General features: G+C 39.9%; 4 protein-coding genes and 1 pseudogene across 10 annotated transcripts; all 5 read right to left on the minus strand.

Moving 5' to 3' along the window:
• Positions 1–1,242: 1,242 nt before the first annotated feature.
• LOC100727242 (maestro heat-like repeat-containing protein family member 7) lies at positions 1,243–21,739 on the minus strand. The gene is made up of 20 exons (XM_063240135.1): positions 21,622–21,739; positions 21,423–21,502; positions 20,892–21,021; positions 19,943–20,029; positions 17,749–17,856; positions 17,130–17,265; positions 16,306–16,394; positions 14,631–14,780; positions 14,242–14,396; positions 10,437–10,581; positions 9,675–9,850; positions 9,037–9,174; positions 8,827–8,941; positions 7,628–7,768; positions 6,913–7,089; positions 6,478–6,636; positions 5,519–5,620; positions 2,690–2,792; positions 2,180–2,239; positions 1,243–1,426 (listed from the first exon to the last, which is right to left on the minus strand). Exons 1-20 carry the CDS (start codon positions 21,736–21,738, stop codon positions 1,275–1,277), a joined length of 2,520 nt encoding a protein of 839 aa, XP_063096205.1. The 5' UTR covers position 21,739; the 3' UTR covers positions 1,243–1,274.
• Positions 21,740–26,287: 4,548 nt separating this feature from the next.
• Positions 26,288–46,976, minus strand: Inava (innate immunity activator). 4 transcript variants are annotated; one of them, XM_013158062.3, is made up of 10 exons: positions 46,959–46,976; positions 40,849–40,997; positions 40,131–40,255; positions 39,397–39,513; positions 38,679–38,904; positions 34,149–34,202; positions 32,992–33,202; positions 32,567–32,740; positions 29,538–30,228; positions 26,288–28,075 (listed from the first exon to the last, which is right to left on the minus strand). In XM_013158062.3, the coding sequence occupies exons 2-10, from the start codon at positions 40,901–40,903 to the stop codon at positions 27,983–27,985; spliced, it is 1,746 nt and encodes a 581-aa protein (XP_013013516.1). In that variant the 5' UTR covers positions 40,904–40,997; positions 46,959–46,976; the 3' UTR covers positions 26,288–27,982. The 4 variants fall into 4 exon arrangements, with proteins under 4 accessions (XP_013013516.1, XP_003474896.2, XP_013013515.1 ...); XM_003474848.3 differs by lacking the exon at positions 46,959–46,976 and adding an exon at positions 46,754–46,929; XM_013158061.3 differs by lacking the exon at positions 46,959–46,976 and adding an exon at positions 42,893–44,312.
• Positions 46,977–63,508: 16,532 nt separating this feature from the next.
• Positions 63,509–78,880, minus strand: Gpr25 (G protein-coupled receptor 25). Its single transcript, XM_063239898.1, has one exon. The coding sequence runs from the start codon at positions 68,134–68,136 to the stop codon at positions 67,048–67,050; it is 1,089 nt and encodes a 362-aa protein (XP_063095968.1). The 5' UTR covers positions 68,137–78,880; the 3' UTR covers positions 63,509–67,047.
• Positions 78,881–79,067: 187 nt separating this feature from the next.
• Positions 79,068–174,409, minus strand: Camsap2 (calmodulin regulated spectrin associated protein family member 2). 4 transcript variants are annotated; one of them, XM_063239894.1, is made up of 18 exons: positions 173,489–174,409; positions 158,259–158,518; positions 122,515–122,676; positions 115,651–115,734; positions 109,847–109,879; positions 106,853–106,994; positions 106,255–106,394; positions 101,240–101,333; positions 99,209–99,302; positions 94,853–94,932; positions 94,307–94,373; positions 91,794–93,999; positions 87,729–87,865; positions 86,910–87,130; positions 85,566–85,638; positions 84,629–84,744; positions 82,398–82,516; positions 79,068–81,956 (listed from the first exon to the last, which is right to left on the minus strand). In XM_063239894.1, the coding sequence occupies exons 1-18, from the start codon at positions 173,625–173,627 to the stop codon at positions 81,651–81,653; spliced, it is 4,473 nt and encodes a 1,490-aa protein (XP_063095964.1). In that variant the 5' UTR covers positions 173,628–174,409; the 3' UTR covers positions 79,068–81,650. The 4 variants fall into 4 exon arrangements, with proteins under 4 accessions (XP_063095964.1, XP_013013439.1, XP_063095966.1 ...); XM_013157985.2 differs by having other exon boundaries at positions 94,307–94,376; XM_063239896.1 differs by lacking the exon at positions 173,489–174,409 and adding an exon at positions 131,081–131,133 and having other exon boundaries at positions 94,307–94,376; positions 158,259–158,396.
• An 18,563-nt stretch (positions 174,410–192,972) lies between these two features.
• LOC134473894 (forkhead box protein M1-like) lies at positions 192,973–193,919 on the minus strand (annotated as a pseudogene).
• Positions 193,920–270,007: the final 76,088 nt, after the last annotated feature.

The following is a 270,007-nucleotide window of genomic DNA, read 5'->3' on the forward strand; positions in this document are numbered from 1 at the left end:
CTAGTAACAGCTGGTAGCAGCTGCCATGGGAGCCAGAGAATGAGCCAAGGAGGAGAATGAGGAGAGCCTCTTGGCCAATGCAGAAACTAGTGTGGCCTTCAATGCCGCATTTAAAGTTGGAAGCATGGCCAAGGGACTCCAGCCGCTGGGCCCAGGCTGAGACACTGCTGCAAGGAAGGCAAATGGCAGGAAGAGGACAAGAAGAGTGGGACCTTGGGCAGGTGACAGAGGCTGGACATTACAGAGGACAGAGCTTCAGCTGGGTTGGTGTGTTTGCCCTTGGGAGCCTGTCTTTTTCTGGAACACTAAATTATTTGTCCTGAGTTCTGGGATAATGGGCAGTAGCAGGAAAACAGTAGGGTCTATGGCTGCAGGAGTAGCCTGCATAGATCCAAGGACTGCTGTCAGGGGGGCCAGGGTGTGGCTGACTCTGACAGGAAATGGGGAAAGCAGGTACTGCCCTGGTCCCTTGGAACAGACATTGGCTCTTTAGAGATACAGTGACCAAGCTGGAAACCCACTTGGGCCACTGTCTGCACTGAGTCAAAGGGGAGCCATGGAGCTGCTTCATAGTCACCTGTTCCTAGTTGTGTGGTGTCCAAACTCTCTGATCTCCCTGGATAGTTTGTGAGCTGGCTAATAGCACTTTATTAAATCACTCCTGATTCAACTAACCAGAGCAGACTCGACTGTTCACCATCAGAACTAGGCCCCAAACCGGGTGTGGCAGTGCATGCCTATAATTCCAGCAACCTGGGTATCTGAGGCTAGAGGATCGCAAGTTCAAGACCAGTCTGGGCAACCTAGCAAGTTATTTCAAAAAAAATAAAAAAGGGCTGGGAATGTAGCTCAGTGCAAAGGCTCTAAGTTCAATGCCCAGTACAATAAAATGTGTGTGTGTGTGTGTGTGTATGTATATATGTGTGTGTCTCAATATAGCCAGAATCTGGAGACTGACCCCCAGTTTGCAGTTCAGTTCAAGTTGCTTCAAAAGAAACTGCTTGCTCTGGCCTCAGATCACTTGGCTGAATGGAAGGGAAGAGTGGGGCAGAGCAGAAAGAGGCCGGCCTGGACTCAGACATTTACGCCAAGTCCCTGGCTCACAACACAGGTTCTACCCCAGGCAGCCAAGAATTGATACCTATTCTCACAGAAGTGCAGGATGTCTCCTTTTATTAGAGCAGGGACATGCCATTTCTTGTGCAGAGCTGAGGAGGCTGACCCCGCTGTTAGTTTGGGGTCCAGGCCTTCAGTGTCAATCCAAGGGTGCAGGCTCAAAAGTAGCCCCTTTTGGACCTCCTCCAGCAGAAGCAGGAAGTGGAGCGGTCAGCCAGCAACAGCTGCTCCTTGGCTTGCAGGACGTAGATAGTCTGCACAGCAAGGCACCTGACCATGGGATCAGGGTCGGTCTCCATGTGTCTCAGGGCTGTAACACAAACACTGCTATAGAACAGAGCAGTGAAGTGGGCAGGAGGGCCTGCACCCCACTTGAGGGAGGAAGAGGAAAATAGGATGGGGCCAGCAGCTTCTAAAACATGAACAAGAGTCTAGGTGTCTTCCTCCTTGGTTACCAGCAGATCCCAAGTCTGCCTGCTCAGGCCACCTGTTCTCCTGTATCCATCCCCAACCCCTTGGGCCTCCCTGAGTTCCTCTCTCTGGCTCTACCCTCCTCCTCCTCCTCCACAAAATAGCTCTAGTGAAGTGCTCTACCTTCAAGAGAGTGGCAGGCAGGGCTAAGCCTCACCCAGAGCCACTGTGTCAGGAGACCACACAGTGAGAGACAAGATGGCGGCAGAAGGATGTGCGGAGGGCACATCCCAGAGCCACGGTGGAGAATGTATGGGCCACAACACCAGCAGTTCTGGGGGCTCCGGAGGGAAGGAATTGCGAACCCCCACGCCCCCAAGGAAGAAGTCAGCTGTGTCTCCTAGGAGGAGTTCAAGGATCCATCCTGGCTGATGAGTGGACTCAAACCCCACAGCAATGAGAGTAATTGAATGGGGGCGGGGGATGGTGCAGTACGGCTCTGACCAACACTGTGAAACCTAAATGCCTTGGAGAGAAGTCTCATTTTCTCTCCTTCTAGATGATAATTTTGCAACTACCCTTACACTTTCATTTCTGAACCTTCCCCACTGATACCAGTACCTCTAAAAACCACTGGCCATGAGCGATTCACCTGCACAAGCCTCCTCAACTCCATTCATCTCTTCCAAGTCCAGAATTTGGAGGATCTGGCCTGTGAGGGACACACAGAGCTACCTCAGTGGCCCTGGATGGACCCTTCTCCAAATAATGACCATCCTTCCTTGGCCTACGTGGGACTTTGTCCATGAAGTTGGAACTAGTTCCCAGTTCCCCTAGGGTTCTAAGCACACTGACAGGTAGACTGATGGATATCCATCCCTGTGCCCCCAAGACCCTTGTCCCTGGGGTGATGTGAAGCAGTGCCCTCTGCCTGACTTACTGCACAGGGCAGCACCCAGATCCTGATCCCTCATGTCTTTGGAAGTTGGGCTGCCCTGGCTGCCTAGGACTAGGCCCCATCTACTATGGAAAACATCACCCAGTCCAAGCAGAGGCTTCTGGGTGTGATTAACACAGGTTACATCACTTCTGTGGGCTCTGTCATTACGTCTTTGGGTCCTAGGTACTCAGACTGAAGGCCCCAAGAAAGTGAAAGCCATACCTGCAAACCACACCGCTGCCTGGCGAATGGGGACCTGGGTGCTCTTGAACAAAGCTACGCACTGCTTCAGGAACCAGAGTGCTTTGTTTGTCTCTTGCTGCAGCTGTAAGAGGTGTTTGATCACAGAAAGACCTGTTGCCACTTCTCCTGCTAGACTGTGTTGGGACTAAACTAGGGTTATCCACTACATGCAAAAGTCTTCCCAAATGTTCTACATTTCTAACTCTCCTACCCAGTTCCATTATATTTCCTCCATGAAGTCTTCCTGAATTTACCAAAGTCTGATCTTGACTCTGCTTGACTAGGGCAGAGATTTGCCCTAGTCTGGCCCACACATGTTTTTTCCTATTCCTGACAGTAGAAGAGTGAACCTCGTGGTTTAAATATTGTATTTATACATTGCCTTAAAATAATCTCATGGATATATGCTTAAGGCTGCAAGAGACCCAGTCATGTCTACAACAATCTGTTTAGACCGGGTGCTGCCTGGAATCGAGGATTTCCATACCCTCCTCTCTTACCAGGGGTCACAGCCTCTCTCTGTCTATTTTCACTTCCTCCCTTGAAGTTTCTCTCCCTGCAGTAGCCACAGCCTTAACCTCACCCTTGAATATCCTTCCTGCTATGACTTGACACTTCCTTTGCACTCTGCAGTTGAGGTTCTTTTAAACAGAGGCTACATCGTGGACTTTGGGGTTTTTTCCAACTTTTGGCAGCAGGATCTTTTTTTCAATTAAAACCTCTAACTCTAAACCCAATACCCTTAACTATCAAACCGGGGCTTCTCTGGGTTGAAGTGGTAGAGAGGCTGAGCCTAGGCCACCTGCTTGTCCCCTTCCATCAGCCATACACTCAACGTTCACAAACCTGTATCTCTAGTGCAGCCTCATTCTCCAAGCTTTGGGGACAGATATATGACTTCCAGTGGGATAGACCACCTCAGTCACCATAGACTTTACAAACTCTACATGTACAAATCAACCCACCAGCTCCCTCTCACACCTGGCCCTCCCTCTGTATTCCTGACCTCAGCTCCAGACACCGGGTCAGAAACCCAAAAACTGACCTCTGCCTTCACCACACCAAATCAGTCTCCACAACCAACTAATCCCTCCAAGACTTTTGTCTTCATCAGATTTTGTCATCTTCCTCCAGGGACTCCAGGTTTCCTCCTTGAGAACTTTCCTCTGAGTTGTAGCCTGGTGATTTATTTAAAATGCACAGCTACCCAACCATGGACCCCTATTTCTTAAAACACTTCTGCGGCTTCCAGTGTCTACAGCTCTAAGTCCTGCTCCTTACTGCACCCAAACCTCCAATGCTAGCCTGGCCTGGCCTCTGGCTTCCTGCTCTGTGCTCTGTTCTCTCCTGCCCAGGTTGCAGCCTGCCCCTCCATCAGTCAGGAGCAGCCCACAGACCTTCTTTGGTTCGTGCAAGATTTCATGTTACAAATTGCTTGCCAAAATAAACATGGGAAATTTCACCTCAAATCAGGATTTTCTGCTTTTCAGCGATTTGGAATAACTAACAGCTGTAAGTTAACTTTCTTTCTTAGAAATACCAAGTTACTTCTCAACTGGGAATAGTAAGGGCTGTTTTTGATTGTCAGAATGATGGTGGAGGACACACTAATTTGTAATCTCCTTGCATATTTGTGCCAATTCAAACCCTGTTTCAAAACTGTGCCCAGATCTTGACTCTGTCTTCCATGTAATACAGACTGCTGTTTCACAGTTCAGATACGTGCTGAGTTTCTAGAAATGCTTCTACAGTATAAATCAAAAACTATACTTCCGGGGCTGGGGGTTTAGCTCAGCGGCATAAGCGCCTGCCTTGCAAGCAGGCAGTCGTGAGTTCGATCCCTGGTACTGATAAAAAGGAAAAAAACAAAAACAAAACAACAACAACAAAAAAACTATACTTCCTTTTGTTCAGTATGCCACCAAAAATGACCCATTACTTTGGAAGTCACATCATCAATGGCAACATTTCCTGTGGTGACTAAAGGCCCACATCACTCTCTGGGGTCATTCTGCACCTGTAGCTGTGATTCTGAGTAAGAAATAGGAAGCCAACTTCTGTTTTATGCCTTCTAGACTAACTTCACATACGTGATTGGCGTTATGTTATGTCACACATAATGTTTCATTATAAGTTATTTCCCCTACTCTTTGGAGTAAGAGCATTATGTTTAGTTTGGAACCAGCGTATGTAGATAATATTGTTTATAAATTTCACTTTGGGTAGTAAAGACAGTGTTACCAGATATGTTCCGGATCAAGGGTGTGCTGTGTCAGACCATGTGGAGAAGGTGGCCTAGGGCGTGGGGTCTCCTGTTTTCCCTGGGCTCCTTAGGCAGCTTCTTTGGTTAGTGTCTCCCTGCATAGCCCTGCAAACCACTTAGGGCTCCCCACAGACAGTATCAAGCTATTTTGCCCTTATTTCTCAGGGTAGTTAAAAGAACAAATTCTACAGGAAATGGTGTACAAAGTCCTTGGCAGAATAAGTGCTTGACTCTACACCCTGTGCGTGGTGTCACCTCAGCCTGTACTCATGATCCCTCTCTTTGCCTGTCTTCCAGGCTCCTCCTGAAGATGACAGTCCTTCCAGCCCTTAGCAAAGTATTCTGAGATTATTAGATTCTATGCCTCACTACTCAACATAGACAGGAAGCAGTAGGAGGGCAGGAACCACAATCCAGGTGCCCAACACAAAGCAGATGCCCAGGGATTAGCAGCTCATTGTTGAACTCTTGTCACTGCCACAAACTGCCAGCTGCAGAAGGACCAAGGCTTCTGCCTTTCCTGCAACAGGCGGTTGCTGGCTTACCAGGACCCTCACGATGATAAATACATCTTCCTTGGCAAAGACTTTGCTCAGCTTTGACCAGCGCAGTAGGGAAGCTGTGTTGCAGAGTGTGATCCGGCAGGTCTGAGGAGAAAGGGAGCTTACCATGAGGGAAGCCAAATGGCAGCCTTTTTAGCCATGCTGGGATGGAAAGTCCGGGAAAGACCAGGGACCAGAGTTAGAAGGAAGGTAGAGGTCATCAAATCTATTGAAAAGCCCTTTTTCCCATGAAGGAAGCTTTTCCAGATATTGAGACCTAGAATTATGTGACTATCAACCCTGTAGCCTTACTCACCAGCTCCATGACTTCCCTACTGCCACCCAAAACAGTATCTCTGAAAAAAGATTTCCCCAAAGACAGTCACTATTCCGATTCTGGGTTGGCTTGGTCAGGAACATTACCATGGAAGTGATCTGGAGGAACCCTGGGGGGAGGAACCCTTAAAGGGAAGGATGATTTCTTTTAAGCAGATGTGCCAACAGGCCTCAGAAAAGGCAAAGGAGCCACTCTGCAAACAAGGTGTTCTGTTGAAAATGGTCTCAGCTGGTTTTCAGGTTCTTTAGCTGCCATATACATTCCTGGTCTCTGGTGCTCAGAGCTGCCCCACCCCATCCTGTTCTGCCTCCAGCTAGGGAGTCCCATTCTGCCCAGGGGCGAGGTAGAAACAGAAAGCAGCCTAGAGAAAGACTGCAGGGGCCAAAGGTGGTCCCTGGGATTGTCCTCCTAAGAGTGTCCACACCTGCCACGTCCTGCTGGAACTGGTGGCTTGCTAGATGGAGCCGAAGTTTGAGGAAACTGGTACAGCACCTGGTCAGCTCTGGCTTCTATAAAAGCTCTCTGGGACCAGAGCCCAACAGGTCTACTATAGCCCTGTCCACATGCTAACCATGCTTAGCATCGGAATGGGGCTGAGTGCCAGGCCCCAGGCCGGGCCTCTTACCTGAGCCACATCTGAATTCACATCCTGCAGGTGAAGCACCAGGCAGACTATCATGTTGAAGATCTGGTGCTTTAAGGGGAAGACAAGCACACTCCTCTTGACCTTGACCAGGAGATGGCTGTAGATCTGGAAGGCCAGCAAGCGCAGGTGCTCGGACTCCTGGGTGGGAAGATATCTCTGCCTCTGTAACTGCTTCTGTACCAGGGTCACCTGAGCTCCACCTCCACCAACTGCATGCTCCTGCCTGTGTTCCCACCCCTTCAAAGGTCTGCTCAGTCCCTCAGCAGGGTTCTCCCAGGCAGCTGTGGTCTGTCCTTGCTCCACCTCATCCCATTCAGTCTCGAGATGAGAAGGCAGAAGTGATCAGCACCCATAGAATGGCATCCTAGTGAACCAGACACCTAGAGGCAAAAAGGAGCCCTCAGGGGACTGTACCTCCTCAAAGAAGGGCTCTAGCTTGAAGGCAAGATGAATAAGGAAGGAAGAGGAGTTCTTCCAGGTGAGATTCTCCAGAAGGTGCTTCAGTACCAAGAAAGTCTCCATCACAATGTCGCCATTGGAAGAGTAGCAGCAGTTCAGTATTTGAGGCTGCAGGATTTGGAGTCTCTTCTCCTGTGGAACAAGAGCCACCCAGAACTTCAGAGTCAGTTGGGGAAATCTGAGAAATTTCTCACTTCCAATTCAGCCCTCTGCACATGAGAACCAGTGGGTGCTACCACTTTCTACCCTGCAACTGGGATTAGATTGGCTATCAGAATGAGCTGACCCAGAGCACATTTGGGCAGGTACCTTCTGCCCCCACAGGTAAAGGGGAAAAGATGGAGGAGGCTTCTCTTTCGTCTACGTAAGTTTGCTCTGCACTGTCTTTCCCATCCCTGATGATGGTACCAATCTTTGAGAGACTTAGATGACATGTTTGAGGTCCCATTGAAGTGACCCATGGGACAATTTCCTTGGAGGCTTTTCCTAGAAACGATGAAACATGAGTGGCACAAGCCTTGATCCTGTTCTTGAGGGTCTCTCCTCATAAGGGTTTACTCTTTGATTCCAAGAATGTCTATAACTGGACACTCCAGGCCTCTAGGTCCATCTGTGCCTTCCCCAAGTGCCGACATCTGAGAGCATGCCCTTGGCCCCTGTTGCATCCTACCAGGTTCTTGTGCTTTGTGAAGACCCGTGTCATCTGTAGCAGAAGTTTCACTGTGGCTGGCTCCGTACAGTTGAACCAGTTGGCCAGAATGCTGGTGATGAAGTCGTTCACTAAGGCTGCCACATCTGGGCACTGGAGCAGCTGGCAAAAAGAGACCAAACAAGGTGGGCAAAGAGAAAACAATGACTTTGAATCTAGGTTCCTATTTGTTAGTAAAAGAGTGCTCTGAAGGCTTTGGAAAAATTGGTAGAAGGGTCAAAGTTCAGCTGAAGAGTAAATCTACAACGTATTGTTCCAGAAGTCATTCACTCCTTCTGCAAGTTTTCCTTAGTCTCCCAGTAGCTGGCGTTGGAGGCATGGCTTCTGGCCTGTTCAGCATGTCATTTTGAACTTAACCTACACACAGATAATGGGGCCAAGAGCAGTGGGGATGGAGAAGGGATGACTCTGAGGACTGTTGCACAGCACATAGCGGTCAGAAGAGAAAAAGAAAAGTTGTTGGAACAGAAAAAAATCAAACACCATCTCCAAGAATAATATCTTTTTAAAGGGAGGAGAACAAATGGAAATTATTACAAGAGCACTGTCACTGTCATTCCACAGCCCTGGGGATGTTGAGCTATGCTGGGCAATACAGTATTAAACATGCACGCCAATTCCAGGACTAACGGCCCTGGTCACACATTGGAGACATGGGGAGAACCATTAAAAATGCTGTTTCCTAATGCTATACCACTCCCAAGATGATGAGTTGGAGCCCAAGCATTTGTGCTATTTATTTACTGTTATTTATAGGTCTCCCAGAGATCCCACTATGCAGCTAGGTTACTAATAACAGTGTAAACTTGGAAGCAAAATATCCAATTAATTATTGAGCATTTTGTGATGCAATATTTTATCCCCATAAAACTTTACATTTACAAAGAATATGTATTGATCCAGGAGGAGGCTTGAAGAGAGCAAGATATAGAATATTGGAGAGAATGTTCTCAACTATAACTCTCTCTCTCTCTCTCTCTCTCTCTCTTTCTCTCCCTCTCTCTCTCTCTCTCTCTCTTTCTCTCTCTCTCTCTCTCTCTCTCTCTCTCTCTCTCTCTCTCTCTCTCTCTGTGGTGGCCATTGCTAAGGGAGTCCACCGGAAGTGGCTACTTCCCCTGGGGACCATCCTCCCCTGCCTGCTCTTTACCCACACTAGTCACCTCCATCAAGAACACCAGGGCTGTGAGGTGATTGGCACAGTTGGGGTCCTGGAGCATCTTTATGAGGAGACCAAACATGGGGCGGTTGTGCCAGCAGTTCTTTGTAACCAAGGACCTACAAAAGAGAACACAGACCTTGTGATAGGCCTCAGCCACAGAAGAGGACCAGAAGCATAGAGGGCCGCCAGCAGGGATCCAGGAGCAGCTTACCTGGCCAGCAGAGTGACTCCATCATAATGTTTTTCAGGATTAATAAGAAGCTCCCAGCCCCCAAGCTTCTCGATTTCAGACTCTGAGTCCCCATACCCAGATCTGTGCATCAAGGTCTTCAGGGCCCCCACAGTAGAACTGGGGAGGTAGCGAGAGGTAGGCAGGAAGGTGCACCCCACCATCACCACGCTTCTCCTTCTCCCCAGCCACCTGCCAGACTCCCAACCTCCCAGTGAACTGTGACCTGCTTGCTAGTGGTGGCACAGCCCTTAGAGACCCAGTGTAACATATGACAAATGAAACAACCAAGGCCAAGAGGAATGTGGTGTCTCTAAAGCGACACTGGAAGCCTGCAGAGGGGAGCGAATGTAACCCACATCGGAGAACCTGAGGGTCTTGCTTTGATTTCACTTTGCTATTGACTCTGCATTGGCCTAGCAAGCCAGATTTAAAGAAAGAGACTTTTCTAAAAAGCCCAGGAAGACTTCTTGAGATGATGTATGAGCAGCATACTAAATGCTCAAGAGGGCATTGAAAGGATGTTGAGGTCAGCAGTATGGCATCAAGTTGAGCAAAGATGCCAAGTTGCTGACGCCCAGGGCACAGTCACTGGCACACTGGCCCAAGATGTAAAGTACCTGACAGGGTCCACCCATTCTGTTATGTGCCGGTGATCCTGGATCATTTCAGTATTCCCTTCCACCATGAGAAAGGAGGTCTGGAAAAGCAGCGTGATAAACAGAGGGGAGAAGAAGGTCTGCACCTCCATCTGCTGATTTGACTTCAGCAGAAGCTCATGGATGGCCCTGGTAGCCTGCGGGTGAGAACAGTGCTCCCGTCATCATCTTTATCACCATTCACAGGCCCTGTCCCCAGAAAGTTCCTTCCCCGCCACCAACCACGTGGCAGGGCTTGCCAGTAAGACCCACTCTGCTCACAGCAATGGAAAACTAAATTCATGTGAGCCAGGAAAAAAGGGCTGTTTCTAGAATCATGTTGTGTTAAATACTCCTAAAGTCGTGATGGTAGCTTCTGTCACCATTCTTTTTTTTAACTTTTTATCGGTACCAAGGATCAAACTCACGACCGCCTGCTTGCAAGGCAGGTGCTTATGCCGCTGAGCTAAATCCCCAGCCCCTTCTGTCACCATTCTTGAGATTGCTGCCTGACCTCAATTTGTCCCAGGAGGACTAGAATTTACCCTCTCTCTATCCCCCAACATCTGGAAAATCCTCCCTCCAAGCCTATCCCAAGGACTTTGCCATTACAATGTTCAACAAAACACTAGAACCCAAAAGGAAGAGGCCCACAGAGCAGACAGCCCCTCACAGAGCCCAGCAAATGCCCTGCCCAGTTCCCATCCCCGTTCTCCATCTCCCTTGTCGCCAGCCCTTCCATACAATCAGCGGGGAGATCTCTGTTCTCTGGCTGCGCTCCTGGTCCTGCGGTGCCTGCAGTGGGACCAGTCTCTGCAGCAGGTGCTTCATGATGACTTCACAGTCTTCCGGAAAGGATGCCAGGATCTCCCAGGGTTTGCACACCTCTCTGCAGAGGCAGAAGCCAGCAACACGGTTACCCCATGGTTACCCTGTACTCTCCATGATGCTTCCCAGGGAAAAGCTCTGGGCTCCTTTGCCGGTCCTCCAGTTCCTCTGCTTTCTTCCTTCCTTCTCGCTTCTCCTTTCCTTCCCCTCTCTTTTCTCCTCTCATCATTTCATCACCTCAGATCACCCCGTTCTCTCTCATCTCAAGCACAGGTATGTCTGAAAATGTTTACTTGATTTTAAAAAGAATCTGGGGCCAGGGATTTAGCTCAGTGGTGTAAGTTCCTGCCTGGTAAGTGCAAGGTTGTGAGTTTGATCCCTGGTATCAAAAAACCAAACCAAACAAAACAAAAATCTGAGATCAAGGCTTGTTGGTCACACTTTTCCCTGTGCCCCTGTTCAAGCTTTCTTTACCCACACAGCCCTGGAACATCATCTCCGTCTTCCAGACGAGCCCTTCCACCTATAATGACCTGTGTGTGCAACCTCATGAATGTACAAGAAAGCACCAAGAACTCATAATTGAGTTTAGCAAGATTTAAGATATAAGGTCAATATCCAGAAACCAATGTTATTTCTATGCACTAACAATAAACTATTGCTTTTTGTGGTACTGAGGATGGAATGAAAGGCCTTGTGCAAGTTCCCTACACTGATCTGCATCTTCAGCTGACTGTTAAATTTGAGACAGGTCTTGCTAAATTGTTGAGGGTAGTTTCAAACTTGCAATCTTCTTGAAGAACTGGGATTACAGGTGGGTATCATGGCACCTGCTGCAAACTACTAAAATTTTTAAAAAGTGTATTAAGTACTGTTAAGTACACATGTATAAATGAAATTAAAAAAAAAATATATATATATGGAAATGGGTAGGGGATTCTGAAGGGGCTGGGGGTTTAACAGCATAACTGCCTGCCTGGCAAACATGAGTTTATGAGTTTGATTCCTGGTACCAAAAAAAAAAAAAAAAAAAAAAAAAAAAAAAAAAAAAAAAAAAAAAAAAGAATTGAAGAGACAGAGAAACACAAAAGAATGACGAAAGAAATTTTTTAAAAATCTAAATAAATAAATCATGTTCATGGATCATAGATCTCATATTGTGATAATGTCAATTTTTCTCATACTTATCTATAGATGCAACACCATCACAATAAAATAAAACCCACAAGGGCAATTTTTAAAGAAAGAAAAAGCAAAAGAAATAGAATAGTCAAATCAATTTTGGAAGAGTAACAAAATTAGAGAACTCACACTTGTTGATTTCATCACTCATTATAAAAGTACACTTTTAAGGGCTGGGGATTTAGCTCAGTGGCATAAGCGCCTGCCTTGCAAGCACGTGGTTGTGAGTTCGAACCCTGGTACCAAGGAAAAAAAAAGGACACTTTTAGATTGCCAAACATGCACGAAGACCTGGGTTCAGTTGGGGGAAATACTACACCATCAAAGGGAAAGTGTGTGACATTGATGAAAGGATCGTCAATTGTATCGATGTATAGATCAGTGGTACAAAGGAGAAAGTTTATTAACAGACCTACACAAATATGGTCAAGTGATTTTTGATAAAGGTACAAAAGCAGGGATTTAGCTCAGCGGCATAAGCGCCTGCCTGGCAAGCTCTAGGTTGAGAGTTCGATCTCTGGTACCAAAAAAAAAAAAAAAATAGCAGTCTCCACATGATAAAAACTGAAAAAGTCACCAGCACTGAGTCATGAAAATGAGGGTCATGCTGACCTGGTAACACATAGAGTGACAGATGGCTACAGACCTGTGACAAGTCATGACAGTCAGAAGTTTATCATTCACACGTTACAAAATAAAGATATAAAGAGTTTTCTCCTGGAACATTAAGGACCATCCATAGAGCAGAATATTTAATAACAACAACTGAGAAAGTGATTATTGAGAAAGAAATCAAATGCATAAAACAATGTTATGAGATTTAGAAATAGATGGATAAAGGTACAAAAGCAATTTAATGAAAAAAGGTTAGTCACATCCACAAATGGTGGAAAACTAAAAGATAAATTGTACTTCATTAATAAATTTTTTGCATTCTTATGAGAAGTAGACATTCTACAAAAGGGGAGAAAAATTTAAGAATCATATATCCAACAAAAGCCTTTTATTCATAATAAAAAATGGTCTCTCGAAACTCACCAACAAATGAAAAAACTCAATTAAAAAACAGGTGAAAAGTTCAAATACATGACCAAAGAAGATACATGAGTGTCAAGTAAATATATGAAATAATGCTCACAGTCATTAGTTGTAATTAACTAAGGAAAATGCAAATTAAAATCACAATGAAAGACTACTACATACTTGTTAGGGTGGCTAACTTTCTAAAACATTAAAAGTATTAAGTGTTGACAAAGATGGGAGTAATGGAAATCTCATTATGCTTTTGGTGGAAATACAAAATACTATAGCTATGTAAAAATATGTTTAGCTGTTTCTTTTAAAATTAAGCATGTGCCTCCCATATTGTTCAACTGCAGTTCAATTCTTAAGGATTTAGCCAAGAGGAAAACACATGTTTATACAAAAACTTTCACACAAATATTTACAGCAGCATTATTCATATTTATCAAAACTTGGAAGCAACCCACATGGTGAATAGATAAACTTGATACACCCGCACAATGGGCTACAATTCCACATTAAAGGGAATGGCCTACAGATACAACCACATACACGAACCCCATACACATAATGCTAAATAATTGAAGCAGGTTTAAAAATCTCCATACTCTATGATTCTACTTTATATGATGTTCTAGAAAAAATGAAGCTACAGAGATTGAGAACACATCAGTTATTACCAGGAGCTGATGTTGGGGGAGACTCCAGAAGGGTAGCCCAAAGAATTCTGGGGAGTTGTATCTTGGTTGTGGTAGTGATGATTAGGACTATGCATTTGAGGAAATTTGTATAATCATTTATCAATAGAGTGAATTTTTGGATAAAAATTATTTTTTAATTAAAAAAGAAAATTATAGTGCAGCACATCCATACAATATAATGTCAGGCAGCCATTAAAGTTATGTTCACAAAAGGATTTAAATTAGGAAATACTATAATGAAGTGTTAAATGAAAAAATATACAAATTGACAGATTCAGTATAAACTTGGCTTTTTTTTAAGACAGGGTCCCACTATGTAGTTCAGGCTGGCCTTGAACTCATTATGTAGCCTGGGCTAACCTCAAACTCGTGGTGAGCCTTCTGCCTCAGCCTCCTGAGCCTTGGGATTACAAGTGTGTCCCACCACATTCAGCCAAACTTAACTTTTTTTTTTCAAACTTGACTTTTTAAAGCACCACTATCAAAAATGTCATGAAGGATGCAGCTCAGTAGCAGAACATTTACATAACATAAGTGAGACACTAGATTCCATTCTCAGAACTTCAAAAACACAAAAGCAAGAACAAGTGAACAAATTATAAATTATGTCCAAGTGATAGTAGAAAGTACTTTGGGTGAAATTTGATTCTTTCCTTTGCTTTTTCTAAGTTCCACATGCTTTCCAAATTTTCTGTAATAAATTACATGAGTTTTAGAATTACTGTGCCACAAATAAATAAGAAACTATTAAAAATTTAATGCATTTTGAAAAAACAAAAAGACCGTTGGGAGCTGTAACTGGTAAAGCCACTTACGTTTGTGACTGGTCTTCTATCTTAAACAGTGTCAGGATCACTTCATCAGTGTAGGTCTGGGACAAGAGATGAAGGATCTTGCTTATGATGCTCTGGGCAGTGGCCTCAGTGACATTGTTCACATGGAAGTAAATGTATTGAATGATTTCTGGCACCTAAAAAGAGGTAGAAGGAGGTTCTTTCTGCAAGTACAGCACCGGCTCAGTGGGAGTCGCATAGCCAGGCCCCTGCATCAGGTATGGGGCTGCACACATGTGTATGAGGTTGTCCGGATTGGGATTTCTTTAACACAAACTCATAGGGAATAAAAAGAATTAGATGGAAAAAAAGAAGAAAAAGAAAAAACTTGTAAGTAGACTTTGAAACACTGAGCCCCCCAAAAAGGCTACCTTCCCAATTTCTGGAATAGGGTACTTCAGGATCGTTTCTAACACTTTGGAGGCTGCGTAGACGTCATTCCGATTGCTGCTGGTCATGCCCTCCATGGTCACCAGGATCATATCGGCCCTCTCCATGGGGGTCAGGTATTTCCTGAAGATCTGAGGAAGAATACAAGGGCTGTCTCTGCCATGCCACCATCTTGCCATGCCAAGACTGCCCCAAAGCCTCCTGCCTCCAGGGACACCAGGCAGTCAGGATTCAGAGAGACAATGGCTAGCATCTGGCTTTTTGTGGTGTGAGTTCGTGCTTTAGAGTGCCACCAAACTCCGAAGTCCCCAAGAAGGAACAATGCTCCAGACAGTGTGGTGAAGAGGGGAAAGGCATTTCTCTTCTGAGCTTGGAATGTAGTGAGCTAAGTCCCTTGGAAATGAATTCTGATATCTAGTGAGTCTGCAGCATTCCAAAGCAAGACCTTCGTTGCTAGAGCAGACCTGCCTTGTGACCCAGGATCTACACAATCCAGTGAATCTCACCATTCCAACAAGACTGATGCAGCTCTGTGCCTGCTTCTGCTGGGAGCTGGGGACAACTGAGAACAAGATCTCAATGCCTTTGCCCTTGGTCATGACAATGAAGAGGCAGAAAGGAAGTGGAAGCTGGGCTGACCGAATAGAGAAAGCTTCTTAGGGTCCACTTGCAAGGAAAGAGGGGGGAAGCATTGCAGCAGCAGGAACAGCATGTACACATGCCTAGTGCGTAGAGGAGTTCCGTCTGATTATTGTGTGCTGCGTGGGAGACCTGGGCCAAGTGAAAAAGGAAAACTGACATGTGGTGAGACCGGGCAGCTAAAGCACAAGCTTGATCACGAAAGGCCGAAGGGCTCAGTGAGAAGTCCAGGTTTCAGAATAAGGACAGTGGGAAGTCAGTGCACAGACTGAGGGGAATGATACGACCAGGTCTGCAGGAAGAAGCAGTTTTCTGACTGTAGCATAGAGAATGGGGTGAATGGGGTACAGTTGGAAACAGGACAACCAGTAAGACACTGCTGCAATGAGCCGGGCAAGAGATGATCGTGCAATGAGTCAAAACCACTGCAGCAGGGCTGGAGAAGTGGGCAAGAGCTGTTCAGGAGGCGGAATGGACAGACACAGCTTTGCTGGGTGTGGAGATAAGGGGGCAGAAAGGACAGTGGATTCCTCCTGGGTTTCTGGCAGGAGTGATTTGACTGAGTCTGGGGACACCATCCCTAAGACAACTGGCACACCTTTGCTGAATGAATAATGTTAGACCCAGGCCACAAATAAAGGCATGTGGAGATTTAGAAAAAGGATCACTGTCCTTCCTTTTTTTTTTTTTGTCTTTTTTCCTTTTCATCGGTACCGGGAATCGAACTCACGACTGCCTGCTTGCAAGGCAGGCGCTTATGCCGCTGAGCTAAATCCCCAGCCCCTACTGTCCTTCCTTTTAAAAACTCTCTCTGTGACCTCAAACTTCAATCAACTCAAGCATAGGTTGGAGAATAGACTTTTCCCCTCCACCGTTTGTGTGAAATCAATTCTAAAGACACTCCTGCCTCACCTCCTGCTGTCTCTCCCCCGCCCTTTTTCTTCTGTCTCTCTTCCTCTCTAGCACCTTGCACTCCCTATCCTGGGCATGCCGTGCACAGCACAGAGCAAAGGTTACCAGTGTGATGTTCTGCAGGCTGGCAAACCATTCCCCACGGAAGTGCTTCTGCAGGTTCCTCAGGATGAACACTGTCTTCTGTCTCACACCTCCGATCCAAAGACAGCAGTTAAAGGGCTGGGCCGTAAGTGGGGAAAAGAACACACACTCCCCTCTTTCCCTCAAATCTCAGAGAGATCAACAGAGTTAAATGCACAGAATAATGTTTACCCAACAGAAGGGGGCGTACTCCCTAGTGCAAGGTAGCAGGAGGGTATGGCTGGGGCCTCAGTCTGGTCACTCTTAGCCACTGCTCCTGCATATGTCAGAATGTGGACAGCTCCCACCCCAGCGTGTCAGCCCATCCCTGCATACCCATCAAATCACAAAAAGCATCTCTGAAGCTGCCTTTGAATACTGCAAATTCCCTGGCACTGCTGTGTATGATGCTGCCTGTATCTCTGGTTTTCCCAGGGCAAAAAGGGACTAGATCAAAGAGCCTCAGATCTCTTCCCTGAGAAAGGATGCTCATTTCCAGTAGGGAAAGGCAGTTGAAATCCTGAGGCTCCAAGTCGATTCCATTAGGTGCTGCAAGCTTAGCTTCCTTCCTCCCCCAAGAATTCCTTTAAAAATGACATTGTCTCGGGGGTAGGTTTGAAGCTCATCCAGATAAAGTTTCCAAATCTGCTTGGAATTGTTCAGCTGGGCTTCTGGGTCTTGGGACATCCTAGCATGTTGATTCCGGTGCCCCTCCCAGGAGGGAACTGCCCCCTTGGTGCGTGTGACACAGGGGCACACACTCATTCAGTGGGTCCCCGGTCAGCATTTGGGCTTAGATTGCTTACTTCTCTGAAGCACAAGGATTTTGGACCAGTAATTCAAAGCCTCTGATGCCCCCAGTCTGATCTCGTGGTTCGAGCTCATGCAGTAGAGGCTCAAGATGCCCATCAGCTTCCCATTCATGGAGAATACCTCCATGTGCTGCCAGAAAGGGGACAAGGTTACCTCTCACCATCCTGGAAGGGGCTTTTCCCACCAGGACTGTGACAGGCCGATGGGGAATTGTAAGGTGAGGCCCAACCTATGCTCCTTCCCACACCATGAAGTCCTTTGCCTATGTGTGTCTCCTCCCCTGTCTGGGTCTACATTCCATCCTGGCCAAAAGGAACATTCCTAATAAGTACCCAAAGGAAGAGGGCAACCAGACCCCTAAACACAGTGGTAGGCAGCTGGGGCAGGCTGAGGTCCCCCAGCAAGCTGAATATGTCTGGCTAATTGGAGCTCACAAGACCAGGGCAAAACACATCAAGTCAAGTCTTCTGTCTCACAGGAACAGAAAAGATGCATTAGCAAAAAAGGGGAAGGCACCCTGACCATCCACCGTCTAGGTACCACCCGCAGGGCTTTACGCTCCACTAGGTGCCCCTTGAGCAGATAAGTAGGACCCACTGGGCCAACACTCACCAACAGTGTAAGGAAATTGCAAATGAACCTCAGCAACCGGGAAATGGTGCCCAAGGCCCGGACCTGCTCGTGCACTTTGTCTGATTGTGTCAACCAAGGCAAGATGATCTGCACAGGGAGCAAAGAGATGGTCAGCACTCACACCCCTGGGACTGCTGCCCCTGTGTCTGCATGCTACATCTCCGACAACCAAAAAGACAACCAGGATGGAGCTGTGGCTGGCATCAGAGCACATGGACCCCAGAACTTGGCAAAAAGGTGGTGTGTTTGAGTCTCTGGCACCTGGTACAGTACCATCAGAGTCTCTTCTACAGCAGTATTTAAAGATGGTGCTGCTCCTTCCAGGTAGAATTACAAAGCAGAAGGCGATGAAAAGATGGGGTTGCTTGGCAGCATAGCTGTACAGAGCCCTACCTGCTAGGTCAAGAGAAGGAGTGAAGTGGTCTCTGAAAGATCAGACTCAGAGTTATCAATTTCTAGAAATTAATAATAGTAGCTGGGGGAGATGATGTACACTAGAAATTCTACCTACTTGGGAGACTGAGTTAGGAGGACTGCAAATTTGAGGCTAGTTTGGATGACTTAGTGAGCCCCATCTCAAAATAAAACGGGCTAGGAATGCAACTCAGTAGTAGAGGGCTTGCCCAGCATGCAAGAGAAGACCCTGGGTTCGATCCTCAGTCCCCAAAAAAAGTCATGGGGGATTTGGAGGTCAGATGATTAGACCTGCTCTAAGCTTAATTGTGTTTTTGGTTATATGACTGACATATTTTTCAAACCCTGCTTAGCTACACACTGAGAGTGAATTACACTGTATGTAAATTATACCATAATTTTTAAAATTAAAAAAAGGAAAGGCCATGGGAAAACTATATACTCTTCAAATATTTGTTTCCAAATCAGTCCTCCTTGTAATCCAGCTGTGTGTAGTCAAGTGTGATATCATCATGTAATTTTGTAGGAAAAATTGTATCTAAAAAAGGTGCACTTGATTTGTTTTGTTTTAAAAATTACCGGCAGAAGATGGGAGAGAGGAAGGATGCAGTCCGAGGAGCTTGGCTTCCAGGGCCAGTCCATCAAATCCCAACTTACTGCTCAAAAAACCTCAGAGAATCCCTGGCATCCTTGGATTATTGGGGCACTTCACCCCATCCTCCTAATGTTCTTGCCCAAGACTGCAAAGAGGTGACCTAGAGAGCAAATGACCATCCAAAACAGAGCAAAGAGTGTCCCACAATCTTGCCAACACCAAAGAAATAGCAAAGTGATGAAGCAGAAGAGTAAGACAGAATGTGTCCTATTATTCTCTGAGAAACCAACAACTGCAAAGGGAAAATGTCAGCAAATATTTCCAGCCAGCTTCAGAATACAAGAGAGCATCCTCCCCCATTTCAGCTACCAACAGGTTTATATTTTTTCTCAGTTTTTACTGTTTTAGTAATATAAATTGAACAAAAAAAATTTTAATACTACATGCAGAGACCTGGAACTACATGCAGAGAAGTCTGAAATTATATACTGGTTTTTTTTTCCTTTTTGTTCACTTCAGATGGTGGTGCTAAACTTCCAAGTATCACACTTTTTAAGAATAGTTTATGTCCTTATTAATGTTCATGAGAAGGAGATTAACATTTTTGTTTTCTTATGCAAGTGTCTTTGGAAATGTACAGTATGAAATTCCTCAAAAATAAAAATTTTATCCTTCAAAAATAGAATTACTAGGCCAGGGATTTAGCTCAGTGGCTCAAGCATGTGCCTGGTAAGTGTGAGGTCATGAGTTCAAACCTCAGTATCAAAAAATAAAATTAAATTAAAAATAAAAAAAAGAATTATCTGAAAGTAGTAAATATAATCCACACTTGGTTGCATATAAAAAATGTATTTTATCAATTTTATTGCACTTGTTAAAGTAAATCAATTTCCTCCATTATTTTCTGTGAAGCACTGGAAAGAGGTAGGGTACCACTCATCTTTGGAGAGCAAGATCTCCAACAGTGAATTCCTTGAGGGCTCCACCCTGGTCAGGGCCAGAGCTCAGTATCTCTATCCCCAAGTGATGCTTATGATACTTATGCATGTTGAGCTTTGGGAACTGACCCATGATCTTTGGAAAGAGGGATACCACACCATCACCCCATGCCTTCCTTTCCGGCCAAACATACAGATCTAGAAACAAGTTTCTCTGGCCACTCACTTCCAGGAACTTTTCCAGTATGAGCATGTCAGGATCCATATCATCCATCACAAGAGCTTGTAACATGTCGTCTAAAGCCTGGATCGTCTGGTAAGTGAGGAACAGGGTGCACGCAGGAAGATTGCCACAGAGCTAGCTTAATCCCTGGGCACACCTCTCCCTCCAGCCCCTGTCCCTCTATACCTTGTCCCAGGAAAAAGGAAGAGGGAGCCAGCCGGGCTTTGCCACCCCAAGTACCTTCTCGGGGGGCAGCTACACTCTGATCTTCCCTGGAGTGACCTTTCTTGGCCTCATGAAAAGCGACACCAAGCCCACCCCAAACCGTGGAACACACAGTGAACTGTGGGTACTGGGACGTTCTCCCCAGCAAACAGCCTACAGGATTCTTACCATTCTTATTCGGTAACACTTTTTTTTGGCGGGGGGTACTGGAGATTGAACTCATGACCTCACATTCGCCAAGCAGGCCCTTGTGCCACTGAGCTAAATCCCCAGCCTAGAGACTCATTCTAATGAAGAAGGATACTTTTTGCATGGAGCGGGCAGTATTGGAGACTGAACTCAGGATCTCGGGCATGCTAAGCAAGGACTCTGTTACTGAGATACACATTCCAGCCCTGGATATTTCTATTTTTAAAACTAAAAATCTTTGGGAAGATTTAACAGTCTACTGGCCAATTATGAGTCTTCTTATTTCTTAGAATCTATGGGTCTCCTCCCAAGACTGAGGCTGTCAGATAGGCCTTGGTGGGACACAAGCCCTTCCCTGGGGAGACAGGTGAAGATTAGGCAGCCCAGGATTGCTCAGAGCAGCATGAAGACTATGATGCCATGAGATCCTGAAAGATCAGAGCAGGAGGAAGGCCAGAGGCCAAGAGATAGGAAAGGGCCCCAAAGACAAAGTCTCCCCGCACGGACATCTTCAACAAGAGGCAATGGCGGAGATTACCTGAAGGTAGAGACTAGCGCTGTCCCTTCGGTCAGGACTGGGCATGATGAATGGCAGAGAGAATGTACTGGAGATGCCTACGCTGACCAGGTCCAACATCTCAGGTAAGTAGAATGGTGGATTCAGCTGGCTGGGGGAAGAGGTGGGGGAAGTAAAGGGCTTTAGGGGATCCAGTGAGAGGTTGGGTGATGTTTCCAGGACCCTCTGGGGTAGTTTGCTCTGCTACTCTCTCCAAGGTACAGGAAATGGTGAGTCCCTTTCCAAAGGCCCCTTGGCAGAGCAGGGGGCCCCTAGTTGTTGCGGCAGCTTCTCTACCTGACACAGGTAGAGAAGTGAAATTGGAGAAATTGGAGAGTGAAATTGGAGAGCAGCCTCACTATTCCAGGATACAGGCAGATGAAGCAGTGGTGATGGAGCCCTGCCACCTACAGCCCAAATCTCAAGTCCCCATACTGTGTCCTTCTTCCCAACCCAAATGTTCTCAGCATCAGAACCCCAATGGCCATGTAAGGGTCATAAGAGGAAAGGGACCTTAAAGCCACGACACACAGCATGGCCTGCTGGCGCACGCTGCTCTCCAGAGTCTCAGTGGATTCTTCCAGGATTAACATCTAGAAGAAAAGGAAAAATCGAGAATTCCCCTCAGAAAGTCACGTTGGGTTGTGAGTCTTTTGGGAACTGTCACCTTTATTGATGGATGGCCAATTGCCAGAACCTAGGTCTTCCTCACCTCAATTTTCTTGGCCAGGGTAGCTTTGGGATAATAATCGTTCATATTGCCATTCCCGTTGGTACGCACAGCATCACTCAGGATTTCCACAGCCCTGAGGAAATTCTGCTTCTCCATTGTGGACTAGAACAAAAGAAGTCCTTCCCAGCCCTTCATTTATAATTGATCAATACTTGAGACCTGCAGCGGGCTCACTCTGTCCCTCACAGTCAGCCCAGACTCACAGCATCTTAATGCAGGTCTCAGATAATAAAAGGAGTGTAGTTTGGTGTGGTAGAGCACTTGCCTAACATGCACAATTGATTTCCTCAGCAAGGTCTTAATCCCCTTGGTGAGCACCCACCAACGTCCTGGGGCCCCTCTGGTGCCCTCTAAGGGCAGCAGAAGTAGGAATGGATGAGGAAGATCCTTCACACAGGAAAGGAAGGAGCTATAAAGCCTGTGCCCCAGCCACCCTGCTTAGTAGCCTCGCCACCAAGATTGCCCCAGATCAAGAGGCCCCTGAATTTCTGGGGCCTTCCACACCAGGGCTAGGTCTCCAATCCTAAAAAAGCATAAGCACCCATTTTTTTCCTCCTCAGTTCTTGAAAAGTTCTGAAGAATTTCCTTACCATGTGTTCTTGCTCCATAAAGTCCAGAATTAACCAATAGGCTTCTCTTTCTGATTGGCACAACGCTGGAAAGGGACATCATAGGAGAGAGTTTAGCTGGTTGTATCAGTTGGTGGAGGAAGGCAAAGCCATCTTCCTCCAACACGTTCCACGAAGAAGGCTCAGAAATCCCAGAGTTCTGGTGTAGGTGTCTGGATTCCCAGGCCCAGCTTCTTCAGGTGTGGCCACTTACAGCACCACTCTGTGATCCCCAGAAGCCAAAGGAGGAGGCATTCAGTTGAGGACCTAAAGGATTTTCTGCATCAGACCAGATGTGGCCAGGGATGGAAGAACGACTGGGAAAAGAGAAAGCTTTTTTTTTTTTTTTTTTTTTTGTGGTACTGGAGATTAAACTCACAACCTTGGGGATGGGGATTTAGCTCAGGGGCATAAGCACCTGCCTTGCAAGTAGGCGGTTGTGAGTTCTATCCCCAGTACCGGTGGGGGAGAAAAAAAAAACTCACAACCTTGTTTGCCAAGCAGGCAATTACACCGCTGAGCTAAACTCCAGGCCCTGAAAAGAGAAAGCTTTATACCACCTTATAGCACTGATTTATGACATGGTCGCAGAGCTGCTTTAAAGCTCCTGATAATGAATGAACCCAAAACTAAGTCATCCCTGGAGCCTCCCTGTCATCAGGGGTGGTGTGTAGAGGGGTGAGGGGTGCTGGCAGCATAGCTCTTGGGTGTCTCCAGCAGCAAGTGATGACACACATGAAGGGCAGGGAAAGAGCCTGTCCATCCCTTGTAGTCAAGAGGAGATAAAGCAAGAGAATGAAATGGTGGCAAGTGCTGGGTCTTGGAGAATACGAGGCAACAGCCCAAGTTCAGGTCGCAGCTGCCCTTTCACACTGTTGTGCAAACGCAAGTGATCCCAGGATAGGGCTGCAAGCTGAAGTGCGGGGGTCAAACACAGCCATGCTGGTACCCAACTGCTCTGCTGCATTGAAGTTCAGCTTCTACTTCATTAGCCCTGTGACCTCCAGCAAACTAAACACTGTCTACTTCAGTTTCCACAGTGGAGAAGATGGTACTATTGATTGTGAAGTTTAATAGAATGATCATGTAAGGAGTGATCTTGAGCAAATTAAGTTCTCCCAATGCGACCAGGTGGGAGACTAGGATAGCAATCCACAGGAGGAACACATGGCAGCACAGAGCAGGGGAAGTAGTTTGTAGGAAGTGGGCGGAGTCTGTACCTATTTTGAAGATCAGTAGGAGCAGCTGATAGGCTAGATGTGAATATGAGAGACAGTAGTCAGGTACAGGGGCACATGCCTGAAATCCCAGCTATTTAGTAGACTGAGGCAGGAGGATCACAAGTTTGAGGCCAGTCTGGGCAACTTAAAAAGTCTCTCAATATAAAATAAAAAGGGCATAAAATGTAGCTCAGTGGTAGAACCTTGTTTAACATGCGTGAGACCCTATGTTTAATTCCCAGTACCAGAAACAAAAATCTAGGTGTGGTAGCACACTCTGGAATCTGAAGCAAGACAGCAAGTTCAAGCCCACAGAGTGGGCTTGGACAACAGAGTGACTTAGTGAAATCTTGTCTCAATATTTAAACAATAACAAAACAAAAGAACTGGGGATATAGCCCAGTGCAATGATCAATCCCTAATACAAACAAAAAAAAACAAAAAACAAAAAAACCAGGGTGTGGTGGCTCACACCTGTAATCCCAGCACTCGAGAGGCTGAGGCAGGAGGATTGTGTGAGTTTGAGACCAGCCTAGGCTATGAAGTGAGCTGAACTGCACAGCGAGACCCTGTCTCAAAAAGATAACAAATAAATAAATAAATAAAATTTTTTAAAAAGTCAAGTTTTTGGGCTGAAAATTCAGAATGAGTAACACTTTACTGATATGGGGAGTTCCCTCTTACTGCCTGCAGCTGATAGTAAAAGTAAGGGTTAGGGTTAAGAGTGCATTAACAAAAATCCTGGTGACATAAGTAGTTGGATGTAAAATCTGGAATTCGGGGATGGTGGGTCTGATGACAGACCTCACTAGGGGTTGCTGCCATATCAGTAGCAACTGAAGTTCTGTCTGGAAAGCTTTCACCCAGAGTCCTAACACTGTCCAGTTCCCAGCATGACTCAGGCCTCTCAGGAAGACACAGGCCAGCAGAGACCGGAGCTGTGACTGTGATGGACAGCCCCATGCTCGTCCCATGACCTCTTAAGCTAGGGCCACTTCTGAGCTGCTGCAGTGAGTCGAGGTCAGCCCTGTTCTGGGCCAATTGCTCACCCTGTAATTTTGGATTCCAAAAGTCACGGTACGTTGAATGTTTGAAAGCTACTGCCCTTGATTTTGGCCTGTGAGAACTTGGATTCATCTGCACACGTGGAGCGGGAGCCTGCAGCTTTGGAGAACAGCAGCCTGGCCTGGTAGGAAAGAGCCTTCCTGGGGATGCTGCTTCTGCCTTCGAAGGTGAAACAGCAGGAGAGTCCTGGCCAAGAAAAGAATTGACTGAGCAGTGTCAACGGCTGCCTGCTGCGTCCCGCTTTTCCCCATGGGAAGACAGGACCCTCAGAGAGGCCCCCATTCATCTGACTTGGAGTTTTCCATTCAGGTGTCTCACGGCATGGGGAATCTCAGACTCCGGCAGGCGCCATCCTCTACCTCTGCGAGTCTTAAACTAAAATTCTGTAGTCTCTTCCCAAAAACCTGTCTCCACCCACAGTTCATAATCCCACTTCTGCCCTACGGCGCGGGAGCTAAGAGCCCCCAAATCTCCACCACTCAGGCACAGCCCAGGTAATCCCGCTTGTAGACCAGGAAGAGGCTGCTGCCCACTCAGATCCCCACGCGGACATATCCAGGGGCTACTCTGCTCTCAGAGCTTTGCTGTGGGGTCCTCACTTCTGTCTCTCCCTCCTTGTAGCTGGTCGTTGCCTTATTGATGGGAGATTAGTCCTCGGACAGGTCATCTCCTGGGAAGGTTCTGATACTCCATCAGAATTTCCCTGGCCCCAAGCCACCACAATGCTCTAAAATACAGAATCAAGGATTTGGGGCTGTAGTGAGCGGTACAGTGCTTGCTTACATGTGTAAAGGCCTGGGTTCAACCCCCAATCTCCACAATCCCTAGTTAAGTCAAAAATGTCTAGGTCTGAGGTCACGATGCCCATAGGTCCGGAGACCCCAGAGCTATCTCCCGTCCCGGCCCATCAACTCCCAGCACAGAGCGCCCAGAGGCCTAAGGGAACCAGGCTCCTAAGACCCAGGGGATTTCTACAATCCGCAGCGACAAACACGCAGGCAGGGCTGGGGTCGCTCCTGCAAGCAGTCATCCACCCAGACCCTTCATGTCCGACCCTTTCTCTAGCTGTGGGCAACAGGTAGGCAGGGACCCTTTTACCTGACACACCTGGCACCTCAGAACCAGCCCACAGGCTAGCTTGTACGGGCACTGTGGCTTTAGGGGGCGCTGTGACCCCTGACTCTGAGCGCCCTCTATTAGGCAACCAGAAAAATGATCCCAGCTGAGGCTCCACCCCCACCCCAAACCAGGCGCTCTCCCGGTAGAGGGAGGGGAGCCTGAGGTGGTCTTAGGGGCGGAGTCCCGCCTCACTCCCCAGGTAAGGTCTCGGTCTTCTAGCCTTTGGGAAGGCGTTGTTTTTCATGAGCCTCCACTCCAGGTAACCAAGAGCTATGGCAACAACAGTTTAGAACAGTGGGAGCCACTCATCCGTGCCCCTCCTATCCAGGGCAGGCCGAGCGGAAGCCAGGGCAGGGAATGCCGAGCGGAAGCCAGGGCAGGGAATGCGGCAAAGCCCCGTCCTTCAGGAAACCACTTGTAGAGCCCAGCTATTCAGTGGGTGCTGCTTCCCTCTGGTGAGGGAAGCAGTCTGAGCGCCTCCTTCAGCCGTCTTGCCCATCCCGTCTGCACCTGGGGACCTAGGCAGACCAGCTGGAGAGGCCAGGCAACTTGGTTACTTTGGGCAGACACCCCGAGGGGCCGGGTGCTAACTCTGCCCAGAAGACTTAGCACAAAACACTTTTCATGCTGAGCTGGACCAATCACAAAGAAAACATTTTATTTAAGTATTTGGCACGAAGACCCATGTGCCAGCCCCACAGCTGAAGACAGGGCCACTTAGCAACTGTAGGACGAATAAGTTAAAATTAAGTACATTCAGGCCCAGGAGCTTGGGCTCCACAGAAGACACGAGGGAAGTGGGCAGCTGAACGAAAGGGAGGGTGAGGGACCTAATGGCAAACGATAGTAGGCCACGCAAACATAATGGAGAAGACAGGGCCCAAGGTGGAGACCACTGTTAGATGTGGCAAGGGCAGTGAAATGCCAGTGCCGTCCCTCAGGCTCCACTCTCCTCCCTGACTCCTGTACACTACCCTGGTTCTTCCTTCAGCCCCCTCTGCAATCAGCTATGCCACTGTGTCCCCAGGGGCAGTGTCATTCTTTTTTTTTTGTCTTTTTTGTTTTTATCAGTACCAGGGATCGAACTCATGACTGCCTGCTTGCAAGGCAGGCGCTTATGCCGCTGAGCTAAATCCCCAGCCCTGGCAGTGTCATTCTTAGAGCCTGTCACTACATCTGTTATTTATGTCCTACTCCAGGGAACTTACAGGATAGAGTTCTGCACTGGCAAAACTGGAGTGGGCATTCCCTATACCATCTGTTGCTTCTTCTTCCAGGCAAGAAACTGGGCATCTGACTGGGCAGTAAGGGGAGGCCTAGGATCCAGGAATTAAAGTGGCCTTAGAACTTCTGGAGTTGTCATCTCAGAAGCTGGGACAAATCGTTAAGTCAGCCCAGCTTCTCATCAGGACTCAGGAGGAAGCATTTCCTGGGTGTGTACAAATAAGGATGCTCAGAGCAGACATGCGGGAGCAGCAATGCTCTTCATCGTCCGCTTCCCAGCTGCCATCAGTGATGTCTTTCCAAAAGTATTTGTAAAGTGTTGTTTTTTAGGGCCATGATGAAAAGATGCCAGAGAGCAGACCACCTGGCCCTGTGATGCTTGGCAAGTTGGTCCAATGGTGAGCTGCTTCCCACCAACCAACAGCACAGACCAGACCCAGTCCAGGACCTTGAAACTATGATTTGGTGTGCCACTGGCTTGGGAGCCCAAAGGCATAAAGAGGGGGCAGTGATTGAGACGCCTAAAGGGATTTATGGGATCAGGAAAATAGTGGGGTACAGGAAGACATGACTCCACCAGGATATGCTGACCTTTAACTGCCACCTGTGTGCATCACAGAGCACATTACAAAGGGAGAAGGAGCATTTCCCTAGGCCTGTGGAACCCAGAGACCCGGGAAATCGGGGAGAAACCCATGCATGAGTGTGGGCCATGTCCAGGCTCCGCAGTGCCAGGCCTATTCTTTCTCAGACACGGAGCACAGAGGGTGTGAGGAATCCTGAGGTGGCCCTCGCTGCCACTTGTCTTGCTTAAGAAGACAGATGTGTAATTGGATAGGCAAGGCCTTGAGTCCAGACTCTGGAGATACGATGCAATCATATTATAGGGAGCTTGTGGACAAATCACAGATACAAATTCTCAGTCAGAACATCTGAAAAAAATTGTATAAAAAAGTCCAAAAAATAAGGAACGTCTCAGCTCCAGATCATCGGCCTGCGATGGAGTTGGGGGAGCCGAGACACGCACTGGAAGGGTGAGGGGCCAGCCCTGGCCCCACCGTGAAACAGTCTTCCAGCAGTGGCCAAGGCACGTAGAACACGGAGTTACACCTGGCTGATGATCTCTCCATTCTCAGGAACAAAGACTTGCACAGGGGCCCCATCGGGCGCTCTCCGAAGCACACACACAGTAGGCATCTGCCAGGGGCAGGAAGGAAGGAGAGGTAGGTGAGCAAACCAGGCAGAACTGCCAGGACAGCAAACCCAGTTACACATGGTGACCTCTTACTGACACAGACCAGCAGTAACCCCTGCTTCCCCATGAGGCTGTGCTCCCCAGGGATGATCCTCTATCCATCTGTCACTCAGCTTCCTTTGGGGTGTGACAGGCACCCTGACCTCCTCCTTCCCACCTTTCCTGGGCTCGAGTCTCATCACTCTCCCTGTCTGGCAGGTTGGTATGGGCCAGGCGTGGGCCAAGGACAGGTCCAAGCTCGCAGGAGGGGAGAGGACGTCAGCTGGAGGGTGTGGCTGGGCCCATGCCAAAGCGCTGCCCAGCCCAGGATGGCAGCTGCAGCCCAAAGAACTGGTGTATGTGTTCCCATGGGGGGGTGGGTACTGGGGGGCATGCAGCTGGGCGCTGGGAATCTGGGGTCTCAAAGCAGCAGCCTGTTGATAACTTCTGGAGCACATCCCCTGTGGGGATTCAGTACCAGGGAAGAAGAACAAAGAAAGGATTCATAGGTCCTCTCCCCACTTACAGAACGATGAAATGAGGTTCCCAGGCTGCACCCTCATAGCATCCTACGTACTACCTACTGGCCCCTGCGATTCTGGATGACAAACTGTCACTTACCTAGTACACACCAGGCACTGCTCCAAACATTTTAGCCTCTTATCCACCCTATGAAACATGTCTTTTACTACACTTGCATCTTACAGATGCAAACAGAAGCCCAGAGCAGTGAAGTAAGTAACATAGCATGTAAGCAGTACTAGGATTTGAACCTGGTCAACTAGCTCAAGGGTCTGTGCTCCTAACTGTGATGTCATCTTCGATTCAGCTTGGTGTCAGGAAGCAGCACAACAGACAGGCGAGCACAAGTGCTGATTTCCTCAAGCCTATTTCCAGACTCTACCTTCATCCTGTGCCCTCCAGTCAGTAAATTCCAGGGGATAATTTGGGAAGGACCTATGATTATGAAGAAGCTTATCTGTTTTGTGGATCATCTGTGAAGCCAGAGGGGGGTGGTAGTTATCTGTTCCGATCATTTCTACCAAGGCACAAGGTATGCACTCTTTTCAGCTAGACAAGGCAGGCAAAATTAGGAGGCGCCTCAGGGAAATCATAGGTGCCTTCCAAAAGTAAGAGGAAGTCTTTTTTTTTTCCTGGCCTGTCAGTTCTATCTGGCCACTAGACTGCTAGTCTAATACCTCTCTACTCTTGATTTTTTTTTTTTTTTTTTGAATCAGTATCTTGTTCTATAATTCAAGTTTGGGCTCAAACTCGCTGCAATCCTCCTGCCTCCGTCTCCAGAAGGCAGGGATTACAGGTGAAAGCCACCACATTCAGTTTTCTCTACTCCTGGATTTGCCAGAAAGCAGCCCTTCTTGGTCTAGCATCTCTCTTGTCCTGCCCCAGGGATCCTGCAGGGCTCACCTGCCCACGGGGTCCCAGGACTCGTCCAAAGCCCTCTCTTCCGGGGGGCAGGCTCCGCATCCGGAAAGCTCCTTGGCGGTCCAGCGAGTGTGGGCGGCCGCTCCGAAGGCGTGCGCGTTCGTGCCACGAGCGCAGCTCCTCCGAGACGGCAGCTTTGCTGAGCGCGCGGCCCGTGGGACTGTCCTTCAGCGACGGCGTCCGCACTATGCGGCTGTGCGCAGGCACCAGCCGCTGGTAGCGCAGGGGCGCGCCCTCCTCGGCGTACGCAGGGCCCAGGCCGGCGTGGCACAGCTCCCACTCGCGCGGCGGCAGGTGGCTCTCAGACACCATCACGAACCGCCCAGCCGGGAAGTACCCGGGGGGCAGCAGCAGCTTGGGGTAGTGGGGGACCAGCTCTCGGCCACAGGCCGTGGCCCAGGACCCGTGGTGGCGAGGTGGCTCGGGGGAACAGAGAGGCCGTAAGAAGGAGATGTCAGGGCTGCTGCTGCCCGGCGAGGTGGGGTGGGAGATGCTGGAGACATCGGAGCCGCTGTCTTCGGAGCAGGAGTGGCAGGCAGGGTGAGGATGAGGCAGTGGGGGCTTGCTCGCCGGGAAGCAGGAGTCTGGCACCGTGACGGTGTAGTGAGTGGGGCGGCGGCGGGGAAAGGCGCTGCGTCCTCTGCCCTCGGCGCCTGCGCGGAAGGAGTCCACCCTGCAGAGAAGGGAGGCGTGCTGAGCCAGGCTGGGGGCAGCACACACAGGTCGTGGGCAAATGAAGGAACCCCCACCCGGCCTGATATGCAGATGGAGCATATGCCCTGTGTGTGGAGCCCTCCAAGGCTGCCACATCACGACAGAGTGAAAATAATAGCTGACCTTTGGTGAGGGATTGAGTCTAGGAGCCCCATCTATACCAAAGTCCACAGATGCTCAAGTTCCTCGTAGGAAATAGTATAGTGTTGATATACAGCCTGCACACACCCTCCTATATACCCTAATCTCTGCAGGGCACTTACAATGCTTAACACAGTGTAAATGCTACATAAATAGGTATGTTGGGGGGACAACGACAAGCAGAAAAGTATCTGACAGTTTGAGGACATGGCTTGGAGGTACAGTGCTTGTCTAGTAGACACAAGGGCCTGGTTAGATTCCAGCACTAAAAAAAAGTCTAGATATAAAAAACATTTCTAGTATAGAAGTGATCTGCAAAAAATTAGGCTTTTGGTCTTCAGTTGGTTGAACTCCCAGATGTGGAGCCCAGAGATAAAAAGGGCCAACACTATGCTGTGTCCATGGCCCTATTTTCAGCCGGTTCTGCAGTCCACTGTGTTCTGTGGTCTGTCATCTGCAGCATCTATTCAGGTGGACACTGTCAGGTGTCAGACTTCAACATGAAAAGCAATCTCATGGTGGAAAGGACAGCTTCAAGCAGCCCAGGACCAGATGGGGGGATCTAACCCTGCTACACACCCAGGCATGAGGCTCATACACGTGGCCTTTTGCTAAGGTGCACAAAGGCACTGTGTGTAAAGTAACCCTGGTTGTAAACATAACAGAAAATACACTGCTTTACTTGAGTGCTGCCTGGTGGGCACCCTGGAGAGGCTCTGATGGTGCTCCAGGCCCCTTGTGTGGTATGGGTAATGCTGCCTGTCACAGCTGTCACTGAAACTATTCCCAGGGAGCAGGTGCCTCGGAAAGGAACACACAGTCAATTCTCATTATACGTAGGTTCACTGTTTTCGGATTTGCCTACTTTCCAACATCAACATACACATTAGTCACGGTCACTTGGGGACATTCCCAGAACATCAGAAAATTCAAGCTGCTCTAAGCTCACATCCCTAGCTGAGATGGAACAAGGTCAAGGTCTGCCTGCCTGTTTCAGCACTTAAGGCCAGAAACAAGGGACATTTAATGTGATTACTTAGTACACTTTAAAAAGAAAACTTTTTTACCTTTGATGCTTTTGGTGAATTTACTATTTAAGTACAGGAGGAATCTCGTGTGTATGCATGTGTGTGTGATACTGGGGATTGAACCCCGGGCCTCCTAGCCAAGCCCTCCATCTCTGAGCTACATTCCCAATCTCCTTTTTACTATATTTTATTTGGAAACAGGGTCTCACTAAATTGTCCAGACTGACCTCAAAGTTGCTACCCTCCTGCCTCAGCCTTCCAAGTACCTGGATTGTAAGGTATATGCCATAACACCAGGCCCACAAATAATTAAGCTTCCTTTAGGTTCAGTGTTACTGAAGTCACAAATGAATTAAACAAGGTGTCTTTAGACAAAAATTTACATAAAATCAAGTTGTATACATTGATCAGCTGATGAACAATGTCATGACTTAAGATTCACAGCAATCTAACACTTAAGGGCAGTGGTGCAGTATTTGCTAACTGTGTCATTGTGGCAATTTTACAGAACACAGCCACCACGAATAATGAGAGTCAACTGCTCATCACCTAAGTAAGAAATGTACTCACTGGGGGCTGGGGATTTAGCTCAGCGGCCTAAGCGCCTGCCTTGCAAGCAGGCAGTCGTGAGTTCGATCCCTGGTACCGATAAAAAATGAAAAAGACCAAAAAAAAAAAAAAAAAAAATGTACTCACTGTCAGTGACCAATAATAAAACAATTGGAAAAGTATCTCCGGCCTAAGAGAACACAGCAAGGTAGGAAACTTGAGTCAATTTATGCAAAAACACAAAATTGGAGTCTTTGAAAGAAAAGTTCTGGGGCTGGGGATTTAGCTCAGCGGCATAAGCGCCTGCCTCGCAAGCAGGTAGTCGTGAGTTCGATCCCCGGTACCAATAAAATGGAAAAAGACAAAAAAAAAATTTAAAAAAAAAAAAGAAAGAAAAGTTCTTACTTCATGAATGATGTGGGTTTTGGTTGTAGTGCTGCCATCTCTTTTTCCTTAAGAGAAGCCACAATACTAGCCATGTGTCATCCTGGGTTTCCTCCAGTTTTCTGGGACTGTCCACCCTCCCACTGTGGTGCTAGATGGTGGCTGTCCCTGCATCTCTGAGGGGGCCTCTCTTACCTCAGAGACTGTGACTGGCCCCGCCTCCCCGGCATCTCAGGGGTCGCTGGAGCACTGATGCGTCCCTGTCGCTGTCCAGGAACACTGGGGATGGGCCCCAGGTGGTACGAGGCCAGCTCCAGTGGCCACAGGCTGGAGGCACTGGGCCCGTCCTGGGGTGTGGTGGCCAGACTGCTGCAAAGGGATGGAGAGAAGTCAGCAACAGGAGCGTCTCCACTGAAGGACCCACGATGTGCAGGAGGATGAGAGCATTGTGAAAGGGGGCCTCTGCATTAGGGTGCACACTACCAGCACCCTTGAGGAGCTGTCAGTGATCACATCTTTTGTCACTCAGCTAAGGGGATACTGATCTCCACCTTTCTCCTCTTGAACCTGCCCAGGCCAGCAGGCCACACCTGCTCCCGACCCTCCCTTCCTCCCCTCACCTGGACTCGCTGCTGGGCTCGGAGGACTTCCTGGCCTTCTCATAGGGGTGGTCAAGGCTGGTCTCCTTCCACGGGCTGTTCTGGATGGGGGCACGCTCCAGGGCTCCCGGCTCAGGTCCTGCTGGTTGCAATCCCTCCAGGCTCTGAGGTGGGACAGCCCTAGAAGGTGGGGCTGGGGACTCTGGAGGAGGTTTTGGTGTCTGAGAGTCCTCTGTGGAGTAAAAGAAACCTGGTAAGGTGAGAGGCTAGGGACCCAGCCTGACAACCTCTGCAGCCAGTGCCTTGCGCTCCCTCCCATGCGTGACTTGTCCCACTGCTCCTGGCCGGTGTTCCAGCTCAGTGCTAGAATTGACTTTTCTCTGTCCCACAGTCATACTTTATACCTGCCTTCTTTGAGAAGCCTCCCCAGCTTGACTTTTCTTGGATCACATTACTGCACTGCTAGCCTTTGCTCCTAGTGCCATGTCTGCAGCCAGCCTCTGTTACCAGTTTTTCTTGTTCCTGGCATGCTCAAGTACCCTAGTTTCCTTACTAGCCTGGGAACTCCCCTGGGCAGAACTGTACCAAATTCTTGATCCATCTTCACCCTGACATCCCTAGCATTGGTACACAGAGGGGTTCTTTGGCTTCACTATGTAATCCAGGCTGGTAATGAACTCACTATGTAGCCTAGGCTGCCCTCAAACTCATGGTGACCTTCCTGCACCTGTGTCCTGAGTGCTGGGATTACAGGTGTGCACCACCACCCTGGGCGGTGGACAGATTCTCAATCCACAGACTCTCATTTCCCTCTCAGTGCTACCTTCTTTTGGAAACTGATAATGATTGTGGACAGATGGCTCAAAGACTCTGGCTGGTTCAACCTGAAATAAAGCCCCAGGGTGTAGACATAACCAGGCCTAATAGGCCCTGCTGGAGTCCACCTTTCTCTTCCTCATCAAAACAGTCAAACTTCTACAATGAGAGACAGTCAGCATGTCCCCACCCTCAACTGAGCATGTGCAGAGGAGATGACACCAAGTCTACATAAGATGCTGGGTTGACACCTCTTCCTTTATCACCTCTTCCTTTATGACACCCTCACTAACAAACTCTGCCAAAGCCCAAATTCTTGCAGTAGGAACCCAGCCTTGACTGTGGTTCCTAATCTTCCTCACCTTCCTCCAGAAGTAACCCATCAGACAGGGAGCTGTCATCTGAGGCACTGAGCTCTGGAGAAATCAAAAGACAAAGAGGAAAGGTGAGGGAATTAACCACTAGATACAAGTAACCAGCAGTAGAGAGAAACCCTAGCCCACTCCCTCTCCAAGATAGCACCATTACAGGAATTACCCACCGTGTGCTAAGTACTCTATCATGAGCTTAGACATAGAAAAAAAGCAAATCAGAAGTCAAGGGCTAGGAGACTGGAAACCTGATTTTAATTCTGGCTCTGTTATTCGCCATGCAACTTTGAATAAACTATTTCAGGGTTCTGGACCTCAATTCCCCACTTGTCTAAACAAGTTTAACAATAAAAGGAATAGGCAAAGAGCCATTTGGGAGATCCCTGGGATGAAACAAATTTTGTCAACTTTTCTGTAGTCTTCTAACATCGTAATTACAACTGAACTCAGCCTAGGAACCCCTGCACTGCCACAACAACAGTGGAAGGTGGGAGTCAAGAGCAGTGGGACTCTGGGGCCAATTTAAATAGGAGGGACCTCCAATGGGTGACAAAGCAAGTCACCTGGAGGAGGGACAGCAGCAGCTGCCTCGCAGGAAAGATTTGAGAACTGATGTGACCCAAATGGAACTCACAAAGCATTTTTAATTTGCTTAACAACAGAAGTTAGGAAAACAAATAATGGCCGATATTTCCACAATGCCAATACTGCGTTCTGTAATACTGATTCAGTAATTTATTTCTTTCTTTCTTTTTTTTTTTTTTTTTTTTTTTTGGTACTGGGGATTGAACTCACGACCTCGTGCTTGCCAGGCAGGCGCTTTTGCCCACTGAGCTCAATCCCCAGCCCTGATTCAATAATTTTCTAACACTTATTCATATAAAGTAAAGGAGTTACTATCTTCTGCATGTAACAGTTGAGGAAACTGAGTTTTAGAGGTAATGCTGTTTGGCTCAACCCACCAAAGGGTAGTAGAGTCAGAGTTCACACTCGACAGCGTGACCAGAGTCTGTGCTCTTCACCCCAGCTTTCCCTGGCTCTGCTCATAGCCAGTATCTAACACATAGGTCATTATCAGGTTCTAAGAAAAGTAAACAGTTCCGCAATTTGAAAACTTTTATAAAGGGGTTGGTAAGCCACAGCCCATGTGCCAAATGTAGTTCACCAGCTATTTTGACAAAGAACTTTTAATTGGCATACAGCTATAGATTCTTTTACCTAACACAGACTGCTTTAGCATCTAAACTGGCAGACTTGTGATAAGACCACATGATCCACAAAGCCTAACTCTACTATCTGACCTTTTAGCAAATTGGAAATATCTGCCAATCTTTGATTGACAACTAAAATGAGACAAAAACTTAACCCAGAGCAATTCTATTCAATAGGAATATGATTCAAGGAGCTGGGTCTGACATCAGAGCAGCCAGCTAGCCCTTGCTTTGGGGTTCAATGGAGGTGACACCCTCTTACTGAATTCTGGTTCCTTGCTTCTGGTCTTTAAAAAAAATAAGATTTTGGGGGGCTGGGAATTCAGTGGCACAAGGACCTGTCAAAAGTACAAGGTCATGAGTTTGAGTCTCGGTATCGAATAGTAATAATAATAATGATAATGATGTTATTTTTTGCAAATGTCAAGCTAAAAAAAAAGATGAACACCATTCGCTGTTACCCCTAACCTTCTTGTGAACAGGCAGATCTGTTTTGCGGGACAAAAGGTACAAAGCAAAAAGGGAGACCTAGAGACACAGTGAGGGGGGACCAGCAGAGCACACTGATCTGTCAGAGGCAGGTGGCTCCTGAGGGCTGTCACTTTCTCAGGCTCTGTCCCCACCCAGCCCTGGCCTCCATCCAGCATGAGTTCCTGGCCGCAACAGCAGCAGCAGGACAGCCCAGGTGGAGAGGTAATTATGAAGACAATACTTACAAACTCAAGAGTCTCAAAGCTATGCTGTCCAACATGGTAGCCACCAGTGACAGGAAACTATACTCATCAAAATGAAATCAAGATTAAAGTTCAGTTCCTCAGTCACACTAGGCACAATTCAGATGTCTAATAGCCACCTGATTCTAGTGGCTTCCATACTGGACAGCACAGACAGGGAACAATTGCTGAAATGCTAAAGGACAAGGTTGCTAAAGACTGATACTGTCAATCAGCAAACACACACTGAGCACCTGTTCCATGACTGAGGCGTGTGCTGGGGTGGCTCTCATCAGGTTCACCCACAGTAAACTGGTTCAACGCCTGACTACTTGCCACCTGCAGAGTCTGGCTAATTACTATCATCTGTCATAATTACTTTCCCAAATTAAATAATCCTTGTGGGGAGATCTAGGTCACAGGATGGGCTTTTGTTTGGGGTTTTTGTTTTATTTTTTCCTTACTTATTTTTTCCTTTTTAATTTAAAACACCTTCCAGCTACTAATTATCATTCTCTACTTCCTTCTCTCTACTTCCTTCTTTCTAGGTGAGCATAGCTTGGTAGAGAAGTCACAAAGGAAGAACTGCTTGTCTAGATCTGCCTGCTCCAGAGTTCCCAAGGCCAAGCTCGAGCGCCCAGGACCTTGTGGAGAGCGGGACTGAGTGTGGGAGCAGGCTCTCTGTCAGAGCTGGCCAAGTCAGCAGTTGTATCAGTTCTTTCCCTGCCCAGCTCGGTTTTTCCTGGTCAGAGTCCCCAGAGAAGGCTTCAGAGCCTCAGCCTCCTGCCTCCCACAGAGGGTGAAGCCAGAGCCCGAGGCGTGTCCTGGCCTGCTCTCCACTCCCAACAAGGAGCATCATGGGTCACAGTGGCAGCAGCACAGTGACATCTCACTGCCAGTCAGGCCTGGGCAGAAGCTCTAACCAACTACAGTGCTTATCAGCAGGCACTGCTGAGCAGTATGAGGCTGCAGGGGACAGAGTGGTGGAGACCAACTGGGACAGGGCCCATCTCACCACCCAGATGGCTCCTAACAAGCACGGAGCAAGTTGGCCCTTAGGGACTTTCATGCCCACGTAAGAGCTGCCAGGTCCACTCCCAGGGGAATGGAAAATGTCTTTTCTCTAAAAGGCTTGAAGGCCAGAAGCGTTTTTGGGCAGCCAGGATAGGCCAGAGCCATTCAACCAGAGAGAGGTCTGGCCACCAGGCCCTGTGACCAGCCCACTGGCTTTACTCATCAGCTGTCACATAGAAGCATTTCCTTCTTTGCTATCTATACATGGCTGGTGTCTCATCAGATATCCTATCATAAATTAGAGGGCACAGGTGAGAGCAGATGATGAGGCCATGAGGCACAGGGACCAGGCAGGACCATTAGGCTTTTACCCAAGTGTCCCACCAGGGAAGGACAGCAATGGTGCAAAAAACCTGCTGAGATGCAGCGTTAGCAGCCACTTGCTAAGCCGCGCCCAAGACCTCAGATCCAGTCTACCCTGAGGCCATTGCCCACTTGCCTACTCCCCTTTCACAGACCAGCCAGGGAGGCCTGGGAGACATGAGTAAGGCCTTGGGGGTGCAGACTGGAATGGAAACCTGCAAGTCACAACCCGACAAGCTGGATGTGGGTTGGGAGAAACAAATAACCATACCTCAGGGTTCAAACCCACCAACAGGAAGCTAACCCTGATGGGACACTCTTAAGTCATGTGTGGGCTCCTGGCACTGACAGCTCATTAGATGCCCCAAAGCCACCCAGGGAGGTCAGGGCTCAGGGACTGAGCCATAGGAATAATAAGGCAGAGAACAGATGTGGATTCCCCTCCGGACAAGTCCAAGGTACTTGTAGATACTGAAGGGATTGTGGGGCTCAACACCTGTGGGCTGGATTCCAGCCTAGACATTCTGTGAGTACCAAGAAGCGTGGCCTTGACACTCTCCGATCAGCTACTTGGAGCAATGGTTCATTCCTGCTGTATAACTCTCTGCGATGTATAACTCAAGAGTGGGGAAAGTATATTACTTCAGAGTCGCAGATCCGCCCAGATGCCCTGACCCAGATAAGCTGTCACTCTGTGGGTTTCGGATACTTTGGCTGAATAAAACCTTGGATTAAGCTCATGGTCAGCCTTCCTGTCTAGGAAGTCTTCTTCTGCCCTCCTCCCCGCAGTACTGTGGACTGAGCCCAGGGTCTTTCTCTTGTGCTAGATCCCCACCCCACCCCCTCTTTTGTTTTTATGAGACGCGGTCTTGCTGATTTGATAAATTACACTGGTTGAGCTGGAACTTGCAATCCTCCTGTCTCAGCCTCTCAGAGTGCTGGAATTACAGATGGGCACCACCACCCTGTTTTAGAAAGTCCTGAAGTTTTTGCAGGCGACGCAGGAGGGAGTGGGATGTTTTCTAAGAAGATGGGGAAGAGTGATCTCCCAGGAGGAAGCCTTGTTGGGACTGCAGAAGGTAAGATGGGGTCGAGGTGGACCCAGACAGCAGGTATCCCAGCTGTTAGAGCACTGTGCCGGGCGCTGAGGTGGCGCTGACTGCAGGCAAACGCAGCGTCACACTGTCCACCACCCCTCACGCCCAGGCCGGCAGCCTCACCTTGGCCCAGTCCCTGGACAGTGGTGGCAGGAGGGGGCTCACTGTTGCGCCGCCGTTCACCCAGGCTGCGCTGCAGCTCCCGCAGCTTCTTCTCCTCCTGCAGAGCCGCGTGCTTCCGCTGCCGGCGCATCTGCTTGCTGAGGTTCTCCTCCGCGCACAGCCGCCGCGCAGCCTCAGTGATCTGTAGCTGCAGGGCCAGCTGGCGCTCCAGGCTGCTCAAGGGGTCCTGGAGAGAGTTGGGAGTGAGTTTGGGGACAGGCAGGCTCTCAGAGGGTACTGGCCCAGGGCTCTGATTCCTGGCCCAAAGCCCAGAGAATGGAGGACAGACAGCAGTCTAGGGAGGGTGGAGTGGTAGGAGGGGCTGAGAGACAACTTATCACAGGGAGAAGCTGGCATGGGCACCCACCACTGGCCTGCCTGCCCAGCTGGGCTGGGTGGAAACGCAAGCGAGACACTTTCCCTCCTGACCCCAAAGTCATGGGAAAGAGCAGGCACCCACAGCCTAAGCTGCTCCCGCCACCTCCCTTGCGGGCTGAAAAAGAGGACAGTCCCGCAGACAAAGTAACCTGTCCAGGCAGGCAACAGGCTCTCTGGTGGGTGGCTGGAGACATTAGCTGGTCTTCTGGTCATGAGGACAAGCCCAATGCCTATCCTAGAGTGCCCAGCCCTCCAGCTCCTATGGTGGCACCCTTTTCCCTATGCCTCTGAAATGTCTCACCTCTCTGTGCAAGGCCCACTCATCCAGCTTGTAAGCTGCTCCAATCCTGCGGCGGACCCTGGGGGGCTTTTCTCCTGGTTTGAGAGGATATTCTTCTGGCAAGGTGCCTGTCAGCTCCTGTAGGGAAGCAAAGTCAAGCCAGGTGACTCCACCTGCCCAAACTGTAGTGACCACTTATATCCCATCACTGGTCCCTGCACTGCACGGATGTGCTCTTCCACAGAGGCATCTGGGACAGCAGACCACTTGTTACCTAAGCCATCCTATCACCTCTTAGTTATCTTCCAGTCCCCTTCCACTGGTACCTTCCTCTTCTCTTTCACATCATCTGATCACTTCCTCCAGAGGACTTCAGGATCCCAGTTGTAGGCATTAGAAGCCCTGGGTCTCCACGGCCCCTGCCCCTGTGCTTGGGCTTCGCCTGGGTCTAACTCACCCCTACCCAGTGCCAGGCCAAACACTACATCAGAGGACTCCAAGCCTAGCCCTGTTCTGATTTCCAGAATTCCCTTAAGAATGAGGGCACCAGGGGCTGGGGATTTAGCTCAGCGGCATAAGCACCTGCCTTGCAAGTGTGTGGTAGTGAGTTCAATCCCCGGTACCGATAAAAAAGAAAAAGACCCAAAAAAAAAAAAAAAAAAAAAAGAATGAGGGCACCACCTTCAGCCCTAATATCCTAAAATGTGGCTCCAAGTGGATACGTGTGGGGAGGGCAGGGACCACCCAGGCCTCACCGCCTCCCGAAGGCAGAGTCTCCGGAGCTCCTCTAGGCAGGCCTCCAGCCGCGCCTCCAAGGCCCGCTGCTGCTTGTGTACTGCGTGGGTCAGCTCCTTCATCGGGGAGACCGGGCTGTCAGGGCCTGCAGGAGGGCAAGGGCCACATGCTCAGAGATGCTGAGGTAGGAAAGCCTCTCTTAGACACTTACTGATCACCTTTAGTGGCATATGTATCCATACACACAGCCCCATGCCCACTCACAAATTACAGGCTAGCTGCTGTGGCCTATATTATAACCACAAAACCCAAGTCTATTGGCTGCCCAGCAGAGGCAGTGTTACAGCTCAGAGGGGAAGCTGCCCCACCTGCTGATCTAGGTGGGTGGTGGGGTGCTACTGGCACATGCTCACAGGCCTCCCCTCTCCTTTGTCAAAACAAAGGCAGACAAGACCCACCAGCTGATTTCAACTAGAGACATCAAACCTTAACGTTGGCCAGATAAGCCTTTTTGATATCTCAGTAATCACTACAGCTAAAGTTGAACAGTAGGATCTCTGTTCAGGACCAAACTCCAGCCAGACCCTCCAAGAGAGAAAGTCTGTGTGTCCCTGAGGTCCTCCGCTATCTCTCTGCTTCCCCCAGCAGAGACCTCTCTGTCCCCTCCCTCCATGAGCTTTGGAAGGCTTAGCCAGCCACCTGGGGCCTGGGGCTGGGGGATTTCCCCAAGGCACTCACCAGACTGCAGGATGATGCCGCTGTCGGTGTCGCTGACCTCATCCTTACTCTCCATGGTGGACTTCTGGCAGGAGGGGGTGCAGAGTAGGGAGGGATGGCACGGGTCCCAGGCTGGGCCAGGATACGTAGGTAGCCTGGAGTCTTCCCAGCTTTTAAGAGAAAGGAGAACAATAACCAACCAGCTCTATGGTTCCAAACAGCTCAGGAGTAGATGCTTGAGGATGGAAGGATGAGAGGAGGAGGCCCGGAAGACATTTGGGTGAGAAAGCCAGGAGGCAGGGGAAGACATCCTCCTGAACACAGCTGTCCTCAGCCCTGTCATGGCCCACTGCCTGGGCGGTTTGAGAAGTAGCTGGACACTGGGCATCAGGCCAAGGCCTTGAACTGGCGCCCCCAGGGTCCAGGTCTGCCTCTTTCTGGGGTAGGTCCTCTAGGCAGGTGTGGCCACTTGATGCTAGAAGGTGATTCCTGAGGCCACTTTCACCCACCAGGCCTGGTCAGGGTCTTAGCTGGCCAGGGCCTGGCAGCTGCTGGCTGGAACAGGGGTGGGAAGGCAGGCGGAGCCCAGGAGGCAGTCTGGAAGGAGAGGCCAGCCACCTCCTCACTGAGTCAGCCGTTGAGCAAGAGTCCAAAAGTCCTTCCGAGTTTCTGTCTGGAGCTTATCCTGCTGCCCCTTCTGAGTACAGGGCCACACTGAGGGGGCGGAATTCCCCCAGACCCTCACCAGCAGCCAGCAGGACAGAAGAGTAAGCCTTGGGAGAGCTGGCCCCAAAGCGAGGTAGCTAGCGGAGACCACAGTCAGCGTGTCCCCAGCATGCTATACCTCTGCTAAAAGGGAAGGAGTGATGGCTTTTATAGACCTGTGTAAACAGCAGAGCTTATCAAGGTACCAGGGGCAGCAGCAGTTTAAAACCTTAGGCCTAAAGACAGTATGTATCTTGCACTTCACAATTTCAATTTCCAAGGAAGTCCAAAGAGTACATAATAGAATTTTTTTTTTTAAGTTTATAGGAAATCTTTACAAACATGCCAGAGGACCAGTGGCCATATACTCCAGGAACCTGGGAATCCAGGGTGACTTCTTTTTAGCTTTGCACTGTTCACCTGTCCCAGACCCTTACCCGTAACCCAGGCCATGCTGACATCCTCCCCATTAAGCAGGAGAGTCCAACCAGACCTAGGAAGCAGAATGGACTCTCACCTGGCACCCTTGGCCTTTCAGCTTTGGACAAAGGGAAGAGGTAATATCAGAAGGGAAGCCATTAACGAGTCACATTTGCCAATTAATTATTAACCACTAAGGAGTTCCCTTGAAATTTCCGACAACTCCGTCCAACTTCCGGAAACTAGTCCTCCTGCAACTTCCCCCTCCCCAGCTTGGCCCAGTCCCTCACTGCCAGGGTCAAGGGGGAGGCCTTGACATTCACTGTGCTCCTGATATGATGCCAAAACCTGCTGCTCTAAGTAAGGCTCAGGTGTTTTACCACCCATGTTACCTGGGGAAAATCACTTGTCCTGGCTGTGCCACCTTTCAATGTACACAAAGATGCAAGGGAGCTTTAGGTGTCTAAAGCATGGCTGTACGTAAAGACAGTTCAGGAAACATCTCTGCCCCCTAGAATTTTCCCCCTCTCCCAGTCCCCAGCCACAATGGGCCAGCCCCAGTAGTGAGCCCTAAGAAGCAGTCCACCATGCAGAAGGAACAGTGCCCCCAGGAAAAGGCACTGTCACAGAGCCAGGAGGGGAAACACTAGGACACTTTCTCTTAGGCAGCTATCAGAGATTCTCTCCCATCACAAATGAACCTCCAAAGCCAGGCTTTGGGCCTCTTCGCTCCAGCTCACCTCTGCTGGCCCTTTCTCCAGCGGAGATTCAGGCCCAGCTCTAGGGACAGACTCCCTGCTAGAACCCACCAGCCCCTGTTATCCCTGAACCCCAGATCAGAGCTGATCAGGGGTGGGAAGTGGTCACAGCCCAGCTCCCTCCACCTGCAGGACAGCGGGAAGCCCCCGCTCAGCCACGCCCCGCCCCGCCCCACCCTTACCTGCTTCAGGGTGTTAGTCCGGGAGTCCTAGAAAGACCCTCCAAGCCCCTGCTCCAGGTCAAGAAGGCTAGGGGCCTTGCATGTCGCCTCTAGGCCTCTGGGACCACTGGCCTGCCACCTGTGCTCTCACTCTGGCCGGGCTCCTGCTCCTGTTCCCGCTCCCGCAAGCTGCTGGCTGCCCCTCTGGCCGTCCCTCTGGTCCCTCCCAGGCTGCTGGGCCAGGGGAACCAGGTTACTTGTTATGACTTGAGTCAGAGGGGAGGAGCAGGTGAGCAAGCCCTTCCCTGAACTGCTGATTGCTGCCGGCAGGCAGCTCCTGGGCCTCTGCACTTCCGGGGCGAGTGGGGAGCAGGGAAAGGGGCTCCCCATGGAGAAATCTCTGCCAACAACAAGAGGCATACCTTGCAGGGACCCGAGTGCAATGGTCAGGGCTGTGGGATGTCACATTGTCCTCTGTCCCTGCTGCGTTCTGCCGGCCTTCCTTGCACCCACCCCATTTCCCTTTCTGGAAACCTAGGAACAAGTCCCCATAACAGGCAAAAGGTCCACTCTGCATGAGGTTAACAATGGGAAATCACAAACTCCATGCAGGTCACTGCTCTTTCTCATACACTGAAATGGAGCTCTGGACCAAGTTTTGTGTCTTCTGCATCAGGATTTAAAAACCTCACAGTGGAAGGTGGGAGGGGCACACCTGCAGTCCCAGCTACTCGGGAGGCTGAGGAAGGAGGATCACTTGAACCCAGGAATTAAGAGGTCAGTCCCCCTTCTTATAACAAAAAAGAAAAGAAAAAAAACACACACAGAAAAGAAGGGAAAACGTGCTGGAAGATTCCATGTGGCCCTGGGTTTAACCTCCAGCACAAAACAAAACAACCAAACCCCTCCAGTTGGAATTATACATACACAGGTCCTAGGGTACTGCAATGGGAGGACCAGGCCATTCACTCTTTTTCCTCCTCCCTTTTTCCTTATTTGTGGGGATGAACCCAGGGCCACAGCTAAGCCAGCGCTCAACTACTGCACTATACCCCGCCTGGAGCTTTCTCTTTGTATCCCACACACTTACTCACCGCAGGAGCATCAGGACCATCACTTCCTGGTTCATAACGTAACCCCACCTCCCAGCAGCACAACCCCTGGAGCACTGACCTGAACCCCAGTCCTGTCTCTTACTCTGTAGAAAGGTCACTGTGTGATTCAAAGGCCACAAGCCACTCCCCAAATGCAAGGGACCAGAGACCTAAATGGAATTTGTTTCTTACATGGGCTTCCAGGTCTCCCACCTCACTGATCCTCAAATGGAAAACTGTTTGGGGTCCAACTCATTTAATAGGGGGAAACCGAGCTCAGGATGCCTGTGGCCAGTCCTAGCCGACCAAAGAGGGGGCCGCACCCCCTCCCCTTCAAGTCTTGATCTCACTCTTCCCATCCCCCAGGTATTAAGCCCTCCCACCATACCTCCCAGCTCCGCAATTCAATTAAGATTGCGGCCCCCTCCCAGGCCCGGAAGATCCCTGTCCTTCACTCCCCATCCCCCAGTTCAAGTATGGTGAGGAATTCTGCTCTCATCTAGCATCTCCGGCAGAGCTGAGCTGTCACTGAGGGCCACTTCCCCTTTGCTGGCATGCAGACCCTGCACACCTTCACATTCCGGTCCACACCCTTTTCCAAACAATGCTAGCCCACCACCTCCTCCTTTCTCCCATCTGAGGCTAAGGGGCCCTCACAAGGGGCAGACTCTGCCCAAGGTGGGGAGCAAGCTCTCTGGGCCTCCCAAAGAACTCACAGCCCTTCTTTTGCCTGGTTCTCCACACTACAGCAGTCCCTCCTAGCCCTACAGGTCTTCACTGTTGTCCATTGTCAGTCAGAGAGGGGTTAACTCTAGGCAAATGCTGGTCTTGCCCAGTTTTTAGCTCCAAGTGTGGAGGGCAGAGGGATTGTCTCGAATCAGCTGATCACTCACATGTTTAAATACATAAAATAAAATGAGCAGTATCACCAGAAGAACCAATTATATTGCAACACAGGTCCCAAACCAGAACTGCTAATACTTCCTTATTACCATTAAATAGGATCCAGCAGTAGATAAGTGTTTACAAGTGATGACTGCAAGCAATGTTTCCAGATAGCTGCAACAACTATAATAGGATATGAAAGTGAATTTTATCAATGGCGTCACAGGTGCTACCAACACTCCAATGTTTTGCTGCTAATTCAAAGTGATGCTACGTTTTTGTTACATACTGTAAAAAGATAAAGATGCAAAGTTCCACTCCTATCTAAGCTTACAAACCCTCTGAATTCTATCCACAAAGGCCTGCAAACTTCTGCCCTCAGGTAATGCACTACCTGGGTCAAAGTGAAATTAGCTAAGGGGAAAAGTGAAATCAGCTAAGGTCTGGAAACACAAGGGCATGAATTCCTTGATTTAACTTATCTTCTGGAAGAAGCCTGCCAGCCTTTCACTAATGTCTAGTTAGGAAAAATTGGCTTTTCAAGAATCGACGTGAGCGGGGCTGGGGATTTAGCTCAGCGGCATAAGCACCTGACTTGCAAGCAGGCGGTCGTGAGTTCGATCCCCGGTACCGATAAAAATGAAAAAGACAAAAAAAAAAAAAAAAAAGAATGGACGTGAGCAGAAGAGGCCAGGTTCTCTTGTCAGTGACGCCAGAAACCCCAAGTCCCCGGCACAGAACCCAACTCCACCTAAACAGAAGTTGTGCAGTCCAGGAAGGAGCACACCATCCCAGACCTAGCAACTTCCTGTCCCTTTCATAACCCAATACACCACCAGCACCAACTGAGCACCAGCACCAACTGAGCACGATAGCAGATTTGAGTTCCGGAGAATCCCAGAGAGGGCTCCGTGGATCTAGCTGATTACACGGCATCTAACTCAAAAGGCCAAGGGAGATGTGGGTTAGAGGCCACCCTGGAAGTGATGCTCCAACTCCAACCCTCAGAGCACCCTCAGCAAGGCCACCAGCAGGTGAGGAAGTGGGGTTTCCTTGCAGAGCTCTGACAGGGACTGGAATGTGATCTTGGGCAACCAGAGTTTTCCCCCAAGAAGAGGAAAAATGCCCTCTTTAGGGCTCTCTTGTCCTAAGGGAAAGTCCCGAATCAGAAGGCTCCTCCACAGCTCTGTAGCCAGCCATTCTTTAAGTTTCTTCAAAGTTTTTTCTTTTATGTTTATCCAAACTTCTTGCAGCCAGGCACCTCACACTATCATCTCCGTGACCTCAACCTTGCCCAGCAAAGCACCGTCACCGACAGGCCTACAATTCTCCCTAATGAATGAATAACCACTAACAGCCACCAGGACTAACTGGGAAGAGAAGGGAGGCAAATTGCCCGGGACCCTCCAGGCAAGAGGGATGGGAGATCTTCCCTTAACTGTTTTCTTTCTCCTCTCTGCTCCCTGCACATTGGGAAAGGTGTTCACTTCCCCCGGGCGACGGTGGTGTGGGCTGGGACAGGGGAACTCCTGGTTAGCCTGGAATGCGCCCTGAAATCAGACCTCTAGGCTCTCTCCATAAAAAGCCCCTTTGTCCCGTCCACCCTGCCCCCTCCCCCACCGCGCCCTGCAGTTCCAGGCCGGCCTGAGACTTTGCTCCTTTTGTTTGGCTGCTCCCTGCCTTTCCGGAACCTGGCCAGGAGCTCCAGAGGCTTGGGGAAGGTCGGAGGAGAAAGGCTGAGGAGCTGAAAACGTACGCGTAGGATAGGAATTCAGCATTCCTACCCCCTTGTAAAAGTACCCCAATTTCTGTAAGAGCCCGGTCCGCTGGGGATGCAGAGCGCGGGCTCAGGGGCTTGATCCCCCTAGTTCGGCCGCACCGGCCCCCGAAGTTCCCTCCTTACCTGTCCCGCCGAGCTCCGGCGCCTCCCGCCTGTGCCCGCGCCCCCCGCGCGCGCCGGGCAGCGTCAGGACCTGTGGGTCCGGGCCATCTTCCCGCGCCCCGCGTCTGCCCCCCGCCTTCCCTCCCCGGAGGTATTTCATTTAACTTCGGCATTTGTAGCATCCCAAATGTTAAAGATCCCAAGACATCTGTCCCCTGGTGCATACCAAGGCGCGAGGAAAAGAGGGGAAGATGTGAGGGGGGCTGCGAGATTCCGGCCCGGGGCGGGGGCGGGGCCGCACGCCGGGGAGGGCAGGCGCCGCCGGGGGTGGGGGGCCTGTGGGAGCCGCGACTCCAGGGGCGCCACGGTCCCCTCGCCCCGCCTCGGGACGCCCGCCTGGCGGGGAACCCCCGGCGCTGCCAGTTTCCGCGGCCCGGCGGGAGGAGGCTCCGCGCAGGGACCGAGGGCCGCCTTCACCCGCGCGCTCTGGCCTGGCTGGGGGCAGTTTTCGTTCCTGGAGCCCCTGGGGAGGAAGAATGGAAGGGGGCGACGCGGGGGTGAGGGGCGCCTCTCTGCTCCCTCTCGCGCCCTGCAGCCCAGTGCAGCAGGCTTCTGGGCTGCGGAGACTCCGGTGGAACCGGCCTCGCCTCCCCTGCTGCGGCCCAGCCGGCTCCCGCTGGGGACCCGGACAGCCCAGAAGGAAGGGCCACGCTCCCGGAGAGCGCCTCCTGCTGCTCACCGTGGGGCCGGCTGCTCCGCCGTCCGCTCACTCGCACTGCCCCGTGTTCTTTCGCCCAGGTAACATTTCATCGAGCACCCACTGGTGTCCAGCGCCGTGGATCCAAGTTTAAGTTTCTTCACTAGAGCGTTTGTCCATCTGATCCAGGAACAATAGCAGCAGTGAAGCAGAGTCAGGAGAGGAGAGGCCGCCCCTGCCTGAGGATGCCCAAGGCCTGACCTGAGCAGTGATGCCAGAGGAGCCTAGGAGACCCAGGACCGCAACGGGCTGATGGACAGAAGCGCAAGAGGGAAGGGGCACAGCAGGTCCTACCAGCTGCTCAGAACTGAGGGTGGGTATGGGCAGAGAGAAAGGAGACCCCTCATGGAAGAGACAGGGAGCCAATGTTGGCAGGGACCCCTCCGGAAGCAGGCCAGACTCCTGACTGTAGACTGCGCTGAGGAGGAAGGCTCCACTATTCACCAGGCTGAGGCAGGAGGATTAAAGTTCAAGGCAGTTTATCAAGCGCTTGTCCCAAAAATTAAAGTAGGCATTTTGGAGCACACCTGTAATCCCAGCACTGGTGAGGCTGAGGCTAGCTCAATCAGCCTGGACTTCACAATGAGTTCAAGACAAGTCTAAATTACATTATGAAGACCTCAAGACCGTAGAGAGGGCTTAGGCAGTAGGTCAGGGGCAGAGCACTTGCCCAACTTGTGCAAGACTCTAGGTTCCATCCCCACTACAGGCTCTGCTCAGCTAGCTTCTGCCTAAAGCAGGTGTCTTTTTCTAACAGTCACAAAGGCACTGCCTAAACCAAGTTGACCCAAGAGAGGGATGGACTAGCTATGAGTTAACTTTATCTTGAAATTGAAGGAGGCCAGATGTGGCAGTGCACATCTGTGATTCTAGCACTTGGAAGGCTGTGGCAGGAGGATCACTATGAGTTCAAGGCCAGATAGAGCTACATAGCAAGACCTTGTCCCGAGGGGGGGGTGGGGTGGAGAAAAGGCAAAAGAAAGAAAGAAAGAAATTGAGGAGAAGCTACTTGTGCTAGTCAGGGTTTTCCAGAGATGTGTGTGGGGTGTGTGTGTGTGTGTGTGTGTGTGTGTGTGTGTGTGTGTGTAAGGAATTGGCTCATGGGATTTTAGAAGCTGTGTGAGCCCTCAGGCTGGAGACACAGTGGGTGGTCTGCCCAAGTGGTCCACACAGTTTGCTGGCAGAATTCTTTCCAGCTCTAGAGGTCTGTCTTTGTTCTGTGGAGGCCTTCAACTGATTAGGTGAGTCCCACCTGTCTATGCAGGGTTACCATTTTACTGGATATACAGGATACAAATGTTAATCTCATCTAAAAGATTTCCACCAAAACATCCTGAATAATGTTTGCCCAGATGTCGGTGCTGTGGCTAGCCAAGATGACATGAAACTCACCACCACAATCCTGAAGAATGTTGGTCTGGGAGAGCACCTGGGCAGATTTACCTCAAGAAAGCAGCTTTGGGGGGCTGGGGATTTAGCTCAGCAGCATAAACACCTGCCTTGCAAGCAGGCGGTCGAGTTCAATCCCTGGTACCAATAAAAATGAAAAAAGACAAAAAAAAAAAAAAAAAAAAAAAAAAAAGAAAGAAAGAAAAAGAAAAAGAAAAAGAAAGAAAGCAGCTTTGGGTACAAGTGGCATTTGTAGGAGGGGTTTAGAAAGGGAGGCCATGGGGAGCAGTGATCCAGGCAGGGGATGCTGGGGCCTAGACTGAGGCACACCTGTGTAGGAGGGGATCAGTGTGATATCCAGGGCACAGTCTGGCCAGTAAAGCCCAAAGAAGCTTGGAGAAAAGAGCTTGGGAATCACTGCCTGGCACGTTTCTGAGACTAGGTGAGATTGCCTGGAATAATGTATAAAATGAGAAAAGAACCCAGGGAGAAATTCTGGGAACATTTAAGATGTGGAAAGAAAGGCTGGGGATTTAGCTCAGCAGCATAAGTTCGATCCCCCGTACCCGTAAAAAAAAAAAAAAAAGAAAGTAAAACACCTTTGAAAGTAAGAACCATTCCTACTCATTGGAATGAAGCACACTCACCACTATCTTTTCTATGGATGGGAAGTGGAAACTGTCCTGGGGGCCAGCCCCAGCCTACTGAGACCATGCCAGGAGCCCCAAGGTCAGGGTGGGGATGCCGGCCACTGAGGGTCTGAGGAGAAACGAGACAGGCTGGGAGTGAGAAAGAATGGGGGGTGCCCCAAAGAGCAAGGATCCTGGCACTGTGGCACAGCAGCACCCTTGGAAGGTAATGAGACCTCAGCGGGATGGGGGTTGGAACTTGGGGCCCCAGCTTCCTGCCTTGATGGATTCCTGCCCCTGTGTGTCTAGGGAGCAGCCCCTGTAGGCTGGAGAAGCTAAGATGTCTGCTTAAATGTGCTGCTCCCTAACTCCCTCCCAAGTCCTTAGGATTCTGCATAAGGAAATGGGATTTTTTTTGGTACTAGGGATCGAACTCATGACCTCATGCTTGCCAGGCAGGTGCTTATGCAGCTGAGCTAAACTCTAGTCCTGGAAATGGGATTTTTAATCATCCATATATGATATGTAAAAGATTTAAAGGAAGGCTTACAGTGACCACCTGCAGAGTAAGGAGTGGAAGAGGCCAAAGGGCTGTGCGCCTGCAGATCCGAAGGATCCAGTCAAAATTCAAGGCCTGGAGCTCACTGCAGAATCAGTACTGTCCTGTATGAGGTCGCATCTGGGAGCCAGCAGGTCTGTGCTGCAGTGCTGCAGAGGGTAAGCTCTCACCTGCAGAGGAATGTCCAGGGGCGATGGTGGAAACGGATGAAGCAAAATTCGAGACTTGTTTCCTTCCCTTTCTCTTCCATCCAAGTTACAAGCTTATTTGCTGGCACCACATACATCTAGGGTGGGCTTTCCTTCTTCAGTGAACCAATCATCCATACACAGAACGGTGCTAAATCAATTGACTAGGCATTTCTTGTTCGATACCACAGTCAACTATCACAGAAGCTTAATCCTCTAGTTTGTATGTTATTGGCATTTGGAGGTGGGAGCTTTGGGAGGTACGCAGAATTAGATAGAATCACATAGATAGGGCTTCCATGATAGCATTAATGGCTCTATCAGAAGAGAAAGAAAGGCCAGGGGTGATGATATGCACTCTTTTTTAAAAATAGATACCGGGAATCGAACTCACGACTGTCTGCTTGCAAGGCAGGTGCTTATGCTGCTAAGCTAAATCCCCAGCCCCATGATATGCACTTTTAATCCCTGCTACTTGGGAAGCTGAGGCAACAGGATCACAATTTCAGACCAGCCTGGACAATTTAGCGAGATCCTTTTCTCCTTCAATTTTTTTTTTAAAATGAAAAGAGCCAGGGATTATAGTTAAATGTTTCCTAGATGCTTGCTTGCTGTGTCCCATCCTTTCCTTATTACAGTGCAGCAAGAATGTCCTGCCAGAAGCCAGCACCATGCTCCTGGACATCCTCACCTGCACAACTACAAGAAACAAATCTGTTCTTTTAAAATGACCCAGATGTGTTTTAAAGGAAACTGGGCTAAGACCGGGTGTATATTTTGCAAACCTGAGTTTGCAGGCTAAGATTTGTATTGCTTCTGTTATAGTCATTGACAGATAAGGAAGCTTGGGTCTAGAAAAGCTAAATAACCAGATTAAAGCCACATAGCTACTCAGTAACTAAGGTGAGATTTGAAGATAGATCTTCCTGATGTGTGTGATTCCAGAGCCCTAGGTTTGGGGCTAAAAACATTCAAATACCAAAGGGACCAGCCAGACAGAGTTCAGGAATGAAGAATGTCAGGTCCTGGTCTCCAGTCATCACCATGGCTTGTTTGTTTGTTCGCAGCGCCGGGACTCATTCTTGGCCCTGGTGAGCAGGGGGTGGGCAGGCAGGCAGCATGAAGGGATGGGACAGTGACAAGGGAAAGAACACAGAGTCTGTCTTAAATGGGCAGCTGCTGCAAATGTCACAAGCAAATACCTCTATTTTAAAAACAAAAACCTGAAGTCCAAACTTTTGTGTAAGATCTGATTTGGACACGTTTGATTTTTTTTTTTTTTTTTTTAACTAGGAATTCAAAGGAGTGCCCAGCAGCATGTGTCTATAGCCTGAGGGCTGCAGCTTATGTTGCTGCTCTATCTTGGAGCTGATTCTTCAGATCAAAAAGACCGAGAACCTATGGTTTGTGGCCTGAGTGCCTCAGGCATCTAAAGAAGCCAGGGTTTGGCAGGAAAAACCAGAGGTTCATTGGGAACAGGACTGACTCAGCCTCTGAAGGGAACAGGAGGTAGAATTTGGGAGAGAAAGTTAAATCTCCATCAGTTTTTCCTCCTCCCTACTTGTGTAGAAGAGGGCAAGGACTCTCCCTGAGATAGGTGTTCAGGGAAGAGGTGGGTAGTGGGGGGGAACTTGGATTCTTGCTGGTGAAGAGGAAGGGGGCAGGGTGGGTGCTCAAAGATGAACCTCTGAAGGCTGTGTGGCAGCCACGCCCTGCTCCCCGGCCTGAATCCATCTCCCCCACACAGGGTGCAGGGATTCTTCCAGCTGCTTCCACCACCCTATAGAAGCTGGCCAGTCCTGCCCTTCCCCATGCCCAGACCTGGAGGGGAGGAGGCTCAACCCACCCTCACAGCCACCTCCAGGGACTGGATGAGTAACAGGAGGCCACACTCAGCAACCCAGACAGTGCCCTGTCTCTGCCCTGGCAAAATGCTCTCTGGAAACCCCAGAATGACTGGGCCCACCATCCGCTTCCTCTCCTGACCGCATCCTGCAGCTCGTAGCCCAGGCAGGTGCAGGAGGGCATTGCCCAACGGCCTCTATGTCTGAGACCAGAATCCTCGAGATGACACAGGCTGAGCAGTGGGAAGGTGAGTAGCTGTGTGAAACACACCAATTTAGGGGGCCAAGCCTGGGGACTCATCCAGCTGCCCCAGGGGAATAGAATCCTGAACCTGGGGGGCACAATGGGGCTCAGACCCAGAGTTGTGTGAGAAAAGGAGCCCACCCCTGGTTCGCATGGCCCCCTCTGGCTAGCAGTTGTGGGCTGGCTTCCAGCTGTCTCCAAGTTCCTTTCTCCCTTCTCTCCCCACTTGCTTCTTTCATTTTTTCTCTACCTTCTCTGTTTCCCCCACACACACACCCTCCTCCTGCTCCTTCCTCCATCCTTTCCACCTCCTGCCTGCCTGGGTGTCTGTCTAGAGGATTTCAGGAGCCACCAGCCTGTGTCCTCAAGGTTGGGGAAATCACTGGCCCCTCCTTACACAAGCACTGTGGCTCATTCTCTGTGGGACCTCTAGGGAGTGACACTTGTCAGTAGTGGGCTCCCAAGTCTAAATGGGGGGCTTTCTGTGTGCCCTGGAGGCACAGCTGGCAGTGGGGATGATTGCAGGCCAGGTGGGGAAGGGGTTGTACAGCAGAGTGGCCAGGAGGCTCTAATCTCACCAGGAAACTTCTATTGCTTCCTGTAGCCCTGCTGGTGGAGCCTTGAACCGCTTCCCTCAAGGAGGGCAAAATCTGCCACTCTTTTGTGGGCCTAAAGCCCATAGCTGCCCTCTGTCACCTCGAGGGCCACCCCACCACAAACCCTAGTGACTTCTGCAGGCATTCTCTTGTTTCTGAAGAACCAGAAGAGGTGCTTGGATGAGCTGAACAGAGGAGGTGGGCTGAGGAAGAAAAAGGCAGAAATGAGCCAGAAAGCAGCCATTTAGCATCAGGTTACTTGGGGTGCATCCTGGTAAAGGTGAATGCAGATGGACTAGAAAGTCCCAGTCATGCTGGCTGATACTGTTCTGAATGGGGTTTTGGCTCTTGTCTCCCAATAAATCCTGGTTTCTCAGATCAGATGAGCAATTTAGCTTTGGTTTGATGGCACTGAACTTAGTATGAGCAATTCCTTTTAGATTGGTTTGTTGGGCCAAGGACAGAAGCTCAGACCACATTAATTGCCGTCTATAATTCTTATTTAACATTGCTAATCACAGTGGCACTTTCCAAAGGCCTGACTTACTTGAGAATTTTCTTTTCTTTTCTTTTTGTTTATTTTTTGAGACAGGGTTTCACTATGTTGTTCAGGCTGGCCTTGAACTCGCTGTGAGGCCCAGGCTGGGCTGGAACTCAGTTCTCTTTCTGCCTCAGCCTCTCGAGTGCTGGGATTATAAGTATGCGCTACCACACCCTCACTTGGGGCTTTTTGTACTTTGTGATAGTAAATAGCTCAGGTACCTAACTTAAGAGAAAATAGGAGTTTTGAAAGTAGGAGTTTAGCACAGTGGTAGAGCACTGACCTAGCATATGTATGAGGCCTTGGATTTGATCCTTAGCACTGCGTGTGTGTGTGTGTGTGTGTGTGTGTGTGTGTGTGTGTGTGTGATGTGTTCCGGAGTCTGAGAGTCTTAGTTTCTTTATCTGTAAAATGGATGAGCTAGGCTCTTTTCATGGGACTGCAGTGAAGAAAATGAAATCACACAGGTAAAATGCATTTTAATGTGTCACTTGGCACATAGTACTCAAATGATTTTTTGTTTATTTGTTTGTTGTCTTTTTGAGATTAGGGTCCCACTATGCAGTTCAGGCTGGCCTTCAGCTCACTTTGTAGCTCAGGCTGATCTCAAACTCACAATGATCATCCTGCCTCAGCCTCCCAAATGCTGGGATTAGAGATGTGCTCCACCGTGCCTGGCCAAGGTAGGGTTTTTTGTTTTGTTTTGGTTTGGTTTTTTTGGTGCCAAGGATCCAAACTCATGACCTTGCACTTACCAAGCAAATACTTGAGCCACTAAGCGAAATCCCCAGCCTTCAAGTGATTTTTTAAAAAGATATTTTCCCAAATTTTTACTCTTCATAAAAAGTTTTTTTTTCGGGGGCTGGGGATTTAGCTCAGGGGCATAAGGGCCTGCCTTGCAAGCAGTCAGTTGTGAGTTGAATCCCTGGTACCGATAAAAACGAAAAAGACCAAAAAAAAGTTTTTTTTTCTTGTTCACATCTAACCACAAGTTGGATGATAGTACGTTTTATTAAAATTTTATTTATTAAAATGTTGCAATTTTATCCTGATAATTACATCTTTCATCTTTCCAAACCTGTTCATCAGTGACCAAGTTCCACTTCCTGTTTAGCAACTGGAAGACCAACATCTTCTCACAGGGGTCTGGCCACGGTGGGGTCTGAGCTCTTCAGAGACAAATAGGGCTTCACACCTCTGACTTCTCCTAAGGTACACAATGAGATGAGAAGGGAGGATGTTTTTAATTGAGGACAGACAGGTGCTTTCTAGTTCAACTGCAGTGATCCATAAACCTGGCTGTGTGACTCACTCCTGACCTTGTAGTTCAGGTGGCCCTCAAATATTGTAACCCAAATGATGAATATTGTAATCCAAGTATTGTAACCCCTTTTCTAGTCCTCTTCACAATCCAAAAGTTTTATTTGTAATCCAACTGAGATATTATTGGATTCCTGGCAAGTTAATTCCAATCTATCACCTCCAGTGCAACCCTCGGAGAGAATAAAGACACCAAGACAGATTCAAAGTTAAGGGCAGCCAAGGGTTCCTAAGCCGGAATCAATTGAGGGTATGTAAACAAAAGCCTTCATTCAAGGCCTCTCCCAGAATTTATTATCTTATGAAGAAGGGAGTGGTAAGAATGAGTGACGGTGAGGATGGTGAGTAATTTGAGCCGGCTAGCCAGGTAGGGAGAAAAGCATCTTTTTTGTTTTGTTTTAATTGGTACCAGGAATCGAACTCATGACCACGCACTTGCAAGGCAGGTGCTTATGCTGCTGAGCTAAATCCCCAACCCCTGAAAAGCATCTTTTTGAAATGCAAGGAGGATGACGTGCAGAAGGATCGGTCTGAGTAATTCAATTAGGGTAGCATCTGAATGGTTTTAGGAGGCTGTTGCTTCAGTTTCTGATGTGTAAACTTTTGTGCCCTGGGGAGTCACAGCCTCTTACTTTTAGACTCCTATCCAGTTGACATTCCTGGAGCTGTGTGGCTCTGCCATCCCACTGCATTCAGATCTCATACAGAGAGGAAACAGGAGACTGTCGGATCAGCCCTAAAGATTACATATCAGTACCTCAGCTGGCCTTATTTGCATTGCTTAGAGCCAATTGCCAAGAGAAGGAAATACCAGCTCTGTACATATCAGTATATGGAAATAAGACTTGATTTAACTAATATTGTAGGAATTGTTCTGCATTTAAGGAGAAGTGCCCACATAGTCTTCTACTCAAACTCATGATTCCCCTGTCTCAGCTTCCAGAGCGCTGCTGGCATGTAGGCAAGTGCCAGCATTCCCAGGTGCCTGAACAGTTTTTAATCATGTCAGTGCCCTAAAGAAATCAGGTCAGTTGTCTCATAAAATGTCCTACATTCTACGTCTTCTTTGCTTGTGCCGTTGTGCGATCATTTAGCTCCTGACCCTTTATTTCCTGTAAGCTGAAAGTTGGCACAAAATGCTGGCATAGGTTCAAAGTTTATCATCTGTGACAGTTCTGTGTAGGTGGTGCTGGATGCTTCATCCCACCCTTCAGTGGAAGCAAGTAACACCTAGTTCCTCTGAATAGTGATGCTGAATTGAGCAGTTGGTTCCAGGATGACAGCCTGATACCTCCTTACCCTGCTGTCTTATTGCACTTTCCTGGCTGTTGCTGGGAAATCTTTGGGGGGCCTGCTGGGATCTGCATTCCTCCAGTTCCCTGATGGAGGTGAGCAGCTAACCACTGATAATCATTGCCTAAGTCAATTACTTTCTTAGAGATTGTAAAGATGATTTTCTATTTTCGTTTAAACATTTCCCACTACTGTTTAAAAAGCAATAGAATTCAAGATAGGTGTGGTGTGCTCATTGTAATCCTAGCACTCTAGGCAGATGAGGCAAGGGAATTGCAAGTTCAAGCACAGCTTCAATGACTTAGTGAGACCCCAAACAAAATAAAAAATTAAAAAGGGGCCAGAGAGTACAGAGAGGATGTGTGTGAGCTCTCTTGGTGCAGGATCCCAGAGGGACAGGCTCTTGAATGTCAAAAACATTTATGAAGCATGGATGTAAGTTGTTTTCTCCTTGGTCTCCTTTTGATGAGTTTGCTCTTGATTTCTCTATTTTGGTGAGGAGGGATTGTTTTGCTTTAATTGTTTAATTTTAAATTGATGCACACATGTTTCTTGCCTTTTAATAGGTGTATTGGATAAAACATTTTAAGAAAATTCACAGCAATGTACTAGATAATTCTGTGGAGAGCAGGCCAGACCTGGGAGCATGGGCTTTGGAAATCTTTGGGCTAGCAAGGATCAGTGGACTCATCATGTAACCCCCAGCCAGCATTAGGGTCCTGTGGGCAGCAAGGGACGCAGCATGCCAGCTGAACTGTCACCGTGGAGAAGGCATACAGGCCACTCCTCTCAGGGTGTGCTCTGGGCTCCGGTAGGAAATCGTCACCCCCGAGAAACCATGTCCACAGTCTAGTGGCCATCTCCCACCTTGGTGATGTGCTAACCAACAGATTCTTTAAAATCAGTGATATGCAAAAAGGAGCAGTTAACAGCCCAGAATTCTTTATATGTTTTTTAATTTCAAGAAAAAGACACAGAGAAAGAAAAAAAATAGCATTTATTCAAAGCTCACAATCTATATGGGTTTTTTGTTTCCTTTTTCCTTCTTCCATAGTACTCAGCTTTTATTTCTCTTTTTTATACCAGTAAACTCATAATTTCCATCTTCTTGTTGTAGTGATGGAGACTTAAAGAATAAATTGTTGCTTTGTAGCATCAGGAATTTACTTCATTACTTTACCCCATGACTTGGCATACTTTCAAGGCCACGAAACAGTAATACAGATAAAGGTTTGTTGCATCAATGAATTTGGGGAAAGGAATCCAAAACTATAGAGAATTCAATTCCATTTATCAAATGTTTCTTTTGCTTATTTTATTTGTGATAATTATTGTACATATAATGCTTAATGTGGGCCAGATAATTATAAACAACCCCCCATACCCTGTGACAGTGGTGGTGACCCTATGGCATGCCTGTTATTGTGTTTTTCTTTTAAGACAAAAGGTGTTAATGTGTGAGTTGTTTTTTTCTAAACTAAGACCTCAGTATCCAGGTTTTACTGCAGTGGGGCTGCTTTTCGATAAATGAACAGATTTTGGGTTGCAGTTCGGACACTCATCCCTGAAAGGTTCGCCATCGCTGCCTTGTGAGATAAAGCAGATGGAGATTCTGAGTGGGAGAGGACCTTAGCCGAGGTCACAGGCAGTGAGAGGCAGAGCTGGCACTCAGACACCATGTCGGCACCTGAGTTTATAGACTTAGCTCCTCTGTGTGATCACTAACCAGCCCCTACTTTCATTTAGGTACCAAGCTACTCTGCAAAGTGCTTTCAGAATGTGTTTTTGTAAGTCCACAGCTAATTCAGTCTTTTGAAAGGGTCACATAATCACATAGGGCAGGAGATGGGGACCCTGAAAGAGGAGGCAGGGGACAGGGGTATCTGTTTGGTTTGAAACAGAAAAACCAGCTGAACTGACAGGAAAGAGTCATTTCAGCATATTTATGAAAACAAAAACTCCCTGGCAACTTCACTGTCTAATAAAGGAACAATGGTTTAGCCACACCGAAGCCTATTCACTGGATGAAAACTTCAAGAATGACAGTTATGACTTTATATTAAGTCATAACAAGATAGAATGTTTTGCAAAATAAAGCTGGACATAGATTACAATAGTGTAAAATGTCATCGTAGTAGAGAAGGATCAGGAAGGGGAGGCACAAAAATGAAAAATTACTGCAGTTTGGGTGGAGGGCCTGGACTTATTTTATTCTTCATGTTGTACTTTCTTTCTTTGTGGTAATAATTTTAGGAACGATTTGGGGTGATAATTTACATAAAGAACAAACTTTGTCAGGTGAGACGAGTCAGCCACACCGCTTTGTGACCCAGTGTTCAGGATGGGCGCAGCCCCTGGGCTTCTGATTGCTTTGCATCTGCAGGTTGTTTCAGGCAGGGATGGAGAGCAGCGGAGAGATGGGACTGTGCCCATCCCAGAGTCATTTTCAGAGCAGAACGAGCTAGATGAATCAGCCCTGTCTAGCACATCTATCCAGGGCAAACCACAGCCTCTGCCAGACATGGGCAGCCCTGTCTTAGATCTGTGCTTTAGATTTGCTGCGTGTCGAAGCTCAGTGCCATCTTCCCCAGTGCTCCCACTGGCCAGCTAGGGCTCCTCGAGTGACCCCCAGGGGCAGTGGTTTAGCACTGCTCCTTTGTCCTGCTGGGCACCCATGTGATGTCCATCTGCACAGGGAAGGGATACTGACCTCCAGAGAGCAGAAGCTCTGGGATTTCCACGAAGGTTTAGTAACCTGCACTCCAATGCACTCTTTGATTTAACAGTGATTGATGAAGACAGTGTGAGTTAGGCACTAGCAGACCAGTGAAGAGCAAGGATGGGATGACCCTGGGACCTGGACACGTGGGTTTTAAGCCCCACTCTGAAGTGTGTGACTCCGACAAATTATCTCGGTTCTTGGACTGTTAGTTCCCCTGCCTGCAAAACGGGGGTAGCAACTTCAGGCAAATGATATAAATTTTTCAAGACTCATTTTTTTCAATCTATCGAGCAAGGACAATGAATAATGTACCCCACAAAATTGTGGAAATAGCACCTATAAACCTATTAGCTCAATGCCTCTTACACAGAATATGCTCAATAAATATTAGTCATTAATTTAATGCCTACTTTAGAGGGATGCTACCGTGAGACATTATGTATAAAAAGTCCTTAAAATAATACACCAAGGTTGTAAAATAGCTTTCATTTTTAATTGGGCAGATACTAAATCCTTTTTAAAATGATAATGCCCACAGTTGTTCATGAAGGCTGTGGTGAGTGGTTGTTCCCATTGAACTATAAAACACATTAATGTTCTAGCAATTGGGCATAACACTCACAAATTATAAGCAGTTCATCATCTTCTATTAAGCATTTATTGGGTAAGCACGAGGTTGTAAGTTTGATCCCCGGTACAAAAACAAACAAAAAAATGACTCCTAGGAATCTGTTTGCCCTAGAGGGATGAATTAGAAATGAGCATAAAGGTTTTTGTATAAGAATGTTCATCACTAAATTGTTTATAAGTACACTGAAATGTCCTGAGTACACTGAATTGTTTATGAGTAAAAAAAAAATCACAAAGTATTAGAGCCTAAGTTACATTTAAAATATTATACCATAATGCAATGTAACTTTAAAGGCATATTTTAGAATAATAGTTAACATGTCATTAAGTGAAGAAAACAGGAAACAAAATAATGTTTGTAATATATTAACAGGGTGTGTGTAGGTGTAACTCAGTAGTATAGCACTTGCTCTGAGTTTGATCCCTAGCATGTATGTGTGCATTCGCGCGTGCGCGCGCGCACACACACACACACACACACACACACAAACGTATATATGAATACATAAACAAATAGTTACTGAGTGCCAATCACTTGGGGACATAATCGATTCAGTTTTTGAACTCATAGATTAACCCAAATTTATCTGGAAAAAATGTATATACATGTATTTTTATAGAGAAAAATATAGTATCTTCCCGATGAAATAATAGGTATTTTTCTTTATATTTTCCTGTGGCTTCCTTTTTTAAAAAGCAAAGAATCCGGGTGTGGTGGTTCACACCTGTGGTCCCAGCTACTTGGGAGGCTGAAGCAGGACCCAGAGTTTGAAGTCACTTGTACACTAGAGTAGACTCCATATTAAAACTCCAAGAGAAAAAGAATTTGCATGATTTTAATAATCTCAGAGGGCAGCTCTTACCATTTTTAAGAGTGAGGGAGAGGCCCAGGAGCCTCCCCAGGAGAGCTGGGACTAGGTGCTGTGAGAGGTGCCCAGAGGTGTTCGCGGGCACGGAGGGAGGGACCAACACCATGCTGTTTGCTAAGTTGTGCCTGTGCCCAGGCTGCTTACCTCTGAGCCTCCGTTTCATTAGCTAAAAACGTGAAGCTAGTCATTGCTACTTGCCTCAGGTCATGAGAACCAGTGCAGTCACATGCGCCTGCTTTTTAAAACTCTGCAATGTGTTCCACATCAGTATTACTTTACGCAGCTGACTTCTGTCTCTGGCCATCTGAAACCTCATTTTCAGAATGGACAAAATGAGCTTCTAGTTCTGTAGTCCAGTGACCTATGTAAGTGTGACTCTCAAAACTCAGTATGTAGTTTTTGATTTTGAAGATTAAAGAGAGGAAGAATGATTGTACATCTCAGCCTTCTCCTTCCTTTGGTTACAGAGCATTTCCTGGGCTTCTTGTTGCCACTGGCCCCTTAGAGGTGCTGCTACGGGGAGCAGAATTAGCTTTCTGTTGGCCATTCAGCCAGGGAGGGTAGGGATGCAATCCCAAGGAGATCTAACAAGTGAGATGTCCTCACAGAGTCCAGGGTCCCCGCTTGGCCCTGCTGGGCGGATCAAGTCTCATCACCCATCCTCCAGCTCTGCCAGCCTTCTGAACTCCCCAAATCACTCATCAGCCCACGGGGACCTTGGTTCCCACACTGCGCCCTGAGAACAGACCAAGGGGTCAAGGGAAGGGAGGAGAAAGCTCAGAATTAGTCACAAAAGCAAGACAACCACAGAGCCATGTGCCAGCCTGTGCCCAGAGGCTGACCTTTCAGAACCCCGCTTGCCATCTCCTCTCCAAAGTTAGTGTCAGGCAGGTGGACTATGACCTCTGAATGCTAGTCCTGTGCGTGGGCTTTTAGTCTTTCTAAAACTGGGCTGCTGACAAAGTACTTTCAAGAACTTGACTTCCTTTGATCTGAGAGGCAGCCTGAGCAGATACATCAGCTCCATTGTTGGGAGGGAGCCGGGCCAGGGAGGCTCATGGAGGGCTGCGGTGCTGAGACATCTTCAGACTGCTTGTTGGGAGGAGCAGGAGCGAGGACCAGGATCTGGCTTGGCAGCTTTCGTTTTTGTCAACTGCTCTTAAAAAATCCTTATAGAAAAATGTGAAAATACAGGAAAGGAATAGGTAGGGCTGGGGATTTAGCTCTGTGGCATAAATGCCTGCTTGGTAAGCATGAGACTGTGAGTTGGATCCCCAGTACCAAAAAAAAAAAAAAAAAAAAAAAAAAAAGAAAGAAAGAAAGAAAGAAGGAAAGAAAAGGGAAATAAGGGGAAAGCATCTGTAATTTCACACGAACACTGCATATATCTATTGAGTTTCCTTCTGATCTTTCTGCTGTGCCCTTTTACAAAACACAGCCATTCCACTGCATGTAAAATCAATGCCCTCCCTTACTCTTCAGTCTTCCACATTACTTCCTATTAAGATCATTCCTTCTGCAGAAGCTAATGATGCCTGTGTCACACAGACAGGGTTCCCAGGCATCCCCATGGGATCACAAGACGAAGTCCCCTGCACGCGTAGTCGGGTGGGGGATGCCATAAACAAAGTAAAAAAAAAAAAAATAAGGCCATCCATTAGCGTGCACCATCACAATTATGATGTTGAGAGATGAGAAAGAGAAGGAGCAAAATACAATTTTATTGGAAGGAGTAGGAGACATGTTATATATTCCTGCAGCAAAGTCAGTGCTAACAGATTTATATTCTCCAGGCTTCAGTGTGAGAGTGTTTGTGACATATGATTTTACAATTTTTCTTTTAATTTACTATCAACATTTTCCAGTCTCTAAACAACATCTAAACATTTGCATAATAGTCTATCATATTCAGGAAGACATGATGCTATGGTTGAACATTTAGATTGTTTTCTTCTAGATTTTTTGTTTTGTTTTTCAGTTTTGCAGTATGGGGATTGAACTGAGGAGTACTCTATCATTGAGCTACATTTGCAGCCTTTTTTTACTTTGTGCAGGACTCTTCTGTGTTGCCTAGGCTACCCTAAATCCTCCTACTTCAGCCCCCCAAGTAGCTGAGATTATAGGCATGCACCAATGTTTGGGAGCATTAAGAACATTCTTTAATTCGGGGCATCCAACTTTTCTTATTTAGTATTATTGCAGTAGAAGAATGGTAACATTGAAGTTATTACAGACAGCCAAGTGAGATAGGAATTAACGTGCAGTAAGAGAGGGATTGGGCTCTTGAGGAAGTCAGGACAAAAAAATAAGGACATCAGAATTGTGACTGGTGGCACATGCCTATAATCCCAGCACTCAGGTGGCTGAGGCAGGGGGATCGTTGCAAGTTCGAGAACAGCGTGGGCTATAAAGTAAGCTCAAGGCCAGCCTGAACTGCATAGCGAGACCCTGTCTCAAAAAGATTTTAAAAAATTGTGACTGGAGGCAAATCTGGAGAGCCAGGTCTCACAATGGAGAAGCCATAGCCTCGCCTGTAAGTCTCCCTGGAGATAAAGTGACAATTTGGGATCATACCATAATTAGCACCACCTGGTCCAGTGGGCCCAGCTAGGCTTCAGACACATAGGCTGGTGAACAGAACATCTGAACTCGTGCCTTCTCCAAAGTGCCTTTATTCTTTTCATATGCCCTTACTGCACGACTCTCTTCCCCATTGGATCAATATTAGCTAAGTGACTGTACTTGTAATCCTATAGGTTGATTATAGTTTGACCTACATTGTGATTTTGCTCTATAAAATACCCATGGCAAAGTGGTCATCCACTCAGGACTCCTCCTGGAAATCCAGGAGCTTCTTTTTTTTTTGGTCTTTTTGAGACAGGGTCTCTTTATGCAGTTCAGGCTGGCCTTGAGCTCACTTTGTAGCCTAGGTTGGTCTCGAACTCAACGATCCTCCTGCCTCAGCCTCCTGGGTGCTGGGATTACAGGCATGAGCCACCACGCCCAGCCAGGAGCTTCTTTTCTTCCCTTTATTTCCAATCAAACTCTCTCTCTTTTTTTTTTTAACTGTTTTTTTAAAATTTTATTTAAGGAGAAAAAGAAAAAAAAAACAGAAAAAGGGTACAAGTTATACAGAATTTCAGAAAAAATAAACAGGAAATCACTAGTTAATAGATTACATATTGTCATCTTAGAAATAGTTGTTCAAGTTACAAAATTAAAGCATATAAAGTGGACATTCAAACAGACTGCAAACAGTTCTGTTCAATGATCCAACAAAACTCAGTAATATGGTTATCTATCTTATACACTTAAATATACCTGCAGTTATATCCTTTAGAGCACTTTCTTTTCCTCTCTTTTGTACAATGACAATTACACATTTTGGGTTTTATTACTCCCACAGTTCTTATTACTTTTTTTGAAGAGAATAAAACCAAATGTGACATAACAAAACAGAGTCAGTCAAATCAAAAGGATGGACATAATACATACTGTAAAAACAAAATACAAGGTGATCAACATTGGTTACCATAATGCCTCTTGCTATCTTAAAAAGAATTGCCTATATCATCAGTTAAAATAAAATTGAAAAAAACAGTAAAGAACAGAACCAATAAAACCAAAACCTCTTAACTTTCGCCTTTGGTTCTTGACTTGGTCTCCATATTGTGAGCCCATGAACTTGGTACCCCTAACATCTAACAGATTGGGAGTTATATTTTTCTACATCAAAATTACAGGTTCCAAAGGCACAAAGGTTCAAGGGAGGAACTGGATATAAACAATTTTTCTGTTTCTTTCTTTTTTCCCTCAGTCCTGAGGATCAAACCCAGGGAGAGCTGAGCTATATCACCAGCCCTTTGTGTTTTTTGGTGCCGGGGATCGAACTCATGACCTCACTCTTGCCAGACAGGTGCTTAAGCCACTGAGCTAAATCCCCAGCCCCTGTCACCATCCCTTTTTAATTAGAGACAGGGTCTCACTAAGCCACCCAGTTTGGCCTTGAATTGTGATGCTCTTGTCTTAGTCTCCTGAGTAGCTGGGATTATTAAGGACTGTACCACCACACCCAATGGGACATGAGCATTTTTAAAGTTTTTGATGTAGATTGAGTAATTGCTAAATTCTAAAATAATCTACTGTGTGTACTCCCATCAGTAGCAGAGGAGGAAATGCTGACTTAGCTAGTTCTTGCATCTATACCTTTCAAGTGGGAAATGGCAGCTTGGTCTCATCTGAGTATATGAGAACATTTCTGGGACTGGGGGATTTAGCTCAGTGGCCCAGCACCTGCCTGGCAATTGTGAGGTCCTGAGTTCAATTCCTGGTACCACAAGAGAAAAAGAGACACAGAGAGAGAGAGAGAGAGAGACAGAGACAGAGAGACAGAGAGAGAAAACATTTGCAAGAGACTCAAGATGGATAAATTCAATAATCTTCTCAAAGGGAAGGAAGTTCTCTCCATAACTAGCCTTCTTTGGCAGGAGGGAAGTGCTGGGATTCCTAACTACTGCAGGATGAGATGAAAACCCTCACGTATGGGGAAGCTTCCTTCCTATCCTGTTCCATTAGTAAGTTCGAACAACTTGGCAGGTGTAGAGGTAGGAACTTGGGCCCAACAGCTGAAAGAAACTTTCTCTGGAAGTTGAGATCTTCTCATACACCCAGATAAGGGACAGTCTTTCTAATCTAGAAGGTCTGAGGCCCCCTTCCATAGGAAGCAAGTAACTTCTTGTGTCAGGTAGCAACAGTGAGAATGAGAAGGGCTGTGACATAACTGAGTCTTCCAACATGCAAGGGTCAGAAATTCATCTGGTTGCTAGGCTTGTTTCTTTTAGACAGGACAGCCTGAACAAACGTACTTTTTTTTTTTTTTTTTTTTGTCTTTTTCGTTTTTATTGGCCAGGGATCGAACTCACGACTGCACACTTGCAAGGCAGGCGCTTATGCCGCTGAGCTAAATCCCCAGCCCCAAACCAACGTACTTTTTGATAGCCTGGTCTAGGTGGGGTCAAGATAGGCTGTGCTACTCATCCTGTTCCAACCTAACACCCCAGATGCTGAAGAGACTGCAATGGTATTCGCTGCATGGCATACTAGTGCACAGAAGCTGATCTGTGGGGACTTCTCCCAAACCTGTGCTTCATGCCCACCTGTGGGGCTTGCCCAGGACATGGTTCTGAAGAACAGTAGAATCAGAGTCCCTTCCCCTGCACCAACCAAAATGTCTTTGGGTTCAATCCTCTTGGGTCAGAAGTGTTAGGAGAGAATTTCCAAACCTTCCAGAATTATCAGTGGAAAAGTCAGTCAGCAAACGCTAATGTCAAACATTTGTATCGCCCAGAAGTTATCCCAAGGGGTAGGAAAAAAAAAAAAAAAAAAACAGATACACATCTGAGAAACAAAATGGCACCTCTCCCCTTTGAAGTGGCACCTAGAAGGCCCTTACAGGTTTTTTTTTCCATTCTGTAACCTTCAGAATGTGAAATGCCCTCAGAAATAATATGAATAAACAATTTGCTGCCCTCCCGGGGAACTGCTGAACCCACCCAGACACAGCTGGCTCTCACGGCCAACATCACACAAAGCCTCATCACCCTGAGGTCAGCCTCAGCTCCTGGATTGAGTCTTGTCTGACTGAGCCTGCGGCTGGCTTCCTGACATTCATTTCAATCCCACTGCTCAACTAAAGACACAGTCATCACACAAGCTCTACCAAAGTGTTTATTGAGAAGAATGAGCTCCCAGGTAAGAATCTGGGGTCCTTGGCTGAATAATGGGGAATCCGAAGGCCAGGTGAGAGATTGAAGGAAGGACCATGATTTCCAGGGTGAATCCTGCAGCTTTGCCATACTGGGGGTAGGAGCAAGATGGAGGTTGGAGATGCTGAGTGGGGAGGATCGCCAGATCCAAAATCACGGCAGGGTGTTCCTTTTGTGGCACCCATCAGACGAAACGAATTGGGCGGCCCATTGTGGCTGATCCCCATGTCTTTGGGGAAGTTTGAAAATGAAATCTGAGGGGCTGGGGATTTAGCTCAGCGGCATAAGCACCTGCCTTGCAAGCAGGCGGTTGTGAGTTGGATCCCAGTACCGGAAAAAAGAAGAAAATGAAATCTGAATTAATGATGATTAATAATGAAGCCTACGTGGTGACAAAGAGCACTGTGTACAAAAGATCTGTCGATTCTCATGTTGTGTAGAAATTTTTTGCTCATGAAACAGGCTAGTAATCCTCTTGGGTCAAAAGTGTAAGGAGAGAATTTCCAAACCTTGCAGAAACTTCAAAAGAAAAATCAATCAGCAAACACTAATCTCAAACATTTGTATCAGATAGTTCTTCTCCCATTCATTTTGCTATTGGTTTGCAGCAGGAATTTCTCAGAGGGCAAAGACTATTACATGGAACCAGAAACCATAGCCAGAGACAGCAGGGGCTTTCGGGAATCTGGGCTGGATGATTGTTTTGGTCCTATGCTGAATGGGGCAGAGCAGGAAATCCACTTCCCTGTCCCAGCTCGGTGACCCGTGAGGCTACTATCTGTTCCGTCTCATGAGGACTCCAACTAGACAAAAGTAGCTCAGCAATGCGGTTTGGGGCGGAGGTGGGGATGGAGATGGGTACGAACAACTCTGAGGTTCTGGGGACACTGATGGAGGAGCTCTCGAGAAAGTTAGCCAAGCAGACCTTTGAGGGATCCGAGTCTTCCTCTCAGATCGGCCCAGGTGAGGCTACCAGGAGGCCGAGGCAGTGTTCGGGCTCTGCCGTCGCCCCCAGAACACAGAGTCGTCATCCCTGGAGAGCGAGGAGGCCGAGCTGATCCTGGGCACCTGGCGGCCGGCATGCGCACAGACCCGCTGCAGCGCCCGCGCGCGGAACGAGCGGTCCAGGAGCAGGTAGATGAGCGGGTTCGCGCAGCTGTGGACGAAGGCCAGGCAGGTGGCGACCGTGAGACCCCAGCGCAGCGCCAGCACCAGGGGGCAGGGCAGCGGCAGCGCCCCCAGGCGCGCCAGGTGGAAGACGGCCCGCAGGGCGCTGAGCGGCAGCCAGGAGCCCACGAAGGTGCCCACGACGGCGAAGATGATGCGCAGCGAGTTCCTCCGGGCCCGGCCCACATGCGGCGGCTTGCGCAGGCGGCGCGAGATGCGCCAGTAGCAGAAGACCGTGACGGCCAGCGGCAGCACGAAGGTGAGCAGCAGCAGCAGCAGGCTGATGGCCTGGAAGGCGTCGGACGGCTCCTCTCCGCACTGGCTGCCCGGGCCCTCGGGGAAGGGCTGCAGCCCGCGGAAGACCAAGGAGGGCAGGCCGGCCAGCAGCGCCACGGCCCAGACGCCGCAGCACGTGGCCAGCGCGCAGCGCGGGGTGCGCAGCGGCCGCGCCTCGAGCAGCTTCACCACGGCCAGGTAGCGGTCCACGCTCAGGCCGGCCAGCAGGAGCGCGCCCGCGCAGCGCGTGCCCGCCAGCGCGAAGCTGCTGAGCTTGCAGAGCCCCGCGCCGAAGGGCCAGCGGCCGCCCCGGGCCGCCGCCGCCGCCCACAGCGGCAGCGTGAGCACGAAGCCCAGGTCGGCGGCCGCCAGGTGCAGCACGAAGGTGTCCACCAGCCGCCGCGGCCCGCGCCGCCCGGCCAGCAGCCACACCACGAAGGTGTTGCCCAGCAGCCCCACGCTGAAGGCCGCCAGGTAGAGCGCGGGGACGTAGGCGTAGCTGTAGGGCAGCTCCCACGACGGGCACGACTCCAGCTCGTCCCCTAGGACGCCCGAGCCCGAGTAGTCCCAGAACTCGGTTCCGGGGAGGAGGCTCCAGGGCTCCGTGGCGACCATGGCCGGACCACGCTGAGGACCGTGCGGACGCAGAGGCTCAACTCTCAGCAGAGCCTGCCCTTCACGGCAGGTGCCCAGCACCTCCCTTCCTGCCCGCGGGGCCCCGAGGTGATGGGTGGGCAGGAAGGGGGGGGGAGGGCGTGGGCCGGGAGGGGCAGGCTCGTGTGGTGGAGAGGTGGCCTCAGAATTGGCTCTGGTCGAGGGGGAAGGGTGAGGCGGGGTAGGGGTAGCTTCGCAGCCCAGTCCTGGCAGGCAAAGTTCTCAGGGCTGGGAGGACTGTCCTGCCCTCCAGCATCAGTCAGAGATGGCAGTCACTTAGCTGTTAGTAATTAAGTTTCTTCGCTTATGGAATCGGGGTACTTGCCCCGTTATCTGGGGCCTAATGTTAGGTTGCAGGAGGTGCTGGCCCCTGAGCCCTAATCTGTTCTTGGTTCTCATTGATGCTGATTTCTTTCCTTGTGGAGGCCAGGAGAGGGATGAGGGTTGTTTTTTTTTTTTTTTTTTTTGGTCGGGAGAGGTGTTTCTTTCCTGGTCACCTGTTCTCTAGAAAGCAGGGGTTCAGCTATTTGGTACACAGCAGGACCTGGAGAAGTGGGGAGCCTGCCTGCGGGCATCTAGCTCCTTCATCGTTGTTAACCGTCTGAAATGGAAGACTAAATGTCTTAATTCTGAGCGTCTTTTCTGACCAATCCCCATGGAGCAGGGTGGAAGGGTTTGAAGCTAGACAGGAGGGGTGCAGTCACATTATTCTGCTGGAAAGGGACAGAGCCTGGGATTCAAATCTGTACCGTTCTTCACCCTACCTGTGACATCAAACAGGTATAAGCTCAGTACAAAAGACGGCATTTAATGTGACAGTGGACTCACCTGATGATGAGATGGGAGCTAAAAGGGGCTGAGAGCAAGGAAAGGGTTCATGAAATATGACCTTGGGGTGACAGGATCTGAAGAGGACAGGACAGGTGAGAAAAAGGAGGGGCACCCAGTTCCCTGCGAATTCCTCTTAGAAGACATCCCTTACCTGAGATGCTACGTTGGAACTAATGTTACAGGGTTGTCCCTCTTCCACTGTCACCAGGACTGAGTAACTGATGCACTGGGCAACCTGGTATTGAACATCTGGTGTTATCAATTTTATTTGCTTCTGTCCCGTTAAAAGTGAGCTCCTCTATGCAGCAGGCACAGTTGGAGGCACTGAGAAGTGTTCCTGACCTCACAGAGTCATTGCTGCAGCAGGAGACACACATAGGACCATTAACTATAATGTGTATTAAAACCAAAGACCTCTTAGAGCTTAGAAGAGGGAGCAATTATTTCTGATGGGAGGAATGAAGAAACAAAGACTTCCTAGGTGATGAAGTTGCAGGTCTGTTCCAGGATGGAGTTAATGGTCAAAAAGAGGAGGAGGAGGAGAAGAAGGAGGAGGAGGAGGAGGAGGTAGAAGGAACAACCATCCGGAGATAAGTGTGACATAGGAGGAGGGGAGCAGGGGATGAAGCAGGCATAGTACCTGAAGGGGCTTGGTTTCCATTTCACAGGGAGCGGAGAGCCACTGGATCCAGTCTGTGTCTTGAAAAGAAAAAATCACTGGGAGAATCGTGGATTGGAGAAGGAGAAGGTTCAATCCAGGGAGGCCTCAGAGGAAGCTGTTAGAAATATTTGTGTGTGAATCAGATCACTGACCGTAGGGAACAAAAGGAGAGGAGCTACTCAAGAGGTACATCTAGCATCACAGGCCTCTGCAGAGAGGTAGGTTTGGGCCTTCTCTGCAGAGGGACAGTGTGGATGCCGTCCTCTTCCTTGAGGTCAGGGACACAGAGGGGCATGTGTGTGTTCAGCTTGATGTCAGTTTGAGGTAAGATGAGGAATTTATGGATTTATGATCTGAACCACGATACTTCTGAGTGAACGAGACTATCATAATTCAACTGGGACACCATAAGCCTGAGGTTGAGGTCCCTCTGGTCTGTGGAGCTTTCTGAGTTGGAAAATTGTTTTAAGCTCATGGAGGGCTGGGTATGCATGTATTGAGGCTGCTCCTGTCAAACGTTTTTCTCCCACAACAGGTACAAGCTGAGGAAAGGCAGGCAAAAGAAAGCCAGGGCTGGGGCTGTAGCTGAGTGGTAAAGAGCTTGCCTAGCATGTATGAGCCCTGGGTTCAAAATCCTCAGCACCTGGGGCCGGGATACAGCTCAGTGGCGTAGCGCTTGCCTGGTAAGCCTGAGGTCCATAGTAATTCCTGGTACAAAAAAAAAAAAAAAAAAAAAAAAAAAAAAAGAAAAGAAAAAAATCCCCAGAAAAGATTGTCTGCCCATCCCATCACCTATCTAGTAGCTTCCGGACCTGTGACTGGCTATTCCAGCCTACAGGCGTGGATTTCTCTAAGACCCCCTCCCCCATCCTCCAAGCGCAGAGAAACCTGAGGAGCAGTTCCCCTGGCCTAGGGGGCCACAGCTTCCTTTTCTGGAAGGCTAGCAGGACAGTGCCAGGATACTCAGGGACAGGCCCAGTGCTGCTGGACTTCCCTTTGCCTCAGGCCTCAGATCTACCTCAGTCTGGGACTCCGAAAGAATGAATGATCTTGAAACCTCGAGATGAACAGCAAAGAAACCACAGGTGAAAAAGCAGAGTGGGGTGAGTGGCCCAAGAGGGGAATTAGAGAGGGGGTTGAGGGGAAGTAGAAGTAGGTTGTTTATTTTAAAAACACTGAGATTCTTGCTTCCTGGGCTGTCTGTGGCCAAGAGTTTACTCTGCTGGGGCCTACGCTCAGTGAGCCTGACTGAACTTGTGTGGATGGGGGAAAGCATCCAAAGACCAGAGCTGGGACACTACCCTGAGGTGTCCTCCTGGGGTGCCTGCCTGGTTTAGTGACCAAGGCCAGGTCTGCAGTACTGCTTTCTCTTCTGCTCCTCAGGTAGGGTTCTAAGTGAGTTACCTAAAAGACACATTTGTCTTTCTTGGCTGAGAGTCCTGGTCACTTGCGGAAGCTAAGCACAAGTCCTCTGCCCTTTCTCCTCACCCTTGAAGGCTTTCCACTCTCTGCACTGCTAGAGCCACTGTTCTGACTGTTCTGTGGGTCAGTCTTGCCCAGCTAACGGATTTAGGGTCTCTTTGGGGTGAGAGAGCTTCTCTATCTATCATTGTGATTGTCACAGTGAATTAATACCCAATACTCTGATCAGTTGCTTTTGGGAGTAGCTTGATTTCTGCCTTGCCTGGCCTGAATTTAGGTTCGTACAATGTTTTCCCCCAATAGTAAGTTGTTTTCTGTACCAATAAGATTAACCTTTAGTATGTTTTTAAAAATTGTATTTTTCTTTTTTATCATAAAATCCATAGCGTTACATGGCAGAACATAGAAGAAAGGATACTCCAGGTCTGGAACGTCAACATAACTGTACCTAACATGTTGATGAATTTCTTTCCAGCCAGATGTTTTTAAAAGTTATGATTGGGGCTGGGGATTTAGCTCAGCGGCCTAAGTCTCTGCCTTGTAAGCAGGCAGTCCTGAGTTCGATCCCTGGTACCGGTAAAAAAAAAAAAAAAAAAAAAAAAGTTATGATCCGCTTATAATCTCACTATTCTTGGATTTTTCTCTTTTCACATTCCATGTCAGACAGTCTTCATATGTGCATTTTTTCATGATGTTTCAGTCATACTTGTAATTAGAATGTTCACAGCTTTATGGTCTATGATTCTCAATCTATGCCACATAAATGCACGTTTCTGTTTTTTAAACACTTAAATTTGGACATTTAGGTTGCTTCTAGTATTTCATTTGATTTTTTGAGACTGATCTCATTACGTAGCCTAGGTTGGGCTAGGCTGGCTGATCCTCTTGCCTCAGCCTCCTGAGTGCTGGGATTACAGGCACGCACCACCATGGCTGGCAGCAGCTAACTATTTTTAACTGTTATAAATATTTGTAATAAATAAATGAACGTACACATTTTTGTTCTTTCACATGTCACAGGATAATTATCTGTGGGTAGCTCAAAGGCTATGAAAAATTTCATTGAGACAAATGTTTACAGTTATTAGTAATTCAAAATGTTACTGGCATTTTCTGAGGGTATTCGACTCAATGCAGTCTTGTTAGATATAGTCATCAGCAATATGTATAATATATATAACTCAAATCAAATTTAATGGTTAGACTCAATGTTGACCTTATGGGGAAATTAGATTCAGTTCTCCTCTAGTTCGGTTTGTAAAGAATCATGGAGAGAATTGAGTTAATGGACTGTTGTAGATAGACATTTCATTTTAATAGGTAATAAGGTAGAATGGTATATCATTTTAATCTGCATTTAAGATGAAAAACCTTGCTATATGTACTTCCTCACATAATGTGAACCATGTAATCATGTGCGTCACACATTCATCTACTATACTGTTAAGCACTATAAGATAAACAGTATCTCATACTACTTAGGAGAAATCACCATCCTGTTTGATTCAAATATTTTTTAAACTGCACCTTAGCTATTTTTATTGTTTTATAGTTTCATGCAGTCAAATTTCTTATTAATTTCTAAGTTTACAATTTTACTTTCTCTTTGATGAGTCCATTCGGTTCTACTGTTAACTGCCTTTAATCCACCTAATGTGTATTTTTTTCAGATTCCAGTTCTGCTTTCCTAGTAGATTAAGTTTAAAATACATCCTCTAAAACCCTCTGCGTTGTGTTGTGATGTCCTTCCCTACACAGATCTCTTCCATGTCACTGTGCTTCTCATCAACAGAACAGATCAGGTCAGTGTTGAGAGTCAGGCTTTAGCATCAGCTTTGTCACTGAGAGCTGTGTGATCTTGGGTCCTTATGATATCCTGACAAGGGCATGACATCCATCTCACGGGTGAGGTGGGCTGTGAAGATGAATGCGACAGGCCCTGTGGGACCCCTCCTGAGCTGGGTCTGAACACACGGAGTCTGCTTCACACCACCACCACCACCACCCCGCCATGGAGGGTGGCATCACACGGGCCAGCTCTTGTTTTTGGCTGTCCCGCTGCTGTTTTTCTCCTTGTTTAAGGGACATAGGGCTCTCTTTGCACATAGTGGGTGTGTAGTAAGTGTTCTGGAGATCAACAGAGAGAATCCTCATGTGGAGGATCTTTTAGACTTGCCCACCAGTTTCTGGTATTAACTCTGATGGTGAACTTTACAGCGTGGCAGATTGCATGCTGTAGAAACTATTGGTAGGATTTACAGACAGATGCCACTCTGCCAGCCAGCTATGGTTGGCAGGAAGATTAACAGTAACTGAGGAAGGAAAACCAAGAAAGGTGTGTCTCCTTGTGTTCTCCTGTTCCTGATATGGATTAAACCAGGAAAGGAGAATCTGTTTTATTATTGCTGACCGGGTACTAAGATGGTCCCAAAAACCAGGACCCTAAGACCTTGTGTGTGTGTATTTGGGGGACAGCCGCTATGAGGGTGTGCAGGGCACAGAAGACAGCAGTAGCTCTCTGGTCCTGGCACCTGAGGGATGACTGGCATATACCAGCAAAGGGGCCCCACCCTAGATCCCAGAGGTTCTGAAGAATACTTCAGATGTTCAGTAATTAGAAACTTTCAGGTACTAAATATGGGGTAGCTGGGAAAGAATACCATCTAAGTTAGACATGAGCACTGGGCTTCAGCCCACAGCACTGAGGGGATGACTCAATGTGAAAGCCTTGCAGCCCGCGGCTGTGATTATCCCAGGGCCAGCTCTACCCCGGACATCCTAAGTGCCCTGCAGCACATGGGGAGGGTCAGGCCCAGAAACTGCAGCTTTCAAGGTAAGTAAGACTCATTTTTTTCCATTTCAAGTTTCTGCAGCTTGAGATAAAAAAACAAGCTCTTCAGAAAATGGCCTTAGAATTTGTTTGGAAAGGAGTGACATTTTCTTTTTTTGTCTTTTTCCTTTTTTATCGGTACCAAGGATCGAACTCACGACTGCCTGCTTGCAAGGCAGGCATTTATGCTGCTAAGCTAAATCCCCAGCCCCAGAAGTGACATTTTCCACAGGAGCTTCAGTACTAGGATTTGTCACTACTTTTCAATGATTTTACAGAAGTTTTGCGTAAATTCCTAGTTATCTGCAGCGGTCTCAGCATTGGTGGAAGGAGGTTCTCCCCTCAGAAGCAGATCCTACCTGTGCTTGGTGAAACCATTTCTTTAAGGTCATCTGATTTTGTAAACAGTTCCTTCCTGCTGCTGGGCAAGCACCACATCAGGGAATGTAAGACACAGGAATGTGCCTCTGTGGTTCCTGACAAGCAGCTCATGTGCAGAAGATGAGCTGTCATACACAAAAAATCTTGATATAATGCTGACAGCCTGCTCTGTCACAAGGCTGAAGCAGGCCAGCCTTTCTGAAGACGTCTGTGAACAGGAGCAGCCTGAACAGTAGGACGCAAAGTCTTCAATGGTCCCAGTGTCTGAAAAGATCAGCCCACCTCAGCTCATCCTAGTTCTCCCTCAAAGTCAAAATAACAGCGAAGTGCTTAGTTTGATTTTTTTCCCATTAGATTGGTATCTTGGAATGTCATACTTTTCTCAGTGTTGCTGCTGGCAGTGTTGAGGTAATTTGAGATACGTTTTGAGGGCTTTGAATACTGATCTCAGGAGTTAAGAGTTCTATGCTGATAAAGTGCCAGGGAATTTTTGACTAGTAAGATAGGATGAATCACATTTGCAGGGTAGTGACAGTATAGAGGGAAGAATGGGATCAGGGAAAGACTGCTGCCGGCTCTGCAGAGCTATGCATGAGCTGTTAGTGACTGGACACAAGACTGGTGCCAGTGGGGGCCTGATATCCTCCTGTGTTGGTCAGAGAGGAAAGTAAAACAAGGCCCCGAAGGGTTCAGCCTTTGTGGCTGTCCGGAAGGGGAGCTGACTTTGCTAGGAAGTCAATGTTTGGTTTCTAAATGAGTGAGCTCAAGATAAGGGGCCTTCAGGAGATAACTGGATGGGTGGGTGAGGCCAGGAGAGCTTTCAGGCAAGAGGAGGTGACTGTGTGGAGGAGACAGTGAAAGCCTGAGGCTAAGGCCTCCTTGGGGTGGGAGAGGTGGGACAGAGCATGCAGCAGACAGAGTGCTGACCCTAGCCCGTGATTTCGGAGGGATGGACCAGAAAGTAGGTGAAATGAAAGTCCCTGTGTGTCTGGTGATCAGTGGGTAAGATTTTCAAGTCACTCCTGGGCCCCACAGAAAGCTAAGTATGGGCAAGAAAAAGCCAACGTAAGGCTTTGTCTCTTGGGGGTAAAACTACGCAGTAGGACATTATGATTCATGCCAAATTTTGGATCTGAATTCTTATCTGGGTATTTTTGCTTTCCTGTATTCATTTGAGAACTGCTCATTAACTATCTACCATATTGTTTTGGGGCAGTGACTGTTAAGGATAAAGAGCCCAAGTACAAACTTATATCCTAACATGTATGAAATCTAGTCTTCTAAAGTGTCCCCCATCAGCCCTCCAATGAGACTGCTGTCTGCTGCTTTTGTATCGTGTAAAGAGGATGTGGTATACTAACAGCTTTGCCCAATGTTAATAAAGAGATGATGTCTCCAATGGCCCAAGACATTTTGGAAAAAAAAAAAAAAAAAACTAGGATGTAACAACCCATTGGCTGAGAGTGTAAGATAAGCTTTGTTCTGTTTTTGTTTTATGGTGCTGGTGAATGAGTCTAGGGCTTCAAGCATGCTAGGCAAAGGTGAGGACACCGAGTTACATTCCAAGTCCTTTTTTTTTGTCTTTTTGAGACAGGGTCTCGGGCTGGCTTTGAGCTCACTTTGTAACCCAGGCTGGTCTTGAATTTGCAATGATCCTCCTGCCTCTGCCTCTCAAGTGCTGGGATTACAGGCATGTGCCACCACACTGATCCAATTGAATTTTTTACATAGAGACAGGGTCTCACTTAATAGCTCAGAAGATCTGATCCTCCTGCCTCAGTTTTTTTTTTTTTTAATTTTTTTTTTTTTGTCTTTTTCATTTTTATCGGTACCAAGGATCGAACTCACGACCGCCTGCTTGCAAGGCAGGTGCTTATGCCGCTGAGCTAAATCCCCAGCCCCCCTGCCTCAGTTTTTTGAGCAGCCAGGATCACAAATGTGTGCCACCACACCTGGCACTCTGATGTTTCTTGATAAATGCAATTTTTTTTCCTACTTTTTTTTTTTTTCTTTTTCCTTTTCATCAGTATCGGGGATCGAACTCACGACCGCCTGCTTGCAAGGCAGGTGCTTATGCCGCTGAGCTAAATTACCAGTCCCCGATAAATGCAGTTTTAATAAGAGGACCTAGAGCTGGGCATGGTGACACACACCTGTAATCCCAGCTTTCAGAAGCAGGTTGAGGCAGGATTGTGAGTTTGAGGCCAGCTGGGCTACAGGCTGAGCAATACCTTGTCTCAAGGATCAAAAAGAGAGAGACAGAAATAGAGATAAAGATAGAGACAGAGAATGACACAGACAATCTAGTAGTACACAAACTTCTTGTTGAACAAGAAAGGCCTTACTGTTAATAAGACAGGCCTTACCTGCCCTTTCCTTTTGGTCCTTACCTCTATTGTAGCACATTATAGAACTGTTTGTAAAGGTTTAATGGCGTCCACCTCAAGATACTGAATTTCTTAGTGGAAAAGACTCTTTGTGACCCAGCTAGGTCTCTGCAGCTAATAACTTTCTGCATAAATGTGATCAACCTACTATCAGAATTATTTTTATCACATTTGTAATTTCTCCATTCTTCTGTCATGAGTTTTGGATGTTCAAGTGTAGGTGAGTACCCAGTCTGATTTTAGCCAGTGTGTACTGATACTGGTTGAGCCATAGGCCCAAATCAACTTTATTTTTTTTGTACCAGGGATCAAACTCATGACATTGTGCTTGCTAGGCAAGTGCTTATGCTACTGAGCTAAATCCCTGGCCCCCAAATCGACTTTAACTACAACCAGTTTTCCATCAATGGTGAATATGTTACTAACCAGTCCAATTATGAGACTTACTGTAAGTTTTATTCTTCAATATCTACACTGCAGTGGGAAACCGTACCACATAGGTCAGTGGAGAGAGGCTAAATCAAATGTGGACTCCAGTTATGACGCTGCCACTTGTGAGCCTTGAGCCCCTGGATATAAGCCTCATCATCTTTACCTGTGAAGTGGAGATGCAAATGCTCAAACATCTTCACAGGCAGTGGTAAGTTAAAGGAGAAAGCAAGTTAAATAAACTTAAATTGTATTTTTAAGTGGATAGTTCCTATTTTGGGGTTGAAAACCACAGTATCTTTTCATGAAAATGTGTAACACTTTAAATATAAATCGGGAAGGGCAAGGAATCACTGCAGCGGAATGAAACTATGAACTGGATGCGCTGTACCCACCATGTGTCCTGAGGCTCTGTGACGCCTCTCACACTAACTGAAGGAAGTCGCACTTTAAACCACCTGAACGATGGACTGTGGTTAAGAACGACACAATATACCAGAAGGCTAGTCATCATTTGTATAACATGTTAAATATTTTTTAATTCATTTGCATTTATTCTTGTCAATGGAAATCATCTCCTACCTCGAAAATGGAGATTTTAGTTGTGACTACCACAATGATACTTAGTGCATTTAAAAAACTGATGTTTGTTGTCTAAGAATCTGGCTTTGGAATATTGGAGTACCAGAAGGCTCAAAGATGCAAAAAAGGAGATGAACAAAACTAGATTCTAGATTTCCTTACCTCAAGAGCAACTCTGACAATACCAACCTGTGCACGAACACCATGCTCCATCAAATTATACAGAATCATTAATCTCTCACCTGTTTCTTTCAAAAGTCAAAACTGCCATTTAAGAAGATACAGATCCTGGGGCTGGGGATTTAGCTCAGCGGCATAAGCACTTGCCTTGCAAGTATGCGGTCGTGAGTTTGATCCCCAGTACTGATGATAGAAAAAAAAAAAAGCCAGTGTTACTGGCCTGCAAAAAAAGGAAGGAAAAAAAAAAAAAAAAAAGAAGATACAGATGCATTTCAGAGAATCTATGTATTTCTAAGGGATTTCACATTCATTTTCTAGACATGTTTTTTTTTTCCAATTCCTGGTTCCTAGGTCACAACATTACAGCTGTGTTTTCTTTGCTTGATTTTCTTCTTTATAACCTCTGCCTAAGCAGGTTACAAAATAAAGATGTATGTTCCTCTTCATTGTGAGTATTGTCCTCTGTCCTAGTTGAGACCCATCAGTTAACCAGGTCCAGAAAAGCACCCTTAAGTTATGTGTGGGCTTGAGGGAACCATGGCTTTTATCTACTTCTCTAACACGTCTGGGCTTTAAATATTTTTATTTCTGAAAATTAAATTATCGGAAAATACTGTGGCAGTTGTTAGGGAGCTTGTGTATCCTATCAAAAAAGGCAGATGTGTCAAGATTGAGAGTCACACTTATGTTAGCATCAGATGCTTCCTTGGATAAATAAGTATGCATAAAGAAAGATTTTTGGTTGTTCTTTTTAACTAGACCTTTTGTTTTTCTTCTCTGGCCTAAATGAGCAGATTCACAAAATCAAAGTGAAACTCACAAAATAATGTCCAAGAACTTGCTCCTCATTGCTACTACAGAGATCAGCAAATTCACTAGCCACTTAATTTCAAAGGCATAGAGTATTCTGGTATGATTTATTAATTCACCAAAATATAGTAAATTAATGTAGACAGGATTAATATAAGAGGAGGACACACATTTATATATCATATAGACACCATCTGAGATAACTAGAGGAAGTTACAGATATTTTACACTGCCTTAAATATTTGGTATCCATTATTATTAAAGATTACCTCGTATAATATTCAAATCGTTAAATTTACACCTAGGTTAAGGAACAGGAAAACTAAGTTCTCCTAAGTTAAAATGTGTTTAAAAGTTTTTATTCAAGAAACAGGAGTCATTTGGTGCCATGCTTTTATTCAAATGAAAGGGGAAAAACTACACTGTTTCAGGAAATAGCAAATATGACAATATTTTACAGCACAGCATCTTTTAAAAAACCTGTAAGCAATGCTCTAAAGTGGACAGGTACGCATACCATACACTGTACATTGCCCAACAGTGTCCATGAAGTCAGAATTAAGAGCTAACTTTGGCTTTAAACAGCCAAATAAAAACTGTAACAGTCATTCTAAACAAAACTGAAAAACCAAGAGGAATTAAAAGCTTTCCAAAGCCATGTCAAACAGCTGAATTTGACAGGCTACACTGATATCCATGACAAGTGTTTGGCAAATTTGATTGAATAATTATAACTTGACCTTCAATAATGAAAGCACCAGTGCATTTCAGTAAGGTTGAAAAAAATCCCCAAACGTTATGAAATGGGATGTTTTTTTCTTTTGTGTAATTTTAAAACATAATTTTTAAAAAGCTGCACCAAAATAAAAACTCTGCAGACTTAAAGAATATCTCGTATTCCTTCTGCATTAATAAAGTAAAATATTATACTGAGAGCAATGAGCTTTGTGGTAATAGTCACATTGTACCTTTAGACCTTACAGATTTCAATTTAATTGCTGAACACAAATATAAGAATAAAGGTTAGTTTTGTTTAGGGTTCAATAGCTCTTCCATTGTCTTACATCCAATTTTTAAAATTTAATTACCAGGTAATATCAAGACAATTGCCTTGGTAAGGGAAATTTAACTGGAAAGAATTTAGTAATGTAAAATGCCTAAATTTTTCCTTTGACTATTACTTGCTTTCGGATTAATTTACTTATACTTATTATAAACTAGGAGAATCTAAACATATTTGATGATCCTTTCTGTGATAAAAATTGTTATTTGAAAGGTAAGATGTATAATTCCCCATTTTCATATTTATATATTATATACATAATATGTATACACTTAAAATATAAGAGTTACATATCCTGGTCTCTCACATGCGAACAGCAGATCACAGATAGTTTTGAGCTACACATATATCTTGCACAGGTATTGGAAAAAAAATCTGTGAAAGTTTTTACAGTTTTAACAAATATACATAAATATAAGAACATAAATTACAGTAAAATATTGACAGCATTTGAGAAAATGTTGGTAAACCAGATGCACTGATGCCTAAAGGCCTTATAATAGAAAAGTACAGCTCAGGGACATCTCATTCCTATTTTTTTTAAATAAGTAAATACATCATATGAGACATTAGTTCTCTCTCTAAACAGCTCAATTAGAGAAATGTATTTTCATTTCTACTTCCCATTAAAGAAAACAAACTACGCATCTCATTTATGATACAATACTGTCTTCCCCCCCTAGTTTACACAGTTGTCACAACACTGAAACATAACAGGGTCACATAATCATTCAAGTCTTTTCCTGAGAATGAAGTTTTTCCTCAGCTAACCCTCTGGTATACACTGTTAAAGAACAAAGATCATGTAGAGGAGACTTCAAGTGTGTCCTTAACTTAAGCCGTTCCACTTGAAAAGGATTAAAAAGAAGAAAAACTCAATATAAGTAAAATAACATGGAGCTATTTTAAAATTAAAATGTAGCCCTTTGTACATGTTTAAAAATTCTAAATATAATTTTTGTGTCAGTTATAAATATAATGTAAAGATCTCCTGAGAATTTGCTTCAGGAAATCTTACATCTTCAGACTGAAAGACTACTCTCAAAGTGTCATTTACTTCTGCCAGCTTATAAAGTGACTTACTTTAAAAGAGATAGAAAGCCTTTTCTGTTAAAAGAACAATCTAAATTATTCTGAGTTGGCCAGAAGTGGTGTAAAAACAGCACTGATTTAATCAGCAAATTCTTATAACATATTCTTGGTTAAGTTCATACAGTTTAAAGCAAACCTACTAGCAGCTCTTTACAACACCTCTTAATAGAGAAATATTAATACTTGTGTGAATAATAAATACAGAATGGTAAATACTTAGAATAATTTTGCAAATGCTCTAATACCTTTAAAACATGAAGATTATTGTAAAATGTAACACTAGTGTTTCTCAACATTGTAAAAAAGGTGCAAATTATTTCTGAAGGTATATTTCCTACTTTCATGATCTCTACATAAAACAAAATATAAAAGTATCTTAGAATAAACCCTCAGGAGAGAAAGGGAACAAAACAAACGATCTGAGGACAAACATGTACAGTAAAAGATAAAAAAAAAGCAACCAATACAACACATAATTTGTAATCCTAGCCATATTTCAACATCTATTCCTTTCTGATCATGAGAATCCAAGACTTCACTTATATAGTATCAAGCAGATGAATTCAGTAACATATAGATCTCCATTCGGGAATCAAACACTTCCTTTCATCACTTGGACTTACCACCTAAATGAGACTCTTCTGCAATCCAAAATACAATGGTTTACATTCCAGTTGTTCATGACAACAGAGTTAATGTCCAGTTTTAATTAAAAAGTCTTGTTGGCAATTAGAAAGCTTTTCTACAGGCAGGAAAGATGAAGTGCAAATTTACCATGAATGTTCTGAAGCAAGTATTTCCCAACTCCTATGCCTTAGTAGGTACAAGTTTTTTGGGTGTTACTGGTCTTTTGGTCTGCCATAAATGGCTATGAATGGTAATTGCGTCAACACTGGCAGATAAAGTCTTAGCAGGTATGTGGCTGAACTGTTTCCTGTCAGAATTATATTTGTAAAGTCCCTCAATCATTTTTTTAGTGATAGATTTAGGGCCTATCCCAGTCAGTTTATTGATTTCTTCAGTTTCTGGGCAATAAGTATACAACGACCTGAATTGGCAGCCTGAATCCCGGAACAAGATTAAGAAGTTGTTGGCATCTGATTTCTCCATTTCCTTTAGAATAGAAAAAAACAAAACAAAACAAAATAACAATAAAACCCTTATATATTTTGCTGAGTAAAATTTATATAACTGTATAACATTTCTTGGTCAAATTTTATGACAAGTTTTAATGGCTATCTTTATTATTTCTGGTGGTTTTGGGGCTCAAACCCAGAGCCTCACATATACTAAGCCCGTACTCTAGCCCTGAGCTATTATCCCCCAGGCTTATTTTAATGACAAATTTTAAAGTGTATTCTTAATTTTTAAATTTGCAGACTTCCAGAATCCAACTTGAGATTCAACTAAATCTAATAACTAAAACATTTTATAATACATCTCTTACATGCTGTTGAAATATTAGGCCTATGAGAATATTTTCTCAGGTATTGATAAAAAGATCACTACAGTTTCAGAATGTTGCTAAATTAACTTTCATGCAAACACACTTACCTCCAGGATTTTTTTCTTCTGACCTTCATTTACTTTTCCGGCCAGACAGCAATGGGCTAAAGCATTTTGTATTATGTGCTTATTGGACTTTGCACTGGGTTCTTTGTAGAGTTTTGGTCCTATGGTAAGGATTTAAGACAATTAAAAACAAACAAACAAACAAACACACCAACATCTCTAAGACAGAAATGCTATTTTATTTTATTATTATTATTATTATTATTGTTATTTGGTACCAAGAATTAAACCCAGGACCTTGGCTTGCCAGGCAGACACTTATGCTACTGAGCTAAATCTCTCACCCAGAAATGTTATTTTAAAATGATGTAATTGCTCTTCCACTGATGAAACTGCTATATAAAACAAAATTCTATGTTAAAGCCTTTTTACTGGTGGCATTCAAATCAAAACACTGCTTCATCTGCACAGGGATACATCTGTAGGATAATCCTATGGCTTTCTGAGCCTGCCCTGTGAGAGCAGCGCTGGAAAAAGGTATTCCCATAACTGCCACACTGCTTAATCCTAAATTTGATACGAAAGCAGAATGGGCTGACGAGTAATTTAAGCTTTGAAGAAGACCAAAAAAAAAAAAAGTTTTCATCTTTTTCAGGTTGTTCAGCTGAACAGAGAAGCAGAAGCAGTAACAGGGAAATCAAATCTAATCAAGACTTTAAAGGCTGACAGACAGGCTGAAGGAGGTTATACTAAAAGCTCTAGCGTAGTGAGGGAAAAGTACAGAGTAAATAAAGTGCACATAGCAGGGCTCTTGCCACTCCGATCCACAAGGCTTCCACCTCTGCCAGGCTGCAGCAGGCCCGCCATCTCCTTCCGCTGCTCTTGCCCTCTGCTGCTCTCCTGTAACTTCCCATCCATTCCTCAGGATGCTGCTCGCCTTTCTTCTCATTTTCTCTCTTGCTTCATATATTTTAAGTGTTCTTATCTACACACTCTTCTTCAGTTTGCTTTTACTTCAGTCATGCCCTAATGGAAGCTGGAAGAGGACTTGGTGCGTATGTGAGAGGCTAGGTACTCTCCTAAATTCAATGCATTCTCCTTATCTTCTCGAGTCCTTTGATACTTATCAAAAGTACAGATTCAAGACATCTGAAATCTCAGTTCTAGAGAGAAGGCTTGAGTTCTGAGCTTTACACAGTATGGAGAACCCATGTACTGCTGACAGAACTCTAAAACTTCTTCAGACTCAAACTACTATGCACAAATGGCCAGAATTTTAAAGACAGAAGTAGAGGGATGGAATGTAAGTAGCATCACTAATTCTGTTTAGAAACCTATTTCCAGTCATCTGGGAAAGTTACTAATTCCCTAAGCACAAGGAGTAAACAAAACATACAGTGTAAATGTTCACATTAAAAATGCTCCGCTTGGGCCAAGGATTTAGCTCAGCAGCTAAGTGGTTGCCTGGCAAGTGTGAGGTTGTGAGTTCGATCCCCAGTACCAAAAAAACAAAACAACAACAACAAAAGAAACCTAAAACACTCTCCTTGCTCCAAACACACTATTCCATCATTCTTGCCACTTTCTGAAGGCATTTTGGAAATCCTCTTTCATGAGTTTTTATGAGGTAGGATAAAAAATATAGTGAAAGCTGCTGCCCTTGACCACTTAATAGAAAGGCAGATCATAAAAACATTATAGTGTGTTTTCATCTACCTTATTCACTAGATCTGACATTATGCAATACCTGCCTCTTCCTCAAAGTTAGAACAACCATGAAAAATAAATGTTTTGAATCAATTCAGAACATACGGGCAGCCAAGATACCGCAACTAAAGACATTCATGAAAATGGACTTTCAGAATAGCTATAAAGAGTAGCAAGAACAATGGGATAAGTATTTCAATCAAGAGGGAGCATTTTGAGGGGGAATTAACGACGATGTGTCTTTTTCTCTAGCAATTTTTTCAGAATTTAAATACACGGTACTTCTATCATACCTCATAAAAGTGTGATGAAGCAGAGCTATTTGAAAATGATCATTTGAATTTACAGTTTTTAAGAGACTGCTTAAATCAAAAGGTGAGTTGTTTTTTTTTTTTTTTTTGGTCTTTTTCCTTCTTATTGGTACCGGGGATCCAACTCACGACTGCCTGCTTAAGGCAGGCGCTTATGCCGCTGAGCTAAATCTCCAGCCCCAAGTCGATAAACTTTCTTTATCCTGTTTAGTGTATTAAATTCAAATGTTTCCCTTAAAATGTACAGACACTAACCTGTATATTCCGTCCCAGAAGCCACGGAAGAAGTTGTAGATGCATTTTCCCAGTCTTTTTCTCCATTTCGACTGCCACAGCGACTTGGAGACAAGAAACCTTCTACAGACTCTGATCTAAATTGTAAACAACATTATTTCTTATGTTTCAAAGAAAAGAATGCTTTGGGGCCAGACCATATGTTTAAGAACATTCACAAAAACAACCTAGGATCTTAAAAATAAGATAGTGATCATGTTTGTCTTATGTACAGCTTCATATGTAAGTTCTCACTATAAATACCTATATTTGTTGAAAAAAAGCAATGTTTTTCCATGTAAAAATCAGTGGCACAACACAATGATAAAGATTAGAACTTAAGACGATGAATATCACTAAAACATACTCTTCTGGTATGGGCATTATAATATAAAGTAATAAAATGAGTTTTAGTTTCTAGATTAAATTCAAATAGGTAGCCTATTTTGGAATTATTCCAATGGAGGAAAACTCATATTCAAAAGGTTTTAAGCTAGAAAGGCTGACAGTAGACAACATAATTTTCTGTTTCTACTCATCATGACTTAATCATGTTAGCAACTACTCATGGACAGTTACTGTTAGTTTATTGCTTATAAAAACTATCTCATCAATGTTAGTACTTCTAAATTCTAAAAGACAACAGATCTCTTTATACATAAGATAGCAAACAAATTTATGATTATGATTCAGTCATTATAAAATATAAAAACAAATCCATGGAAGAGTATTTACTTAAATTACATATAATGGCCCGATCTTTTCTATGGAAAATATTTCTTTTTTTTTTTTTTGGTCTTTTTCCTTTTTATTGGTACCGGGGATCGAACTTACAACTGCCTGCTTTACAAGGCAGACGCTTATGCCGCTGAGCTAAATCCCCAGCCCCATGGAAAATATTTCTATATTTTGGATTTACCTTGGTGTTCTCTTGCCTGAATGAACACTCTCAGTATCACCTGTGTTCAGCGATGCCAAAGAAAGGCTAGAGACTGAAAAAAACATAATAAATTTATGATACTGAATGAAACAAAATTAGAAATTTAAAAGGAGCAACTATTCTTTGGACAACATCAGAATATGAAAATTGAGCTTCTATAGCTTCTTTTCCCTAACTTTTAATTAAACATAATATATGTGCATGAATATATATATATATATATATATATATAATATATTTAGAATTAACAAAGAACTTACTTTCAGAAACCAGTGATAAATTAGTTTGCTATTACAAAAATGAAGTGCTAATAAGGTATCTTCAAGAAAGAAAACTGTATATAGTAATATCTGAGTCCTAAATAGAAAATCAGCAGGCTGAGGCAGGAGGACATCAGGTTTGAAGCTGGTCTAGACAACTTAGTGAGATTCTGTCTCAAAATAAAAAATTAAGGCTGGGGATACAGCTCTGTGCTAGAGCACTGTTGGGCTCCATCTGTACTACCAAAAAAAAGAAAAAAGAAAAAAAGCGATGAGAAAAGCTTCATTGACTTGAAAAGACAGAGTTCTTCTTTAAACAATGCTATTTTCTCTCATGTTTAGAGTAACTATGGTAATTCTCTGAAATTTTCTATGGGAATTCTTTTATTTTTATTTTAGACAGAGGCTGGCTATGCAATTCAGGCTGGCCTTGAACTTGTAGCCAATCTCCTGGCTCAGCCTCTGAGTGTGTGCTACTACTCTGGGTTCTACGGCTTTTACTGTTTTATTTTTTGTGGGTACTGGGAATTAAACTCAGGACCTCACACTTGCCAGCAAGTACTGTATGGCATTCATTTTAAATAAAAGTTTTAAAGGAAAAGTATGTGTGGTGAGTTAAAAAAATGTATTCTCTCAACTCCAGGTATTATAAATTTGGATTCTTGACCATTTCTACAGGAAAGACTTGCAAACTCTTGATCTTATATTCCTTGTTCTAGAGATATTTTCTTAAATATTTCATACATAAAACTTTAATTCTAAGTTTATGAGTAATTAAAGGATAGATAATTCAGAGGGATTATATCTGAGGACAGTTCACTAATAATTAACTACTTAAATTAGACCTTTAACATTTACATTTTTCTATTAAATATATGCATGCATGTATGATACACGTAATTCATTAAAAAAAACCCTTCTTTTTCCCATTTTGGTTTTCCAAATAATACCATGCACAATCTCAAACTAAGCATCCAATTTAGCAATATCAAAGCATTATCAAATTAGTCTGACAAACCACACTGGTGTTGTTTCTGAACAGACCACCACGAGAAGCTGTTACCTGGAGGACCTTTGACTGGGGTCTTTGGGGACTCGATATGATCTCTGTGAATTGACTTTGGCCGCTGTTTTTTCTGTTTTACCACCTGAGGACGGGGTTTAATCACTGTATCCATATCTTCCATTAGTTTCAGTTGTTTTCGCCTCATATATTCTTGCCTAATAAATTCTCTGCGTGCTTTTTCATCTTCTTTTTTCTGACGCTCTTCTTCAGTTTTACGCCTAAGAAATCACATGGTGAAATTTTTATTTTGCATACCAAAGACCAGTGACACTAGAAACAGCCACAATCTTTGCTGTGAAAAGGGTATTTTTCAGCACCTTAGGGGAAAAATGTATTTGAGAAAATTCAGGTCACATGTATGTGTATGTATATGTAAGTCTATATATTCATATCTCCCAATGAAGTTATTTTAAATTAATGTTTCTGGGGATCTTTGTCAAGCTAAATCAGGCAATACTTTAGGAAATAAAAGTCAGCACTGATCCAGATGTCTAGTATATTATAAATATCTCTGGAAAAAAAATCTGTTAATAAAAAGTAATGAGACCAGTCACATGCCTATAATCTCAGCTATTCAAAGGGCCTAGGCACATGATGCCAAATTTTGAGCACAGTGAGACCTATCTTCTGATCCGTAGCCAGACGCGTTATCCATTGCGCCACTGGCCTGTGGCAGTGAGACCTATCTGAAAATAAAAAGGGCTGGGTTATGTAGCTCCATGAGAGAGAAGGAGATAAGAGGGGATGCACACTTACTAAATATGCCAGCGCAACATTAATGCTACGATTTAGAATTCGCACAGCAGTGTCTTTTACCTTGTTTCCTCTTTCCTATGCTCCATTTCTGCTTCCAGCTGCTGTTTCCGAAGCTGACTTTCTTTCTCCCTTCTTAATCGTTTCTCCATCAAAGCTGCTCGTTTCATTGCCATATCATTCTCTGCTTTTTGATCATCCTAAGAAAAAAATTTTAATGAAACTGTATGGAACATTTTAGGTACTAATGTTACCATTTTTACTTGTTGCATTTGGTAGTTACTCTTATAACTGAAAATCTGAACTTTTATAACCCTACCAAATGTGAAAATGGTTCAGAAATTATTAAAGAACTGTAAGTGGAAAACAGTTCTAACAAGTAATAGAGGACACTTAAACTTAATGAAATAAAAGATTTTTTAACTAGAGGACTTATCCCCCAATTTTTTTTCCTTTGTCTTTTTCTTTTTTATCGGTACCGGGGATCGAACTCACAATTGTCTGCTTGCAAGGCAGGCACTTACGCCGCTGAGCTAAATCTCCAGCTCTTATCCACCATTTTTTTTTTTTTTTTTTTTTTTGAGATAGGGTTTCACTATGTGGTTCAGGCTGGGCTTGAGACTCACTATGTAGCCCAGGCTGGCCTTGAACTCATAGCGATTCTCAGGCCTCTGTCTCCCAAGTGCTGGGATTACTGGTGTGTGCCACCATGCCAGGCTAACCCTCATCTTTATTTTATTTTTTGTTTTTTGGTGCCGGGGATTGAACTCACAACCTTGTGCGTGCTAGGCAGACTGAACTAAAACCCCAGCCAACCCTCAATCTTTAAAACTATATTTACATTTTATTAACATGTGCTCAATAAGAACACCCATAAAAAAGCATCCCAAAACTATTCAATGTTACATCACATAAATGAAACTACTGCTACCTCTTTTTAAACCTGATACACTGAGTTTTAAGTGGTAGGCTCAGAATTATACTGAAAGTTTTCCCTTTGAAGAGAAGGTGGATGTAACTATACTCTATTAAAGGGATTTTAATCCAAAGTCATTTGATAATCTGTAGACCTCCTAGGCTTGCCCAGCTTTTATTCTGGCCCAGGTCCAGCTTTTATTTGATCCTTTGGGTCAGCGCTACTTTTTAGGGGGCTTCCAAAATGCTTCAGATTCACGAAAGTAAAACACAGAAGTAACTGTCTTAATGATGCCTTGTCAATTGTCCATATCAATGCTTAATTCAATGGTGTCTAGTATAGTCACAGTACAGTTACAGATTATAGATATTCAAATATGAAAAAAAGTAGGAGCTTAAAAAAATCACAGTGGAGGCCAGGGGCCAGGAAAAGAATCAAGAAGTCAGCTTGTCTTTCCTGTGATGCAGCCAGTGTGCGGGCTGGGAGATAATGAGCCTCCCCTTTTTCCCCTGTGGGCAGTCAGCTGATTCAGAGAAACATAGGCTGGGATGATAGCAACTGAAGTACAAAAACAACTTAATGCTTGTATTGACTGATTGACTTTGCAGGCCTGGGGCCAGTAGTCTGAGCATCAGTTTAGAAGACAACAATATGCATTATAGTGACTATGGGGGATTTCCTTCTGTCTTATTTTTGAAATTCTATGTTGTTCTCACTGTTTTGTTTCATTTTATTTTATTTTTTCTCTTTTTGAGACAGAGTCTTGCGATGCAGTTCAGGCTGGCTTTGAGCTCACTTTGTAGCCCAGGCTTGTCTTGAATTCACAATGATTCTCCTGCCTCAGCCTCCCAAGTGCTAGGATTACAGGCTTGTGCCACCATGCCCAGCTATTGTTTTGTTTTATTCCCTTCAAAAAAAAAAATCACAAGGGGAAAAGGTAAAGAAATTTGTATAGGACCCAGGGAGAGATTTAATGGAGAATAAAGAGAAGTCAGAAGATACCCTTTAATTCATCAGTTCCACCATCAATATATTTATATCTAACAAACCATGCATAATTTATTATATCCTGAGGATAAAAAGAAGCATATCTCCAAGAGTTCATAGTCCAACAGACAAAATAAATGAAAACAGGCACAGGTGCTATAGTTCCAGAGTGTCTTAGGATATAAGATGCAAAGGAGAAGAGAGAAGAAAGGCTTTAAAAGAAGTTTGAAATTAGTATTAACCAACAATCTAAAACAGAAATTATGGTTAAGAGGTTGGACAGATGGGTTTAGGTTAGTCTATGAAAGTTCCTAAATGTTATGCCAAAAGTTAGAACTTTATTCAGTAGGTAACTTTTCAGACTTTTTTACTAGAGACTCAACTGGAGCTGTGCTCTTGGGATGTAAACAGGATTAAAAATGAGACACTATGATTAGAGGCAGTGGACCCAGTTAGGAAGCTATACCCATAGACCCAGGATGAGTTTTGGGGTGGTGAGGATCTGGAGGGAAATGAAGGTAAAGATTTATAGCCTGTGTCATTGAAGTTTTTTTTCCTGTTTTCCTTTTTCTGGAAGGAACAGAGGTAGCCAATGTTTCCACAATTAGACAGTAAACCTTAAATATACATTAGTCTATAACAGCATTCCATAAAAAAATTTAAACGACTAAGGGACAAAATAAAGAGTAATCATCCTGAGATCAAATTAAAAATAAATTTTATAGGGGGCTGGAGGTTTAGCTCAGCAGCCTAAGCGCCTGCCTGGCAAGCATGAGGTTTAGAGTTCAATTCCCGGCACAAAAATAAGTAAATAAATAAATTTCATAAATTTCAAGCACTAAATGATCGAAAGTAAAGCTAACAAGTATAATCAACTTGGTTCTTGGTTCTTTCACAATTTAAGATTTTGAATTATAAACTGGTGTTGGTGGATGCTGTGTTTTCTATTTACATTCCAAATTGTGAAGCAATACAGGATTATTAATATTAGGCCTTTAAAAAAACATGAGTAACCCACATTTCTAATTACAGGAAAACATATTCTCCCATATAATTTGGAAAATTTTAAAAAACATAAAAAAGTTAGCAATAACCTAGTAGAAAATTTTTTAATATTATAGGCTTTTCTACTTTTTCTGTTATCTATGATAAACTCCAAGCTCTCCACTTTCAAGAGGCGATAATGTTCAATATCTGTATTAGCAACAGAAGTGCTTAAGTATTTTGAAAATACTAAATTAAATACTAAAAAAAAATACTAAAATAAAATGCTAATACTAAAACTAAAATTTTTATTCCAAATGTGAAGTTACACAGGATTAGATTTAGTTCATTATTAAAGCAAAACATGTATTTCTGATTATTAAAAAACGTGCCACAATTTGGAGTGTAAATAGAAAAGGCAACATTAACAAATTATGTGCTAGATCTTTATTCAGTGCTTTTTTTTTTTCTTTTGAGACAGGGGTCTCACTGTGCATTCTAAGCTGGCTTTGACCTCACTGTGTAGCCCATGCTAGCCTTGATCCTCTTGCCTCAATCTCCCAAATGCTAGGATTACAGGAGTGTACCATCATTCCCAGCTTATCAAATGCTTTTAAAGGAGCTATTTTAGGGGCTGTGGGTATAGCTCAGTGGCTGTACTGGATCCCAGCAATGCACAAAGTATGTGTATAGAGTGTATTTCAATGATAACTTTCTAACCTTACATGACTTTTTTTTTTTGGTGACAAGGTCTCACTATGATGTACTCTAAGCTCTGGATTCACAGTGATCCTCCTCCTGAACGCTGGGATCACAGACACACGTCATGAAGCCCACTTATATGCTTTAAAAAAAAATGTTTTACCTTGCAAGATCCTAGCTGGCTAATTAAAAAAAAATTTTTTTTTAAAGAAAAAAGTGTAAGGAAAAATGACTGTCAAAAACCTAACATACTCACAATGATATCAAGTTATGAGCTGTTTATAAATTGGCAAGAGAATCAAATCATTCTTAGAAAAGATCTGAATAATTTTTCAACAGGCATTTATGGAAATAAAAGATAAAAGGGTTTACTACTATCAGTGTGCTAGAATTGCAATATACTACAGTGGGGCTTCAAAATATATTTTAGCATTAATGGCAAGCCTGTAACAAAAGGAACTGGTACTATAAAACATATCGACTTAAAACACACTCAACATACGTATAGAGATGCCCCAAACTATGAAGATTAGTATTACCTTAAAAAAGAATCCACAGCATACTTTCTGGTCATCATCAAATTGTTCTTTATCACTTTCTCCATCATATTTTTCAACAGACACATCAGCCTTTTCAGGGGGTTTCAAATCTGAGAGGGAAACTTCAATCAGATTAACATTTTTAGGAGTGACAGGTGGAAAAATGGGTTTAGGAAGTGGTTCTGTGGGTTGAGTCAACTGGTCCTCTGGTGTCAGACATACAGTCTCTGTGACAGGCTGTGACAGAACTTCTGAAACTGTTGACTCAAAAGGTTTCATCTCTTTTTCTTGAGGATTATGTCCCTGCTGTTCTAGAGCCCCTTTACATTCCAAGTCCTCCTTCTTAGCCTCCTCTTTCAGCTTGGATTCCTTTAACTGAGGTTCTCCATCGTCCCCAAAACATACAAATGACCGAGTCTGAATGGGAACTTGACTTGGTGAAAATCTCCTTAAGCGAGGAAGACTGTCTACAGACCGTGGGGGCGTCAGGGTTCTATTCAAAGGTGTTATTTTTAGTTCATTTGGCCTAGGAGTCCTTTGATTTTTAACAGAAAAAGATGTGCTTTTTCTGTTAGAAGACTGTGGAGATGGGTGAGTTGGGCGAGGGGAGTCTGAGGAGAATGGTGCAACAGTGGATGACAGGCCTGCCTGCCTGGATGGTTTAAAATCTCGGATCTGTTTCTGTGGAGAGGGTTGCGGCGGTGAAATCACCCAAGACTGCTGCTCCCTCATCTGCATTAACATCTCCTGCTGAAGGGACAAGCGTTGCATTTCTTGTTGTAGAAGATGCAGGGATGAATTTAACTTTTCAATGGATTTTGTATATTCTAAAATCTCTCCTTCATTTAAATTCTCTTCTGAGGGGCTTGCGAGGTTCCACTGCTTCTCAGAATCAACAGGTGTTGTTGGAGACTTCAGCCATTTGGTTGGAGGATTCTCCATACTTTCTTTTATGTCTACCAGAGACTTGCTCCTTTGTCCATCAGTTTTTTGGAATTCCTTTTCTTTTGCTCGATCAGTATATACCTTCTCATCTTCTGCACCAGCTGCTTCCTCTCGAAGAGGGGAAATCCCATCCCCTTTCTTTTTCACTACAGTAAGGAATGCTGTCCTTCCCATTTTCTGCCTCTGTTTGGTAAAAGCTGCTTCCATTTTCTTTTTTTGGGCTTCTATAGCACGCCTCTTTTCTTCTAGCTTCATTCTAAGATGCACCATTTCAGACGCCAACAGCTGTGTTGTGTCCCGTCCTTGTGGAAGGCCTGTTTCTTCTGGAATTTGTGCCCAAGCAACCACATGAGGAATATTAAGTTCAGAGCCCTCTGGAGTAGTTTTTTGAGAACTGCTTCCACTACTTTTTCCATCAGTATGATTCAGTTTCCTGAATTTCTGTTCAGCAAAGCTGGTCATCTTAACCCCAGAACTAGAAGAAGCACTGCTACCTGGCTGAGACTTAGTACTTATAGTGCTTGGACAAGGACTTGAAGCTTCTCTGAGGTTGTTGGTTCTTATATCATAATCCTGAAGAAATTTAGATGCATCATCCATGTCTGAATCTAAGCTTACAGTATAATCTCTCAAAGAAGAGTCTTCATCCATAGTTTCAGGAATGTCTTCCGAAGGAACATGAATTCCAGTGTCTACTTCTGTGGTATCAGTTATGGGACTTAAGGCACCTTTTGTATCAGTTATGTTATCAGGACTAGATTGACTTAGCTTGACATTTGAATTTAAGATACTCATTTCTTGGCTATGAAGAAAGAAGCCATTAGCAATCTGGTCTGGCCGGGGTGTTCGGGGAGATTTTTCAGTATCATGAATTATTTGTAATGCCTCTTCAATGCTTGGTGTTTCAATCTGATTGCCAAACTCATCTAGAAGTACTCTATTTTGTAAAGCTCCATTTGGAAGCTTGTAATGCATATTCTCATTAGAATTTAGTTCATCTGTATTACGTTTTGAGGGCAAGTAAGATTTGAGGTCACTGTGAGGGTCAACATTAAGTTCTTCTTCAATGCTTTCTGCTTCTTCTTCTCCATTTACTGGCTTAAAGGACAAATTTTTCCTAATATGTTTAGGTAAACGATTGTTGTTCAGAGTAAGCCCTTCATTACTAATAGAACGTGTGATTCCTCGGTTTGGAGTGGATCTCTGTACACTGTCTTCTTTATCAAAAGAAATATCGAATGAAACACCATGCACTGATGATCTAAAAAAAAAAAAAAGATAAAATCCTTAAGTAATCCTAGCAAATAAGTGATTTATAAGATATCACTGAACAATTATCTGAGGTATTTCCTTTCTTTGCCTATTTCTAATAATCATAGTCCTCAAGGTAAGGTTAGGGCTATTTCGCTACCTTGTAAATTTAGCCCCTTTGATCTGTTATGCTGCCTGTTAAAAATTTAGTACTAATCTAAAGTTTAGATATGAAAACCTAGCTAATAACAAAAGATAAATAAAACTGGCATTTCTTGACAGCGTAAATATACTTAAGAATAATTCTCTTTATTTACCTTTTCTCTTTGGGCCATGTTCCTATGAAGCCATCAACATAAGACATAGATGAAGACCTTCTAATTCCTACTTCAAATGAAAAACAGAAAAAGCCACTGAAGTCAACAATTTAACAGATTTCCAACATTTTACAATTCATTAATAGTGCTAAAGAAAGAAGAATACCCAGCACACACACACACAAAAATTTAAAATTAAAAAAAAACTGTAGGGCTAAGATTATAGCTTAGTAGTAGAGCATGTGTTTAGCATGAGCAAGGTCTTGGGTTTAATCTCCAGCAAAAGCAAGTCGATAAATACGAAACAGTAGCAGAGGCTGGGAATGTAGTTCAGTGGCAGAGCATTTGGCTAACATGTGAGACATGTAAGGCGGTGCTCTGGATCTCTAGCACCACGAGAAAGAAAAGCATAGAGAAACAGATTATCCAAAATTAGCCTTACAGGCACTTTTCATAAAAAGAAAACATTTGTTTATTTATACTTCTCAATAATTTCCCAATTAACCTACCTGAAATAAATTTTCTTAGGTTTTTGAAGTGAATTACCTGAAGTAGAAGAATGGGCTTGAGGATGTGAATATCTAGAAGGTAAATGATGATACTGTGTGAATCCAGCTCCTTCCCCACTGCAATGCAGAATATATTAAAATGTTACATTTTAGTTCTTTCTTTTTTTCTTTTTTAATCAGTACCGGGGATCGAACTCACAATAGCCTGCTTGCAAGGCAGGTGCTTATGCTGTTGAGCTAAATCCCCAGCCCCAACATTTTAGTTCTTTAATAAATATTTTATATAGAATGACTGAAGTTAGAAATAATACTATCACCTCTGATTGTATATTCCTTTGAATTTCACTATGCAGTTTAGGTTGACCTTGAACTTACTAGGTAGCTCAGGCTAGCTTCAAACTCACAACAATTGATCTTGCCTCAGTCTCCCAGGTGTTGGGATTACAGGTGTGTGCTACTATGCCTGACTGATTGTGCATTCTAAATAAAAACAATCTACTGCATAAATCAAACAACGGCTGTATGTACGTATGTATTTTTTATTTTTTATCCAAACAATTTGAGGAACTTTCACACACATCTCAATGTTCTTATGAGATGAGAAACGGCATTTTATTTTCACTTTCCTATTAGAAGAATCGAGAAATCAGTTAAAAATCAGGCAACTGAAACAGAACAGACACTTTTCAGAAAAAGTACAAATGGCAAATAAATACACGAAAAAATGTTCAACATTTCTGGCCATTAGAGAGATGCAAATTAATATGGATTCCGTCTTATTCCAATTGCTGGTGGGAATGTGAATGAGTACAATTACTATGAAAATCAGAATAGTGATTCCTCAAAACACTAGAATTAGAAATTGCATATGACCCAGTTATTCCTTCCAGGCATCTTCCTGAAGGCATTAAAGTTATCATATTAAACTGAAACATGCATAACCTTGTTTACAGATGTACAATTCCTAATAACTAAATCTTGGAGACAGCCTGTATGTTCATCGACAGATGAATGGATAAAGAAAATGAGGTATTTATACACAACGGAGTATTTCTCTGCTATAGAGAGGATATGTTTGAGTTATTTGTAGGAAAATGGAGGTACCTTGAGGCCATAAAGTGAAATAAATCAGACATACAAGATTAAATATTGCATGATTTCTCATATGAGAAACACAAAACATAAATAAAGAGTAAAATAAAAGATAATAAGAAACAGGGCAGCTGGGCATGGTGGTCATGCCTGTAATCACACCTAGCACTCAGGAGACTGAGGCAAAAGGATCACTGTGAGTTTGAGATCAGCCTGGATTACACAATGAGTTTAAATCCAGGCGAAACTATGTAGCAAGATCCTGTCTCAAAAACAACAACAACAACAACAAAAAGGCAACAGGTCTTTGACAAATGAGAAGGGGGCCAGGAGGTAGAGGGCAGGGGAGGGACAGTAGAGGAAGCAGATAAGAATAGAATTAAGATGTGTTATATATGTGTACCATTATGTACTGCAAACATGTACTAATAAACATTTTGAAAAACTTGGGAAATGAAAATATTATATGAAACGAACTTGAAATATTTTGTTTAAATCTAAATTTCTAAAAACTACACATATAGCCAAAACTTAGTAAAAGAGCTCAACAGCATCCCTACTCATTAGCTGTATCTGCACATCTCTAACAGTTACAATAAGACAGCAAGCCATGCCTTGAAGCAATGTCTACAAAGATACGAAATTTTCTACTATTTCTACTTATTTAATTTCATTCCTTTCTTATTAATGCAAGAGATCAGGCATCTCTTCCTTAAATTATAATGATATTTGGCCAGAGTCAAGCACAGAGTTTTTCTCTGTGTAAGGTTTTGTCTGCCATGCTGCTCCCTGCAGTCAAGTGAGGAAGTTAGGCATTCCCACTTCCAAGTGGCTGAGAACTGGGATGTGAGATGCAGTAACTTCTGTAGTTCTCCCAAACCATATTATCTTTTGGCTAATGTAAAATGAGAAGATGCTTAAGTCAACCAAAGAATACAAAGATATATATTATAAACATTACAATTTGATGAAAGCTTAAAGAACTTTCTCCAAAAGTAACAACCTCTCAGTTTACTTCCAACTGCTTGTCAGGCCTTCAGAAAATACTCACATTGCTCCCTGGTGTGTTTATTACACCTCTCTTTGAGATCCTCTGAGATCACTGTTACAGTTTCTACTCTCCCTCAGCTCTGACAGGAGGGTAACTCTAAGCAAGCTGGTTATTAAAATGTGTTCAGCCTTTGCAACCTGTTGTAAAAGCCCACTGTCTCATTTCTGTAATTGTACATAGGGTTTTGAGCTTGTTCAACTCTTGGATAAGTTGTCACCAAATATGTGGAATAGCTGCTGAAAATCTCTTGATTTTATCCCTTCTTTTTTTCTTTCTCATGAGTTCTTTAAGCACAATAACATTTGTACTGTAGATGTGGTTACGTTATTCCTAGATGACAAAGGACTATGTGGAAACTTAAGTCAGGATGACTAGTAGACAATACACAATTCTTCAAGAGCAAGTATTTAGGTATCTACCTGGGTTATAAAAAGAACTTTTGCTAGCAAAGATAGGAAAAAGTAGTCACTTAGGTATCTGAACAAAAAGGGACAAATCTCCCATGGAACCTAAAATAAAATATTTTCCAGTGCCAGAAATGTAGTAGATTGTTCACTCAGGTTCCTGGAAACAATTATTATGGAATAATCTACTCGTAAGGTGGTAAGTCTCATTTTGTACTTTTTTATTTGTTTCATTTTGCTTTGTTTTTAGAGACAGGACCTTGCTTTGGTAGTTTAGACTAGCCTTCAATTTGCAGTGATTCTCCTGCAACCTATGATTCTTTGCAGTGATTCTCCAGTCTTCTGAGTACTAGGATTACAGGTGTGTGCCAGCAAGTTTGGCTACTCACTTTCTACTTTTAAGGTGGAATTTAAAGATATAATAATACAAGAGTGATTGATTACCTAGAACACTGAGCATTTTATAAAATTTTTTTTTTTGTCTTTTTCCTTTTTATCGGTACCAGGGATCGAACTCACGACTGCCTGCTTGCAAGGCAGGCGCTTATGCCGCTGAGCTAAATCCCCAGCCCCCATTTTATAAATTTTTAAGGAAGGAAATATCACTATATAATCAACCAAAGCACTGAGGAGATAGTATTTAGAAAAAAAATTACCCATGGGAAAAATATACATAGGTTAAAAACTTTGTTGATCAAAGAACTTCACTCCTTGGTATTAAACCACAGAGAGTTATGAATAGAAAAGTTAATGGAAATAGTAATACTGTTTATAGTAGTAAATTGGAGGGTAAGAAAAGAAAATGATTTGGAAGAAATCCCTTACAGACCTCAGACAGTTCACACAGGGAAGAAATCTTATAAAGGGAGTAAGAATACTGCCAAATGTTCAGTCAAGCCTTGGACTTCACATAAATTAGTCTGAATTTGACAGTGAAACTTTTTAAATGTAAATAGTAAGTCATAGGTCCAGAGTAAGTTTATAAATAAAAAATGTTATAAAGTACTGTAACTTTTTTGCTTTATTTTTAAATGAACCTTTGAGTGTGATTGAAATTTTTGAAAACACACTGATTTTAAGCCAAAAAAATCAGTCCAAGTCAATATAAATTTTAGGTTTGATACACACAAATTAAAAGCTGCTTACAGGAAATGCCAAAGAACATTTTAAAGTAAACCAATGTCCCTATCACATATTTGAAACAGTAGTCACGATTATTCTGACATTAAATGGCAGAACATTTTTTAGTTTGTTTTCAGCTCAATTCCTGATATTAGGGGATCAGGCAGTAGAGAAAGAGTCCCTATTTATAATAGGTATTTTACTGCTATCTCTCAACAGCAATAGTAACCAGGAGACAAAACAGTGGGGAAAAATTGCTTTAAAAGATGAAAAAAATTAAAACATAACTCTGAAATCCCCTTGAGGCTTCAGAGTTATCTATTAGACAATTATCAATTATACAATGGGATAATCTTCAACTATGAGCAATTACACAGCACAAGTTTAATTTTAGGTTGGTTATTTGGATCATATGATATATTCCCACTTTTCAGTGTAGTTCACTAGAGACATTTATGAAACCTTTATTTCCTTCTCAATTATACTTACATTAAAATAGACTTTAATAGATTGAACTAAAAATTTTTAAAAATCTTACTAATGTAAACTATGTAATTTTTTTTCTTTTCTTTTTTTTTTTATCAGTACCAGGGATCGAACTCACGACTGCACACTTGCAAGGCAGGCGCTTATGCTGCTGAGCTAAATCCCCAGCCCCTAAACTATGTAATTTCATTAGTAAATGGAGTAAAAACAGTGAAAATGAAGCGATCATGGTATCTACCTTGAAGTAAAATCAGAACTGCATGAGCTGTCCAAGACATTTCTTTTGGCCGCATTCAAGACAGGAATTGATGGAAAAGCTTTTACAGGCTCAGCTAGAATAAAAGATAAAATCTCAAAATTATACATTTAGCATGTTTCTAACATTATCTCAGGAATTCTGGATCATAAATGTTTAAAACTAAAGGGTTAAATTTTGTACTTTAAAGAATTTACTTGATTTAGTTTAACTGGAGGAAGGGGAGCCTACCATAAAATAATGTAGATACTTTAAAATTTTTCTTAATTTTGTGAAAGCTTTCTCAGAATTTGATTCATATGGTCATCTTTGCTTTTTTATGGAAGGAACAGTTGGCATTTTGATAAAGACAATTCACTGGAAAATAAACTCACTGAAGGAGTTTTTATGAGTAACTGAAAAAACAACTGACTTTTTTCCTTTGATATTTAATGAAACTGTTGCTGGTACTTAAGTAATGGATTTTATAGATAAAATAATAGAAAGCAATGTAGGTAAAAATATTTTAATTTAAAAACTGTACAAATATGGGTCATGATAATTTCTAAAGATATGTGACTTTATGTAATGGCCTTAAGGAGATATCTCAAATTCTGGAAGGATATTCTTTTATTGACTAATGGCTCAATATTCAGAATCTGCTCTATACAGCTTAGGCACAATAGGACAGACTACTCATTGCCTATTTCAGATTTTTGCCAGATGCAGTGAGCTATCTATAATGGTTTGTGTCTAGATGTCCCCCTAAATTTTCATCCAGTCATAGTTTTTTTGGAGGTGGCTGAATCTACAGTGTGTCATTGATTCATTGTATGATGCTGGGATTAAGGGAGAGTGATTCCCAGCTCTGTCTACTGATTGGACTGGTACAAATCTATCCTGGTAGGCTGGGTACAATATAGGGGCAGAAAGAGGTTTGTCTTGTTGTTTCTTCCTTCCATTTGTTGCTTCTGGTGTTTTCTGCCACCATGAATTGTTGCCCCTCTGCCATGTGCCACTCTGCCTTGGAGCTAGCTAATTGTAGACTGAAACCTCTACAAATTGTGAGCTAATAAAATCTTCCTCCTGTAATTTGTGAGTGTTGGACAAGCAAAGTAACAAGACACTGCCTAAGGTAAGCTCACTGTATCCTCTATAATGATATACCTCCTCATTGGCTAATACTTTTTCCTTCCTTCCTTACTGCTTTCTTATCTACTTCTTCTTGGGCGGGGGATAACTACAGTGATTAAAAAAATAAGTTGTGGGGTCTAGGAAAACTGCTAATTAGTTATTATGCACAACAGGCATGCCTTGTGTTAGGTGGGATAGTCATTGGTTATATAATTCACTCTGGAACACAGTTTATTACTGGACTAACCTTTATAATTTGAGATAATTCTCTCCCCTGTAGAAATAAGCATCTGATTTTATATGGAAGCCAATAGGAAATTTGTTTTAGTATACAAAATTTTGTTTTAGAGAAAGTTAAAGAGGCGTTTTTGTTCCTTATTGCTCAGGATCTTTACGGTAACTTCTTTACTTACTAGTTTTATTATTATGTATAATACATCAGGATATTGTAACAATTGCAGTCTACTAGATTTAAAAATTTATACAGAACCTTTTTATGGTTTAAATGCAAATTTAGACTGTAAGTTAAAGTCCAACAATAATGTCAGTGGATCCTAAGTAATATAGTAAGAACAAAAATTTTAAGATGAATAAAAACTGGATAGGCATAAAAGATACAAATAAGTAGATGGCACATAGTAGAGCTAAAAGTTCCAAATAATAAGATTTCAAATCAGAGCCATTCTCTCCATTTTCTTTTCTATTCTCCTAACCATATTAATCATCAGCTTTTTAGAGACTTTTAAGGCTTTAAGATATGAAAATATAGTCCTTAGAATCTATCAAGGATAACAGTTGAAATCTAACACAATAATAGGTTTTCCTCTGAAAGAATAACTTGGTGAGGTTACATAAACGTTCCATATTTTCCACATTAAAAATTTGTAAAGAAGTGGTTACCTCCTTGTGGACAAACAATGCGAGGTTGTACGAATGACGGCTTCACAACTTCAAACCACCAGAAGAGTTCTGCCATGAACACCAAATAGTTACTCTATAATGAAAAAAATTAAGAAAATTAAAAGAGACTCTAAATTAGGTTAAACCTGATTACAAATTAATGATACAAAATCATAATCTACTTTATCTATGAAAATACAGGGATTAAACCCTACCCCTCCATTACTGGAGAATATTAAGTATAAGCTATTAAGTTTAGTAAAAAATCACATAGTTTAGGTAAAAATTATATTCAAAATCTCTTTACTCTCTTTTGGCTTGATTTCTCATATTTAAGCTAGTAACTTTCAAATACTCATTTCTTTTTTTTTTTTTTTTTTTTGTCTTTTTCTTTTTTATCGGTACCGGGGATCAAACTCAAGACCACACACTTGCAAGGCAGGTGCTTATGCCACTGAGCTAAATCCCCAGCCCCCAAATACTCATTTCTTATATGATAGTTCCTGAGTCTATGGTGAATGGAGGAAGTGACTGAGAGAGAAGAATCACAGGTGAAGACTCTTAGGTTTTAGTCTTTAGCAACTAATATTACCATTTAATAAAATAAAGAAGATGAGAGAAACAGGTAGTGAAAGGAATCATGAATTGTATCACCTCTGACACAGTTATCAGTTAAGCAGACCTGTCTTGAGGGAGATGAGTGTAAGAGTCTGGAGTGTCATACAGGATATGAAGGGTGGTAAACAGAATTTGGTAGGTTTCCTACTTTAAGTATATGCTATCACTGTAAACTCACAGAATATTAAAATGTTTATATACAAATACTATTGGAAGCAGCATGTTTGTAATTCCTCAGACTGGGGATGGGATCTCATCCCTGCTTGCCTTTTCAGAATTAATGTTCTTAGTATATACCCCTCTCAGGTGAATCTTTCCTACTTGGCTTTTAAACATGCCCATGCCTCTCCCATACTTTAAGAGCAAGCCTTTATTACATGCTTCATTTCATCCTCTCCTACTGTCTGACCTATTCTAGTCTATCACTGAACCACATTGTTGCTTCAAAACAGAATTTTCTCAAGTCACCAATGACTTAAATATTTTGCTAAACTGAAGACTTTTCACTACATGATCTTTTAGCAGTGGCAGATACCCATGATCTTTCTTCTCTTTGAAATACTGCTAATGTTTGTGAGCTTGTATGTACCAAATGCCTCTTAAATGTACTCACATATACAATGGTTTTCAAACCATTTTCTTTTGAGTATCTCAAAAACACTAATGTCCAAAATTGAAATAGTGATCTTCCCTTTAAATCTAATTTTACTCCAGTCCTATCTCATTGGATGGCCATTATTTCAATGTGCAAATCATACACCCAGGAGACATCCTTGACACCTTTTCTTTCCTTCTCCATATTCAAGGTAACACCACAATCTGCAAAATTTGCATTCTAAATATTTCTGGAATCTATGCATCCTCTCCATTTTCATCATTACAGTTCTGATTCTTGTTTGGACAAATTTGCCCTCTCTGATTGGTTTTTATTAAGAACAAACTTTCCCCCCTCTATTCACTATTCTTGAGATAAAAGGGAAAGGTTAGTATAGTTTATAACAGGCTACTTGATTGGGTACTTTTTCATCTTTCCAGCTTTATCTAACATCACATTCTCCAAAATTTCTCATTTTACCAGGCAGTCTACAAATAAGTCTGGAAAGACAAAGCCTGTGCTCATCATTTTATGTTCTATTGTTTAAAACAGAGCCTAGAACATAATAGATACTTAATAAATACTTGCTAAATGAATGAATGTATATTCAACAAAATAACCAACCATTGATAAAGGCCTATGACTGTGTAGTAAGGTTTCTATGATTTATATTTTTTCTTTATACTTATGTTTATAGCATACTTTCTAAGGCCAAAGTAAAAAAATTAACTTTGTAAACACTGGTGCTGCTTTCCACTCTCTTAGCAGTTAACTGAAATTTGACTTTATCTTTTGGAAAAACACTCTTTCTTTCTTTTTGGAGGGGGAAGGATACCAAGAGTCAAACAACCTCACACCTGCCAGACAGGTGCTTGTGCCATTGAGCTATATCCCTGGCTCCTATAGAAAAACACTTCTTACATGTTCAAAAATTATCTGTTGACAAAAAACCAATATTTTAAAGACCTTGGCACATAGCTGTCTCAATAACACAATCATATTGTTTGGGCAATATAGTAAGAAATAGTTTTCTTAGTGACTAAAGCTCATGAAGATTATTTTGTTCTAGATTTATGACTAAAAGGCAATAAATTTGTAAGCCCCCTTCCTGCCTTGGGATCTATGATGTAGATATTGTACAAAACTTTCTAAATCCCTTCTTTTCTATGCACTTGTTTATTTAAGAGGATGGGGTCTCAGCTGAGAACTCACCACAAAAATGCATGTCAGTGTTTGTGGGAAAAAAAGAGTACCACATTAATTTCATGTAAAAACTGCTTCTTTCCTTCTTTCAAAGTTACATATTAAAACAAGGTAAATGACACAGAATATATAAACACAGAATAGCAAAAATATGCCATAGCCCCCATATCCTAATACCACACTCAGAAGAAATCACTGTTGTGTACCGTTCTACAAAGCATTTTTGTGTACCTATATAGAACCATCCCTCAGTTCCAGCATCAACCATGAACACCAAAGTCTGTAATGCCTGAGTTTTAACCTTAAATGGTGTAGTATTTACATATAACGCATACATCCTCCCATAGACTATCACAAATCTTCTACAGGTTCTTTGTAACACCTAATACAATGTAAATGTTACATAAACAGTTATGCTATGTAAACTGAAATTTTTAGGAATGAACAAAAACAAAATAAAACATTCATACATGTTTAGTATTAACACAGGATTTTTTCACCATTATCTGTGGTTAGCTGAATTGGAACCTTCAGGTACAGAGAGTAGACAGGATGTATATATGTTTGCACATAAATGGGAAATGATTTTGGGGATTGGGAGTATGGCTCAATGAATCCAGGTTTAACTACTAGCAGCACCAAAAAGGAAGAAAAAAAAAGATTTAAATTACATCATGCAGTACATTATATTTGTTAAGCACTTTCTTTCTTTAGTAAAAGTAGCTCCCTTTCCTTTGAGGTCAACTGCATTACAAAATATTTTAATTTATGCCACATTATGATCAATCATTTTTACTATGAAAATTCTTTATACATGATTTTTGTACTGGTTTTGTTTTTCAAGATGCTCAGGATCAACCTCAAAGACTCACATTTTCCTCTGTATTTTAAATTTGGTTAAATAAAACCAAATTGCACTCTGTAGTGAGTGACCAGAGCACTTTACTTTTCCCAAGAGGGAAGATAGTACTTATAACGTGTTATTAAAGTGAAAATGAGGTTTGCAAGCATCATGGACCACGTAACTTGTAGAAGGCTTGAGTCTCAAGATACTCATGTAAATTCAAACCTATGGCTTTATAATTTAACAAGTAATTTTTTACCCTTTGAGATTATAGAAATCAAATTTTCTTATAGGCAAGTAACAGAAAGCTCATTAGCAAGAGATATATGAAAATAATGGTTCCTAACTTCCATTTTGATGAAAAAGGCAAGATACAAATCTTCAGAATTAAGGGTTTTCTTTTGATAGTGTCTTAGAGTAAGGGGTGGGTACTACTTAGGGTTAACAGAAGCATGCCTATTTTGGAAATGCTTTCCCTACTGGCTCTATCTTTTGTCCTCTAGTAATCCTACATTGGCATAGAAAGAAGAGGTAAGACCCTGAAGAACAACAATTTTTTTTTTTTTTGTCTTTTTTCCTTTTCATCGGTACCGGGAATCGAACTCACGACTGCCTGCTTGCAAGGCAGGCGCTTATGCCGCTGAGCTAAATTCCCAGCCCCAAGAACAACAATTGAAAGTACATTATCACTAGCGTCCCAGTGAGTGGCCCATAAGTGGTTTCTATTAAGGTTGCATTTAGAACTATGGTTAAGATTGATATAAAGTTGTTCCTCTCAGGCAAACTTTTAAATTTATTAAAAGATCCATTATTCTTAAATCCTTGACACAAAAGGGCAAATTTTAGGCAAAGGATGTAAGGAATATCAAAGAATTTCAGAACTGTGGGCCACTGGGAATAACAGTATTTTTAGCTAAATGACACTCTAGATCATTAGCTGCCTTTTAACTTGCAGCTCAGAAGCAGATGGACTCTGCCTGAGACTTGTGTCTGTCTCTGCCAGGAGAAAATCTGTTTCAAAGGCATGGGAACCTTTGCCTATTTCATTTACTGATTTATGCCAACTATCAAGAACACTATTAGTTGCTTAACAAGTTACTTCTAGAAGGACAGCAGTAAGAAGCAGCTAAATACCAATAGATAGTACATAATACTCTGAAACAAGATGTAAATATAATAATATAATAATTAATACAACAGCATTCCTTTTCAGAAAATTCATTTCCAGATCATTTTAATATTTTCTTCCCTTTTTGGAATCCTACATTTTGACTCAAGGCTCATATTCTATTTTATTAGCATTAGAACAGATCAGGATTTTTGTTTTGTTTTGCTTTGTGGTACTGGGAACTATACCCAGAGGTGTTCTACCATTGAACTACTTCCTCAGCCCTTTTTACTTCTTTATTTGGAGACAAGGCTCTTTAATTGGCCCAGGCAGGACTTAATTGCAATCCTCTTGCTTCAGTCTGTTAGTGCATTACAGGTATGTACCACTGCACTCCGCTAACAGTCAGTTCTATACATGCCTTTAAGTTTGGCTTTGCATTGTAAAATTAATTGTATTGAATACTATATTGAATACTAATAATGTATTGAAAACATGAACAGAAAAAGCAAACAAATTATTTTTCAAAATCTCTGCTGACTGATATAATTAGTGCATGAGCTTAATATAACTAGGCCATTTCTTCTGTTATTTTTTTAAAACAACCTTTAACAAAGCAAAGGAAAAAAGAGAATCATTTAATTTACCTTTATAGATGAAGCAGCATAGAGCATATCTTCCAGAGTGAAATGGCAACACTGGTTCAAGTATTCTTGGCAAAATTCTTGAATCAGCTGCAGATTATACAGGCTATCAGCCAAAGACATAGTTTCTTTCAAACAAATATCTTCAAATAGAAAAAGAGCAAAGTGATTCATCTGAGAAAAATTAGTGATAGTACAAATACACAATTTTGTGAAATCTGTTTAATAACATACATTTACAAACAGTAGTTATTACACAAAAGTTCTTATCTTCCTCAAAATTATACGTAAGTATTTTTAAAAGCTTCATTTGGGGGGGGGATGTATTTTTCTCTTTATTAATAATTTTTTTTCTTTTCTTCTCTTCTTTTTTCTTTTTGGTACCAGGGATTGAATTCACGACATCACACATAGCACACAAGCACTTGAGCTGCTGAGCTAAATCCCCAATCCTCATTATTATTTCTAAAATATAAATTTTAGATATTCAAAAGAGGAACAGTTAATGTGCTTGTGGGGAGTATCAAACTATTAACTACTATCTGAAACATTTTTCTTATCATTTATCTGAAGTTTGAAAACATTTCACCAGAACACTTACCTTCTAATCTGACAACACCAGGACAGTAAAAATGAATAAGGGCAGCTAGTGCACAGCCATCTGTACCATCCTTCAACAAGTTTTCTACCAGTGGAATGCAAGGCAGCTGCTTAAGCAATGTTTGTTCCTTCCTATAACGAGCCTACAATGAATGAGTGAGACAGAGATAAGTACTAAGGAACATACAGGGAAAAAAATTACAACTGTATATTCTAGTGCATCAGTTAATAAAATACAAGTCAAGAGAAGTGAGAACTATTCACCAATTTCTTTTGTAAATCATATTAGATATTACCAAAATGAAGCACATGGCAACATAATATTTAATAATATTAAATATATGCTAAACATTTAACATGACATTACTAGTTTACATGAGATAACATTTAGGTTACTTAAAAATTATTACAAAACAGATTTGAGTTCTTTTCCAGTTGTTTATTTGTAGATTAAATTTTTCATTTGTTTTATTAGACTTAGTTTAGAGTGAAAATCCTTAATTTATTATTATTGTTTTGGTACTGGGATTGAACTTACAACCTCATACTTGCCAGGCAGGTGCTTACACCACTGAGCGAAGTCCTTGGCCCCAGGCTGAAAATTCTTACACAAAAAGATAAAATTCTAATATGGAAAGTGCAGAAGTACCAATGGAGCAAAAAGAATTACAAGAATTATTAAAATTGGGGGCTAGGTATATGAACATATTATTTTTAAAGGAAATCTGGAGATAAGAGAAATATTAATTTGAGGAACTGGAATCACAGCACCAAACACATTCGGTCTCATCATTTGAATGTTGTAAATAAAGCAAATAAAGTGTTAGCAACTTTGAAACTGAAAAAACAACAACCAAAAAACCTCCCTGATCTGAGTTTTATTAATCAATCACTATTGATTGTAAGGGTTCCTGTTTTCCCTTAGGAAAACAGAAGAAATCTTTGATTTCTAAAAGTATTTGATGTAGTTGGATTCAGATTTTAAGACAGTGCCTTGCAAAGGAGACAAAAGCAGCTAAGTGTATAAATGTTTGAGTCTGACTACCTGAACTAAGATCTCAGTTCTGATTTATTTACCTTGTCACCTTGGATAAGTTACTTAACTCTCACTTTCATGCAACCATCTATAAGATGGGGGCAGTAACAGCATCTCTTGTACTTTACAGACCCATTAGAGGACTGAACACAACAGTGGATTCAAAGTGCTATGCCTACTGGTAGGTACATGAGAACAATCAATAAAGGTTACCTGCTGTTTATCTAGTGGCTTCTGTAAAGCCAAGAAAAACAGTGCCAAAGATTAAGTTATAACGCATATTAAAGTATTTTATTAGCAAAGTTTATTATTGCAAGTGATATTTAAAGTCACTTTTTTAAAAAAATGAAAATTATTCTTCTAAGTCCATCTTAACTAGTCACCTCTACATTTTATAGTTAAAATATAATGATGACACAAAATATTGCGAGAATAAAAATAGGAACACTTAAATTTACTGAAAAGAACATCGAACATTTGGTGGTGGTTAGGTTTCTTTTAAATGACATTCTGCTTCTGTCTCGCTGGCTATTCAAAGAACATGATTCACGGAACAGGTATTCCTCTTGCAGATTTTTGGAAGAACTTATTCTTACTAATCAGTGCAACCCATACATCTATTTTATGGTACATTCCTAACTCAGAGTATCTATATTCAGAAAATAATTCCACACAGATTCTTTGATTACAGGATCTTTAGAAAACTTCCTCACTATTTTCCTTAGTTTGAAAATCAGCCTTGGAAAGAGGAGAAGAGCGGGAAAAGGAGATAGGAAAAAGAGAAAAGGAGAGAGAGATTGATTGAGACAAAATCAGCACCATCTTTTATCCTTAGGCTTTCTCTCTCACATTCAGTGAGTGCCGTTCTGGATCCTTGCCCTCTTTTCTTTGGTCATCTCACATCAAAAAAGTTTGTATTTTGGACATAGTCTACATTGGGCTCAGTAACAAACTTCTCAGGACTGATTTGCTTTCAGTCTACAACCCAAATCAGACTGAATCACATAGCCAGGTTCATGGGATAAAGAACCAAACTGCACCAAGAGCACTTCTAGACAGAGTACGTGCTTGTGTTGTGTGTTACTGTTACACTCATAGACAGCTTTATGTGGTAGTAGCAAAAATTGCTTATGGTCTAGACAGACAACAGAAACTTATAAGTGATTCAGCAGAACACTTTCCTTGAGGACCATATCCTAGAAAATACACCAACTAAACCAACTTAAGTCTTGAGGTTATGTATAATCTTGGATATTTCATCTCCAGTTCATGACAATTATACTCTTTTATATTTGAACATACTATACATTTTATAATGTTCCTTTTTCCTATTCCTTCTACAAACTTAAAAAAATTGTTACTTATAAGAAGCCCTGTACTTTTTAGATGTCATCATTGTGTTGTATTTCTAAATTAATTTTTATTCTTGAAGGTATAAAGTAGTTCTTAAATGGTTGAACTCCCTATATCCAATCCTAGAAGATCATTCCTTCAAGTCCGATCAGAATTTAGTATAGTTTAGGTCCACATTTACAAGGACACGAAAACTTCCTGCTTTTCTTATTACACAAAAAGTAAAGAGTGCTTTACAACTCAGACTGAAAAGAATATGATCCTGTCCCAAAGATAATTTAAAAATAGCTAATTTATACATGCAATTCAAATTCACTTTTCCTAAAATTAAGACCACATTCTTTAGACTGTTTTTTTTTTGCTGTTGTTATATTTATTGATGCTCTGTAAGTACTAATGAAAATGGCAAAACAATGATTACTATTTCATCTTTTGAATTTTGAATCCCAATTCTGGCTAGGTATGCTACATTTCCTATTACAATATGACCAAATATCTTAAAACCTAACCTACAGAATTACATGAAATGACACCAGCAAGACATAAACCATACCATTCTACAATTACAGTTCTGGGAAGCAAATTGAAGTAGCTGGGCACACTTACTGGAACCAGTTTCCAGAACCATTTGGAAGGAGACTTCAGAGGAAGCAGCAGAAACAAAGGGGGAAAGCAAAGGTAAAGGGAAAATTCATCAGAATTATTTTAATTACTAAATTATAGTAGAGCTTCTAACAGTGAAATTTCAAGTTTATTGTTCTAATATTTCTTCATGTTAATTAACACTGTAATGAAAAAATACAGGTTCTTGAGAGTAATGATCACCACCTTCTTTTGCCTTATTTTTCCCCCATGTAGAAATTTACTTTAGGATACACACAATATGTTGTATATTTTGGCTGCAAGGAATTTTATTTCTCGGTTTTAGAATCACATGTCATACTGAAAAATGAATTATTACTATAAAAGATAAGTAAAAAGATTCTAGGGTCAGGTTTGCAATCATAATTCTTAGACATTAGTAGACCAAGTCTGATAAGAATACTTTTCCTAAAGGGAAATAGGATTATTTTTAAGAATATAGTTATAAAGCAAATCAATTTACTCTCAGTATGAATGTTACTGTTAATCTTACTGAGGGTGTCCTGAAGAATATAATAGTTCTTTTTTAAAAAAATGAATATAACAACCCACAATCCCAGATGAGCATAATTTGTGATTATTTATCTGCATTCTTCTCAGAAAATTTTCTAGTACCCTGAATAAATATTTTTGAATTGAGTCAAACTAGATGAAATAAGTTAAAATTTGTATTTGTTATTTATACAGAAAGTTTTTCCTATACAAACAGTAAAAATAAAAGTGTCTGCAAAAACAATATGAACTAGTTATTTTCAAGAACTTCAAGAATTAGATGTCATCTCAAGAAATAGAAAGTACTGATTTCTTGCAAACAGGTAACTTTCCAATTAATTTTCTTATACCATAAGAAAGAATGACTCCAGTAATTTTGTTGCATGACCCAATCTCCCATAGAACAGAAAGTTTTTAGTAACTACCACCATAAAAAGTACAAGAACAGGATAAAAGAACAGAAAATCACTGAAGTGTGTCAGAATTCCCCATGTTATAATAAAAAACTTAAAAATGAAGAGTTTCTTATTTTCTAGACTAGAAATATTTGACACTAGTGATAAAAATTATTATGGACTGCTCATAACAGCAGGTATACAAAAGTGTTCCTAAAGATTCAAGTTACTTTAAACTTCCTAAGAAATATTCAGTAATTGGATTTAAAAAAAAAAAAAAAAGGAATGCATCCCTTTTCTTTACTCCTTCTCCCTACTCTTAAGACTCAAGCCAAATGATGTATCTGAGAATGATGTACTACATCGGAACATTAATTGCTTGTCTGATATATTTAAATATGTATTAAATAGACAACTTATTCAAGTACATAGTTACAGATTACAAACCAATGTTTTTCAAAGCATGCTCCAAAGAACACTAATTCTGTAGACTGTTAGTAGACGTCTCTCATAAGAGTGCTCAAAAATAAAAAAAAGACCAGTTTTTTTTTTTTTTTTTTAAATCAGTACTGGGGATCGAACTAACTCATGACAATCTGCTTGCAAGGCAGGTGCTTATGCCACTGAGCTAAATCCCCAGCCCCTAGACCAGTTTTTTGAGCCTTTAATATATTAAAATAGTATATAACACTCATAAAGGGCTACAGACCATATATCTGGCTTCAGAGACCTTCTCTTAAATAGATATTAAAGCACTGTTTGAAGACAGTTTGAAGGAAAAAGTGGGCTATAGTTTTTAATTGCTAAGGAACCATGGTCAAGGGAGAAATTCAGGCACTGAAGTAATCACCAATTAAATTCTATAAGCATTTACCTACCACTGGGGAAAGTGTAGTCTGCTTCGAGTCTAATCCAGTGAAAAGCAATTAGAGCTCAAATGAATGTCTTTCTCCAGAGATGATTACTGCACCTAATTCCTATTCCCACAGACGCATTTTTCCTTAAAATATTCCACAAATCTATCTCTTTAAAAAGTGGCAAATGCCACACTGAATAAATATATAGCTGTTGAGAAACATTAAAATTCACTTTCTGTGTGATAATGTATTAAGAATACAATCCCATGAATTCATAGCTCTTTCAAAAATGATAGTCCCAGAAAGCTTGGCACAAGCTTTAGGGGCTAGGAATGTAACTCAGTGACACAGCATTTACCTAGCATGTGCAAGGTCCAGGGATCAAACCCCAGTGCTGAAAAAAAGAAAAATAAAATCCAAAAATATACTCTTTACTTGAAATTTATTGTCTCTATTCCTGTTATTCCTTAAGGCCTAGTGCCCTCCTTTCCAAAAAAAATTTTTTTTTCTTTTTGCAATGCTAGGGCTCACATCTAGGTCTCTCACATGTTGGGAATGCTCTACCACTGAGTTATATCTCCTTTCCAAATATTATAAAATATCCTAAGATCTGTTAAAATCTTACATTGCCTAAAAGGTCTGTGTAAAAGTTTCACTCGTACAATTATCATAATTCTTCTTATAAGAATATACACCTAGAAAAGTCTATGAAAACCTAAGACATTTTTATTAATCTTTTTGAGTTCCTTATGTTTACTAATGTACTGAGAAAAAAACCTTCTGAGAATCATTTTAGTCACAGAATATAAGAACCATTTTATACAGTCTTTCCAGCCTTCTGACATTTATGAAGAAAGTGAGGTCCAAGGAGGTCGAGTGCCTTTGAAAAGATCATAAAACTAATTAGTGGCAAAACTGTTGTAATCTTTTTTTTTTTTTTTATCGGTACCAGGGATCGAACTCACGACTGTGTGCTTGCAAGGCAGGCGCTTATGCCGCTGAGCTAAATCCCCAGCCCCAACTGTTGTAATCTTGAGAGATTTTATCATAGTATTTTATATCATAGTATGATATTTTATCATAGTATTTTATGCAAACTGTGTAAGAACACAAATGTCATCTTGGCTATCAAGTGAGAGATCTGTAAAGCTTCCAGGTTGAGCAAATACAAATATAGAGATGCCAACATATTGTAAGACACCCATAAAGCCTACATCAAAAATTTGTTTACCTGGAATTCAAATTTAACTGGGAATCCACTTTACATGGAAGAGTATTAGGAACAAAAAGAGCAACTTGACAACAAAGAAGAAAATAACAGTAGTAAACAAAACATTTTTCTAGATATGGCACTACTTGACATGTTTTCCTTAGGACATCAACCAAGCCAACAATTAGAAATATGTATTCATCAGAGGATCGAATAACCTAAAGTAACACCTGATGGAATCTTTAATTTTGTTCTAATACCACAGTACAATTATCCTTCAAAACAACAAGCCATATGGTGATGCACACCTGAATGCTCAACAACTGGATTGCTATGAGTTCAAGGCCAGCCTGAAGTACATAGTGAGACCCTGCCTCAAATTACAAACAAAAAAATCCTTTCACACATGCATATTTTGCCAAGAATTATGTTTATAAAAATAAGTTTTATAAACAAAATTTTTTGGAACATTCCAAGTTGACCGAGTTGGGCAAGGATAAAAGGTAAGATACATTATCCAACATCATGGCCTCTGTCTATAGCTGGGTAAGTAACAGACAAGATGGGCAGGCATCTAAGTGTGTCTCATTAGAAGCTAGCTAAGATAAGTAAAGAGGCAATTTCTCACAAACTGCATAAAATAAAGAACAAGTCATTTTATTCTGTATTTCTAAACAGAGAAAACCATTACAGATTTTGCTTTTACAGGATGAAATTAAAATATGGAATAATACTTCCAGCCAAACCAAGTATACCAAAAATTCCTTTATAAACTATCGAAGGCTATAAGATTAGCAAGATTCCTCTTCTTCACTTATTCTGTGATGGCTTCTTTATTGTTGTTGTTGTTGTTTTTGGTACTGGAGATCAAACTCACAGGCACTTAGGCCACTGAGCTAAATCCCTGGCCTGATGGTTTCTTTGAAATAATGACATCTGTATATGTAGTATACTATGAAATTAATACTTTCACAAATATTTTAACAATGGAAAGTGATAAAACTCATTTGAGAATGGGGATATAAATTCTACATGAGCTGTAAATCAAGTGTGTGCTAATACAAATATTTAAAAATGAATCACACAATTATTTATTTATTCACTCAATCAACTCATTCAGATGTACAATTTCATAGGACTAAGCGCTATAAAAAAGTAGTATAAGACAAATAGGGTTTAAATTTCATAATTCGTTTTTCTTTTTTTCCTTTTTTTGATCTTTTTCCTTTTTATTGGTACCGGGGATCGAACTCACGACTGCCTGCTTGCAAAGCAGGCGCTTATGCCGCTGAGCTAAATTCCCAGCCCCTATAATTCGTTTTTCTTAAAAGATCAGTTTGGTTATCTGAAACACATAGTGTTTTTTCTCACAGAAATAATTTACTGGATTTTTTGTCCCCATTAATTCACAATGTACACATAATAATGCACCATTATAAATAAATAAGATTTCTAAGGACAATTTTCATTAGTTTTTATAACTTAAAATTAAGCTACCTTGGGGGTTGGAGATTTAGCTCAGCGGCATAAGCACCTGCCTTGCAAGCAGGCGGTCGTGAGTTCGATCCCCGGTACCGATAAAAATGAAAAAGACAAAAAAAAAAAAAAGAAAAACATTAAGCTACCTTAAACCTTATTCTTAAGGGCCAGGAACAAAACACGGAGGGGCAAGATTATATATATCTCCAAGACAAAAGTTTCCTACATTATGGGAGAGAAATCAAAGGAAAGGACTGGGGGATGTGAGAGGGATGAAGTTGAAAGTAGGCAAATGAAATGGGTAACGGGAAAAAAAAAGAGAGTTTCATTTTGCTCTACCTTAGTAGAAAAGACCTCAACAAAGAAGAAGAATGAAGCATATATTCTAATTACAGGAATTAAGTCAGTAACAGAGATGGAGAAATCAGTGTTCCCAAAACATTAAATTAAAACAAACATTTTGGATGATCCTCTACAAAATTTTTCTCTTGGATTCAATGACAGACAAAACAATTTTATTTTTTCTCTTCTTATGAAGAAATAGGAGAAGCCCAAAATGAATTATAAGTGTTGTGTAATACTGAAAAGACTTAAATAATTTAAATGGAAAATGTAGTTTCTGAATAACTGTAATTTCCTGACTCTCAGTTCTAATACTATATGTGTTTAAAATGTACTCATTACAATATATTTTAAAAGAAAAGAAAGAATATTATTTTGAAAATATACTTTCGGTATAGTATATGAAAAACACAGAATTCCATTTTGTGGAATAAAACCCTAAAAGCATATTTGAGAGTTTTAAAAGAACAAACCCATATTAATATTTCTTTCCTTACAGAGTAAATCATATACAACATGAAATTCCAGGAATGTTATTTTACTGAATTTTTTTTTTTTGGTACCAGGGATTGAACTCATGACCTTACACTTGACAGGCAGGCACGTATGCCGCTGAGCTAAATCCCCAGCCCCAGGAATGCTATTTTAAATGTTGGCTATATGGCAAACATTATAAAAGCTAGTAAAAGCTAGTATGTTTAAAATTATTTTCTTATTTCATATATTTTGTCAAAATGTATGTAACAAAAACACCATTATTTTTGTCAAAAGCACCTCAAAAACTGAGTTCTAGTTATCAATAAATTTTTTCCCAAATTCTATTGCCCAATTATTTGTCATTTTATAGTTGTATCTACTTAGTGTTCATGACATGGTTTCACGGGGTACAGTTAAGAGCATTAAAGAAAACTTAAAACTATAAATATTTCTCAAAATAATATATATATATATATAAATACAGTATCATGATTGTAATTTTTTTCCTTGAAATACCTTTTGACCACCTGGAGCTTCAACTGTATGATGTTCTTTCAATTTTTGTTCTTGCTCAATTATGTCTTTCAAATGTTCATTTACCTTAAAATATAAAAAAACATTAATTTGAACCTACATTGAAATGTAACAATAAAATAACATGTACCTTCAAAATACCTGTAGTTAGATCTCTGATGTCAATATGAATACCAAAGAAAATTTTATTTTCACAATTACACAAAAAACCTCACAAGTGGTTTTTTAAATATTCTTAAACTAATTCATTAATTTATCAAACTATATGATAGAAATTGGTCAGACTGGTAGAGAATAAGATATTCAATAACAGTTTAATGCTAAAATATCAAAGTATTACTTTAAGTAAAAACTTTACAACTATTTTTGACTAGTAAATGAAAATTACTATCACTAAAATTAATGTTTTATCAATAGAACACACTGTGAATCAAATTCTGAAACTGTAATTTCACAGGCATGTACACAGATCATAGGTGAGGTTTAGTGCACCATAAATCCATATTAAAACATATAAAACTTTTGCATGGAAACTTTTCTGGCAAAAATGCCTCATTTAATACCTATAAGGTGACACAAATAGCCCATAATCTCAAGAAGGTTAAATAGTACTTAGTACAAAATAGCACTTAGTACAAAAACTATTTTTTAGGCAGACTTTAGAAATGAGTATGATGATCTACACTTTTAACCCTAGCACAAGAGAGGCCAGGGCAGGAGGATCACAAGTTCTGGGCCAGTTTGGGGTATGCTCTGAATACTGAGTTCAAGGCCAGCCTGGAATACACAAATGAAAACCTGTCTCAAAACAAAAACAAAAACAAAAACAAAACAGAAAAAAGCTTTAAACATTACTTTGGATTTCAAGATAATGATTTTAGAAGTTTAGCCTACTAACAATAAATAAAACTTTATTTATCAATAAAAGAACTTTTGAAAATATCAATGCCATTGGTTACTCTTTGCTTTTCTGGCATCTAGGGATTTTTTTTTTAAATTCAGCTTTTATAATGTAATTTTTCTAAATATATTTTATCAAGCATATCTAAAGGGTTGGCAAATCTAATAGTCTGGCACAGTGCCAAAATCACCAGTGTACAAGTGTTATAAGGTAGTTTTATGAATTCTATGAATTTTAAGCATTTTGGACTATTACCAATGAAGGGAAAGGAAGAAGACAGAATTAAAACCTAAGAACTTTGTTTTCCTATTTCTTCCCTTTCCTTCTTCATTTCATTTCTCTTGCTTTCCTTCTTTTATGTGTATTTTTAGTCCTTTTTTTTTTCTTCATTTTTTTGTCTTTTTTATCGGTACCGGGGATCAAACTCATGACCACATACTTGCAAGGCAGGCGCTTGTGCCACTGAGCTAAATCCCCTGCCCCCTTTAGTCGTTTTTTTTAAGTCAGAGAAATATTTTCTAATTCACTACAGGTAGCTGTAATCAATCTGCCAGATTGCAAATATCTTCATGATTTAAAAAAATGCTCTAATTCTGTCCAAAAAGCAAATCTGTCACAAATTAATACCCTAAAGCATTATTCATTTACTTGTTCACATGTTCAATAGATATTTACAGATCATGTGCCAGACATCTGTTAAGCTGCTAGAGATATAAGTCGCTAGGGAGTAAGTACAAAATGAACCTCGTCATCATAAAATAGGTATACGGAGTATGGTGTACAATGTGGAGAGTAAGTTAACAAAAAGGCGAACAGAAAACAATGCGAGCAAGGAGAGCTACTGGAGAAAAGACAGCTGTATCAGAAAAGGCCACTACTATGGTCTTGAATGTTTGGCCCGCAAATTCATATCCTGGAACTTAAAGCCCAATTTGGTAGTAGTGGGGGGGGGGGGCTGGAAGAAGTGATTAGGTCATGAGGCTTCACTCTCATGAATGATATCAGTGTCTTATTCAAAAAGGTTAAAGGGAGGGACCTAGTGCTTTTAAGAGAGCAAGCATTCACCAATAATGTAATGTGTTGGCATCTTGATCTTGGACTTCCTACTTCCAGAACCATCAGAAAGATTTTTGTTATTTATGGGTTATCCAGTCTTTGATACTTTGTTATAGCTGCTGGAAGAGACTTAGCTTCTTTTAGGAGTAAGTTTGAGCTGAGTCCTAGAAGGAAAAGAAGCTACCCATGATAAGAACAATGAAAAAAGTATTCCAGACAAAGAATAAAAAATGCAAACAAAGAGCTTGTGGTGGGAAAACCACTTGGTGTGCACCCACCCACCCACACACACACACACACACACCCAGAAGTCTCCAAGAGAGGACTTACAAGATGAGGCCACAAAGAGAGGTAGAAACAAATAAGGTAAGGTTCATATATTCATAATTTTTGTGTATCTTTGCATGATTTAATCCTGTAAAATAATCTTGTCTTTTGTGACTTTGCTTTTTAAAGTTTAAATTCATTTTAGCCACTATTGCTAATAACTTTAGCCACATTACTATCAGTTTTCTACAGTAAAGTTTAAAAAAAAAAAACAAACCTGTGGATGCATTATTCAGGAGAAAAAAAAGGCAACTAGGTTAGGATGAGCCATACTAAGAATCTATTTCTGGAGAGAAAATATATCCTCTATTTAAGAGACAAGGGTAAAGTCTTAATGAAACGGGGCGGGTAAATGGAACAAGGGAAAAAAAATAATGAGATTCAAGTTTAATCAAATACTTCTAAACTTATTCTAAAACCTAAATAGGTAGATATGGCTGTCTAAAAAAGACAGACATTCCTGATTAAATAATTTCATCTTTGTATAGATTTCCAAGATTGTAAACTACCTAGCTTAATTCTGTAACTAACACTAGCTTTTATTTTAGTCAATGTTTATTAAATACCATCTCTTTGCCAAACATTGTAGTGGTCTAGATGCTTCAAGGGTCACAGTACCCATGCTTATATAGACTATCCATGCAGGGAAGACAGATTTTTAAAAAAATTAAATAGTTCAGCAAAGCAATTAGAAACTATGAGAAGTGCTATACACGAAAGAAGTAGAGTGCTAGAGCAGAAAATAAGGGTTGACAGATGCCTACTTTAGAGAGGGTGTGAGGAAAAAGTACTATCCAAGCTGAGAAGTATGGAGCAGAAGCACCAAGCCATGCAGAAAGCTGGGAGATGAGCTGCCCACGAACAGGAAACATCACGTTCAATGGTCCAGAGGCGAGAAAGGCCATACAGCTGGAATGAAGTGAGAGAAATGAGAAAGAATAGTGGCTGTGAGCCTGAGATGAAGTAGTACACAGGGGTCAGATTAGATAGTACTTTGTAAATTATGGTGAATTTTACTTTTTATTTTAAGTGCAAAATGAAGCCGCTGCAGGGTTTTAAACAAAGAAGTGACATGGTCCAAGCTACATTGTAAAAAATAAAACAAAATTAAAAAACTGAAAAAAACCCGAAGGTTCCAAATCCGGTAAAAATAGATTAGCATATATTATACAAAGTCTCCCAAAGATTACAATTATAAACTCTGAGGAAAAAATACAAAAAGCAGTCTGAAGGTAGCTTAGTACTTGAGCATGTGCTTACTATAGCATGCACAATGCCCTGGGTTTGATCTCTACCACCAAACATACATATTTTATATAAATACACATATATGTATATAAAAAGCAAGTACTTCAAGGTACGGGCAAGCAGCAAAAAGCATGAAAAAGCAGGAAAGGATTCAATTTTAGAAACAAAGGAATATAAATGAAATGCTTATATAGCCTTCCCCACAATTCATACAGTGCAGAGTGGTTAAGAACTCAAGTAGAAAACTATCGTAGTCTTGATGGCTTGAGGAATCAAACAAGAAATCTCACACTGTTGGATACTGAGGAAGAAGACCATGAGAACACAGAATCACAAATGGGGGACCCAAAATTGGCATATAAACTAACCTCAAAGTTTGAGCCCTAAACTATGAATTTACGTGTAAGAAGGATTCCAAGGAGCTGAAGGAGAAAACTGCTGGGATGCTGGAGAATCTGTCACTGCTGGAGAAATACTTTGGTGTTCAATTTTGCCAAGAGGAAAAGGCTTGTAAACACTTCAGACTTTTCACTGAAAATTCAGAAGGGCTGCCTGTGCAGACCCATGTTTATGGAAGCACAATACACAACTGGCAAGTATGGAACCAGCCTAAATGGCATCAACAGATGAATGGAGAAAGAAAGTGTGGTATGTACATAGCCATAAAAGAGAATGAAATTATGTCATTTGCAGGAAAATGGAAAAAACTGGAAATCATCCTGTCAAGTAGAACAAGTCAGACTCAGAAAGACACACATCATATTTCCCCTAATATGGGAATAGTAGAGCAAAACAAAAACAAAAACAGAGAGATGACATGAAAGTAGAAGTGAGATTAGATAAGGAATGGAATAAGGAGGATGGAGAAGGAGTATAAGGTCAAAATACATTATATGCACATATGAAAAATGAAATAATTAAAATGGAGACAGTAAAAACAAAATGTTAACAACTGGGGATGCTACATGAATCGTACATGGGTATCTGCTGACTTATTACTTAAACAGTCTATAGGCTTGACATGATTGAAACTGGGCGGTGGGGGGGGAGACAGGTTAGCTCCTGCAGAAGAGAAAAAAAAGTACAGTACTAGGAGCAGTACAGACTGAATTCAAGTTACGAACAGAAAGATACCTATTAGATTTGTCAGTACGGAAGCCTTAACTGACCAACTTAGGAACAATGTTAGGGTAGGAATAAGGAAGGGAGAGAAAGCACAGAAGGCTAATTAATGTCTATATAGCTCTTTTGAGAAATTATGTTGCTCCAAGACATGGGGATATATCTGGACAGGAAAGTTTTATTTATAGAATGGGAAACACTAGAATAAGTTTATAGTCTTACAAGGATGATTCAATGTAGAGTAAGATGAACTAGGAGAGTGCAGGAATACAAGTAATCCACAGAAAAGAAACATTAGCATTGCCTGGCTTTTGCTAGAAATGCATACTCTCCTGTTTCACCCCAGTCTTACTGGATCAGATCCTGAATTTTTAAAATAATTAATTAATTAATTAATATATTTATTTATTGTCTTTTTGAGACAGGGTTTCACTATGCAGTTTGGATTGGCTTTGAGCTCACTTTGTAGCCCAAGCTGGTCTTTAACTTGCAACAATCTTCCTGCTTTAGCCTCCAGGGTGCTGGGATTACAGGCATCTGTCACCACATATGAAAGGTGATTCTTATAAATATTAAACTTCACATTAAACTTCAAAAAGAACTGAAGCAGAGAAACAATGACCATGAAAAACAGAAAGAGGAGCCCTAAAGCAATGAGTAGTAGAGGACTTGCCTTTGACAGGAACGGGAAATCTTTCTCTGTTCTAACAGCAGAAGAAAAAGTGAGAGACAACGAAGATTAATGCATAACTGGTTACATATATGATAATTCCTACCTAATGGCTTCCTATCTCTGGTCTCAAAAAAATGGATGAGACAAGCAAGTTAAGTTGATAGTAATAGGGAAAAGAGTAATAGATCATCTGAGGATTAGATAAAAAATAGAGTAAGTCATGTTGAACTATTAGAGCCAACTTCTCAGGATTAAACTTTAGACGGCCAGCTGAGTGGCTGGTATTCATTTGAAATTTGTGTTTATGAAGTCAAGGTGAAGCCAGCTTCCTTGTGTGAATTCTTCCAGCACAACATCTCTATAGTTGCAGATAGAGATAAGCTCAACTATCTGAGCCATTAGCAGATGCGTTAACAAGAAGGGACGAAGAGACAGAATATCTGAGAGGATTTATAAGTCTAAATTCAAAAAAGTGAAATGTGAAGTTTATTGAGAATGTAAGAAATTAACAGACAATGAATTGGAAGTTACAACGAAGTTGAACCTTTCTTGTTCTGTTGATTAACCTAGGGCCTCATGCATGCTAACCACATACTCAAAAGATAAACATTTTTAATAGTGGGGAACTTAAATCAAGTGAGTTGCTAGGGTAGGACAAACTTCAAGAATGGGAAGTTTGCAATGAGATGTGAAGGTCACATAGTTCCGGATGATGAGTAGGTTTATGATGTGAGCAGCTGAGAAGGAAAGGAAAAAAAAATCACTAACTCTGAAGAAATAAATTCTGGGACAGAGTAATTATTGGTCCTTTTACATTAGTACTGATTTTAGGGAGCATGATTATAGATATGAGTGGTTTTTTACGTTTGGCTTCTTATGACAAGCTTCAAGTAAGTATTCAGTTAAGGATAACTGAAGAGATATCTAGCCTTCCCTAAATCTTGCCCACAAATTTTCTCTGGGTAATAGTTGTAAATAAAAGTGGTTCAAGATAAATATAATACTCAAACTGACAAAGAAGTGGATAACTTTAGCATCTTCAAAGTAAAATCCACAGTTCCATAAAAATGTTGGAAAAAAAATCAATATGCTTTTGTGCAACTTGGTCAAGTAAAGTGCAGACTCCCTTAATTAGAAGTGTGTGAAAATTATTTTACTCTTAGATTTAAAAATACTTATGGGCTGGGGATGTAGGTACAAGGCCCTGAATTCAATCCCCAGTACCACACACAAAAAATATACGCATTGAATATTCAGTTTGATTTTGAGTGCTCTAAATCTGGACAAAAGTGATATAAACTAGACTGATCATTTCTGGGAACAATTATAAATATGGTTGAGTATGTAAAATGCATTTTCATCATTTTAAAGTTGTTTTTAAATAAAAAAATTTAAATTACACTTCAGCCTTCATTTTGATTTAAAACAAAGAGTAATGGAATGGTAATAGATAATTTAGGATTTTTGGTTATTAGATTTATTTTTACTCAAGTAAGTAAGTATGTAAGTATGATCTTACCTTATTTATCCAATACATTACAGCATCCTCAATATCATAGGGCAGATCTGTAGCTTGAAAAAAAGCTGAATACTGTTGAGCACATGCAATTACTTTTTCTACACTGACCATTTCTACAGTGTAAGCCATCATCAGGGTATCTATCATGGCCAAATGTGCACTCTGGAAATACAAAAGAACAAAAGAGAAATTACTATTTATATATTTTAAACTATTAAAATTTCCTAATAGCAGTAAAATAATGCCTACAGAAGACTAGCCTTAATAAGCATAAATCATACATGTTGAAGATAGCTAACTGGACAAAATCAGTTTATTCTTTAAATACTAAGGATCTATGTTAACGTACTCATTTCTAAGATGCTTCTTTTCCTATTTTTTGTGTCACAATCATTTACTTTTATGTCATTACAATTTACAAACTTCAGAATCACTTTATAGGTTTTCCTTTTCACATTCACATAGTAAAACTTTCTAAGAGTCTACTACTGAAATGTGTCTCAAATTTACTCATTTTCATTCTAATTGCCAGTTTCAATTCAGACATTTCTCACACCTAAACAAGACAAAAATTCTTTTACTGATTTTCCTGTCTCCAACTTCGTCCTCATAATTCATCCAGCACAGGATTTCTAGTCTTTCTTTACACTTTTAAAAATATACAACATTGTTATCCAGTGATCAAAAAAAATCCCAAATATATCAAGTGTTAGAAGTGTTCCTCTCTCCCAGTTCTACTTCCCCAGCAGTATCTTCAGTTTGGTATATTTTCTTACCAAAAGATTTAACGCACATCCAATAGATGTAACATTTACATTGTTCCCTATCTTTGACATCACAAATCCTGCTACAACACTGTTCCTCCAAGCATAATTCTTACTTGTAGGACCCAAGGGTAAACATATTATAAACATGATTTCTACTAATCTTCTCTTTAGAAAGGTTTTACCAATTTTATCTCTCATCAAGAACGTTACCAGTCTATTTTCCCAACATTATATATTATTAATTTTTTCTCTGTATCAATATAAAAGGTTTAAATGGCCTACTCTTATTTGACTTTATGATTATCTGATTATTACTGAGCATCTTTTTAAAAAGTCTCGTATCTTTTGCCTGTTCCTCTCTTTAGAATGTTCAGGTTTTGTATGAGCTCATCACATACTAGTTATACTATTTCTATGTTATGAAGGTAACAAATACTTTCTCCTAGCTTTTCTTCATAAAATCTGTCAATCTCAATATTTTCCTTTATGTCTTTGTAGTTTATGCCATGTTTATAAAGGTCTTCCCCATTTTAAGAATATAGAAATATTACCCTCTTTTTTCCGTTAGTTTAAATCCATCTAGAATTTAATTTTGAAGATGCTACAAATTTAGGACTTGGTATTTTTCTAAAAGAGACTGTATCATATCATTTTCACATAAAGTCTACCTCCGTTTTTATGTAATAAAGTTCAAACTCCTTAACAGAGGTAAAACTTCTTAGCTGTTTTATATCTCTCAGTCAAGCCTTGTAACTCGATCTGTATTTCTTTCAAAGTAGCCATACAAGACTTTCAAATCTTGAGGATTTAGTTCAGTGGCACAGTGCCTGCCTGGCAAACATGAGGTCCTGAGTTCGATTCCCAATATAAAAAAAACAAAGACCTGTGAATCCACCTTCAGTTTTGAGGCACCTGTTCCCTGACTACCTTCTCTACAATATAGATGAACTCCTGTCACTGGTTTCAAAGTTGCTCTCATTGTGAAGCTTTTTCTAATTCCTTTCCATTCAAAATGACTCATTCTTCTTTAAAAACTCAGATGCTTAAAGAATACTGATCATGCTTGCATTAAGGTCCAAATTATCTGAAGCAGGGCATGGGTGCTGGTGTGTTTAAACAGTTCCCATGAAAATGCTAATGAGTAACCAGAGGTAAGAATCACTAAATACTCTCACCTGTGTACTGTTACCTGCAAACAACTCTATGTCACTGTGCAGCCAACAAGACTTAAAGGCAAGGTCATTATCTTAGTTATCTTCCTATTCTCCACATCTAATTGGGTACCTGGCAACTAGCAGGAGCTGACAAAAGGAGAAGCAAGGAAGAAAAATTAGCTTATTAGCTACTATAAACTAAAGAGCTGGCCTTACACTGGAGACTGAGGAAGTGGATTCTGACTATATTAGAAGGATGTGGGTACAGCTTCTAGAAAATTTAGCAGTACAGTGGTACTCAGTATATGTCATTAACTGGTCTTGGGAGATGCAAGGAGTACGAAAAATGACAAATACCCAACTGTTTTGTCTGGAAAGGGTAGCAAGTTGTGAGGCAACTGGCACCAAGTCTATCTTGCATGCTGAGTAACAAATAAATGATTAGTACTGGTATAAAATTTTCCAGTCAAAATGCATACAGTACCAAATCTGATGAGTTTGAAAGCAAGTGAATACCAAGGTATGTCTGTATTTATAGGAAGGCAGATGCTTTCTCTGAAGCAGAGCTCTGCATATTGGCCATCATAAAGCTAATGGTGACTCCTACTTAGGAAGTAATTTGTATGCCAGTTGTTGTGCTAAGTATGTGTCTTATTAATATATTAGCTCTTCCATTTCAAATCTTCTTTGAAATAAGGCTGGAGAACATAATAAAACACACTCTCCATAATCCTCAGAATTCTCTGAAGGAAGTAATCATTTACATGTTAGTTGGCTATAGTGGAGCATCACACCACACTCATAAGCCCCAGCTGTTTGGAAGGCTGAGGATTGGTTAAACCCAGGAGTTTGAGTTGGGCATGTTGGCGCACTCCTGCAATACTAGCGTTTTGCAGACTGAGGTGGGAGGACTGTTGGAGAGCAGCCTGCACTCAAGGCCCCGAACTGCATAGCGAGACCCTGTCTCAAAAAGACAAAAAAAGGGCCAGCGATTTAGCTCAGCGGCATAAGCACCTGCCCAGCAAGCATGAGGTTATGAGTTCGATCCCTGGTACCAAAAAACAAAACAAAACAAAAAAGAAAAAAGCCCAGGAGTTTGAGGCCAGCATGGGGCAACACAGTGAGACCCAGACTCTCAAAGAAACTAAAAACAAAACAAAACAAAAAGTGTTCGTTTTTATGCATGAAGCAACTGAAGCTTGGACAATTAAGCAGTTTGTCCAGATCTGTGCTCCTTCTATTGCATCATACAATCTGGAGATAAGTCATTTAGGTACAAAAGAAAAATACATTTTATAAATGATAGAATATGTGAGAAAAAATAAAGCATCAATAATTATTTCAAACTAAAATCATATTTTTATACTTTATCTTCTCCATTAAGTTTTTTTATTTTAAAAAGCAAAACAGAAAAAAAAGGATAGAAATAATACAGAATTTAAAAAAAAATAGTAAGAAATCAACACTAGTTAATATATTGCATATTTTTATCTTAGAAGTAGTTGTTTAGGTTACAAGCTAGGCATAAAAACATCAAACAGTCAAACAATAACAGCACAAACTGTTCTTTTTGATGAACAGAGATTGACAGTAATTTATCTTGCATACGAATACATACATATCTTTATATGTTTACCAACATACATACAATCTTTTCCTTTCTTTTCTCCTTTCCCCCATCCTAGTTGTTCTTTCCTTTTGAGTACTTTCTTTCCCTTTCATTATTACAATATATCTATTGTACATTTTGGATATTATTACTCTTCCAGTTTATTATTATTTTTACACAGGGAGACAATATGATATTTATAAATGTGAATTTTATTTATTTTACTTATGAGTATAGTCTCAAGTTGACTCCATTTACCTATAAAGGCCTCAAGATTATCCTTCTTTATAGCTGAATAATATTCCATTGTATAAAAATACATCTTTTCTATTCATTCTGCAGTTAATTGGGTATTTGAGCTGTTTCCAAAATTTAGCTATTACAAATTGTGCTCCTATAAATATGGGTATGCATATATTGCTGTGGCATGACATTTTCATTTTTTTCTGGGAAAAAAACCAGAAAGGGAATAGCTGGATTGAATGAGATTTCCAATCCTATTTTTTTTTTTTTTTTTTGGTACCAGGGACTGAACTCACAACCTCATGCTTGCCAGGCAGGTTCTTATGCCACTGAGCTAAATCCCCAGCTCCAATCCTAGTTTTCTGAGGAATCTCCACACTGATTTCCACAGTGGCCACACCAGTCTACATTCTCCTCAACAGTGGAAAAGCATTCCTTTTTCCCCACAGCCCCACCAACGTTTTTTATCAGTTGATTTCTTGATGGCAGCCATTCTTTCTGGTGTGAGATGGAATCTCAATGTCATGAAGTGTTTTTTATCCTGCCACTGTGCTATCTCCCAGTCCTTCCTTCAGACTCAGAGTGGCGCATCCTCTCACTCAGGTCATTTACCTCTGTGTGCCTCTTTACTACACTCCACCTTGAGACAGCAGAGCCTGTCTTTTTTACACTGTTCCTAGAAAAGGTCTTATGGGTGAAATTTCTCAGTAAATTAGCACTTAACTGCATTAAAAAGCACAATTCTTTTGGACAAAAATGTAGGATAACATTTCAAGAGCTAGAAAACAACTCATATGATCCTAAGATTCCTCTTGGCAACTGGTACAAATATATGAAAGAGGAAAAAAGCTGTTGAATAAAAATGATCACAACAGTATTTTAACACAAACAGGAAACACTATAAGCATCCAACCATAATGAGTAATTTGTTCATCTATAACAGGTGAAATGTATACAATATGGAAGGAAAATCGTATTATCCTAATTACATGTATATATAAAGAACAATGAGTAAACTTAGAACTTACTTTGTTACAGAATACAAAAATACACACAAAAACATTATAGTTTACTGTAGGAGATCAGACAGAAGCTTAAGGCCTAACTGGCCTTTTCTATGAGCACTACCAAGAAAGGCAGTGTGAGTGTGTGCTGACACACTGCAGGGAAAATTAATGGATACGTGCCATGGATGGTGGGAGAGATGAATCCTGTTTTTACTCCGCCTGTGCCTGTGTCTGAGTGAATAAAGCCAAAGTGTGCAAGTCATCTGGGGTCCTTTGTTGAAGGGAAACAAAAGCCCCCGACCCCCACATTTTAAACTATTTTGTATCTCTTTGTGTTTCATCTTTGTCATCTTTGGTCAAGGACAAGCCTATAGGTTGGCCCCCTATAGTTTACTTAAAAAATGGGGATAGGATAGTGAGCACTCAATACGATTACTAACACATTTTAAAAACAAAGTTTATTTCACTGATTAAGTTTCTGTATTAAAGATATTCTGTTGTGTTCTAGTTATTTCTGATAGTCATGCACTTTAAGAACTCTCACATTTCTGTGTTTTTTTTAGTATTTTAACTTTAGAATGTGAGAGCAATAAACAGAAATTTATGTGTAACAGTACATATAGTGGTGGCCTGGGGCCCAGGGATGGTCACAGCCTCTGTCCTACAGAATCCTGGAGCCCTTGCTGTGGCTGCAAACTTGCTAGGTCCAGGCCTCTGAGCAATAGTGAACTGCAGTGTTCTTTCAGAGCCAGGACACCTCAGGCTGCTGACAGGCCAACGCTAAACCTGCTGGCCTAGGCAAAGCCCCGGCTAGGTTGCTGAGGACATGGTGACAGCATGGCATGGCCAGAATGGCAGCCTCCCACATTCTTCAGAGGGACATAATCTACAGGGTCTGGGAATCTGGGTCTGCGCATGAAACTCAGCCACTTTAGGTCATCGTAGAACTGTGCAGATCTGTGTCCTGTGTGACTGTTCTGGAGGAGGCGAACACTCGCTATAACAGGTGAAATGTATACAATACACTCACTTACAATACAATACACTTGTATACATTTCACCTGTTATAGATGAATAGTAGAAGACTCGCTTGGAGGAGACTTCACCTTCTTCCCACCAGGACAGACAAAGACCTTACCCATCATGGAGGTCAAGTGGAATCCAAGATGACAACAGTGGAATGGTTAGTGGGCCTTCCCTGGTCTTTGTTTTCCCAAAAAGAGAACCAGTATTTGCTTAATTATAAAGTCCACTGCCCTTTGAGAAGATTTACTGGTTATTTGCAGAAGTCTTGCATTTATAATATGAAATGCTGACTTTAACAACTCTTCCCACAAATTTTTGTTGCATCTAGACATTTTAGAAGTACAGAAGTTACCAACACATGACAGAATTAGAAAGTCACATATCTTGTAAATACCTGCTTAAAAAAGAAATCACAAAAAAAGAAATGTCTTCTGAAAGTGACTTTTTGAAATGGAGTTCATTAGATCGTCTCTGGAAGTGATACCAGGAGTAACACTTGTCCATGTTTATTAAGTGGATTAGAGGACATGGGGCAGAAGACAGAAGAACGAGAAGGTCCAGTAAAGATCAGTTGTATGTAGAAGACTATTTTCATATTATAACCTGTGTTTTGTGTGCATTATTTGACAATGCCAAATACTTTTTTGAAATATCTAATCTTACTAGATTCTCTCAAGTGCCTGATACATGTTAAAAAGCAGAAGTAGTAAAATAATGCATTTAGTAAAAAAATTTCTGTTAAAATGTACATAAAGTATTACTTGTGAGAGGAATAGTAAACCTGTCTTCCTGTAGTACACATTATATCTGATTCTGGAAGAAAATGCAAAGCGTCCTTATAGTGAGGCAAGAAAACCTTTCTCCATGTCTGTACATTTTGTTTTACTATGTTTTAAATTTGTGTTGCTATGCATGTAAAATACAATGAATCATAATTTATAACATTATTCTCTCTAGATGTTAAATAGGTCACAGTGCATGTACAACAAAAGTAGATTTGATAAACTAACATTTATTTATTTTGTGTAAAAATTCCTAAGAAAGACTGTCTTCTGAAAATTTGAGCATTTTAGTTCACTGACCTGGTGGACAAGGTAAGGTTTCTAGGTCGGGGGCTCCTATTTGGAAGACATGTTCAAATTATAACCATTGTAACATATGCACAGGTTACTCAAGACTGTTATGTGTGCATATACTGGGCAAATTAAATCTTATCTAGATATTTAGACGTGCCTAACCTGTGTTAAATGTGGAGGTAGTAAAATAGTACTTTGTAAATTTTTTTTGTTAAAATTCACACAAATATGTGATGGAAATGGAAACTCCCTCAGTGAGTACTGTGGTCCTGTTTGTACTTGTTCACTGGCTTGGGGGAGAAAGGAGGGAAGCAACTGCAAAAAGCAGCACACGTTGGTGCATTTTTAGGTGGGCATTTTCAGACACTTCTGTATGTTTTGTTTTATACACACAAACACACGTGTATTGCACACAGATTTTGCAACATCTAGTCCCTAAATGTTAAAGAGCTTGTCAGTTATGACAAAGTACTGAGTAAACTTAGTGCGCTTTGCATAGAAATTAATAGAAAAGCTTGTACTCTGAATTAATTTTGGATATGAATTTGTTCAACCATCTCTAAGTATTACACATGCCTGTATTTGTCCACTGGGTTCAAGGCAGAGAAAAGGAAGCAGAGAAGGGAATGCTTCAAGGCCAAAACGATACCCCATTTTGAGAAGATAACTCGGATTATAATCATTGTCACCTATGTAACTTTATTCATCAGTGTTGTATGTACAGTGAAAAAGAAAAATACATGAAAGGTATAGCTTTGCATATTTAGGAGTATCTGACATATTTAAAAGTAGGAGTGGCAGAATAATACTTTTTGTAAATAATTTTTAAAAATTGATGAGATCTGTATCCATCTGTATCTCAAGGCCCAAATCAATTTGGAGCTATTGTGGCTCCAACTAAAATACAGCTAACTCATTTATGCTGAAGACCGAAACTTTTTTGAAGTCTTGCACGAAATTCACACATATTATCTAGAAAAATTCAAGGAAAAGAAATCGAACACATTTCTACTGTTCCATTGTTGTGGGCATCCCAAAAAATAGTTCACTAGGCATTGGCCGGGTTAATTTCTTACCTAATACATTATAATCAGAATAATAACAACCGTTATCACTGAATGTTACACACCATATATTACATTTTGTATTTTACTGTCATTTACTATTTCACTGTGTAAAGTTTTCAGTGTGTATTGTTTTCAGAAACAAAATAAGTTTAATGCGACAGCCCTGTGAGGTATTATTATACCTGTTTTACAGAAGAGAACACTGGAACTGCAAGAACAGAGATAAGCATTCAAACCTGGAAGTCTGGCTCCAGAAGCCAAACCGCTGGCATACCACACTTGCAGACTTAATTCCAACCCCGTACACTGCAACTCCCAATATTACAGTAGGAGGTTTACAGCCATGATAAAAGCACAGTATACCATGGCCACCAGATGGCAGAGCAGAACATAAATCTAATAGCAGTCCCAAGACCAACTGTAATATCTTGCATATTATTGGGAATAGAACAGATGTTGTATTCCAAAAAAGTTAGCAAAAAAAAGCATCCCAAAGCTAATATTAGTTTTATATCTGAGTTACAAAGTTTGTATTTTGCTATTTTCAACTAGTGAAGTCTAGGTAAAAATATACATTACAAAGGACAGTTAAAAATGGCAAGTGTAATGGCACACACCTGAGTATCCCAGATACTCTGGAGTCTGAGGCAGGAGAATTGCAAATTCAAGGCTAATTCAGCAACATGGTGAAATTCATTCATTTCAAATAAGAAAAGAAAAAAAAAAAAAGAAAAATGAAGAGTTTAAGGTTAAAATGAAGATAAAAGCTAAAAGGAGATCTTTCAAGTGCTCTTTAAAAAAAGTTGATTAGCCTCACAAATAGAAATCCAACCATTAGATGGCTTAATTCCTGCATCAAATTTAGACACATAACCAAAAAATTTTCTAAAATATGTGGGGAACCACCCAGCCGACACTCCTCGACTCTCCTTGAAAAGAGGGACAACTGTCTACATTTTGGATAAACTTGGCCCTATCTCCACATATTGACATGTACAAAACTGGCTAGGCTATTTCTTTGTCCCTTTAATTGGCTTTAAACAATGTACATTGGGTGAGCAGAGGAGCTGATGTGTAATCTCTGAAATAAGGTGATAGTTCAGTGTTACCATGCCCAGCATCTCCCTAAATACGTGGTTGAGCCAGGTAGGATGGAAAGCTGGGCGGGATGGAGAGCTATGCTCCACATTGTCGGCTGGGATTGAGCCTCTAGAAAGAGGCTATGACTTCCCAAGGCAAACAGGATTGTATATCAGAACTGAAGTACCAACCCCAAATTGTGAGATACTACCTCAGTTGTGTTATACAGATTGTTTTCTCTCCATTGCTTGTCCTCTGCTTATTGAAAAGGTGATCTCAGAGCTCCTACCTAGTCCAGTTCACGGTACTCATGGCAGTCACGAATTTCCCAGTCACTCTCACTGTCACTCCCCTCAGGGAGAATTAATTAAACCTGGGAAGGGCTCTTGGTTGAAGTTTTTGTTCTGGTGAACCACCATCTTGGCTGTACTAAGGACTCCTTGGCTCCCCATAACTGTATATATGTCTTAGTGTCTTTATTGTCACTGTGGGTTGCACTGGAAGTGGTAGATTGGAATTAACTCACCAGAATTCCAATAATTTATCCTTGGGATTACAAGTTTAAACCTTCCTGAACCGAGAGGAGGATGGGAAAGGGTTCTCTGTAAAATAACCCTAACTTTTATGTGCCATATACTGATATCAGCTTAGTACAGCAGCTAGAGCACCTACTACATCCAAGAACAGCAGTACCTCAGGCACAGGCAGGAGCAAAGATTTAGACTATGAACATAAAAAGTGTCTGAGTTATTCTGCTAACATGGCATACATAGCATATACTTACAAGAATGTTTTTTCAGAGTTAATCCCAGTTTTGGAAACTTTACAACTTTGCCTAAATTTCATTACATGAAGATAAACATAAAATATGACTTACATCATTGACATAAAATATGACTTACATCATTAAAATATGACTTGTATCATTGAGAAAATTAAGACACTGTATAATCTACATTTGAGCAAGATACAAAACAGTCTACTGTCAAAGTTCATAAATTTTTTATTACTCCATGATGGTTTTGGGATTTTACATTGATTTTTTGTTGTTACTAAGTAATATTACTTTGTCAAAGTAAGTACTGAATTATAGCATATTACATTATTATTTGTAAATCCTGACACTGAAAATTCAGAGAATAAAATCAAAGACATTAATGTATAAAACTATATTGCCTAAAATGATAGCTTTACCGTAAGGGTATAAAGGTAAAAAGTCTTGTTACTGGCATCACAGCAGGGCTACTGTCCTCAGCCAAGACAGGGGTTACTGTTAACTTGTCAAAAATGGTCCACTTCCCTTTCGAGAGTCCAGTGTGGTTCCCAGAACAAGAAAATAAGTACTGAAGAGTTAAGCAGATTAAAAAATAAAGGCTACCACATAAATTTAAGAAGACTTCATCTTAGATATTGCCAGCTGGCTCTAGCTTTTAGCTTATGGACAACTCACCCAAGCATCAAGTTGCACACTTCAGTACTTGCAGATTTGTCACACTAATCTTGCCTCCTAACATTATGCAGACTTTATAAAAATCACGCACAAAGCACATTTCTCCAAACTAAATTATACCAGTTTACATTTTGCAGTTACAAGTGAAAATAACTGACAGAACTAAGTTCTGGTTTTAAAAAGTACGTCTGTTTTAATACAACTTATAAGAGAAAAATTGGAGCACAGCACCAGTTCATATACACAGCTTCATTCACTAGAAACACAAAATGGACCCAGAAAGTTGCATCCAGAAATGAGACACAAAATACACACCTTGTCTACCTACCACATAACTCGGCTTATCATATAATATGAATTTCATCCTCCAATGTGGTAACAACTTTCCCTGATGCTACATTCTATTTCATGTAACCACTTCTGCACTTCACTTGTATGCACTGGAACCTCTAAAGCATGAGTCAAAATAAACCTTTTCTTTTTAGAAGTTAATTACCTCAGTCATTATGTTACACTGACATAAAGTTGACTAATACAGTACAGAAAACAGTAAAACTCTTTGGAATATGAGTGCAAAATTATATTCTGAACACCACAAAACACTGTTGAAGCTACCTAAAGAAAATTTAAATAAATGAAGAAATCCTATGTTTGTGGAATTGGAAGAATCAATATTGTCAAGACACTAATATTTCCCCAAATTGATGTTCAAATTAATGTAATCTCTGTCAGAATTCCAGGTAGCTTCTTTGTAGAGATCAGCAGGTTGATTTTACACACTGGAACATAGGATCGTGAGAAAGACAAGGAAGGAAGTGGGTCCAATGGACCCAGGAAGAATCTGAAGTGTGAACTGAAGCCCACAGAGAGAATAAAAAGAAAAACTTCAATAAAGAAGAAGAAGGTGGTAGCTGGTGTGGCCTTCTCCCCGAGCTGGACTGACTGTGTGAGAGGAGCTACTGGAAACTGGGGATGCAAAGTCAAGGTGACAGTGGCAGCTGACAATCCCAGAGGCCTCTGCAAAGACACACAGCAATGGAGGGGAGCGGCAGACATGGAGGGCTGCACTGGCTGCTGATGATTGCAGAGGACTCAGTCCTCCTGCAGGAGAGGGCCAAGAACCATTTTGGATTGGGCCAGATAAGCCTGGAACCAGAACTGCGCCGGCTTTCTCCAGCAGCTACTAGCTGGGGCCAGACTGGTGGAAACTGCAACAAGCTCAATGAGTCTGGTCTCTGAGCAGTCCTGCCATAAAGCAACAGCTGGCTTGTTGGAATACAGTGGCACGATTCAGGACTCTGTCTCCACTAGTGAACCTAAAAAGAATCCTGGAAGTGGATTTTTTTTTTTCTTTTCTTGTTTGTTTTGTTTTGTTTGTCTTTTTCTTTTTTATCGGTACCGGGGATCGAACTCACAACTGCCTGCTTGCAAGGCAGGTGCTTATACCGCTGAGCTAAATCCCAGCCCCGTTCAGTTTGTTTTTTATTTCTCTCTCCTTTTTATGAGTCTGAGAGTGATTCCTAACTTTTCTGTGGATGTGATTCTGTTTTGTAAGACTTTTTATCTCTTCTACCTCTCCTCTTCTCTTTCTTTCTTTTATTTATTTTTTTTTGGTAATGGGGATCAAACTTACAACTTTGTGCTTACCAGGCAAGCACTTAAGCAACTAAACTAAATCCCCAGCCCCCCACTTTCTTTCAATCTTCTGCACCAGTTTCCCCAAGTTGATGGGACTCATCTTTGTCCTCCAGCCTTATTTGTAATCTCTCTTTTTCCACTTCTTTATTTTCTCCTTTATCTATTTTAAATTTTAACCCCCAAGGGCAAAATTAACATAGTATGGACTTATATTTTGCACATAACGATCTGCTTTGCTTTACATTTTGTTATATAATCACAAATCTAGTTCATATGGTTAGAAGCTGCAAATGAAGGGTTAGCTCAGTTTGTTTTATAGGCTGTGTCTGATGCTACTGATACTACTACAGCCAAAATTGACGTATCTATACTAAATAGCTGTTGGCCCTGATAATCTATGACTAAGATTAACTAAGAGTCACAGAAAATACTGGCAGCAGGGATCAAGAAGCACGATCCAACAATATGCTGCATATAAGAAACACATTTAATTTAAAAAGAAATTCATAGACTGAAAGTCAAAGGATGGAAAACAATACTCCATGCAACAGGAGTCCAGAAAAAGCAAGGGTAAGCTATTCTATTTGTAGACAAAGTGAATTTCAAGCCAAGACTAAGAGAGATAAAGAAGGTCACTACATCCTCATAAAGGGAACAATCCAAGAGGAAGAGACAACAATCATAAATATATATGCAACAAATACCAGTGCATCAAGCTATACAAAACAATTACTAATGCACATGAGAAATCAAATAAGCCCTGATACAATTGTACTGTGAGACTTCAATATCTCACTGTCACAAAAAGACAGATCGGTTAGACAAAAAATCAATAATGAAATATTAGAACTAAATCGAACTTTTGAGCAAATGGACCTAATAGATGTCTAAGGAGTGTTCCACCTCGCAACATCAGACTACACATTCTTCTCAGCATCACATGGGACATTCGCAAAATAGACCACATACTGGCCCTAGAACATGCTTAAGTGAATGTAAAGGAATTGAAATTATCCCATGCATACGATCAGACCCCAATAGAATGAAATTGGAAAACCATGCCAAAGGAAACCACTAGAACTTCATAAATATATGGAAATTAAATAGCACCCTATTAAACAACCAATGGGTCACAGATGAAATTAAAGAAGAAATTAGACAGCTTTTACAGTTGAATGATAATGACAATACAACATACTGGAACTTGTGGGGCACAATGAAAGCAGTTTTAAGAGGAAAACTTAAAGCAGTAAATACCCATACCAGGAAAAACAGAGCAAGCACATATATACAACTTAATGTTGAACTTCAAACTTCTACAAAAAGAAGAGCAAGGTAAACCAAAAGATGTACAAGGGAGGAAATTATAAAGATCAGAGTGGAAATTACACACTGGAAACAAACAAACAAACAACCCCAATGAACTGAAGGGTTGGTTCTTTGAAAGATTAAATAAAATTGATCGACCCTTAGCCAATCTTATCAAAAAAGGAAAGAAAAGACTCAAATCCATACAATTAGGAATGAAAAGGGTGAAATCACAACATACCCTGAAGAAATGCAGAAAATCAACTATACCCACTTTGAAAACTTGCATTCTAATAAGATGGAAAATACAGAAGAAATGGATAGATTCCTAGATACATGAGTTACCAAAGCTGACTCAAGATATAAAAATCTTAACCCAGTATCAACAAATGAAATTGAAGATGTAATTAAAAACCTATTGACAAAGAAAAGCCCACACCCTAATGAATTCTCTGTTGAATTATACAAAAAACTTAGTGAAGACCTAATACCACTACTTCTTAAATTTTTTAATGAAGTTGGAAGGGAAGCAATACTCTCAAATTTATTTCTGGAAGCAAGCATTACTCCGATTCCAAAACCAGGCAAGGACCCAACTAACATACAGAATTACAGCCCAATCTCCCTAATGAACACTAATGCAAAAATCCTCAGTAAGATACTGACAGACTGCAGCAATTCATCAAAAAGATTGTACACCATGATCAAGGGAGATTTACTCTTGGAATGCAAGGATGGTTGAACATATGTAAATCCATAAATGTAATACACCATATTCACAGAGCCAAGGACAAAAATCTTATGATTATCTTACCTGATGCAGAAAAAGATTTTGACATCATTCATGATAAAAGCCCTACAGAAAATTGGAACAGACAGTCTTTATCTCAACCTGATAAAGGCCATCAGCCAACCAACATACTAAATGGACAAAAACTGAAAGCTTTCATTCTAAAATCACGAACAAGACGAGGATGCCCTCTGTCTCCACTCTTATTCAACACAGTCCTGGAAACTTTAGCTGCAGTAATAAGACAAGAGAAAGTAATTTAAAAAAATGATAAAGGAAGAAGTTAAAACTATTATTATTTGCAGTTGACATGATACTCTACTTAGAAGACTCCACAAAAGACTTTCAGATTTAATAAGCAAATTCAGTAACATAACTTTTTAACATAGGTTAAAAAGTCAACATTCAAAAATCAATAACCTTCCTATACACGAATAACAACTCACCGAGAGAGGAATCAGGGAAATAATACCTTTTCTAGTCGCATGTGAAAAATGAAATACCTAGGAATAATTTAACAAAGGACGTAAAAGATCTCTACTTTGAAAACTGCAGTGCTCTGAATAAGGAGATTGAAGAGGATATTAGAAAATGGAGAGATATCCTGTGCTCTTGGGTAGAAAGAACTATATTGGGTAGATGGCCATATTTCTAAAACTTTTATACAGATTCAATGCAATTCTAATCAAAATTCCAATAGGATATCTCAAAAAACTAGAGAAAACAATCCTAAAATTCATTTGGAATCAGAAGAGATCTAGAAAAGCAAAGGAAATCCTGGGCAACAAAGACAAGATACAGAACAATTCCTGACTTGAAATTATACTATAAAGCTACTGTGATAAAAACAGTGTGGTACTGGAAAAAAAAAGACAAAGACAAAAAATGGAACAGATTAGAAGACACAGAAATAACTACAGACATACTAAGCCATCTTACCTTTGACAAAGGTGCCAAACACATTTACTGGAAGAAAGATAGCCTCTTTAATAAATGGTGCTGGCAAAACTGGCTCTATACATGCTGAAGATTAAAACTGGACCCATATCTTGCACCATGTGCTAAGCTAAAATTAAAATGGATCAAAGATCTTAACATTAAAACAGAAACATTAAATCCACTGGAAGATATGAGTAGGTAAAACTCTTGAAGACATATGTGTAGGCAAAGACTTTATGAATAAAACCCAGACTGCACAGGAACTATCACAAAGAATCAACAAATGGGATCTCACCCTAATGAAAAGCTTTTGCACAGCAAGAGAAACCACCAACAAAGTGAAGCAACAACCCACAATGTGGGAGAAAATGTTTGCCAGCTGCTCCTCCGACAAAGGATTACTATTAAGATCCTATAAAGAACTAAAAAAAAAAAAAAAAAAAAATCAGTCCTCCCAGATTTGAAGACCCAATCCAAAAATGAGCATCTGAGATGAGTACACACTTCTCAGATGAAGAAATAGAAACAGCAAATAAAAACGTGAAAAAATGTTCAACATCACTGGTCATTCGAGAGATGCAAATTAAAACAACTCTGAGATTCCATCTCATTTCAGAAAGAATAGCTATTATCAATAAGTAATAATAAAGGTAAGAACAGAATCAATGAAATAAATAGTTTCAAAAATAATGAAACGATGAGGTGGTTTTTTTTTTTTTTTTTTTTTGTCTTTTTCGTTTTTATCGGTACCAGGGATCGAACTCACGACTGCCTGCTTGCAAGGCAGGCGCTTATGCCGCTGAGCTAAATCCCCTGCCCCCGATGAGGTGGTTTTTATAAACCTCAATACAATTTAACATCAGGAAAGAAAAAAGGGACACCACTATTGAAAGGGACTATACATATTAAAAGGGAATGCTCTGACAATTTAATACCAATAAATTTGACATATTTATATAAATGGCTAAATGCTGTGAAAGACACAAAATAACTGATACAAGAAACAGAAAATCTTTATAGCTATAAATCTGTTTTTAAAAACTAATTTGTAATTTTATAACTCTCGCACAAAGCAAACATCAAGCTTTGATGATTTAAGTAGTAAATTTTATCAAACAATAAAGGAAGAAATTTTGTCAATCTTAGATGAAATCTTTAGGAAAATAAACCCATTATATGCAGTTACTATTACTTTGATACTGAAACTAGACAAAGAAATTAAAAGAAAAGTATCTTCCCTGAATGTGGTTACGAATTCCCTTAAGAAAATATATTAGCAAATTAAACCCATCAATACCTAAAAGGAATAATATATTATGAGTTAAATTCCAGGAACTGAAAACTGGCTTACAATTTAAACATGAAGTACTTCCCTCAGAGACCCGTGTATTGAGCATTTGATCTCCAATGAAGCAATGAACCAGACGCAGGGCCTCAGAAGAACTGATTGGATCATGAGAGCTTTAATGTCCCCTGATTGGGAGGTGATGGAAACAGGAGGTAGAGCCTAGTCAAAGGAAGTAGACCATGGGGCATGATGTTGGGGACATTTCTGGTCCCTGGCCTCTCCTCTCTGCTTTTTGGATGCCATGGGTCAAGAGGCATTCCTCTTTTATGTCCTTCTGCCAGGATGTTTCTGCCATGTCCATGCCTAGAAGCAATAGTCAAGTGATCAGGGACTGCAACTTCTGAAACCGCGAGCCAAATTAAACTTTTCTTCCCTTAAATTGTCTTTCTGAGGTATGTGGTCACAGGGACAAAAAGATGACTTATATAGTATTTGAAAATCAATGAGGGCTGGGGATTTAGCTCAGCTGCATAAGTGACTGTATGGCAAGCATGTGGTCATGAGTTCAATCCCCAGTACCAAAAAAAAAAAGAAAGAAAGGAAAAAAAAAAAAAAAAAACCAATGTAACTCATACATTAAAAAGATAAATGAGGAAAGTCACATGGCTTTCTTAATAGGAATAGAAAAGGCATTTGAAGAACATAGCACCTATTCATGATTAAAAAAAAAAAAACATTTCTTACCAAACCAGGAATAGGTAGGAACCCTTTAATCTGATGAAGGACATTTTAAAAAATCTTACAGATAGCATGTTTAGTAAGAAGAATTAAACAGTAAGGGAAGATGCATGGCCTCAACACCTTTTTTTTGTTTGTTTGTTTTTTGAGACAGGGCCTTACTGTGCGTTCAGGCTGGCCTTGAACTCACATTGATCCTCCTGCCTCATGAATATTTAAAATCACTTGAAAATTACCATTAAACAACATGAAAAGGATAAATCATAGCCTAGGAGAAAATATTTGCAACATGTGTATTTAACAAAGTACTTGTATTCAGTATAACAATGTACAGAAAAACGAAAACAAAACTTCAATAAGAAAAAGAGAAAAAGATTTCAACACTCTACAAAAGATCTATTAAGCTTATTTAAAAACAGTAAGCTTATTTTTTAAAAAGCCACTAAATTATATTACCTATCTGGAAATATAAATTAAAACCATAGAGAGAAATTCACATTAGAATTTAAAAGCCTGAAAAAAAGCATTGGCAAGGATACAGAACAAGCAAACTCTCTCACACACTACTGGTGGGAAAATAAAAACTAAAACTACTCTGGAAAATGGCTTCTTGGAGTCTGAAAAGTTATAAGACACACTCACATATGCTTCCCTAATTCAAATTCAAAGTATTGTATTTACCCAAAAGAAACACAGATCCACATAAAAATGTCCATAAATGTTTGTGACTGTTTTATGATAAGCCACAAACAGGAAACATCAATGTTCACTATCAAGTGAATGAATGAAAGGGTGGTTGTCACGGTTTATGTTTGTGTCCCCCAGGCCTCATGAGTTTGCATTGTTCATTTGTGATGGTTCATTGTACAGTGCTTGGATTGATGGTGTCAGTGCTCCACCCATATAGGGGTGGAGCCAGGATGTGATGTAATGGCAGGAAGAAGGTGTGTCTTTCTCTCTTTGCTGGTTCGAGTTTGCTGTGGGCAGCCGCCATGAACTGCAGCCCAGCCATGCCTGCCTGTCTTGGAGCCAACTGAGTGTGGACTGAAACCTCCAAAAACTGTAAGAAATAAACCTTTCCTTTCCCAACTTTGGGCTTCAGGTATTTTGTCTCAGCGACGAGCATAAAGTAACTAAGACAGTGGTATTCATAGAATGGAATAACATTCAGCAATAAAAAGAAATACATTGGGGCTGGGGATTTAGCTCAGCGGCATAAGCGCCTGCCTTGCAAGCAGGCAGTTGTGAGTTCGATCCCTGATACCGATAAAAATGAAAAAGACCAAAAAAAAAAAAAAGAAATACATTACACTCGACTGCACAGATGAATCTCTAAAATATAAGCAAAAGAATCTAGTAAAGAGTTCATGTTATGGTTTTAACCATATAAAATTCTAGACAAGGTCTACTGATCTACATTAATGGAAATGAGATTAATGGATTCCTGGAGTGAATGGAGTATTGGGGATGACCATAATGAGGCACAAGAGTTTCTGGTGGTATTTGTGTAAGTGTATATATTTGTCTTAACTGGAGTGGCATTTGTATCTACATCTTGAATGGAGTGGGATTTGTGTATGTATTTGTCAAGGCTCATCAAACCACTTAACATGGATATTTTGTAAAATATCCTTTCATAAAGATGATTATTATAAAGAAAGTTGATCATAGGAGGTCAATTAATTTCAATGAGCCTTATTTTTTTTATCTGTTAAATGGGAGATGATCCTTCATATATGGAAGATATGTCTACACTGGCATGTTTATTGAATCACTTCTTATGTAGTCAACATATGGAATCAACCTAGGTATCTATTAATAAATGCACTGATTAAGAAAATACGGTTACACACAAACTAAAAGTCTGTGTTAGGGAAATAAATCAGGCATAGAACAACAAATAATGCACGCTCTCATATGTACAAGCTAAGGAGTTGATCTCAAAGTACAGAACAGAAGAATGGTACCAGAGCCTGGGAGGAACATGGGAGCGGGGAGGATGGAGAGGAGGGATGTAGCTGGATAATAGCAATAACCTCTAAAGTACTACAGCACAGCAGGATAACTATAATTGACAACAATTAAATGAGTATTTTAAAACTGCTAATAAAAAAGATGTGAACATTCCAAACAACAATGACAACAAAAAAGATAAATGTCAGAGGCAACAAGTATGTCAATTACCCTGACCTGATCATTAAACATTGTATATATGTATTAAAGTATAACACTGTATCCTACAAATACATATAACTACTATTAAAAATAATTTAAAATGTGGGCTAATATTTGATTTTTCAACAAAGCAGACATCAAATGAGATATTTATCAAAGCAATCTAAATAGTTCTTAAGAGATGTAAACATTAACAGTGGTTTTATCACTTAAGGCATTACAGTTACTGTATGAGATTACAGAATAGTTTATTACAAATACTAAAGGTGTTTTTTAAACTTTATTGCAATCACTTAGTGTTTCTCCAAACAAAAATTAAATCAATTAATACTTTAAGAAATTAATGGAGTTGCCAGTAAACTATCAGTCATGTAAACAAGAAAACAAAACAAAACCAGTAACCAAAGTGATAAAACACAGGTCTTATGAAAAGCCCATTAAGTAGATGATTATATCCAAAAAAGATCAAGATTTAAGAAAGGAACACATCCATCTGCTAGCCATAGTGACCTGCGCAAGTTTTATTTTTATGAAAGTTTATACAGTATATAGCAGCTCAGGCTTGTCCAGCACCACTCAACATAATTGCTACTACCTCATTCCAACAATACAAAATGATAGCTATGCCTTTCATTTGCTAACCAATGACACATTTGCAGTGCATTTTAGCCAGGCACATATGCTGTACTTCCAAGTATTTTTGTGTATTACAGCTTTCCCGATTTGAAACTTTCCCAGGCATTGTTGATCTTGAGCCAAAAATCATGCTTAAGATCTCAAAATCTAAAAGCTACATACAAGACACACTGAAATATATTTTATCACATAAAAATAATCATTAGTAAAACTTAATTAACACTCAAAAAATTGCCTGAAAAAAAGTTTATCAGCAAATTTCTTTTAGTTGGCTATGTATGAAAAATACGCCTGCCAGCACTAGCTTTATCAGAACAAGAAACTGAACCACACACCATGTTAGACAAAATTGTGGCTGTTTCCTAATTTGCCACTATCACCCATTTGCTAAGTACTATGTATGAAAATGAGAAAAAGCAAGGTCATGATATTGACAACTAGACTTTTATAAACTACAGAGATAACCACACTGAGGAATAGTGGGTAGGTTCACAAGAGTTGAACAGAGTCATAGCAGACACTCAAACAGCATATAGTAACAAATAGGAACAGCTTTCTTCCATCCTATCAAGTATCTAGAAAACCATCCATTTCTTTATAATTCACTGCTTGCTGGCAAGCAAGCCCAAATTAACATGACACGGAGTTGAAACTAAGAAATGAAACTTTACCTAAGTCAAGGCCTCATGGCCTGTGTACAGAGACAGTGACCAGAGCCCACAGCTATTAGGAAAATAGAGTTATTTATCTGGGAGTTGCCTCATTCACTAGGTAGCTTTCAGTAAAACGTATGCTTCCGTGAAAGGACTGTGAAGGGATGAACCAGAGTGCTACAATGGACCATAAAGCTTTTAGTCTTCAAGTTAAGCAAAAACAAACAAACAAACAAAAACCATGATGATATATAATTCCCATGAAATGGTTTTGCCTATGAAATACCTCAAATTTTTATTCTTGCTAACTCTTAACATGAAAAACATAGAAATGGTTCAAAAGATTGTCAAAGTTCCTTTAAAAAGCCTCTCAGCTGGTGATACCTTTCTACTGTCAACTTTTCAAGTAATTAACAGTAATTGCCACATAAACTATCACCTCTATAATTTTAGTAGACTTCATTATAAAAAATCACTTAAAATATTAACTTGTAATGAGTCATAACTACTCACATTATTTAAATCTAAATTCCAACTGTAGATATTAACAATTCAATAAAATATTATTAATACTTTTAACAGAAGACTGAAAGAGATCAGTTTTCTTTCCATTTTCTGTCTTTCTCCAATTTTTTTCTTTCTTTTTTTTGTATCGGGAATCAAACTCAAGACCTTGCACATGCCAAGCAGGTGCTGTGTAATTGAGCTATATATATCCCCAGCCCCTCTCCAATTTACTTGTTTTGTGTTCAAGATAGGCTCTTACTATACAGTTCAGGCTGGCCTTCAATTCACTATGTAGCCCAGGCTGACCTCAAGCTCACAGTGATCTTCCTTCATTAGCCTCCCAAGTTCAGGGATTAAAGGCATGTGGCACCACCCACATCTCCAATATTTTTATATGCTTAGTTACATGAAAACTAACAGTGTAGTGCGAGTCTACTGAAATTAGGTAGGGAAAGCTTATTACAGAAAACTGGTACCGATACATTTCATATATGCATTTGATTTCCAAAGAGTTTCTGAATCGGTCGGCATCATCATTTAAACTTTATTTTAAAAAAAGAACTTCCTACTCTCATTTCAAAACTATGAAAAATCTGCAATCTTTCTCAATAGATCATGATACTTTATATTAAACAGTTAAAATATTTTCCTAATCTGAAACACAGTATCAAAAAATAACTAGCAAAATAGAAAAAAAGCGTACATATATATTCAAACAAGAAGATTCTGGCATTACTGAGTTGTTTAGTTCTCTTTATCATATACCTTCAGCTATTCTGCACAGTATTTTCTATGTATTGCTAAAATATTTGTCTGCAACAGTTCTATCGCTTGTCTTGCCTTTTATTTATTTATTTATTTATTTATTTATTTATTTATTTATTGTCTTTTTTCCTTTTTATCGGTACCGGAGATCGAACTCACCACCACCTGCTTGCAAGGACCACCTGCTTGCAAGGCAGCTGCTTATGCCATTGAGCTAAATCCCCAGCCCCGTCTTGCCTTTTAAATTTAAACATGCTTACCCTGGGCATCCCAATTCCTATATCTTTGTCTAGTAAGTACTATCTTGTTGATTCCCAAACCTGTCTCCAGTCCATACCTTATTGGGCATCTATGACTTACTGGGTGTCCTGCAAGTATCTTAAACTTAGCTATGTCCAACACAATTTACCATCCATGCATGGTTCCATGACCACTCCTCTAACTCTAATTCATTCGTCTGTTTTTTTTTTCATCAATAAAGGCCACTACAATATATACGAATTCTGGTTATCCTAGGTCACACAGTCTAAATATTTTTAAAAATGGAATTCTGATCATGTCACTGTTGTGACTGGACTAGCTAAGAACAAAACAGGGGCAAGTAAAAATTTTCATACCACAGAATATCAGCCTCCAATGGTGTGGACCCATATTCACTAACATGACAGACAGTGATGCAGTCTTTCCAGGCACTCTTCCCACACTATCTTTACTGTTTCCCTTGGCTCCTCCAGTCCTAATTCTAACTTGTGACTCGGCTAAATTTCAATGCCTTCCATGGCTTATTCAGATTTCTAAGGTAAAGAATCTGGCTCCAAATATCATCCTGTGCCAGGCACCAGAAATCATAGGTCACCAGTAATTATTTGTTCTTGCTCTTGGCTAAATACAATGAAACTCAGAATTACTATTATAATTAAAATATTTCTAGATCAATATACAATGCAACAGTGTAATAAAAGAATCTGACAATCTAAAACCTATGGCAATTGGACTTTGCACAAGACAATCTTGGATCTATTTGTATCTCATTATGTTTCACTTTATAAAAATAAAGTGTTTTACAAAATTAGAATTGTTAAATCTTAAACAACACAGCTAAACATGAAAAGTAAATGTAAGAAATAAAGATAGGAAGGAAAAAAATCAAATTAACATTATTTGCAGATGACATGATACTCTATATAGAAGATTCCACTAAATTCCAAAAGTTCCACTACAAAACTGATTGTCTTACTATATAAATTCATTAGCACAGCTCGATACAAAGTCAATACTTACAAATCAATAGCATTCCTGTACATAACAAACTTAGTGAGAAAGAAAGCAGGAAAACAACACCTTTCACAATAGCATCCAAAAAATGAAATATCTAGGAATCAATCTAAAGAAAGATGTAAAAGGCTTCTACATTGAAAACTACAGTACTCTGAAAAATGAGACTGAAGAGGATACCAGAAAATGGAAATACATCCTTGCTTTTGGGTAGAAAGAACCAATGTAGTGAAAATGGTCATATTTCCAAAACTGTTACACAGATTTAATGCAATTCTGATCAAAATTCCAATAGGCTATCTTACAGAATTAGAGAAAACAATCCTAAAATGCATCTGGAACCAGAAGAGTCCTAGAGTAGTAAAGGCAATTCTGGGCAACAAAGAGACAGCAGTGGACATCACTGACTTGAAATTATACTATAAAGCTACTGTGATAAGAAACAGTGTGATAACAAACAAACAAAAACAAAAAGATCAATGTAACAGATTAGAAACAACTCCAGACATCCTAAGCCACATTATTTTTGACAAAGGTGCCAAAAACATTCACTGGAAGCCTTTTTAATGAACGTTGCAGGAAAAACTGGCTCTGCAGATGCCAAAAATTAAAATTGGACCCTTATCTTTCACCATGCACTAAACTAAATTCAAAATGGATCAAAGATCTAAATATTAAAAGATAACCATTAAATCTGTTGGAAGACAATATAGGTAAAACTCTTAGAAGACACTGGTATAGGAAAACACTTCATAAATAAAACCCTGTAGTACAGGAACTATCACAAAGAGCCAACAACTGGGATCTTACCTTATTAAAAAGCCTTGGCACAAGGGGCTGGGGATTTAGCTCAGTGGCATAAGCGCCTGCCTTGCAAGCAGGCAGTCATGAATTCGATTCCTGGTACTGATTAAAAAAAAAAAAAAGAGTCTTGGCACAGCAAAAGAAACTACCAGCAGAATGAAGAGACAACCCACAATGTGGAAAAAAATGTTTGCCAGCTGTTCCTCAAACAAAGGATTACTATCAAGAACATATAAAGAACTCAAAAAAAAAAAAAAAAAAAAGAAAAAAGAAAGAAAAAAAAAGCCTCTCAAATTTAAAGGCCCAATCCGAGAATAGGCATCTGAGATGAATAAATAAATATATGAAAAAATGTTTCACATCAATGGTCATTCAAGAGATGCAAAGTAAAACAACACTGGGATTCCATTTCACCTTGGAAAGAACAGCTATTATCAAGAAATCAACCAATAACAAATGCTGCAGGGGCTGTGGGGATAAAGGAACCCTTCTTCACTGTTGGTGGGAGAGTAGACAGGTGCATTCACTACAGAAATCAGAATGGAGACTCCTCAAAAAATTAGGATTGGAAGTCCATTTGACCCAGTTATTCCCCTTCTGGGTATCTTCCCAGAAAAATAAAAAACATTGTACCACAGTAATATATGTGCACCCATATTTATAGCAGCACAATTTGTAATAGCTAGACCTTGGAAAAATCCAAATGGCCATCAACTGAGGAATGGATAAAAAAAGATGTGATCTTTTTACACAATGGAATACTACTCAACCATAAAGGATAAACTGGAGACTTTTATAGGTAAATGGATACAACTTTAAACCATACTCAGAATGAAATAAACCACATGCACGTGTGTAAACATCACCTGTCTCCCTGGTATGAAAATCTGAAAGAGTAAATAAGATCCAAAACGTACAACAGATACCATAAAATGAGAAGAAGCTTCAAAAGCCAAAAGAAACTAAGATGGAGGAATGGAGAAAAGAAAGTAGGGAAAAGTAAAAAACAGACAAACAAACAAACAAACAAACAAATATATATATATGATAGTTAACATAGTTATACTATTATTTTCTCTTAGTTAATTGAAAAGAAAGGTTTGTGCTAATATTGTTCGGGCAATTAAATGTCAACGTCTTGTACTTTGAGTAACTAATTTAAAGAGAACAATATGCAATGTATTAACCATTGTTTCCTCTTATTATCTTGTTTTGAAAGAAAATTTTTTCTCTTTAAAATAAAATTAAAAGCCAAGCATGGTGGTGCATGTATAAAGTGCTATAAATCCCAGCACTCAGGAGGCTGAGACAAGAGGATCATTGCAAGTTCAAGACCGGCCTGTGATACAAAGAGAGCTGAATTGCATAGTGAGACCCTGTCTCAAAAAAACAAAAATAAGTAAATAAGTAAATTAAATTAGAAGAAAAGCAAATGTAGAGAAATCAAATAATCATTACTTAATTGAAATCAGAAATTCACACTTCTCACTTTTATTTCAAAGCAGACACATACTTATTTTAAAAGCATAAGGTAGGGGACTGGAGATTTAGCTCAGCGGCATAAGCGCCTGCCTTGCAAGCAGGCAGTCGTGAGTTCAATCCCCAGTACCGATAAAAAGGAAAAAGACAAAAAAAACCCCAAAAAAACAAAAAAACAAACATAAGGTAGAAAACAGTCTAATCATTTAGACTCTAATAAACTCTAGAAGTTTGAGAACCCCCTTCAGAACATCTAACAGTCAAAGCTCAATGAATGTATATTTCACAAATAATTACAGATAAATCTATTTAAATCTGTAGGGAAAAAACAAAACAAAGAATCTGCACTACTCTGTAGTAATTTGGAATGACTTCTTTCTCTTTCAAAATCTAATTCTTAGTTTAGTACTTTCTACTGTATCAGGACTTTTGTTCTCTCCTTATTTATCAGAAAGAGCTTAACAATGATAAATATAACACTATTTTCTTTACAAGTTATTACACAAGGTTTTCTACCATGGTTCTTCCATTAATATTAAGTGTTTTTCTGAAGTAGCTCTATCATATAGATAAAACCTTCTGATTTTCTTAAATCATAAAGTTGGCTCAAGAGGAAGGGATGCTTTGTTCTAAACAGCCCATCTGCCTCATCTCTCTTCTAGATACCCAAGAAAGAGAAATACTGGCTAAAAAAAAAAGGTGCCAGCCTCAGAGTAGGCTCCAGATTGCATAGGGGTGGCACATTCAAACAGACTGTGGAACTGCACTGAGTCATGGCCACTTCTTCACTGCTGCCTATGTGGCTGTAGTGTTTATGAGACCAGGACCCGTTCCCTCAGGTGGAAAGGCACATCAGCCTTCTCTCCTCTTCTCATCCTTGTGACTGGTACACGTAAGGCTTAAATCGAACATGACTCCCAGCATCTTACCTGTTTGCCAGTGAAGGCATTGTTCTTAGCAGAGACTCAGCTCAGCACCAAGGCTGTCCTCAGCAAACACAAAATGTTGTCAAAGAAATAAGACAGGGTGAGGACATCTTTATACCACACACCTCAAGGACTGTGCCCACTGCAGAGGGTGAGAGCTGAGAACTTTGGCTACTAATGTTTATTATCATCTTCCTGCCTAATGTCATTTGGCTTTTTTCAAGCCCTGTAAAAAGTCCCACTTCTTTTGTGTGCCTGCACCCAGGTGTTAAACTGTACATCTTGCTGCTTGCACAAAAGACAGTTGGGTGGTCTCTGTCTTGTCATTCCTTATATCATGTAAAGCTCTCAGAAAGGGGACTTGACACAGCACCTCCCATTCCCCCACTATGTTAGCTTTTTGTTACTGTAAAAAATACCTGACATAAGCCATTTATAAAAAGAAAAAGTTTACTCTGGCCCACAATTTTGGAAGTTCTAGTCCATGATCGATTGGCCTAAGATACTTTTGGGCTTACGGCAAAATAGTATATCACTGTAGAAAACGTGAAGCATATCCAAGATGTTCATGTCATAGATGGGAAGTGAGAAAGACATCAGAACCTCACAATGTCCTTTGAGGGCAAGTCTCCGTGTACCAGAGCAACTCAAATGTCTATGAGGGCCCCACCTTCTAAATGGTACACTATTGGCTGGGGACCAGCTCTTTAACACATGGGTCTCCGGGGGATTTCCCAGATCAAAATGTCCTCCATGACAAATGTAATCATTATGTATTTCACAGATGTACCAATAAAAATAAAATATGAAAAAAGCAAAATATTTTTAAATGAATTACTTGCTAAGTAAATCATTCTAACTTTTACAAGTGTACATTTTTATCATCAGTGCTCACCAACTATATTTCCTATATAAGAAAACAGTGCCAAAAAAAGAACACAGTACCTTAGTTAACTGAAATAATGCCATTGACTCCTTCCTAGTTCTAGGACTCCCACCCTTCCCCTTTCTCACCACTTTTAACCCTTGGTGCTGCACATCCTCTTCCTTTTTAATCTTCCACTTCATTTTGATATTCTCAGCCAGACTTCCAAGAGTCATTTCTGCATATAATCCACAGGTCAGAAAGAACAAAGCAGAAAGCTGTGCAGTGTATGTAGGGTTAGAAGGTACAGATCTATCTGTTTTGTTACTACCCATACTAGCAATATGATCATGATTTATCACTTCTTCTGCCTACACCTCTTTCAGCAGGAACCAAATAACTTTTTTTATTTAAAAAAGAGGTGGGGCTGGGGATTTAGCTCAGTGGCATAAGTGCCTGCCTTGCAAGCAGGCAGTCGTGAGTTCGATCCCCGGTACCGATAAAAAAGGAAAAAGACAAAAAAAAAGAGGTGGTGATAGTTGCCTTATTTCCCTTTTCTGGTTGTTACCAAATCACAGTAATAATAATCTGTAAATGTTTCCTAAGCTATTAAACACTGTAGTAAGGGGTTTTATTTCTGAGTTCTCTCCTACCCCAAAGGCTATGTGGTATAAATGAAATAAAAATGGGTGGTTTTGGAGACAGAAGACACAAGTTCAAATCCTAGCATCTTTAATGATTCAATCTGTTTGGCTTTGTGCAAGTTAATTTACCTTCTGAAATATAGTTCTCTATACACGCACAGACCCCATTCACTTACTTACAATGCCATTTATTACAAAAAGTACTGAGAAGAAAAGAGGAACAGGATGACATTTAGAGAACATACTTTATCATTTACAGAAAAAAATTAAAAGTTTAAGAATATCAGCTGAAGAAAAAGAGTATCAGCTCAAGATTTTTAAGCTGTCCCATTTTTTTCCATTTTAAGGTAAAAATATTGGGGATCAAAAGCAATACATAGGGAGCAAGAACCTAGGCCCTGAGGGTCCCAGAATGAAGTGAGACCATGGAGCTGGTCTTTCCTAGCTTGCAGTAGTTAATACGTTTTACACCTACATGTCCCTCAAGGGCTTCATATACTCATAACAGGGCTTTTGGAATGTGACTGAATCATGAGGATGCTACAGCTAAGTATATTAGGTGGTGGACCTGATTGGAAGACGTGGGTCACTAGGGGCCTGGCCTGACAGAGTGTATCTCCCCCCCTGGATCCTCCCTTCATTCTCTATTTCCTGGTTGTTATGAGCTCTTTCACCCACACCCTTCTGCCATGCTTCCAACTATGCAAAGGCTGAAACTTCTAAAATATGAGCCAAAATGAACTTCTCCTTTAAGCTGCAGGATTGTGTTTTGTCCCATTAATGAGGAAAAAGATGATAACAATTAATTATCAACTCATTAATTATAAGTGACATGGGAACTTATACCAGCCCTATCCTAAGTTTTCCTCTTAGCAGTTCAACTTTGGTGAGTCAAAAAATTATCCTAATTCTATCTACCATCAAAATGGCTCTCCCCACTCTCTCTAGCCTCTACCTTAGTCCAGGTGCCCAGCTATATCATCCGTCTCCTGAGTGGCATCACTTCCTCAAGACCATGACAGTAACTTTCTGAAATACCACTTTGAGGACAGCTTCTCTGTAGGGTTTAAACCTTGTCATACACAGTTCCCTATTTCCAGGGATATACACCAGGATAACATATACGTAAGTAAAATAAAGGTCACTTGGGCCCTGCCACCATCTATTCTTATCTCATTGCTCATCATCTCCCAATAAGTACCTAGTGCAAAAGCCACAACTAAACACTTTTTCCTTTCCCCCGTGTGTCGTGCTCACACAGGCCTTTCAGCCTTATACTATCATATACAATAACTCACAGTACAGCCTTTACTTCCCTACCTAATACATTCTTTTACATCCTTCAAAACTTAGCTTAAGAGTAGGTCCAAATTTGATGCCTCTAAAATCCTAAAATACAACATTAAAATTTGATTAGTTTTCTGTAATTAAAATGTGAGACTATGAAAGTGAGACATGAGTTCTTTAATGCTGGTTGACAATGTACACTGCAGAAGCTCTTCAAATAAACTGAATACATTAATAAATGGCTTGAATACTGAATGAATTCAGTATTGTAGGTATAAAAGGATTTTGTGAAATCATCTGATAATATAAGCATCACTCATCAAGTTATTTCTAGTTTAAAGTAAATTTTAAGAGTTCCAAACAAAGACTTAAACAGTGAATCTAACATGGTAAATGTGGTTGTAAGACATCAAAAGATAATGTTATTTGCAAGAGCTGTATATGCTATATTACCTCCAAATAGGGGGGTTCAAATTAGGTACCTGAGTGGAAAACAGAAAACTGAGTTCTAGTACTATGTATACAGAAAAACTAGTAACAGTTTTGAAAATTGAAAGTAACTTCAAAGTCAACTTCTCCTCATGTATTTGGAAAGTATTCTTATACAAAAGTGACAGAAATCAATGTCACCTTCTACTGTAACATATTTATATAATCTATTTTCTCTGGAGTGGAATTTTTGGGGGGGGAGAAAACCAAGGATGGAACTCACAACTTCACACTTACCAGGCAAGCGCTTGAGCCACTAAGCTAAATCCCCAGCCTTATTAGATTGGAATTTTTAACCTTAAACAGGGAAAAATTCTGTAAAGCCTTTGATCACTAAGTTACACTGGGTTCCATCCAACAGATGGTGGCACCATGGAAATTTGTAAGAACAGCTGCTTATTGGGGCCAATATATTAGAAGGAAAAGAGAGAAAGCAAAGAGGAAGGAAAGAGGAAGAAAAGAGGATGGAAAAAGGAAGGGAGAGTGACCACACAGCCTTCCTGAGCTTCTTTGTTCTCAATGTCTTTGTATATGTAGCAAAGAGGAGTATTTTACACATTCTTAAATATCATGAAACTCAAGTCCACATAGACTTTCTCAACTCTACTCATCCTCGTGAACAACCAACCTATGTCACCTCTACAGTTACTTACATAGTATATGAAACTAACACACCTTTAAAATAGGAAAGGAGTAAGATGACTGTGAAAATAACCCTGAGCAAATTACTAAGATTAAAAAAACAAAACCAAAAACGAGCCAGGCAAATTTCCAGGCAGTACATCAGTTCCACTTCCTTCTAGCCCACAACTGCCCACCTATTTATGATTCAAGGAGAGACAGGGCGGGGTGGAGGGGACAACAGCAGAATTTAATATTTAAGAACACAAGATTTAGGTTGCGAACAGTGGTGCACACCTGTAATCCCAGCACCTAGAAGGCTGAGGCAGAAGAATTGCCGGGTGTCTGAGGACAGCCTGGGCTACAAAGTAAGTTCAATGTCAGCCTGAACTGCATGTTGAAACTCTGTCTCAGACAAAAAACAAACAAACAACAACAAAAATCCCACAAGACTTACAGTGAAAGTAGAAATGGTCAGAATCCTGCCTTCATTACTTACTGTATTTGTTCTTTGACCTTAGTAATGTTCTTTCTTTTTTTTCTTTTTTTTTTTTTTTTTTTGTCTTTTTCATTTTTACCGGTACCAGGGATCGGGATTGAACTCACGACCGCCTGGTTTACAAGGCAGGTACTTATGCCGCTGAGCTAAATCCCCAGCCCCCCTTAGTAATGTTCTTGAGGCCTTAGTTTTTTCATCAGAACGTATCTTTCTTTTAAAGAGTTATATTGGAATAAAATTAGAGAATGTATAAAGTAAGCACACTGCTTGGCACATGGTAGACTAAATAAAAATAGCTACAAACTGTTAAGTGAACAAGTGAACATATATATGTAAATCATATAGCCCTAAGAATAAGATGGTAATTTACACTAAGTTGACAATAAAGACATTCACAAAATGTTTCAAAGTGTTCTGCAAAGTTTTGCTTTATATAAGCAGGAGAAAAAAATAACCAACAACAGTAAGAAAAAAGAAACTGAACACATAGAATAATGTGACAACTTATTTCATGATCTAGTAACCTACAAAAAAGTTAAAAACCCTTAGTTTTAACTCATAGTCTCTTTACAAACTAACTTCTAACTGTTTTTTTGGTCTCAACTCACACTTATCCTCCCATGTAGTCAACACTGTAGTTGCAATACACTCCTTCATTGTTCAAACTTGGGTCAAAAAAATTACTTCACTCCAGTTACTCTTCTCACTTATTCTCTTTCTTACCTTATTAATCATTCTGGTCTATGGTGCCTTCCTCAAGACCTAGCAGAGACCGTCACACCCACCTCCTACTGCTTAAACTGCAATTTAGAGAACCCTTGCTTAATTTGACCCCCCCCATCTTCTTCTTTACTAGATTCTTAAGAGAATCATTTAAATGAACATACCTGATAGTGGTCACATAGATGCAGAGAACATAAAACATGATAAAGCAGCACTTCTTTACATATAGAAACAGGTAAAAAGGTGTTCACCATCTTTCTGTATCATTCCAATTTTAGTACATGTGCTGTATTTTACCCACGGCTTCACTAGCATTCTGGTATAATATAAAAAAGCAGCACAATGCTAATAACACATGTGCCACTGCTTTTGAGCATGTATCTTCTGAATATTTAAAAACACCTATTTTAACAATACTGACAATTCATGACAAAACATTTGATGACTTATCTATCCAGTAACATATCAGCCCACTACAAATTCCACTAAGCAAATAGACTATCCCTTCTCTTTTTGGTATTCATTAAAAGAAAGGACTGTAGATTTAATTTTTTGGCTTATGTAAAAATGCTGGTCCCAAAACAAGATTTGATCAAATAATAAACCTTATTTTACAAGTCACTTATGAAAATCATTCTCATTATTTCATATTACATATACTATATACATATATACTTTATTAAGTTTTACAAATGTCAATTCTTATTTCCTATACATGTAAATATGCTTGGGAAGTTAATTTGCAATGAAGACTTTAATCCAAAAACTGCCTACCACTCAGGTAATAACTGGGTCTAGGTGTGATTCCAAGTAAGTAGGCAAACAGTTTCCAATTATAGCAATGCAAATTAGAAGTCACAGGTCTAGCTCAATCAGGTTGTAATTCTAGTTCTGCTATTAATCAACAGTGCTACCCAAGGCACATCATTTCACATTTCTAAAACCTTAGCTGGGTATCGCACACATAAAATTATTCTGGATTAGATCAATATTTCTCATGCATGCTGGATCATAAAAATCCCATATTAACAAAAATATCATACCTCTCCTCTAAATAAAGACTTTAACTTAGCATAAAATGTTTCAAAGTGTTCTGCAAAGTTTTGCTTTATATAAGCAGGAGAAAAAAATAACCAACAACAATAAGAAAAAAGAAACTGAACATATAGAAGTGTTCACAATTACAGCTCCTCCTAGCAATCTTACAGATAGATAATAATGCTTATGCAATGAAAGAAAATGATAAATGTTGTAATTATTAATTGGCCTTAAGTGTCTGAAATACTTCCCAGTACTACAAATATAGAAGACATTGTCAAAACTATAGTTCTTTCTCATATTAAATTACTACATCATTTATCTTTTTTTTTTTTTTTTTGGTACCAGAGATTGAACTCACAATCTTGCACTTGCCAGCAGGTACTTACACCACTGAGCTAAACGCCAGCCCCTACTACATCATTTAAAAAGCCAAATTCTCAAAATTTATCTTTAACAGTAATGTATTCTACAATATGACATCTCATTTTTAAAAAGACAAAATTAATAAAATCTATTAAGTCAAACTTCCCTTAGTCATACAACTTTTGTTTCTAAAAACCGATCGCTACAATGGATTACAGAAAAGAGATTTTAAAGCTTCAGATAGCCAGTTACAGGATTCTTGAATTCAACCATCCAGCGACTTTAATATTTGCTCTGATTTTCCTATGCTTGCCTAGATAACATTTAAGGATGTTATCAGGATACTCATTTCCCTTTAAAAATGTAACAGAAATAATTAGAGACATATAAAGCACTTTAGACAACACTTATGTTTGAATATCAATTTCTTACCCTTGAGTGTTAAAACTGTGTAATTATTTCCCAGAAGAAACCAAAGTTAATAGTTTGGTGTACATTCATTTAAAACCATTGTCATTTTTGTTTGTTTGAGGTAGTAGGGACTGAATCCAAGGTCTTGTGCATGCTAGGTAAGCACTCTATCACTAAGCTATATTCTCCTCAGCGCTTCTAATTTTCTTTTAGAACAATGTCTAAATTACCCAGATTGGCCTGGAACTGAATATACAAGCAGCTGGGATTACAGGTTAAAAACTACTGTTTTTATACAATTTCACTGGGAAATTTCATACTACCTGAAATTTTAATCAGAAAATACTAGGATGAACATTATTTCTTTTAAAAAATCAGGATAACACATTTACTACAACCCACACATTTCTTTCCCAAAAGGCTGTGAAGCACCATACGAAAATAAAATGTCAAAATTACTAAGATAATTTAGAGAAAAGTGGTAGAGGAAGAAGAGGATCTATATATTCAGTGCAATTATAAACATTATTTTTTATGATATTTCCCAAAAAAGGAAGATAAGAGCAAAATAATAATTAAGCTACAGATCTGTAACTGTGACACTGCAAAGGGTTAAGATGCTATAGTCAAGAATTAACTTGTTGCTGAGCATGGCAGTACACACCTGTAATCTCAGCACTGAAGAGGCTGATGCAGGAGGACTGCCAGAAGTTCAAAGCCAGCCTGAGCTACAAGTCCAGGCCAGCCTGAACTCCATAGCAAGACCCTGTCTTAAAAACAAAACAGAACAACCAAAAAAAAAAAAAAAAAAAAAGAATTAAGTTGTTAAGTTCTTTAAGACCACAAACAACTCAAAGCCATAAAAATAAGGGAAATCTGTAATGTTTAAATTATATTCTTTAAACACATCGAAAGTTATCAGCAGGATCAATAAAGTGTAAGAGAAATACTAGTAATTAATGTAATTAGCAGTCTATCAACCCCATTACTTTAAAATTAATTCTACAAGTATCTTCCTATTCTACCTTCACTACTACTCTATCTTCACTAGAAAAAAAATATAGAAATCATGTTAAGTTTGTTTCATTCTTATTAAAGAGGATCTAAAATAGATAACCTACTTTATGGACAACTAGGTCATCTAATGCATATCTATCTGTATCTGAAAAAGCAACAAGCAGAGATTCACAAACTCATTGTGTTTTGTAACTATCCACTTGGCCTGGAAACAATAGAAATGGAAGTAATTAATGTAATCATCCAACTAGTAGTGTGATTCTGGAAGAGCCAATTGACAGAGTGATAGGATACTTCAGCTGAATTATGCTTGCCTTGGCAAACTATTTACATATCTAACATGTATCCAAAGCACATGTGCAAATGTCAGAAGGTAATGATAGGCTAATTTAGAGCTGTCAATGAAAGCTGAAACTTCTTGGATCTGATATAACATTCATATTCTCAGTTATCCTTAGTAATTCTACTTTAAATCTATGAAGCAAATGCCATTAACTATATTATTCTCTATTCCAGCAGTGTAAAAGAAGGAAAACAGGAGAAAGCAAATTAGGTCATGGCCTCATTTAGTAGTAGATTTGATAAACTAATTTTTGTATGCCCTTCTTAAATTTTATAATACAGTCTTCTATATATGTCCCTCTCCTTTTCCCCAGCAATACTACTACTCTCATACAAGGCAGTGTGATTTAATCAAATGTGCACAATCACTTTTCTAACAATATTCTTGATATCAGCATTTTGTGGAACTTAAGCTAAAGTAGTATAATGGACTAAAACAGCATAAAATAAACTTAAATATTTAGATTTATGTTTCCAGGGACTATTCTTACGACAGATCTTACTTGCTTATCCCAGAGCAGATTTCTTTATGTGTTTCTATAAGAAAAAGCTAATAGTAAACTAAAATATCTGATATGAGGTTCACCATGAGGTTATTTAAGCATATAATGAACACTTACATATATCAACTCTTTGGGGGGAGGAGTACCAGTAACTGAACTCAGGACCTTGCCTGAGTAATGTTCCTGGTCCTATCAACTCTTACCTAGTGAAAAAAAAAAATGCTAAAAATGTATTTTCCACTTCTTCTAGTTAATCTCTATGATGGAAATTTTTTAATTAAATAAAAATTATGTTAAAATAGTTAGAATAAATGTAATTGTTATTTTCAGATATTAGATAGCACCAAACATTCCAAAATAGTTAAAATCTTTCCTTTAGACATAAGTTTTACAAGAAAAGACAATTTTTAAACCCTAGACAGACATTAGAGTTAAACTTCAAAACACATTTTCTTCTGTTTTACAGTACAATTCACACTCAATAGTAAGCACTTTTAAGCTTGAAAGCTTAAAAAAAAACTGTGGGTATGCAGACTCACCATTTGTATGGGTTTCTTGTGGAGATCTCGTTCAGTAACCAATTTCTCTTGGTCAGTGACATAAAGACCTTTCTGTGCTAAAGCCTGGATGACAGCATCGTGGCCCAAAAGAGGTTTGGCGGCATCGCTTTTGAGAATGAGGCTCCCAGCTCGACAGTACAGTTCTGCTGATAGAAGCAAATTAACGACGGGAGGTTTGATGTGTTCCTGGTCATACTGATCAGTGTAAAATGGTTCTCGAAGTTCCTCCGGCACATTTTCTATAAAGGGAATAAATAATTCCATTATGAGATTTTTAAAAAGAAACATAATTATTTAGTAATTATTGTTCATGTCACAGAACTTAAGATTCATCCTAAAAATAACAGTATCCTTTTAACTATCAAGATTTTTGGATCTTACCATATAACCTAGAATGAAAGAAGAAAGATGCAAGTTTCTCTAAAGACACTGTTTATATTCTAAAAAGGGACTATAGAGTAAACCAAGTAGCAAAGTTCTGAGTCCAGAGCTTCTTGGGAAGTATTTCCACATGCAAAGTCAAAAGTACAAAAGGAACCATAAAAATCCTAAAAACGAATCTCAGTGAATAACCACACACGCAAACATTTAACCAAGACATGCACTAATACTGTTAGGTATCACTGAGAGGATAAAATCCTTTTCCCAAAATTTTTTACAGGTACCAAATCACGGAACTGACTGCCTGACTTACTTTGTTCCTTTGTCTCAAGGGCCCTGGTCTCTTCCCTTGCTTAGCCTACTAAAGTACTGACAGGGAGTTAGGAAAGAGCCATTTTCTAAAATCTGGTATTTAATACTATGGGATGCAAAAATCAGACATAGAAGGAAGTTTATTTCATAAAGATAAGGAAATGAAGTTTGAAGGCTGCAGTAAAAACAGGAAGTCAAAAACATGAGACTGCTAACGACACACAAAACTAGATAGGAATAAAAGGAGAGGGGTCAATGTGGAAAGCAAGGATGAGTGAGCGTGGGTTATGGGGCAAGCAGTGACAACATTAATTAAACAAAGGGAAATCAGCGGCAGCACCATTCTAGAATCAAGGTCATAAGCTCTGTTTAGACATGTGGCATTTACACAATAGCAAAAATACCTGAAAGGAAGTATCCAGTAAGTAGCAGGAGGTACAGGACTCAGTATCTGAGTGAAATAACGATTTGGGTTTTGGAGACATCTAAAAATATCTACCTTGTTTAATAATTAAAAGCAGCTTCCTTCCTTCATAGCTGCGTTACTCAGTAGCAAGACAGCCTTAAACTTAATATAGTTGAACTTCAGCAGTGCAAGCTGCAGAATATTGTGACAGTATTCATTTAAATTGTAGTATGTAGAAGTTACATAGTAGAAAAACTATAAAAGAAGTTAAAGATAATTATAAAATGTCTAAAAATTTTTTCATTTATCAATAAAATGACTCATATGGGTGATAGTATCTAAACACTAGTTGAGCAATGAAAAGTGAATGCATGTTGTGCTACAAATTTGTCTATCATATTTATATATCCACTTAATACTACTGTCACACACATTTTCTTTTTTTTCTGACTTTTTTGATGGTATTTATTCATTTGTATGTCTTTTTCTTTTGTATGTCTTTTCATTTGTATGTCTTTTTCATTTGTATGTCTACGTTAGTGTCTAAAGAACAGGAACATACTTTAGTAAGTATGTAGCATAAACTTGTTTGTTGAGTAAATCAAATTATGTGAACAACCATTGGAGCACCTAATTTATAAAAAGACAACAAATTTTAAAGTAGGTAAATTACCATTTTCAAAAAGCATCAAAAAATGAATGTATTTAACCATACCTAGCTGATAACAGAGCAAATAAGGTGAATAATAATTCATGCTATAGCATGTTCAATGAACCGAAAATAGAAAAGTAGCTGGAGGAAGGCAGAGAACTCTGTCTCGTAAGAATTAGAACCGAGGGGCTCCATAATCATCTGTGGTTAGAAATGTACATGAAAGAACTCTAGGGATCTTCCAGATTCTCTGTTTAAGGTCCACATCAACCGTGGCCACAATGTAACACTTGTGCTGGGTTATTCTCTGCACTAAGCAGTCATCCGCATTGGTTCCTTTATGGTCACACACATTTTTACACATGATCTTTATAGTATCTTGGTGAAATGGGCAAATCAGATAATTCACAGATAAGTAACAGGAACACACACATATTTACTAAGGATTTTCTATATTACAGGAACTGTCCTAAATGTGAATTCTGTCAACAATCCTGTCATCTTCACAGGACAACTCAGGAAAAGTTGTCTTGTGCAAGCACATAGCTAGTAAATGTAGAACTGGACTTCTAGACCATCCAGCTAAAACTCAAAGATAAGGTGTGCCAAGATCACAAGGTAGGGGTGAACAAAAGCTGAAGGGCTGTTTTCATTTTATTAAAACATACCACAAATTTACAATGTTAAATATGAAGTTTTAAAAAGACCTCAACACAAGAAAAACAGAAAGGATACACTGCAAATCAAAAAATGTTTCAAGAATATGATAAAAATAGGTTTTTTACCCCACCACCCAAGAATGCAAAACTCCATGTTAAATATTATACAACAGGTCACTTTAAAAACAAGTCTAAAGAAAAAAATCTTCAAAATGCCTTGTTTTACCAATGGTACACTACTGTTCCTTAAAACAATTTGAAATTGTGTCACATTTTTCAAAAAAATGAACTGAAACAGCATACCAATGAACAAACAGGCAAAAGGAATGGTAAGGTTCATTCTCTTCCTAACCTGCACAAAAGGTAAGAAACTAAGAATTATGGAGTGGCTGAGTGAAATGTCACTGCTAGAATTACAAAGGATGAGAGACAAGTTCTTCTGGTATACCTGGATTTAAGAATAACCTATCTTAAACATGTTATAAATTCTGACTAGTTTTAAGTTTTGAAACTGACATTCACCTGAAACACCTGAGGTACTGAGAGAGGGAGTAGAGAGTACTGCTCAATGCAAATTTCTTTAAAGCTGGATTAGTTACCAGTTGCGTCCATCACCTACCTAGTAAATGGTACAGATTTCTTTAAGACAGTGCAGGAGTAGAAGGTAGGAGGAAAATGCACTTCACAAATATTCCACAAAACTGTAAGAATATTGCCTTATTTTTCATATCTAAAAATTATTTGTAAAACACAGAACTTGTAAACTTTAAAAAACTGCAACTGAAAGTAAACCACAAATTCTAAACTTGAAATTAACTTAAAGTCATAAAAAGGGTCAATAACATGAAAAGAAACAATACCAATAATCAAAAAGTTAGAATTTGCCTATCAATATAGCAAACAAAAAATATGTTTTAAACATCTTGTTCACAAAGATGTACTAAAATGAATAATACCCTCCTACATGACCAGAGGGCAAAAACCATATCTATCTTTGTATGAGATGGATCCCCACACCTTGATTAGTGCCTGGTACATGGTAAATACTTGATAAATTTTGATAAATGAACAAAAGATGTTATTTAATTCATGGAATAACATGTAAATCTATGAGAACACCTGCTATAAATAAATAAATAAGCAAGAAAGCTAATTAGCTAGCCCTTTCTTCAGTAGAGAACCAACCAGTATATGGCGGGGAGGCAGCAAGAATTATTATTAAATACTAAAACAGCAGCAAAAGTTCAATCAAATGGGTACACTAAGCTATATCCTCACGAATTAGTTATTAATTAAAAGTGAAAAAAGAGCCATTTTACAGTGGGAAAAAGTGGCAGATACGACTTTAATCAAGTGATCAAAATAATCAGTATTGGACCAAACATGTGCCTTGACACAATTCACTGTGCAAACACACTTCTTCCATGGTAGTCTCGTATAATTTGAATCCAATCATCAAGCAATAGTAGACACATCCAAGTGTAGAAACTATAAAACAGCTGGCTCTCTCCCCCCAAAATCGAAGTGGCACCGTGTGCAGAGAAGCAACAGGCATTTCTGCTGGTGAGACAGGTGATGGCCAGGGGGTGGTAGGAGTACCAGTCATGAAAAGATACAGAGTAGTAAGCAACCAGTGGGAGTAGGAAGGAGTAAAAAAGAGAAGGAAGAAGAAAAGTGGCAAGGAAAGAAGAAAGTCAGACATGAGCTGGCCCTGAAAGCAGGAGCAGCAAGAGTTTGGGAGATGGACTCCGGGTTCTAGGTCTTCATGAGCTCTTGTCTGCAGACAAATTTTGCCCACTTTTATTCTCCTCATATTTGGACACTCCCAGAACCCATACCAGGATCTCAACATCATTAAAATCATTCAAACCAAAGTAGAGACATCTGCTGAATGTGTCCAATATTTCAAAGAGCTGACACACAGAAGTTGGCCCCTGAAGCTACCACAGGATTAATGAAGGTTGGTAAAAGCTAAGATAAAGCCCAAGAAAGGTATCTGATGTTCAATTCTACATGGAGCTCAGAGTACTTTATTTTCCAAAGTGTTAATATCATGAAAGACAAAGACAGGCTGAAAACTTATTCTAAAGGAGACGTAGAGACAACTGAATGCAATACATGATCTTGGACTGGATCCTGGAAGGGAAATAAAATAGCAATAATAGAGCTTATAACAATTGGCAAAATCTGAATACGGACTATTGATTAGATAATACATGCAAGTCAGATTTTGTTATTTTTCACTGTAGTTACGTAGGAGAATTATCTTTCATTTTAGGAGACACACATGAATAATTTAAGGGTAAGGGAGCACAAGATTCCTAATGCATTCTCAAATAGTTCAAAAAACATTATCTGTATTTGTGCATATTTATTTCTGTGTGTGTGTGTTTTGTGTGTGTGTGTAAAATGAATACATGTGCTTGTGGGGGAGGGAAGGAAAGAAAATGATAAAACAAATGGAACAAAATGTTGACAGTTGATAAATCTGGGTAAAGGATATTCCAGAGTTCTTGTATGTTCCAGTGTTCTTGTATGTACAATTCTTTTATGTTTGAAACTGTGTTGAAAAAGTTAAAAAAAAAACTCGAAATGCCTAAAATCAATCTTGTCCCCCAAACCTGATCATCTTCTAGAGCTCCATATATAAATGAACTATATCACCAGTCATCTAGCTGTACTAGCCTAAGTGTTCCTCTCCCTCAACCCCACTGCCATAAAACAGAATTCAGTCCACAGCCATCCCTACCTCCTGATCCCGACTCATAACTCTCTGATCCAGACAATCAGCACTTTTGCTTCAGTTACTGCATGTATTCCTAATTTTGTCTTACCACATTCATTCCTGTTCTCACTTCAAATCATTTTCTGCTATAGTAAAAATTTGCTTATTTCCCATAAGCAAATTTGATCATGAAACACACACCACCAATAACCCCACCACCAGTCTCCAAGAGTTTTCAATGACTTTTTGCTTCTCTAAGAATTAAAATCCTTCCTCTGCCAATTACATTCAATTCTTAGAATCCACATTCTCTTCTGCTATAGAGTCTTTGCACATTCATGTTTGGGAAGGTCTTTCTTCCTACTCTTTACACCCTTTCAGATTTCAGCAATTGAGTCAGTCTGTTCCAATTTTCCCTCAATAAAAAGAAAGAATACAGTATTTATCCTGCCTGTACTTTTAAGAATATTCATTTCTCTTAAACATGAAAAAATTTGTAGTTTGTAAAACATACGTGAGATGTTTTAAGATGGTTTAAGTATAGACAGGTAGCTAATAAACATAAAGTATATAAAGCACAGAACTGACATCATGTGTTAAGCAGTAGCTTATGTATATTGAACATAAAGAGATGGGGAAAAAAATCCCAGAAAGATACCTTGGTGTTCATGAGGTAATACAGTACTGAATATTCATGATACACAAATATATAAATTACTAAATATTTAGGATATAGGAAATGAGACTAGCCATGAGACTAATCAAAGGGCCCGTAAACACTTTTATCTGGAGTTAATTCAACCATCCACTGATGATACTCACTTTGGCCGAGGTGTCTTCTGCCTGGGAACAAAAATCCATGGCTATTCCTCAAGCTTCCTTGCCAGCTACAACTGTGGCAGGTGTGCTTGTCCCCTGTCTAAAAGAATACATGTGTGTCCCTCTGGGCTTCCTTCTGTAAGCTCAATAATGGTCTTGATGACCACATCATTTGTAAGAAAGGCTTGTGGCAGAAAGACATGCATACATGAACACTGTACCACAGTCTGGAATGCAGCCCGGCCCTCCTGCTTCTAGGCCTAAGTGTGTCACCTTACCCCATCTCTTTCCTCTTGCTTCTTGTAAATTGGTTTCAGTATTCTAGGCTTTTTGGCAAGCATTCTGTTTCATGACCTCTGGGACATTTTGTTAAAGATATGCTTGGAGGTTATTATCAAGCTAATTTCCCAAATAATAATGGGAAGTTTCTTTCTAAAGGACTATTCCAGCTTATAAATGAACAAATTATGACAGAGAGATAACCAAACATTAAAGGCATCTTATAGAGGCACAAATCATCTATAAATTATCCCAAAACAAACAAAAAACCCCAAAATGAATGCAATCAATCTTCTAAATATAACTATCAACTTATAAGAAATAGAGAAACTTGTTAAACAATACCATGGTTTGGACTATTATAAGTTTTGTAAGAGAAATACTCTGCTTTCTCTAACAAACTGCAAAGATAAAATGAGACAGAGCAGGAAGACTGTATATTTTTTTAAAAAATTAAAGAGACATATCAACCAATTGCAAAATATGACCCTTATACAGATTATAATCAGTAATAATGGTGATGAAACAAATGTTAATATTCATGCTATGGAGTAATGTGATAACAACAGTGTTGTGATGATGGCAGTGCCGTGTTTGTAATTTAAAAGGTAGTCTTTAACTTTCAGAGATACGTGTGCTGATATATTTTATGAATATAAAGTTATAATGTTTGGAATTTGCTTCAAATAATTGGCAGTTATAGGAAGTGTTTATAAATGAGCTAGGATTGGACTCAAATGACTGTGGGGGTTGAATGATGAATACATGAAAGTTTACTGTTTTTGTATGTATCTAACATACAATCTAATTAGTTTTGTTTAAAGAGAAAAATGGTAAGAGAAGAGTACAGAGCCTTCATGAAAGACCAGGCAAAAGTCCTGAACAGTGTACTACATGGTGTGAGACCAGGTACTACTACACAGTATGAGTGAAAAATACAGTGAAAGTTTAAATTTAAAAAAAAAAATTACCAAAAAAAGAAACATTGCCATTCATCTCTCTGAAAATACTTCCCTTGGCTTCAAACATAAATCCCATTGTTCTTGCCACTTTCTAAAGCAGTTCTGGAAGTCCTCTTCCACGTCTTTAGTTGTACTCAATGTCTTGAATCAATTCAAAATGTTTGCCTTTCATGGTCATTTTTTGACTTTGGGGAAGAGCTGGAAGTCACACTGCGCCAAATCTGGTGAATAAGGTATATGAGGACACACTGTAATCTTTTTATGAGCCTGCCTTTCCAATTGGATGGCACCTGGAAGCAGCATTCGCTGTATTTTTGATCACACCTCATAAAGACAGGAAGGAGAATTTTCAGAACTGCTTCAAAAAGTCACAAGAAAAATGAGATGAGCATACTCAAAGTGAGGAGGAATAGTCTGAGGAGGATTAAGATATGATAACTAATACAATCTCCCATACATTTTGATGACTTTTATATCTATCTCCCAATTCCTCTCCAAATATTATCAGCAAAGTTATCAATGACTCTGTGTTCTAAATCCACAGAATCTTTTTGAGGCCTGGTCTTGCCTAATCTTTCTTCTTCATTGTATCTTATACTCCTTCATGTGCAATGTTCGCTTCCTGAGTTTCTGAGACTCTACACTCTTCCTAGCTTTTAAATTACTTTCTTCCTCATGAAATACAAAATACTACCATTAACCGTAACACTTCCTAAGATCTCACCCTTCTTTCCACAGTCATCTAATCAGTAAGTCTTATCTTGGGGCTGGGGATTTAGCTCAGCGGCATAAACGCCTTCCTTGCAAGTGTGCGGTCGTGAGTTCGATCCCTGGTACCAATAAAAACAAAAAAGACAAAAAAAAAAGTCTTATCTTTTACATCTATCTACTTCTCTCCATGTTCACTGAGACCATCTAAATTCAAACTGCCATTATGTTTCCCAATTGAATTTCCCTTTCATAACATGGTCTTGCTCTAAACTACTTCCTATCCTGTATCCAAGACCGTTTAGTTTTAATTGTGGCAAAATATACATAACATAAAATGCACAATTTCAACTATTTTTAAGTGTACTCCAAGAGATATTTTAAAAAATGATCTGATGATGTCCCTTTGCATTAAAATAGAAGATGAGTAGTTCAGGTCCACGTAGGAAGGAGACTTCTCTTTTATTTTTATTTGTTTTTGTGGTGCTGGGGATGAACCCAGAAACTTCTCACTAACCTACATGCCCAGCTAAATTGCTAACTTACTCAGGCTGAGCTCAAACCTGCAATCCTCCTCCAGCTGCAGCTTGACAAGAGTGCTGAATTACAGGCATGTACCACCACGCCTAACTGAAAGATGTTTTTAACACAAAGAATCTTTGAAATAATTATTATAAATACATTACAAAATGAGTGTGATGGCCTGTGCCTGTAATCTCAGTTACTCAGAAGGCTGAAGCAGGAAAACTGTAAGTTAGAGCCCAGCCTGAACAACTCAGTGAAACCCTGTCCCAAAATTTTAAAAGGACTGGTGACATAGCTCAGTGGTAGTTTCCTGCATTTAATTCTTAGTATGCATGGAGATGAGGGAGTAACTTAAATATATATATTCTACTCCACAATGAGATACAGAATGCCCAACCTAACTGTGAGAATAAATTGGAACACTTTGTTAATTGTACAACTATAACCCACAGATCAGAGTGGCACGTAAGTGTTTACTACCATGACTATTTATTCAGCAAGGAGGTAAAGTAAGACAAATACTTCAAGAAAATGACCCAGAAAAGAAGTCAATAAATAGAGGAAGAAAAATCGGAAAGATATTACATGCATAATATTTCATTCAAATACCATTACTACACTTGTAATTTATTAATTAAAGTACAAATGGAAAACTAGATCCAATGAGGGAGAACAGAAAGCCTGAAAAGACAGACCAATGCAAAATATATTTCCTATTTTCCTATTTGATTCTACTAATCAAATAGAAACAGATGCTTTAAAAAAAAAAAGTTTTAGGTTTTGTAAAAAAATTGAAGGCTGACAAATTTCACACACTTGACTGGAAGCTTTTTATAATTTTTAAAAAAATGTTTTCACTGGGGCTGGAGATTTAGCTCAGCGGCATAAGCGCCTGCCTTGCAAGCAGGCAGTCGCGAGTTCGATCCCTGGTACCGATAGAAACAAAAAAGATCAAAATAAATAAATAAATTAAATAAATAATGTTTTCACTTCCAAAATTGTACTAAAAAAGTATAAAATAGAAGTATATAACAGAGGTTAAATCCAGAAAGCTTAGACTCAAATTGCTGTGCTATCATTAACGAGCTGGATGGCTTAACAGGAACAATTTGGTTAATCCTTCTGAACCGGTTTTCTCATTAAAAAAAAAAAAGGCAAATTATCATGTGCCCTAAATTTTATTTTCAACTTGACAAATTATGAAATCAAGATGTCTTATAATTGCTTTGTATTTTAATGTACAAATACCTTCGTAAATCAATGATGTGTCTTACAAGCTTTATAGCAATAATTCTTCTTAAACTGGGGTCCTTTTGCTCCCCAGAATATACCTGCAATGTGAGATGCTTCTTGTCACAACTGGGATGAGAACAGGGTAGGGAATAGTACAGGCATTCAGTGGATAGAAGCCAAAGAAAGATATTGCTAAAATTCTACAATGTGCAGGACAGCACCTGTGAACAAAGAATTATCCAGACAATGATTCTATAGTTAGGAAACTATGTTTTAGAGTTTTAGGAGAAATAATACCTATTAATGAGATTGTTCTTAAAATTAAAAGAAAAATGCATGTAGAATGCTCAGAATAGTACTGTAACTAGTACAAAGTCCGTGTTATTAGTAGTGATATAAATTAGTAACAGTTCTTTTTTTTTTCTAATCCAATACATTTATGATCATTTGCTTTTCTACTGAAAAATTCCAAATTCCTTAACCTGGCCTCACAAACTACTATATCCCAACTTACCTTTTAAGTAGGATTTCCCACTACTTCATTACATAAATTTCCTCAAATCTATCTAGTCTATATTACTTTTACTAACAAACCTGTGTGTCAGAGCCCATACCTCCACTCAGACAATTTCTTCCATTTACAATACTTTGAATTTGGCCTGACTCTTCAGGATCTAAATTCCAGTACACAGCTCTTCCTTCACAGACCATGGAAAGCCACAAGTGACCTCTTCACAGCATGCCTGCCTAACTAGTCTCCACCTGAACTGTTCCCTTCACACATATTTCCTGAACTCTACTATAGTTACACATTTATCATTATCTCCTTTACTACATTATAAACTTTTAAAACGGAGGCACTTCTTAAACCTACAACACTTGACACTGAGACCACTCTCCTTAAACTTTTTCCTTTTAGGACTTCAGTGTTCTTATGCTTTCTTAATTCTCTTTCCAACACTCTGAGTAATTTTAATTCTATCCCCTTTTCCTCAGCCCCTGCCCCCACTTTAAATATTCTATTCTAAATCTATCTCAAATTTCTTCTTTCTTTCTATAGTAATATGTACTTCCAATTCCAATTATAGTTATACACAGAGTACCAAATTATTATTTCTAGCCTCAACTTCTCAAACTGCAGACCTACATATATAGCTATCTATTTCATTGGATGTATCACACAAAACATGTGGCTGAAACATCAAAGTTTGTTTTCAAAATATTGCACTCCCATTCTAACTTGCTGCTCTATTTCTGTCAATTCATCAATTCATTCATCAATTCTCAGTTCATCCTCCATCACTACATCTCAGTCTCAGGTAACCTGATCTTCTCTAAAACCTCAGGTGACCTTATCCTCTTATTTTCTCTATTCATTTAAACCACTGCCCATGCATCCCAAATCTGGTCCTTTACAAACACTAAGGATTAAATCTCTGCAACACCTTTTCAGTCATTTGCTTCTTTTCCAGTCTTTCAACTACGATCCATACAGTATAGTGGTTAAGAGCACAGACTGAAGTCAGATTTCCCTGGTTCAGATCCCAGCTCCAGACACTGACCGGCTTTGGATGAGTTTCCAAACCAATGAGCCTCACTTTCCTCATGGCTAAAGGCAGAATGATTATATTTTTACCTCATAAGCCTGCTGTCAGAACTAAAATGAGGTACTATGTTAAAGTGCTTGACACACAATAACTGCCCAATAAATATTAGTAGAATTATTGTCATTTCCACTCTATTTCAAGCCTAATCATTACCTTTGCCCAGATTCCTGCAATATCCCAAACTGGTCTGGCTACCCTAAGCCTCTCTTAACCAACCACTACACTATCAACTGCTCTCACAAGCCTCACATAATGCATCAGAGGTAGCACCTGAGTCACATTTTGACAAGAGCTGTTAGGATATACAAAGAAATGTAACAAAGTGTATTTGTAATTGGAAATAATTTTATATCACTAAGTAGTACAGAAAGCAGAATGATAATCGATAAGGCTGAAACTATAAACATACTAGAAATTCAAGAATTTCAAACTCAAGAACTTAGTAAGGAAGAATGTTGCAGGAAGTTCTGTACCTACAATTTCCCTAAGGTATTTAATGGAGCAGAGCAGTTAAAAGCAAATTCAGTCACATTATTGCTTAAATGGGTTAAATTCTTCTTCTGCAATGTACTTGAAACAGCTGGAGTATATGTTTACTGCTAGAAATTCAGCTAAACAAACTTTTTCTTCATTTGATCAAAATTGTAGCTGCATTCATCCACAAAATTAAGACTTTGGCTATTTGGATATTTTTAGGGCAAACAGAAGAACATTATTCAAAGCTATTGATATAAGACTTCAAATTAAATAAATATTCCATTTCTGCCTTCTAGGTGTTAACAATGCTAAATGTTTTATTTTTTACAATTCAATTACTTCATTCTTTAATAACTTTTTCAATACATGGTTCTGAAACTAGTTTTTAGATGTTAAATTTAGTTTACTAGAAGACAAAACAAAACTCTGTGCATCACTGTTAAAAGAGATTTTTAGTAAATCACACTTGAAAACTTTTAAAATAAAGGTTTCAGCTGGGTGTGGTTATAGTTGGCTAACTCTGAAATATTTGTCTACTCACCTTTTCAGCATAAATGTAGCAAATGAATCAAAAATTAAAATCAAATTCTATTAATGCTATAAATTTATGTATTAAAAGATGATTAAAAAAGAAGTGTGCAAGCACAGCATTTTGGGGGTGTAACTGTTGAGACAGGTTCTCACAAAATAGCCTAGACTAGACTTGAACTTGCACTTCTATGGCAACATGTTAGGTTACATTCTTAATAATATAATAATTCCTTGTTATAAAATCACTTTATTTAATTAATTCTTCTTTTAAAAATTTATTTAGTTTATTTATTTTTTTGAGACAGGGTCTCACTCTGTAGTTCAGGCTAACTGAACTATAAAGATCATTATGATCATTATGTAGATCAGGCCGGCCTTGAACCCACTGAAATCTTCCTGGTTTAGCCTCCCAAGTGCTGGGATTACAGAGGTGCACCACCATGCCCAGCTCTCAAGTCACTTTCTTCCTTTTTTGCTTTTTTTTTTTTTTTTTTTTGCTGTTCTAAGACAAGGTCACTCTATGAAGTTCAGGATGGCCCTGACCTCATTAAGTAGCCCAGGGTGGCCTCAAACTCGTGATCGTCTTGCCTCAGCCTCCAGAGTCAAATTCACTTTCTTAAAGTCTCCTAAAATTGGTTTTATCCAAATTTGTATATGATCTTTTCATCTATTCCAACTGTTACCACGACAAATGCAACTAAGTACCTACTATATTCATCTAAAACATCTGAAAGTGAATTAAGAATTGTTCAACCATTTAAAAAAAAGTTATGTGCACATTTTTTACACTTGCAGATTAAAGGTTACTCTGAAGAATAGTGAAGAGTAAAAAGCAAAGAGTCATGAAGACCTGAAGCACTACGTAGTATATACCAAGGGACAGTTGTTTAATAATATGCAAATTAATCTCTCAGCTTGTTGCTTCATCTGCAAAACAAAGAATAAATGATCTATGTATTTAGAATTCTGAGTATATAACAGGCATGTCCCACCTTCACTAATATACTCTTTGCAGGCAGACCTCAAATTAAATCAATCTCTACCATTTACTACAGTGCTACAGTGGGAATGCTGTTTAACTGCAATTCTCCTGTTTAAATGAGGCATACACTATCCACATAGCTGAGTTGTGAAGTCCAAATGTACAACTTAATACAAAGCATCTAGCAGAGAGCCTGACAAGTAGGATTCCATTGATACTATGTTTTTTTCACCTCCTTTCTTCTTAAGTGTGTTCAATGTGTGATTACCGAGTGGTCCAGACTTTGGCCTGACACATATCCAGAAAGTAGGCCATTTTCCAGTTGGAAGTCTTTGTGAATACACAGCAAAATTCTGATACCTGTATTATAGGTATCTCCTCTCTTTCAAGTGGAAAGGCAAACGTTTTTCTCATTCTTTGCCTTCCATTTCATACATACCACTTTTCCACATAGGTTACTATATCAATTTCAGTCCTTTCTACATAGTCTTCATTTATCCTCCAAATGGATACTATATTTAGTTTCTCCTTAAATTAAAAGCCAAAATACATTATTTCCATTGCTTTTCTCTGTAGGGAACTTTAAAAAAAAAAAAAACAGTAATACAGTGCTCCACACGTTATACTCTAGATTTTTAATTCCAAAGAAATCTTTAAAATTTAAGTTTTTTCAAAGAGATTATATTTATCCCCCATACTAGTACAATGCCAAAGCATGAAAATTTGAATAAAATTAAGGCTGTCATAAACACAAAATTACACCCAAGAAAAGTTTCTCCCAAAACTAACTCAAATAATTTTCCAAACCCTGAAAGTCACACAAGTTTTGGAAACACTCAGCTGTGTATATTAAAGAGTAAATTTGAATTAAGCTATTTACTCATGTTTTCACTATCCCTGTCCAAAACAAAAACCTGTATTTAACATCCACAGAAAGGTCTGTAAACACTAAGTAACTTCTCAATAAATACTTTATGTATCCAAAGTTTATTAGCTAAGAAAAAGAAATCTTGCAAAATTACTCTTTAAAGTCATCAGACTAAATTACAGGAGGGTCTTCCAACGGAAAGCCAGCTCTCTTATTAATTTTTTAAGCATTCCACAACATGGGCTCCAAAAGCAACAGCTAAGGAATTACAAGAGGCCTTTTTCCTGTTATTCCGCAAAGCCTGGGTCATGGAAGTAGTGTTTAATTGTCACTGTCTTACAGAACTTCTGTGTCAATAGCACATGCCCTTATGCTTCTACAAAATTTTCCCAAAGGAGGATGTTTTGTTTCACTTAATTTATAAAGTCAAAATACATGTGGAGAGCGGAATACGCCTTACTGATAATACAAAAGGCAAATAGCACTCATAGTCAGCAAACTAAACACCGATTATAATAAATGATTTATAACCACCTGAAATGTGTACGGAGAGCTGACACAGGCGCAAAAGATGACAACAAAAATTAACACTACCCTTTGACACAGCTACTTTCCATTTGATGGGTTGGGAATAGCAGCCACCATTACAAATGTCAGAATCAATACAGCACTATGTACTTGTCCGTCAACCAATAATAAAAAACTCAGATTTCTTGGTATTATGACCGAATACTAATTATGGACGAAGGGGAAATGTATGCAGAACAGTGAGGAAAATACCACAAATTAAAACCACTCTGTAAAAACATGTCAAATTCCTCACAGAATAAAAGAACCCTTCTGCCATCCAACAAAAGATATCTGGCCAAATTCACCCAGACCACGCGCGGGGGAGGGGGTCTTCACGGATGCCCGGACCTGCTTTCTTTCATTTCTCCCTTTTTCACCCTCGTCCTAGTCTCCTTTCATCTCCCCGAACCCGTACGGGAAGACGCACAGGGAGGGGGGATTCGAGAATCTGGAAACAAAAACCGGGATGTGAACACCATCCGGAGGAAGAGGGCAGGGAGACCCACCACTTACCTGTCCCAAAGGCTTTGGCCACCAGCCAGGCCAGATTGCAGGCGATTTTGGCCCTGGAGAAATCGTAGTGGTCGAAGGGCTTGATGGCCGGCACGATGAAGGTCTTTCTCATCTCCCTGGGGTCCGCAGCATCCCCCATCTTTCACGGCGGCTCCTCGGGATGTCTAGGCTCTAACCTTCACATGCTGCGGCCTCGTCGTGGGGAGGGCCAGAAAGGCGAGCTCCCAGCATCGGGGCCGGGCGAGGCCGCAGGGCGCCCGCCGACCGACCGAGCGGGCAGCAGCTCAGCAGCGCGCGCCGCGAGCCCGCCGCCTCCCGCGGGACCTGCTGCCCCCGGGCACCGGAATGTGGCGGCGCCGTGTCCGCGCGTCCGTCTGTCCCTCCGTCCGTCTGCCCCGCGAGCGCGCGTGTTAGCGAGGCCGCCTCCCCTTTGTCTCGGTTTAGTCACACGGGCTTGGGGGAGGGTGGAGGCTGGAAGGGCCCGGAATTTTAAGGCGCGCGGGAGGGGGGGGAGTCTTTAACAATCACGTTGTGGAAAATGTCCCCGCCATGGCGATGCCCGCACGCCCAGTCTCCCTCCCCTCGCCCGCCTCGCCTCCGAGCCGGGGACGCCCTGCGGCCTCGCGCGGGTGGGCGGAGGGTCGCGCAGGGCGCGGGGCGCGCGCGAGGCCGGGTGATCCACCCAGCGCAGCAGGGCCGGCGGCCGCGGGGGACCCAGCCGGGTAAAATGTCAAAATCACTGCAGCGCCCAGGCCGCCGCCGGCCCGTCCCCGCCTCTGCGCTCCCCTCACGTCGCGGCCGCCTCCTCTCCTCCTCCGGCCGCCGTCGCCTCCCGGCTCTTCCTCCCTGCGGACAGCAAAGGCGGTGGCCTGGCAGAGGCCGCAAATCTCAAACTCTCGGAGCCTGCCTTCCCCTGAATTTTTTTTTTTTTTTTTGCTGCCCCCCCCCCCACGCACACACTGTTGACGCCCCGCTGGGTTGTTCCCTCCCTCAGCCGCCGCCGCTCCCGCCGCCGCCGCCGCCGCCGCCGCTGCGGTTTTCCGGCTGCGGCACTAGATGGAGAGCAGATGCGGAGACTGAGCATGCGCAAAGAGCCGGCGCGGCCCCCGCCCATGCTCTCCTTCCCTCCACCTTCAAAATCCCGGCCCGCGCACTGAGCATGCGCATCCTCTCCTGGCCAGCTCCCGGGCTCCTTGCGGTTGCCTCTTAATCATCGCTTAGGAGTGAGTGTTTGCTTGAGTAGGAATCATCTGGCTTGGGCTGCTGCTGTTTGCCCTGCGAAAGAGAGAAGGAAGAGAAGAGACAAAGACCTAGGAATGAGCTTTATATTCTAGTTACACAGTGGTTCAGCCAAGAAAACGGATCCTTATTTAAAATGCTTATTATGGGACATAAATGGTGCTACGAATTTGACCTTCACGATCCTGTTTAGACCTCACAAATGTTATCTCAGGCTGATCATGAAATTACAAAGAGGTGAATTAAGTCATCCATGAGCCTTAACACCAGGGGAGAGAGCAGGCACCGGGATGGGTCATGCCTGAAGACTCTGAATCTATGTTTAATTTTGTGATACTAAGATACCTTCTTAACTTGATTGTCCACACTTAAAGTTTCTAAGAGACAGGGCTATATCGACAAATGCCACTCTGTTCCCTCAGAAAAAGAACACAAATCCTTTCACAAAGCAAACCGACACCCATTATGATGGACATTTACAAATCTTCATAGCTAAATTTTGTTGAATCCTCCATCTTCCCAAATGGGCATGCTTTCTCAGACCTCTGTATCTTTGTTCAATATGGCCCCTCTGTTGAATTGGTTTACTCCTCTGCCTTCAAGCCTCTTCACAGTAGCCACTCCCTCTAGGAAGCCTTCCCTGATTGCTACTGATGATTTCCTGTTTCCGTCCATGATTTCCTGTTTCAGTCTGTCATAGAGGTGCTGTTCCATGAGCTTTCAGATGTTACTTAAGGTATAACACTTGTCAGGTTGTAGGCCAGTTGTTTCTGATGGCCTACATTGATGACATAATGGCGAGGTTTATACCTCCTGTATCTATATGGTACCCAGCCTACAATAGTTGTTCATTTAATGTTTAGCTACAAAGGGTGAGTGTTGTAGTAGTCCATGTATATTGAGCTTAACTATTGAACTTAACTAATTCTTCATGTTTTTTTAACGCATTAATCTGAATTATAAAATCCTGTATGATCTTCCCATGTTAGAGAGGAGAAAACTAAGGCTCAGATAAAAATTTACATTACCCCATATTGTCCAACTAGTTCAGACACGCCCATGATTTGAACACACAACTATCTTATCCAGAGCCTATACTTTGTACTACTAGGTCCTCCCTATTATAATCATCAGCCCTTAAGACAGAAGCAAGATAATGAAGCATGAGGGGAGGGACTCTGGACCCTATCTGAAACAACAATTCCTGCAGGAAACTTGCCCTTCTTGATCCCTGCAAACCTTCCTCTCTGATCTTGGTAAGGTGCTACAGATAAGCTTTCAACCTGGAACAAGAAAAAAATGTCAGTAAGATAATACTATATCTCAGAGTTGTGGTCTGTGGCAGGTATAATTTCTTCTACTAAACTGAATATTAGTAAATTGAATATTCTACTAAATTGAATATTAGTAAACTTTTTCTCACGGGCAAGGCCCTTTGCTAGATCATGTGGCAATAATAAAATCAACATATAGATAATAGCTCTTGAAGTATGTTCATATAACTAATTTCCATATCCATAGCTACAGTCTTATTATCTCCCAATTCTAAAAGTAGAACTGAGGACCTTAGAGATTAGTGGCTAAGATTGTATGATTGAATCTGAGCCTAGTTTCAAATTCAAGAACAGATCTTCTGACTCCACTCATCAAGCACCCATCCCGGTGCCTGCTCTCTCCCCAAATTATAGAGTCCAACATATATACAAGTGAATAATAGCACAATATAAAAGTACAAAGAGAACATACAGATGGAGGGATTGGGAAAATTTCTTGAAGACTTCTATTTAATGTTCTTAAATCCAATTTGCACTTACCTGTAGAGCACACAAAGCAGGTAAAAGAATCCTATACCCTAGAAAAGCTGAAGAATAATACTGAAGTAATTTGCCAGTCAGCATAAGAATCCTCAAGCAAAAGGATTTTCAAAGCAGAAAACCATGCCTAGTGACCTTTGTGCTGAGTATGATCTAGCATGGTGCTTTGCTTAGCGTGAGTGTAGAGTAAATGCTTGTTGAATTTCATTGAAAACTATTTCAACCTAAATAAATAAAATGAGGAAAAGAAGGAAATAAAGACAGTTGTTTCAACTTGTCTCTTGATTCAGTTGTGATGTGTCAGTAGGGATGGCATTTCTATAACCCCAATTGAGTCAGAGTGTGTTTAGGAATGGAGAAAAAAAGTACCTAAACAATGAGCAGCTTTTACTCTCAGGGAGGCTGTGAAACAACTCGGGGGTCATTGTAGGAGGCTATTATTAACCGGGAAACACCCTGAGTACAAAAGAAGAAGGATTCATTTTCAGGGAGACAGACACTGTAATAAGGTGTTCTTTGTGACACCTTAAGAATGATTCTTTTAAAACCTGGAAATCTCTGTAGACTATCACTGTCATAAAGAAGCACTCTCTACTGCCTCCTTAAGACAGCCGACTTTGTTCAAAACAAAAACCGTGATTCTTTGGACCTGAGTGTCCAGCTACATGGCCTAGAGGCTCAGTCCATTTGGCAGCAGCTACACTTGCTCCACTACCTTCCTCTTTCTGTGTTAAACGTTTCACTCCTTTTTTCTGGAAACCCCAAAATACAAAGCAGACTTCCTTCTTATGGCCATTCTAAATTGCTGTCTTTGGATGGATCCATAAATTTATTAATTTACTTATCATCCATGATTGATGGAGCACCCAGTGCTGAGGATGCCATGACAAATGAGTGTTATGATTTGGATCTTAAATGTCCCACCAAGCCTCATACGTTGAAGGCTTTGTCTCCAGCCAAGCTATATTAGTACTATTGAGGGATTATGGAATCTTCGGAAGGCGGTGGAAACTTTTGAAGTGGGACTTACTTTAAAGAAGTTGGGGCATGGGAGTATGTCCTTGAAAGATATATGGGGATCCTGACCCCTTCTTCTTCACTTCCTAGCCACCATGAGGTGATTAGCTTTGCTCCATTCCAGTGGTACCTTGATTCATGAATGCTTTTGTTTGCAATTTGGTTTGCAAACAGAAACATTTGGCAAAATTTTGTTTTTGTTTGCAAACTCCACATTGGGTGATAAACATGACCACAGCCACCTTTCTCACACAAACACAAGCATGGCCATCTTTTCTAAAATCATAGACCAAGTTAAGTTTGTGAACCAAGGTACCACTGTAGTATTCCCTGACATGATGTTCTACCCACTACATATCAAAGTGATGGGCCCAAGTAACCATAGACTGAACCCTCTGAAGCTGTGAGCCTAAATAGATCTTTCCTTCATTTAAGTTAATTTTTCAGGTATTTTGCTGCAGTCACCGAAAGCTAACACAACAGGACAGCTGAAGAACCAAATTCTTAGAAACTTAGAGCCTCTGTGGCCTGAGAGGCCCAGCTCTAATTCATTCCTATGGCTGTATCTCCAATGGCGTAGAAGCCCTGATACTGTACCCTGTGTACCCCCTCAAAAGAAGAAAAAACTAAACCATGAAGCACTCACATTATTTCTTTTAAATAGGATGTATGTATCCATATGCTACCATTCACTTGCAGCTAATTACACTAAAAGTTACTAAAGTTTACTGAGTATTTGCTATGTACAAGGCTGTGTTCTATATATATTATCTTACTTAATCCTCATCCCAGCCTTGTTAGTTTCCTCATTTGGGGGAAGGAGAAACCAGAAGGCAGAGAAGTTAAGCAAAGACCTTGTTATTTTAAAACTCGAGGACTTAGAATAAGTGAACTTTTTATCAACCAGGTTAAGAATGGAGACTTGAAATCTAGCTCAGTAATACAGTGTACACTTAGTATGCCACAAAGCTCTGGCTTTAATCCCCAGCACAAAAACAAACAACCAAACAAACAAAAAGATCTCAGGGTAGCAAATGGGGGAGTGCTTAGTTAACTAACCACAATGGGAGCTTAGTTAGCTGGAACCTCACACTGTCAAACTATTATGAGATAGAAGAGTCTGTGCTGTGTATCTGACAATCTGTCATTTCTAGACACAGTGTGACTTTCATCTGAATAGTGAACAGATTTTTATGAGTTACCTCATCAACTTTCACAACAATTCCTGTAGAGTCTGTGTGGTTTGATGCCAAAATGTGTCTGGAACTGCTAAAACATGGAGAGGCAACATAAATTCTTGAAGTCAATGTCTACACTGAACGACAAACCTGGCCCTTTCCCAGATTTCTAAAACATTTTCCTTTATATATTTCCTGCTCAAATGAAGCTTGTTTAGCTCCCAAGAATGGATAAAGCTTCCATTGTTTTTAAACAACATTAAAGGCAGGTAGAGGTGTCAGAAGGTAATAGAAAGAGCACTAGGCCTGGAATAAAGACTTGAGGTAGTGCTATTCTTTGTTTCTGCCATGGAATTTCAAAGAAGTTATTTAAGATTTCCACTGCTGTAATTTGAGGAGGAGCCAGCAACTTCTAAGTTACTTCCAATGCCAACAGTCTGTAACAGGAAGATAGCATCTATATATTTTACCAGATTGTAACTGACATTTAAGTCAGTCAGGGGCTTACATTCAGGATTTAAATCTTTACAACAGGGATTACTTCTTTATTTCCAGAAATGCCTTGGGATAGGGATTAGACAGAAAGGCTAGGGGAGGTCTACAGGGCAGGAAATTAAATCCTTCAGGGGATTGAAAGGGGAAAGGTTTATTTTGGCTCACAGTTTAGAGGTTTCAGTCCATAGTTGGCAGTGTCTAAAGGACGGCAGCACGGCAAAGACATGACTTATGGCATGGTGTGAAGGTAGTTGTGCAGAAGAGACGAACCCTTGAGGCCACACCCACAATAACTCACCTCTTTCAACCAGGTCCCACCTCTTGATACTAAGTTGGCTAACAGTGGACAAGCCATTGATAATTATCACTGGCCCATGATCCAGTCACCTCCAAAAAGCCTCATCCATGAGCACATGAGGCTTTGGGCAAAAGGAATTTCCAGATAGACACCACAACACATACACAAGAAACTACATCAGTAGTTGAAAGAAGAAACCTTGTTTAAAAATATGTATACAGGAGCTCCAGGGATACAATCAGTTAGTGTGTGGTACTTACAAAAATATAGATATATGCATGCTTTTGATTATTGTTTCTATTTATTTAAAATATAAATAATAACTTCTTTAAACTGCCATTTTCTCTTTCCTGGTACTGTTGCTTCTGCTCTCACTACAGGGCCTTGTGACTCAGGTTCCTGCTCCTCTGGCCTCAGTGGCATATAGTACTTAGGAGTGACTTGCTGTTCTGAATGTTGTCTTTTTTCTTGGGTTCCACGGCCCTCCTTTCACTACCTGGTTCACTCTCCTTCAACTTCTTATTCTGTGCCCTTCTAGTCTCCTTTGATTGCTCACCTATCCAACAGAGAAAGAACTCAATGCTCAGTCTTGTTCCCTGCCTTCTCTTCTGCCATTGGCATCCCAAGAACCTCTTCTTGGCTTCAGTGCTCATCCTCATGAGTTCAATGCCCTGATCTGTGTTTCAACCCCTGATCCTTCTCATAAGTAATCTTAATGTATGTAGAATAGTTTTATTTAATTATAGTCATAGGGGCTCAGATTCTAATCCTAGGATTTCAAATTCAACAGGTCAAAACACATGAGATTTCCATCTCTCCTGGCCTCTAGTCGCAATCTCTGAAATTCTGCTGATACCATTCTCACTTAAAATATGACATCTTTGAGTCCTCTTGTCTTCCACCCCACACCATCCAAAAAATTCAAATGTCTCTCACTTCCTGTATTCTTTTCAATTCCCCCAAATTTCTCATTTTCTGTCATGCACTCCCACTCAGTTTGGATTTACAGGTTAATATGTTAATCTTCTTAAGCCTGAATGTTGTTGATTCAACAAATTCACAGCCAGCAAACTTCAGTGATTTCAGACTATCAGCCAGATACTGTATTGGACCTTACACATTGCTGCCTAGCATCTAATCATAAAGCAGCAAGTGACTTAGATATTGACTCATTTTAGAGATGAGAAGACTCAGACAAATTAAGGAAATTCCTCAAGGATTCATGAGAAAGAGCAGAACTGACATTCAAGCTTATGGCTTCCTATTCTACCAAGAATCTTTTTTAACTTCTACTCCTTTGGTTCCTTATCAGACATAGTCTAAGCATTCACCTTGGCTGTGAAGACCCTCTGCAAAAAGGCCTGTATACACTCAAATTTCCCCAGTACTCCTGTACAAACCACTCTGCTGGCTTTGAATACATTTAACCCTTTCTAAGGTTTTTTGATTTGGCTAATTTTTTAAATCTCCCATGTAGTAGAGCCCTTTGAGAGCCAACATGACATGCTGAAATCCCCTCATCTTTCAGTACTGACCTTCAGTGCCACCTCTTCCTTGAAGTTTTCCCTGTCTCGTCCTTGGCTTCCTTCTCCTATTTTGCTCTCTTAAACTATATTTTGGCTTAAGTTATGATTCTTTCTATGTTCTATAAAGAAGAGGTAGTATTTTATTCTGCATCACACTTGTCAGCAGTGCCAAATATACAAAAAGACCACAGGAAATATTTATTGAATACATAACAGAATCAGTGAATTAACAGGAAACTACAACAAAAAAATACACATTAGCTAACATTCTAGGGCCATGGAGTAGATCAATGTAAATTAACTAATTTATATGGGAATTTTACAATGAATGATTTACAGTGGTTTCTAAAGGTAGCCTAATATTTTATTAGGATGTATTCTGAAAAAAAATGCTGATTTTTTTCATAGAACTATTTTTCTTCTGAAGAATTGTTTTTATGTTATGTGATTATTTACTTCCTTTAAAATTTTTTTCTTCTGTTAAAATGCCCCTTCTCTCTTTTTTTTTTTTTTTTTTGTCTTTTTCATTTTTATCGGTACCAGGGATCGAACTCACGACCGCCTGCTTGCAAGGCAGGTGCTTATGCCGCTGAGTTAAATCCCCAGCCCCGAAAATGCCCCTTCTCTTATGAATTATTGACAGTAATAGATGATGGTTGAACTTTAGTGTATCCTCATTTGGTAAATTGAAAAATTTTGTGACCTTGTAATCTTTCTTCACTAATTTATTCACACATTTGAAAAATTTGATCGCTTTGTGAAGTCCTAGTGTCTGGAAGCCACTGCTCCAATGAACTGAAACTAAGTGAGGTAGTCTTGATTAGTTTCTTCAACAAAACAGGTTCCTAATTACCGTTCAGTCAAAGCAGAATTCTCTTATTTTTGTATATCATATTTGCTATGGAAGCTATTATTGTTGTAGTTTCAAACATGTTGGCATTTAAACAAGTCAGGGAATAGGGGCTAGATTTTCCTTCTTTGTAGACTTTAAGTTTTAAATTTGCCTTAAAGAATTAGTTAGGAGCTGTATTTAAATTATCGTGAACCTCTTTTAAAATAGATTTAGAACCATCAGTGGTTCATAAGAAATGGTCATTTTATTCCTTTCTCTGTGACCTATAGACAGCTAGAAAAATATACATTACTTTTTTGACATTTGATTTTTTTTTTTAGTTAGGATACCAGAAGAATTTTGAATATGTGATTTTGATCAACAAGAACAAAAAACATGGGGGATTCTTTCTGATTTCATTTTCTCATCTCCTTTTCATCTTCCTTCTAATTTTCTAGGTCAGAGAAATATAACTTCCTGTTTAGTTTCTTACATTGTTTATTTGAAAATTCCAGAGAAAACTGGAAGAGGAAATGCATATCATGATATTGAGAATTCAAAAAGGAAAAGGATTGCTGTTTTCAAAATGATACTTTGCAGAATTTAGATAACTTGATGTCGTTTTTTCCATATGAGAAATATTTTACTTTTACGTAATTAAAAGTGCAATCTGGAATTGGAAAGAAAACAGCCAAAGGCCTAGTGGGTCAAAAATGTGCTGAGATAGTCCTTCACATTTCCAAACTAAAAGAAGTTTCTTTAGAAATAGAAGAAATCCTTTAGTGCGTTCATTAATTCATTTTATATCTGCTTAAGCTTATATCTTACCATGTTTTAAAATGTTTCTTTACTACATTAAGTAAATATAATTCAGAGTTATAACAGCCACTTATTAATAAAAACTAGGACATTTCTATTTGCATAAAAATAACACTGCAAATCTAAAAATTTCCTGAATGTATGTAAAAAGCAAACCATTATCTCCTCACCAAGTCTTGTGTGAATATCTTAATGTCCACATGCAGGAGCTAGTCCAAGCAGGTGGTATTTGTTATATAACATCTAACTTTTTCTTTTGCTCAAAATGAGTTTTATGCTGTTTACTTTTCATAAGCTACTCAGCTTCCCCAATTAGCTTCTTAGAGTAAGGATAGGAATAGATGTAGGCAGAGGTGTAGGGCAGGGTTGGACAGGAGCTATTGTAGCTATAGCCAGTATCCATCAACCCGAGACCGAAGACTGCAATCCTAATGTTCTGAAAACTCTCCTCCCAGAGGTAAGGGCTAAAGACAGGGCCTCCAGGCCTGGCTATCAACTGTGCCACTTCACCACAACCTCCATTGCTGTTAAATATCACAGGACGCATAAACAGATATCAGCCTGATAGACTGTAAATCACCTTGAGCAAGATCGCTGTGCCATCAACAACACAGACAACACAGCCATCACCTTGCATTCTGTGGTTCCCAAGATCCACGTGGTGAAGCGACTGGTCAAAGAAAAAGCAATGTATGAAAAAGAAGCAAAATAACAGGAAGACAAAAATGAAAGCTGAAGATGGTGAAAATTATGCCATAAAAAAGCAGGCAGAGATCCTACAAGAGTCCCGGATGGTGATCCCAGATTGCCAGTGCAGGTTACAGGCAGCATACACTGATCTTCAGCTAATGTTAGTGAAAAAGACTTGAAAGAAGCTGAGGAACATAAAGAAGGATGTTTAGTTTTGGGTGAAACTTTTCTGTACAGAGTATTTTTGCATTAAATTCTGGGATCCATTCCACAGTTCATTGTTTTTACCACTGCTGGATGTTTAAGTAGTATAAGAATGTGAATCTTTTTATGCAGGTACAAAGATTTTTCTTTGCATAACTTAATGTATCAAATAAATGAGTTCATCTTTTTTTTTTTTTTAAAAAAAAGCCTGTAAAATGTCTATAGACTGTCAAACTTCTCCTGCCTGTAAATCCTATTTAAGATTTCCGAGCTGTCATTACTGCCTTGATTGCCATCTGTATACATTGCCTCAATATTCTGCCACCCACAGCCTGCTGGTATACCTGTCCAGACCTAAAGAATGCCTTCTTCTGCTTTTGATTAACTCCTGTGAGCCAGCCTTTCTTCACCTTTAAATGGAAAGGTCCCAATTCTGGACTCAAAAGTCAACTAACCTTGATTCAACCTCCAAGAGGTTCAAAAACATGTTTATATTCTTTGGAGAAACCCTCAAAACTGACCTTGTTAGTTTTCTTGCACAAACTAACACTGAGCTTCTGATTAATGACTCTCAAGCTGCCCGCTAAAAAGATGCAAAAGCTCTGCTGTAATATCTGCCAGATAGATTGGTTACAACAAAGAAACTCCGCAAATTTCTTGGAGCTGCTGGATTCTGTAGAATCTGGATCCTTGAGTTCACAAAAACTATGATTCTTATTCAGATTGTCAGCCCTGCCTACCTGGGCAAATACTTTGATCCAGTCACTAAGGACCTTCATACTCTAATAGCCACTGTCCTTCTGATCAAGAAAGCTGAGAACTCGTTTTAGGCCAACACTTGATGGTCCAGGTGCCACATGCCATACTGGACTTCCTGAATAACTGTGGACCACTCAGTCCTGCCATGTATCTGCCCACCAAGCTGGGCCACCAGACCATCGCTGACAAATAAACCCCCTGACAGATGCTGAGTACACCCTGTTTATAGTAGGAAGTAGCTCTGTTAGGAGTGGAATCTGGCAGGCTAGACTTGCTGTGCTCACCTTTTAGCCAAAACTCTGTTATTGCTTCCTACTGCTCTTTGGAAACCTGCCATCATTGATGCCAAACCTGCACTCTTAAGCCCCCTCCAGGGATCCAATTGACTAAAACATTAACCTCAGCCAAAAAACTTTACACAGTACTCCCAGAAGGTTCATTTCCATCAGAGTCAGATCTGCCTTCACTGGGTGTTTTGCAAGTTCAAGTCACAGCACTGGCACCCATAACCCTGCAACTAGCTCAGTCTTTAGCATCTGTGTCACTGGTCCTTACCCTGCTCCCCTATTTAAAAATATACAGACAGATTTAGTGCTTATCTACACCTAGTTGGGCTGGCCTGAGACATTCCCTACCCGCACAGAGAAAATAACAGAAGTTTATAGGGTCCTGCAGTGAAAAATCATCCCTAGCTATCCAAGATACCCTTGTCTCCCTCCACTTGTCTTGCTCATTCTCCCTTCTTTACCAATATGATAGCAATATAAAGGGTTTTGTAGGGCTAGAGACATAGTTCAGTGATAGTACATGCATAACATGCCTAGAGCCCTAGTTTCAATCTTCAAGTCAGACAGTATTATATAAGTTATATTGGATTGCTTGCAAAATGGAAACAGCTTTGATAATTGCATATTTATACATATCCATACATGTGTATGTTGAGTTTCAATGGGGATCCAAGCTTATATCTATGATGCAGGTAGATTCTCCACCCCTCCTACCAATCCTCCTGTGTTAGTCAGCTTCCAGTTTCTATAACAAAATACCAGAGATAATTTATAAAGAGGGAACGTTTATCTTGTTTCACAGAATGGGATATTCTAGTCCATTATTGGTTTGCCTCATGCTTTGGGCCTGTGCTGAGGTAGCACATCACAGTAGGAGTATGTGGTTTAGCAAATCTTCCTAGCTTATACAAGACAGGAAGAAAGAGAAGAGAGAAAATGCTGGGGATCTTACAATTCCTGTCAGCTTCCTGATGCTATGACCTAAGGATTTCCCACAATGCCCTTCCTCCAAAAAGTCCCACCACCTCCTAACAGTGCCATCCTGGAGACCAACCCATTAAAAGGTAGGTTTTTAGGAATGCTCAGCATCCAATTTACAGTGCCTGCAGCAGTCTGTTCACTAATTTTTGTGCCAGTTGTAAGTGAGTGCCATAAGGATTCCAAATAAGCTGTTCTGGAAAATAGTAATTTTGTAGTCAAGCATTAGGGAATATTTAAAATCAAGTACACTATACAAATTGTATCAAACTAGATACTTGATTTTTTTTATTAATGAACAGAACAAAAAGAGTGGCTCTACAAGCCCTAAATGTTTTTTGACATGAAAAAATTTGCTGACAGAGATGGGAAAGACAGCTGAAATCAACACAAAGACTATTTTTGATACTTTTTCGAAAAGTTTGCATCAGAGTACTGAAATTGCTTACAGAATTGTCCCTTCTACATATAACATTACGATACAAATAATATTTACAACACACAAAGAATACATTTGGAGTTTATGCAATGGTTAAAATTTCAATTTTTTTCACTACTGTTGCTCATATAAATAAAGCATTTTAATGGTTTTTTACTTTTCTTTGATAGCTACCTCACCAATTTACTGGGATCCATCTGCTATAATATGTGTTGAATTTTAAGGTAATTTATTTCTATCAGTGGACTATTTTTCACCAGACACTTCCAACATATTTAAATGATAGTATAATCTTTTTATGGGATAATTATATGTAATAAAGCAATAAAACCTCAAGGTATTATGTGTTATAATAGGCCCTTATCATAGCATGACTCAGGATAGAGCTATATCTTCTGAAGCATAACAAGTATGATAAAAGTTCAAACTAATGCTTAGTCTGTAAATGGCATATAAGCCTAATACCCACCTCAAAATAAAAATAATAAAATTAAAAAAGAGCATTTCTACCGTAATGTTAATCTCTTAATGACAAAAATAGCTTTCAATTTAGAAAAAATCATTTTCCCATTCAATATTGCTCCAGCTGAATAAATGCAGCAAAACAATTGCAACTGGAAGGACTCTACTGTGTCACTTAGCCCCTTCCTAGGACTAGAGAAAATACTAAACAAAATAAGTAGAGGACACTCCTGCCCTGCAGGAGGATGAGCCAAGTGACCTCAAAGTTCCTGTTCATCTGTGAGTTCTCCAGCACTTCAGTGGTTACTCATGATTTCATGAATTTTTTTTAAAAGTGTGGGTTTTTCCACTACTTTAAAAGATAAATTTATTGTTGCACTTTGTGCAATTAAGTGGTTTTTACAAGGTGCTTTTTAAAAAAAATGATTCAGTAGATTCCATGTACTTTTTCATGGAAAAAAATTAACTGAAAACAAGTTGCTTCATTTTTCCAAGCAAGTGTCTTTAATTTTCACTAGATTCCAAATAGAATTAAAACTACACCATATACCAAATGCTTGCCAAGGGTATCACTGGTTTCTAACCAAAGGTCTCATTGAAAACACTCATTTCGCTAATTGCATCCTCTCCCAAAGAAGTAAGAGCACAACTTATAAAGGGATAATAATTAAGTACTCCATAAAATGTTTGATTTGCTCTTCTTGGTGTGTGTTTTCAGAATTGATGGAAAGTTATACTTTGATGCAAAGTCATGTGAGGAACACTGTTCAGCCAAGTTATAAATCTCAGCAAAGGGAAGTTTAAATGGCAAGTGTTGGGTAGGGCAGTGCCCTCACTGCAGCTCAAACCAAGATGCATTCATGAAGCTGCTGAGCCACTTAATGCTTGAGTCTGTCACCAGTGAGACATAACCTTGCCAGAGCTGTTAGGGACACTCATCAGGAGAACTCAAAGTCATGAAAAAAAAAAAAAGCTCTATAAATGTACCTGGGATCTTCCTGACGCTAGACTTCTTACAGCTCAAGCACTATTCTGGCATATATATTTCATTAGGAAACAATGTGTTTTTTTTTTTAAAGGAAGAAAGTTTTATTTGGCCCAATTGTTTGTAGGCGTTTCACTTCATAATTGACTGACTCCAAGGCAGGGAGTATGGCATAGAAGCAACACAGGAAAAACAAACAAACAAACAAACAGTTTATAGCAGACAGAAAGCAGCAAAATAGTGAAGTAGCAAGCAACAGAGAACAGCAGGGACCTCCTTTTTGTCCCTTAGATTTCACCCAAGATATGCACTGTTACGGTGGGTGGCACTCACATCCATGGTGGGGCAGCCTGAATCCTGATATCGCACCACGAATAAATCTCAGCGTCACATCCTCAATATCAAACGTCACACAATATAGATCCAGCTACCTCTGAAAAGTTCCATTTATGACTGCATGAGGTTTTGGGAGGACATCTAAGAACAAGCCATCACATAAAGAAAAGGAGTATTTTGTTTATAGTATTCCTTGAAATGCTATTTAAAATAGCAATATGTGATAACAAAAATTTAAATGTAAAAGCTAGAAGACTGCTTTTTATAATATGGAAGGAATTCTCGTGAAACAGTTACTGAAGAAAAGAATGCCTTAACAGATTTGAGGTTCCACTGTTTTAAATTAAATTGCAATCAGGAGATGAATGGAAGGAACAGCCAAATTTACATATAACATATAAACATATTCATTTTCATCTTACAATAATATGACTATGAATATTATTTAAATTAAACTAACACATGACGATGACATCAAAAAACTTAGCAATTTGATTTATGGGAAACAATGTGCTTTTACAGTTTGAGAAAACTAAGAAATTTCAAGTTCCACCTACCACATTACCAATTTTTTTTTGTTTCCTTTAATTCTGTGTTCTGTCTTTAAGCATATAAGCACTTCTTAACTTAAAAAACAAACATTAAAAATCATTGCTGTTCAAGTTTGATATACTTTACTTTTTATATAAAAGGAAGTTTCAGAAATCAAAATGGGACTGTTTATAAACCAGTTCCTCCTTCGTGGGTTGTAATCATACTTTAGGGCCTAATTTCAAAGATTTACAGAGCATGTTCTGTTGGAAAAAAATAATAGCACAAAAATGGTTTAGTATGCATGGGTGTAGCTCACAGGAAGAGCTCAGGCATAGATGCAGAAGGCCCTGGGCTTGATACCAGCACTGGCAAGTCATCACCGTCCCCCAATAATTTACAGTTCTCAACACTTTTCATCCTAACTCTCCATTTTTAATTCCCTATATCATTTGCCTATTAAAATGCCTATAATAGGAGAAGCACTTCCCTTAAGCCTGAAAGACAGAAAAGAAAGAATGTCTAGATATAATGCTTATGTCACTCTGTTGTCACCAATTTTGGAACTGTGCTGCCTGGGTGAGTCCCTCATGCTTGCTTCTCACCCTCCACTGCCACCCAGCACCCTGCATGGCTTGTGGGGTCCCAGGAGCTCTGAGGCACCCGGGAAGGGAAAGAAATGCTGCTCTGAGGAGCCTCCAGGGCACGCGCTCTATTCCATTTCACACTTCATCACACGGAAAGACGCCTCACTCCCACTCTGTTTCTCATTCTGAAATGAGTTGATGAAGACACCAGTAACTAAAATAAGACACCAGTAACTAAAATTCTGTGATCTAAGTAAATTGGGTCACATATAGCATCCAAGTTTAGATTTTTTGGTTTTTTGTTTTGTTTTCACCATGAGGAGGATCAACCCCGAGCCTCATGCATGCTGGGCAAGCAGTGTACTTGCTTCAGAGTCTGCCTTTTAAACTCTGAGCTGTGATCACACGGGTTTTACTTGAGCTCTTTCTTTCCAAGTTAGCCCATTTATTGTGGGTCCTGCGCATGGATTCCTTTCAGTTCTTTTTGTTTTCCTGCTGACTCCTCAGCAGTCATCCTCTTTACCCCCAGGCTCCACCTTCAACCTATTTCACCTTTTTCTTCTTCTTCTCACCTTAATTTTCTGTAAATACTGGTGTCATCTTGGCTCTTTTCCCTAAGCCACCTCAGAAAGCTCTTTTAAGCTTGAGATGATTCCCTCATTTGCTGAGTTATAAGTAGAAAATGCTATAATTAAACACTATTTCTAGGACATTCTTACTGAACTTTATAATATTAGAAAAATATTTCTAACATCATGCAATATGTTGATATTACATTAGGACATTAAAATAACTACTTGAAGGTGTACAATAAGGGTTGATTTAATGTTCTATTAAACTATTTCAAGCTTAGAGAAAGTTACAGAAAATAGCATAAAGTACTGACCTTTGTTAATCTCAGTAATTTTCCTTTTTTCCCTCCTGAGATTGAACCCAAGACCATAAGCACATGTGTTCTACCATCGAGATACATTCCCAGTGTCCTATCCCTCAGGCACATGTGTAAGATTTGCTGAAGATATGCACATATTCAAGCTGTTTTTATCTTTTGCCTAACATGAAAGTACTATTACACACCTAATTCTTTTCTTTTATAATCTTCTTATAGTTTTATTACATATACATGTATAGTAAATTAAAGATACTATTGACATGTTTTTAAATTTCGTGTCAATATCATACCATCTTTCATTGTTGAGATTTACCTATGTTGATACATATGACTCAAGCTCATTCATTTTGATTGTTATACAGAATTATTTTATATGAATATACCTCAATTTGGTTATCCATATTACTATTAGGTGGTTTCTCAGTATTAACTATTACAAATGGCACAAGAACTAATAATATATTTTCTTGGGTATGTGCATAAGCATGGCTAAGAGTGTGAACACGCACATTTTAAAGCTAGCTATATATTTGTAAAGCCTCAAATGTGGCTGATCTGGTTTAAGTTTCCATCAGCAGTATGAGTTTTTCTTTCTCTATACCATGTGCTTGACCTCAGTGGCTTTCTGATGAAAAGGGATACTAGCATAGTTTAGTTATAGTAGACATTTTTCCAATGGCAAGTGAGTTTGAACATTTTTATTTTGTGTTGCATCCTTGTTTTGTGACTTGCCTACTCACAGGCTTTGCCTATATTGCTTTTGTGTCATTTATTATTCTGCATATAATTTTCCCTTGTGGATTGTGTGAGATAGATATGTAATTTTAAATTTTTCCCTATGTCCAATCAGTGTTTTCAGCATCATTTATTGGAGATCCCTCATTTTCCCCCTGATTTTTGTGTTGTACACAGTTTCCATGCACAAGTGATCCCATTTTACAACTCTATTTGTCATGGCGTGACTGACTTCTCTTCTTTTCTTCCACCCTGGATTGTATTCTGTAGGTGGTTATGATAGCATTCTTGAGCTGGCTGTCATACATGCAGCAAGCTAGAGCCTAGGCCGATTCTTTGCAAAGCTAAAGTACAAGCTAAGAACCAGGCAGATGAGGAATCCTTTCTGGCTTCTCTGGCCTCCACTTGAGTTCTTGTCATTGCTATTTTTTCTGCCACAGTTAGGGACATTATCAGAGAAATATCTTATGTGGGTACATAGGAGTACATTCTTTGCTTCAGATCTATCCATTCATCTCCAAATTCAATTCTAGGCTCACCAAAAGCCTTTTAAAACCAGAACTTCTTCTTGCAGGAAAGCCAACTTGGAAACATAGGAAGTGGGAAGGAGAGACAACAAGAGGCAGAGGAGAAGCAGACTTGCATGTCCAGGTGCCCACAGTAAAGAATTGTTGAGCAGGGACATGCCTGGAAGAAATTATGCACTGAAAGTCCTCCCCTTTTAGGAACCAAAGCAATGGACACAACAAACCCCATGTCATCCTACCCACCTTCTGGCAGGCTCTGGGTAATGATCTTAGTAAATAAGCTTACATTTATAATTAGAGGGTAATTTGGAGAATTTATACTATTTACGAAAGCCGCCCTACAAGGAGAGGAAGTGATCTTACAGGACACAAAACGAAAATGATTTGGGGAATTTCTAATTTCTTTTTATCATTGCTTTTCCCATTTCTACCCGTCAGCTCCTGGCAGGGACAGTGAGGAATCATTCTCTCCAGAGACCAATTACAGATCTTACTTCTTGTAAAGGTCCCAGAAGTGGCTAAGGTATAACTTCTGCCTTTGAATAATCAGACCAGATGAAGCTATGAGGAATAGCTTGGCCCTGCAGTGTACACTGAGCCTCGGACTGCTCAGTCACGGGAGCACCTGACATGGTGGGTAGGCTGAGCATAAGGGCCAAGGTCCAACCTCCACTGTAGCTAAGGAATGAATTGAGATCCACTGACTCTGTCAGGTCCAAGGAGTTCCTACTCCATACCAGGGAAGCGGATGTCCAATAGGATCTTACTAAAGCTATCATCCATTGTGTCTAGAACTATGCCTCATCCAGAGAAGGTTGGCTGAACGACTGGGAACCTGGCTTGTAGACTTTCAGATCTGAGGGGGAAAGAACTACTAAAGGGATCAGAGAGAAGGTCAAAGCATTCTGAGTCAAGGAGCTCTCAGAGTGAGTCAAACAGGGAACGCTTTTCAATGAGTAAGCTAATGGTACCCAGGAGATTTGTATGGACTGAAATCCACTCCTCTCACTTTGGCTGGGGTTGTGAGTTTCTAGGATTCAGGAGTTTGGGGAGGAGAGATCTACTTGGGGTAGATGAACAGTGTCTAGGGAGATAGACAGCATCTCCTTAATGAGGATCTTGGAAGATCCTTTTGGGGCAGCCAACATACAGTTCAGGCTCTGCAAGGACGTTACCAGGATGGGGTGCTCTGTGGCTTGTCAATAAATGCTGGAGCCATCCAAGAATACAACCTCAGGCTCATCTACATGGGGAGGCAGCAGATGTCATTTCCTTTGAGACCAGTTCATCTCCCTTCTCTCCACCCCTTCAATCACAAGCAGTTCTGAGGCATACATGCTGGAACTTGAGCTCATTGTAGGACTTCTTGAGCCTTGGAGTGGGAAAGCAGAGTGAATTTCCCCAGGAGTGAGATGACTCTTCTTTGAAGAATGGAGATAGAGAGAGCCACTCTTCCAAGAGAGGGCTCTCTACCTTTATGGGTCTTGTTAAGGGTGACATGTCCTCCTTAGCTTGGGTTTCTTCCTCCTTGATAGACTGAACTGGAAGCAAAGACAACAGCTTTTCTCCAAGCATGGATTTTTCCTTCTTGATTGCTCCTATAGCAAGAAGGGCTATGTCATCATCAGATAGCAGCACCATGGTGGGGCAACACAGAATCCTTTGCTTATTTCAAGTTCACTCTGAGGTCAAAAGTGAAGCTTTCAGGGCAGTAGTACCTTCACCATGGGCTGCAACAAGAGGGGCTGGTTCACTAGGAACTACTGCCCTGTGAGCTGACCGTGGCAGCAATAGATTCACCTGCTGATGTACATCCAGTGAGAGTTCAGATTTGACAGTCACATTTTAGAGCAACTAATCATTGGGCCATTTCTGCTGCTCAAACACCTGGCTTAGAGACAATGATCTACTAACACTGAGATTAATGGTCCAAACCAGACCTTGCCATTGGCAGATGTCTTGCAAACAACATGTCATGGAGGGAAGGTTGTGGCTTGGCAATGTGCTTAAAATACAGGAAATTTTCATCTCAAATGCAGACATCTTTCAGGATCATGGGCTTCTCCTCAGAGCTCTTGATGGTGAAATGTTTCATGGCCATGTGAGAGTAAAGTGGCTTCTCAGACACAGAATCCTGGGAGAAGGTTGATGCTCCCAAGAGCTCCTCAACGTCACCCTGATTCTGCTCCAGGTGACAATTTTCCTTCTGTGCTTCTTCTTTAATTGACAGGAGCCCAGCCCATCAGAACTCATGTTTCCAAGCCCCTGGATGTTTGTCATGCTGTTGTCTACAGTGCAGCCTCCTGCCTCGCTGTCAGCACAGGTCTTCTGTCCCTGCCCTGGAGGGGCTCCAGGCTGTCTTGCAACAATCACATCTCTAGCAGCAGGGTTTGACCCTAACCTTTTTCTTCTCTTGGAATCATTGCTGGTTTGGTTTGAGGTAGGGTCTTGGAAAGTGAGTTTGGCTTTCCCACAGCAGATGAGGATGAATTTATTGGGTCCACTGCTGTCTCTCTTTTCCTTTAGCAGTCACGCCATGATGATGCTCTGGATACTAGCATTGTTAGAAATGGTCAACACTTGTGTGTTAGGTCTCGTGGCAAGGTTAATAATGTTGATCCCAGTTGGAAACTTGTAAGATCTGGACTCTGCCACCTCTTTGAAGACCCTGTGTTTGATTAGGCTCCTGTTAGACAGGGCATCTCTCAGACTCCTTCAAAGTTGTTTCACCCAGTATTTTGAGCAGGAAGTGGCAGCCTCAGTCTTTGGAGAATCAGTGATCCACAGGGGCTAGTTTTCATTTTGAATCTGTGCTTTTACTGAGTATCACAAATGTGGACTCCCCGGCTGCAGCATCACCAGCCAGGACCCTGCAAGGCTACTCCTAGGGACCTGCAGGGTCCTGTGGTGTGGGGTGGAAGGCAACCTTCAGAGAGCCCTGGGGGGAGGGGCCAGGGCCCTTATTTTCTTGTCCTGTACCAATCAATGCCACACCTGTGATTTTCACAGCTTTCTAGTAAGCTCTTTTTTTTTTTTTTTAAATTGGGGAAATTCCTTAACTTTTCTTTTTCGTTGAAACATCTCTTCATATAAATCTTACAGTTCACTTGCCCAAACTCTGCAGAGATTGTGACTGGAATTATGAACTCAGATGGATGGTGAATATTTTAACAATACTAAATCTTCCAATGAACAAGATATATCCCTATACCTCTGTAGTCCCTTTTCATTTCTTTCAATTAGTGTCAGACTTTACCCTAAAAGGTCTCTGATTTGTTTTGTTGGAATTATTACTAAGCATTTTGATGCTGCTACGTTGAAATATATTGAAATCCAACTCAGTTTTTAAAAACTATTGTCCTAGTCGCCGGTTCCTCTGTTTCAGCACGGTGTCACATTGGCCTCCAGACTGTCCCAGGGAGGCGCGGCGTTGTGGGCAGCCTTTGCTCACAGCCACTTCCCTGTGTGTCTGGAGGACTGAGGATATCTCAGCAAGCAGGGGAGCATCGCAGGTTCAAGAGGCCCCGCGGCATGTGGTAAGTGCTCAGCGCACTCTGCCCAAAGCCCAGACTGTTCAGGACCCTCCAGGCTTCCAGGTGCAGTGAAGTGGATAAGTGGGTTTGAGGCATCTACATCCGCCTCCCCACCCTGGCTGCGTTTGGAGAACTGTGGATCTTCCAACAAGCAGGGGGGCGCACAGTGTCCCTGAAGCCCAGCTTATCTGGAATTACGGAGTTCTAAACAGGCAGAAGAGGGCCATTGCTTCTACAGGCCCAGTGGCTCGGGGTAACAGGGTGCCAGAGTCTCAGGAGCTGCGAACATAGAAGGAGATTTCCAACAGACCTTGAGGAAGCTTTAAAATAACACTTGAAACACAGAAATATAGGAAAATGACAAAATGAAAAACCAAATTACAACCTCAAACCTCCAGCCCATCTCAAGAAACCCTAGGAGCAAGGTATATAGAAAAAAATATATGCCATTCACCTCAAATATCAGACACAATAGCTACTGAAATTAACAAGCAACTCCAGGAAGCTTTAAAGAAATTCAAACTCGAAATAATCTCCCAGGTAAAAGAAGAAATGATAAAAGAAATGAAAGAGATTCTGAATATATCTAAAGAAAACACAGTTAAAAAATTGGAGGAACTAAACAAAAAGATAGAATCCCTAGATGAGCAATATAAGAAACAAACAGAATACATAATGCAGATGCACAGAGATATACAGGAAATAAAAAACTCCACTGAAAGTTGTAAAAACCGCCTCAGTGAAAGTGAAGATAGAATTTCAGACCTTGAAGACAGGATTGCAGCTAGTGAACAGGAAAGGAAAGATCTTTTGAAAATAACAAGGAATCAGGAAACAACAATTCAAAAACTGCAAGATGATGCAAAGAAAAATAACATAAGAATGATAGGGATTAATGAAAAAGAAGGAGACAACATAAAGAATGTCAAGAGGATATTTAGAGAAGTAATAGCTGAAAATTTCCCAAGCATGAGATCAGAAACTGACATCAGGATCAGTGAAGCATATAGAACTCCAAATAGTCATAACCAAAATAAAACTACACCCAGACATATAATAATCACCATCCCAGAAATCCAACACAAGAATCTCTTGCTGAGATTATTAAAAGCTGTCAGAGAGAAAAGACAGATCACTTATAAAGGAAAACCTATCAGAATCACAGCAGACTTCTCAGCACAACCAATAAAGTCAAGAAGAGCATGGAGTGAAGTATTCCAGATCCTAAAGCAAAATGATTTCCAAACCTAGACTGATGTATCCTGCAAAACTATCATTCAACACTGATGGTAAAATACGATACTTCCATGACAAAGATCAGCTGAAGAACTTCATGAACACCAAACCAACCCTGCAAAAAATATTGAAAGACAGTTTAGATACACAAAGGAAAAAACCACTAAGCAAAGCAGATAATTAAACAGAACAGAAAGATAAAGATGCAACAGCAGAGAGATAACATGTCAACAATAAACCAGCATTTAACAGTAATAATCATTAATGTAAATGGTCTCAATGCACCAATCAAAAGAAACAGACTAGTTTGATCCCTGGTACCAATAAAAATGAAAAAGACCCAAAAAAAATTAAAAAAAAAAAAAAAGAAAGAAGCAGACTAGCAGAATGGATCAAGAAAGAAAATCCAACCATATGCTGTTTACAGGAAACCCATCTAACCCAGAAGGATACTCACAGACTGAAAGTCAAAGGATGGAAAACAATACTTCATGCAGCAGGAATCAAAAAAAAGCAGGAGTAGCCATTCTGTTTGCAGACAACGTGAACTTTAAAGCCACAATGACCATAAAAGGACAAAGAAGGTAACTACATACTCGTTAGGGGAAAACTCCAAGAGGAAGAGATAACTATCTTAAATATATATGCACCAAACTCCAGAGCACCCAGTTATATAAAACAACTATTAACAGAAATGAAAACTCAAATTATCAGTAACACAATTGTAACAGGAGACCTTAATACGCCATTGACACCAAGGGACAGATCAACCAGACAGAAAATGAGCAAAGAAATAACAGAACTGAATCACACCTGCGAACAAATGGATTTGATAGACATATACAGAATGTTCCACACAACAACATCAGAATACACATTCTTCTCAGCAGTACATGGATCATTCTCTAAAATAGACCATATATTAGCTCACAGAACATATTTAAACAAATGCAAAAGAGTTGAAATCATCCCTTGCATGTTATCAGATCATAGCGCTCTGAAATTAGAAATTAATGATAAAAGACACTGCAAAAATCCCGCAAACACATGGAAACTGAATAACACACTCTTGAGTAATCAGTGAGTCACAGAAGAAATTAAACAATACCTAAAAGAAAATGAAAAAGATACAACTTACCGGAATCTGTGGGATGCAATGAAAGCCTTCCTCAGAGGAAATTTTATTGCACTGAGTTCCCACATCAGGAAATCAGAACGAATACAAATAAATAACTTGATGCTACACCTCAAACAGCTAGAAAAAGAAGAGCAAGTCAAGCCCAAAGCCAAAAGAAGAGAGGAAATTATAAAAATCAGAGCAGAAATCAATGCAATAGAGACTAAGAAAATAATCCAAAGAATCAACGAATCAAAGAGTTGGTTCTTTGAAAGAATAAATAAAATCGATAAGCCCCTAGCCAACCTTATTCAAAAAGAGGGAAGAAAAAGCTCAAATTCATGCAATAAGAAATGAAAAAGGTGAAATCACTACAGACCCAATAGAAATACAGAAGATCATCAACACCTATTTCGAAAACCTCTACTCTCAAAGGTTTAATAACACAGAAGAAATAGACAGATTCTTAGAAACATATGAAGTGCCAAAGCTAGATCAAGAGGATGTAAAACTGTTGAATAACCCAATCTCTGTTAATGAAATTGAAAATGTAATTAAGTCCTTACCTACAAAGAAGAGCCCAGGCCCAGATGGATTCACTGCAGAATTCTACAAGAAATACAAAGAAGACCTAATGCTGACACTCCTCAAACTATTCAATGAAATTGAAAGAGAAGCAATCCTTCCTAAATCATTCCTGGAAGCAAATATTACTCTAGTACCAAAACCTGAGAAAGACCCAACTAAAAAAGAGAACTATAGACTGATCTCCCTAATGAACACAGATGCAAAAATCCTCAATAAAACATTGGCAAATAGGATCCAGCAAATCATCAAGAAGATTATACATCATGACCAAGTGAGATTCATCCCAGGAATGCAAGGAATGGTTTAACATACGTAAATCAATAAATGTAATCCACCATATCAATAAAGCCAAAAGTAAGAATCACATGATCATTTCTATAGATGCAGAAAAAGCCTTCGATAAGGTCCAACATTCATTCATGATAAAAACTTTACAGAAAATTGGAATAGATGGTCTTTACCTCAATATAATAAAGGCCATTTACGACAAACCAACAGCCAGCATCATACTAAATGGCCAAACATTGAAAGCCTTTACTTTAAAATCAGGCACAAGACAAGGATGTCCTTTATCACCACTCCTATTTAATATAGTACTGGAAGTACTAGCCAGGGCAATTAGGCAAGAAAGAGAAATAAAAGGGGTAAAGATAGGAAAAGAAGAAGTTAAGTTGTCATTGTTTGCAGATGACATGATACTCTACATAGCAGACCCCCTAAATTCCATTAAAAAACTCTTAGATACAATAAATAAATTCAGTGATGTAGCTGGATAATAAATCAATACTCAGAAATCAATAGCATTCCTATACACGAACAACAAAATCACAGAGAGGGAAATAAGAGAAACTGGACTATTCACATTAGCAAGCAAAAAAATGAAATATTTAGGAATTACTCTTACGAAAGAAGTGAAAGACTTATACAGTGAAAATTATAATACACTGAAAAAGGAAATTGAAGATGATCTCAGAAAATGGAAAGACATCCCTTGCTCATAGATAGGAAGAACAAACATTGTGAAAATGGCCATTCTCCCAAAACTGTTATACAGATTCAATGCAATCCCAATAGAAATACCATCAACATACCTTATAGATCTAGAGAAATCACTCCTAAATTTCATCTGGAACCAAAAAAGACCTAGAACAGCAAAGGCAATTCTAAGCAGCAAAGGCAAGACAGGAGGTATCACAATCCCTGATTTGAAGTTATACTACAAAGCAACAGTAGTAAAATCAACATGGTATTGGAATCAAAACAGAGCCGAAGATCAATGGAATAGATTAGAAGATACAACCACAACTACAAACACACTCAACCACCTTATCTTTGATAAAGGAGCCAAGCAGGTTCACTGGAAGAACGACAGTCTCTTTAATAAATGGTGCTGGAAAAACTGGCTCTCCATTTGCCGAAAACTAAAGCTAGACCCATGTCTATCACCATGTACTAAATTAAAACCTAAATGGGTCAAAGATCTGAATATTAAAACAGAAACACTAAATCTATTGGAAGACAAATTGGGTAGAAACCTTGAAGACATAGGAGTAGATAGAGAATTCATGAACAGGACTCAAACCGCACAGGAAGTACTTCCCAGAATCAATAACTGGGACCACTTCTTATTAAAAAGTTTCTGCATGTCAAAAGAAATCTCCAGCACAGTGAAAAGAAAACCCACAAACTGGGAAAAGATTTTAGTGAACTCTCTCTCAGACAAGGGACTCTTGTCTAAAACATATAAAGAATTAAAGAAACTCAGACCTCCAAAATTCAAAGATCCAATCCAAAAATGGGCCTCTGAGATGAATACGCACTTCTCAGATGAAGAAATGCAAATGGCAAATAAATACATGAAAAAATGTTCATCATCATCGGTCATTAGAGAAATGCAAATTAAAACCACACTGAGATACTATCTCACTCCCGAAAGAATGGCCAGGATCAAGAAAACCAACAACAACAAATGCTGGAGAGGCTGTGGGGGAAAAAGGAACTCTCCTACACTGTTGGTGGGAGTGTAGACTGGTACAACCTTTGTGGAGGTCAGTCTGGAGATTTCTCAAAAAGCTGGGATTGGAAGTCCCATTTATTCCAGCTATTCCACTTGTAGGTATATTCCCAGAAGAACTGAAAGCATCATACCACAGTGATATATGCGCACCTATGTTTTTAGCAGCACAATTTGTAATTGCCAGATCTTGGAAACAACCCAAGTGTCCATCAACTGAGGAATGGATAAAAAAGTTGTGATATTTCTATACAGTGGAGTATTACTCTGCTATAAAGAAGGATCACATTGAGATATTTATCAATAAATGGGCGCAGCTTGAGACCATACTCATAAGTGAAATAAATCAATCTCACATGTGTGAATACCGAATAGTTTTCGTAATGTAAGTAATGATTCAAATATATAAAAATATGTGGTAATCATGATTCCCCATTATGTGGCCTTGAAGCCTGATAAAGTTTTCACTTATTAATTGGAAAGGCTTTATTCTGGGCTTCTTGATATGGAAATATTTGAAGCTATAGTATATGAAGTTTTATTCAAATATTTCAAGGAAAAAGACACACACTATGGTAACTACTATTAAGTTGGGTTATTTGGTGGTGAAGCACTAGGTTGCTGAAACAGTCATGCTTTGACCTGTATTGTTATATTGTTATGTCCTCTTTTATCTCAATCTCTCCCTTATTCATTAAAAAATTATTTAGTTATTTTTATGTTTTTTTTTAATTAAGGGGAAAATTTTAAAAATTAGCAGGATATAAAATAGTAACTTTTTTTGATTTCCTATTAACTTGTTTTGAAGTCCTGTAATACTCCCACTATCTTGTTTTAACTGATTAGACTCTGTTCAATTCTGTATGATAGTATCAAGTTTGAGGGTATAGGCAACTACTTTGAAGGCAATAAGATTCACTAAGATGCCCATTCTGGTTTGACTATTGTCTCCTTTGGAAGTCCTGTAATATTTACAATGCTTAAGTTTTATTGGTCTTGTTCTCTACTGTTTTGTCCAACTTTATAATACCTAATGAGATAAACAATTCTTTTTAAGGAAACTAGAGACATTATGGTAACCATTGTTGATAACCTTGTACTCTGTTTTACATCATGTGCTATGTCTATCCTTGGTTTTGACTGACAGCTTTGTTTTGCCATATTTGACTTTATTCTCTCCCAAAGAACTAAGGAGTAATAAAACCCAAAATAGGGGCTGGGGATTTAGCTCAGCGGCATAAGCACCTGCCTTGAAAGCAGGCAGTTGTGAGTTCGATCCCCGGTACCGATAAAAACGAAAAAGACAAAAAAAAAAAAACCCAAAATATGTAAATTTTGTTGTAAAAAAGAGAAGGAAAAAAAGTGCTCTAAAAGATACAACAGCAAAGGTGTTTAGGGGTGTTAAATAGCTGACCATATTAATGTTTTTGGTTGGATCATTGAACACAACTGTTTGCAGTCTCACTGTTTGAATGTCCACTTTGTATGCTCTGGTACTGTGACTTGAGCAACTATCTCTAAGATGATAATATGTAATCTATTAACTGGTGATTTCTTACTGGTTTTTTTTTGTAGTTCTGTATTACTTGTACCCTTACACTGCTTTGTTTTGTTTTGTTTTTTTCTCTTTTTCCTTTTACATAAAATTAAAAAAAAAACTGTTGTCCTAATAACATGTTAATTATCTGGATTTTCTGTGTTATTGGTTTTGTGAATTGTTGTTTTAACTTCTGTTTTTACAATCTTTACACTTTTTTTCTTCGTACTATTGTGACTTAAACTTAGAGTACAATGATGAATGTAAGTTGGAGTAAAAGGTTTCCTTGGGTTGTACTTAAACTGAAGCTAACACTTATATCAATTCACAGTTCACAATTAGGTATCTTGTTTGTGTAGGTTTTGGGAAACTACTTTTATCAGATTAAGGAATTTTCTTTTCATTCCAAGAACTTTTGTTTTGTTTTAACTATGAATTAAAGTGATCTGCTCTGGTGTGGGCCACATTAGCACATTTTTTCACTTACTGCTTTTAAACTCATATGCTTTGATTGTGGTGTAAAGATTATACTAGTTTCCTATATCTGAACCAGAAAGCATGAAATAGGGCTATCTCCTTATTGAAAGTTTAATAAAACTTTCCTGTAAAACCATATAGGACTGATAGTGTTTTTGTTCTGTTTTGTTTTTGAGTTAGCGAGGACTGAACCCAAGGCCTTCTGTATGCTTGGCAAGGATTCTATCACTGAACTCCATTCCACATCTCTAATTTTTTTGTTCTTGGTGGTAGTGTTAAATTTTGAAACACAGTCTTGCTAAGTTGCCTGGGCTGGCTTCCACACTGCTATTCTGCCTCAGCCTCAGCCTCCTGAGTAGCTAGGATTACAGATGTGTACCGCCACACTTGGTTCTGACAATGTTTTCGTAGGAAAAATTTTAATCTTTGAATTAATTAAATTTTTTTGTCTTTTTGAGACAGGGTCTCACTATGCAGTTCAGACTGGCCTTGAGCTCACTTTGTAGTGAGGCTAGTTCTTGAACTTGCAACAATGCTCCTGCTTCAGCCTCCTGAGTGCTGGGATTACAGGCATGCACCACCACACCTGACAAATTAATTAATTTTTAAAAGCTTTCTTAGTGCATGTTTGCAAAACATAATGATTACATCATCATGGAGAGTTAGTACACGTATAAAACACAGATTAATTCTTTTTTACTTCCCCTTCTCCGTCCCTTCCTTTTCTCCTCTCCATCTGAATTTATTTAAAGGTTTAACATCTATTTGGTCTTTCTATTTCTCTTGAACCAATTTAGAACAGTTTTATTTTTCAGAGGATATTTCATTTTATTTGCATATTAAATTTATTACCGTAGACTTGCTCCTAGCATTTGCTCGCTGTTTTTTATTTTACCTGTGTTTATGCCCCATTTCTCAAACATTGCTTCTTTGTGTTTTCTCTCTAGCATTCTGATTGGTCTTGCCAGAAGTGTGTCTATCTTATTTATCTTTTTTAAAAAATAATTTTTGCTTTTATTGATCTACTTCTCTTTTGCTTTCTATGTTGTTTATTTTTTGCCCTTATCTTTATTTCTGTCTTATACTTTCTTTGAGTTTACACTGTTTTTTATTACTTTTTTAAATTCTATTTTTCTTTACTTCTTAAGTTGATGCCAGCTCATTTCTATGTTTTATTCTGTTTTGATGTGACCATTAATATTATAAATTTCTCCCTAAAATTCCTTTTCTTCTACCCATAAGATATGATGTGCAATGTGTTCATTATTTTTCAGTAATAAGAATGAACTAATTTACATTATTCTTTTCTGACATGGGAATTATTTAACAGGGTGTTTTTGTTATGAAAAATTTCAAATCTATACAATGAATATCTAGAGTCAAGGTTATAAAAAATTCTACCAAATTTAGGCATTTGTGTTCTAAGATTTTCAAACATATGGGACTATATAGATGTTAATTTTGTTAATGAGCCCAACTTATTACACATGTTCAGAGATCAATCTATGTGTGATGTTTTTCCTTTGTTATATGTTGAGATTTTTATAGTGAATTCTGATGTGATCCATTTTATAAAGTTTCCATGTGTGCATGGAACCAATGAATATGCTTATAGTTTTCAAGTTTCTTTATGTCTGTTTGCTAAAATTTATCAAACATCTATGACATAAATAACACCCTGAAGTTCTATGTACAGGTGATTGTTATTGAGTGTGAGGGTGAAACAAAATTTTTCCTGAGCAAAAATAGAACTTATTAATTTAAAACCACACTGAAAAATAAGGAGCCAAAAGCAAGTTATCTCAGAAAGGAGACAAGATGCAAAGGCGCGACTGAATATTGAACCTCAGAGTAGAGCACTTGCCCTGCATGTGTGAGGCTCTGGGTTCCACTGCCAATTCTAAGAAGTGTGGAGCGTGGATATAGAAAAGAGCAGCGAACAAGTGGGTAAAACTAAAAAAAATATTGTTTTATTAAAAACAAAAACTCTTCCTGTAGAGTGCACAGCTGTAATTCCAGCACTCTGGGAGACTGAGCCAGGAGGATTGCAAGTTTGAACCCTGCCTGGGCAACCTGGCAATTTAGCAAAACTGTTTCCAAAAATAAAAAGGGCTGGGGTGTTGACTAGCTGTGTAGCTCAGTGTGAAGGCCCTATGTACAATCCCCAGTGTGTGTGTTTAGAATAATAGTTAATTTATAATAATAACACAATATGAAAGTGGAATCCTAGACAACATGTGAAATGGAAGACAGTAGTTATGGTTCACAGTTTCTAAGGTGGTCACATTCAAGAGGATAGTAGACATATACAGCTTAGCCTTTCCCTTAGACTTTGTTGTGAAGTATTTAAGTTAAAATTTAAACTGTAACTACTAACAGAAGGAAGTGGGATGTATGTATCAAAATGTATGTATCAAAGGATGTGTGTATCAAAATAAAGGAAAAACAATGTAACCTCAATGAATTCAAATTAAAATATAAAAGCAGGGAGAAAATACATAGGAAAATCAAAGTAAATAGAACAAAATAAGATGATAGAAATGTATCTAAAGATATATGTAGGTGTAATAAACTACATAGATAAAAGATATAGTTTGTGAGAGGGGACTTCGAAAAATCTGCTTGATACAGCTTGTAACTGTTGGTCAAGGTGGTGTGAATATTGACACCATCACGTGGGCTAGTTATTGTGTTCCTACCAAACTCATTTGTTTGACTGCTAAACCCCAGTGTGGCTGTATGTAGGAGTGAGACTTCTAAGGAAGTAAGAGAGGTTAAATGAATGATATTGATTCTTTGATATTTGTTGAGATTTGTATTGTGATTCTTTTGTGATCTATTTTACAAAGTTTCCATGTGAACTTAAAAAAAATGAAATTTATTTATAGTTTTTAAGATTCTGTATATGTCCTTTGCTGATGACTTTTGGTGATCAAATATTTATGCTTTTTCTAGTTTTTGTATCTCAATTCCTGAAAGAGGTACATTAAAATTTCCCCTGTGTATGTTGATTTTATTTTCTCTTGCAGTTGGGAAAATTTAGACTTTGCATATCCTGAGGCTGTTTTTGTTGGTTTTATCCCAAAAGTCTAACATGTCACAAAAAAAAAAAAAAAAAAAAAAAAAAGAGGAGGGAGTAGGAAGTTTCAGAGAAAAATACAAAAAAAAAAAAAAAAAAAAAATCTCAAAAACTTACTGTTTCAAATTTCATAGAAAAACTTGACCAGGTCCTGCATTGACTCCCCAAGGGTTTGAGAAGCATTCATGGGCTTCGTTAGCCTCAAGGTAAGTGCACTGCTCTTACTGGTCACTCAGCATAAAGGAACTAATGCCTCTCCCCTTTCCAGATTCTGTTTGGAAAACTGCTTCTGTATTCAACAAACTCTGGATTCTGAAGTTCTTCACACAAAGCCCCTTATGAGAAATCCAAACACCTGGGTCAGAGGATAGAGAAAGAAACATCCCATCACAACCCATCTCCCTTGTCCCCTTTTGGGTGACAGCAATACATGGCATCACTGTCCAGATCTTCAAGGTATCCGGGTTAAAGACCCCTGCCTTTCGGGAGACAAATTCTCCCTCCTTTCTTCTTTGTTTTAATGCACCACTTCCTGATATCTTTGTTTCCTTCCCATTTTCCAGAATGCTAGGCCTCCTCATGTGTACAGTGAGCTGCAGAGCTTTGTCTGCTCCAGATCGAGTCCTCCCTTCAACCTGGAGCCTGCTGCTGTGGGACCCAGAAGGGGATACAGTGAGCTTTAGTTTACAAGCATAGTGGGAGAGAAGAAGCTTTCTGTTCTGGCTACTATACGGCTTTTCTCTAAGTATCTGAAAACTTATATTGAAGAAACATGCATCTTGTTTCAAAACCCTTCATGTAATCCATAAGAAATCGCTATTTCTAATCACCTAAACAACTTAAACATCACTTACCCCATCCTTGGTTAACAACATCCTCTTCTATTACATTAGCAATGAAGAGAATCCTGTTCTATTAATTCTAGGGCTTTCCATGGACTGTGAAACTATGTAAAGATTTAGAAAGATGGAGGTGTGAGGAAAATTAATTCACTTTTTTCATGTTGAATTGTTGTCTCCATGGTACCTATAGATGCTGATGTTCAGCCTAAATCTGAAGCTGAAGCTCAGTAATGGCTGATTAGGCTTAGGAACCATCAATATGCAATAGTTATTTACCTGGAGGCATAAGTAAACTTCCCCAGAGGGAAGTGTCTAAAGCAGAAGAAGGGCTGGAAATGCAGCTCAGTGGTATAGTACTTGGCTAAAGTGAGAAGAAACCTTATAGAGAATTGTTGGGAAGAAAAGCTTCGGGGGACTGAGAAAAAGAGAAGACTGTGGTGACAACTAAGACCCAATTAGGTGTTTAGAGAGGAACCAGAAATAAGAATTGCTTAATAACAAACTATGAAGTATGTATCTGTGCTGTTTTCAGGTGCTTTACATGTGCTAATTCATTCGGATTTTGCAATAACCTTTTGAGACAGATGATATTACTTCCATTGTGAAGATAATGAAATTGGCACCATTCAAAGTTTCAGTAATCTTGATAGCTTATACATCTAGTAAGGTCTGGAGCCAGCATTCAGAATGAGGCCATTTTGCCTTACAGCCTGTGCTTGCAGACTCTTCACTGCCCAGTATTCTGTTTTAGAAGCTAAGCAAGTAGACAATTTCAGAAAAGCAACAACAATGGTGTTAAAAGAACAAAGATTTAATCATTTCATTTTTTAGTAGTTTATTTGATTAAAGAATATTTTATGAGTGGGCATCTTCCTTAGCCAAGAGAGATTCTGAGAGTTCCACCTAGCAATATGGGCAAGTAGCATTTATAGACATCAGAAATTGGTCCATGTTTTATAAAAAGTGCTGATAATTTCTATCAAAATGTTGAGTCATACCTAATTGGTGTGTAATTCACATTTAAAAGGCTGAGAAAAAAGCTTCAATATGAGTGTTTTAGTTACTTTTCTCACTGCTGGGACAAAATACCCAATATTTAACATTAAATAAAGAAAGGTTTATTTAGATCACAATTTGTAGAAGGTTCCGTCTGAAGCAAGGTGGCTCCAAAGCAAGGTGACAAGGCAGACAAGATCGAAAAGGAGAGACAGTTCATGGTAGGCAGAAAGTAATAATACAAGCAAGGAACAAAACAAGCCTCTTTCTGTCCCTTGCACTTTAGTTAGGCTGCTGGGATTTGGGTGGTGCCGAACGCAATGGACCAATTTAGTAATCACGCACCCTTAATCCTAGCATTGCACCATGAACCAATTACACACTCTAGATCCAGGCACTCTGAAAAGCCCCACCGAAAGCCTGAGGGTTTGGGGGGACATCTAGACACAAACCATAATACTAAGCCAATAGAAGTAAGGTAAATTATATAAAATTATTTTATATGTATTTGCATTTAGACCATTTATCAAAAATACTAAAATATCTCATGATAATTTTAGTATGGAAAAAGGGTTTTTCTTTGGTTTTCTTTTTTTTCAGTTCTGGGGACTGAAGCCAGGGCCTTGAACACACCAGGCAAGTGCTCCACCACTGAGCTGCAGCACTGGCCCTAGTAAGGAAATTTTAAAATGCAACAAGTCAGCTATTACAGGAAATATTAGTCTTTCTGTTATTACTCTAATGTTAGCCAAAAGGATTTTAGTTTGTATATCTATAATGTAGAGTAAGAGAGGTAAGGAAAATCATCTTATTACATTTTACAACTTATTTCTAAAAGTTAAGTGTCAATTATAATAGCTTTGTATAACTGCTAAAGAGTTTTTTAAAATTTTATTTAAAGAAAGACTAAACAAAACAGAAAATAGTTAGAAATAATACATACGTTCAGAGAAAAAAATAAACAGCAAGAAATCACTAGTGATGTTTACATATTGTCGTTTCACAAATAGTTGTTCAAGATACAAAAATGAAACATGCAAAGTGGGAATTCAAACAGTGAGACTACAAACAGATCTGTTGAACCATCCAACTAAAACTTAGTAACATGGTTGTCAGTCCTATACACTTAAACATACATGCAGTTATCCATATCTTCATTTATGTTTGGATTAAACAAACTAAAACAGGTTAAAATCATTCTGAACAAAGAATAATAGTATTGCTGGATTTCACATCATGACACTCCATGATCAGCAGTGGGTACTGTAGTGTCTCTCTCTGTCTTTTTTTTTAAATTTTATTTAAGGAGAAAAAGAAAAAAAAAAAAAAACAAAAAGGGTACAAGTTATACAGAATTTCAGAAAAAATAAACAGAAGGAAATCACTAGTTAATAGATTACATATTGTCATCTTAGAAATAGTTGTTCAAGTTACAAAATTAAAGCATTTATATGGACATTCAAAAAGTGAGCCTGGAAACAGTTCTGTTCAATGATCCAACAAAACTCAGTAATATGATTATCTATCTTATACACTTAAATATACATGCAGTTATATCCTTTAGAGCACTTTCTTTTCCTCTCTTTTGTACTATGACAATTACACATTTTGGGTATTATTTACACCCACAGTTCTAATTACTTTTTTTTTTGAAGAGAATAAAACCAAATGTGACATAACAAAACAGAGTCAGTTGACTCAAAAGGATGGACATAATGCATAATGTAAAAACAAAATACAAGGTGATCAACAATGGTTACCATAATGCCTCTTGCTATCTTAAAAAGAATTGTCTATATCATCAGTTATAATAAAATTGAACAAAACAGTAAAGAACAAAACCAATAAAACAAAAACATTGGAGACATTACAGGACTTCAAAACAAGATAATAGTCAAACCAGAATGGGCATCATAGTGAATCTTATTGTCTTCACAGTTGTTGCCTATACTTCTCAAACTTGGTACTATCAAGCAAAACAGAATAGGGGAAAATCAGTCAAATCAAGATGGTGAGAGCAATATAGGGTTTCAAATCAAGTTAACAGGAAATCAAAGTGGGTTACTATAATATATCCTGCTATTTTTATTTATTTTTCCCTTAATTAAAAAGATAAAAATAAAAAAGTAAATAATAGAAAAAGTAGATTGAGATAAAAGAGGACATAACAACAAAACAGCACAGGTCAGAACATAACCTCGTAAGCAAAATAGTGTTTTACCACAAGATATTCGGGCATAAAAGTAGTTACTATAGTGTCTCTTTCCTTGAAATCTTTGAGTATAACTTCGTATACTGTAGCATCAAATGTATCAAGACAATGTAAAACCATTCAAGAGATGACAGTATTACAGGGTATTTAGAACCAACTAACAGAAAATGAACAATAGTTTCTGTATTATCTCATTGTCTATAAGTTTTTGTTTATATTATCACATATAATAAAATCAAATAAGATACAACATGTTAAGACCAATGGAGACAGAAGAACAAAAGCTTGATGGGACTTCAAAACAAGGTGATATTAAATCAGCACTAGCTATTATGATGTCTTGTTTTCTCGAAAATAGCTGTTCATACCATCCAACCTTCTCTGCCTCATTTCTATTGAGCTCTTTTTCTGTCATTAGTTGTCAGTTTGTCTTCTTCTTTTCACTTTCTGCTCCATTCATTGTGGCCTCTCTGCCACTGTTTCTGGAATCTTGGTATTTTTCTGTTTTGGAATGTCCTGCAGTATTGTCTGTAGAGTTGAATTGGTGGTTGCAAATTCCCCTAGTTTCTCTTTATCCTGGAAGCACCTTGTTTTTCCATCAATTTCTATAGACAGTTGTGCAGGATATATCAATCTTGGCTGGAGGTTATTACTTTCAAAGCTTGAATTATTTCCCCCCATGCTCTTCGTGATTTGATGGTTTGTGCCGAGAACTCTGCTGTAATTCTGATGGGTATTCCCTTGTAAGTGATTTGTTTCTTGTCTCTGTTAGCTTTTAATATTCTGTTCTTATATTGGATTTCTGGAATTTTGATTATTATATGCCTGGGTGTAGTTCTGTTTGGGTAATAGGTGGCTGGAGTCCTATATGCCTCATACATCTGAGTATCTTTACCTTTCGCTAAATTAGGGAAGTTCTCCTGGATTATTTCTGTGAATAGCCTTTGTAGTTCATTTGTTTGTGTCCCTATTTCTTCTTTTACATTCTTAACTCTTAAGTTATAGATCCTCTTATCATCTTTTAGTCTTTGTGTTAATGCTTGTTTGTTTCCTTGTTATTTTTAAGAAGTTTTTCATTTCATGCTCCTTACATTACATTACAAATCTGTCCTCCAGTTCAAATAATCTATCCTTAGTTTCTTTCAAGCTGTTATGCCAGCTTTCAATAGAGTTTTTAGTTTCCTGGTAATCTCTTTGAGCCTGCTTCATATATTCTGTTTTCTCTATTTTTTCCATCAAATAATTCTCCCCTTTTTTTCTGTTCTTCCATTCCACCATTTTTTCTTGGGCTGTGCTTAGCATTTCTCTAACTATTCTACTTATGTCTTGCTTTACTTCGTTAAATACTTGACTTTTGAACTCGTCTATGAGGCTCCAGAGATAATCGCTTTATGTCTATTGGTGCCGTGTCTGATATTGCATGTTTTCTGTCTTCATTCTCCTTTGCATTTACCTTTCCTGGATCAGTGTTCTCAGGATTGGGGGCCGAGGACCCTTTCTTGTTGCCTTCTCTTCTCATATTTTTTGTTCCTTCTATACAGGCATATATAGGAGGCCCAGTTCTTTTCTTTGTTGGTTACAGTTTGTTTGAATAGCGGTGGCTAGGTGTTCCCGCCCACTGCAGTGTACTAGGTAGGGAGACACAGAACAGGGCAGCTTCTACTGGGCCCGCCCCTCCAGGTCAACCTGCTGAAGGCTTCATTGCTAGGGTGCACCACCAGGCGCAGAGACCTGATTTGGGCTAGCCTACTGGGTCTTAGTTGCAGTGTCACCCAGGCCAAGTGCTCCCCAACAATCCCATTTGAGAGGGGAATATGTGACTAAAGTCACTGCGGTGTCCTGTTCCAGTTAGTCTGCCTGGTCCCAGAATATCCTCTGTGGGAGCCTCCTAGTCTATGGAAGGGTCCCTGTTCTTCTCACTCACCACAGGTCGATGCAGGGCTCCCTGCCAGTTTGCCGATTCCCACTCTCAGAGCTTTCACAACTCCGTTCCTGCTGTGCTGATTTCCAGCAGCAGCAGGAAATTCAAATTGTGGTTTCAAGGTGTGGGTTCCACCTTCAGCACTGAGATTTTATCTGTTCCAGTTATAGTACCGGGATTACATTTCCAGTTGGTTTCTCTCAGCTTAGTTTGTTCCTGGATCAACAGGGTATATCTCCCTTTGCTTAGGCCTCCTCACACTGCACCATTCCTGGATTCTAAGCTGGTTATCTCAGAGAGCCTCCATAGCTGCTGTTATCTATCCACCATGTTCCCCTGGAAGTGTCTTTTTTTAAAATTTAATTAAAGAAAGACTAAATAAAACAGAAAATGAGTAGAAATAATACATAATTTCAAAGAAAAATAAACAGAAATCACTAGTTGGGGCTGGGGATTTAGCTCAGCAGCATAAATGCCTGCCTTGTAAAGCAGGCAGTCATGAGTTCGATTCCCAGTACTGCTAAAAAGTAAAAAGACAAAAAAAAAAAAAAAAAAAAAAAGAAAAGAAAAGAAAAAGAGGGGAAAACATGGCGGACAGATAACAGCAACTACCGGAGGCTCTCTGAAAGACTCGGCTCAGAAGCCAGGAATGGTGCAGACTAAGGAGACATAAGCAGGTGGAGATATGCTCCGCTGACTCAGGAACGAACTGGGCTGAGAGAAACCAACTTGGAATGCATTCCTGGTGCTAAAACAGGAACAGAAAAGCCTCGGTGTGGAGGCTGGACCCCGCGCCATTGTAAGCCGCGATTTGGGTTTCCCGCCGCACGGCGGCTGGCTGCCTCTACAGTGGCTCGGCAAGGAGAGAGACGCGCAGAAGCTCTGAGAACAGAAATCTGCGAACGGCAGGGAGGCGTGCACTGACTTGTGGTGAGGTGAGTGAGAGAAGCTGACACTCTACCACAGTTTGACTCCAGCGGAGGACTTTCTGGGTCCGAGCAGTCCTGCGGGAGCGAGGCGCGGTGGCGACTCCAGCCACACATCCCCCTCTCGGGCGGGATTGGTGAAAAGTGCCTGGCCTGCGTGACGCTGCCGGCGGACCTGGTAGACTGTCCCAACCCAGAACCCAGAGCCTGACCGTGGCCGGGAGGGGAGACGCGTAGGCTGCCTGGTCCGTAACTCCCTGGTGCGCAGCGGTGAGCGGGAACACCTAACTGGCGCAATTCGATCAGGCTGTGGCTGACTGGGAGAGAAGCTGGGCCTCTTATATAAGCTTGCATATATAAGGAACAGAGAAGAAGAGGCAGCATGGGAAGAGGCAGCAACAAGAAAGGCTCCTCGGCCCCCAATTCTGAGAAACAGGCAATAGCAGACACCGCACCAATATACATAAGGCACCATATAGAGAGCCTCATAGACCAATTCAGGAATGAAGTTATCAACGACCTGAAGCTAGAAGTATGCAGAATAGTTAGAGAAATGCTAAGTACCACCCAAGAAAAAACAGGTGGTGGAATGGAAGAACAGAAAAAAAGGGGAGAATTGTTTGATGGAGAAAACAGAGAAACCATAGAATACGTGAAACAGGTTCAAAGGGACTACCAAGATACTAAGAAGTCTATAGAAGACTGGCATAACAGCTTGAAAGAAACTAAGGACAGACTATCTGAACTGGAGGGCAGACTTGTAATATGGGAGAATGAAATGAAAAACTTCTTAAAAATAACAAAAAAACAAACAGCAATAATACAAAGACAAGAAGATGATAAGAGGATCCATAACTTAAGGATTAAGAACATAAAAGAAGAAGTAGGGACACAAACGAGTGAACTACAAAAGCTACTCACAGAAATAATCCAGGAGAATTTTCCTAATTTAGCAAAAGGTAAAGATACTCAGATGTATGAGGCATACAGGACGCCAGCCACCTACAACCCAAACAGAGCAACACCCAGGCATATAATAATAAAAATTCCAGAAATTCAATACAAGAACAGAATATTAAAAGCTGTAAGAGACAAGAAACAGACCACTTACAAGGGAACACCCATCAGAATTACAGCAGATTTCTCGGCACAAACCATCAAATCACGAAGAGCGTGGGGGGAAATAATTCAAGCTTTGAAAGATAATAATCTCCAGCCAAGATTGAGATATCCTGCACAACTGTCCCTGGAAATTGATGGAAAAACAAGGTGCTTCCAGGATAAAGAGGAACTGGGGGAATTTGCAACCACCAATTCAACTCTACAGAGAGTATTGCAGGATATTCTAAAAAAAGAAAAATACAAAGAATCCAGAAATAATGGCAGAGAGGCCACAACGAATGGAGCAGAGAACAAAATGAAGAAGACAAACTGACAGCTACTGACAGAAAAAGAGCTCAACAGAAATGAGGCAGAGAAGATTGGATGATAGGAACAGCTATTTTGGAGAAAATGACATCTTAATAGGTAATACTGATTTAGTATCATCTTGTTTTGAAGTCTCATCTAGCTTTTGTCCTTCTGTCTCTAATGGTCTAAATAGGTTGTATCTTACTGGATTTTATTATGTACGATAGTATAAGCAAAAACCTTGTAAAGACAAGGAGATTATACAGAAACCATTATTCATTTTCTGTTAGTCGATTCTAAATACTCTGTAATGCTGTCATTCTCTTGAATGGTTTTACATTGTTTTGATATACTTAATGCTACAGTATATGAAGTTGTACTCAAGGATTTCAAAGAAAGAGACAATATGGTAACTACTTTTAGGTTAGGATTATCTGATGGTGAAACACTATTCTGCTTAAATGGTTATGTTTTGATCTGCACTGTTTCGTTGTTATGCCCTCTTTTATCTCAATCTCCACTCCATTATTTACTTTTTTATCTTTATCCTTTTAATTAAAGGAAAAAAATAGCAGGATATATTATAGTAACCCACTTTGACTTTTCATTACCTTGATTTAAAGCCCTGTATTACTCTCACCATCTGGTTTTTAACTGATGTTCCCCTATTCTGTTTTGCTGGATAGTATCAGGTTCGAAAGTTTAGGCATCAGCTGTGAAGATAATGAGATTCATTATGACGCCCATTCTTGTTGACTTTTATCTACTTTTGAAGACCTACAATGTCTCCAATGTTTTGGTTTTGTCGGTTTTATTCTTTACTGTTTTGTTCAATTGTATTATAACTAATGATATAGGCAATTCTATTAGAGATAGCGGGAGGCATTATAGTAACCATTGTTGATCACCTTGTATTATGTTTTTACATTATCTATTATGTCCACCCTTTTGACTTGACCAATTCTGTTCTGTTATGTCACATTTGGTTGTACTCTCTTCCAAAAAAGTAATAAGAACAGTGGGAGCAATAAAACCCAAAATGTGTAATAGTCATTGTACAAAAGAGAGGAAAAGAAAGTGCTCCAAACTATATAACTGCATGTATATTTAAGTGTATAAGATAGAAAATGATATCACAGAGTTTTATTGGATCAATGAACAGAACTGTTTGCAGTATCATTGATGGAATGTCCACTTTACAAGCTTTAATTTTGTGACTTGAACAATTATTTCTAAGCTGACAATATGTAATCCATTAACTAGTGATTTCCTACTGTTCATTTTTTTTTCTGTAAATCTGTATAACTTGTACCCTTTCCCTGCTTTTTTTTTCTTTTCTCCTTAAATAAAATTAAAAAAAAAGAAAAGAAAAAGAAATCACTAGTTGATGATTATAGATTGTCTTCTTACAAATAGTTATTCAAGATACTAAAGTGGAGTATATAAAGTGGGGATTCAAACATTGAGACTGCAACCAGTTCTGTTCAACTATCCAACTAAAACTTAGAAATATGGTTATCAATCCTATACACTTAAACATACATGCTGTTATCCACATATTCAATTATGTTGAAATTGAATAAACCCAAGCTAATATCACTCTGAACAAAGAATGATACTATTGGTAGGTTTCACATTATGACACTCCAGGATCAGCACTGGATATTTTAGTGTCTCTTTTTCTTCAAAGTATCTGTTCATTTCATCATGTGTCATAAGATTAGTTCTCATAAAACATTTATAGATTCTACACATGCATGAGTCTTAACATGTATTTTTATCCTTTCTATATTAGAGGGAGAAACAAAACATATCCAGGCAAAACAAAACAAATTCCTATAAACACATGAAACAAAATAAACATATAAGACCATTGTACAAAGAGTTCTACCATGATTCCTGTGTTGTCTCTTGTTATCTCCAATAGAATTGGCTATATCATCAGACATAATATAATTGAATACATCAGTACATAACAGTATTAATAAAAACACAACTTTGTATATACTATAGAACTTCAAAAACTGGCAGTTATCAAACCAGAATGTGTATTGTAGAGTCTTGTCATCTTCAGTGTAGTTGCCTATACTCTCAGACTTGATGCTATCAATCATATCAGTTCTGAATAAAATCTTCTCTGCCTCATTTCTGTTATGCTCTTTTTTGCCATCAGTTGTTTGCTTATCTTCTTCATTCTGTTTTCTGTTCTATTCATTGAGGCCTCTCTGCCACTGTTCCTGGAATCCTAGTACTTTTCTCTCTCTCTAGAATGCCCTGCAGTATTCTCTGTAGGGTTGGATTGGTTACGAATTCCCCAAGTTCCTCTTTGTCTTGGAAGCATCTTGTTTCTCTATTAATTTCTAGAGACAGTTTAGCAGGGTATATCAATCTGGGATGCATGTTATTTTCTTTCACAGCTTGGAATATTTTGCTCCAGGCTCTTCTTGACTTGATATTGAGAAGTCTGCCATTATTCTGATGGGTCTTCCTTTATAGGTTATCTGTTTCTTGTCTCTAACAGCTTTTTTTGTGTGTGTCTTTTTCCTTTTTATCGGTACCAGGGATCGAACTCATGACTGCCTGCTTGCAAGGCAGGTGCTTATGTCTCTGAGCTAAATCCCAGCCCCTCTGACAGCTTTTAATATGTTGTTCTTATATTGAATTTCTGGGATATTGATCATTATATACCTGGGTGTAGCTCTATTTTGGTTGTAGGTGACTGGAGTTCTGTATGCCTCATATATCAGAATATCATTTCCTTTTCCTATGTTTGGGAAGTTTTCTTAATTATTTCTGTGAATAACCTTTGCATTTCCTTTGTTTGTACCCCAGCTTCTTCATTTACATTCTTTATTCTCAAGTTTTAGATCCTCTTGTCTTCTAGCCTTTGTATTGTTACTGCTTGTTTCCTTGTTATTTTTAAAAAGTTTTCCTTTTCATACTCCCACATTGCAAAATTATCCTCCAGTTTGGATAATCTATCCTTAGTTTCTTTCAAGCTGACTTGCCATCTTTCCATAGAGTTTTTAATTTCCTGGTGATCTCTTTGAATCTGCTTTATGTATTCTAGATTTTTTTTTATATTCTTCACCAAATGATTCTCTCCTTTGTTTGAGTCCCTCCCTTCTTCCATCTGTGTCTGCTTGAGGGGTGCATAGTATCACGTTTATTAATCTTCTTATATCTTCCTTTATTTGGCTAAATATTTCACTTTTGAACTCATCTATGAGGTCCCGAATACATCTCTTTATGTCCAGTGGCGCTGTGTCTGATATTGCATGTTTGCTGTTCTCATTATCCTTTGTATTTACCTCTCCTAGGTCAGTGTTCACAGGTTGGGGCCTGGAGATCTTTTGTTGTTGCTTCTTCTTCCCATCTTTTTTGCTTCTTCCAGGAGGCCCCAATTTCTTTCTTTCTTGGTTACAATTCTTCTGAAGCACACTGGCTAGATGACCCTTCACACTGCCATGTGCTAGTGAGTTGCAGACAGGGACAGTGTATGCTGGTCCCTCCCCTCTGGATCAGTCAAGCTGCTATGGATGCAGTGTATTACTATGTGCTGCCTTCCCGCCGGATCAGTCGAACTTCTGAGGCTTCACTGGGTTAGTGTGGTTAGTGTGCTCCACCGCAACTTGATTTCGCATAACCTGTTGGGGCTCATCCAGGTCATGTGACCCAGGCCTAACTCACTCCACCAATCCTGTTTGGGAAGAGAAAAATTGACTAAAGTCAGTGCTGCTCCTTGCACTTGCCAGTCCTGCCTGGTGCCAGAATGTCGTCCACGAAGCCCCCTATTTATGGAATGGTTCCACTCCCATCACTCAGCATAGGTCCATGTAGGCACCCTGCCAAATCAGCTCTTTATTTAGCTCGCTGACCCCCGAACTCAATGTAACTGTGCCTCCAGTGAGTCGAAAATGCGGGACCTCAGCAAGTCACGGCAGGACCTTGGATGGTCGAAGTCGCCTTAGTTTCTTCTTGGGATGACAGATTTCATCTCCCTATGTTTGGGGCTCCCCATTCTGTATTTGTTGAATTCTAAGTTGACTCTCTCACGGAGCCTCTGTAGCCTGTTGTTATCTATCTGCCATCTTTACTCCTCCCTCCTAAGTGCTAAAGAGTTTTAAAGGAAATTTGGAATTACTGTTCTTATTCAATATTCAGAGAAAAACATTTTTCATAGGCAAGATGTGAATGTTTTGTAGAAAGTATTTTGTATGTTTAAGTAAGATATGTGATATTATAATCAGTCTTTTCAATAACCAATATCCAATACTTACACTTAAATACAACTTTGCCTACAAAACCTTGAAAGAACTTGAGTACATCTACACTAACAAAAAACCTGCATTAAATTCTTAAAGTGATTCTTGAATGAAACTGATTTCTAAATTCAGTACTCAGACACAATGACATGATGGGTTTTCTTAGTTATGTCTGTTTAATTGGAAATAGTAGAAAACTACTCAAGCTATCTTAAAAATTTATTTATAGAAGGAGTTTACTGTAAATACTGGTTTATTATAAGGAATTCCAAGTGTGGGGCAGCATACAGAACCAGAAAAAGGAATTTGAAAACTGAACTCTTACTTCACACTCTGGAGTTATAGAGCCTTTTGTTCAAGCCTTGTATTTTTCTCCCCTTCTTTACAGACCACTTTCCTAAGCTTTCGTGTGCTCCTAATCAAACAGCACCCTGGCCCCAGACCTGGCTTTAAATCACTTTTCTTTATGTGTGTCTGACCGAGACCGTTTGGTGTCGCAAGTTTAAATTTCAAAAAATCTGATTGGCTGCAGAGGACACTCATCAACCTGGTTCAAATCAATGGAGAGCAAGGAGTGGGAAAGGAGGGGCAGTTCTCCTAGGATACATTCATCTTATTTTTCTTCTCTTTCCCGTACTTGGTGTCAGATATGCATTATGATCTGACAAAAGTGGGGGACATTGACTTTTAGTGGCTCTGTTGTAAGAATTACATGGTAACGGCAGACTTATTCAGATAATACATAAAAATCATACAGTGCTAGTGCATGGTTCACGGTGGGATTTAAATATAGACTATCTCAAGCATACAGGATGTAAATAGCTGTTTCCTAAGATTGTTACATTTCTGCAACTCTAGTTTCATTGCTTAAAACCTGGCAAATACATTGAAAGATTCTTTCTTTAATATAAGCGGGGGGGGGGGGGGAGTAGATAAGAGTCAGAGACAGTGAGAAAGAGGTCTAGCAACTATTTTCAAATTTCAGGAGTACACGTGAATGTTTTTGAATATTTATCTAAAAAATTAGAATCCTAACTTGTATTCATCAAACTCTTAGAAAAGAACTTGTTAATTTTTCAGTTAGTTTATTTCATGAGACATTAAATGCAAGTTTTATGAATATTTTCAAGATTTTTCTCCCCAAGCCACCACATATACTGTATATAAGACATGCTCCAATTTTACAAAGAAATTGTAAAATTGTAAAAAAAAACTTCAAGTAAATTCAAAGTATTTTTTAAATTAAAGAAAATGTTATTTTATTCATATAAACACAATACACAGAATACTGGAATTCAGAGTCAAAGATCTTTAGTTCTAAATGTGGTAATCATTGATTGAGACCTAAAATAATTATAAAATAATTACAGCTAAAAACTTGATAATGTTGAATATTTGTAACATAACAAAAGCAAATGTTTACTGACAAAAGGAAGCCTTAAAATATGCATGCTATGTAAATAAATACTAGTAATAATGTCCATAAATATTCATAACCAAAAGAAAACTCCAATACACTACAAGTTCGTATCAAGTCTCAAAAACAAATGTAAGAAAAAAAAAATGTAAGTGAAGCAGATACAGTGTTTAAATACTGGAATTGGGGCTGGGGATATAGCTCAGCAGCACAGCCACAGCACCTGCCTGGCAAGTGTGAGGTTGTGAATTTGATCCCGGGTTTAAAAAAACGTTGGCATAAAATGAGTTGCAAACCATGTCAATTTGAAGGAATTTCTAAGCAGGTAATCTCCTGCAGTGAAGTTCAGCAGGTCTTAGCCACTTGCATACATTTTCCCTTTTAGGGAGTACCTGGTCTCCTTTTGTGTAATAACATCCTCCATTTTAGATACTGTAACCAGGGGCCTTCCCTGCCCTACCAGAGTAGTCACACAGCCCCAGCTATACCTGCCAGTCCCTGAAGCAACCACGAGAATGTACCTCACAGAGCTCAGCCACAGGAAACGAGACTGACACAGGATTCCAGCTGCTGCCTGCTGAAATCTATTCATGACCATGCTTCCCCCAGGCTGCTCCAAGCCCATGACAAATATGGAAGGCCTGTTCCTGGGATATATACAATCCCCTGGTGCACGGCTTTGTCTTGAGAACTCACCAAGTATCTTTGCAAACCTTCTTTGGGCTGTACAAACACCTAGGATACATTCATCTTATTTTTCTTCTCTTTACCGTCCTTGGTGCCAGATATGCATTATGATCTGATGACTCAGTCTTCCCAACTCGCTCCCCATTCCTCCTTCCATGAGTGTCTCCTAAGACAAGGGTGCATGTTAATCCTGTCATGGATATCACCATTTCTCCCCACCCAAGTCAGGTGGGGAATCTTGATCCCAGGGAAGAAGAGAATGAATGCACTCAGAATTGAAGCTATGCAGTTGTTTTGAAGACATGAGAGGGCCTCTGCTGTGAGAGATCATTCCTCTGGGTTTTCTTTTCTAGCTTTCAATAACTGTCTTTGTAGCCGACCCATTCCAAAGCTGCAACCAGCCTTCTTGTTGATTCTGTGAACTCCTAATAACCTCTCAGTAAATGCATTTTTACTGAGATTAGCCTGTCAGTTTCTGTGCTTGAAACCAAAGAATCCTACTTAGCAGACCAAAAAAAAAAAAAAATCTCAGTAAAAAGTGGTCACAAAGAATACAGAAATGGTGCCCTTGAATAGACTTCTGTGTGTTAGATTATGATGAGGGGAATTTGATCCAACTTGTTAAAAAACTGCATATAAAAGTAGTAAAATCAGTCACCAAACATAAAAATAAATAAAAGACTTTAATCTTTATCTTCAAAAATAAAAAAGTCACTTACTCCAGAGGCTGAAAGCACTTTGCCACCGTTGATATCCACAGACTCATCACCTGCATTCACCGCAGAAACTGAGTCATTATCCTCGCCCAGCCATCTGTGGCATTATGAGTTCTGTCACAGCATGTCTTAGAGGATGTGTGAATGGTTCCTGTCAGCCCTGGCATTTCAGGGCAGACAAAACTCCCTGCCCACTTCTTCCCCAATCCACAGGTCCTGGCGGATTTGCAGACATCTTTTCTGTACATGGAAATCTGGGCCTGGTGTCAATTTTTCCTGCCTTGTGTTTTCCACCTGCCATGAGAAGAGTCCTCCAAATAGCTGGTCAAGGTGGATCCAGCAGCTCCAAGGACAGAATAAACGTCAAAGAGGTATGAGATCTATTCCGCTTTTCAATTTAGGATAACATTAGTATAAAAGGCTGAGTGAAAGAACACATTTTGGGTGTCAGCCAGTATAATAGCAAAAATAAGCAGAGGCTTCCCAGCAAGAATATATACATAGACATAGACGAGCTATTTAGAAATATTTTTAATTCACCTGAATATTTTGCTGAGATTCGCACTAACCATTCTGCTCGGCCCCACCCATTACTACTGAATCTCTAGCTGGACTCATCACCAGGGCCCACCCAGCTGAGTGAATATCGTTGGCTCCTGAGGTAGAGCGAAGTGACTTGCTCAAGTCCTGTGGTTAGTCAGAGACTGGTCACCTCCTGACTCTGCATCTTGCATACTTCTGTCGCATCACACAGCTTGCCAGCTTTTGGGGTGGAGCTACTGCTCGGGCGCAGAGCCCTTTGTGAGAGGGAAGTGGAGACTCAAAATCTTCCCTTTTTTTTTTAACATTTCATTAAGTACTTTGACCATATTTTCATTTCCATCAGATTTTCTTGGTACATTTTAGATACACGTAATGATCACATTCATCATAGAGAATTTATCCCTGTGCATGATATAACTTGATTCTGTTTTTTACCCATTCCCCTACTCTACTTTCAACCCCTCCTCCTCTCCATTTACAAGAACTTTGTTTCCATTTTTTCCCTCTTTTCTCACTTTTTTTTACTTTTTCCTTCTTTGCTTCTCGTTTCCTTATTCCTTTCCCCATTTGAATATTTTCTTCCTGTTTCACAATATCTATTATTCCTTTTGGTCCTTATTCAAACTTTTGGTTTCTCACCTTGGAGAAACAATGTGGTATTTGCACATGTGTGTCAGATTTATTTCACGTAAGAGTATGGTCTCAAGGTGCATCCATGAAGCTAGAAATGTCTCAAGCTTATCCTTCTTTATGGCAGAGCAGTACTCCATTGTGTAAAAAAAAAAAAAACAACCCACATCTTCTTTCCCCATTCACCAGTTGATGGACACTGAGTTGTTTCCAAGATTTGGCTATTACAAACTGCTGCTTACACATGGGTGTGCATATATCATTGTGGTATGATGTCATTCTTACTTTGACCATATTTTCAAAAATCCTAAATTAGAATGCATACCATAACAAAATTTTTTTATAATTTAAGAATTAAGTTATTTGAAAGAATTTGCAGAGTTAAAAAATTAAATCACATTTTGATGTTAACAACACACTATAACTGAAAAGAATGAAAAAAGTAGTGGGCGTTATGCATTGTGCAGCAGAATCCAGATCAGTTTTATTATTAGGGCTTCTGGTGCATTGGTGGCACGGAGAGCAATTGTACACTTTGGACATTCTGGCGTATTAGTCTCCACGGAACATAATAACTGTTACATTAAAAGCCAAAAGGAAGAATCAGTATAGCTATAATATCCAAATGTTTTACTCACTACTCACAGGGGAACAATAGATTAAAATTTTCTCATTGCTTGTACAAATAACATTTGTTTCCAGAAGACTACAACAGCTTCCTAGGAAATTTTTGCTTTTACTCTTGGCCTCTTACAGGCTCTTAATATATGATTTATTCCAAAGAAATCCCTAAATTGCATCATGTCATTCCTCTGCTGCCAACCTCCCAGCATCTCCCCATCTTCCAACGACCCCTAGAAGGTCCAGTAGAATCTGCAGCCCTTCTCTTTTCCATGCCACCCTGACTCTGACTCTAACCCTAACCCTAACCCTAACCCTAACCCTTCTCTTCACTCCCTGGCTTCCAGCCATGTGGACCTTGTTGGTGTCCCTCCAGCAGTCCAGGTGTTTTCTTGAACTAGCACTTGCCTGTTCTCTTTGCCTGGAAAGCTCTGGAGCCCCCTGCCCCCTGGATATCCACCTGGTGACCTCCTTCACTTCCATCAAGTCTCTGCTGCAGTGTCACTATCCCCATGATATCTGTGCTATAAAATGGCAAGTTCTTCTTACTCTTGATACCCTCCACCCTGCTGCACTTTCTCCATAGCTCTTACTATCTGCTTAAGTGCTATATGTTCCACTTATTTACTTTGTGTATAGTATGCAGTCTCCCTTCACTGGAATCTAAACACATATGTACATTATTGTCACCTGCTATATCCCAATAGCATGCAATAGGTGCTAGTACACAATAGGTGCTAAATTAATATTTATTGAATGCAGGACTGACTGAATGAATGAATAACAGCGATTCTATCCTCTGGCTTTTCCATGGCACTGCAGAGCTCACTGGAGAATGTTTTACTTGGGAATATATTGCAAGTGACAGTTCCGGGCCTGAGCACCCAATCTGACTTGACATCCCTGATGATGGTTGGAGCTGGGCACACTGTGGGATATATTTTTGCCTGCCGCTGCCTCAGGTGCTTCTGTTCCAACCTGGATGCACTGTGCAGACCATTGTTTGGATCCAGTTACTGTTTTCTGACTGTATCATTGACCTTTCTTTGGTTTCTGACCTGCTTCCAAAGACCCCTTCACCAAGTCATTAGTCCCCTATTGCTCTTCACTGGTATCCCAGACAGTTCTGCTCACTTGTATTGTCTGACCTTGTCTCCTTGCAGTCCTTTTCTGAGATCAGCCATGGCCTCTCCGTCTAGGGAGGGAAAGTTGGATGTTAGATACGTTGCTCTAGTTTTAAACAGCCAAGGGGAAAATGGAGGGTTGTCTGATTTATTCATGGAGTAAACAGATTCAGATAATTACAGGTGACCTGGATATTACAGTTCATTCTCCCAAATTATCTAGAGACTCAACATTTCAAGTGAAACCCACCCAGTAATCTCATCATCTTTCATTTTTCTCCATATGGTGGTAGTTTCTCAAGGTGAAATATGACTATTTGCTTTCCTGGACAGCAAATGTCCATCTTGTACTTAAAGTACTTTGTGCTGAAATAGAGCACTGTAGACTTCTTGTGACTAATTGAGAGTCAAGAAATACAAATTAAGTTGTGATATTTAACCTCTAGAGAGTGAAGAAATATGAGTTGAGGCTTTCTTAACATTATTTAATCCTTGAAATGAATCACAACTGATTCATGGTCTGGCTATCATATTCCTAAAGGATTGAAATCTTTATTTCAAAATTGATAAGAATATAAAGAAAAAGCCCTTGGAGAAGCCAGTATCCTTTTCAATAAGTTATTCCTGTATCTTTCCAAAAATGATCCTGCGAAGAGTTAATGACACATAATCAGATTTACAGAGCAATATCATTAACAGCATCTAATTTGCTTCTGCTAATATGCTTAGTAACTATGGAGAGGAAAACGTTACTGTTCGCATTCTTAAAAACAGAAAATGTGGCATGAAGCTCTTGTAGGAACTTGGCCTACCGATCATTCCCATAATAGCAAGCTCATGACTTTTATTCCCAGTTCACCAAGAAGATAACTTAAAGGCAATAAAGACATGGAGAAGGCGCCAGGAGGTGGGAAAGGATTGCAGAAAAGGAAGAGGGCAAGCACCAAATCACCAGCAACAGCAACCCTCTCCACAAACATTTACCCAGAATTTACTACATAAATCTAGAAATATAATAAGACTAATAATAAAAATTGTAATAATTGCTCTGTCTCCAAGAAGCTAAGACTGAGACAGAGCATAAATAATCATGAAAGTAAGTGGCAAAACAATGTGGAAAGGGCAGGTACATGCTGACTGCATTTATCAAATGAATACGAGGCTGTGTGGTCTGAGAATCATATGGACCAGAGCATTTTATGTCATTACCAATTGGCAATGTGGAACTCAGAGGAACAAGCAAGTCTTAAGAAACTGGACTGGCTAGCTAGGAGGCTTAGAGCAGAAGTTTTAAGTTGAAGAGAAAGTCTTTAATGACACACAGAAAGAAGGTGCGCAAGTATTTCTAAAGGAAGAAAAGTTGTGAGCATGGAAAGTCATATAAAGAAAAAATTAGAAATAACCTTGATAGATATGAGAGGCATGTGATAAAAAAAAAACCTTGAGATAGCAGTAGGTAGATACAACTGGGCTGGCATTTGTCAGATGCATTTAGGAGACAATTGTATTTACCATCTCTGCCTTCAAAAATACTATAAATAGAATTTTCCTTATCCATTCTTTAAATTGCTGTTTGAGCAGCATCCATAGTTTGAAGAACAATTTTAAGGTTTAATATTAGATCCAAATTAACTTTATCTCTCTTTATCCCCTGTTGAGCTTCTCACTTGTCCCCAACTCGGGGCAGATCTGTACCTCCTTATCTTCACAGGCAACTCTAGCTAGGCCTCTCCCCACCCCATGGATTTTCAGGGACAAGTGAGCACTAATTTCTACTTTTATCCTGTCTGACCCAATTTCCTGGAGACATTTTCTTCCAAAAATGCTTGGATGTTCCATTGTGGTAACAAGATATCCAGCTTTCAGCTGGAACATGAGGTAAGCATCTCTCCCAATTGCAGAAAGCATCGATCTCTAAAAAGGGTCACTTGGACCCCTTTCAAGGGGAACCCCTTCTTTAGATTTGGTAGTGGGAGAGGAAACATGTTGTAAGACTCTCACCCACACAACTTCTTTAACTACCAAAAATCTCATTAACTAATCTCTCACAAAAGTTGGAAATGGGTTTTGGAACTGACTATTGAAGATCTGTTTGGTTACCTCCTGGTAAATCTGCATGGATGCACTTTACCTAATATCTGTTTTTTCAACATACGGGCATTTGTCACCTGGTGTCCACAACTTTGAGGCTTAATCTGAAATTTTGAGAAAATAAAATCTTGTCCCACATCCCATGACACAGGCAGTGGGAATTTGCTGCAGGAGAAGCGGTGCAGAAAGGGAACACACATTTTTCTGTTTTGGAGTCTGCCTAAGGCCCTGGGGGTCTTCCCATGTGCCTCTGCAAACCATCTTAAATGACAACTCTGGCTTGCTGCCTCTTCCTGTGGCTGCATGAACTGGAGTGTAGCTAGTGCTCCTGGGCCTGAATGATTGTGGTTGTGTCTCTTAGTGCCATGAGCACTTTTTTCCAGCCACACACTGAGTCAGTCTAACTCTTGTGCTTTGCATTAGGATCATTATTTTGCTTTATTTTCTATCAGTTGATGCTTAATATTCTTTCAAAAAGAGTTTAAATATTTATGAACCTTGGCTGGGGCTGTAGCTCAGTGGTCTAGCACTTGCCTAGCATGCATGAGTCCCTGGGTTCAATCCTTACCACTAAGAAAGGATGGGCGGAAAGCACCTAAATTTGGGTATTACTTTCTCTTGTATGTTTCTTAAAGTAAACACATTTTAGGCTAATGATATTTGTACACTGTATCCAAAGTAAATGTCTAGCATAGTCCTCGTTGATATCTGCTCTTCATGTAGCATTGGAATACCCATTTGAGGTATCGTGTAGAAAAACCTGGGCTTCGGCTTTTTTTTTTTTAATTTTGAAGGTAGTAAAATACAACAGAATAAGACAGAACAAAGCCAGTCAAAACAATGCAGTACAGAACTTGGTACAGAACTTCAGAGCAGGATACCAGGATAATGGTAATTGGTTCCATAGTATATCTTGTTATCTTCACAATAGTTGTCCAATCAGGTATAGCAAAATCAAACCAAAAACAGAACATTATAAAACCTATCAAAACAGTATATTGAATAGAGGAGGACAATTGATCAGAATAAAGCAAAACAGTGAAAAAAATATTTGCCTTCAAAGAGACGATAGAAGGAAATCCCCCATATTTGCTATAGTGCATACTGTCATCCTCCCAAGAGATGCTCCGACCTCTGGCCTCAGGTCATCATAATCAATCCAACAGTGTAAGCATTTAGTTGCTTTATATGCCTTAAATGCTATCAACTCTGGCTGTCCCAGACACCTTCCACTTGCTAAGCAGGTTAGGGGGTGGAGAATAGGATGTTTGATTCTCAGCCCCACGCTGGTAGGGTCTACCAGGAGACACTGACTTGTTCTCTTCTTCTCTCTCGCTGCTCACTCACACTGCCACTTACCAGGAGGAAGGACTTGTTGCTCATTGCTTTCTTGTTCAGTATCTCAGGCTTGGAATTTTACAAAAATTTCTTCATTTGATTTTTTTTGAACATTATGGCAACATCCCAGGCTTCTGGCACAATGTATGTGAAAGACTAAGTGAACCATCTCCTTTTCCCCCTCCTCTGTTCCATGCCCTCCCTTTACTACTGCTCTGGGAAGCTAACTCAGGGTGGGGAGGATCCTATTAACAGAGGCTCAAATACTCGCTCAGATAGCTTGGAGGTGTGCATGTTGGTCATTATAGATATATCCTTAGACTTCACATGGTGCTCAGGTTTCTGAAGATTCAGTACTGTGTCCTGATTTCTTGTAAGGGTCCCCCTTGCTCCATGCATCCTTTCATGTAATATCTCATCATAAACATCTCTGGGACTTAGTAGATACAGACCTACAATATTGCTTGAATTTCTTTATAGTTTCTGTCTCTCACACACATAAACATTATGTTACACAGAAAACATTCCTTGTCTGTTAGAATATGGATTTTTTGGCCTATTTTGTGTCTGTATGTATGTAGGCATGCATGTCTGTGTGTATGCATGTATGTATCATTTCCATCTTCTCCCGCTCCTTTCCCTCATTCCCCTCTTCTCCTGCCCCACCCTTTCTCATCCAGACACTCTGGATGAAGAATACAATGCAAACTTTTCTCCGGACTCATATAGCCATAAATAGATATGTAGACTCAATAAAGATTGTTTAATGTATAAAAGTTAGATTATGTTTTACTTAGCACTTTAAATTTTTTTAAATTTTTTATTAGTATATATTTGTAGTACCTAATAATCACATGCCTCATGGGGAGTTGGTACATGTACATAACACATTTTAGCTCTTCTTTCTTTTCACCTCCCTCCCCTTCCCTTCATCTCTTGGTCCCCTTCTCTTATTTTCCTTCTATTATCTATCTTTTATTTTATTCTTTATTTATGGTTTGGGTTTCTTATATAAGAGACACGAGGCTTTTCTACCTTAGATTCTCATGCCACAAAGCTTCATAGAAATCCTTTTATATGTTCCGGCAGAATGCAAAAGCCAATTTCTGGCTGCTTACCCTTCCACAGAATGGCAGCCAGGCAATATAGTCACCCATTTGCCTCTCTGTAGCTATTAATGTTTCCAGTCTTTCTTACTATGCACACACAATGCAGCAATAAACACTGCAGTACATATATTCTAAATTTCCAGAAGGATCATTGTGTTGAAGTCATGAACATGGTTTTATTAAATGCATATTAAAACACACCTTTTCAAAAGATAGCATTTCCACCAAAGGTGCATGAGAGTTATTCCTTCTCTTATTTCTAACCAAAATAGCTATTATCATTCCTTTTAACTTTTGGCAGTCTGATGGACAAAAGGCTATTCCTGTCATAAGCACTGCAAATCTATTTTATAATTTCATTGTATGTTGAATTCATTTTTGGTAGTTTACCATTGAAAAATTCAAAACTCTTATATTGCCAAATACATCTCTTTTAAAAAGCTTATCATCTGGGTATCTCAGTAGAGAATATCTTTTGCTTAAAGTTCATATTATAACCAACTATTCTTATAGGATTTTTATTGGTTTACAACTTATATGGTATGACATGGGGTCTGACTATATTTTTTCCAGATGGATAATCAGCCATACAAGTACCATATTCTCATAAGGAATTATTTTCCTCCAAATGGAAACACCACCCTGGTCTTGAATTAAATTCCTGCATGCCTGGGTCTACCCGGGGCCCTGGTGCTTTCCACTAACCCAGTTGTTCAGTCTCAGACCAGTGCCCCAGAAATTTGATACCGCTGTGTTGGCAAATGTAAGGCAAATTTCCTGTCACTGTTCTTATTTTCACATATTTTTAAAATATTCTTGAGTTTTAGGTTTCCATGGGAGCTTTAAGATTGAGCCAACATTTCTCATCTCCATTTGTTTGTTTGTTTATTTGTTTGTTTGTGATAGGGTCTTGCTATATAGTCACAGGCAGGTTTTAAACTCACTATAAAGCTCAGGCTGGCCTTGAACTCACAGCGATCCTCTTGGGATTATAGGCATGCACCACCAAGCTTAGCTTTATCTCCATTTTTTTTAAAAACCAAAGTTTTAAAATTGGGTGTCACTTTCAAAACATGGTATTTAAAATATGGCATAGAAAAAAATTAAAACCTATCTATTGTTTTAAATTGAAATACTAAGATAATCATATATTAACGTGTAGCTCTAAGGAATAATGCTGAGAGATTCCATATAACTATGCATTTTCCTCTCTGGCAATTGTCTTAGTTATGTTTTTCTTGCTGCTGAGACAAAATACCCAGTGTCCAAAGTTAAGACAGGGAAGGTTTATTTAGCTCACAGTTTGTCAGGGTTTCTGTCCATAATTGGTTGGTTCCAAGGTGTGTGGCACAAGGCAGAGGGCAACCATTTATGGCAGCAGAAGACAGAAAAGCAATAAGAAAGAGCCAGACAAACCTCTTTCTGTTCCTTATATTGTATCCAGTGTATCTGCCCTCGAGTGAAGTAGTACTGACACCCTTAAATCACAGCATTGGACCATGAGTCAATCACAAACTCTAGATTCAACCACGTCTGAAATACCCACCTCCCATAACTGCATGAGGCTTTGGGGGGATATCTAGACATAAACTATAAGAGTAATATTATGCAAAAACTTAGTATAATAAGGGGTTGGGGATTTAGCTCAGCAGCATAAGCGTCTGCCTTGCAAGTGTGCAGTTGTGAGTTCAATCCCTGGTACCGGTAAAAAACAAAATAAAAAAATTAGTATAATATCAAAATTAGAACTCCAATACTGTACAAACCATCACTTTTATTTAGATTTCTCTAGATTTACTTATTTCCAATAACTTGGGCCTTTAGTTATAATATTCCACTGGTTGTATATTCATTACCATCATCAAGATAATGAATAGTTTCGTTACCGCATGTGATGGTGAATCTCTTACACAGCTCCTTTATAATGATTCCTACCCACCTGCCCTTTAGTCCCTAGCAACCAATACAATGTTTTCCATTTCTAAAATTGTATCATTTCAGAGATGCCATATGAATGAAATTATATATAAACTTTTGAGATTTTTTTCCCCTTAGCATAATTCCCTAGCCACTCATCTAAACTGTTAATTATTATTATTATTTAGATAGGGTCTTGCTATGAAATTCAGTGTGACCTTGAATTCACTATGTAGTCCAGCCTGGCCTTGCACTTGTAGCAATCTTCCCACCTCAGCCTCCTAAGTGCTGTGATTATAGGCATGAGCCACCAGGCTCAACTTAACTGTTCATTTTTATTGCTATTTCATAGTATGTCTATGCCACAGTTGATTTAATCATTCACCTGTTGACATCCGGAATCTTCCAGGTTTTTGTTTTGTTTTGTCCACTGTTTATTTTGCAGTTACTGGCAATAAAGCTGATGTGGAGGTTCAAATACGGGTTTTGTATGAACATGTAAGTTTTCATCCGTCTGGGATGGATGTGCAAGAGTGCAATTTGGGGGCTGAATGGTAATTGCAAGTTTAGTTTTACAAGAAATTACCAAATTGTTTTCTATTTTACATTCATACCAGCAATATGTGAGTCATACTGTATCCTTGCCAGCATTTGGTGTTGTCATTCATTTTTATTTTTACAATATTGAAAGGTGCAATGAAATTCCATTGCAGTTTTAGCTTGCATTTTCCTGATGGCTGGTCATGTTGAATATCTTTCCATGTGCTTACTTGTTATCTACAGCCTTTCAAAAAAGCTGTTTGTGTCTTTGCCCATTTTCTATTTGCAATCTTTGTGTATTTTATGCATTAATCTTTTGTCATATGTATATATTTTGTGAATTTCTCCCTGAATGTAGTTTATCTTTTCCTTTTTTTTTTTTTTTTTTTTTTTTTGTACCAGGGATCGAACTCAGGACTTCGCATTTGCCAAACAGGCACTTAAGCCACTGAGCTAAACCCCTGGTCCCTATCTTTTTATTCTTTACCAGATTTTGGCAAAGAAAGTTTTACTTTTCTGTAGTACTGGAGACTGAACCCATGGCTTTTGTACTGGGCTCCATCTTCATCTCTTTTGAATTTTTAAAAATTTTCTTCAATACAAACACATTTTCTTCTACTGTCATTTCTCTTCCATGTGCTCCTTTTTTCCCTTTTAGAGTATTTTCTCAGGTTCCAACCACTATTTTTTCTTTAATTGGTCACAATTTTTTTTCCTTTGTGTTTTTTTTGAAATGTTTCTTCCACTGGATTTTTCAGGCTTCTAATTTGAGACTTAATGGTGAACTTTATTATTAAATTTTTCATATAAAATCAGTTTTATGTATTACTAGAAAATCTTTTGTGTTACACTTAAATCTTAGTATTGTTAGTTGTCTTCTTGCTGTACAGATTGTCCTCTGTCTCTCCAGCAACTTTATTTCATAAGGGACTTACTCTAATTAATTTGCTGTTTTTCATTCTGGCTTGGGGATCTTGGGAGTAACGTAAATGCAAGTGGCCCTGACCAGATAGAAGGACAGTGATATCCGATGTTGTATAGTGGTTGACGGGTCTGAAGGAAGGAAATAAAGAAGGAAGACAGGAAGGAAAGAAGGCAGGCAGGCAGGCAGGACTTCTGTCTCCTCTTTGATCTCAAGGTCTTCTGGTCTTTGGTTTTTCCCAGCTACTGGGAGCCAAGAAGAATAGCCCCCTTTCACAAGGCACAGCTATCATAGTGGACCAACTCTCATGGTACTATTGGAGGTCAGTCACCATTTTTAGGGCTTTGCATTGGTACTATCTCATTATGACCCCCAGCTGTCATCTGGTCCACAGTGCAGAAATCATTATACCAAGTCTGTGATTTGCATTCTTAAGGCCCCTCCTACCTATTGGTTTCAGCAGATGGAGTTGGGAGTTGGAAGTAGGTAAAATATAAGAGGTTTTAAGCCACTGTCTCCTAAAATTGAAGTTAGTTTTTTCATACTTATCCATATAACCTGTCTTTCTAAGTGAACAGTGTGCAAATAAAATTTTTATAATCCACCAAAATATAAGAACAAACTTGGAATTATAATTTCAAGAAACATTTTATGTATTCCTTACCGAACTCAAACCAACCAAATAATTTTTGTTTGAATTCTACAATGTATGTGTATATAGACATTAAGCATGAGAGATGTCAAATCCAGCATGAAATCTCAACAAATGGCAGAATCTATGGTTTTAGAATGGAATAGTTATTTGATCTCTATGCGAACCTCAACATATTTCTCCTTCTCCTTCTTTTTTCTTCTTTATCCTCTAGCAAGCTATAATTTGAATCTAAGAGCAGCAGTTAGGAGCAAAATGTTAATCAAAATCAGATAACCATGTATTAAATTCTCTCAGGAGTTGGGCACTATGTAAAAAAGAATCCCTGTATCCATCTCAAAGATTTGAAGTACTTTTCTCAACTCCAGCCCTTTATGAGTCCCATATTCCTTCTTGAGGATCTCGGGAACTTTCACAGATTGTGTCTCTTCCTAGCTATGGCCCTTCCAGTTTTTCTTCCAGAAATCCTTTTTATTCCCAAGTTTTGCCTCAAACAGAATGTGTCTGTTTTTTTGTCTCTGTGACGAAACACCAGATATACATAACTTAAAGGAAGGAAGATTTATTTTGGCTCATGGTTTCAGTCCATGGATAATGGGTCTGTTGCTTTTAGGCCTGTAGTACTGCCAAAGCATCATGGAGGAAGTATGTAGCAGCCAGCCTGAGGAAAGAGCAGGAAAAGCTCAGAGGAGGAGGTAAGGAAAAGATATATCCTCTAAAAACATGTCCCTGTTATCTACTTGTTTCAGTTGGGCTCCACTTCCTAATAGCGCATTTGGCTATGAACCTATCCATGGACTCATCCATTGATGAGGTAAGTGCTCTCATGAGCTAATCATCCTGGTTTCCGAATGCTATTGCATTGGGGATGAAGCCCTCAATACACAAAAGTAACCATGAGAAAGTGTGGTTTGGGGAACACTTCTCATTGATCTGTAACACAGGGACTCTTACCATGTTTGAAGCAGGCCCAGAAGCCTTTTCATTTAAAGAGTTTTAACTGCTCCATATTATTGAGAGATATATCAAAAATAAACATTGAGAATGTTACAGAAGTTTAAGAAATCACAAAAAGTTATCTGAAACGTGTCTTCAGGCTGCAGTGAAACATATCTGAGGGCAGAAGTCTTATTCAGCCCTTTCCTTTTCCTCACCTACATTCAGAGTAACAAAAGTGAGCACTGGAAAACTCTTTTCCATTTGCCCTCGTTCTTTATTGTGTGGCTCTAACTCTGGAAGATTTTCCTTTCCTTGCCCACTGCCCTCTTCCCCTCTTCTTTTCCACCAGTCCCAGACATTCTGGTCATGTTATTTGGGTAGAAATTGGACTGTGTTGATCCAAATGCTCTATCAACACTTGATATGGGTCACTGTGTTCAGAGAGGTTCTGTGTCTATAACCTTCACACAGCAGGCTCATGTCTGATTATTCCTTAACAAATATCACAGCCTAAAAGAATTGTGAGGTAAACTGTCCTTACTGCTCAGCAACAGTCAGGACCATGTATGAATCCTTCATAAGTAGGATAATGTAAGTTTGAGAGGAGATTTAAGTGTGAGAGGAGATTCAGAGAAAATTCAAGTGACTATTAAAAGTCTGGAAAATAAGAGTAAATGAGAAAGGTAGTAGAATATACCAAATTGGTATTTTAATATTTGTGGGATAAACTGCACATGGTGGCACACAACTGCAATCTTAGCACTTGCGAAGCTGAGGCAAGAGGATTACCATGAGTTTGAGGCCAGCCTGGGCTATGGAAGCGAGTTCAAGGCCAGCTTGAGCTACATAGTAAAGCTTTGTTGCAAATAAATAAATAAATATTAAAAACCAGAGGGATAATTCCGTGTGTGTGTGTGTGTGTGTGTGTGTGTGTGTGTGTGTGTACAACTGTCCTGTGCATTTTAGGGTGTTTACCAACATGCTTGTCCCATAGTACTCACCTGATACTGTAGTAGCACGCTCCAGTTGTAACAGCCAAAGATGATTTAAAGAGTTGTTTTTCCCAGATCTGAGGCTTGAACCCAGGGCCTTCTCAATGACTTATATTCCCAACATTTTTTGGTTTTTAAATTTGAGGCACGGTCTTGCTATGTTGCCCATATTGAACTAGGAATTCTCCTAGTTCAATTTACCACAATGCTGAGATCACAAGTATGTACCAGCATACTTGATGAATGAAGAGATTTTAATAAAGGTATTCAAATATATGAGGGGTTCTCTTTTCAGTGACAGTTGTCAGCAATTTTTCATTTCCACTGAGAACAGAAGAATTTCAGCTCAAAGGATTTGGATAAACACATTTGGTAATTCTTATGCTGCTTATTATACTCCAAAATCCATTCTTTAAAAAGGAATGGAGATCTTCGTCAGTTTTTAAAATGAGATGAACCTATCATTTCTACAATAATTCTGGTATAATCCTTCCTTAGGGAATATGTGCTGGAGACCTCTAAGATCCTTATATACAACATTTGACAGCTGCATGGGCTGTCTGAGCTCCTGTGCTTTGTGAACAGCAGACTCATTCCATTGATCAAATAGGACTTTTTCTTTTTCTTTTTTTTTCTTTTTTGGTCTTTTTTGAGACAGGGTCTCGCTATGCAGTTCAGGCTGGCCTTGAGCTCACTTTGTAGCCCAGGCTTGTCTCGAACTCTGCAAAGAACCTCCCACCTCAGCCTCCCAAGTGCTGGGATTACAGGTGTTAGCCACCACGCCCGGCTCTCTACGGTACCGGGGCTTGAACTCACCTCACGCTTGCCAGGCAGGTGCTTATGCCACTGAGCTAAAATCCCCAGCCCTCAAATGGGGCTTTTCCAAACAAAAAATGCAGCACGAATGCTTCTTATTAGTCTAACATTATTTGAAAATTTAACTTCATAAAATTTTTCTTCAACATTTCCTTTTGAAGACACTTCTTTAGGGTCTTGGGAGATGTTTGATTAGTTTGATGTTACATTCCATATTATCTTACTCTGAATTATTTATTCTCCCTAAATGTAAGAAAAAGTGTGGCTGTGCTTTTTAAGAACCACAGGATGGAAATCTGGCATCTGTGAAAGGAGAGTTTGAACTTTAGAAAAGAAGCTTTAGAAAGAAAACTAGACGGGAGCTTTTTAAAACTTTTTCTTTTTGTCTTTTTTTGAGACAGGGTCTCTCTATGCAGTTCAGGCTGGCCTTGAGCTCACTTTTTAGCCCAGGCTGGTCTCGAACTCACAAGGATCCTCCCACCTCAGCCTCCCAAGTGCTGGGATTACAGGCGTGAGCCACCACGCATGGCTCAAGCTTTTTAAAACATTCTTATTCCTACTTTATTCCAGAAGAAATTTATTGCTCAATTCTTTATAATGACCAAATTTTTTTCTTTCTTTTTTATCGGTACCAGGGATAGAACTCACGACTTCACACCTGCAAGGCAGGCGCTTATGCCACTGAGCTAAACCCCTAGCCCAATAATGACCAAATTTTTAAGCTCATGAAAAAGATTATAATATGTATGAGAAAAATCACTGGACTATATTTTGAAGCCTATCAGTAGACTAGTGCCTCAAATTCTAGAAGTACAGTGTAGAAGGATGCTTTGTATTTCTTTGCTGTACAATAATAGCACACTTGCTTAAATATATGAATCACTAAGATCTTTTACTTGTTTTTAAAAAAATACTTTTAAGTCTTTGCTATATAATTTTACATTTTGGAAATGTGAAAACAGTAAAAAGTGAGTGTTAGTACTCTTGCTACTGAAGGTTTATAGAAAAGCCACTACATATATGTGTAAAGAGGGAAAAAGTGGGATGAGAATTTGTTGAATCTTGTAACTATGAAGTTCTAATATAGAGAAGACTACAAATGTCGCTGGGTCCTGGGCAAAACAGACAAACAAGCAAACAACTTGATTGTTAAGATTCTTGTAGCAGGATGACTGCCAAATTCCAAAAGAAAATCTGCTTGCCTTATAATGGAAATGAGGTCATCTGCCCTTCCTGGCACCAGCCATCGTTGTCTAGGGAACATGATGCTCTGATGCACAAGGCCAGGTAACAAGTCACACCTGGAGTAGGGACTGGCACACCACTGCAGAGCCGTGTGGAATGATAGATGGACTGCAGTTCCAAGGGAAAACAGGGGTGCTTGGAGAGCTGGAGCAAGTGAACGAGAGACAGCCAAGGACAAATGTCCATCACATGCATATGACTTTTAGTTGGGTGTTTCCATGAAAATCTTAATTTAGGACATAGCATTATGATATCTGGCTACATAGCTTCTTTTTGGAATTATAGTAGCAAAGACTTTCAATGATCCCCTCCTAGGCATTATGGCAGAATAACAGTAACAGATTTTATCTGGGCATAAATCTACCCACAATGAATACTATTCCCCATTTCTACTGATAGGTCAGGTGGCAAAGTTCTGATCACTGAAATGTGATAAGTGAGATATACAAATTCCAAACTATATCCTAACGGAGAAAGGGGGTCAGGGCACTGATTTATAGGTTGGCCCATCCTGCCTCTTTCATATGAAGGTCACGGGAGGAAAAAAGTAAGAAACAGACTGAGACACCAATATGTAGTGGGTTTATGCTACTATGTGATACACATGCTTTTATTGTTTTAAGTCACTATTTCTAGGGCCTTGTTTTTATAGAAGATAAATGTATCCTGTGTCTGATATTCTAATAGTGACACCAAAATCTATTATTCTCAACTAATGATAGAAGTAGAATCACTGTTAATTTTAGCTCTGTATGCCCTAAAAGCATCATAAATATTGAATGATTTTTAGCCAAAGGAGAGGTATCAGTCCAAAAGTATGTCAAATTTTTCCTTTTTCTTTTCTTTTGTTTTTTTTCTGTTGTCTTTCTTTTGTTTGTTGTCTCACTATGCAGCTCAGGCCAGCCTCAAGCTCACTTTGTAGCCTAAGCTGGTTTCAAACCTGCAATGGTCCTCCTGTTTGTCTCCTGAGTGCTGGAATTAAAGGTGTACACCACTATGCCTGGCTCTCACGTCTTTCCCTGAGGCTTATCAGTGCTTTAAAGATCAAGAAAGAGAAGACTTAGCATAGTAGTTTTAAAGCCACTTTAAAAATATTGTAACATTTGTTCTCCATCTTAATTACTAAAGTTATCATTTTTTTTTTGCAGTGTTGAGGGTTGAACCCTTGATTTCACGTGTTAACCAAGGGCTCCACCACTGAGCCAGCACAGCCCTATCCCTCTAAAGTTGCTTTATTTTGTTAGAAAAATTTATTGATACATGTTTATATTACAAAATGTTTAAATTGCTTTTGGTACATGTTGGTACATGTACACAATGCATCTTAATTCCTTCTTACATCCCATTTCCCTTCATGTTCATCCCTTGATACCCTTTCCCATGCCCTTGTTTCTTAACATTTAGCTTTTATTTTGCTCTTTATTTATAATTTGGGTTTTTCAAAAAAGAGAAACCATGTGATATTCATACTCTGTGTCTGATTTATTTCACTTAACAGTATGATGTCAAGGTGTATCCATTTTCCTACATATGATGCAACTTTTTCTTTATGGCAAAGTAGCACTCCACTGTGTGTATAAATACCGTACTTCTTTATCCAGTAATCTGTTGACGGATATATAGACTGCTTCCAACATTTAACTATTATGAATTGTGCTGCTCTATACATGGACATGCATGTATCACTATAATTTTATGACTTTATTCTTTTGGAAAGATACCTTAAAGGAGAATTCTAGGATCAAATGGAATTTCTGGTTTAAGTTTTATGAGGAGTCTCCACACTGATTTCCACAGTAGTTGTAGTTTACATTTCCACCAGCAATGTAAACTGCATCTACTGAAATGTTTCATTGTTTTTTCAAACTACTCAGCCTTTCCTGCTCCGAAATACTGACACTGAGAATAAGAAGACTGTCCCGTAACTGCACCCTTCTACCCCTCACACCTCCTGGGCTACGTCCTAGACCCACCGACTTAGGGAGAATGAGCAAACTGCCTTCAGAAATTAAGTTAATGTCATGAATCGTCCATTCTCTCTGAAATATCTTCACAATATAAAAGCCCAGACATATTTCCTAGTTGCCAAGAATAATCATTACGATTATGAGCTCATTGTTATTCCACAACAATAAAACTGTGCAATGATTATTCTTGGCCAACTAGGAAATAGCTTTCATGACATTAACAACTTAATTTCTGCAGGCAGTTTGCTCATTCTCCTTAAGTCGGTGGGTCTATGATGGAGCCCAGGCGGTGTGAGGGATAGAAGAGTGCAGTTACAGGACAATCCTCTTATTCTCAGTGTCAGTATTTTGGAGCAGGAAAAGCTAAGTAGTTTGAAAAAACAATGAAACATTTCAGTAGATGCAGTTTACATTGCTGGTGGAAATGTAAACTACAACTACTGTGGAAATCAGTGTGGAGACTCCTCACAAAGCTAAAACCAGAAATTCCATTTGGCCTTGGTATTCTCCCTCAAGGTGTCTTTCCAAAAGGATAATTGTTTAAGATAGAATGGATAATCATTTGCTATGCCTTAGTGACAATAGGCCATGTGAAGCTAAGGACAGGCAATTGTCGTTTTGTCTGGAGTCAAAACTGCACAAAATGTTTTGAAATATTCGATTCTCTAAACTCAGTCATTCATGCAAAGCATAAAGTCATCTCAAAGACAAAGGCAAACACAAAAGTTCACTGTTTTGTGTACATCAGGAGTCATAAAATATCTCATTGTCTCTTTCTGTGTTGCTAAGATTCATTTGTGAATTCTGGCATTGCTAGGCTGAGTCAGCCACTGGAAGGTTCTCCATCGGCTTCTCACTTCATGTTTTTGACCGCCATTAACAATTTTTGCTTATGTCCATTATTTCATTAGCTGTTGAAGCACTGTGACATTCTAATTGCATTGTGTCTGTTTCCCTTATTAGCTGGAGCATACAGGGAAACTTTACTCAACTAATGGTTGTCCTAAGGTACAGTTTATATGGGAAAGACAGATAACTGCTTCTTTTTACATGTAAGGTTTTAGAATTATAGTTGATTTCCTAGAATATGCCAAAGATAACCCATGGAAGTTTCTTTTCCATTCTATTTTTTCCTTTTGGTCATTATGAAATGTAAGATGAAAAAAGTGAGGCTAGGCAAAATTATTATTTACTGCATTTGATTTCTCCATATGAAAAGAAATCAGTTTCACCTTTCACTTTTAGCTACATGGTGATTTTTAAGGTTATTGAAAGTTATTGATTTTATAGTAGTAAGTTTCAAAATTAAAGTATAAAATGTACAAGTTAGAATTTTCTTTCTTATATGAGGTAAATTTATGTCAGCCACATTCATAGTAAAACTTTACTCAGAAAACGTAGCATCTGCAGATTTCTCAAAATCTGATCCAAATTCAAAAATATTTTAATGCTTTTTTAAAGTTGTTTGGAAACCCACAAACTGGGAAAAGATTTTAGTGAACTCTCTCTCAGACAAGGGACTCTTGTCTAAAACATATAAAGAATTAAAAAACTCAGACCTCCAAAATTTAAAGATCCAATCCAAAAATGGGCCTCTGAGATGAATACGCAATTCTCAGATGAAGAAATGCAAATGGCAAATAAATACATGAAAAAATGCTCATCATCATTGGTCATTAGAGAAATGCAAATTAAAACCACACTGAGATACCATCTCACTCCTGAAAGAATGGCCAGGATCAAGAAAACCAACAACAAATGCTGGAGAGGCTGTGGGGAAAAAGGAACTCTCTTGCACTGTTGGTGGGAGTGTAGACTGGTACAGCCTTTGTGGAGGTCTGTCTGGAGATTTCTCAAAAAGTTGGGATTGGAAATACCATTTATTCCAGCTATTCCACTTCTAGGCATATTCCCAGAAGAACTGAAAGCATCATACCACAGTGATATATGTGCACCTATGTTTATAGCAGCACAATTTGTAATCGCCAGATCTTGGAAACAACCCAAGTGTCCATCAACTGAGGAATGGATAAAAAAGTTGTGGTATTTCTATACAATGGAGTATTATTCAGCTATAAAGAAGGATCACATTGAGATATTTATCAATAAATGGGAGCATCTTGAGACCATACTCATAAGTGAAATAAATCAATCTCGCATGTATGAATACCGAATAGTTTCCCTAATGTAAGTAATGATTCAAATATATAAAAATATGTGGTAATCATGATTCCCCATTATGTGGCCTTGAAGCCTTATAAAATTTTCACTTATTAATTAGAAAGGCTTTATTCTGGGCTTCTTGATATGGAAATATTTGAAGCTATAGTATATGAAGTTTTATTTAAATATTTCAAGGAAAAAGACAGACACTATGGTAACTACTATTAAATCGGGTTATTTGGTGGTGAAGCACGAGGTTGCTGAAACAGTCATGCTTTGACCTCTATTGTTATATTGTTATGTCCTGTTTTAACTCAATCTCTCCCTTATTCTTTAAAAAAATTATTTAGTTATTTCTTATGTTTATTTTAATTAAGGGGAAAAATTTTAAAAATTAGGATATATAATAGTAACTCTTTTTGATTTCCTATTAACTTGTTTTGAAGTCCTGTAATACTCCCACGATCTTGTTTTGACTGATTAGACTCTGTTCCATTCGGTGAGATAGTATCAAGTTTGAGAGTATAGGCAACTACTTTGAAGGCAATAAGATTCACTAAGATGCCCATTCTGGTTTGACTATTGTCTCCTTTGGAAGTCCTGTAATGTTTACAATGCCTAAGTTTTATTAGTCTTGTTCTCTACTGTTTTGTCCAACTTTATAATATCTAATGAGATAGACAATTCTTTTTAAGGAAACAAGAGACAACATTGATAACCATTGTTGATAACCTTGTACTCTGTTCTACATCATGTGCTATGTCTATCCTTGGTTTTGACTGACAGCTTTGTTTTGCCATATTTGACTTTATTCTCCCCCCCCCAAAAAAAGTAATAAGAACTAAGGAGTAATAAAATCCAAAATGTGTAAATTTTGTTGTAAAAAAGAGAGGGAGGAAAAAAAAAGAGCTCTAACGGATATAACAGCAAGTATGTTTAGGGGTGTCAAATAGCTGACTATATTAATGTTTTTGGATCATTGAACACAGTTGTTTGCAGTCTCTCTGTTTGAATGTCCACTTTGTATTCTTTGATACTGTGATTTGAGCAACTATTTCCAAGATGATAATATGTAATCTATTAACAGGTGATTTCTTACTGTTATTTTTTTTTTGTAGTTCTGTATTATGTGTAACCTTACACCGCTTTGTTTTGTTTTGTGTTTTTCTCTTTTTCCTCTTAAATAAAATTTAAAAAAAATAAAGCTGTTTGGAGGAATAATCTGAATGTTACCTCTATCTAAAACTATTAACTTCCAGAGAGATAGATTGATAGGTTGTTTAGGTTTACAAAATGTACAGCAATCTTGGGCATAGAAACAAGAATGTTTAGGAGGAGAATATTTAGGGCCAGAAGTCTGTTTGGCTGTAGTCTTCCCCAAAATAATCTGCAAATGGCTCTTGTGTACAGCTCTGTCTATTCTGTGAGCTATAAATTACCTGAAGCTGGAAAACAAATTTCTATCACTTTGTTGGTAGCTTACTAGACTTTGAAGTCTTTGTAAGTCATTCAAATATTTTTGATGTGTCACCACTGCTAAGCGGTTGGTGACATAAAGGTTAAAAAAGAGTCTAAGGTCTCTATCCCCAAGGAATTTTTGACTGGTTGTGTAAGGCAGGTAATGGGCAGGCAATCTTAGTAAAGTACTCTGAGTCTCAGTGTGATTCTTTTTCTCCCAAAGTAACTATTACATTTTAACAGTGAGTAAAAACCTGTACCTTTGTATTTGACCCTAAGAGCACCCCTACAAGGCCATCTCCTCCTACCCCAGCCTTTTGCTTAAATATAGTCTCCAAAGAATACAAACACAGCTATATCCTTGGTTCCTGACATACAAGCAAGCCTTTATACAATAGCCCTTTCTTATCTGCAGTTTTCATTTCCAAGTTTGGAATTATCTGCCATCAGCAGTCCAAGAATATTGCTAAAATACAATGAAGATTTAAAATATTTTGAAAGGCCTCTTTCGAAAAACTTTTATCATAGATAAAAGATAATTTTATTACTATTATTGCTAATCTCTTTGCCTAATCTATAAATCACATAAATTTATAAAATCTTTGTCCCTGGTACAAAAAAAAAAAGAAGAAGAAGAAGAAGAAGAAAAACTTTGTCATAGGTTTTTAGATATATAAGAGAACCATAGTGCATACAGGGATCAGCTATATTTGTGATTTCAGGAATCCTATGGGGGCTTGGAACAAACATATCTCCCATGGAAAAGGGGGTTGTGTCTTCTATGTTTCCTGACAACAGTTTACAGCCCAGCAGTAGGTCTGCCTGCTTCAATAAGAAATGGCCTTTTGTACTGAAGGATTCAGGGACAAGTCACAATTGGTTTTTTAATGCTACAAAGATTTAAAGATGTACCGAAAGCCATCATTGATTTATATTTTACTTCTTTAGTCCCAGACCTTGTTTTTAAAATGTGATTTCTCAAAAAAAAAAAAAAATGTGATTTCTCCATGGTATGAAACTAGAGCCTGAAGGAAAAATAAACCAAACCAAAAAAAAAAAAAAAAAAAAAAAAAATGAGAGCCTGCTACCCCTATCCCTGATTTCTAGGTACCTCTGCAGAATTCCTCCTGTTTTTTATCACACTGACTTCAAGGACAAAGATTAAAACAAAAACCTCCAACTATAAAATTTCTTGCTAAAGCTTATGTTCATACTTTAGGAATCAAAGCCTTGTTTCATGAGATAATGTCTTATATTTTATAATGCTTTCAATTTGTGGAGGTGCTTTTCTACCAATTATCTCAGATTTTTGTGGGCTGCATTCCCACCAGTTTTGATGTAGTTATCTTTAATTCACGGTCTATGTCTAAGAGGAAAGCTTTATATTACATGTTCATGGGGTTTGTCTGTGGGTTTTTTAATGCTATTAAAGTAGCATCATCTTTGAAATAATTAAATCTCTTTTAAGCAAATAATAATTATTTTCTTTATATCCAGTTATCATTGGATACTGATTGATACACCCATCTGCAATAAAGCAATCAATTAATATATCAACTATGCTATAAAAGGAAATCCTTAAGTCTTTATAATATTGTTACATAATCTTTCAGACTGGTATTTAACCCATTTTAACACAATCATTTCAATTTCCACAGCATATTATTATACTGTCAACCTGGAATTTAAGATTCTTTTGCAACCTGCATTCACTGTTGCTTATATTTTAACTATTAAGGGATTAAAACCAAATGATAGCTGGCTATGGGGTAGAAGGAGAAGCAAGAATGCAAATTGCTCAATCGGATTAAAGTATTAAACTCAATTTGTGAAAGCATACGAATTTTGCATTCAAGTTAAGATTTTAAAGTACAGAAGGTTCTTGTAATGTAGCAAACAATGAAAAGTAAAAAATGGAGAGGTGTTCAGCCAGAATGAATCACTGCACAAAATGGAAAAAAAATAGAAACACCCACAGATTTCATTATTTTAAGGAAAAAAAAAACTTCTTTACAGTAGAGAACATTCATATGTTAGAAATAGGAGAGTGGAGTCCTTTTCTTGCAGTGACAATAATTTAACAATGCTCTTAAAGTGATATAGTTTTATATTTAATTCAAAAAAGTTGCAGTGTTGATTAAAACCAGTAACTTTGCTTCCTTTTTCCTATTAGAAATACTTCTTTATTGTAAAAGATACAGATGAACAAAAAGAAAACCCGAAAAACACCATAAGCTCACCACTCAGAAATAACTACCACTGATACTTTAATAGCATTATCAGGATTTCTGTATATTCACTTTACATGTTTAAAGTGTATAATTTACCCTTTGTGGTTTGACTATTATCTGCTTTTGAAGTCCTATAATGTCTCCAGTATTTTGTTTTTATTGTTATTGTTATGTACTGCTATGTTCAATGTTACTTATGCCTAATGATATAGACAATTCTATTGAAGATAACAAGAGACATCATAGTAACCATTGTAGATCACCTTATATTGTGGTTTTAATCACAGGCTATGTCCATCCTTTTGTTTTGAATGACCCTGTTTTGTTTTCTTTCCCATTTGGTTTTGTTTGTTTCAAAATAAAAAATTTTTAAAGTGTATAATTTATTGAAATTATTTGATAATACTGAATATCAAATTTATATTTCATTTATTGAAAACATCTTACTGTATTTTCAGAGATGTACAATCATTGCCAGCTAATTTAGAACATTTTATTGCCCCCAAAAGGAACTCATTAACTGTCACTTCTCACTTTCCCTAACACACATTTCCTAGCTACTCAGTCCTAGGCAAATACTAATGTACTTTATATATCTATAGATCGACATATTCTGGACATTTCATATAAATACAACCACAAATCTTTGCCTAATTTTTAATATTTTAGAGTCTGGCTAAGTTGCCCAGGCTGGTATTGAGCCTGCAATCCTCCTGCCTCAGCCTCCTGAGTAGCTGGCATCACAGGTGGATGCTGCGAACCCTGATTTGTCCATGTTGTAGCATATATCGGTAGTTAACATTTATTGTGTTATAGTATTCCATTACGTATATTTAGCATATCTTGATTTTCTATTTATTATGAGCATTGGGTTGTTTCCACTTTCTGATTGTCATAAATAATGCTGCTATGAATATTCACATGCATACTTTTGTTGAGTATTTCTTTTCAAGTCTCTTGAAATCTAGGAGTAGAATATGTGGGTCACATGGAAACCTTATGCTTAACATTTTTGAGGAAATGCTACATTGTTTTACAAATGTCTGTGCTATTTTGCATTCCCATCAGCGATGTATGAAGATTCCAATTTTTCCACAACTTTCCGAGACAGAGAGAGACAGAGACAGAGAGTGCAGAGGGGGGAAAGGCTGCCCCATATCCTTTATCATTTAAAAAACTGGGTCATTTTTCTTTTTATTTTTGAATCATCAAACTTCTTTGTACATTTTGTTACACAAGTTCCTTATCAGATATATAAACTATAAATCATTCCTTTTATTCTCAGTTGTCTTCTTTATTCATATTATCTGCAACACAGCATTTAATTTGATTAAACCCAACTAATCTATTTTTACTTTTGTCTCTTATTCTTTCAGTGTTGTATGTAAGAAAGTTTTGCCTAATTTGAGGTAGAAAGATTACTCCTATGTCGGTGTCACTCCCGGCCGGCAGGAAGGACACACAACAAAGTCTGGCAGTGGACAACCTTTTCTTTTATTTTCCTTCTCCGTACAGCCTGCCCCGGGAATCCTCCCGGCCGAAGCCTCTGTTGGTCCGCTCCCCGTGGCTCCTTGCGTGCTTCTCCCTACAGTCTGTCCCGAAGCCTCTACCGGTCCGCTCTCCGCGGCTCCTTGCGTGCTTCTCCCTACAGTCTGTCCCGAAGCCTCTACCGGTCCGCTCTCCGCGGCTCCTTGCGTGCTTCTTCTGCTGCTTCTTCTTCTTTTCTTGGCGGGAGAGGCACTCACTTTTATAGGGTTCAGTTGTTGCTAGGCAGACTATCTTACAGGGCGGGTTGTGAAGCAGGAGATCTTACAGGGCGGGTTGTTTACCAAGCAGGAAATAAGCGCCATCTTAGCACACTCGATGGGAGGGGTAATCTAGCTCAGGCTTTGCTCTTTCCTACAGGCCTCACGTCCGCCAAGTAAGGCGACCGGGCTCGGGGCTGCGGCTCCCAACATCTCCCCCTTTTTTATTTTTTATGAATGTGCGCATCGTAGCCCTTCCTGGACTGGGTGCAGAGGCTTATGCCCTATGCGTAGGCCCACCGTAGGTCCTTGGCTTAGACCCTGGTCGGCCGTGCCATGGTCTGCCAAGGCCCTGAGGCCCTCGTCCTTTTTCTAGGGCCAGGCACAAACTGGACGGAACCTGGATGCACACAAGCTTGCACTCATTTCCTCTCCGTAAAGAAATCCCCTCGGAGAGAAATTTAGACCTGGGCAGCATCTAACAGTCCAGCGGCTTACGTGCAGGATGGGGTAGGGCCTGGCTTAGGTTGAGTCGCACCGGGGGAGTACGCTCTTACCCGTCATTGACTCTCCTACCCAGCTATGTCATAATTTTTTAGAGGAGGAGTGTGGGAAGCTCACCGCCCCTAGACTCGGTCGTAGGCTAGGCGAGCGAGCCATGCATATGCCTGAGGATCTTTTTGTCCATTTTGGGCTACCGCTATTTCTATTCATCTTGTTGGTTGGTCTGTGATGGATCTCCGGTAGGGCAGGTCTGATCTTCAGTCGAGGGCTTTGTTGCCCGTGTCAGTCTCTCCGGTACCCACAGTGGTTCTCGTCCCGATTCCTGCAGAAAAACACAAACCGCGCCTCGGTTCCAGCTGATTACCGGATCCGGGCCCATCCATTGTCATGCCATAGATAACCGCGCCTTTGGAGGCAGGCCTTGGCTTACTCCCCCTTTTTGTTTTTTATTTTTTATTTTTATCTTTTTTTTTTTTTTTTTTTTTAAATTGGTACCAGGGATCGAACTGGCGATTGCCTGCTTACAAGGCAGGCGCTTATGCCGCTGAGCTAAATCTCCAGCCCCCATTTCCTCGACCGGCGTTTTTCTCAGCCTGCTCGGCAGAGAACTCTGTGTACCAGGCTCGCCAATCCAGGTAACTACCCGAGGGCAGACACGCCTTTGCCAGCTGAATCCAGTCCGCGGGGGTGAGGGGCCCAGAAGACAGGTTCTCCAGCATGGCAATGGTGTAAGGCGCAGTCGGCCCAAAGGTTGTAACTGTATTTTTAAGTTCTCTAATCTGCTTTATCTCAAAAGGCTCCCATGCATTACGTCCCTGGCCCATAGCTACTTGTACAGGAAATATCCCGTAGGGGCCACTATCTATCCCAGGTGGTGGATGTACCTCATGAGACAAACGTCCCCCCTGCCAAAGCCGCCTGTAAAAATACCGACCCGCCGGCGGCGGAGCATAAGACGGCGGCCGTGATTGGGCGGAAAATGGGGGCCCGTGCATCACTTCCTGTTCTGGCGAAAGGGGAGGGAGCTCCCACGCGGCCGCCTCGTGGCGAGGGATCGCTTCCGGGAACAGCCCCCAAGGTGGGGTGGAAGGCTTCGCCTCCCTCTCGCGCCAGGGGGCGCTCAGGAGCTCTCTACTCCTCCGCAGACCAAGTTGAGCGGAGCGCAATTCGCGGCGCAACGCTGGGAAAGAACCCTGCGACTCCTTATCGAGCGGCCTATCCTCTTGGCATCTAGGCTCCTTGGTCTCATCGTTGTCTAAGCCTTCCTCGTTCTCGGAGTCAGACGACTCCGAGGCCTGAGCCCCGTCTTCCTCCTTTATATCTTTGTCTCCTTTGACGGACCCCTCCCGGGAGCTCCCTGACTGGGCCTGTTCGAATGCCCTACGCACTTTAATGAGCTCTTGAGAACCTTCCCTGCAACCACCCTCGCTCTTCAAGCATGCATATATCATTTCCCACAGTGGCCGAGCGAAGACCGAAGCCCCGCCCTCCCTTTCCGCTAGAGAAAGATCCCTGCCCAACTTCTCCCACGAGGGCAGGTTTAAGTGCCCTGTGGGCAAGAACCAGGGAGCGAAACTATCAATCTCCTCAAAAAAGCTCTCCAGCGTTTTGCGTCCCACCTTGAGGTCTCTGGACTTTAAGAGCTTCCGGAGGACCTGTACCAAGGGCTGGGTGTCGTTACTCGGTACGTTACCCATATTTAATATGTTACTCACCGCGTGAGGCCCAAAAATCCGCCACTTACGCGTGAGCCTGAGGGGAGTCTAAAAACCCTGTAGGTGCGCGCCACCCAGGGCCCAGGTTTATCTCCTGCTCACCTGTCTCGCAGTGCTGTATCAAGGAACGTTGTCCACTACCACGTCTCGGGGGTGATCAGTTGTTCCCCGTGCGGGCCTCCAAATGTCGATGTCACTCCCGGCCGGCAGGAAGGACACACAACAAAGTCTGGCAGTGGACAACCTTTTCTTTTATTTTCCTTCTCCGTACAGCCTGCCCCGGGAATCCTCCCGGCCGAAGCCTCTGTTGGTCCGCTCCCCGCGGCTCCTTGCGTGCTTCTCCCTACAGTCTGTCCCGAAGCCTCTACCGGTCCGCTCTCCGCGGCTCCTTGCGTGCTTCTCCCTACAGTCTGTCCCGAAGCCTCTACCGGTCCGCTCTCCGCGGCTCCTTGCGTGCTTCTTCTGCTTCTTCTTCTTCTTCTTTTCTTGGCGGGAGAGGCACTCACTTTTATAGGGTTCAGTTGTTGCTAGGCAGACTATCTTACAGGGCGGGTTGTGAAGCAGGAGATCTTACAGGGCGGGTTGTTTACCAAGCAGGAAATAAGCGCCATCTTAGCACACTCGATGGGAGGGGTAATCTAGCTCAGGCTTTGCTCTTTCCTACAGGCCTCACGTCCGCCAAGTAAGGCGACCGGGCTCGGGGCTGCGGCTCCCAACACTCCTATTTTTGGAGTTTCCTAATTTTAGCTCTTTCATTAATCAAAGATCAATTTTGAGTTATATTTGTGTATGATGTGAGGTAGGGGCTTAGTATCACTCTTTTGCATGTAAATATTAAGTCATTCCAGAGTCATTTGTTTAAAAGATTATTCTTTACCCTCATTGAATTGTCTTGGCACCTTTGCTGAAAATCAGATGACCACGAATATAAACGTCTATTTCTAAACTTTGATTTATATTATTTTGATCTGAATATCTCTCCTTATGCAATTACTACAAAATATTCTTTACCTTTTTCCTTTATATGTATTTATTCATATTTATTTTAAGATCTTGATAACAAGCATAGCACTTTAAAGATTTTTTTCCTTAAGAGACTACTGTATCCTACCATCCTTAAACTCCAATACAATTTTTAATAGTAGCAGTATCCAGTGGATATAATAGTTTACAGTATATAATAGTTTAATCCTCTATTGTTGAATATTTAAATTTCTTTCAGAATAACATTATTCTTTTTTTGTTTGTTTTTTGTTTTTTGGTACCAGGGATCAAACTCATGACACCACTTGTCAGGTAGGCGCTTAGGCAGCTGAGCTAAATCCCTGGCCCAGAATAACATTATTCTTAAAATAATGTGATAAACAACCCCCCAAGTACTTTTATTTGCATCAATTATTATCCCATAAGAAATAAACATAGAATGCTAATTGTTAGGTATTTATATTTTTGAGCAGTTGAAACATTGACCATTATACTTTTTGCCTAGTGATGTATCAGAGAATCAGCTTCCTCACACATGTCTAAAACTATATGTAATTTAAAAATCTTGACTAATTTAAGTTCATATTTTATTAATGATGCATAAAAAAGTGATATCTCATGCCCAGAATTTTTGGGTAGATTAATTAAAAGTCAAATAATCAATTATTCCCCACATTTAAAAAATCTCAAAGTTTGATGTTTTTAGTTCCTATATAACATACTGATTTACTTTACAGGCAAACTGTAATTGAAAGAAAACATCCCAAATTAAGAAATTTAATGAAGCAAACACTAAGATGTAGACTACAGAGACAGAGTGACTACTCCTATAAGACCTTGCTTGATTACTCCACATTGGCCCACAGGTAAATCTGATAAGTATTTCTAGATTTATTGATTTCTGAGGAAAGAATTCATCATAACCAATTTACAAAAGAAAGAAATTTAGGGCTGGGGATTTAGCTCAGTAGTGTAAGGGTCTGCCTGGCAAGTGCAAGGTTGTGAGTTCAATCTCTGGTATAAAAAAAAAAAAGAAGAATGCAATGTTCTTTATTTACTTATTACTCACAGGTTAGATTGCTCATGATGTTTTCTCAGGGCTCATTTTCTCTTACATGAGTCCTAGCATATAGAAAGTACTCAACAAAGGTCAACCATGATTATTGCTTTTATTACTACTATAACTACCACAGTGCAATTGAGTTTTTTTTGTTTGTTTGTTTGTTTGTTTTTTTTGGTACCAGAGATTGAACTCACAACCTCATACTTGTCAGACAGGAGCTTACACCACTGAGCTAAATCCCTGGCCGCAATCCAGTATTGCTTTGTTGTTGTCTCTCTTTTATTGGGAATACTACCTATTTTTAAAGATGGCTTTTGACCTTCTGGGGTCAATAATCTAATTTTTGTTGAGTGTATAATGAAATCTATGGATACTTGCTACAGAGAAAAGGCTCATATGTACGTATATGTATATGTGAATTTTGTTGACTAAGAACTATATTCTTAAGATCACCATGGTTTGTTTTTTGTTTGTTTTTTTTTTTTTTTTTACTTTCTAGAGGAAAAATGCTCTGCCTTGAACCACATTAGGTTAAACACAAAATGTCCTAGAAGTTCACAATCAGGCTATCATGCTAAAGGACTGGCATAGGAGAAACTCTTGTATGTAGCTTTTTCATTTCAATTTAAATTGCTCCCACCCTTCTCTTGGAAATATCTCCCCTCAAAGAACCAAGGAGAAACAGGTTCAGACCTGTTTTAAACTAAAGCAGCCCTTAACCCCAAATTCCTCTTCCTTCTCTCCCTCTCTCTTCCCTCTTCTCCTCCACTTCCTTTCCTCCTCTTTCCTGTCCTCCTCACTCCTCTTCTTCCTCTTCTTTCTTCTCCTTCTTCTGTCTGTGTCTCTGTCTCTGTCTTTCGGACTCTTTTTCACTCTCAATATTCCACATGAAATCTTAGTGTCTAAGAGCTGCTCAGCCTTCGTGCTGCCAATAATCTAAAGTTCCACTCCACCTTCGATGTCCATGGTGTTATTCTTGGCTGTCATGACAATCACAGGATCCCACTCCAACCACCATCCTCCATCTTCCCCAATTGCTTCTTCAGAACTATTGCTCCAGATATTGATTTCATCAAAGATGTCCATTCATAGACTATCATCTTCCCAACTATTGTCCACTATCCATGTCTGCACCTTTCTCTTTGTCTTCCAAAGTCCATAGATCATGTTTGTATCTGTTCCTTTGCAAACTCTTAAAACCCTTGCTCCTCTCGTCCTAAGTCTTCTTCGTTGCACTCATTAGTTAAGTCTCCAGCTCTGGTTATACTCTACAATCTGCCCACTCTAGGTTGGCACTAGAACTGCTAAACACCACCACGCTGGTCTTAACCAGTGTGTCCACTGGTCTCCTTTAAATTAGTGACCCCAACCCTCAGTTGAGTGCTTAGCATGTTTGAAAATCATATTTCTTTAAATGGTCTCTTTCTCACTTTTCAAAAAGATCACTTCATGACAGGCATGTAGTATACACCTGTAATTCCAGGTACTAAGGAGTGAAGCAAGAAGATGGCAAGTTCAAAAGGAGCCTGGACAACTTGGTGAGATTGTTTCTTAAAAATAAAAGTAGTACTGGGAATGTGGCTGAGTGAGAGGCTCTGGGCTCATTCCTCAGTACTGGGGAGGGGGACGAGTAATTCACATTTTCTGTATTTTCACCTCTTCCCAAACCCAATTATAGTCCCACATAATCTACACTTTTTTTTTATCGGTACCAGGGATCGAACTCATGACTGCGCACTTGCAAGGCAGGTGCTTACGCTGCTGAGCTAAATCCCCAGCCCCATAATCTACATTTTTTAGCCATAAAATATTAAAAGCAAACAAAGCTCAACCAAAGTACAACCTACATTTTTATATCCCATGGTAAATTACCGCCTAGTTCTGTAGGATCAAATACTCTGGTTCATTTCAAAGATTAATGCTTCTGTTTGTCTTCTAGTTCCCATGAAAAACTGGTGCCTTGAAGGACTTTTCTGACAATTAGTCTTCTCTCACCTTTATCATCAACTTCTCCCCTGTTCATGGTTTATTTCTCTCAGCAAACAATATGCCACAATAACTTCTGACTTAAAAAAGAAGTGTGTCTCCATCACACATGTCTCTCCAGTCCTGGCCCAGCTTCTCTGCTTCCCTCCCTAAGGAAACTTGGTGAGTTGCCAGCATAACTGACTTAACCTTTTCCCTCACATTCTTTCCTCAGTCTGTTTCCCCTGAGACTTCTCTTGTCCAAGTCACTGATGGCTTCCATGTTGCCAGACTCAATGGTCATCTCTGTTTTTATTTACTGATTTAAAAAAAAAAATCTCCAGGTTTTCCTGTCCAGTGAAGTCTAGTCTCACATCCATCGCCAAATCCTTTGTCTTCTGCTCAACCTGTAAGGGTATTTTCTCTGTACCCACTCCGAGTCATGTCCTGCAGCTTCAATGCCATGTAGAAACTTGTAAAGTAGTGGAGGATTTAGCTCTGTGGCACTTGCAAGCACAAGATCCTGAGTTCAAGCCCGGTACACTCCCCCCACAAAAAAAGAAAAGAAAGAAAAAAAAAAAAAGAAAAGAAACTAGTAAAGTGGATGAGATACAGGTGGGAGGGAAATTTGTACCTTTTAATTTTATACAATGAAAAATTAAAATTTCAATAAATGCATGAGGGAAAAGACCCCAGTTAATTGGGGTGCTTTCTTATAGAAGGCCAAGCCTAAAGCTGATACAGCAGAAAGGAGTCAGTGACAGAGCTGTGTGTGTTTGGTGGTTCTTCTGTGATGGCTTCATGTTGCTCACTGAATAGGAGGCAAGGTTCTTCATTCAGAGTAAGGGAATGGGCTGGGGGAAATTGGAGGGACCACTGAAGCTTGGAGGGTATGATGGTTTAAAACAGTTATTGCTGTGAGTGGAAGTGCAAACTGACCAGAAATGAGCAATAGGACTGTTGAAGGCCCTTGGTGATCCTGGATTCATAGTGGAGACTGCAGCAAGGATAAGCTGTGACTTTGCTGATTGAAATTTAGGGTCTGCTACAAACACTTGTCTCAACTTTGGTTACTTAATCTTTGTGCTTCCGAGTTTCTGTGTGAGCTCATTCATTTATTCAACAAATATTTACCAAGTGCCTACTATATGCCTGGCATAGTTCAGGGGCGAAGAGTAGAGCAGAAAAGAAGACAAAGTCTCTTCCCTCCTGGAGCTCATGTTGTATTGCCTTTCCATGTTGTTATGGAGCTTACATAAGATGCTAACTTCTTAAATTTTAAGATGTATACTTGTCATTTTAAAATTTTCAATCAATGAAATTGAGATTCGTATTTTACAATCATTTTACACCATAGTGTGCAGGGTTTTTTTCTTTCTTGATGTAACATAAAATAATAGTGTATCTTGTAGTCAGTGGAGTTTCAAAGAATCAATTTTTTGTGTGGTCCTGGGATTGAACTCAGAGCCTTGTGCTTGCTAGGCAAGCACTCTACCACTGAGCTCCATTCCCAGCTCCAGAATCAATTTTTTAATATCTTGTTTTACTTTATGTGTGTGAAACTCCATGCCATAAAATCAGGAAATTCATTAGAGCAGTTGTACCAACATACAATCACACAGTAAAGCTTAATGAAGCTACTGAAAGGCTGTACACTGCAGTACTTAGTAGTAAAAGCAAAGAACTGTAAACAAGCAAAATATTTATGGACAGGAGACAGAGCTACAGTACAAAACCAGTGGAATAAGGAAAGGAATGAAGAATGAAGAATAATTCTATATATTGCCTTAAAGTAAGCTCTGGGATGTATTATGAAATTAAATAGGTATAGAAAAATGTCAATTCCTGTTATTTAAAATGTGGACCACACATTTGTGCATTTGACAGTATGTTCTTATATTTGCAAAACTGGGAAAATAGATAACAATTTTAATTAGATTTTTAAAACATTTTAAAGGAACCTATAGGAAAAGAAAGGAATAAAGTAGATCAGGAATGAAAGCTAAGCAGCTCAGAGTACACATTGCTTTGTAGGTTTTTATTTTTTACTATTTTTTTTGTCTTTTTCATTTTTATCGGTACCGGGGATCAAACTCACGACCGCCTGCTTGCAAGGCAGGTGCTTATGCCACTGAGCTAAATCCGCAGCCCCGTAGGTTTTTATTTTAAAACATGCAAATGTTTTAAAATAGGAGTAAATTTACCACATAGTGATAAATTACTAACTCAAAATGGAAAACAAAAAAAATTCTAAAATATCAAAGGCTAAAAGCTATCTGTGTATTGACTTAGTGACATAAACATAAAAAGGAATTATTTTGCATATTTTAAATGCCTAATTTAAAGAAGTACTTTAATAACTACCAATAAGAAAAGTTCCAGTCCTGAAGATTCACTGTTGAATTCTACAAGAAATTTAGAGAACTAATACTACTGCTCCTCACACTCTAATGAAATTTAAAGAGAAGCAACATTCCTAAATTCAATCCTAGAACCAAAACAGAGAGTTACAGGCCAATCTCCTAAATGGACATAGATACAAAAATCTTCAATAAGATACTGGTAAGCACAATGCAGCTAATTGTCAAAATTACATATCTTGACCAAGTATGATTCATCTCAGGTATGCAGGGATGTTTCAACAAACACAAATCAATGAACATAATATACCACATAAATAGAGCCAAGGACAAAAGTCACATGATCATCTCAATAGATGCAAAAAAAAAAGCATTTGATGAAGTTCAATAACCATTCATGATGAAAACCCTACAGAAAATTGGAATAGATGGTCTTTATTTCAATCTGATAAAAACCATCTATAACAAACAAGCAGCCAACTTGCATGCTAAATGGAAAAAAAGTGAAAGCTTTCACTCTAAAATCAGGAAAAAACCAGACATCTACTAAAGCCACTCTTATTCAATATAATTCTGAAAAAATTATCCAAAGCAATTAGACAAAAGAAAGAAAGAAAGAGAGAGAGACAGAGACAGAGAAAGAGAAAGAAAATAAAAGGAATAAGGATAGGAAAGTGTTACAATTTGTCTGGATGTTCTCAAAGGCCTCATGTGGTCAGGCTTTTTGGAGGCAGCTCAAACTACAGTTTGTGATTGATTCATAGTCTAATGCTGTGGGGGAAGGATATGAGTGCTATACTCACCCTAAGGATAGCCTACATACAATATAAGGGACAAAAGGAGGCTTGCCCTCTCTCCTCACTTGTTGTTTTTGCTGTCTTCCAACATTATGAATGGTTGCCTCTCTATTATGTGCCATGTACTGTCCTGCCTTGGAGCAAGCAGATTATGGACTGAAGTCATAAATAATGAGTTAAATAAACCTTTCCCCGTATAACACTGAGTATTGGTTATTTTATCTCAGCAATGAAAGAAAAGTAACAAAGATAGAAAGGAAGAAATTATCATTATTTGCAGATAACATAAGAGACCCCAAAAACCCCAGCAAAAAACTCTTAGATTTAATAGCCAAGTTTAGTAGTGTAGCAAGATATAAAGTCAGTACTCAAAAGTCAACAGCAAATCCATTAGTCCTGGAATATGCTTGTAATCCTGGCACTTGGAAGGCTGAGGCAGGAGGATTGTTGCAAGTTTGAGAACTTATGGGACACACTGAAAGCAGTCCTACAAGGAAAATTTATAGTGCTGAATACCCATATCAGGAAAGTAAAATGAGCTCAAATGAACAAATTAATATTGCATCTCAAACTTCTACAAAAGGAAGAAAAAAAAATCAAGCAAAAAACTCATACAGAGGAGAAAACTGTAAAGACCAAATCAGAAATTAATGCACTGGAGACTAATAAAGCAATACAAATAATAAGTTAACAAGTTGGTTGTTTGAAAGCCTAAATAAAATCAACAAACCCTTAACTGTTATGGTTTGTGCCTAGATGTCGCCCCAAATCCTCATGCAGTCACAGGGGCTGTCTTCTGAAGCTTGTAACTGATTCATTATATAATGCTGGGATTATGGGTGTGAGTGTTATATTCACCCTAAGGTAGATAGTCAGCATACAATATAATGAATGGAAGGAGGTTTTCTCTCCCCTCTTTCACGGTTACTTTTTAAAAATTTTGTCCCAGAAATGAAACTCAGACCCTGTGCTTTCCAGGCAGGTACTGTGCTGCTGCTGAGCTATAGTGCCAGCTTTCATAGTTGCTTTTGCTGTCTTCTGCCATGTGCGACCCTGCTTTGGAGCCAGCTGATATGGACTGAAACCTCTAATATCTGTGAGCTAAATAAAGATTTTCTCCCTTTAACTTTGAGCTCCCTTTAATTTTGTCTCAGCAGTGACAAGTCAGTAAGATAGAGTTTGGTACCAGAGAAATGGAGCTGTTTGTGTGATTATACCTAACTATGTAGTTCAGGGGCCTTTGAGAATGGTTGTGGAAAAAGATTGCAAAGGTTTGGAGATGTTGGTTGAGAAAGTAGAGCTGGAACACCTTAGGCAGTTCTGTATGGGGCATTCTGGTCAGAGTTCAGGAGAGCACAAAGGCTGATAGAAATCTTGCTGGTAGAGACTAGGCTCAGGAGGTTTCTGCTGGAAAGTAGGACTACATGGGCTGTTGGACTCCAGTCTATGTATGCTATGGCTTGACAGAAATTTTGTTTGCATTTTGCTCATGTCCAGAGACTTTGCCTGAGACTGATTAAGGGTATGGACTAACTAATCTGGAAGAAGAAATTCCAAGGCAATGGAATGTTGAAGCCGTGGCATGGCTACTGTTGGGGACTTTCAGCCAGACTTATGTTGCAAATCAAGAGCAAAGAGCTCAGCAGAATGATTTAAAATGATGTGAGTTTTGCCATAAAGGAAGCTCCACTAAAGCTGTAGTCTGCAAAAACAGAGCAGAAGAGGTCTTAGTTACTCAGAAGGAAAAGGAGAATAGAAATGATGGCCTGAGGGCATCACAAGCAGCAGCAGGATCTTACCTTTGAAGCCTCAAAATTGCAAAAGTGAAAGATTTTGCTTTGAGGAGATAGCCGCAGAACACCATGTTCCAGAACTGTGGCAGCTGTACCATGTTCCAGAATGGTGGTGGCCTAGAGAATTTGTTCCTCAGAATTGGATTTAGAGTGATCAGTGATCCAGACCCAAACAACCAAGAGAGACTTCTACAGCTAAGAGAGGAAAGTCTGGTTACTATTCCAGCTAGCACAGAACCTAGCACCATCCACATGGCACTGCTTTTAGGTGTATGCAGAATGTAAGAGTTGTGGGGTTAGGAAGGCTTCCACAAGCATTTTAGATAGGGAAGCCGGGTTATGTGCCTCTGCGAGGGCAATGTGTGAAGCTGTGAATGTGAAGCCAAAAGTGAAGTAGAGATTCCAGAAGCTTGGAGAAGCCAGGAATATGTATTGTCTAAGAAAAACTGAAGGGGGGATCAAAGCTGGCCCAAGAGAGAGGCCATGGGGCTAAAACCACTAGAAATGCCATAGGGATATGTGATAGCTCGGACCCCAGAATAAAATCCAAGGAAGCAAGAGATTGAAATTTGGGGAGCAAAGGCTTTATTTTAGGCCAGGCCTGGTGACACAGCCTCTGGTAGCCAATTTGGAGACTGTGTCCCAGAGACTGAAGAAAGGGATTTTAAAAGCAGGAGAGGGGGGAAAAAACAAAACCCTCAGAGCTGTTAAGCTGTTGACTCAAGTCTGGAAACTGTAAAGCTGTCCACTTAGTTCTGATAACATTGGGAGCCCGGCGCCTTTCAAGTTACTCCCATTCTGCAGATAAGCATTATCTCGGAATAGCACATCTGCAATAACATTTGGAGAGGAAGAGAGAAAGTTAATTATTTTGGGACAGCTTGTTAGCAATAACATGTGGAAGGGGGGAGGCAGTTAATTATCTCGGGACAGCTCGTTAGCACTAACATGTGAGAAGGGATCGAAAGTTACAAGAAGCTGAAATTTAAGTTTTTACAAGGATTTGGAACGTAACCCTTTCGGCCCATACAGAACAAGAGGAGACACATTACAGAACAGAAATACAGCGAGATTACTTTTTTGGGGGGGAGAGAACAAGATCAGGTAAGGTTTGTGCTAACAAGCAAGTTTCCCTGCAAACAAGCAAGTTACCCTTCAAATAAGTTTAAATTAGGAAAACATCCTGGTTTCCTCAGCAGAGAATAGAGAAGTCAAACAGTAATTAACAACCCCTGTTAGCTTATTTTAGCACCACATCTGTTATTTGTAGAGGGCAACAATGGTTAACATATCAATTAGGTAAGATTTTGCAATTCTTTACAGAGGAGAGCATTGATTAATGTATCAATTAGGTCACCCAGAGGCAGAAGGAAAACATATATACGGTATGGCCATGTTACAGGTAATTTGCTATAATACAAATATAACGAAGATATTTTTCTTAGAGTACAACAGGATAGAGTCAACCAAGCTCTTTGGAGTTTACATCTGGTCATAGATTACCTTGGATGCTCCACATGGAACCACAGAACTTAAATGTTTGGTCTGATGGATTTTGGACTTGCTTTGTTCCCATTTCTTTGTATCTCCATTTGTAACTTTTGGAATGGAAATATCTACCTTGTGCCATTGAATGTTCGAAATGTTTAACTTTCTTTTGGGCTCACAGCTAAGAGTTTACCTTAAATATCAGAGCAGACTTTGGGCTTAGACTTTTCAGTAATGCTGAAATTGTTAGGATTTTGAACACTAAATGCTTTTTGCATGAGGGGATGAGTCTTTAGGGGGCCAGGTATGGAATGTTACAGTTTGTGTGTAACTGTTCCCCCAAAGACTCATGCAGTTTTACATGTGCCTTTTCAAGATGTGGCTGAATCTAGAGTGTGTGATTGATTGGTAGTGCAATTCTGGGCCTAAGAGTGTTGGGATTAATGGTGGATGATTGCTGGATCAGTTCACTGATTACATTGGCACCACCCTAATCCCACTAGACTCCATATAACAGAAGGGACAGAAAGAGGCTTGTCTCCTGCTGGCTTGTTGCTTTTGCTGTTTTCCATTACCAAAAACTGTTGCACTGTGCCTTGAAGTCAGCTGATTATGGATTAAAACCTTCAAAAACTGTGAGCTAAATAAACCTTTACACCTTTAGCTTTGGGTGTTGGGTATATGGTCTCAGAAATAAAAAAAAGCAACTAAGACACCAGTCTTATTTAAAAAAAAAAAAAAGGAAATAGGGGCTAGGGATTTAGCTCAATGGCATAAGCACCTGCCTTGCAAGCAGGAGGTTGTGAGTTCAATCCCCGGTACCAATAAAAAGATTTTTTAAAAAAAGTTAAAAAAAAAAAAAAAAGGAAAGAGAGACTCAAATCCATGCAACTAGGAATGAAAAGGATAAAATCACAACAGATCCTGCAGAAATTTTGAAGACCCTCTATACCTACTTCAAGAACTTGTATTCTAATAAGATGGAAAATGTAGGGGGAAATGGACAGATTTCTAGTTACATATGAATTACCAAAACTGAATCAAAAAGTTATAAAAATTCTAAATAAACCAATTCTGATAACCTACCAAAGAAGAAAAGCCCAGGCCCTGATGAATTCACTGCTCAATTCTATAAGAAATTTAGAGAAGACCTAATATCACTACTTCTCAAACACTTCAGTGAAATTTAAAGGGAAGTAGTACTTTCAGATTCATTTCTGGAAGCAAGCATTACCCTGAACCCAAAATGAGGAGGACACAACCGAGAAAGGGAACTTTAGGTCACCCTCTGAAATGAACTCACATGCAAAAATCCTCAATACTGGCAAACACAATGCAGCTAATCATCAAGATCATACACCATTACCAAGTAGGATTCATCCTAGGAATGCAGGAATGATTCAACAAACACAAATCAATGACATAATATACTACATAAATAGAACCAAGAGTAAAAACCACATCATCATCTCAATAGATGCAGAAAAACATCTGACAAAGTCCAGTACCCATTCATGATTTTAAAAAAACCCTACAGAAAATTGGAATAGATGGTCTTTATCTCAATCTGATAAAAGCCATTTTTGACAAATCAACAACCAATATCATACTTAGTAGACAAATACTGAAAGCTTTTGCTCTAAAATCAGGAAAAAGACAAAGATACCTACTGACACCACTCTTATTCAACATAGTTCTGGAAACATTAGCCAAAGCAATTAGACAAGAGAGAGAAATAAAAGGAATAAGGGCAGGAAAGGAAGAATTCAAAATATCACTATTTGCAAATGACATGATAGTCTACATAGATGAATCCAAAAATTGCACCCAAAGACTTCTAGGCTTAATAACAAAATTCAGTAGCATGGCTGGATACAAAGTCAACATTTAAATATCAATAGCCTTCCTCTACACAAATAACAAACTCACTGAGAGAGGAATTAAGGAAGCAACATCTTTCATAATATCATCCAAAAAAATGAAGCACGTAGGAATCAATCTAACAAAGGAAGTAAAAGACCTCTACATTGAAAACTACATTGAAAAAGGAGATTGAAGAGGATATCAGAAATTGAAAAGATATCTCTTGCTTGTGGTTAGACAGAACCAATATAGTGAAAACGGCTGTACTTCAAAGATTAACACAATTCCCATCAAAATTCCAACAGCATATCTCACAGAATTAGAGAAAGCAATCCTAAAATTCATGGGACCAGAAGAGACCTAAAATAGCAAAAGCAACTCTGGGCAACAAAAGCAAGATAGGGGGCACAATCCAAGACTTGAAATTATATTATAAAGCTACTGTGATATAAACATCATGGTATTGGCAAAAAAAAAAAAAAAAAAAAAAAAAAAAAAAGGAAAGAAAAGAAAAACAGGATCAAAAAAAGAAAAACAAGGATCAATAGAACATATTAAAAGATGCAGAAACAACTCCAGACATACTTAGCCACTTTGCATACACCAAATAGTACAAACACCTTCACTAGATAAAAGATAATCTCTTTAATAAATGATCCTGGAAAAGCTGGCTTTTTACTTGCCAAAGATTAAAAACAGACCCATATCTAAACTAAAATCAACATGGATCAAAGATCTATACTAAAACAGAAACACCACATTTGTTGGAAGACAGAATAGGCAAAACTCATGAAGATATTCGTGTAGGCAAAGATTTTATGAACAAAACCCCAACAGTACAGGAACAATCACAGAGAATCAACAACTGGGATCTCATCTTATTTAAAAACCTTTTGCCTGCAAGAGAAATCACCAACAAAGTTCAAAGACATCTCACAATGTAGAAAAAGTTTTTTGCTAGCTGTTCCTTAGACAAAGGACTACTATCTAGAAATATAAACAACACAAAAAAATCAGACCTTCAAAATTTAAAGGTCCAATTCAAAAATGGACATCTGAAAAAAACAAACTTCTTAGATGAAGGTAATAAATAAAAGACATGAAAAAATGCTCAACATCATTGATCACTTGAGGAATGCAAATTAAACCATTGTTGACATTCTACCTCTCTCCAGAAAAAATGTCTGTTATCAAAAAATCAACCAATAAGGTGCTGGGGATTTAGCTCAGTGGCATAAGCGCCTGCCTTGCAAGCAGGCAGTTGTGAGTTCAATCCCTGGTACCAATAAAAAGGAAAAAGACTTTAAAAAAAAAATCAACCAATAACAAATGCTAGCAGGATAGCAGGTGAAAAGGAGCTGTTTTGCATTGTTAGTGGCAGTGTAGACTGGTGCAATCACTGTGGAAATGAATGTGGAAATTTCTTAACAATCTGAGACCAGTGGTTCCATTCAAGGCAGCTATTCTTCTTCTTGGTATCTTACCGAAATAATTCAGTAAGTTGGGGCCAGGGACTTAGCTCAGTAGCATAAGCACCTGCCTGGCAAGCACAAGGTCATAAGTTCAATCCCCAGTAAATTTAAAGAATCATATCACGCTGATTTTTTTTTTTTTTTTTTTTGTACCAAGGATTGAACTCACAACCTCGCACTTGCCAAGAAGGCACTTACACCACTGGAACTAAATCCCTGGCCCCAACTCTAATATATTTTTTAAAACATAAAATAACATAAAATAAAATGTTTAGTTGACCATATAGCCTCACTGAAACACATCTGGAATTTTATTTTATTTTGGTACCAGGGATTGAACTCATGACCTCACACTTGCTAGGAAGGTGCTTGTACAGCTAAGCTATATTCCTGACCCCACCTAGAATCTTTTTAAAAAGATATTTTAAATTGTTTTTAGTAGTTTGAGTAGTAATAATTTTGATATTTATTCATAAATAATGAATTCTATTAATAGACTTAGAAGTTAAGACATTCATAGAAGCCAACCCTTTCAGTGCAAAGATTATACCAAATTAAAAAGAAGTTAATTAGAACCATTGAATTTTAAGTTTGAACTGAATGAATTCATGGTTTTCTGCTACTGTAAAAAAAGAATATCAGATCTAGCTATTAAAAAGACATAAAATTTATGACAATCTAATAGTAAATAACATCTCTCATGTCTAGATTAAGTCTTATAAACTCCATTTTCTGTGAAAGGGAACAGAAAATCTAGACTTTTGATATTTTGATGATTCTCAGTCTGATGCAAAAATATGTAAGATAAGCTAGAACATAAAAACAAAAACTATCAAAGATTACTGAGGTTGTGTGTAGAAGAGAACCTGAAGCCACCTTAAGAGAGTTCTACTATCAAAATGGAATACTTTCGGTTTCAGAAAAAATAGTGACAATGAACTGAAATTCATCAAACATGGTAAATTTCTTGAGTTCATGGTGGTTAAAGAAAAATAAGTCACCTTTGGAGGATGCTAGGAATGAGTTTCTCAGATTTATAGTCACGAGGAAACACTTTAAAACATATTCAGATATCTGATTAAAAATTCCATTGAAAGTGTACACAGCAAAATGAGCCAATATAGGGAACAGAATATCAGATATACAAGATGGAATTTTGTTTAGTAACCATGAAAAGAAAGCTTTCTTTAGTGCTCTAAAGGATACAACTACAAGTGTGTTTAGGTGTGTTAAATAGATGACCATATTAATGTTTTTGATTGGATCACTGAACACAACTGTTTGCAGTCTCACTGTTTGAATGTCCACTTTGTATGCTTTGATCTTGTGACTTGAACAACTATCTCTAAGACGATAATGTGTAATCTATTAACTGGTAATTTCTTACTGTTTTTTTTTTTTTTTTTGTAGTTCTGTATTACTTGTACCCTTACACTGTTTTGTTTTGTTTTTTCTCTTTTTCCTTTAAAAAAATAAAAAAAGAAAGCTTTCTTTAAAATAGCAATTGAGAAATCAATCCAGCAGGTGCTAAATGACACAAAGAATAACATAAAATTGATCAGAGTCAGTGAAAAAGAAGATAGCACAAATGCATAAAAAACCTGTACACAGAAGTAATGGTAGAAAACTTCCCTGGCACAGAAAAATAATTTGATATATACATAAGTTAGGCTTACAGAATTCCAATTAGCTATAATCAAAAATAATCTACAGTAAGACATATAACAGTCAAGATTCCAAAAATTCAACACAAGAACAGAGTATTAAAAGCTGTCAGAGAAAAGAAACAAATCACCTAAAAGGAAAGCCCATCAGAATTATAGCAAACTCTTTCACAATTGATGGAGAAAGATGATACTTCCATGACAAAGAACACCTGAGGAAATTCATGACCACCAAATCAGCACTCCAAGTGTTTTGTAGGACATTCTACAACGAGATAACAAGGACTACAACTCCATGAACCTCAAGCAAGAATGAATCAGCAAGTAAAGCAAACAATTAAACAGAGAGGTAAAAAAGGGAGTCAATAAAAAGAAAATTACAACTCAAGGATAAGACAATACGTATGAGTTATAACCACAAATGTAAATGGTCTCAATTCACCAACATGACAAAGAGAAGAGAGTACGTATCAGTTATATAACCATCAATGTTTTAGTTTTGTTTGTTTGTTTTGAGACAAGGTCTTGCTGTACAGTTCAGGCTGGCCTTGAGTTCACGATGCAGCCCAGTTTGGCCTTAAACTGCCTGTGATCCTCCTACTTCAGCCTCCCAAGTGTTGGGATTACAAATGTGTGCCACTGTGCTTGGCATAATCATCAATGTTTATGGTTTCAACTCACCAGTTAAGTTAAAAGAAACTAACTGATAGAGTGGATCAAGAAGCAAGATCCAACAATATACTGCATATAAGAAACATATTTGGATTGGGGATATAGCTCAGTAGCACAGCACTTGCCTTGCAAGTACAAGGTCCTGAGTTCAATTTCTAGTACCACACACACACACACACACACACACAACATTTAACCCCAAAAGAAACTCATAGACTGAAAATCAAAGGATGGAAAACAATACTCCTGGAACCCAGAACCCAGAGAAAAGTGTATTTGCAAACAAAATTGATTTCAAGACTGATTAAAAGACACAAAGAAGATCATACATCCTTGTAAGGAGAAGGATGCAAGAGAAGGAGATAATAGTCATAAATATGTATGCACCAAACAGTGGTGTACCCACTTATATAAAACTAATGTTAATGTATGTGAAAAATCAAATAAGCATTAAAGAACTGAAGTGAGGGATCTCAATACCTCACTGCCACAAATACACAGATAAACTAGACAACAAAAAATCAACAAAGAAATATCAGAACTGAAAGAAACTTTTGAACAGATGGACTTGGTAGAGTTCCACTTAATGTTCCATCCCACAATGTCAGAATATACATTTTTCTCAGCTACATAGCCCATTTCCAAAATAAATTACATACTAGCTCATAGACTATGCTAAAGTAAATGCAAAGGAATTGAAATTATTCCATTCATATTATCAAACCATAGTGCAATGATACTGGAAATCAAGGACAAAAGAAATCCAAGAGCCACACATAGTGGCACAACCTGTAATCATAGTACTTGGATGAGGCAGGAGGATTGCTGTAAGTTTGAGGTCAACTTGGGCTATGAAGTGAGTACAAGACCAAACTTAATGTCCTAAAACACACAGAAATTAAATAACATCCAAATGAACAAACAATGAGTCACAAATGAAATTTAGGAAAAAATTAGACAGTTTCCATAATTAAACAATAATGCAAATACAACATACCGAAACTTATCAGACACAGTGAAAGCGGTCTTATGAGGGAAATTTATAGTGGTGAATTCCCGTATCAGAAAAACAGAGTGAGCTCAAATAACTTAATATCAAACCTCAATCTTCTACAAAAAGAAAAGCAAGTCAAATCCAAAGATCATACAAGGGAGAAAATTACAAGGATCAGACCAGAAATTAATGCAATGGAAATGAAGAAAATTAAATCAAAAGAATCAATGAAACAAAGAGTTGATTTTTTGGGGGGCTGGGGATTTAGCTCAGTGGCATAAGCACCTGCCTTGCAAGCAGGCGGTCGTGAGTTCGATCCCTGGTACTGATAAAAAATGAAAAAGACAAAAAAAAAAAGGAGTTGATTTTTTGAAAAATTAAATAACATTTACAAACCCTTAGCAAACTTATGCAATAATGAATACATTATTAGTGATACCAGTATGGTTAGAAAATGATTGTAGTATGAGAAGTTAAACAAGTAAAACCAGAAGAAAAGGAAATTATTTCCAGGTAAAAAATATTTGAATTGGTGATCTTAATTTGTTCTTTGCTGAGAACTTTAGGTTAAGAAAAACTTCAAGATGTTCTCTTCTTTCCTTTTTCCCTTTCCTTTTTTGCACTTAATATTCCAGCAACATGTCTACGCTTGCAGGGGAAAATTCAGTACAGTGTCTCTCAATGCAAACTCACCACAGGTTTCATAGTGTGCTAGTGCTGATAGCCTACATATGGTACCTTCACAAGGTGACAGCCTCGTATTATTGAGTTTAGTGAAACCTGCATGTACCTCACTTTGCTTATGTTCACAAAAGTAGACTTTATTGCACAGTAGCAGTCTGTTTTTCCTATCATCAAATAACATCTTTGTAAGTTTAGTTCTTAGGATGAGTACAGAGCTGTATTTATTGTATTTTAGTATCATAGTAATTTCATTGTCATGAATTCCATGCTTCTATTAATATTACCTATACCATGAATTAGGTCACAAAGAATAATATTGATCACTGAGATTAAAAAATGACATCGAGATTACGAGTAAGACATTCCTAAAATTACATTACATTGCTGATAGTTACTGAAATATTTATCTTTATAAAAGCATTAGCATGTTATGCTTTGTGGTTGCTATAAAACTATGAATGCATACTGAAGCTGTGACTCCTTCGCCTTCCATCCACAATCAATCAGGAGGAACAATGTATTCCAGATGGTTTTTATTCCGTCCTTTTTCCTTTATCCCTACGGCCACTGCTTCAGTTCAAACTCTCCTATCTCAGCTGCTTTCTCTACCTCAGTTTTAACTCTTGCCATCATTTCTCCATATTTCACACCCCCTACAATCTTTCTCCATATACAACTGAGAAGTAAATCTTTATTACTGTCTGCCACGGAGATTCATGGGTCACTTGTTACTGCAATATAGCTTGTCCAAGTAGGCTCATCCCTAACTTCCTTCAGTCCTTGAATATGCTATACTATCACACTGGATCTTTCTCTCTTCTCTTTTCTGTTTTAATGGTCTCAATTTCTATTAAGACTTTAAATGTCAGTTTCTATGAAAAGTTTTTCTGACATTATATAGCTGGCTTTATGCTCATCCTGTGATGTCCAATAATTTCCCTGGCATAGCCCTTACCATGGAAATTATGCCCCCTCCTCTGCTGTGAGGTTGACGAGTGTAAAGAATATGAATTTTTCATTGTTATATTTTTAAGTTTGGTACATGACAACTCAATCTGTTGAATAAGTGGATAAATTTTTAGAATTTAAATAGTTGGTCATACTATTTACCAGGAAAAAGGAATTGAAGGCAGAAAGTGGTATAGACAACTTATGATCTGATTTATTATGATGATACAATTGAAAAATGGCAATAGCAAGTCCAATACTATCCTTACGTGCCTTCTGTCTTCATCCTGTATATTTATAAAAGGTGTATATTTATACAGGCTTCTGTATATATTTATATAGGCTTTCCAAATCCCACATATGAAAAGTATAAAAAGCCATAAATTAATAGGTATGAGACTAAAGGTTCCTGAGATGAAAGAATGCTATGCATTATTATTTCTCTACATGTCTCAACACTGCATGACAGTAACATACAGGTTAGCTCACATTATTGCAGCATTTTCTGTTCTCAGGCACAGCTTAAGGCAATCTCTTAGGATGGATAAGGAAGATGTGTACATTCCACAACTCTTGTCTAATTGAATCAGTCTTGGATATTTTCCTGCCCCTCCCTGCTGTAAATCATAATTCCTAATAATAAAGCATTAGTAATGCTGTGATTTCCATGTGACCAACTATAAGCAATGTACTCTGTGGCCCTACAAATAGAAGATCACTATAAAGATATTTCAGTGGAGACATTTTTTGAAGAAAACAAAGATAGGAGTTTAGATTAATTATATTATTGTATAGTGAGACCTAAGAAATCAATCTAAGCTTTTCTAAAAAGAGTTTGTACAGGTATAGCACCACAAGTGAGATCTGAATGGTTCTGAGGTTTGATTTATTAGCTCTGAAAAATGAAGGAGTTGATGTTGATACTAGGCTTCATGTAGCCTGATACTTCACATCTCATAATGGGAAATGTAAGTCCCTAGGGTATACTATACACTAAAAGTGAATCATCCAACATTAAGTGAAATAAATCAAACACACAAATTTTAATATCACACTGTTTCTCTCGTGTGAGAAAGTCAGCGGGTAAATAAGGAGCGAAATGTAGGACACATTTAGAAGTAGGAAGAACATGTTCAAATGGGAAGGGAAACAAGGTTGGGGGGATGGGAAAAAAGAGAAAAGAGATTAATAAAAAGAGAATGAAAGGAAAAAATAGGAACAAAGCTTTTACATATGCAGAGAGGAAGAAGAGCTAAAGGGTGAGAATGGGGATGGGGAAAAAAGAATTAAGTTATTCTATTTGGTCATTATATGTGGCAAATTTGTACTAATAAAAATATATACATTTTAAAAAATTGAAAATAATAGAATCATCTCTCACATCAAGATTTACCACTTTTCCAAAGTAGCAAGAATCTGAATGCAAAAGCAGTCAAAGCTTTGCAAGAAAAATAAGAAATAGATTACAGAGTTAGGAAAGATATATAAGCTTAAATTTTTCCTAACATTTCCAAGTGTTTGGGAAGTGCTAGGAACACCAAAAGTGCTTGGAATCATTTCCCTTGATTGGAAATTAAAGTTACATTATTAAAGATCTAACACAAAGAATAGCCGAAAACAATTTGTTCTAGTGGATTTAAGAAACAGACAGGTTTAAGTCACTACTGTGCCACACATTACCTGTGTGACTACAGGTAAATTGCTTAATTACTTTAATCTGTTTTTTCTTTAGTACAATGGAATATTAAAATACCTACTCTGTAGGATTATAGTGGGAATTAAACATCACAATGTTTGCAAAATGCTTTGAATAGTACTTAGTCACAGAGGTATCTCCAATGAACAACTGCACTGTTCTGTAAAGTAAGAACCCTACCTCTAAAAGGGTTCAATAATTCAGTTGGTCATGTAGCAGAGTGCTATAAAGTAATTCCACCTGCCTGTGTATAATGTGTGACAAGGGTAGCAACTGGAGTCTGGTGAATGCATTCTAATCTAAGATTCTATGATAAATTAAGTTTTAAATTGCTTTACAAACATTCTAAAATAAACTGGTTCTCGAGCACACAAAACTAAAATGCTGGAACTATAGAGGAAACAGACAAATCTACAACTTTAATGGGAGAGTATTTGACATTATTTTATCTATGAATGGTGAGAAGCAAGCTAACAGGCAAATCTGAACACAATCATTGATAAAGATATAGACAGTTTGAACTACCAGGTTTGATTTAGTTGAAATGCATTGCTGTGCTTGGTGAATAAACTTTTGGTCTATATTTTGGTGAATAAACTTTTGTCTATATTCCTCATGCTTCTATAGAAATAATGCATTTCCAATCATTATCACATGAAGAGATTTGAAACTAACCAAGTAATTCTAAAATGTACATGAAAGGACAAACCCAAGTACAGCAAAGACATTCTTGCAGGAAGCTCATGTGGTGGAGCTTGTTTAACTGGATAATGAAACCTATAATAAAGCTGTAATAATGAAGACAGAATGGTATTGGCACAACTTCGAAGTCCAGAAGCAAACTTGTGCATTGTGGAATCTTGATATATGACCAGAGATCACATTGAAGGTCACTTGAGAAAAGTTCCTAGTCAATAAACAGTATTTGGACAGCTGGCTGGCCAACTGGAAAACAAAGAAATGTACTCATCATGCCAGAAGTGAACAAATTAGTTCCATATGGATTAATGATTTAAATGTGAAAGGTAGAAGTTTCAAACTTTTCCAAAAACACTTCCTACATTAAGGTACACATGGATTTTTTTTTTTTTTTGATGCCAAACCTGCTAGCAACAACAACAAAAAAATTGATAAATTTAACTACATTAAAGCTGTGAAATTTTATTCATTAAAAAACACCATAAAGAAAGTGAAAAGATCTTGGAGTGGATCCTAGATTAGGAGGAAAATTGTTCTAAAGACTTTACTGGAAAAACTGGTGAAACTTCAATGATAACTATATAGTACAATGTTAAAATTATCTAAATTTGAATATTGTTCCGTGAGTACATGAGGGAGTATCTTTGTCTTTACAGGTACATGCTATAATTTGTCTCAAATGGTTCAACAGCAAATCTTTACACACAAATATGAAGGAGTACATGGTACAGACATTAGTCACAAAACTTTTTATGTTTGAGTTTTTTAAGGTCAAAAGTGTTCTTAAAATTCAAAACAGTATCCCACAAATACGCTGAATTTTTATGTTTTCATGTATCAACTAAAAATAAATTTAAAAACTTCAAAAGACATTGTACAAGTCCTTTAGTCTCTTTCACAATGCATATCCCAAAACGCGTGAAGAAACTTAGTGATTTTCAAACAAACTGAAAAAAAAAAACCTTTTGTCAATTAAAGAAAATCACTTTTTTATGTGTCTTATAGATATCACCCATATGTATATTCTTACATAAGCATTCCTATAAAAAATTTAAAATGATTACAAAAAAGGAAAAAACATTCTAGAAAAAGGACATTTACAGTACCTACAATTGACAACAGATTGACATAAAAATATGTACCTTAAAATGCTTAGACGAAGAAGAGGATACATGAATGAAGGAGCACCCTGTCAAAATAAAAGGCTCAATCTTTATCAGTGATTAGGGAATACAAATTAAGGACATTACGCAGTACTTGTTTATTCTTGGTAAACTAGTCAAAAGTAAAAAGTCTAACTGGCAAGGATTGGAGAATGTGGGATGCAAGAGCTATCAATGTTGGTGCCAGCAGAGACTGGTACAGTCACTGTGAAATCAGGAAGAAGTCATTATGTCAAGCTGAATACTCTCACACCTTCTGGTCCAATAGTGATACTCAAATGAGATTTGGGCACAGCTACCGAGGTGGACAAGAATGTGTCTACCACGTTTGTTAGTAATCTTCAGGGCA

Source organism: Cavia porcellus, unplaced genomic scaffold, assembly GCF_034190915.1.
Source record: "Cavia porcellus strain 051 isolate PalLab524CR breed Dunkin Hartley unplaced genomic scaffold, mCavPor4.1 scaffold_29, whole genome shotgun sequence".
Classification (NCBI taxonomy): domain Eukaryota; kingdom Metazoa; phylum Chordata; class Mammalia; order Rodentia; family Caviidae; genus Cavia; species Cavia porcellus.

Bases quoted from the DNA above. Each gene is read 5' to 3' on its own strand.
- LOC100727242 (XM_063240135.1), bottom strand. From the start codon at position 21,738: ATGGAGAAGCAGAATTTCCTCAGGGCTGTGGAAATCCTGAGTGATGCT. The intron at 16,395-17,129 runs GTAAGCAATCTA...TTTGGATCGGAG, and splicing joins AATCCTTGTGCTTCAGAGAA to GTGTGAGACAGAAGACAGTG. The intron at 14,781-16,305 runs GTAACCTTTGCT...ATTCTTCCTCAG, and splicing joins GCCTGCAGAACATCACACTG to ATCTTCAGGAAATACCTGAC.
- Inava (XM_003474848.3), bottom strand. From the start codon at position 46,914: ATGCTACAAATGCCGAAGTTAAATGAAATACCTCCGGGGAGGGAAGGC. The intron at 40,998-46,753 runs GTAAGGAGGGAA...TTCTCTTAAAAG, and splicing joins GCCGGAGCTCGGCGGGACAG to CTGGGAAGACTCCAGGCTAC. The intron at 28,076-29,537 runs GTGAGCCCTGCA...TGCCCCTGGCAG, and splicing joins TCCTGGGACCCCGTGGGCAG to ATGCCTACTGTGTGTGTGCT.
- Gpr25 (XM_063239898.1), bottom strand. From the start codon at position 68,136: ATGGTCGCCACGGAGCCCTGGAGCCTCCTCCCCGGAACCGAGTTCTGG.
- Camsap2 (XM_013157985.2), bottom strand. From the start codon at position 173,627: ATGGGGGATGCTGCGGACCCCAGGGAGATGAGAAAGACCTTCATCGTG. The intron at 106,995-109,846 runs GTAAGTGTGCCC...CATTCATTGTAG, and splicing joins GGTTCTGGAAACTGGTTCCA to GCTCGTTATAGGAAGGAACA. The intron at 85,639-86,909 runs GTAACAGCTTCT...TGTTTTTTTCAG, and splicing joins CCCAGTCAAAGGTCCTCCAG to TCTCTAGCCTTTCTTTGGCA.